Source organism: Brachycentrus maculatus, unplaced genomic scaffold, assembly GCF_059751285.1.
Source record: "Brachycentrus maculatus isolate JH-2025_06_01 unplaced genomic scaffold, ASM5975128v1 h1tg000199l, whole genome shotgun sequence".
Taxonomy (NCBI): domain Eukaryota; kingdom Metazoa; phylum Arthropoda; class Insecta; order Trichoptera; family Brachycentridae; genus Brachycentrus; species Brachycentrus maculatus.
In genome coordinates, this window is record NW_028280950.1 from 2307501 (window position 1) to 2547500 (window position 240000).

General features: G+C 32.5%; 13 protein-coding genes and 2 non-coding genes across 25 annotated transcripts in view; 7 read left to right on the forward strand and 8 right to left on the reverse strand.

Annotated features, from left to right (window-relative positions):
• Positions 1-42741, reverse strand: part of CAH1 (carbonic anhydrase 1) — a 73572-nt gene extending 30831 nt beyond the window's left edge. The window contains exon 1 of the mRNA XM_088263453.1: positions 42515-42741. Within this exon, the coding sequence (XP_088119579.1) occupies positions 42515-42548 (34 nt within the window). The 5' untranslated portion in view covers positions 42549-42741. The remainder of the gene's footprint in view (positions 1-42514) is intronic.
• Positions 42742-52700: 9959 nt separating this feature from the next.
• Positions 52701-60909, reverse strand: LOC148307433 (A disintegrin and metalloproteinase with thrombospondin motifs adt-1-like). The gene is made up of 12 exons (XM_088263452.1): positions 60737-60909; positions 59491-59675; positions 58448-58631; positions 57932-58369; positions 57646-57857; positions 56838-57029; positions 56626-56754; positions 56286-56544; positions 55997-56218; positions 55799-55922; positions 55550-55725; positions 52701-53915 (listed from the first exon to the last, which is right to left on the reverse strand). Exons 1-12 carry the CDS (start codon positions 60818-60820, stop codon positions 53631-53633), a joined length of 2490 nt encoding a protein of 829 aa, XP_088119578.1. The 5' UTR covers positions 60821-60909; the 3' UTR covers positions 52701-53630.
• LOC148307434 (U4 spliceosomal RNA) lies at positions 54650-54789 on the reverse strand. Its single transcript, XR_015837863.1, has one exon. It is a non-coding gene; the product is annotated as a U4 spliceosomal RNA (small nuclear RNA).
• LOC148307435 (5S ribosomal RNA) lies at positions 55211-55329 on the reverse strand. Its single transcript, XR_015837861.1, has one exon. It is a non-coding gene; the product is annotated as a 5S ribosomal RNA (ribosomal RNA).
• Positions 60910-65288: 4379 nt separating the features above from the next.
• LOC148307436 (uncharacterized) lies at positions 65289-69418 on the forward strand. The gene is made up of 2 exons (XM_088263415.1): positions 65289-65852; positions 67441-69418. Exons 1-2 carry the CDS (start codon positions 65594-65596, stop codon positions 68370-68372), a joined length of 1191 nt encoding a protein of 396 aa, XP_088119541.1. The 5' UTR covers positions 65289-65593; the 3' UTR covers positions 68373-69418.
• LOC148307437 (uncharacterized) lies at positions 69249-87640 on the reverse strand. Its single transcript, XM_088263414.1, has 7 exons — positions 87542-87640; positions 79138-79274; positions 74725-74989; positions 73988-74199; positions 73671-73899; positions 71361-71608; positions 69249-70534 (listed from the first exon to the last, which is right to left on the reverse strand). The coding sequence occupies exons 1-7, from the start codon at positions 87552-87554 to the stop codon at positions 70307-70309; spliced, it is 1332 nt and encodes a 443-aa protein (XP_088119540.1). The 5' UTR covers positions 87555-87640; the 3' UTR covers positions 69249-70306.
• Positions 87641-95244: 7604 nt separating this feature from the next.
• On the reverse strand, positions 95245-98421 carry LOC148307438 (uncharacterized). The gene is made up of 3 exons (XM_088263498.1): positions 98114-98421; positions 97032-97188; positions 95245-96348 (listed from the first exon to the last, which is right to left on the reverse strand). The coding sequence occupies exons 1-3, from the start codon at positions 98294-98296 to the stop codon at positions 95336-95338; spliced, it is 1353 nt and encodes a 450-aa protein (XP_088119624.1). The 5' UTR covers positions 98297-98421; the 3' UTR covers positions 95245-95335.
• A 271-nt stretch (positions 98422-98692) lies between these two features.
• On the forward strand, positions 98693-105055 carry RagC-D (Ras-related GTP binding C/D). Its single transcript, XM_088263416.1, has 8 exons — positions 98693-98868; positions 98945-99093; positions 100276-100504; positions 101693-101788; positions 102340-102558; positions 103402-103544; positions 104143-104291; positions 104702-105055. The coding sequence occupies exons 1-8, from the start codon at positions 98866-98868 to the stop codon at positions 104908-104910; spliced, it is 1197 nt and encodes a 398-aa protein (XP_088119542.1). The 5' UTR covers positions 98693-98865; the 3' UTR covers positions 104911-105055.
• A 1549-nt stretch (positions 105056-106604) lies between these two features.
• On the forward strand, positions 106605-169598 carry Lpin (phosphatidate phosphatase LPIN). Of its 4 annotated transcripts, none has more exons than XR_015837857.1 (17): positions 106605-106745; positions 140487-140807; positions 150640-150884; positions 151641-152324; positions 153007-153179; positions 153529-153741; positions 154694-154853; positions 155827-156055; positions 157192-157340; positions 157627-157739; positions 158265-158506; positions 159511-159659; positions 160996-161134; positions 162146-162361; positions 163301-163404; positions 165080-165325; positions 166587-167350. XR_015837857.1 is itself a non-coding variant. In XM_088263500.1 (16 exons), exons 2-16 carry the CDS (start codon positions 140619-140621, stop codon positions 166762-166764), a joined length of 3183 nt encoding a protein of 1060 aa, XP_088119626.1. In that variant the 5' UTR covers positions 106605-106745; positions 140487-140618; the 3' UTR covers positions 166765-169598. The 4 variants fall into 4 exon arrangements, 2 of the variants coding, with proteins under 2 accessions (XP_088119626.1, XP_088119625.1); XR_015837856.1 differs by lacking the exon at positions 106605-106745 and adding an exon at positions 120284-120435; XM_088263500.1 differs by lacking the exon at positions 165080-165325 and having other exon boundaries at positions 166587-169598.
• On the reverse strand, positions 169584-172436 carry RpLP0-like (ribosomal protein LP0-like). Its single transcript, XM_088263502.1, has 3 exons — positions 172308-172436; positions 171977-172221; positions 169584-170058 (listed from the first exon to the last, which is right to left on the reverse strand). The coding sequence occupies exons 1-3, from the start codon at positions 172333-172335 to the stop codon at positions 169609-169611; spliced, it is 723 nt and encodes a 240-aa protein (XP_088119628.1). The 5' UTR covers positions 172336-172436; the 3' UTR covers positions 169584-169608.
• Positions 172437-173749: 1313 nt separating this feature from the next.
• Positions 173750-182993, forward strand: 14-3-3zeta (tyrosine 3-monooxygenase/tryptophan 5-monooxygenase activation protein zeta). 5 transcript variants are annotated; one of them, XR_015837845.1, is made up of 5 exons: positions 173750-173827; positions 177791-178129; positions 179892-180015; positions 181299-181716; positions 182104-182993. XR_015837845.1 is itself a non-coding variant. In XM_088263421.1 (5 exons), exons 2-5 carry the CDS (start codon positions 177830-177832, stop codon positions 182257-182259), a joined length of 744 nt encoding a protein of 247 aa, XP_088119547.1. In that variant the 5' UTR covers positions 173750-173827; positions 177791-177829; the 3' UTR covers positions 182260-182993. The 5 variants fall into 5 exon arrangements, 4 of the variants coding, with proteins under 4 accessions (XP_088119547.1, XP_088119549.1, XP_088119548.1 ...); XM_088263421.1 differs by having other exon boundaries at positions 181299-181462; XM_088263423.1 differs by having other exon boundaries at positions 181553-181716.
• A 3346-nt stretch (positions 182994-186339) lies between these two features.
• Pfk (ATP-dependent 6-phosphofructokinase) lies at positions 186340-199784 on the forward strand. 4 transcript variants are annotated; one of them, XM_088263386.1, is made up of 15 exons: positions 186340-186476; positions 186553-186860; positions 188451-188655; positions 189059-189213; positions 190030-190138; positions 192422-192610; positions 192787-192930; positions 193012-193137; positions 193233-193396; positions 193566-193707; positions 194126-194308; positions 194976-195045; positions 196602-196826; positions 197654-197876; positions 198768-199784. In XM_088263386.1, exons 2-15 carry the CDS (start codon positions 186577-186579, stop codon positions 198904-198906), a joined length of 2358 nt encoding a protein of 785 aa, XP_088119512.1. In that variant the 5' UTR covers positions 186340-186476; positions 186553-186576; the 3' UTR covers positions 198907-199784. The 4 variants fall into 4 exon arrangements, with proteins under 4 accessions (XP_088119512.1, XP_088119511.1, XP_088119514.1 ...); XM_088263385.1 differs by lacking the exon at positions 190030-190138 and adding an exon at positions 191544-191652; XM_088263388.1 differs by lacking the exon at positions 190030-190138 and adding an exon at positions 190795-190903 and having other exon boundaries at positions 198768-198995.
• Positions 199785-202445: 2661 nt separating this feature from the next.
• On the forward strand, positions 202446-208479 carry TRAM (translocating chain-associated membrane protein 1). Its single transcript, XM_088263425.1, has 8 exons — positions 202446-202717; positions 202838-203026; positions 203977-204130; positions 205289-205466; positions 206359-206474; positions 207224-207375; positions 207730-207853; positions 208228-208479. Exons 1-8 carry the CDS (start codon positions 202580-202582, stop codon positions 208314-208316), a joined length of 1140 nt encoding a protein of 379 aa, XP_088119551.1. The 5' UTR covers positions 202446-202579; the 3' UTR covers positions 208317-208479.
• A 6448-nt stretch (positions 208480-214927) lies between these two features.
• Positions 214928-230595, forward strand: LOC148307445 (uncharacterized). Its single transcript, XM_088263462.1, has 4 exons — positions 214928-214990; positions 222494-222700; positions 224154-224256; positions 229964-230595. The coding sequence occupies exons 1-4, from the start codon at positions 214936-214938 to the stop codon at positions 230112-230114; spliced, it is 516 nt and encodes a 171-aa protein (XP_088119588.1). The 5' UTR covers positions 214928-214935; the 3' UTR covers positions 230115-230595.
• Positions 230596-231388: 793 nt separating this feature from the next.
• LOC148307446 (uncharacterized) lies at positions 231389-235355 on the reverse strand. Its single transcript, XM_088263461.1, has 2 exons — positions 235275-235355; positions 231389-232304 (listed from the first exon to the last, which is right to left on the reverse strand). The coding sequence occupies exons 1-2, from the start codon at positions 235312-235314 to the stop codon at positions 231523-231525; spliced, it is 822 nt and encodes a 273-aa protein (XP_088119587.1). The 5' UTR covers positions 235315-235355; the 3' UTR covers positions 231389-231522.
• Positions 235356-240000: the final 4645 nt, after the last annotated feature.

Sequence of the window (240000 nt, forward strand, 5' to 3'; positions counted from 1 at the left end):
AATAGGAAAATAATCGCGCCATTCAAAAGTAAATTTACAGCCAGCTTGAAAAAAAGGCGATATGTTTTTTTTCTTCAGAAATTGACGTCTGAAGTCATTGGCAAACTAGGCACTTGCCCAAAGCGTTATAGCTCTAAGGACCTTGAGCATGGAAGAAATCCTTTATGAATTAAAAATCGCCATATATTTTGTCATGTAATGCAAAAAGTAAAATAAATAATATCTCAAACAAAAGATATGAGGAAACACTGGTATTTACCCAAAAAATAAAAACCAAAATTAATGTCTAAATAAAGGGTGTATGGGATTTATTTTTCTTATTTATAAACAATTAAAACATTTCACTTAAATGCATATTAATTTCAAGGTAAGATGCTCGTAATAAAATGCCAATACGTCGAGCATTGCCACCCTGAGTCTACCACGAGTCCAAGTCATTCCTTGCATGACATTGGGATTAGTTCATACCACGTTAAAGTCAAATATAACTAACAAATCCAAAGGAACGGGGCAACCCGAATGCATCCACACCATTCCAAGTTTAAAAAAAGAAAACACGATTCGTTAGTATCCAGGGTTACCATTATAAAATATATAAGTGAACTGTAATGAAAAATAGAACACAGCGACACCTACTTGGCAGCTAATCTCAACCTGTCTTTACCACGAAAATGTTCATTTAACATTTTTATTCCTATCTGCGATAGGGGTCTACAGGAATTGCCTTTCTCAGAGCGATGTAATTACGAAAGCCCTGAAAATCGCAACGTATTTATCATTTGACAACCATTGTGTCGATAAATATAATATGTACTTTATAATGATAATATTTACCATTGACACGACATTGTTGACAACATATAATTATAATAGTATAATACATATATTGCGAAGCAGATAATATTCTGATTATCATCCTATTTATGTACGGCTTTCATACCGTACAATAAATACAATATTATGATCATAACACATATACTCGTTTGTTGAATGCACATATACATAAATTTAAAAAAAAATACTTATTTATCGCCATGGGAAATCTTTTATATAAGATCAGTGATATTAGATTTGATAATTGATAAATTATCAGTATTTTATCATAAATATTAACAACGCAGTTGTAAACATCGTGAAAATATTTACAATACAATAAATAAATTATTTCGAAGGTACCGAGAATAAAGCAATGATAAAAACCACAAAGAATAATAAAGATAAATAACCAATAAATAAAAAATACAATACTTTAACACATCTTTTTATTTGTAAACTAATATAACAAGTACGTCCACTAACTATTCGCAGTCACATGGCAGTTATTTTCTTTCAATTCTGAATATTACATAAGTATTTTTTAAAGGGTAGTCTTATTTCGTGTTTGGTAAAATACTATCTGATTTAAATGTATTCGAGTTTGTTTTGCCTGGTTTTAATATTAAAAATACTTCTTTTTCTGCCCCCTCTACGCACCCAAATGATGCATAGGGCACTGCATCAGACCGACGCGGTGTTAACTCGATCGTTGATTATATGAAGGCAGGGTGATCAGTCCTGCGCGCCAGATTTTCGGATATAGGTTCTTATTGAATGAAGTTCTTCCAGTCATAAAAGACAAATTGTGTCATAAATCACATGATTCGTTCCTTGGAAAAATCATATCGATCACTGTGATTTCCGTAGTGAAATGTTTGAAATGATCGATGAGTCCAAAATAATCGCCCATAATACAAGAACGCTAATTCTACCTAATTTATTAAAAAGTAATTAACGATAATAATTATAACTTATAGTCCGAAATTCGTAGTGTAAAATATCACGTGCTTTTTGAGATGTTGAAAGATGGCCTATCACAATCATCAGATAACAAATCCTATTGATAAATCATTTATTACTAATTTGGCAATGTTATACTGTATATTATGTGTATGTTTATTGAAGTTAAGAGTGTAAAATGGATTTATCGGGCCCATGTAGATTACGCTATTACATTAGTTAATAAACGCAGTTATTTTCATCAGCCATTCATAGATATTTCATGCCTGCATTCAATTGCTTGAATTGTAAATATTTAAACGTTTAAACCTTATAAAACTTATAACCTTATAAATGTTATAAGAACATTTTTCTCTCTCCAGACCTAAAGTGAGGAATAAGTTATAAATACTTCATGAAAACCTACATAGGTATATATAATAATAATAATAATAAAACCCTTATCCGCACCCCAGTGGTGCATAGGGCACTGCGTCATAAAAACGCAGTATTATCTTGATCGTTTACACATAAGGGAAAGGTGATCAGCCCTCCGCTTCAGGTACCAGTCCAGGGTAATATTGAATAAATATTATTTATTTGTCCCTCCCCCCTGAGAATCGAACCCTGGACCTCCGGAACGGTAGCCGAGCGTGTTCACCTTTACACTACAGAGGTGGACAAAACATAGGTATATACCACAGTAAATAAATAAAAAAAATATTATAAGGTTATTAAATTTATAAAAATGTATGTTAATAGTCCAGAAAAATCTAAAAATACAATAGCTGGATTATTTATTACATGAAATAAATAGTCAATGATGTTGAATAAATAAGGTGATTTATTTTAGAAGTGAAATTAAGATTCCCGGAATTCCCGAGTCCCGGAAGCGTCAAAAAAGAAGACATAAAAATTATACAAAGTTATAAATATATACAAATACTATGTTATAAATGGACATTACGTACTACATAGTTAGAAAATATCTAAAAATACCTTGGTTATTACAGCACCATTCAAACATGCAGAAGATCAAATATATAAATATGTTACGGTATTAATTTCGGTGCCCCTAAATTGCACGGTTCTTTGAAGAGATCAAAATTACAGTTGGTATGTAATTGCGTATTCTCGGGATATTTTTCTTGAAATATACTCTTGGATTAGAGTCCGTTTCAGCTTGAAAATTGAAAGGTTTGTAATGAAACGGGGAAGGCGCCCCACCATTCGGATATTATTTATGAACAAAATATTTACGTTCCTTTCAAAATAATTGGTAGTAGCCAAAAAATATACAAATGATTCAGTCTTGTTTGTTTAAAATAACGTATTTCATGAAAATAAACACTGTACATTTCGAAGGAAGAGAAGTAGGTATTAAGTAGAAGACTATTTTTAAATGACTTCAAAAGTAAATTGATTGTTTTAACCAATTCATAAAATCAATAATTGCTATATATGGTAGAACTAAACAAAATATAGATATTGAACGAGGCACATAATCGTGTCGGATTTCAAGAAGCATTTTTTTACCACTCTTTACACCTAGTGGTGCATAGGGTACCACACCGGTGCGATACGGTATTTACTTGACCGGTAAATGAAGGGAAAGTGATCGATCAGTATAAAATATGGGAGTAAAAAATATTTGATAGGATATAGTTGACCATAGTTAAGAAGCTCAGAGTGAAGGCCATTAATGCTATTAGGGGAAAAAAATGTATGAGGAATGGGAAAAGAAGAATAGCGACAATGGCTTAGGTACTCGGAGTTGCATACCGTATTCAGAGAATCGTGTGTCATTTGGACACTGCTAATGTTTACGATTCCCTTAAGTCATTTGGATCTCCCTCTAAATCTTATTAATTTCGTTACTATTACATATATCGATTCAAGCACGAATTGTTTGTGTTTAAGAAGGCATATCGTACATGATAGTCACACTAATTTGCCATATAGGCAGAGGTTACGTAAATCAAAACGTCAAAACACATTTTTCAGACGTACATTTATCTTAATTTGCAATATAGTCACTGATTTGGATCTAGCTACTTTGAGTTTCACAAATCTGCCGGTGTATTAATAAGGTGATAAAATTATTAAAAAAAAGTGATTTTGATCTTTGAAATCGCGGAGAAATATTTGTATCAATGTATGAAAAATAGAGCTTGATTGAAAAATAAGACAATTGAATTACTTTTATCGCGATTATGATCGTAAATCGTGATATTTTTACTAATTACGTATCCAGATCAAAATTATGATTAACAGTTTTTCTTAAATCACGTCTCAAAAATGTTTTTTTTTTACAAATTATTATATTACTATTATTATATTACATATTATAGACGTTTACATATATAAGTGTTATGTTAAATTTATTAACAAATATATTATTTTTCACGTTGAGAGTCAAAACATACAAATTTTGCAGTGATCAACAATGTTGAAATTATTAAATAATTATTGAAAAAATCTTATAGTGAAATCGCACATAAAAAAATATTTTATCACGATGAATTGATAATATGCAGAAATTTGTACTTTTTCATTGACAAAAATATGTCAAATATACATATTTTTTTGAAAAAAATATCATTTATAATAAAATATACAAATATAATAAGATTTTTTATGTTCCTTATGGCCGGAAACACAAGGCTGTATTTTACTAGTGACCAAACCATCACTGACTAATAACTGTACCTAATAATAAATATATACAATGATTTATATTTCACGTAAACCGTGAGTCATAAAAGTACTAGGATATACATATAACAACTTAAACAATCTTCAAAATAAATATGTAATATAATTAAGCACAGTCAATATAACGTGTCACGTAAATTAAAATAAGACAAAAGAGCATTCCACTACATATATTTTTGGTATTTAATTTGCAATTGATTTAATTTAACTGTAGATTTTTTTTATCCTTAGACTTTTGGAACTCTAACTGAGGTAGCAGCCCTCTTTAATTATCTTTATATTTTTAACTTTAAAAATGGTCAAATAGGCATATAGGAAAATTAATTCTCAAAAATTTTAACAGTTCCTTATATTGATCCCGTATGCTTCCACACGATATCCCTTATTAATACTTTAAATTATTTTTAGGTATTATTTACGACTATTAAATATGCTCAGAGATACTATATTTATATGCCGTAAATTTAGAAGAATATATATAAATAATATAACATAACGTATGTACAAAATAAATATTTTTCAAAGGGTACAATCACATTCGTACGGTTGTAAAAACACGGCTATCACTTGTACGATACGATCGTATCTATGATGTTTATCATTTTAATCTAATATGACGCACCATCGAGGGCAATCGACTTTTAATCAATTTCGATTTGTCAATCGTGAAACGGCAGTCAATACATTATTTACTTGGGCACAAATTTTAATGAATAAAATTATTCAATGGATCAGTTAACAACACCGAATTCGATTGTGTCTTTTTATACGGACTGAATAAATAAGGCAATTTATGTCACTAACTAATTGCAAATTATTAAAGCAATGAGTTATATCTCTCTCATTGTCCTGCTCATTGCCTCAAGCTGAACTGTTTGTCACCACTTCTCGCGATCATTGGCACTGTAGGGCGAGATGCAGTAGGTATTCACGTAAACCACAGTCATAAAGGTACAAAAAATAAAACAACCCTGAACAATCTTCAATATAAATATCTAATATGTGGTCACGTGGTTAGTGTCGCGGACTCTTAAGTCAGAGTTTCTCGGTTCGAATCCACTCTACCACAATTTGATACCTATTTCTAATAATAAGCCGCTTAGGCTCACAGAAATAGTATGAAATTGAAATATTTGTGTTAATAATAAAAACACAAATATTTATCTATTTTTTAATATATAACTAAGTACAGTCAACATAACGTGTCATGTGAATGGAAATAAAACAAAAATGCATTTAACTATATATTTTTTTGGCTTTTTAATTTCAACTGATTCAATTAAGTATTTTTTTTTTTAATCCTTTGACTTTCGGAACTTCAACTGCGGAATATAGTCATATGTTTGACTTTGGAAATTGTGAACTTAGCATGCAGGAAAATAATTATCTAATAACAGTAGCATACTTATATTGATCCGTATGCTTTCTCACGATATCCTTTATTAATACTTTTATTAACTTTAAGTAAGTAAATTTAGAACACATATAAAATGACCTGTCATGTCATCTTCGGAATGTTTATTTGATTACGAATTTTAATCGATTGTTGTTGTATAATCGATAATCCTGAAATTATCTGGAGCCTCTGTATGTTCCCGATAGTTACCTAAGACAGCGTCGGTATAGATTGTTTCACATTCCTATATACAGGACCAACCTGACGATGGTTATGCCTGTAGGAAGAGCTACTGCTATGCTGAAGAATATCACGCTGGATATTGATATGTTCCATGTATCTGAAGGGGTATTCCGAATCGGGATCCTTCTACATCTTTAACAGGAGTATTCTTGCTTATTTTCGAATTTTTGTTAATGTATCCGGTTTAAATTTTAGTTTATAAGGTGTATGTTAATTATGAATAAATAAATTGAATTGAAATTGAATTGAATTGAATTGAACTTCTATCCTTACAATCCGTCCATAATGACGGATCACTACGAATTCATAGTGATCATTAATTTCTCCTACCTTTTATAGAAATGTGTCCGAAGTGAGAAACGATTATTTTCCTAAATTCTCCCCCCATCTCGTACGGCATTACGAGTAAGTAATTTTTTTTAAATATTAAATAAAAACGCATTTTTGAAAAAAAAATATATGAAAATAAAATAATTCATATATATCGACAATTATAAGATCCTAATTATGTATATTTCCCAATAAGTCATATAAAATTTTATTTCATTCGAATTTATGGAATTTTTCATTATTCTAATCACAAACAATGATGCATGATTTATTCGCAGCAGAGTTTATGGAATTTTTCATCACTCTAATCACATAAAATAATACATGATTTGTTCACAGCAAGATAAACTTACTACGATAATTAATGATAATAATTTAAGCGTCCGCAATTTTATGTCAAAATATCGACTAGATGGTTATCTGTTTTTTCCAAGGCGATAAAAAACATCAGTCAATTAATACAAACGTTACAATTCCATCATAATCGAGTATTAACATCTTAAAAAAGTAGCACATTAATTTAAACTCAAGGTATTTAATTTCTGCATATTTAGGTGAGTGTATGATGCATTTGTTTACACATTACTTTAACAAAAAGTATAAACGAGTAAAATAATAAGTAGGGGAGAGGTTCGTATCTTGGGCCGTTTTTTTTTCAAAGTCTCATAAAATGGCTAACTGACAAAGTACGTCAATTTTTTTATTGAACCGAATAGATCGGTTATTTATAATCAAATTGTTAGAAGATATCATATGCTTATCATGCATATTATGCAAAGGAATGACATTTTACAAAACCTCATCTCTTGGCCCAAGGTACGGTGCGGTCCCGTACCTTGGTCATATCAAGTAATTGTTCAGTAAAATTATTTATATAGTTTTTAATGTTTTATATTTCTATAGTTATAATAGGGTATTATATGAATTGAAATGTCAATGATAGGTATTGTTTTTTATTTAATATAACAGCTTTCATATCATTGATCTAGAAAGAAAAAAACATAATAGCTACGAAACAGGATATTGAAAGGAAGGAACCGAAATAAAAATACATTTTAAAAGAACACAAATATGCTAAGAATTCATCAAATTATTTGAATATCCTAAATATTTCCCCACTTTTCACAACATTATTAGGTGTGTGGGATTCACTACTCAACTAACCCAAATATATTTAGAATAAATGAATGCATAATAAATACCTATCATTAATACTTCATCGCGAACTCATAACCCGTTTTCTCGGAAAACTGTTTGTTATTTTAATACATATTTTGATATTCTCTAGTACGGGGGAATTGCATTTAATCAAGTAAATATTCTTCCCTTGAAACTCTGAATTTTCAAATTATCTTAATAACGTATTTTGAATGCAGCTTCATAAATATTTTGAACAATTTTCGAAAATATGAAGTATATACAAAAATGCGTTTTGTGCTTATTTTATTTTATAATACATATACATATTTACAGTACAAGTCTTTTTAGTACATATTATTCAAAATTATTTGAAAGGTAAACATTTTCAGGAATAAAGATGAAACGAATATTCCGCTTAATATCTCGGGTAAAATTGAAACAATGCAATAACAATAACGATCTAATAGCTTCATTATTACAATATCGATTTAAATTTATGTGCATTTAAAACTGAATAAATTTTATTATCCTTCAGTATTGCATACTTACCCTTTGTTCCATTGTCATAATCTGAATCAAATCCTCTTATTGGTATCTACCAACGACTGCACGTATTTATGACTGCACGTATCTACGTGCAGTCATAAATTTGTAAAAATATAATGTAAATTAATAGCTTTTGTATTCAAGATTAAACTATTCATCTTTCATATTATTTTTTGACATCTCATTCTTGAAGTTCTATATATATATATGAACCAATTTTGAAACATTATTCTTGAATCACTAGAACTTCACTAGTGGTGATATGAAAAGAAGCTTTTTATTGAGCAGAAACACTTTTATAAGTATGTGAGGTCCGAATCTTGGATTATAATCACACACATGAGAAACGCCAGAAAATGACATTTAAATTTTTATTATTTAAGCTTATAATTTGACCAGATAATTTATTGCATTTACAACATTTTGAGTGTGTCCAAATACTTCACAAAATCTAGATTATCTCCAATTACTGGAGTTACTTTCATATTATTTTGATATAAAAAAATAATATGAAAATAGCTCCAGTAATTGGAGATAATCCAGATTTTGTGAAGTATTTGGACACACTCAAAATGTTGTAAATATTCATCTTTCATTGGAGGTACATAAAAATAGACATAATTTGTAAATATTTTGTAGAAATCTTGCACAATATAGGAAACGGCCTCAACTGCCTCTGGTTGCAACTATCAATGCAAATTCAACTGTCAAGAATCACACTTCATTATACCGTAATGAAAGTGGAAATTTACCGACTATCCAAAATAATAATGAACAAAATATTTGATTTTTAAGAAATACACTCGTAATTTTTTACTTACTTTTATTTTTTGTACGTGATGATGTTGTTACACAGAATTAATTTAAATGAAATGTTTTTTAATACAAGGGAAAGGGTCAGTGTATAAAGAAAACATGAGTATAATTTAAAATGACGTGTTATATGTACAGTTTTATACTGAATTAAATCCCAAGATGAAGCTTGCCTTGAAGAATAAGAAATGCCTTGCAAAAAAATCCTTAGCAAGTCTGTTCAAACAAGACGTTGCAGGGCGCGGTATTTACATACATAATATATACGTATAACAATAAAGTACATACTACCAAATCAACAAGTCGGGCTGTGGCCCCGTGGTTAGTATTGCGGACTTTGAGTCACAGGATTTGGGTTCGAATCCCAATCTGCTATAAATTTATTCCTATTTTCAAATACAAGTCGTTTTCTTGAAAATAGTATTGAATTTAAAATTTTCTATATTATGAGAATACCCACCGACAAGACACACAAGGTGGCTTGGTGGGTCTTATATATTTTTAAATATGTTTTAAATTGTGATTTAAATAAATGTATAAAATTTATGTTAATAAGAAAACAATATTTCTTGCGGTATTCTATGAGCGGTAGAATGGTACCTGAATGACTGATCACCTTGCTTTATATACATTCCATCCAATTGATGCAGTGCCCTGCGCACCGCCAAAGTCAACCAGTATTGGTAATATTTTAGACTGCGATCAACACAATAGTTATTCAGGATTGTGAAACATGAATTAGAATCCTAATATATGAACAATTGAAGAAGTGGCACTCGAGAAACTCATGGTGTAGCGATGTTCAGGAAATTCAGTGAAAATATCTCGAAAACTAAGGAACTTTTACTGAGGTCATATTTTCATTTTTTGGTGAGTCATGACCTGGCCTAACACCCCTTAAAAGGAATACCTTAGATTATGGTACACCCTGTATACATATATATCTGTAACACCTTAGTAAATGGGTGGAACCGCCCCGGGCCACGACGATCAATGCAAATTTATCTGCCAAGAATACGCTTCATTATTGTGACTAGTAATCGATGCATGTATGCCGGTTTATAAAATAAAGTGTAGGGATACCCTGAAGGCTACACATTGCAACATGCAATCGCTTTCAAATACTCAATGTGTAATGACCCACCAAACCACCGCGTTTACCCCCAGAGCTATATGTAACTATCTCCTAAATAATAACTATTAGAACATCATTACTGCTTTATGGTATATGAATCATCGTAATTTCCCCTTATTAGCGAGCAAAGAAGAATATCAACAGTCGATTAATTCAAATTTATTTATAGCTGTACTCGGCCACACATTACTTTGGCTTAGTCTAATTAAATGGAAAAGAAAAAAAGAGCAACCACACATTTCTTATATGTTAAATTTTTACAATGCTTGTGGATATAAAATATTTTCAGCTGTCAAGAAGCACTGTCCGCCATGAGCAATGTTTGTGTTAAAATTTCAAAGGAATCAGTGAATATCTTTAGGAGATTTTACACTTTTAATTATTATATTAATATGTAAGTAATCGCATATGTCCAATATTGGGCAGCTAATTGAATCTTACACAGTTTATAAAGTGATCAAGCAAGCCAGCCAATGCCATGTTGTAGCTTCTGTATATCCCAATTCTTCCAAATTCTCATAAAATAAAAATATGACTCATATCGCTCACACCTTTCAAGAACGTCATAAATCAAAAATCGTCAATTTTCAGTTGTGCATGTTTTCGGAATGCCCAGAAAATGTACTATATCCCAGCAAAAGAGGCATATTTTTAACTTAATATTTACCCTCTACAGGGCAGAAAGTGTTGTTTTTGCATTTTGAAGAAAAGGATTATTTATTATTTTTTTTAAATATACTTGATATTTTTGAAATGGAGAAAAAACCTTCAGGTTTTACTTAAAAAGATGTGTTGCAAAGTAAAAAGTTCAATAAGAGGCTTGATATTTATTTTGAATACATTGTATTATATTCTTAAACTTTAAAAACGTTCTCCTGAAAAATCAAGTTTTTTGATTTATGACGTTCTTGAAAGGAGTGAGCGATATTTGTTGAGACGTCTAATAAATCTTTATATGGTAAATAATATCTCTTTTTAAAGGAGAAATTCAGTATTTCAGTAGGTACAAGGTAGGAAATTGATTGATATTAATATAATATATAGTGATCTAATTAAAAACAGTAAAATAAATCGAATCGGATCTTTAATATGAAACCACCTGAATTAATAAGTGTTACTGCAGATGTTATCAAATGAAAGCTGCAATATGTCGCAGCTAAATATAGTAAGAAAATCACAATCAAAACATTTAATGTCTGCAAATCATAATGAAATTGCCAGATGCTCTCTTCCGTGGCATAAAACCTCTTGCCGAAAACTCAATTAACTAATACATGTAAAGTAACGTTTCAATGTAATATAAATATATCTTTAAATTTATATATCCGTGTTATTGATTGAAAAGTGAACTAAGTAATATAGCACCTGCATAGATTTTTTAGACGTGATGATTTAAATTATTTTAATATCATATGTCCTAGTACCTAGTGAATAAAGTATCAAACAAATTGAAAAATAGTATAAATATAAGTACTGGAAAATTTTTACGTTTATTGCCATTTAAAGTCAGTTAAAAATGATAATGGATATGTAAACTAGTCTGACCTGTCATGATAATACAATGTAAGTTGAAAATGAAAATCACCTCTAGAAAAACAAATAATTAATTGCTTATAGTAAAGTGTATAAAAGTACATACGAGTATTTTTTCCATATATAAAAATACATACTCAATCATTTTTTTACTATTTAAATACAAGACTAGGAGACGTTTGTGTCAATTTTTAAAATAAGCACATACATGTAAGAGACATAGTAGAATTTATTTATAAACAATATTTTGAGTGTGTCGTAATACTTGTTCACAAATCTTATTTTTCTTCACATAGGAGTTATTTTTACTTTTTTGACATCTCAACATAGGAAATTGATGGTATATCTAGAAGTTTCAAAATTGTTAATAATGTGGTTGTTAATCATGGGTAGAATGGTGTATGTTGCACATGTGTAATGTGATCACTTAACCAGCCCATGACAGGTCATAAGCTCCGTAAATACCCAGTCTTCCACATTCTTCTTCGTGTATGTTAAGGTGCTAAATAAACGTTTGAATTTATTTATTTTATTGGTGTTGCACAAAACACTACCTTATTTCAATTTACAGCGTTTTATTATTGCACGGTAATGTCTAAAACAATTTAGGCTTCCCTTGGATCCCAAGTTACCTTTTTTATAGATAAAAAATGATTATGGATACCTGTGGTCGACAACCTACTACCCGCGGGTATTTAAATTACTTACTAAAACATTATTAATAACCCACCATGAAAATATGTATAAATTGAAAATAGCAACAATTACAAAAGTAAGGTCTATAAGTTACAATGTTTTTTTTACCACTTAATAATTATTAGGTAATGACTAAGGTTATTTTTTACAGTGTTATTATCTAACGTCAAGCGGCAGCCCGAGTGTCCAAACTTAAAACACAGTAAGGGATTTTTTGTAGTACGTTTTTTTTTGCTTTTTTGGACTAAGTAGAATCTACTAAGTCCGAAAATGCAAAAAAAACGTACTACAAAAAGTGTCCCTTACTGTGTTTTGAGCTTGGACAGCCGAGCACTACCTTACTTAAAAAAATGAAAGTTAAGTACATGTAAATGTTAGATTAGTTACTATATACCAAGTACAGTATGTAAATTCATATCCTACATAACTCACAAGTTAAATCATACATCTAAATAACATAATTTCAAACTTTGAAGCATTTGAATGTATAAATTCACACCTCAAGAGAGATGACGAATATTTTTTCCCAGAATTTTCACTTATGAATTACAATAAATTATATATTGAATATTGAAAACATTAACTTTGTGGATCATAGTGATATACTATTTTGAGAAACAAAGTTCTGAAAATAATACACAAGAAATTATATTTACTTTAAACATAAAGAGTAAATCATCTCACGAGCAAACATAGGCTATAAATTTTAAAAAAGATGAAGCCTAAGTAGGGCCATGATAAACGGGTTGCAAAAGCCGTAGCTAGATTTCAGAGTCACTTGGACGTTAGGTAGTTCATAAAAATAGACAATTACATTAATTTTATTTTTAAAGAATTTTTGCCCGATTTTTTGTACCCATTCTTTCAAAATGTTGCCGACCACTGCACTATTCTGTGTGTATAAAGTACCATATTGCCAGACATAATGGGTGTGCGTACAAATCCATCGGCGGGTCGCGGTTTGCCAATCAAGCGATGATTAGCAAGTAACCGGAACTAGCTGAAGAAGACCTTGACAGTCAGCAGAAAGAACTAAAGTTTATTTCTTCGGGAGATAACTGCACCGGAATACACAACATTGCGTGAGTATTGAAAGCACTTATAGTAGTAGTAAAATGCATTGCCGCTGTGTCAATAACAATACCTGCTGCTATTAGTATAACAATACCATGTAAACTGGATAAATAATAAAAGAGTAATTATCGTCAGGATTCTTTTTTAACCACTTCTGTGGTCAACCTCTTGGATAAAAGTGGGTCAAAAAAATCCACCTTTTTTTTCAGTATTGTTTTTTTTTATCATATTTTGAAATATAGTAAATTAGTATAAAACATAAATAAACAATATTAGGAAAGAAAAAAAACAAAGGAAGAATGGGTGTATCTAGACTGGTGGGAGAATAAACAGCTGGATTCGGGCAAATCACTATAAAAAAGTTTCGGGTACGATGTGCCCGAACTGGATTCGGCAAATCACTGTGTCAGCAATATACCGAATTGTATTCGGGCAAATCACGCAAAGGGTTCATAATAAACTATATCATGTCTGCCTTCGTAGTGTAATGGTCAGCACGCTCGACTACCGTACTGAAGGTCCCGGGCTCGATTCATAAATATTATAGTGAAAAAATCACAAATATTTATTTGATCCCCCCTCTGGGAATCGAACCCGGGACCTCCAGAACGGTTGCCGAGCGCGCTGACCATTAAACTACGGAGGCGGACGAAACTCATTTGCCTGTAACATATTTATAGAACCCTTTAATTTGCGGAACTCCATTTTAATTTGTCAGAATATTGATTTTTATGTGATTTTAAACAATAAAATACAACTTAGTAGACTCAAAAAAATATTTTGCTTCTCTCCAGTGGCATTGGAATGTAAAGCTCTCTTTCTCCTTCTGTCTACATTTAATCTTTCTTCTCTCTCATGTAACGAAATGTGCCTAAAACGCGACGAAAAACCTTTGAAATTTCACTCTTCATTCTCGTCCACTTATGGATTATCGAATAGCGGCCTAAGAAGTTTCACATTAAAAAAAATATAGTACCCACTACCTGCCTACTTATATATTTTTTATATGTTTTTTACATATATTTTTTACAGTACGTATATTTTTACAGTATGTAGTTGGTATTACTAAACTTTGTATTAAAACATGTGAAACGTTTCCGTCGCCTGAATTGCATATGTTACTTTCGAAATTTGAGTAATACGGCTGTCAATCGTGCGTAGAATGATAAATGTCTCACTGTGATCACTTAAACCAGATAAAGAAATTTGAATCTGGTAATTACCTAGACTTTTATATGTACATTTCGATATAAAATAACAATCCCTATGTGGGGTTAAATCCAGCATTTGTAAACAACAATTTGCACACAGAAAACATTACGAGTATTATTGAAACAATAATTGCATAAATTTGTAATTTTTAATAATGTGTTACGAGTTTAACTCAATTTAATCAAGGGTAGAATGGTGAGTGTTACACGTGTGTAAAGTGATCACTCAACCTGCCTATGACAGGTCAGAAGACCTGTAAATACCCAGACTTTTACGTTATTCTTCAACTATGTTGAGATGTCAAAATGTAATAATTACTCCAAGTGGACAAATCCAGATTTATGAACAAGGATTTGGACACAATACAAAATGATTAGAATTTAGAGTGTATTTATATTAACCATGTAAGATACGGAGTCGAATTAATTTCCAATACGTAGGTACTCACAATTATACAAGTCAAGTCACCATGTTTTGCTCGACTTGTATAACTTTGGAATAAACAAAGTAATCACGATATAAAATTTTGATTCAACGCACAACTTTATCTCAGTATAAATCAACGGGGATCAGGTCCGACGTTATAATTATGTATCATTTAAAGATGGCTAGTTCCAAAGTAATAAAAGTCTATGTAAATTATTAGAGGTATATCATTCAATACCAACCACACTCTGGATACATTGTCTTCAAACGCGAGGTTGCAACTTTGAGTTTCTTTGCAACTTCTTTATCAGCTTTCAATGATAAAGAAGTTTGTGATATTAACTTGTTTCATTAATTGATTCGGCAGTCACTTTGTGGTAAAATATATAAGTACATATTAAATTTAAGTTTAATCTTATTTTTTGACATCTCATCAAAGATGAAGAAGAATATGGAAGTCTGGGAAGAACTTCCAAGAATTTGAGTAGTGTGGTTGTCAATAATGGGTAGAATTGGTGAATGTTACACGTGTATACAGTGATCACTTAAACCAGCCTATGACGGTCGTCAGCCCCGTAAATGCCCAGGCTTCAATATTATTCTTCATCTTTATAATAAAATACGAGATCAGTTAGCTTATGGCCCCACGTTTAGGGCATAGTAATTGTTTCAAATTGACATGCTTTTTTTGATATGTTGATATTCAATATGAAAATTACCTTTTAAAATTAAAAATCCATAAAAACTCACTCTAAGACCTTTTCATTAAAATCTTACCTTTTCATTAAAATTTTTCTCGAGAGGTTAAAGAGTTTAGGGTGAAGGATATTGATAAATGAAAAAGAAAATGTAGAATGAATCGGATGTATATGAATCAAAATGAGCAAAAGGACAATACCAGTAACTACTATGTTTCTTGAATTAACCGGAATTACCCGCAGTCGTACAAGCTTGAGTAATGAATTACATGTATACTTTAAATAATAAGTATAAACGTAGTATTTCTGTACTTTAAATTATCAAGAGATATCCAAAATATTACCAATTAATACATTTGCAATATATATTTAATCAGAGTATAGGTTACTACGGATTTACAGTGCCGTGCAAACCTTCACCCTGATACTAGCAACTAATTGACCTTCTTCATCATCGATAAGGCCACACCAACCGTCTACTGATACCGGCGATTCTTGCCTGCAACCTTGTTGAGATTACAGTAATGTAATCCATCGCAAGATCTGTATCCACAATACGTTTCAATTATTTACGTTTTAATTGCGATAGTAACAGTTTTTTTCGCAATAAAATAGGTTTACAATAAAAGGTTTCATTAATTGATTCGGCAGTCACTTTGTGGTAAAACCTACCAACTTTAAATTTAAGTTTTACTAATTTTATAACAGTATATACTATAATAGTTGGTAAACTTGGTAAATAACACTTAGAAATAGTGGTATTTACTAAGTAAAACTTAAATGAATAATTACAACATTTCGTTTATGTTCAAATCTTAGTACACATTTATAAATAATTTACCTCCAAGAGATGCATCAAAGGATGTCTAAATGTTAATATAAATAAAGTGGTCAAAAAACTAAAAAAATAATAATATAACACTCTCAGGCGTTTTCAATCACGAAAATTAATTCTAAAAAGTATCAATTTTCTAAATTCTTCAACTCTCTAACAAGCATACAAAATGTTTGGCAGTTGGAATTGTAACTTAGTTGCAAATTGCGTACAAACAAAAAAAAAACAATTGATATGAAAGTTATACCCTTATACCCTGTACTATGACTATTTATTTTGTATACCCACACACAGGCCATGCCTTTGTGGGTTCTTTTTTTGTATTCATTTTTATATTTTATTAATATTTTTTGTATTTGAATTTATGCTATGTAATGCAAAAGAATTTAAAATAAAGAAAAAAAAACATGGTCGGAATTGCGAAAATCACGCAGTGTATAAAATGATCACTTAAACCGACCAATGGCAGGAGGTGAACCATGTAAATATCCAGACATCTATATTTTCTTATAAAACTGCTGAGACTTCCATAATAAGTATATCTTTAAAAAAATGTCTTGTTTAAATTTAAGTTTCTATGCAAATAGTATCTGCTAAAATATCAAATACACTATATCATAATCGCCTGAAATTATATTTTATAAATACGATATCGTCAGTAAGATATTATTTTAGTGAAATATCTTATATAATTATTTCATAGTAGGTATAATATATTGTAAGAAAAAATATGATACTTTTACGGGTAACTGATTTTCCGAAAATGAAAATAAGAATTTATGAATGGTAAACCAAACATGCTGGCCAATTCATCAAACATTGACGGACTGCTATTTGAATAAATACGAAATCTACCTAGTTTCAATTTCAAATAAAAATCAAAACATAATTTAACCTCTTGACCGTACGTTAATAGGCATTTTTGACGGAATCGATAGATACTAATATAATTATGAAGATTCATTATAATAATAATTACGAAAGACAATTTCACCTGTCTTCAACAAATAATAATTTATCTTCGTGTTGTGTCTTAGGTATAATAGTAATTAATGATTTATTAAACTGGTAACAGTATTATAAAAACCGCCCTAGGTCAAATTCATGACCTTTTGTCTACATAAGCATAAAACCTTGTACCAGTGATATAAAAAAATGTCTTTTGTCTTATTTACTGTCGTAAAACCTTGTGATCCGATAAAAAAATCACGGATGAACTATTTTTGTTTAAGTTTAAAGCGAACCTAAATTATTTTGTTGCGATATTGGCTAAAATCTTTAATGAAGCGTTAAAATGATACCCACCATTTTTTCTGGATTTCAATAGAATTGCCAAAAAAATACCAATAGATTTATAGTTTTTTTTTCAAATAAGTAATAACTTGCTTTCGGTAGAATATTTTTTCACAAATAGCCCCAGGGAATGCACATTAATCTCATTTAAATTAAAGCTTTGTTGAGAAAGCGAATCCTCGATACAAAAATAACGTAAATCAATTTCATGTTAGCCGGTGAAAATGCAAGTATTCGACGTTTACTTCGTTTAGTCGGCGTTATGTTAAATGTCAAATTCACACTAACTACAATATGTGAAGAAACGAAATATAATGTTTATGGTGAAATGCTCTCATAAAAATAACGAAAGACAAACAGTTGAAAATGATTTATTACAATTATTTAAACACATGATAAAAAAATATTGCATGGAATTTAACACAATATATATTTTTTAATTTTTTCAGTTTATAATCGGTAAGAATACAACAGAGATAAAAGAAAATCTCCACTGCATTTTTATATTGTCTAACAGAAATTCAGAGAAAATACGAAAATTTAAAATGTGTAATATTTAATCCGCCTCCGTAGTGTAATGGTCAACACGCTCGGCTACCGTTTTGGAGGTCCCGGGTTCGATTCCCAGGGGGGGTCAAATAAATATAAGTGATTTTTTCACTGTAATATTTATTCAATATTACCCTGGACTGGTACCTGAAGCGTAGGGCTGATCACCTTTCCTTCATGTGTAAACGATCAAGATAACACTGCGTTTATATGAAACAGTGCCCTATGCACCATTGGGGTGCGAATAAGGGTTTTATTATTATTATTATCAATATTTAAATAAAAACTCAAAAAAATGTTTTTACATTGTAAAACATAATGTTGTAGCCCTCGGTGGACTGTTTTTCTTTTCCTTTTTCCAAATTTACAATCAACTACATTCTGGACTAATTAAGCGTCCTTCGTACCATTCAAAGCAGATAACAATAAAGGAAGCATTTTATTATGATGGCATACTATCTCCATAAAATGTACTTTTAATTAATTCGTGTCACTTATCTGAATAATGGAAAGGTTAAAAAATAAACAAATGCGCAATACATATTTATTTGATCTTAAAAAAATTATGTTCGTTTGTAATTGTTTTTACGAGTACATTTGCGTTGTAAGTGAATACGACTTGGTCGTGGTTTAATGCAATTATTATAGGTACTCACTCGCGTTAGGCAATGTAATATATAATCAATATTTACGAGTTTAAAAAATGTTTGTTTCGAATTGGCGTAAATAATTGTCATAATTACAACAACACATTGGCATTATCGTGGATACGTTATAAAACTAGAATGAAATTGATTTATTACTAAGAAAAGTAACAATTCTCATAATGGATTACGTTCCATTTTCACGGACCTAAAATATGTATGTAATAATAACTAGATCCTGTATGCAATAATAATATTCAAATAACAATCTTAATTTATATATTTGGTGTTAAATTTGTAGAACTCCATTTTAATTTATATATTAAATGTTAAAATCATCACTAATGTAACATTAGTTTGAAAAATGCCACGATAAGGTGAAACAATTATCACAAAATATAATGTGTTTTAAATAAGAAAATACAATTTATTTATTGATTTCTCGTTTAATTTGTTGAACTCCATTTTAATTTATGTATTAATTTTTAAATCAAACACAGATTTTTTGAGACTAAGTTGTATTTTATTAAAAAAACACATACAAATTAATATTGTGACAATTGTTTTGCCTAGTTATGGCATTTTCAAACGAATGTGTGAATGTTATGGCATTCGTTTGAAAATGCCATAACTAGGCGAAACAATAGTCACAATATTAATTTTTATGTGTTATTTAATAAAATGCAACTTAGTAGACTCAAAATATCTGTTTGATTTAAAAATTGGTACATAAACAAAAACAAAATATAATTTAGTAGACTTTAAAAAACACTGTTTGATTTTAACATTCAATATTTACTTATACTATCTTAATATGGTCAGGTTAGGAGTCGTAACAATCGGCGGGTATGTATGAGGAGATGCATGAACGTGGAAGAGGCGAAGAATGTTTGCAAGGACAGAGTGGTGTGGCTCTCTATTCTCTCTGCCTACCCCTGCGGGAAGCGGCGTGATGGTTAGTTAGTTTTTTAGTCTATCTTAATATTTATTTATTCGCAAGCTTGTCGAGTACAGGGATGGAACTCGGAGATTCCTAACCATTGCTGATTTCCTCTTCTTTATTATCAGAACCTACTATTTCACCTCTTTTCCATTCCCATACAGCAGTATTGTCCTTCACCCTTATTTCCTCCACTTACATTATCTATATCCTATTAAATATATTCTACTTCTAGGATCTGAACTGGAGTACAGGACTAATCGCCTTGCCTCAGTATGAGTAACTATCAAGTTATCACTACGTCTGCGTCGATTCGCTTGAAGGTTGTGGTGTGGTTAGACCTTTGAAGAAGAATCTACACCACAAATGTGAGTGGAACACGCAGCAAAAAATAACATTTTCTCGCCGCTTACAAAATAATAAAGTTTTAGTACTCTATTATAAATAATTTCAGTTACCTTAAAGAATATTAAACCAAATGTCAAAAGAGGCTTAACGACAAATTTCAAGCTTAACGATTATTTTCGAAGGCATCCAGGACCTATCATCATATATTCAGTTGTTATCTTTAATTTTTTTTTATGGCCGTCCATACATCAATAAAATATTTTAAAAGATTTACATCTGTATTTAATCATTTAAAAAATAGTATATAAATATTTTTGACAGTAATAAAATAATATTATGTAAAAGCCTTTTAATAATTTATTAAATATATTCTCCTAATAAAACATAAAAAATATATATCGAGGTGATTATTGATTAAATTTTATAACTCAAGATATAAATTGAATTAATTTGAATATAAAAATTAAAATTAATATTTATGTTCATAAATTTTAAAATTAAATTTTACATAATTTTGTAATCTTATAACTCATAATTTTAAGACTATTTTATTCATAATAAGGTTAGGTTAATAGGAAATCGAAATTTTTTTGCGCACAGTCAGACGAGAGTAAATAACTAATTATGTTCAATTTGCGCAACAAAAAAATACACACAAAAAACGCGTCATAATGTTATATCTAATGGGGAAATTCGTGAATCGTTTTTATAAGCTAATTACATCGATTTGAAGCATTGGTTCAAAAGTTGGCAAATAAAATAAATACATGGGTGAATAATATTATATTAATGATGATATCCATTTTTGAATTTATTCAAATCAAATCCGGAATATAAACTGACTAAGGTATGTTTAAAATTAAATGCAAATATTTTTATTAAAACACTTATAAAATATTCAAATAAAATTTATATCTACATTTATACTATTTTTATGGGCAAATGGATCATAAATTATTTAATGTAAAAAATATATGGATTTCTCATAAATTATAAATATTATATGTCACAAACAGGACACGTTCATTTTATTATATAAATTAACATCTACTTATTCAACCGTTTTCATGAAAAATACATCAAATTTAATACATTTTTCAAAAATAATAAAACCCAAGTGGGATTTAAGCGCTTTTAAATATTTTTTATCTATTAATGAAATAACTATGTATAAGTAGGAAATATCACATAATATTTTTTAGAGATTGACGATTCCATTTATATTGATATATAAAAATACCAATAAGTCGATACTACATAATGTACATTAATAATGACTTTTAAAGAAGGTCAAAAGGAATGCAATGGATTAAATATTTTTTAAAATTACATGTAATGCTTTATAATAAGACTTCCCATTTGAAGATAAAGTTTGTATGGATGATTATTGTACCGAAAACGATGATATTCCTAATTCCTTTGAACGGTATCATAAAATATAAGTATTACTTAAGATTAAACTAAGTAGAAGACCCACTGGTCATTTTTTTCAAACATAACTTAGCTGCAATTATTAAACAAACCCCGTTTTTTTTGACAATACATTATAAGAAACAATGTTGTCATTTCTAATAATGATTAATCCAGAAGAAGTCGAACCATGTATACATTAAAAAAAATCTTTGAATTATTTGTGCCATTTGTGTATCTAAGTATTATTAAATCCCGTAATTGCCAATATAAAAACAACGTTAAGTTTATGACTGTAAGAAATTTGATTGAGGTAGGTACTTGTTTTTTGCGATGCACAAAAAACATGTTTCAACACATACCAATCAAACCATAAAGAATCTCCGAACATGTTTTAAACCATCAAGGAAAATTCTGCACACGCAAAAAATCCGTTTTCATAGAACCGATATCATTTTCATTTAAAATTGATTATTCATATTTATGAAATTCAATTTTGATTACACAAATTGGGGAAATACAATATCGGCGATTTGATTGATAGCTGAATAATTGTTAAATTCCACAATTACAAAAAACCTCTTATTATATACTCGTACAAATCTTATGAGTTATTTATTTTTTGTTTTCAGTATTGCTGCAATATATATATATAAAAAAAAATCTTTTATCCACCACGAATATATTTATTTCCTGTTTCGTGTGCTTGATTTTATTTCAATTATGTGTAAAAAAAAACAATGATATTTATTTTGTGATAGTAATAAAACACAAACAGTGCTTTCAACCACTTTAATTTTTAGTTCTATTATTCCAACCGGTTTCGACATACACTTATATCTTCTTCAGGGATAGATACGTACGTACACCTTTGTCTTTGACATACGTACGTGTCTACCCCGACGAAGAAGACGATGTGTGTGATGAACCCGGTTGGAATAATAGTACCAATAATAAAAGTGGTATAAAACAACGTTTGTGTTTTATTAACTTAATAACAGATGTAAAATAATATCAGTATTTTTTATAATTATATTATTTTGTTTTAAAAAACATTTTAAATAGTAACTTTATCATTTGTAGGTTACCCAATCAATTAACTTAGCACAATTTTCTTTTATTTTCATGATAATACACCATTTAATCTATTTTATACCAAACATCAAACTGTCACATTAATATTAATTAACTGTGATATTAAATAATTAACTGTGATATTAATGTGTTATACGTATAGAAAACAATCTGTAAACTGGTATCTTATCAACAAAACGCGGTTTAAAAAAAATAACACATGATCGACAGGATGTGTTGTCTGGAGTTGTTATTATGATTTTATTTTTACACAAAACTACGGATAATAAAACGATAATACCAAAATCATAAAAGAAAGTAATACATGACAAAATAAGTATAAAGAAAAGGGTGTATATTTTCTTTTATATTTCAAAATAATTCTAATAAATTTTGGCATTGTAATGACATTTTATCACATTTTTGTGTTATAAATTATTACGATCAGTTTTATTATATATTAATATATATCATAACTTTCTCAGAGTTAATAAAACATACTGTTTGAGGCATTGAAGTATATATTTTTAAACATTTTAAAATTAAAAATGTAATACGATGCAGTGCCCTGTGCACCATTGGGTTCGAATAAAGGTTAAAAGAAGAAGAAGAATATTATTTGACCTTACAAATGAGACTCTTGATACTAAAATGTTTTATTTTATTTATTTAAGTCGAACTTGGTAAATACCACTATTTCTTAACATGTATTGTTTTTCAATGTATGAAAATTATGCGGAATGAATCTTTAGGACACAATAGATTTAAAGAAATAGTAATACCAAGTAAAACTTAGTTTAAAAATGGATAGATATTACGACAAAGTGACTCAATTAATGTCGAAACAATTAATAAAAATGTTTCTGTTCGCTCTCTTCATAATGAAGTAAAAATTTCTTTATTTAAAATATTTATTTTATTTTATTAATAAGTATTTTGGCTGAGAGTGTACACCGTCGTGCGCCGTTTCGCAAGTACCTTTCAGATAGAGTATGATGTGATGAAAGGAATATGACGTCGCCGTCGCGTCGATGAGATTATGTTATTATTATGAAGTCATGTGGTTCGCATCACGTGCCTTCAATTACTATGTAGGTATTCCGGTATTAAATAAAACCCTAGGTATTATAAAAATGACAAGTTTCCTTGTGTATGCACATGTATTTTTTATTGTATCATACCATGTATCATTTCCGTATCATCGCACGCACTGGATTTCATGAGATATTTAATGATATTAGTTATCATTCTTATTTACTTTTTATGTGACGTATACTGTCGTGCAGCTTTTAAAGAGCAGTAAAAACATGCACTAGGTATTAGTGACAGGACTATAAACAAGTATAAAGCCATTAAATTCAATTTACTTTTGAGTTATGGTGGAATTCGAAAACCTAATAATACTTTTAACATTTGTCATATCGCTCACTCCTTTCAAGAACGTCATAAATCCAAAAATTTGATTTTTCAGGAGAACGTTTTTAATGTTTTAAAATAACATAGTGTATTAAAAATAAATATCAAGCCTCTTATTGAACTTTTTGCTGTGCAACAGATCTTTTTAGGTAAAACCTGAAGATTTTTTCTCCATTTGAAAAATATTTAATATATTTAAAAAATTATTAAACAATATATTTTCTTCAAAATGCAAAAACAACATTTTCTGCCCTGTAGCGGGTAAATATTAAGTTAAAAATATGCCTCTTTTGCTGGGATATAGGACATTTTCTGGGCATTCCGAAAACATGCACATCTGAAAATTGACGATTTTTGATTTATGACGTTTTTGAAAGGAGTAAGCGATATATACTTGCCTACCATAAATATATTTTACATGTTATTCCTGCAGTTTAACGAGTCCATTGCTTTATATAATATATCGCGAACAATCGCAACATGCTGACAAAATACCAATAATTTTAAAAACGCTAAAACTATCATTTTCTTTGTGTGTAGCATTTACGCGTGGCTCACGTTTATACTCGCTTTGAGACAAACGAGTATAAAATCGAGTTGTCGAGGAGACTAAAGCTGAGTTTATTACACTCGCAAATTATATATTCAAACATGAAATGCAATTATTTATTTTTTTGCTATTTTTTTTATTCACTAGCTGATATATTCATTCTCATTTTTTGTCACAGCTATTAAGTGTCGAGACTGTAAGGGTATACTCTCAATTACGCAATGATGTTTTCAAGCCCTTTGACTCATTATTATTCCATACCGGGGGGAAATATAGATGTACGCGCCTGGCGCGTTTGCCGCACCCATCGTGTTAATGTATACGTTCATAGTCTCTTTAATCTTTATGGTACTGGGTCAATATAACTATTTCGCTACTTTTAAACTGCGAAGGTTCAGTTACCAAAAATAATATTTACAAAGTATTAAATGTATAAATAAATGAAAAAATCCGCTTGTGTTTACGTAATAATATGATACCTACTTAAATGCTGCAAAACGTCAGGAAAGATAAAAAATACAAGAGGAGCACACGATAATAAATTTACATATTATTATGTAACTTGTCTTAATGTATATAATTTAGTTTAAATTGTATACAGGTGTACAAAAACACTGTAATTTAGTAATATTCAAACTGTAATCAACAGTAACTGTGCTGCATAATATAGTACAAATCTCAACTCTCAAACCATTAGGTAAGGTAAGGAAAAACAAATACAAAGAAAACAAAAACAAAGTAGATTTTCTCGCTCGCAAGATACGTACGCAGGTAGGTAGGTACTCGATTAAAATCTTCAATATGAAGTAAATTCTTTAGTAATTCCTTCTCTGTCCAAGCGGCCAGACTATGGAATGAATTACGTATCCTTGTAAAAAATGCACCCTCTCTAATTACATTTAAGAAACGTCTGAGACATTACTATGTATCATTAGAATCCTAACTGTCCATCAAACCTCATCCCTTAGTTTTTCCCTCTACCTCCTTCCCTAACTCCCTTTTTCCTTTGCTGTGATTATTATCATCAATTTGTAAAAAAAAAATAATGTTCAAGTACTATCTACCCTCTGATTGCAAACAGCTATGTATGGTATCGATCGTTTTAACCAATATCACTAGTCTGTTTTTGGTTGGTTGGCAAATTTTGCTTTTTAGCAATAAGCCCGCCAATGTACTTATTTATTTTCTGTACATGAAGTTTAAATAAATAGATATAGTTTTTACAAAATGAATTAAATTATTAAATTAATTGATTAATTAAATGATAGAAGGCCTTCAGCGAGTCCGTATTATTATACAATCGAACCTTATAATATAAATATGCCAGTATAAGGAATCAAAGATTTCAACGAGCGGGATTTACGTCACGCTGAATTTATTATATTTTAACATTTTTTATACATTTTATTACATTTTTGAACATTAAAAACGATATCCTGAAAAATCGAGTTTTTTTTATATATGACGTCGTTGAAAGGAGTGAGCGATATGGGAGCGAAGGGTGGAGTGCGAAACAAAACGAAATCTAGAAATACGCATGAAGAAAGCAAAATCGCATTTTTTCATTATGTTTTCCTGAAAACTATTTACATCACGTAAAAAATTATATACCTCACATAACATTATGAGAAAGATAAGACAGAAAAATTTTGAGTACAAAAAATGCTGCTATTATTTAATAATTTTATATTTCTCTCTAGATTTCTACAAGAAAAAAAAAACATTGTTTATTTGAAAATAATTAGAGGTGATTTGAAGCAGTAAATCACCTAACAACTAGAAGATTTGGAGATTAAAATATAAAAACTCGTGATTCCATTATCTTTATTTTATAGTTCCAAAGTACGAAAACAGTTCAAAAACGAAATTAATATCTGAGGATGAAAATTCCGCTCTACGTATAAGTAAGAACATGTAACGCAATGGAATTACAAATACAGTATCTACTCAATGAATTAGGGCCACCCATTATTTTTTTGAATACTCTGAAATCTTTTGGATTATTACATTTATTTTACATAAATACTTTAAGTTTTTTATTGACATCTAATATCATGTATATTACCTTCAATAATATGTAAAATATACCTGGATTATTTAAGCGTTTACAAAATTTTAAACCCTTTTTCTGAGAAAGGTCCCTAATTAGCACAGGTAGACAGATAGTTGAAAGTTCAAAAAAAAGCCCTATCTCATTTATTAGTGAAGTTTCTTGAGTTCTGATTGTTGTTTTGTTCAGAGAGGTTATATAGTTATCGTGTCTTGTGAAAAAAACTTAATATTTAATTTTAGTTCATAAAGTATAATTTTTTTTTGTAAACACAAGTGTTTTTTTTGAAAAGGACAAAATGGGAAAAAGTAAAGACATTTCTGAGGAAAAAAGTCTAGTGTTATAGTGCTACTGAAATTAGGAATACTATCTAATAGAGAAATTTCAAAAAAAGAAAACGTTTCTCGTCAAACAGTGGACAAAATTTCAAAATCAATAAAAAATCAGTCACCCGCCACCAGCAATCAGCGAAAGAACTGTCGTAAGATTAGAAAAACAACACCGAGGACTGATCAAAAAATCGTTCAAAGTGCCTTAGAAAACCGAAGTGCATCAGCAAAAACATTAAAAATAAAATTGGAAGAAGAGGGTATAAATATATCGGTATCAACACTGAGGCGACGTCTTTACGAAGTAAATCTGAAATGCAGGCGCCCTGTAAAAGTACCAAAATTGACACCACGAATGAAAGCGGATCGATTAAAATGGGCCAGGCTACATCGAAATTACTCGGTAGATGATTGGAAAAAGGTATTTATTTAAATTGAATTTTCAACATATCATTTTAGTCAATAAACTTATATATTTGAATTAAACTTAAATTTTCATTATTTTTCAGGTCATCTTTAGTGATGAGTGCCGGTTAGAAGCCGTGACAGAGAGCCGTCGATTCGTCAGGAGAACACCAATGGAACGTTACAATGAGGCCTGTGTGGTTAAAGTTATCAAACACCCCCCTGCAACAATGATATGGTCATGTATTATTAACAATTTACCTGGGCCGTTGTTTTTCGTGGAAGGAACAATGAACCAAAATTCCTATAAGCAGGTCCTCGAACGAATTTTATTGCCCTTCTACCATACACTCGACCCAACAGAAGGTCCATACACCTTCATGCAGGATGGGGCACCTTGCCACCGGGCTAAATCAATAATAAAAATTTTGTCTAACAAAAATCTGCCTTTGCTCCCCTGGCCTGGAAATTCTCCGGACCTTAATCCTATAGAAAACGTATGGAGCATGTTAAAAAATAAGGTATACTCATTCCCAAATCCGACAGTAGACTGTCTAAAAAAAAAATTCAAAAAATTAGGTCAGAAGACGAAGAAATAAAAAACACGATAAAACAGTGCATTTTAAGTATGCCAAAAAGAATTGAGGCAGTTATTTCTGCCAAAGGTGGAAATAATAAATACTAACTATATTTATATGAAAATATATGCATAATTTAAGCGTAATAAAGTGTTCTTGTGTAAATAAAATTCAATGTTGTTTTATTCAAGGTTTTCTCTGAGTTATTCCTGTTTGAATTGAGAAATTGCGCGAAATTCTGCGTGGCCCTAATTCATTGAGTAGATACTGTACATATTATCAAATGTACTGCAAATTTCTGAATTAACCTTATTATTTTCTATTTATGAGCAATCATATTCTCGTATAACTTTTCAATGTCAATGCAGAACCCACAGTATTGCATTTCATTATTAATACCATAGCTGTGGTTTCCTAGTATACAAATACATCCTTATTCATAGAGACGTCTAAGGCATAGGTCGGCAAAGTGCGGCTCGGGAGCCGTAAGCGGCTCTTTGACCTTTTGGGTGCGGCTCCGGCTTTTTCGACTCTTTTCAAGCTTGAACCTTATTAAAAGCATACTGAGAAATTGTCTTAATAATGAGAATTTGGAAACGTACTAAAAATAACGACATACAAACAAGGCGCGGTCCATCCATACATGCCGTGGATGCTCCGTATCCCTTGCACTTAAGAGTAAAAAGATTTTGACTTCTATCCGTAAACAGCAATACTGCAAATTAAATATTTTGATATTTCTACATCGACCTTTATGTAATTTTTCTACGAATCATCCTCAAGTTTAAGTGAATAAAAATTCAGGTATGTCATATTTTTTATTCGTTCATTTTTCGTTTATACGAATAACATATTTTGTATCTGTAATTATTGAGTTATGGAGCTTTGGATTCAGGGAGATAATTTTATATGGTACCTAATTGTATCTTGTTCGTGGTCTAGCGTATAGATGAGCATATTTGATATCTAGTACTAGTAAGTACGAGTATAAACATTTGATGCCCAGCATCCCTTCTACAAAAATTCACCGACCGCCACTGATACAAGCCTGACTTGATAAAACTTTCAATGGAGATGCAAGGACATTATTCGCAATAAGTATTGTTCTTGTGGATACCTTGCTATCAAAAGTTTTTTTTATCAGTGAATAAAACCCTTATTATGTCTGAAATCAATTTTTATTGGAGTTACCTGTAATTTAATATAGGTCTAAAATTTTAATTAAGGTGTACTAGAATTTCAAACTGATTTGGCGCTCAACATTTTTTTTCATCGTTGTTATGTGCTTATTTGGCTCTTTGGCTAAGAAGTTCGCCGACCACTGCTCTGAGGTATCAACACAAGGTATAGATTGTATTCTAAGAAGAAATCTCAAACTACGTTCACTATCAACATTTTTTAATGTATCTATCTAATATAATTCATTTATTGGTCGCTACACAACTGGCTATATAACAACTACAAACTGTAGTTCCTTCAAATGAAAGAAACCATTCACATAGGTAGGTACACATTTTGATTGGTATAATACCAATATTTAAATGTGTAAAATCCCACTAGGACATTGATTCTATGGTTGATAGATTTCCTGTTTTGACCAGTTTTTTGGTACCATTCTATGCTTTTAACATTGAAGGAGAAGTACAAAATAAACCAGATGCTTCCACGAAATGGAAAAAAAACATTTTGTTGATTTTATCAGACAGAAAAATATTGTGTTATTAATTTAAATTTCAAATTATCTTAATCTTCACAAACTTAATAATTTTTCAAATTAAAAAAATAAACAGGCCATTATAACAAAATATTAAATCGTACGAAATTTGTACGAAAACCGTACGAAAATTGATACATTAATTTATAAATCAAAAATAACAAATCAAAAATAGTAAAAAACCATTTATAAAAAATAATAAAAAACATTTAAAGATTGGGTGTCGTTGATTGTATCGTAATTACCGTAATTAATTGTGATAGGATGACTAATTAATATCGATTTAATTAATAAATATTAGTACAGCAACGCAATAATTTAATTATTTAAAAAAATCACAACAACAACAACACTGAAAGAACTGTTCATCGACTTCTCAGAAGAACTTTCCAAATGAATATAGCCATAAGATTGTTATATGGTCAACTGCCCAGGGAGCAAACATGTGTGTATGTGTGTTTGTATTGTACAGTGTACACCGCACAACACACCTACAAACAAGATACAAGTATTGTGTATAGAAGGTATACACTCTCGTAAACCGAAACGAGTCAAGTCTCGTGACTCTGACTCACCAGAATTCGCAAAATGGTACAGACTGGTTCTAAATCATGAAAAAGGTTTTTCAGGAATTTTTAAATGTTTTCATAGTTACACTTTCAAACAAAGGCAATCTTTGTACGGTTACATTTTCAAGAGAAGGCAATGTAAGAGACATTTAAAAAAAATTAAGTGAAAATGTTTTTTTTTTAACTCCATGACATTTAAAACTTTAAAAAATATGTAAGTCGATTCCCAGGTCATAAAATTTTTACACCGATTCTGCCGATTTTAGATGGACTTAATTAGTATTAACTTTTACCTCAAAATTTTTATGTAGTTTTAATGACCTAAATTTATAATATTTCCACTCGGAAAATCAAATGTGTGAATATTAATTAACACACGTATTGAAAAAAGGAAAAATTCAGGCATTATTTTTTATTGGTCGTTCGGTTCTACCTTGCTCATCCAATACTACTCATAAAGTGACAGCGATAAGGAAATTATCAACTTATTTGTATGAACGTTTATGGTAATGATATGACATTCTGGTACTTAGTTACTGTAACAGTATTCAACAAACTCACGTAAATAGAGAGGATTGAATTCCACATACCTCTGTTATCACACGTTTGTTTTAAATAATAACAAATAAATAAAAGCGGTTAGTTTGATTTCTGCGTGTTATCTTTAAAAGTCTGGTATCTTATAAAAATCGTTAGCGCTTAGAGACATCTCAGATTTTAATTGTAAATTAGTCAAATAATTATTCACATATTTTAATGACACTTTAATTTACATGAAAATTCATAATTTTATATCCTTTTTACATTTATAAGCAGTTAAAAAAACAGGTTTATTATAAGAATTCAGATCGATTATATATATATATATATATAGTAATGTTCTGAATATTACATTAATAATAAGTTAGCATAGGTATCCGAAATCTTCATTTATATGCATGTTGAGTGTATCGTTAATTTAATAAATGTAGAATATAATAACCATAAAATGCGATAAGTACTGAATTTTATTTTTTTTTAAATCAGGGGCCTGAAGGATTAAGACAAGCCAAATATATATATGACGTGGGAATATTAATATCAACACTTCATAATTAAAAATCCGTTACTTGTATATTCATATATTATACCTACATTCATACTCGTGGTATGTAATTTTTAGTAGGTTATTATTTATTACATTATTGCCTCCTGCGAAAAATATTATGAAACCCGAAGTAAACCACCGACTAAATAACATTTTGCAAAGTAAACAAGTCTGAAAAGTTAACATCGTCTCGCACACATCCTCACAACACCTACACGAATACACACGAGATATCTTTTCAAAATGGAGGCTCGAGCTTATTAATTCTAAAAATAAAATTCTGTAAAGTTGCAACACATTTCTTAATAAACTAAATAAACAATAAATTACACTGTACGTAGTAAAATTGCGAAAAATTGCACGTTTCTCAATACTTCATACAGTGTTTCAATAATTATATTTAATGACTGTCATCTTAAAAAGCCTTCACTGTAGAGATTTTAACGTGTAAAAAAAATCGCCAAGAAATATTTTCTTAACTTTAACGAAACGCACATTTCATTTAAAAATATGATGAGAGATGAGAATGCTGCAGACAGGCGCAAAAAATACAAAGCTTTAGTAGATGACCGTCTCTGACGCGGTGAAAAAACTGTTTATTAGACTTAAATTTATTGGTTATCTATCTAGTTTTGGGCAAAGTTTTGTTTAAAGAACGGTGTTCCCACACCAGCCGGCGCGGATCATTGTTTTTTTATCTCGTTATTTTGGTAGAAAATTTAATGAAGATTTAAGGTGAATGACGTAAAAAATCCTACATAAATTATTTACATTAATTGAAGATATTAAATATTTTAATCGATTAGATTTTAGTTAGTGAATTGAGATAGGACGTAGACTACCTGAATATATTGTAAACCAGGCGATCGCTATGGATCTTCCTCGAGAGTCATCTAGAGTCTAGAGGAAGACAAAAAAAACATAGATGCTACAGAAAGATAACATGATTCGAAGGCATGGCCTAGGCGACGTTGTATTGATATAGGTAGGTTCTTCTATGATTAGAAGAACCTACAACCTGAGGACGAGGAGAGTTGACATTAACAGTCTACAAAGACGATAAGTTGGGATAGAGCAAGGAAGATGATTTTAGTTAGTTGGAAAAATAATGGTGAAAACTTTAACTTCGATTAAGATTTAATATATTTCCTTCCTTAATCAAGCTTGCATTTTTATAAGGAGTTTTATAAGGAGGACTCCTGACAATTCATCGGCAGTTTTCGTCTGAACTGAAGGATTGTCGTGGAAGGATGCAAAGAAGCAGTCAACCGAACCTGGAGGCAGGTTGTGGATTGCATATGTGCCACATTGTAAGCGGATATGGATTGTTTTGGGGAAGATTTTCAGTGTTAACCCACAGGGCAATTTAATTTTATCGACATAATAATACGTATAAAAGTAATTTCTTCATTGTATGAAAACATCATACAAATAAACAACGATTTTTGTATGTTATATTTTATCATACAAATTTATTATTTTTTACTCTCGGAATAAGAAAAAAACGCAGAAGCGTATTTTTAAACACCAGATTAAATGGTAATTTGATTAATTCTGCCGAAATCAAAACACCTGTGCAAATATAAACCAAAATTTGAGTAAATAGCCAGAGCCATCTAGGTTCATTGTAACTCCCAAAGTTTTATTTATTCAGTTATGTAATTAATATCAACGGATATAAAATATATGTAAAAGAACAAACATACCTATGTACATTTAAAATGTAACATAGATATCCTGCTACATATACTTAATAGCATCTATGTACATTTAATATAAATTCATAAAATTCAGTTTAAAAAATCGTTCAAAAAATAATATTGCTAGCTTCGCATAATATGCAAAAAGTCAGACAGACACAAAACATGACGACTGTACTATTTCTATTGTCCTCAGGTGAACCCATGAAATTCGGAATTAACGCGGAAAATAGGTGTATTCGCGACGGTCACGTATTTTTCAATAAAAACAAAGATATTAAAATTTGATGCACAAACAAAAAATCTTTTGTTTTTGGGGCAAACATCGACTTATGTAAAGTTGGGCATTGAAAATAGCATCAGCGCAGCGTCGCGGCGTAGCTCGTCGTTCGTCAAATCGATGCGGAAAAACCAGTCAATATATAGATTTTACCTATTAATACTAATGTAAAAAATATATTAACGAAATTTTGAGTGTGTCCAAATACTTGTTCACAAATCTGGATTATCTCCAATTATAGGAGTGATTTATCATATTATTTTTTGACATCTCATGAATAATTTCATGAACATAGATGGAGAATGTAACAAGTGTGTAAAGTGATCACTTAAACCAGCCTATGGCGATCGTTAGCCCCGTAGATGCCCAGACTTTCATATTCTTTCCATATCTTAATATATTATTGGGATGTCAAAAATGATAAAAAATAAAAAAAAAATAAAAAATAACAATTGAGAAATAAAATCGGTTTTCTGTAAAAATTAAGTGATTTTGGTTGGTTGGAAGATATTGCTTTTTGGCAATAAGCCCGCCAATGTACTTATTTCTTTTCTGTACATAAAGTTTAAATAAATAATGTAACCCTTAAGTTAAGATATTTTTCTGAAGAAAAAAAATGATAAATCAAAATGAAATTCTTTGAAAACAATAATCATGTTACAGTATAAGTAAACGACATTTTACATACTTATATTTTTGGAATTCAATATCTTTCCCTTACGCCATAAAGGATTACTTGCTTTAAAGTGATAATAACAAACTTATTTCTGAAGAAATAGATGGTTGTTTGGATATATTCTCGCGTAAAACATAAACAGTCTAATAAAGAAGGATTTATTTTGAATTGTTTCAATATACAACCTTGCTACGTAAGCAAATTTCAGAGAAATTTTCACGAAATATTTCGCAACACATATGCTGCGTGAATCAGCCAATTTTAAATCTCGGCCGATTATTTTAATATGTATTTTGTTTTTACTTATCATTGAATAATTTGAAATGCAGTCAAAATAACTGTTTTTTGTTTGTTCTGAAACTTCTCGGAGCTACTGATAAATGATTAAACAGCTCCAAGGCTTCGTAGATGGGCAAAGGGATGAGATGAATCGAGGTGTTTTCCCCATAGTCAAACCAATTAAACACGTTATTTTTAGAGCTCTTATTTTGACCAATAGGGCCTTCAATTCCATCTCCACAACCCTGGGGTCGATATGGCCTTTGGAGATAATATTAAAAAATATAATTACTGTAATTTTTTAAAAAATATTCACAGAATTTACTTTTTTTTGGTCATATTTACTTTTTTAAAGGTTTTTTTTTAATAAATATTAGTGATGCTAGTATATAACCAGTCAATCTCGAAAGCGGTAGACTAAAATCTCGGTGAGTATTATATACTAACAATACCAACATTTTAGAAAAAAAAAGTTTTAAAAAGTTTAATTAGTATGTCCACTGTAAATTCGGTGTTGAGTATAACTAGGTTTTATTATTTTACGGTATTTTCCTCATAAAAAATATGAATATCAGTGTTTAATTATTTAAATATTGAAAAAAATTATAATTATTTTTACAATAACAATGAATATCTTTAAAATTATGTTTAATAATATTGCACATTTAAAGCAATTTCATATATTTTTTTTAAATAACATATCGCTCACTCCTTTCAAGAACGTCATAAATAAAAAATCGTCAATTTTCAGTTGTGCATGTTTTCGGAATGCCCAGAAAATGTACTATATCCCAGCAAAAGAGGCATATTTTTATCTTAATATTTACCCGCTACAGGGCAGAAAGTGATGTTTTTGCATTTTTAAGAAAATGTATTGTTTAATTATTTTTTTAAATTTATTAAATATTTTTCAAATGGAGAAAAAACATTCAGGTTTTACCTAAAAAGATGTGTTGCACAGTAAAAAGTTCAGTAAGTTGCTTGATATTTATTTTTAATACATTGTATCATATTTTCAAACTTTAAAAACGATCTCCTGAAAAATCAAGTATTTTGATTTATGACGTTCTTGAAAGGAGTGAGCGATATATGTTTTAATGAATTATACACATTTAAATAGGAATAGTTGTTAGAAAATTATTAAATATACTACAAATTTAATAAAAAATGACTTGTAAAAAATATTTTTAAAAAATCCTAGCATTTCTACGTATTCGTCAGGTCGAAAACATTGAATATTCATGAGTGTGGGTTCGACTCCTACACTAATTACCAACATAATATTTATTATTCTAATATGTTATCTTTTTAAATTGTTTCTCGTTTTTATGAAACGGCCTTTTGAAAAATCAGTTTTAGCAAATAAAAATCTATCAGCGGAAGCTAAACTGGCAGTACACAATGGAGTTCTGGTTCCAACCCTTATGTATGGAAGCGAAGCATGGAGTTGGCAAAAGAAGGATGAAAGCAGACTGAATGCAGTCGAAATGCGATCCCTCAGACGAATGTGTGGCAAAACGATGTTTGATAGATGTTCGAATGATGAAATAAGGAAAGAATGTAAGGCTGAGATAAGCATTATCGATAAAATTAAGAAAGGTGTGTTGAGATGGTTTGGACATGTGGAGCGTATGAGCGAAGAAAGAACGGTTAAACAAATTTATGGAGCGAATGTAGTAGGAAAAAGAAGCAGAGGACGACCGAGGAAAACTTGGCACAATCAGGTATGTCAAATACTTGAAAGCGGCCGGGTCAGGAGTCGTAATAATCGTCGGGTATGTATGAGGAGATGCATGAATGTAGAAGAGGCAAAGAATGTTTGCAAAGACAGAGTGATGTGGCGTTCGATTCTCTCTGCCTACCCCTGCGGGGAAGCGGCGTGATGGTTAGTTAGTTAGTTAGTTAGCCTTTTGAATCTGCAGATCGAATTGTTAACGAAACTTTGACTTACGTAACTTAAAGAGTATTTTCGTTGATAATTCATATCGCGAGTGTGAAATTTAAATATATTTACATAGTGATCAAACCTATAGTTTTTTTACTATTGTATAACGTGGACGCACAATACATTCATGTTGAAACGAAGAGCTACTTATCGTGAATACTGAAATCTCCTGAAGTCTAGAGAAACTTGTCTATTGGTACAACAGGTAGTTCTTCCTCTAACCCTCTTCCTCACCCAATGATATCGCTCACTCCTTTCAACAACGTCATATATCAAAAAACTTGATTTTTCAGGAGATGTTTATAAAGTTTAAAAAAATAATAAAATGTATTTTAAAAAAAATATCAAACCACTTATTTGACTTTTTACTGTGCAACAGATCTTTTTAGGTAAAACCTGAATGTTTTTTCTCCATTTGAAAAATACAAGTATATTAAAAAAATAATACCTTTTCTTCAAAATGCAAAAACAACACTCTCTGACCTGTAGCGGGTACATATCAAGTTAAAAATATGCCGCTTTTACTGGGATATAATACATTTTCTGAGCATTTCGAATACACGCACAACTGAAAATTGACGATTTTTGATAAGTATATGATGTTGTTGAAAGGAGTGAGCGATATATAGGGCTCTACAGGGTATTGACACATTGAGTAACATTAATAATAATAATTAATATGCGTGAAAGCTGGATGATCAGTCTCCCGCTCCAAGTATTCGGTCGAGAGTGGATTATAGGCACTAATGTGTCGGGTTGTGGTCCCGTGGTTAGTGTCGCGGACTGTTAAGTCAAAGTGTCTCGGTTCGAACCCACTCTACCACAATTTGATACCTATTCCTAATAATGAGCCGCTTCTGCTCACAGAAATAGTATGAAAATGAAGTATTTTAGAAAATTATAAAAACACAAATATTTTTATTTTATTTTTGGAAAAAAATTATAAGAAATTACCGTTAATTTTTTTTAAATCACAAAACGGCAATGTAATTTATGCTATGCAATCAGAATCACGTGTTGTTATATTATATTATACCGCAAGACCTACAAGGTAATTGGTCTCGGAATTAAATTTAATTGAATGAAATTGAAATTTTATTCACTGTATCCCTTCCTGAAAAAATCCTGAAACGAAAAATAATGTCGAGCGAAATTTCCGTTAGATCTTCCTTCCCTTTCCTGTTACCTTCGCTGCCATAGGAAAATGTGAAAACTCTATACTGACAACACAATTTACTAAGTATTTTTATATTAAAATTTTTGTCGTTTTGTCATTTTAATGTGAAAATAGTGTTTCCAAGTTTTTACAAATGGTAATAGCGAATCAAATATAATAAAGTAGGTATTTAGATCTTCAATATTAAATTCCTCACGCAAGATACCAAAATATAGTTGGAATAAGTGTCGTTAATAGAACTTAATCGTTCCGAGAAATATTACTAGGTTATTGCTCATCACTGGGTGATGACATGTTTGTTGCCAGCCGATTTCCTTAACTAAGGCATTGAATATATAGGTATTAAAAATTAACGCTCAATTTCTCTCCATCAAAACAGAAATTAACACTTGAATGGAAAACCTCTCGGCATTGTCACTTACTAGATATTTCTACTTTGTTAAATATAAAACACAACGGGGTAAACGAAATGGTGAACAGTTTGTATTTGGCATTGTTATATAAAGCATAATTATTATCATTGGCATTGCGTTTGAATTTTGATTACATTCGTAACTACATTACAAGTTAAACAAAGTTGGAGCACGTTCAAACTAAATTTAATATTTTTATAAAAAATAATATACTCATAATTAACAGTATGACAATGACTCAAGTCTCTTCCAATTGTCTATGTTCCCACTGATTAATTAAAAAATTAAAAAATAAATAAATACATAAAAATAAGAAACAAATCCTACCCCCTCTTCTTTGAACTTAGTTTTACATACGGTGTTTGAAAATGACGCGGAACGCATCGAAATAGATTTTAAGAAATAGTGGTATGTACTAAGTAAAACTTAAATTAAAAATAAATATTTTCAGCTTGAATTATTGTAAAATTGTTTTATCGTTATATTAATGGTCCAGTTTTCTTTTTTTGTGATAATTTTATCGTTATAAAAGTAATATTCATTATGAAAGTGTAACAACGGAATCGATTCCAGGGGTCAGGGTTCTGACACGCGGCTTCCAGCAAAGGAGCATGCATAATTATGATTATTTTAATGTGGACACATAGGTGCTTCAGTGTTCACCAATTCGGCCGCTGATTATAACACGGAATACATATGTAACACGACATCTAACGATTGAAGTTTATCTGTAATTGAAATACAAATTGAGTTTATCGCGACACTGACTCTGAGATACGGGTGGATCATTCAGCAATCGATATTTTACGGTTCAGTTCGCTCGTAAATAAAATACAAAGTATATACATAATCATATGTTCATGTCCACATATCGCACACCTAGATCAAAACTGTATCAACTCAAGAAATATGATGTATTAGATAATAACTTATTCTCATTCTATAGACACTTTCACAATTTCACCGATTTGTCAATATCATATTATTCGAAATATAGCACTACCATATATCGCTCACTCCTTTCAAGAACGTCATAAATCAAAAATTGACAATTTTCAGTTGTGCATGTTTTCGGAATGCCCAGAAAATGTACTATATCCCAGCAAAAGCGGCATATTTTTAACTTAATATTTACCCGCTACAGGGTAGTAAGTGTTGTTTTTGCATTTTGAAGAAAAGGTATTGTTTAATTGTTTTTTTTCAATACACTAAATGTTTTTCAAATGGTGAAAAAACCTTCAGGTTTTGCCTAAAAAGATCTGTTGCACAGTAAAAAGATCAATAAGTGGCTTGATATTTATTTTTAATACATTGTTTTATATTTTTAAACCTTAAAAACGTTCTCCTGAAAAATCACGTTTTTTTATTTATGACGTTCTTGAAAGGAGTGAGCGATATGTTCCTTTTGGTGAATAAAAGAGTTTGATTCTCTCTGCCTACCCCTTCGGAAAGCGGCGTGATATTTAGTTAATTAGTTAGTGTGAAACGTTTTAATGTAAATATTATTTAATAAGCATTGTCCATTCATAAAAGAAAACAGGAAACTTCTATTACATAAGGCGACATCACTATACGATTTTCGTCTGTCCTAAAAAACAGTTTTATTGAGTTGTTACTCTTTTGATCCAGGGGTAATATGTAATAAACGTGTTGAACTACATTACCATGCTGTTGAGTGTAAAATCACATGCGTAATGTAATTGCGCGAGAATTGAATCCGGAATGCGCGCGGTGCATTGCACTCGCTAACTAATTGAACAATAAAATAATAAATATATTAATCTTTTCTCCGCGTCTGCCGTACTTAACGAATTGTCACATCATTACGTGGACTGAGTTTATTATTACTCCGTCAGGAAGTAGCGGTTTAGAGCTGAATGAAATCACTAATATTTTTATCTGACGTGGAAATAATACACGCCATCGTTTACAAGCATTGTCATATTATAAAGGCATTATTAGTTTCATAATGGTTATGATTTGTGAAACTCATCGACGCAAGATGCCAATATAATCAAAAGGATGAAAATCATACTGTATGTTAATAATAAAAATAAATAATAAAACCCTTATCCACACCCCAATGGTGCATAGGGCACTGCGTTATATAAACGCAGTGTTATCTTGATCGTTTACACATGAAGGAAAGGTGATCAGCCCTCCGCTTCAGGTACCAGTCCAGGGTAATATTGAATAAATATTATAGTGAAAAAATATTTATTTTACCCCCCTTGGGAATCGAACCCGGGATCTCCAGAACGGTAGCCGAGCGTGCTGACCATTACACTACGGAGGTACTTTATGTTACGTAGGTAAAATAGTTTTCTAATAGTATACAAATCCTATTTATACTTGATTAGTAAAAAAATTGGTTATTTGGAAAATTAGTGTATAATGAATGACGCAGGTTTCTGAGTCAGACTGATTTTTTCGTTGTTTTATTCTTACAGCTGAACAAATTCGGAAACTCCAAAACAACTAAAACAACAACGTTTTTATAATCACCAGACTGTGAAGTTTGCAAGGTATACAAGTATAAAGGTGTACTTAACTCGACAGGGAACCTGTAACTTTACTAAAATTATGTAAGGTGATTATTTATATACCTGCTTAATTGTTATAACAATATGCATAGTATTAGTATAATATTACGCATTTGTGTTTTTGAAAAAAATTTATAATTAAAATGTATTTTTTTTAAAATCACTATAAATATTTTATTATAACTTAATTATAATGTCTACCGGTTTCGAAGCTTACCGCTTCTTTTCAAGACAATCAGTCTTGATAAAGAAGCGGTTAGCTTCGAAACCAGTAGACATTATAATTAAGTTATAGTAACATATTAATAGTGATTTTAAACAAAGTTACATTTCAATTATAAAATGGAAAACCAAAAAGTTAGTGCTTCAAATATAAATTATGTGAAAAAATCTGATTCGTAATAACGAATCAACCAATATTAAAATATATCTATTAGGGCAAGTGAAACAAACCTTGATTATAATTTGATTGGAATATTGGATAGCTGAAACTTTTAAGGTTTCGTGGCTAGACAATCAAGACGAAGAGACAGAAATACATTATAATCTAATGGAAGATTTGGGTATATATCTAACATTTAATTAAGCCTCTCAAAAACCAGCAATATATTTTATTGTCGTACCTACTTTTTGTACTACTACAAAAATAACCGTGTATACAAATTTTCCACGCTTCATTATATCGATGCCTAGTTTCGGCAGTCATTACAGAAATTTGAAAATACCTAATAAGGCGAAACAACTGTCACAAATGTAATTTTTGTGTTTTTAATAATACATTATAATGTAGTACACTCTAAAAAATTGATTTTAATATTTAATATGTAAAATTAAATTAAAACATCATAATGGGAGATATATATACGTCAACTGCGCCGCTACTAGCTACACTTAGTACCAAGAGGGCCTTTTCATTTTTCACGCTACGCAGATAAGTGTTTACGTTTCAGTCCTCGTTTACGTTTCAGTGACTGATGAAATAATACACACAGAGATCGGTAAATACAATATTTAAAAATTCATTTAAAATATGATTACACTCGCAGATACCTAACTGTGTATTGGCGCAACATGAGATAGATCTGGTTTTTGTAATCAATTGGCAAAGGCACGCAAACACCACGCCACCGAGGCGGATCGCCGAGCATCTTTGCTCCGCGAAAAACACAGCGATCACGACAACCGCAGGCAGCAGGCAACACAGCGATGCTTTTTGTGCAACGTCGCCTAATGGAAGTAACTCCAAACTTTTATTGCGATCGAGGAATTTTCTATGGCGGCGAGAGTGTACTGGTAGAATTTCTCGCGCTCCCCGCGTATACTACACTCTGCGAACCACCACCACCAATCGGCAAACGAAGAAATGCTCCGACCCAACAACCCGATGTCTCTTTCCTCTGCCGCTCCATCCCCAAATCTCCCAATTTCCCAGCTAAACGACGGTCCCGAGACAGAAAGGCAACGACCATCCGTCAAATACTAACGCACATCACACGAAACAATTCTCCTTTCCCATTCTGAACATTTATTATATCAAACGATTATTTATCAGGTCTGGGCGACCAGCCTTAGCACGCGGGCAAAACCTCGTCAATACGCTCGTTTTTGGTTATCCACCACTCATATACTATTATACTTGCCTCTAAAGGCGCGCACACATACACGCGTGCATCGGACAATCACCCATACACTTATAGCAACAAAAAACTGGCCAAGAGCTTATCGGCGTGATTTGTACGAGCGGCAAAGCGAAGAAAGGGATGGATTGAGAATAAATTCTCGATTCTTAGTAAAGAGGTTCCTACGCAAGGGAAAAATAAATTGTTGCCAAATTAAAATAGTTGCGAATAAAATACTGCATTTTTTTTATCCCAAATTACGGAAATTATTTTCGAAAAAAATATTTTTATTTTTAAAGAATTTTGTTTCTTATACGAATAAACCTAGTTTCTTTAATGAAAAATCGAGAAAACATTTTGAAAATAAAATTTCACTCACCATTGGCGGTTGTGTATCCCCAGTCGGCACTCATGTCGATATAAACTTTTTGTCGTATAACAAACTTAAACGTGCGCTAAGAAGGCGTTATATATTTTTCTGTACACGAGCAATAATATCTCCGTTCGCCCAGCAAAAGGAAGTTGTCAAAAGTAATTTAATAAAATTATAATTCGCCGGGGAAGGCAAGTATATCGTATTAGTTGTTGGACGTTTGGGCGATCACTGTTGCCGCGAGTAAACTATACGCCGCCAGCCGCCGTACTCCCTCTTCCATCTCTGGTGGATTTACTGTCACGGGCGGCTCGTACGATTCCCCCACCATAACGCTAAATTACCCCGAAAAATCACCCAAAACCCACTAAACACAATAAGCTTAACATAATAACCTTTTAACATTTACAATACACGCTGCGCCCTTTTCATCTGATGCATTTCTTTGAGAAAAAACAAAGTTGAACAATTTACACTTTTTCATTACGGAGCGCCATTGTGTACGTCCTTGTCGCACGTGGAACGAATGCGACTTAGGTTTGAGCGCACGTCTCTTTCTTACAGCGCCACTTTGCAGTGAGTTGAAGTGAGACGACTGATGTACGTCAGTTCGGTCTTTTGACAATATCAGTCATTCGCTTTGTTGATGTTTACACTTTTCGAATATGATAAACAGAATGGTAGAGTTCTGGCGGGAGATTCAAATTTCTTGCAAAAGTAGGTAGCCGCTTTCAACTTGCAAATAACACTGGCCAACGATTTTATAACTGAAATTTTAATGACTGATTTGGACTGAGTTAATCGTTTTTATTCAATGTCTATATCAAGCTTGTATCACGTCAAGTTTTGATGTTACAGTCATATTGTTGTTTGTATGGACCCCATACGTTGAAACCGTAATACTGGTTGGTATCTTGACATGTTATAGTCTAAGGTCTAAAAGGGATTCAAAAAAAGTATTGATAATTGTGGAGTAACTGTGGAAATATATTAACTTATATTAATATTGAATACGACAGTATTATATGTTTATATAGGTATATTTATACATAAATAATAAGATAAACTTTAGTCAATATCTGAATACAAAATATCCTTAACTAAAAAATCTGACGTGCCACATTTTTTTGCTTTCGTTTTTGAATTCAGCTACGCAAAGTGCATAAAGATCAGATATTTTCATAATAAAAGTTGTAAATTGTTGGCCAGTATAATCGAATAAATTAACGTGCAAGGTATATTATCTGTAAATATTATATATTGAAAACATCCTCCTTATTTTTAGAATACATACCAATTTTCTATAATAAATGCGCTGATATTTGGGTGTTGAAAAATATAAAGCATTTGAATAGTCCGAACATAATCCAAAATAAATATTACATACTCAGTATCTATTTTTTTCACTGTAATATGTATTCGATATTATCCTGGACTGGTACCTAAAGCGGACGGATGATCACCTTTCCTTCCTGTGTTAACGATCAAGATAACACTGCGTTTATATGATCCAGTGCCCTATGCATCACTGGGTGCAGATGAGGGTTATATATACCTATTCTTTAAGGAAGAATTTTTTAAGGTGGTATAGACATGTGGAGCGAATGGATAACGAGAGAATGACTAAAAAAATATATGAGGCGAATGTGTACGGGAGAACAGAACGAAGACGGCCGAAAAAGACTTGGCACGATCAGATCAATCAGAATCTAAAATCTGGTGGTGTCAAAAGTCTGCGTCGATGATGTATGGATGTGAAGGATTCGAAGAGTGTATGTCAGTACAGAAGAGTGTAGCGTTCCATCCTCTCAGCCTACCCGTGCGGGGACACGGCGTGATGGTAGTAGTAGTAAATGTATTTATGTATGATATTTTTATTTCATAAATAATTCATATCAATATGTTTTACATAATTTTATATAAATGTGTGATAATATGGCAATAACTTTTTTTAATACATAATTTCATTACTTTTTACTTTTTAGTGATGAAACCGAAGGATCATTCCATTTAAACATAAAATATAGCCAGTAAAAAAATATAATATTTTTATGGCAGTTGGAATGTCTAATGTTGACATCTTTATGTAATGCTATTTCCCATTTTGACATTTCATAAATATTGCTGCATTAAATTTATAAACTGAATGTATGTTCTTTTTATTGGTTTGAATAATTTATATTTTAAAATTAATTAACACTTACTTTAGAGTAATCTTATATGTCTAAAATATTATTCTTCATAAATAAAATATTCTTCTCCATAATAATTAAAATGGAAAACATTTTATTGACATATTAACATAATGAGGAATAATATGGAGGTGTAGGTATTTACAGGGCTTATGACCTGTCATTGGTTGATCATTGGGTGATCACATTCACCATTCTACCTACGATTAACAACCTCACTACCTTAATTTTTGGAACTCCTACATATGTTTTGTATATCATTAATCTCATAACGCTATACATATGAGCTCACAAGAGCCACCTACGTTGGATCGAGAAAGCTTTTATTTAACAGAAACCCTTTTTTTGAACGTATCCAAGATCCGGACACCAGATTATTATAACCCAAGCGCCATTTTGTAAAATAGTACCTTGGGGCGCTTTAAAAATTGACACCTCTTTCTCCAAACACAAACAAATTGCCTTTGTCAAAAAAAAAACAACAACAACAAAAACCCACAAAAAATTTAGGAAATTTTTGGGCCTTTAGAGGGAATTCCCAGAATCCAAATTCAAAAGCGGACGACCGCGAAAGAGGTCGGTCGTGCTTCTTCGCGCGATTTAAAAAATACGTAAGTATGTAGATTGGAACTAGGTGTTCTTGAGGTAGTATTTTACAAATATGACGCTATTAAAAATGTTATTTTTATTATTACTTGACTTTTTTTTTAATATACAGAAACAATATTTTTATCATTTTTAAACTCCTCACCTTTTAACAACTCTTTACTTTTCAAAGCAATATATATTTATTTAGAAGAAAAACATATTTTTTCAATACAAAAACGGATTTTTAAGAAAAGAAATTAAAATACACAAAATTTTACCTAGGTTTAAAGAAAATTAAGTTGCGATTTATCATATCGCTCACTCCTTTCAAGAACGTCAAAAATAAAAAATAAATATTTTTCAGGAGAACGTTTTTAAAGTTCAAAAATATAATACAATGTATTAATAATAAATATCAAGTCACTTATCGAAGTTTTTACTGAGCAACAGATCTTTTTAGGTAAAACCTGAAGGTTTTTTCTCCATCTGAAAAATATTATTTTAAAAAAAAAATTAAACAATACCTTTTCTTCAAAATGCGAAAACAATACTTTCTGCCCTGTAGCGGGTAAATATTAAGTTAAAAATATGCCGCTTTTACTGGGATATAGTACATTTTCTGGGCATTCCAAAAACATGCACAACTGAAAATTGTCAACTTTTGATTTATGACGTTCTTGAAAGGAGTGAGCGATATATTATGCCTTAATGAATTACTTGAAATGCTTAATCTGGGGCTTCATACCTTATATTGAAGTTATTCATTCGTCTCCGTTCGACTTTCTCTCTTACTTTTTTTCGTAGTTCTCCTAGTAATAATAATCAATAAATAATTATCTTTCTATTTTTAAAAGCATTATTTAATGAAACGTTACGTATCCGGTACATAAATAAAAATATTAATCAAAATCATAGTATAAACGCTTATTATGTACGGCATCAATAGTGCCCACTCATTTATTATTTATATTTTTGTATGTGTAAAATATGTTTATTTTATCTTTGTATTTTATTAAATTTTTTCGTCCTATTGAATATTGCGCATGCGCATTTCATCGCCAGTATGGATGAACAAACACATTTCTAATTCTAACCCTTATCCGCACCCGATGGTGCATAGGGCACTGCATCGTATAGAAACAGTGTTATCTTGATTGTTAAATACACGAAGGAAAGGTGATCAGCCTTTCGCTTCGCCTATAAAATCACTAATATTTATTTTGACCCTCTTGGGAATCGAACCCGGGACCTCCAGCATGGAGGCGAACAAACATTTGACCAGAAAAATATACGTTTTGGAAATTAAGACATCTTTTCCATAAAATGGGCGATATGGTAAGTAAAAGAATATCATGTTTTCTGTAATTAAATTATCGTAAAAAATATTTTACTTGAATACAGTTAACCTCCCTTTAACGCTGAGATAGGTACCGCGTTATCGGAGGGGACATTACAGGGATGTTATTGTTTTGAAATTTTATTTAAATTTTAAATGACACTAAAATGACTGATTACAGTAATTTCCGCTATTTAAAATATAAAAATACAATTGAAAACATAAATCCCTTATGAAATTCCCGAAGGCAAAGGGGTACATATCGCTCACTCCTTTCAAGAACGTCATAAATCAAAACTTGTAAATTTCCAGTTGTGCATGTTTTCGGAATGCCCAGAAAATGTACTATATCCCAGCAAAAGAGGCATATTTTTAACTTAATATTTACCCGTTACAGGGCAGAAAGTGTTGTTTTTGCATTTTGAAGAAAAGGTATTGTTTGATTATTTTTTTAAATAAAGTAGTTATTTTTCAAATGGAGAAAAAACCTTCAGGTTTAACCTAAAAAGATCTGTTGCACAGTAAAAAGTGCAATAAGTGGCTTGATATTTATTTTTAATACATTGTGTTATATTTTTAAACTTTAAAAACGTTCTCCTGAAAAATCAAGTATTTTGATTTATGACGTTCTTGAAAGGAGTGAGCGATATGTCAACGTTGTAGGGGGGTTTAATGTAATTTAATTATGACGTCACCAAAAAATCCTTAATCGTGGAACGCTATCTTGTTCTAGAATGTGTCAAATTAAATCACAATTATTTTCCGAGTGATGACTGTAATATCGTAGGTAACTCATTCACAATCTCAGTATTGCTGCGATGTCACGAAAATGACGTGCATGTGTGAGAACATATCGCTCACTCCTTTCAACAACGTCATATATTTAAAAAAAACTAGACTTTTAAAGTTTAAGAATATAATGAAATGTATTAAAAATAAATATGAAGCCACTTATTGAACTTTTTACTGTGCAGAAGATCTTTTTAGGTAACACCTGAAGGTTTTTTCTCCATTTGAAAAATATTTAGTTTTTTTTAAAAACAATTAAACAATACATTTTGTTCAAAATGCAAAAACAACATTTTCTGCCCTATAGCGGGTAAATATTCAGTTAAAAATATGTCGCTTTTGCTAGGATATAGTTCATTTTCTGGGCATTCTGAAAACATGCACAACTGAAAATTGACGATTTTTGATATATGACGTTGTTGAAAGGAGTGAGCGATATGTATTTCCTTATCCATAATTGAAAATATTGTTTATCAAGTAACTGATCGTAAACTAATTCTACGTAAATTAAGCATATAATCACGGTTGACGATCTGGCATAAGTACCTACTTATTTTAAAAAAAAAATGATTTGTCGCTTTTAACGGGATATTCGCAAATACATAATTTATTAACCGGCAAACCACCAGAGGGGTTACATTTCAGTTCACGCCCGATTTTTTTTAAGAATGTGTGTTGGATATTTTTTGTTTGTTTTTTTAGAATACTTACAGAATTTTTCTTTCAACTCTTTACCTTTCAATAACTTTTTTCTTTTCAAAACCATACAATTATTTCAAACAAAAACTTATTTTTTCGACGCAAAAAACAGTGTTTTAAGAAAAAAATTTACATAGAACGTTACCTGGATTTAGAGAAAATTAACTTGCAACTTAACGCGTATTGGGCCTTAACATCAATACCAACATTCTGACTCAAAATCCCAATGGTGCCCTACATCCGATCGGCGAGTTGTTTACTTGATTCTTTATTATGTAATATATATCACACCCCTAGTTCAAAAGAGTATCAACTCAAAAAAACTGTTTTTTCAGGAAGACGAAAACGTATAGCGATGTCGCCTTATGTAATAGAAGTTTCCTGTTTTCTTTTATGAATGGACAATGCATATTAAATCATATTTACATAGAAACATTTCATACTAACTAACTAACCATCACGCCGCTTCTCCGAAGGGGTAGGCAGAGAGAATCGAACTCTTTTATTCACCAAAAGGAACATATAACGCTATATATTGAAGAATATTGAAGATATTGACAAATCGCATAAATTGATAAATGCGTCTTCGTTTTTAGAATCCGAATAAGTGATTATCTAAAAAAATCATAATTTTTATGTTAGTAATAAAGACAAAAAATAATTACAATAAAAATAAATCATATTACCAACAAAACAATAAAAAATAAGTATAAGTCCCTCTCCAAGCACAGGAGCTTAGTCTCTTAATTGGAGAGAACCGCGTTATTAATTTTAAGATTGTAAAAGTAGATATGTCTAGAAAATTAATTAAAATTATAACTTTATTTTTTTTTACCATATTAAATAAAAATATCATATGTACTATACACATGACGATAAGGTAATCAGTGTGCTCCAGATTTTTGTACATGACAATGGAACATTTTGGTGAGATACAGATGACGTAAGTGAAAGATGTCTAGGTAATGGAGATTATTGCTGTACGGAACATGGAGCAAAAATATTTCTTGTCTTAATGATTTGATTTTTTACGCGTCTCCTCTACAGCAATAGAAAATCTGCAAATACATTGTTTTTTTTTCAACTATTATATTTTTTTGACTTTATACCGGTTCAATCGTAAGCACTCTCAGTCTCCAAAAGTCTATTGATCAGTAGATCCCTAATATGACAAACATTAGATCAATTCCTATCGTTTGTATTAAGAAAAAAATATTTAAATTAAAATTTTGAGCGTGTATCTACTAGACCACCAAATATTGTAATTTTAATAGTTTTTAAAAAAATATTGATTACATCTTCTTCTTCTTCAGGTTGCGGGCCGGTGTTGGGCTGCCACTCCGTGCACAGAACCCACTATCTCAGGTTTCCAAAGTTGACTGGGCTCCGACCCATGTAACAAAAATGTTCAATCTTGGGACCCACCTCTTAGCTGTAAATTTATTTCAACTTTTAGGAATTTTAAATATACGTAGCTGAATGAAATACCAAATTAGTCATTTCCTTTTTTTTTTAAATTCATGTATACAGTGGCTAGGACCCACTCAATATTCGCTCGCGAACCGCTGGTGGGTCGTGGCCCATAGTTTGGGAAACCACGCACTATCTTACTGAATCGGTCTAGAGTTCTAGAGTCTAGACCGATTACCTAGATAAGAATTAAGATACCAGCTGGAATACTTCTTAAACTCCAAGGCCAATCAAATTTTTTAAATGTATTTTTTACCCAAAATAGTCGCATACGTACAAACCACTTGTTGCCTTCCACATTCCCTTGCATGATGGATTGGAGGAACTTGAGCATACTTTGGGCCTCTTATTACGTTGCCCGACACATTGCAAGACAGGACCCCACAAGATGGACCCCAAACAATTTACGATGGAGACCTGGGGAGAACAAAAAAGATGTCGGAAGACCCCAAAAGAGATTGTCCGACGACATAGTCGCTGTAGGGGGTAGAAACTGGCTGCAAGCAGCAACCGACCGGAGGAAATGAAAAGAAGGGGAAGAGGCCTATATCCAGCAGTGGAAGACAGAGGGCTCATGAGGAAGAAGAAGAAGAATTATGTTGTCCAGATTATGATCCCCGAAGTTTGGTTTTGTAATAGTATCTGTTTTTGTGGACCATTTCTATCACAGCTTTATTTTTGATAATGTCCGTCTACGATGATTTGTCTTAATGCCTGAATTTCAAACGCCTCTAATTTGTTCATGACTATGACGACGATTAATGCCCACGTCTCTCTACCATATAAAAAAACGGGACACACATACTAACAGATGATTCAAAGTCGCAGATGAAGAGAAAGTTTGCAAAATTTAAGAACATTTTTGATTTTGAATAATGTATTTCTTGCTTTATTTATAATTGTCCTTATCTCTTCCTTTGAGCTGATGTCAGAGGTATTTGGTATGGATGACTTTCTTAATGGGTTCGCCTGTAACAATGAGCTCTGTGGGGTCATTATATCTTAAACCACTATCATAATTTGGGTTTATTTGTATTATTTATAACTGATACTGAAGCAAGATGAATTCATTCCTGTCGCCTAATTTTCTTGGCATGCGCAAGTTCAGACCAAAATAAACAAATTTAAAAAAGAGTACCCATATTTAAGACGGTAAAATTGCATTTTTTGCACACCATATTTCTGAGGAATGAAAGCCCAAACCGGTCCTCGGGAATGTTGAGTACAAACTACAAACCGCCTACAAACCGGCAATCTCGATAATCTGGGAGTTCCCACTTTATAAATCAAGTAGGTAGTACTTTACGATATTTTAGCGACATCTATCGCCTATAGTTCGAGGTACATATTGAAAAAGGATACAGCGTTCAGCTTACCTTTAAACATTTTCCCACAGGGGAGAAAAGAGAATAATAAATTTATGAGATTTTCGAAGGATAAATTTATTAAAATACGGCAATTATATATTTGTGTGCAATTAAAATAAAGTGTGCATTGAAAATTCCTAAAAAAATTAACGTGGTAAATATTATAATTTATATTTGAAGCACTCACTTTGTGATTTTCCATTTTATAATTAAAATGTAACTTTGTTTTAAAATCACGATAAATATTTTATCATAACTTAATTTTAATGTCTACCGGTTTCGAAGTTAACCGTTTCTTTATCAAGACTGATTGTCTTGATAAAGAAGCGGTTAGCTTCGAAACCGGTAGACATTATAATTTAGCTAAAATAGAATATTTATACTAATTTTAAAACAAAGTTACATTTTAATTATATTATGAAGTAAATATTATAATGGAGTGTTGAAAAAAAAATTGTTCATGTATTTTATAATCATCATTAATCTTCTTATTTTTATTTAATACAACGAGACCATTAAAAATTAACACCACCATGAATCATTGCAAGTAGATTTTATTCTGATACATGATATTTTCATATTATATCTAGGCATGAAAAGATTTTTAAAAATACCCAACCAAAAGCTTACCAAATATTGACAATGTTTTTTGAGCTGTTAATTTTATTATTAATTCTGCAGTGGTTCTCAAAATGGGGGGTTTAGGTTTTTAAGTCCGACCCCTCCATCTCAAAGGAACAAAAAAATCTTATAAGTTAATATATTAATTGCTATAGTTAATTTAAACATTTCCAGATATATGAGTATCTGCAGATAAATTAACACTTCATATTTTTTTAAATGACTAGTATTTCATCGTAATAATTGTCGAGCAGTATATATGTATGTATATAGTACAGATAAATCATGATATAGCTGCAGGTACTAAAGATTGAGAACAATATCCATGATTCTTCTGCTTTGTGTAGGCCTTATGGCTTGTCAAAGATCAAATCGATCCATCTCTTTGGTGGTCTGCCCGGGAGTCGTCTATTCTATGTCGAAGACTCTTGCCTGATATGCTTCTTAGAGTCTTCATTTTTGGCACTCTAAGCGCGTTTTACATGATTCTAATTAAAACAAATATATCGTCATTGATTAATTAATTATTTTTTTCCTTGTCAATTACCTCATTTATGTGCATCATTATTACGAGCCCTTTCTGGCAGAAGATCGTAAGTTCAATTTTACCGAAATCAAAAACAATGTAGGGGAAAAAAATCTTCAAGTATTGTATATACAAATATATATATCGTTGCCATACAGGAGAAAGTGACCAAGTGCATTTTTTTTTCAAAAACGTGATCATTGACTATTTGATATCTTACTAGCTTAATATTGCCCTGAAAAAATCCCAAAGGATTTCAAACTTGGAAGTATAATATATTGACTTGTTAAAAATGACTAACTGCATTGATGTTTATTTTCTTGCTAAGCAATAGTGACTTAAATGACCCCCCTGAACATTTTACGTTTTGTTAGTTGGTCACTTTCTCCTGTACGACTACGATATATATATATATATATATATATATATATATATATATATATATATATATATATATATATATATATATATATATATATGTATATATATGTATATATATATATATATATATATATATATATATATATATATATATATATATATATATATATATATATATATATATATATATATATTTATATATATGTTATTATATATATATATACACACATATACCAATTCAAAAATAATGTGCTTACTTTGTATTTTAAATAAAGGTATTTTAATATTTAAATTTCATCTATTTTATCCCTATGATATTTTGCCGAGAAAGGGGTCTTAAGGGGTTTCATCCGTTTTCGCTCATAGATTTTAACTCTAGAATACTAAACTCTCGTAAAAATTACCACGGCAAAATCACGATTCATGGCAAAAACAATGGTTGCGTCCTTCCAGCGCCCTTACTGCATAGTGCCTTCCTAAAGTACATTTTTTTTATTACTAACTGATCTTTTAAATCCAAAGAATGTTAATATTTATTACTTCTAAAATAATAAACGTATTTGATTATCTTATTTATTACCGCTTTATTTATATATGGGCTAGACTGGTCAATATAGCTCAGGAGTGATCACCTTGCCTTCGCGATAGTAACGACGTAAGTAGCATTGCATTAATATGTTGCAGTACCCTATTCACCATGGGGTGTGGATAAGGGTGAGAAAATAATAGAATTATTGATCTATCGTATTTTTTACGAATGTTTAGTAACAACGTCACTCGTAGGATAGTTTAGTAATCTAGAGTACTGTTCCGCAAAGTGTGTCCCGCGGCACACTGGTGTACCGTGGTGATAAGTTGGTGTGCTGCGGAAGAAAATCTCGTTTTGTGAAAATAACACAATTGCGCCAAATTTTGGTTGCATGTGCTCAGTTAAGTAGGCCCACATTTCGCATTAAACAAAATATGTTAAATATGCTACCATAACATGGTAAATATGCACCTCTGAAATTTCTTAATTCGATAGGTTTACTTTGAATAGAAAAAGATTGTGTAACACTGATCTAGAGCTAAACCACTATCGAATTAGTTAGATTCCTAATACTAAAATACATAAAAATGAGCCATGCCCGTGACTTTTTGACACCAAGTTGAATTATTTGTAGATGGTGTCGTCATCTCTGTCGTCAGTGGCGGCGTCTCGGGCGGTGATGGCGGTGATGGCGGCGGGTAGCTCGAGGTAGTCGTGGTCGGTCCAGTCCTCGTCGAAGGGGTGCGGCGCCTGGCCGGGCCGCAGGCGCGTGAGCAGCGGCCGCCCGTCGGCGCCCAGCGACAGGTAGCGCTGCACGGCGGGCGGCAGCGCGGACGTGTGCGGCCGCGCGTTGTTCGGCAGCGGCACGTCCTCCCCTAGCGTGCCCCACAGCTTGGAGAACTTGAACGACTGGAACATACACACAAATAAGACTGAGGCCCCATTAGTGCGAAGCGTCGTCGCAGCGTCCACCGCATAGGGTCGACGCTGCGACGACGCAACGCAGCGCATCGTACTGATGGCGGCTCACCCTTGGCGCCATGTGCTGAGTTGCGTCGACCCTATAACCTTTTCGCCTTCTTAATTCCATTCCTAAATCCGTGAATCTGGAGCTCAAAACTGATCACCTTGCAGATTTTTAAACGTGCATATTCTTTAGTTTTATTTGTATTCATGATTTTTTAAAGCTTAAAAAATATTTAACTAACTAACTAACCATCACGCCGTTTCCCCGCAGGGGTAGCATATTCAGCATTCACTCATCTCAGTGAATGCGGAATATGCTACCCCTCCCACTCCCTACACAAATTCAATATGAAACGGAAATCACATTATGATGACTCATATTTTGTTGCATTTCTCATTTACATTTAGCAAGTAGCAAATATGTAGCAAGTAGCAACTAACAAATAAAGGAGACAAAAATGCGACTACAAGTACCCCAAAAGACTCGATACCGATCAATTTTAGGTATCAAAAGAACGATATTTGTAATAGTTTAGAATGGGTAACAAAACTACCAAGCGCACAAGCTCAGTACTACGAAAATTTATTTTAAACATACCGGTACCTTATACATAGCCTCATTTCAGAGGAACAAGCTGCCCCTAGTTAAACTCCCTCAAACGTGTAGCGTTAAGTAGCCCATTACAGGCTTTCAAAAATTGCCATAGCGGACGGTATTTCACGTCCACAAGGCGGGGTATTGGTAAAAGTTTTCAACTAGCAATAATCGCACCTCGGATAAACCTCATTGGTTACGATATCGCCACTGCGCAAAGTTAATTTGAATTGAGTAACATCGAGACTATATGCTTTACATAGGCGCCACTCGTATGCGACTTGCGAACGATTCTACCACCATCGTGTGGCGTTTCAGTGAACTAGTTCTGAGTTACCCATCCTTACATTTTAGTAAGTTTGAATAATTTTGTATAGATGAACTTGTTTAGCATTTTTTTATTTCTTCTGAATGGATCAAACTGAATGTATTTTACGAGGAAAACTGACAAATAATGCACAGTTTGATCAGGTACGCTGAATAATTAAAAAATATATTAGCTTGAAGTCACAAAAATGTTTAAAACGCTTAAGTAAAGCATAAATTAATATTAGGCATTTAAAAATAAAAAGGAATTAAGAAATTATGAAAATTGAAATCTAAAAAATAGTGCGTAGGGGGATACTAAAAGGCAAAAAAGGGGGGCCAACGGCACGCGGTGTTCCCAAGCGGTCACCCATCCAAGTACTGACCGCGCCCAATGTTGCTTAACTTCGGTGATCGGACGAGAACCGGTGCATTCAACATGGTATGGTCGTTGGCGACAGCTTCGTCAAAACAAAATATTATTAAGTAATAATATTACAACTATAGACTCGCAGTGTAACGAATAACATGCTTGAGTGTCATACGTAGAGCCCCGAGTTCGATTCCCGGGGGCCACCAATAATATTTTCTGAAATTTCATGTGTTATCTTAGATTGTTTGATGTACCTTCATTTGCTACTTAGGATAAAGGGCAAAGAAGAGAAGAAGTTCTTACTTCAGGTAAGCAGTGGTGTTGCAGACAGTAGTAATTCTCCTTATTATCATTATGACACCACGTGCCATCAGGGAAGTATGGATCCACTCCTAAATCGTTCAGGTCTATGCGCGGGGTGTAGTAGCTTCCAGTGTCACTACGCTTACAGAAGATTGCACAAGCCATCCAAAGGCGAGCTGCAAAGTAATTCCAAAATGTAATTCTAAGTTACATAACCGCTAAAGAAAGAAAAAAAATCGCAGTACATACATTCTTCGTGAGGAGCTTGGAGGCCGGATCCATTAGGATCAAGTTCAGGCAATCTCTTGCTAAACTCTTTGCACTTGCTAGTTGCATAATCACCCACAGATATCCTTTTCCTTTTCTTGCACATCTATGATTGAAAATGACGTCAGTACATTGAATCACCAAACCAAAAATTATTTCATTATTAACGTTTATTTTTACCTTTTCATCTTTGCACAGATTGACTTGGTAAGAAGATCCTTCACAACCATCTTCTGTATTTACTGGCTTTGGATTGTCACAGGTTCTCCTGCGACTCTGATAGCCCTGACCCTTGGCGATGCATCCTGAATTACATTCGCTTATCTGCCATTGGCTCCAGCCACCTTGTGTCATACTCGGCTTTTTAACCATCATCTTCACACAGCTTCCTCCTTGACACCACTAAAAATCGAATTAATTGGAAAGAGGCAAATGAATAGCGCATTCATGTTTTTTTTCAATTACTTACCATTCCTTTCCCACAGTCAGTTCCTTCTAGCGCTGGCCCTGCATGGTAGTATCCACTTCTGTGAGGAGTTTTACAGTCCAGCTGCCTGCAGATTTCTGCAAGTGTTCCTCCTGCTAAACTTACTCTAGCATCCTTGTCTCTAAGTAGGACCTCACACTGTCTTTTCGCCCCCCATTTTTGTCCTGGGGAATCTTCAAATTGATTGTGATCCAAGTCCTTCGGATGGCTCCCAGGTTTATCCAAAAGGCACTTGTATGAACTTAGAAAATTTAATTAAATTAAACAATAAACATTGATTAAAATAAGCTTGAAATGCCAGGTTTATTAGTAATATGCCCACCCAAGTTTGTTCATCACATCAGCACTACACCTGGACCAAATAGTTTCTCCATTGGTACCTCTTGATGGTGACATTATAAATCCATCCTTCGGACAGGAATTTCCACTACTATCATGATGCATTCCCAAACTATAAATTTACAACAATAGGATATCAAATTTAAATTCCATAGTATACTCTGAATATCAGATATCAAAAATAAAATGACTCACTTGTGGCCGATTTCGTGGGCTAAAATATAAACGGATGTGAATCCAGCAGAAGGATATGGTTTACCGAAGGTATTTGTTGTTCCTAGTTCAGCTATAACGCAGGCATATTCATCTATACAAACCCCTCCAACAGTAGCCAGACCCATCGTGACTCCACTTTTGCGACCATTTTCCACGGCATAGAAATCTAGCCTGAAGAATGTTTTAAAATTATCATATAATCAATTAATGAAATTATCATATGCATTAAGATTTTTTTTAATTGCTCACATTCAAAATAAAACAATGAAAATAATACATCTTCTCTATTTTATCTATTTGATAAGCGCAGTTGATTGTTTACAAATAAGAATTATACGAGTATGTTTTATAAGGAATGGTAGGTACTAACAAATAATTCAAAAATAAGTTTGTTGCGCGTCATTTTGTAAGTATGTATGAGAGATCTATTTATATTCACATTCACATATTTTGTGAACGTCGCGTCGCCTAACGCCGGATGTTATTTCATTCAAAAATGAACAAAACAACACCATTTAATTCCATGGAAGTATGTTGCATACAATTCTACCCTCCGAACCATTGAGACTTTTGAATACGAACAAAAGAAAACTGAGAACCGTATAAATTAAACATAAATTCTGCATTAAATCTCGATAGTTTTTGGAAGATTATCGAGGTAGACGCAGAAAATATTCAAAATGTCAGATTTATTTTAATACCCATTATATGTTAAAATACATTAGTCACCGTTGATAAATATATGATACCCACTTTTTCATGATTACCTCACTTAAGATTTACCTACCCTGACACATATAAAGACATATCCCAGTGATTAGGATTTGAATCTCCCGAAGGATTGATTTTTTTCTGATAGGCGCAAAAAGAGTCCAAAAGAGATCCTCTCTCCCCATTGTAATGCGGAAGGTCTGAAGGCTGCTTCTTCAGCAGGTCCAGCCGAACTAAAGTAAGTTCTACTGAGGTCCCCAGGCTAGGATGGTGGTAAAGTGCTTGAACCTACAACATCAACAAAAAAACATTAAAAAACAGTTCCAATTTGAAGTCACTACCAAATTTAATTTTCAACTAACCCCATTCATGTAAGCCAAAAGCATGTCTCTCATTTCTTTATCGTTGTTGTTAAGATACGGAGCGAAAATATTATATCCAGCTTCATCAAAGAACATAGAAAGTTCAACAGTAAATTTGGAACTTTTAGCGGCACGTCTTCTACGTAATAGTTCTTCTTCCATTCCATCAGCACCAAATTCGTCAACTTCATCACGCTTTTTTCGTCTTTCTGAGTATATTCTAGTATTCAGGTCACTTGGAAACGGTAAGAAGTCATCAGCAAACGAGTCAGGATTCAATACTGCCCTTCGGACTATGTGTGGCACTCCTTCGAGTACTTTTACGACGCCATCTGGAGTATCTTCTTCTAGCGCTTCTTGCATTTTTACGAATGACTTTAGTCGTGAACTGAGGGGTCTGATTTCCAATGTAGAGTTATCCAAAAATACTAGTCCATGCTGAAAAAAAGATCGGAAACATAAATAACATGTTTGATATAAAGTCGATAAAAAATTATAATATCTAATTCAACTTACAATGATCTCATCTTGGCAGAGTGAAATTGCGGCCACGGAATCACCTTCCCTGTGAAGGTAGTGGCAGTCTAGGCCACCATCAAACCTCAACTCCTCGGGTTCTCCATCTTCAGTAACGCGGCGGTGAAGTTTGAAGTTAGGGGCAATGAGATTTTTGTTTGGAGAAAGCTTTAGGTCCACTTGTCTAAACGCATTTACAAGAAAATTGTAAATTTAGTAAAACAATAAACTGAAACATATATTATGTATGTATGAACTTGCAGATGCCGTTTGTAATAACGTCTTTTAAAATTTTCCATGGGATTATAATAATACCCAGAAAAATCGAAGAAAAATCCAGAAACAGTCCTTGGACTGTTTCCATATGTCGATTTTTCACCTTTGATACCTTTGTGAAACAGTCCTTGGAACTTTCATGTCAACCAATATTCATATAACCCCATCACAACTATTTTAGGATATGATGGTTTTGATACGGACACTCGTGGAATTTTCAAAGTATTTTTACAATAAGAAAATTTGTGACATCACAATTTTGACCCGCTTACCGCCTGCTTGCGTCACTAATCAAAAACGTGTTTGTGGGGGTTTTTCACAACTACGCCACAATTTTTTTCATTTGAAAATGTTTTGGCAACTCCTTAAATATCTCCATCAACAGCACACTAGCCATTTTATTGTTTTTTTATTTCATTTTTTTTTTTCAAATCCGCACCCCATGGTGCATAGAGCACTGCATCGTATAAACGCAGTATTATCTTGATCGTTAACACATGAAGGAAACGTGATCAGCCCTCCACTTCAGGTACCAGTCCAGGGTAATATTGAATAAATGGGCTACTTTTGTATACTATGCACATTTAAAAAATCATCTCGTAATCAAAGGAAGGCATTACAAACAGATTGAGAAGATATTCCTTGCCATTAGTCCCAATAATATTCTTTTAAACTTTTATAAGTTTAAATGAAATTATTCAAAATAATGATAATAATAACAAAACTAAAATTGATGATAATTCGTTGATCATAAAATATATATGTACCTTCCAAACGCATTGAATCCGTATGCCAGAGGTTCATCGTTGTCTGTATTCCCTTCTTCATCAGTCTGAGGTGATCTCTGCATCAGTGCTGGCATGTAAACTATCTGGTACTCCGAGACATCTCCGCGGTGCGCTGTCCCGAAATAAAATCCCAACTCCGGCACTGTCATGAACTCGTGGATATTCTAAAAATGCGGTGTTTAATTAAATCGCTTACGACGTAATCATCGCCTCCCATGGTATAAATATTGGTCATTTTTTAGATTTTTTTATGGTTAAAATAGTTACTTATAAGTCATTTGTGAATGATACTTATAAAAGTATTTATTTTTCACCAGTAGCACGAATATTTCTGAAAAGTAATTTATAAGTTATTTGTTATAAGACGTATGAGAGTGTTTGATTTTTACCAGTAGCACGAATATTTATTGTTTTAATAATATCTAGAAGCCATCTTTTTTCCCATCAAAGTTCTTTATGCTCTATTTTAAAAATTAAAATGGAAGGTATTCGAAACTTCTTTATAATTAGTGGGTTGACAAAAAATTATTTACGATGATAAAAAATATTTTAGGTCTGAATTTTACAAAAACATCATTCCACAGAAAGTATTCATAGAATTTCATAGTAAACATAATATTCATGAAAAAACTACATTTCGGTGTCCTAACCATTACACATGGAAGGTGCTGTGGAGTAGTATATATATATATATATATATATATATATATATATATATATATATATATATATATATATATATATATATATATTATATATATATATATATATATATATATATATATATATATATATATATATATATATATATATAACCACAAGATCACAACCTGATAAATATATACACACACACACACACATATATATATATATATATATATATATATATATATATATATATATATATATATATATATATATACATATATATATATATATATATATATATATATATATGTGTGTGTGTGTGTATATATTTATCAGGTTGTGATCTTGTGGTTATTGTCGCAGGCTTTGATTCAGATCTTCAACTAAGCTATGTCCAACCCTTATCCAACTTGATTCCTATTTTCAAATACAAGGCTTACTTAAAAATATTATTGAATTGAATATTTGTGTATATTATAAGAATACAAATATTTTTTGATGATTGAATGGGATTAAGTTTTTTGTTTTTTTTTTTACGAAATTAATTACGGGATTTCACTGAGTAATATAACAATACCTGTGATCGAGGGTAATATCCTTCAACTTCATAACAACTGAACACAGCAAAACTCACTAAAATACAAAATGATAATTTAATCATTCTCAATACGGAATTTCACGGGGCTGAAAAATTATTCTAAAAGTTGTTCCACAGGAAGATCAACTTCTAGGTTAGCCGAACTTGAAACTGAACTCTAAATTGTCAACCTTGTAATTTATATACCGGCTCGATACTAAACTCAAACATTGTCACTTCTCGCATGCTAATATGTAACGATACAGCTCATGCAGGTAATTATAATAATTTACAGTTTAAGCAATCTATGGGGGAGAATTACATTCGTTTATTTTGTTTACATTATGAATGTATTAAATAAGTTTATCTACTTACTATCAAATAATAAAGAAATGTAAAATATATATAATAATTCATTCTTTGCAGTATTGGCTCCCAACATTGGTGGCTTAGGGTCACCTCGGAGTTAGAGGTGATTTATCAGAACCAAAATTTGTCGTCGGAGTGAGCTGGGAAAAGAAATCAACAAGCTTTTCGGCCACCGGAAACAAATTGCCCACTTTCTACAACTATTTTTTTTATTTTTTTAAAAAGAGTTTTTTAAACTCACCAGCATCTTTGGGTCTTCCGAATATAACAGAGAAAAAAGGATCAAAAGAAGACCATCTACTTGATACGAGTTTATATGTTCAAAAAAATAAACGGACTACCATTCCCTAATATTATATTCAGCGATGTTAGTAATTTATTTATTTGGAACTGTATACCTACTGTTTAATAGTTTTCTAATAAAAATAACTTTAAATTTATATAAATAAATAAATAAAAATATCTGCAAACGATTATTTAGAAAGAATAGAGCTTAATTACAATTACTATCCCAACAACCATAAAAAGAAGTTTAACACTGCGCTAACTTGTTATTTATATTTATTTTTACTTACCTGGGTATCGAACTCACGACATCCAGCACGGTAGACAAAGGCGCTAAGCACAACTATAGAGGTGGACAATTATAAATTTATTTAAATATTTCAATTATCAACTGTAAAAAACAAAATTGAATAAGAGGTTTTGCTACTTCCAAGTCTTACTTATGTCCATTCATTATCGTCTTATACCACTATGTTAAAAATGTAGTAAAATTGTCATTAGAGATTAAACAGTGACATGATGATTTTTTTCCAAGTGATAAAAGAAGTTTTTAATTTTATTTAGCCCTCATATTTTGGCAAGTGACACTAATCGGAGAATATTCCGTATAATGTTCACCATAGTGGCTCATGATAAAGGCTGAACTATTTATTCCCATCAATAATTTTGGCAGGTGAATGACCGGAGTTATATTTTTTATTATTATGTGCTAAATATTATGTTGGGAGTTTTACTATTAAAAGACGTTATAAAATAAATAATTTATCTGCGAATAAAGCGATGTTTAAAATGCTAAACATGTTACATAAGAATTTTAAACCATTATGTTTGGTACTGACGTTTGCTGGTGGAACTGTATTTTATATAATAAAATAACAACTTTACACCGTTTTCCACAAACATTTTATTTGACTACAGACTGGTCAGATCACTGGTCAAATAAAATATACGTGGAAAAAAACTATATATATATATATTTAGCTATTTTATTGTGTAGTAAACAAACGAATATAGACGAATTAGATACATTTTACTGTGACAAAATGAATTTCTTATATCACAGGTATTTTTAATTCTTCAATTGTTAGTTCATTTTTTTAAATTATTTATCACCCACGACTCATTGTGGAATCTCAAAGCCGTTTCAGTTTTGCAAACAATGGATAATAATGTTATTAATATTTTAATTCGTTACGTGCTCCCTAGGGGACGAGTACGTATCCTGTGTCCTAGAAATACATACACATACACACACAACACGCACCGCGTTTTAACTTAATGTTTGAAATATTTAATGAATACGGAGTGTGATTAGAAATAAATCGCATTAATATCTTTGGATATTTTTATATACATATTAAAAATAAACACATTTTTTAAAAATAAACTCGGAAATTTGTAAGAAAGTTGAACATTAAGTTATTGGAGATGAAATTAATGGGAAAAAAACCACTCAGTATGAAAAATAGCCAATCTGCACAAAACATATAAAACGCGAATAACAAAAACTCTACTAAAGCTTTGCATATGAAATTTCGGGAGTAATGTATTTTTTTAGGTTCTTGTCACTCAAACCTAAATGCAGTAGATATACAAATAAAAAATGGTAAGTCGGTAGCCTATTTTTTTTAAACATATTACATACATAAGTCATATATACATACAATATTCCCGATGAGTAATTTCTATTGCTCATTTTGGAAGATGGGATTAAGGTTAACAAGACCGGAACACAAATAAATTAACAAAAAAGATTTTTTTAAATAACCAAAACTAATACTAATACATGGCGAAATATAAAATCAATAAACAGGTATAATAAATAGGCATACAAAGCATATTTAAAAGAAATAAATGAGAAAAACATAAGGTAAGAAGCATATTTAAAAAAAAACAAACGAGAAAATATAAAAAATGAGAAAATATAACAAATGAGAAAATGTAAAAAACAAAAGGTAAAAACAAAATAACAAAACTATTTATCTTCGCATCTCTTTGTGTGATGAAAATACCATTGTTGTAATTTTAGGACATAGACTTTTCTCAAGTGTAGATAGAACTTGAAGTCTGTGGTGGATCACCTTCCCAGAGTGATGTACGAATACCAAAATAGCAATGTCCGTATACTTTTAATCTTCTTTGAACTTTGAAAAAAAAAACTGGTGATTGTTGAGTGATCTTTGTTGAATTCCTCACACAAAGTAAACATTTATGTATTCATTTTATTTTATCTTTAAAAATATAGTCCCTTTCTTTATTCATCCTTTTCATAACAAGTTTTAAATTGTACGAATACTGGACAATTTTTCTTAACAAAAGTAAAGCAAATTATTTGAATGTAATATGACGTGATATATGATAACCTTATATAAAACCAATGAAAATTAACCTACGTAGAAGACGTAAAAAATGAACTGCGATTTACATGTCCATTCGTTGTTTACGACGAATGAAAAGAGCTGCATGAAAACGTAAATAATTTTTTTTTCAAGGGTTTTTGTTGTTTAGATTCTAAACAATTCTAAATGAATTCAAGGCATTTTCCATCTTTTATGTTAAACTTTACAAGATACAAATGCTTTAAATTCATTACTTACAAAAAATGTTATATGCTCTGTGTAATTTTTTCTTATCATAACTCTACAGTTTTATGTTTTTGTTGTGTATTTATCGTAACATGAGGGTACTTTTCCGAATAAGAAGAATATTTTTAAAGGTAAGGTACACCAGAAAAAAATACATTTAATAGAACAATAATCGGTATATCTAGTTTTATGTATTTAGAAATATTCTTCAATGATATATCTAAATATTCAAACTCTTTTTTTGATATTTCTTGAATTCAATTCATGTATTTTTTTTAAATAATGGATATTATTTATTATTAAATCTAACAATCTGCATAGGCACGGCATGTTTTTCTACAGTTCATTAAATTTTGTCATATTTTTAAAAATTTCACTCTCAACATTACTATATCATCTACTATTTTTTTTTTCATTGTTACAGCCTTTAAATTCAAAGGAATACGATATTTACAACATTTTGAGTGTGTCCAAATACTTGTTCACAAAATCTGGATTATCTCCAATTACTGGAGTTATTTTCATATTATTTTTTGACATCTCATCAAAGATGAAGAAGAATATGGAAATCTGGGCATTTACGGGGCTGACGACCGTCATAGGCTGGTTTAAGTGATCACTTTACACACGTGTAACATTCACCAATTCTACCCAATTCTACCAATTATAAATTATAAGCTTAATAATAAAAATGAAAATGGTATTTTCTGGCGTTTCTCATGTGTGTGATTATAATCCAGGATTCGGATCTCGGATCTCACTTACTAATGTAAGAGTTTCTGCTTAATAAAAAAGCTTCTTTACATCTCACCAATAGATGTCTCTAGTGAAGTTCTAGTGATTCAAGAACAAGGCTTCTAAATTGGTTCATATATATAGAACTTCCAAGAATTTGAGTTGTGTGGTTGTCAATAATGGGTAGAATTGGTGAATGTTACACGTGTGTAAAGTGATCACTTAAACCAGCCTATGACGGTCGTCAGCCCCGTAAATGCCCAGACTTCCATATTCTTCTTCATCTTTGATGAGATGTCAAAAAATAATATGAATACGATATTTTAATTACTGGCTTAAGTACTTACTTTTAAAAATATTTATCAATACGATCACATCAAATATTAACAAATGGCTTCGATGGGATCAGCATGAGGTCAAATGAATAATTTGTGCGATCAATTACTATATGTAAGTATGCGCGTATTTATAAAGCTATGAATCAGAATATTATTTTCTAAAGAGGGCAATATTCTCTAAGATTCGAGAGTCGGTGCATCGCGTGCTCTCGCAGTAATAATATAATAGGAAGAGTAACCCAACAATCAGCTGTGTAAACACTCTCTATGGCTGATAACAGACATGAAGTGCTCCCGGATTTATGGCATCTACAGCTGTTCTTGAAAGCGGGAGAGAGGAGAGCGTTATAAAAATGGAGAAAAGAGGCATTAGCATGTGTCAGGATGGCAGACAAAAGGGCAGAGGGGGGAGGAAGTCCCTCAGACAGACTGCTAAAGACTTGGTGTGTCATTGATCACTGAGTCTCGATCTCTCTGACTCTGTACCCACGTGCGTACGTGCGAACGTACTGGCGCCGCGCCGCGCAGTGTTTGAAATACACAAAATGGATTTTCTGAACCAATCTTCAGCTGCCAACTTCTCTTCGCCTAATTCTGATGAGGCTTTACTGGGCACGTTTTCGGAATATAACCAAAGTGACTTAGATATAAAAGACTTTATAGATTTCCGAGTTGAGCTTCCCCCTACTGATTTTCCGCAAGTTCCTACGAAAGCCCTCATATCGTATTTAATATGTGCGAACGGTATTGGTGTACTTTTTAATTTGTTTATTATTGTGAGCTTCTTGAAAAAATCCGCAAATGGTAAGTTTTTAATTATTTATCTGAAACTACTTACAAGCATTGCAATTAATTAAGTTTACGAGCTTTAAATGCTTTTTGTCTTAATCCCATCTTTCGGATTATTGAGACATAAATCTTAATTAAACTCTAAAACACTTCTTTGTAATGATAATAACGGATGATTTGCTAAAGGCGTCGTGGCGTAGTCGGGTAGACGCTCGATTCCAATTCCCGCTAATTGCAAAATGAATTCAAGAAATATTCACTTTTGTCTGGGTGTTTGTAATGTGTTTTTCACATATCGCTCACTCATTTCAAGAACGTCATTAATCAAAAAACTTGATTTTTCAGGAGAACGTTTTTAAAGTTTGTTTTGAACTTTTTATTGCGCAACATATATTTTTAGGTAAAACCTGAAAGTTTTTTCTACATTTGAAAAATATTTAGTATATTTAAAAAAATAATTCAACAATACATTTTCTTCAAAATGTAAAAACAACACTTTCTGCCCTGTAGCGGGTAAATATTAAGTTAAAAATATGCCTCTTTTGCTGGGATATAGTGCATTTTCTGGGCATTCCGAAAACACGCGCAACTGAAAATTGACGATTTTTGATTAATGACGTTGTTGAAAGGAGTGAGCAATATACCTTCCCTTTCCTAACTATCCAAAGCTTCTAACATAGAGGCTTTGCAGGTTATTCCTTTTAAAAAAAGATAACCTAAAGGGGGATGTTGATAATTATTTTATTGAGCTATGAGTTATAATTTTATTATTTATTGATTCGGCATTAATTTTGTGGAATAACATGTTGATTATTTCGCAATAAGTGGTATTATAAAAGTGTTTAATTTTGTAGTAATTTTTGCTAAAAAAAAGTCATCACATGTGTTACGCAAAAGTATCATAACATATGTAGTATTTTATTACCTTACTTAGAATAATTTTGTTTACTTACCTCTAGGTTTATACTTTCTTACTGAGATCACATTAAATTTTTTAACAAGTATCATCCAATAAGATACAAAGCGAATAATATCGAAAGCATGTCCACTCGTAAATGTTACAAGCATTGATGTATTTAACATATCGCTCACTCCTTTCAAGAACGTCATAAATGAAAAAAACTTGATTTTTCAGGAGAACGTTATTAAAGTTTAAAAATATAACACAATGTATTAAAATTAATTATCAAGCCACTTATTGAACTTTTTCCTGCGCAACAGATCTTTTAGGTAAAAGATTTTTTCTCCATTTGAAAAATATTTGATGTATTAAAAAAAAACCTTTTCTACAAAATGCAAGAACCACATTTTCTACCCCGTAGCGGGTAAATATGAAGTTAAAAATATGCCTCTTTTGCTGGGATATAGTACATTTTCTGGGCATTCCCCGTAGCGGGTAAATATGAAGTTAAAAATATGCCTCTTTTGCTGGGATATAGTACATTTTCTGGGCATTCCGAAAACATGCACAACTGAAAATTGACGATTTTTGATTTATGACGTTCTTGAAAGGAGTAAGCGATATATGAATGATTGTACAATTTGGTAGATATTTCTGTCATGTTTTTTTTTATGCTTACTAATAGTTTTCACGCTTTTTCAGGGTTGAATTCCTTACTGGTTCAGATGGCAACTTCTGACGTATTATTGCTCACCATCGTGTCAGTCCCAGAGATGTTGACCCTCAACTACTCGTCGTGGACCCTCGGCCGCGAAATGTGTACAGTTTACCTGGGCTTCGAAGTCTTCGCCGAGACATTAGTCGTCTACTTGCTCGTCATCCTGTGCTTCCACGCCATCGCCACGGCCAACCTGACCCTGAGGATAGGAGGAAAGAAGGACGGCGAAGAGGGGCTGTTGGAAGATATGACGGAGATGAAATCTTCGAGGCATAGTCTCGTATCGAGGAGTGAGAGTTCTACGCCTACTAAGTCTGCTGATGCCTGCTTAAATAAAACGTTATCTGTTCCTGTTACATTTCCCGCGGTTCTTGTCTGGGTGTTATCCGCGTCATTGAGTGTTCCAGAATTTAATATGGCTACTACTATCGACATGCGATCGGGTCCGAGTATTTGCACGTTCGCCGACAGCTATTACATGACTAGCATGAGAATATTGCTGTCTATTTTTCAAGTGGTAATACCCATGGCTGTGATCTTTACTTCGTGCGTAATGATCCTTTATAAAATGCGTAAAATAAGTCACGATAAAGAAGAATATCAGGCCACATCTTCTGTTTTGAGAATGACTCTATTCCTGTGCTGCCTTTACTTGATTCTCAGCGCTCCTCGTTCGATTCTCGCCAGTGTTCACCTGCTGTTTGCGGGTCAGAGTGAGGATTTAAATCGTTTCAAGACCCCTCCTTTAAACAATTCTCACGCGCCCCGCTACGTTTCACTTGTACTCAGTTTCTTCCATTTCACCGCCTCTACTTTCAAACCTTTTGCTTATATTTATTTCATTAGAAATCCAAAAAATAACGTTTTTTCAACGATACTGAAATATAGGAAAACGAGCCAAGAAGAGGAATTATGAAACAATATAGGTTATAAAATGAATACTTACTTTACTTAAATGTACTTCTATTCAAATCATTGGTAGTATATTTTGACCTTTAATACAACATTATGAGTGTGTCCAAATACTTATTCACAAACCTGGATTATCTCCAATTAGGAGTAACTTTTTTACATTATTTCTTTGAAATCTCAACATAGATGAAGAAGAATATGGAAGTCTGGGCATTTACAGGGATTACGACCGTCATAGGCTTGGTTAAGTGATCACTTTACACACATGTAACATTCACCAATTCTACCCATGATTGACGATCACACTACTCAAGTTTTTTAAACTTCTAGATAAATAGATCAAAGTCGTAACAAAGTATGTGCGAGTTCACAAAAGCCATCTATTGTAGGATGAGGACTTTAAAATCTGTACATTTTGGAGGTAAAAACATTTCGCACACCTGCTTTTAAACCATAAAAAATCAAATAATAGTTAAAATAAGGAATTACGAAGCGGTGCCCTATGCACCAATTCGTAGAGATAAGTATGAGGAACTATTCTTCTCCGTCTTATTCCTCACTGCTGAGGGTTGTGACCCTTGCAGAAGCAATGACTCTTCTCCAGTTATCCCTTGACTGCGCTGCACGTAGGGCTCCAACCACTGAGGTGCCTGCTGCTGCCCTAATTTGATCGGTCCATCGTGTGGGGATCTTCCTCTCCCTCTCTTTCCCTCCAGGCTACCGATCACAACTAGTCGTTCCAGGCTATCCTCGTTGCCACGCGCAACGTGTCCAAAGAACTGGAGAATCCGTCGGGTACAGATATTGTCCAGAGGAACTATACAAAACATAGAAAGTAGTTGTGTTTTGTGAGGGGATTGTGTAAATAAAATACAATACATATTCTTTGTATGTTAACATTTATTTGCAATATTAGCAAAAAACAAGCAAAGTGTTTAAATTTTCATTTTGATTTATGAATAAATCATTTTGATTTATTGTTCATATAATGTTTCTTTTTAAAACAAAACGTTCAATATAAACAATAATAAAAAATTGTGTTTTTAAAAACTTATTTTATATAATTTGTGACAGTCTTTCATCTACACGCACATGTGAGTGGGCACGATCTGACGGTGATCACTGCCTTTATTAGGCACCTTGAAGGCACATCAAATTTACAAACACACAGTATAATAAAACTTAAATAAAATGTAGTAACATTCGACATTGTGCAAATACATAAAAATATATCTATTTCGATCATATCATGAAATACGTCGAAAAAAGTATATTTTGCATCTACGTTCGTAAGCTTCGTTAAGAAAGCTTCACATTTAAGACCACACTAAGCTCTTACAGGTATATTTAGTTTTTTTTATATATTTTTTTCAGATTTTTTTAAGTAAGGGTAAACTGGGTGTTAAGACGTAGCATTGCCTGATTGACTGTAGTAGTTAAACAGATCACCCTTGTTATGCAACGTGTCTTTGTGGACAGAGGATAATTATGTAGGTAGGAACCTACTTTTAAAAAAATCAAAATAATTTACATCAGTCCGCCTCCGTAGTGTGCACGCTTGGCTACCGTACTGGAGGTCCCGGGTTCGATTCCCAGGGGGGGAGAGTCAAATAAATATAAGCGATTTTTTCACTCTACATTTATTCAATATTACCCTGGACGTGGAGGGTTGATCACCTTTCCTTCACGTGTTAACGATCAAGATAATACTGCGTTTATTTGATGCAGTGCCCTATGCACCATTGGATGCGGATAAGGGATTTGAAGGTGAAGAAGAAAAATTTAGGTACGGGAACGTATTTATAAATTAAAATAAAATTTTGACAAACGAAAGAGAGTACTTTTGAGAGTCGTGAGAAGGTGGTCTTGGCTCGTAAGAAGAATGCGTTTCCACCGACACAGTCTCCATAGTGTTCGATTAGTTGGCCGTTCCACCGATTACATGACGAGCACCTCGTAGTCCTGGAAGCCGAGTTCCTGGCCCCCGTAGGCGATGTAGCAGACCCCGTGGGAGCCCTGCACCTTGCCGACCGTAAGGGAGCCCTCGTGGCTGGCGCGCCCCACGAAGAGGGGCTCGCCCTCCTCCGATTCTCCGGCGGGGAAGGCGCCCTCAGGCACAGCGGCGCCGCTGGTGGGCACCCAGCGAGCTGGACCACCGACGAGAACCTGGAAACAGTGCCATAATTATCAATCAACAATCTAGATTCACGACCAAATGATGGTCACATGGTGATGTGGCACATTATGTCTGAGGATAGGTGGACGAAAAAGGTGCTTGACTGGAGGCCTAGGATGCAGAAGCGTGGGTAACCAGACATGATGGTCCGATGACATTAAGAATGTGGAAGGCCTGCAATGGAAGAGAGTCGCGTGAAGAACAGAGAACTGTGAAAGTCCAAAAGAGAGGCCATTGTTCAATACTGGACGCAAGAAGAAAGCTGAAGTAATCTAGGTTCAGAAATCTGAACTGCTGTGGTGACAGGTAGGTCCCTAAACGGACAGCCAAACCGTCAAGTTTACAACAGTGAGTTAACGACAATAATGACGTAGCGAACGCTATAAAAGCCCTAAGGTGGAGACTGACCGGAGCAAACGAGTGTTTTTGCCTAGAATTTGCTCATGAATTACATGAAATTATAGTAACTTTAAACATAAAGAGTAAACCCACTCACAAGTAGGCATAGGCTATGAAACTTATAAAATGAAGCCTGAGTAGGGACATGATAAACGTCATGAGTCACTTGGACGTAAAGTAATAAAAAAAAACTGACCGGAGCATTTCGTCGTAACATAACGTCGTAACATCGCTCACGGTGAGCATCAGCGAGCATCCGAAACTATGGATGGAGCGCTCGGCCCGCTGTACTGACTATACGAATGCTCGCATCGTACGTTGCGACGAAATGCTCCGGTCAGTCTCCACCTTTACACACTTGCAACGCTCTCTTTTCACCTGACTTGAAGGTGAAGTTGAGGGTTAAATGATAATTACCTCATATTCGGGTTTCCCGTGCTCGGCGCCGCCCCACGCCACATAGCAGACCCCGTGCGACTGGATGACCTTGCCGGGGATGAGAGCGCCCTCGTGGTGCGCGCGGCCCACGTACTGCGTCTCGCCGTCCTGGCCGCCCACCACGGCGCCCGCGGGCACGTCCCCGCTCTGCCCGGCCACCCACACGCCGGCCCCGGAGCCACCGCCGCCGGACACCAGCGGAGCGGCTACCGCGTGGCTTGGAGCGGCTACGCGTCACAACAAAAAATCATTAAAAAACCACCCCTAAAAATCATTCATACACGTTTTTCACTTCAAATTTGTGGCCTTCAAAATCAAATCGACATTTTACAATTTTTTTAAAGATGGGAATTTTATTTATTATTTACCTTTCTTATTATGTACAAGGTTTATAAATCGACGTGCCCTACGTAAAGTGCTCTAACTACATTTTTGTCAATTTTGAGATATTTGGTATATGTATGTTATCAACTGACCGTTATCTACAAATATAAACAAACAAAAAATAATAATAATAAATTACGCCTAGTTTTCAGGCGTATAAGATGCTATCTACATGGAATTTTCGAAATGAACTGAACTCCTAAAAGGCTAACTTCTTAATTTTGACAAAACATAAAGTTTTAAAACGATTTAATAGATTATTTTATCGTGTTTTTTAATGAAAAATACTAGTTTATAATTTCAGATAAAACCGTTAATTAATAAAAAGAATACGTTGAAAAAATCTTCTAAGCTCTCTCCTATAAAGTAACAGATTTGTAGATGGAGTACTTTAGGTAGGGGCCGTCGAAATCATTAAGTGCATTTTTGCTTCTTCTAACAATTATCCAAATTTATTATTATTATCATCCTTGTTTTAACAAGGATGATAATAATAATAAATTTGATATTTGTTTTATTAGCAACATTTTGAGTGTGTCCAAATACATGTTCACAAATCTGGATTATCTCCGTCTGTCGTTGAATTTGATTTACAAAGTAGCACTCATGATTGAAAGTAGTATTGAAAATCTTGTCTGAAAACTTGATTATACATCGCGCGCGCATATTATGACAGCGCGCCGCGCAGGCTTGCCAACTTGACGACTTACACACTTGCTAGTCTTAAGAATAAAATATAAGTGTAGTCACACTGACATTATATGTAGTACTAATGTGATTGTATTTTTAAAAAAATCGAACTTTTTTTATAAAATACAATACAACATCCAATTTGTTTTGTAAAATGTCCAGTTTGATTTGAAAGACGTCCAATTTGAAATGAAAAACCTGTATTCAATAATAAGCGCAAAAAAATGTACCCAGATACTTTGTGGAAGAAGCGGTTGAATAGCAATTTTAAAATTTAAATTATAAATATGGATAAAAAGCTGAAATATTCAATAATTGGTATGGATTTATGAAAATATATGTACATTCAGATTTTTTACTAACTACATAGGAAGGATGACAGATGATAAAATTGTATATGATAAGTACGTGTAATTGCAAACATGGTATAAAGCAGCTTGAGAGAATTTTTTTTTTTTCGTAATTCATTAATTTAGTATCAGAAAACATAAGCGTAATTAGAATATTTTCAGTTTGCAAATATTAAATCTTACTTATTTATTGTTTGAGTCCTTTTCTTCAGTGGTGATTGCAAATCTTTGTAGATGAGTATACATGTTTTCTAAATAAATGCATAATTATATTACACGTAATTATTATCTTTGGGACTTGAAACCTGAATACATGTAAATCTAAATAAATCTTCTATCGTTTGCCAATTTTCAATTATTAGATTTACTCATAAGTCTCCTTTTTGTAAAAGATTCAAATTTTGTACGAGTTGTTGTTTATTTCAATATCAACCGCTCTACTGAGTATCTTTTAGAAAACGAATACAAAATAAGCCAAAATACAACACAACACAAACATATAAACAATATTCTATTTAATTTTGTACACGAGTAAAATATGCCTTGTCAGTAGTTAAATAATTTATTGTACGCTAAAACATGCATTTTTTCAATGCTAAGACCGAGAAGCGAACACTCAAAGCGTGTAAATATGATTTAATCAAATAAAAATGAAAATTTATAATTATTCAAAAGTATTTTTTGTTCATTATAATAAATTTACATTGTATAATTGTTAATTTATTCTACGTCTATTTAAAGAAAGAAGAGTCTCGAAACATCGCTAAATTAGCTATACATATTCGTTTCGGATTAGGCATGCGCTTAATTAGTTGTACGGCGCGTCACGGAGCTTCTATCACGCCGGGATTGGCAGTCGGCTAACCTCTCTGACTCTGGCAGGGCGAGCTAGCCTTCACCTTCCACTGGCCAGTGGCGCCCCACGCGGTGCGGACCCCGAAGTGCGAGATGGGGAAGGGCGACTCGTCGGTCCACTCCATGATGACGTCCCCAGCTCCCGAGCCGGACCTCACTATAATCCTGCCCGCCCTCCACTGCACCAAGAACTTCCTGTGCTCCCTGGCGTCCACGATACCGCTGGTATCCACGACCACCTTGGGCAACAACAACACCCGATTAGCTCATTAGCTGATTAGCTCCCGACTGATCGCTCTATCTCTGACTGTATTGAAAGGTCGGTACCTTGTCGGGCTTCTGGCGCCGGTGTCGGATGACCGACTTGGTGTTGTCCCATCCTCCGAGGATGATTTCGTACATGGGGTCTGTCTCGGCACTGTCCATCGTCAAACAGACGTGACAGTTGGAAGAGCCTTTGAATTCGAACTCCAGGTCTCCGGATATCACGGGATGGAACGTGTATTGGAGAGTATCCTCCGTGGTGATCGTATCACGGTCTATAAATTTTGAATAATCAAGCTGTTTGCGTGTGCAGTATATGTTTTAATTCATACAGGTATGAGTGTTTGCAAGAACGTACTTCGTACGATCGAGTTGGGTGTTAGTCAAACATAATTAGTAGGTACCTAGTATTATTTTTGTTCCGGTAAACTAAAAGATCTATCGATCAAATACTGACTTATTATTGAAAAACAGAGATGTAAATATAATTTTTGTAAATAATCTCCTCTCTTGATTTCTTCGTACAATTTACCCATTGGATAGGTAGTTTTATGACACCTTCATTTTAAAAAAAAGATGGACATGTCTAGAGTTTAGTATTTATTCGTATTCTGTAAAATATTATTTTGTAATTTTGTCAACAAATGCGTGGAAAAGATAACTTGATGTTTTTCTTTACACCCAACTCGAGTGCCCGATCTACGTAATAATAAAATAGTAAGTAACAAAGTATAATTGCGTGAAAGCATTTGGGTACATTTTAGTAAGAAAGTATCACCATGTATAGAGCTGACACTAACCTTCGATCATCCAAGTTCCGGTCGCGCCCCACCCAGTGCACACACCGAAGTGGTTGATCGGGAACGGTTCTGGATCCTCCCAGGAAATGATGGGAGCAGCCTCTCCCTCGCGCCCGGCCATGATGACGCCATCACTCCAGCGAACCCAGAAGGAACGGAACTCATCCTCGTTCAGGATTCCGCCGGTTTCGACTTCCACCTTGTCGGGCTTTTCGCGGTTGCGTCTGATGACACTCTTGGTGTTTTTCCAACCCCCGAGGAAGACCTGAAACGATCAAAATGCTCTTTTGAATCGGATTCCAGCAAAAAATGAAAAAAAAACATAAATGATCCTATTTTAAATACTAAAAATGATAACTTTTTTAGTGTGTCACCAATAGTATCTCTAGTGAAATTCTAATGATTCAAGTACTATGTTTCGAAATTGAACCACACATATATATTTATATATATATATATATATATATATATATATATATATATATATATATATATATATATATATATATATATATATATATATATATATATATATATATATATATATATATATATATATATATATATATATGTATATATATATATATATATATATATATATATATATGTATATATATATATATATATATATATATATATATATATATATATATATATATATATATATATATATATATATATATATATATATATATATATATATATATATATATATATTCAAATATAGAAGTTCCAAGAATTTGAGTAGTGTGGTTGCCAATCATGGGTAGAATTGGTGAATGTAACACGCGTGTAAAGTGATTACTTAAACCAGCCTATGACGGTCGTAAGCTCCGCCAATCCCCTGACATCCATATTCTTCTTCATCTTTGTTGAGATGTCTAAAAATAATACTCAAAATGATGTTGACTGGAAAAAAATCGTAAGAAAAGAAACAAGAAAAGGAATAGGAAAAGAAATTCGCCACACTCGTAATTTTATTCATAGAGTTAATATTGTTCTCCAGGAATGTGGCTTAATTTGATTTCTGATGCATAGCGTAGTTACGTATGTCGTCATTTAATTAATCAATTGGAACCCAAATTGAGCCAGTAATGGTATCGACCTTGCGTCGTGTCACCAAGTCTAGTAGGTAATCAAATAAAATGACTAAGATATGCGGAGATATATGCATCCTATGTAAAGGGATACATATATTTCAGACCTTCAAAAAATAAATCGCAATAATAATATGAGGTACACATTATTTTGCATACCTTAGGCTTTTAAAAAAAATGTAGGTAAGTACACAAAGCATGTTAATATTCGGTAGGAAACACGATATTTAGTTTTATTTCACGGCAGTAAACATTTGTCCAGATTTTAAATACATAAAGTGAACACCAACAAAGTAAATACATATTTTTTACAACATATGGATGCACACGAGTAGTTTAAATAAACAAAATAAAAACGTTGGTATTTTCGACGATAAATGCTTACTCAATTTAAATTTCAAATGCCACTTTGACCTTTATATCAGTATGTAATCAGACACCTTTTTGGCAACCGTATGAGGATTTAGAAAAAAATACTTTCATCCAAAAAGAGAAATAATAAGTTTTTTTTTGATGATTTAAATATTTCAAACAAAAAATTTAAGTATGTACTTGATACGAAGAGATAAGTAAAGTAAGGTCTCCAAAGCCCGAGCATCACCGCACTACGCAAAATCTGACAACACTGTCATATTTGTTGGCCCTTCCTGCAGCATTAACAGAATTTCGCTAATAAACTCTGTGTCGGTGCCGCAGATATTTTTGGAGATGGACGTTAAGATTGTTGCTTCCGCTAAGTGCGAACTGCTTTCAGTCATAAACGTTCATGACGAGAAGTACAGTGGAAAGCCATCACATACGGAAGAAACTGTACGGAGGGTGGAGGAGTATATGCTCGAAGACTGTCAGGAAACCCAAGATGAACTGGGCAGAAAACTGGAAGGTGTGTGTTGCAGAGACTGTATTCTTTCTATTTTGATCAATAACCCGCAGTAAGTACCGAAAGTTATCAGCCAGGTGGGTCCTAAAATGCTGACTGAGGAATACAAGCGCGTTGAGTGTGCGCAGCGTTTTCTCGTCAGTTTTGAAGAGTGAGGAGAGTAATTTTTAACCTGATTAGTCGCCTTTAGTGACTATCATCTCTTTCCGGTCTTCAAAAAAGACTTGGTGAGGCGAAAATCCGCAAATGACGAGGAAGTTCAAGAAGCAGTTCTTACCTTTTTGTGGAAAGCGGTGGGAATACAAATGTTCGTCTCCCGGGGTAAGGAAGAGTAAGATTAAAGCTGCATCAGCGTATAGTGTCAAAAGTTAATAGAATAGATTATGGACTGAAATATCGGCATGAAATTCAGTGCTAACAAATTGTATTGATACGCTATGATAGCCGAGAAATATTCTGAACGGGGACGAAAATCTAAAATGTTTGTATACGATTGACACTTCTTGGCGTGCATTCTAAGAAGACTCTGAGAAGATGCGGAGGAAGCGAAGAATGAGTACACATACTTTTTATAAAATTTGTTTTTAAAACAAACGCAATCGGCCCGAATAGATTTTTGTCAGTTGGGCGTTAGAAATATTAATAGGCGCACAATATTTCCCGCTAGAAATACATTTTATAAATAATGATATATAATTGGATACAGTGCAGGAAGCCTGAAAGAACTCCTAACGACGGATATAATATCATAATGTGTTGACAGAAGAGCGCACCTATTTTCTAATATGAACAAGTAGCTATTAAAACTAATAATATAAAAATACTTTACGCTTATTAGCAGGTGCGAGTACAACTTACTATCGCATGGGCTATTTGAAGCTATGACGTGATCGTCAAGCATATGTCTATGATAATCAAATTAGCAGGTATTAATTATATTATGGACACGTTCATGTTGTTTTTAACATTTTCGTGTTATTCGAATGATTATAATCATAATTATTTCCGAAAAGAGAAGAAAATACGTAATGTTACATTCTCGAAGCTTCGTTTTCTTATTGTGGTCACTCCATGCTGAAGATTGGCAGTGATCATGGAAATTTTAACTTTGTCTATAGCCACTCTGAACAGAGACTTAGTAGTTAAATAAATTGAATTAATGTGACCTATTGACGAAATCAATAAACTTCGAAATTAATCGATAAATTTGTGTACGCAAAAAAAGTACCTGGGTCTTGTTTTTACCATAGATGAAGAAGTTATTGACAGGAATATGAATGTCTGGGTACTTACAAGGCTTATAATCTATAATTCGCTATTTTATGTGATCATTTTTTATGCTGCGTAACATACGTATTCAATTTGGAATCAGTTTTAGTATTATTTTTGCATCTCCGAACCAACACGAAAACTACATTCTCATCTTATTATGATCAACCAGTTAGGTGCGGAAAAATAAAAATATATTCTTCTTCTTAATTATTATGTGATTTACGTATGAATTATATTATGGATACGGGCCATTTTTAGTGAAATTATTGACCAATACTATTGACTCCAGAGTTTCATTAGGCTGATTGAACAGCCAAATATAGAAGGCAATATTGCCTTTGTCGTCAACATGAATTTCGGGTTTTGAAAACCCACTTAACATAATTAAGTTTTGTGGCGATTGGAGGAAACAGTATTTTATTTCATGGTGTTACGTAATCAAATTTATCACGCAAACTTCCTCCGCTATATCCATTATATTTCTAGAATCGAAATTGTAGGGGTGTGGGTTAAGAAATAAAAAAAATGATAAAAGAAACAGTCGGAATGATCCCATACAAGAGTAATTATTCCGATCACAACCGGTCTATCCCAGCCGGGAATCAATAAGAAAAAGAGGGTGAGAGAACGCTTTCACAACTTGTGTGAATATACCCTGCTTTGTCAGGGTCAAATTCTATATGGGAAAACTCTGACATGAAAATCGACACCAAAATTAAAATAAACAAAACTTGTGTGCGACCCATCATGACACGTGGGATCGAATGCAGGGCGGATACCGCAGTAACAAAAAACGTGTCATAAGTAACAAGAAATGAAGACTCTAAGGAGCATATCTGGCAAGAGTCGACAAGATAGAATAAGGATAAGAGAATTATGCGAGATCTTAGACGTCGTTAGATGGGGAAGACAACGAAGAAGATAATGGTATGCGCATATGTGGAGAATGGAACCATCCAGACTCCTTCACATTGCACTGCATGTCCAATTTCAAGCACGACGCAGGACGGACCACGGGCAGACCACCAAAGAGATGGATTGACAGCTGGGAATCAACATCGCAGGAGGCTAAAGCCTCTTTAAAAAAAAGGCCACAAGGCGTACACCAAGCACAAGAAAAAGAAGAGAGTTAAATTCTAAGAAGTAATTCGATAAAAAAATTACCTCAACCATGGGGTTGTCTTCAGAGGGGCCTGATGTGAGCGCGATGTGCGCATCGTTGGCAGCGCGGACCTTGAAGTTCACACATCCCGACGTCACGGGGTAGAAGGTGTAGGAGAGGTTATCCTCAGTAGACAGATCTAAAATTAAACAGAAACATACCAATTAGCGACCACGAGAGAAATATGACAACATGGTGGTGTTGAAAGTCTCACACACTCGCTGCTTACTTGTGCAAACAAAAATACAGTAATGGACCAGGTACCAAGTCGGAATGTACAGAAGTATACTCGTACATGCAAGGGAATTCAAAATCAATCATACATGCATTCTGACATCAGGATGCAGGGTCAACCAAGATCACTTAAAAGATACCTAACGTTCTATAATAATAACCTACTCCATTTTCTGCATTCAATTGGAAAATTATCATCTATGTAAGTGGATAGTTAAATAGCTTTATAATTATGTTTTCCTGTTTGCTATTAGTTATATTTTTTGCATAATATGTGACGATTACCTAGTATTTTATTTAATCGATAATTTGATGAGCAATAACTTCACAATAGTATATGTATCCACGGTTAATTAAAAAATAATCTACATTAATCGAAATTTCACTTCCAAAATATCATTTAAATAAGAATTACACACATCTAAAGTAGGCTTGGGGTGGTGACTATCAATAAATCAGTATTATTATTAATGAATTAACACTTTTACGTCACTAATAATCATCAATGCCGTAAATATTGACAGTATTATTGCTAGTCCCTTTAGAATGAAAATAAAAACTAAACCATTTTTTTTTATTTAAAGATTGTTAAGATTTAAATACGTACTTGAATATGATGTTGCCAGATAAAATGTAGGTATTTTTTTTATCACTATTTTCCATTCCTTTGACCAAACATAGGGGTTTACTTTTGAATATATATTTTTTTATTATTAAAAAAAGCAAACGTATTTTAAAAGAATTAGTACAATACGATAAGTTATTCGTTAAACTTGTTGGCAGTTTACATAAAAGTATATAAGTACGTAATATACATTTTATACGTTGATACTCATTTTTGGTGTCAAAAAACCGGTTATATCCCTATTACATTATTTGCAATCTCCCCTACCTTTAATTATGTTGTCTAAACGATAAATTTAGGAATAAGAAAAACCGCCCATAGAAATTGCAAATGCCCCGCCAATTAATTATACGACGCCATTGTTCTTTAAGAGTAGTGAAAAATAATGAAGTAGATATAACGCAAGGTGTTAGTTCTCAAAGATGCAGAAGGTGAACGAACACTAACAACCTCATTCTCTTTACTGAAAACTGTTCATCATTCCGGCAGAGATAATAAAATCTTAATTTCGCCTCTATTTTTAGTTCTAGCCGACATCATATAGGAAGCGTTATAAATCTTTTATTTTAAAGTCGGTCAGCTTTCTTAAAAAAATGTTAGGAAAATTCGATCAAGAATCTAAAATTACTACGCTGTCGACATCTACATGTGCGATCAAACAAAAAATCTGATATGGTTATAGGCGTGGACGGTTATTTGAAAATACCCGACTATTTCTATCTCGCTCATTCTCATGGTGTTGTGTGTAAGTATGGTAAAATGAAACACCATAATGCGTCATCACACGCTTGAAATAATGATACGAAGCTTATTCTGCGCCTAATAATGTCCTTGGCAATGACAATAATACGTAATACATATTACTATTTCTTTCTCGCTCATTCTCATGGCGTTTTGCAGAAGTATGGTAAAATGAAACACCATAGTGCGTCATTACGCGACTTGAAGTAAAAATTCGAAACTTATTCTACGCATAATAATATCCTTGTAATGACAAAATACACAATAAACATATATTATTATAGCTTAATCTCTTCAATCTTTTTGGAGTGTAAAGTTTTAGTGGCGCTAGTCACAAGCTCAAGGTTTTAATCAAATCGATCTGCTGAGCGTAAGAGTATTTGAGGAAAACAGTACCTAATACCTATTTTCAGACATTCTCAACATTTTCAAACAAAAAACTTGACAACTCAATCATAATCACTTGTGTGAAATTATGTGAATGTGTAATATAAAATCACTTTTATACACACATATATAAATATAAATATCATCGTTTCCCATCAAATAATCGGAACATATGGCTGCCATGAAGATTCGAATATACAAGCATGGGTTTTAATGTAAAAAATTACTGCACACGTGCAATTGTTGAACAAGACTGTGAAACTGGTGTCGCCGGTTTGATTCCCGCCAATTGCAAAATAAATTTAAGAAAGATTTTTTTCTATTGGTCTGGGTGTTTGTGATGTATTTAATAACCCGCAAAGCCTCTAAAAATAGAGGCTTTGCGGGTTGTTCGTTTGTAAAAAAATGATAATACTGAATAAAGACAGCACCGTGTTATATTAAATAATAATTGATAGATATCATTATATTGTACGTTATAAGTGTTAAAATCTTATTTTTCAAATTTATTTTTGGATTTATCAGAAATCCTTGCAAACGTTCTAATTTGGTTATTAATAATTACTGGAAGTTTATAAAATTCCTATAAAAGTAAATAAATAATATGTAAAGTATATGTATTCTTTTTTTAATTACCTAACGTCCAAGTGACTCTGAAATCTAGCAACGGCTTATACAACACCGCTTATCATGACCCTACTCAGGCTTCAACTTTTTAAGTTTCATAGCCTATGCCCACTCGTGAGTGGATTTACTCTTTATGTTTGAAGTAACTATAATTTCATGCAATTCATGAGTGAAAATTTTAGACAAAAACACTCGCTTTTGTATTCATTGAGCTTTATCAAAACTTATACAAGAACGCCAATTTCACGAAAACCAAGTGATTTTTTAAACAACAATACATAAATGCATATTTAATAAGTGCAAGAGCATTTCACTGTACTGTATGTAACTGTCAAATAAATAATGAGATAAATATTTATAATAAATACCCTTTAATGTACAGAAAAAAATGTTATTCACACTAAGCCGACTCCCACTGATATACACGAACTAGATGTGGGTAATTGAGATTCAAGGTGTGTGCAATGGCTGTGACGGTACAATAATAGATGGACCTACCTACATACTCCATTACTAAAGTAAATCAGAGAATGACAACTGGCAACCCAGAATGATTAAATAAATAAATAAATTAATCAATTAATATGAAACCAAATTAACATTCTGAATGCATTTTCGTCTAAGCAAGTGGTTATAGAGATTATTTAAGACGTTGCGTCATCCATTGCTAATCCAGTACATTCTCGAATATATAAGGTCAGATATGCAAATGACGTGATGTTAAATATTAAGAGTAAGTATGCCACAAACAAAAAATGCAAAGCATATTTCTCATATCGCTCACTCCTTTCAAGAACGTCATAAATCAAAAAACCTGATTTTTCAGGAGAACGTTTTTAAAGTTTATAAATATGACACAATGTATTAAAAATAAATATCAAGACACTTATTGAAATTTTTACTGTGCAACACATCATTTTAGGTAAAACCTAAAGGTTTTTTTCTCAATTTGAAAAATTTGTGGTATATTTAAAAAAATAATTAAACAATATCTTTTCTTCAAAATGCAAAAACAACATTTTCTGTCCTGTAGCGGGTAAATATTAAGTTAAAAATATACCTCTTTTGCTGGAATAAAGCACATTTTCTGAGCAATCCGAAAACATGCACAAATGAAAATTGACGATTTTTGATTTATGACGTTCTTGAAAGGAGTGAGCGATATATCAACCCTATCACTTCTACTAAAATTCTGTTTTTATTTAACGCATAATCTAGGCAATATATTATTTTACACTGATGACATCACAATATTTCACATTTTAGAAAGGACGAGATGTAAAAATTTATGTACTTAGTATAAGATATTATTTTAAAAAAAGTTACATAAAAAATACCTAAAATGGATATTTGTAGGAGAGAACCTCGATTTTATCAACTTATAAAGAATACGGTAGCCATTTTTTCTAATATTACCTCCATCCTGCCTGCATTACATGCTAAATTATATAGTGATAATGCTATACCTAATTTTGATCTTGACTCACAAAGGAATGAAACTCCAAATTAACACATTTTTCTTTTGTTAACCGAAAGTAATAAAAAAATCTTATTTTTAAAAATATGGTAGAATATCATGAGCACCTGCTGATAACTAATAAAAATAACCAAGTTCAATAACGAATTAAAAATATGCTTTTACTGATATGACATATCAAATAAAACATAAGTAAAATTTAATATTTTGTTATTCACGACATAAGTACCTACGTTCTATTTCTGTACTTCGAATCTGATGACGATAAAAATGTCGATTCGGTACAAAATAACGGTTTGAAGCGACGGCCTGTTATTACGTACAGCGGAATGTGTCATGGTTGTTGTATTCGTAACCCCTGGCTAGGAATATGGTTGACCCATGATGTCATCGCCGTTTGCGAGTCTGATTTCATAGCCCCATACAAAGTCGCTATTATCCAAGTCTACGGGCTGAATCAGCATTCATTGTGAGACGCCTACTGCATAACCTACTACGGATTTGGAATGTGAATTGCACTTTACGTGACGCGACAGGTGTGAAAGGACTTTATTGGAAAATATAACAACAGTAATCACAAAATCAATAGCACTATTCCTGCTAATCTAACTTAATTTTATTAGTTTTTCAGTAAGTTGTCCTAGAAAACTATTGTAACACTGTTTGAAAACTTTATGCTATTTATCTTGAAGTCTGCTTATTTTTCAACACTTAAAAAAAGTCTTAATAGATACTAGTATGTTACGCAGATATTTAACCTATGATGTTAAAATGATCTTGCCTATGCGGTTTAAAATATTAAAATTAATACCTACTACCTATCATATGACTAGGTATATATTATACAAATACACATCATATAAACGCATGTAGTATGTATATAATTAATTTAATGTTTAAAAATATAAACTCCATAGATTCAATCTAGAATCTCACTGGGATTATTAAAGATAAGTTTTTTTTTTAAATATCTAATGTAGATTTTACAGAATTGTGTCTGAAGTTTTAACATAAATCAATGAGTATTAAAGAAATAAAATTGAATGTTTTACTTATAAAATAAAAATATCTGCAATGAATCTGACTTAGTTATATTATTTAATGTTTTAACGTAAATTAAAAGTGGGAGAAAAAAAAGTTGTTTGCGGATAAAAAGTAAGACGTCATTTATTATGGCTGAAGGATCAGCCTGGAATTTCATACACGGGCGGCTTCTCACAGTAGATTGGGACTTCAGAACAGAGGTGGTAAACATTTTTCATTTGAAATTGTTAATTTATTTTTGTATTGAGTTGGACATTATAATCTTCATTTCGTGATGAAACTTATTTCTACCATGAATCGCAATATACAATAAATATGAAGATAGACGTGATATTTATATAATAAATCACACATGTTCATGTGACCTCAAGTTCTGTAGTGATGTCATATGATTACGCACACATATAGAAATTTCAGATATTTTCCAATGAAATCAAATGACCGACTTGAATGACTGAATGAGAAATATTTTTGTTTTTATTATTTACACAAATATTTCAATTTCATACTATTTCTGTGAGCCTAAGCAGCTCATTATTAGAAATAGGTATCAAATTGTAGTAGAGTGAATTCCAACTGAGAAACTCTGACTTAAGAGTCCACGGGACCACAACCCGACACAATTATGTACCTACCTTCAATTGAAAAATCAATTAAGACAAAAGGTCAACTATTATTAGAATTTCATTCATCCGAATCGATGAATTTAAATAATTTATCCGTATCTTTTATAGAATCCTCAAATTTAATTTGATTTCTGTTATTCGTGAGTAGTCTAATGGTTCGTATACCACTGGTTAAAGATTTTCTCCTTACAATGCGGAGCTACAAAGATGTTTTATATATGTATTATAATCAATACGAGATAGATTTACAGTGGAATGAGGAAGGCGCCGAGTTACAGAAAACGACTAACTCCATAACATAGCCTTAAAGTACTATTATGTAAGCGACTAGCCAGTTCCTTCCTACCCATCATCCTACACCATTTTTATCATAGCACTAAATCACACCCAGCCTCGAGGCTTATAAGAGTTATTAATCAATAGAAAATAAACACACTCCGGCGATCGACATTTTTAATCGTAGTTTTTACGTTGTGTGATTTGAAATCATTGTTGGAGTCCTATAAATTATTGTACCCTTCTTGTAAAAAAAATGCCTTATTCTTGTAAATAAATTATCAACACGTCATTCCACAAAATTAATGCCGAATTATAATATTTAAAAAAAAAAGAAGACAAGATATCAACAATGAAATACATATTCGTTTTCCTGCATGTAAAGAAACGACATAACATTTTCAGTTTAAACGAAATATTGATGTTGAATGACTCAAAAAAACTTTTTTGTGACTTTTTAAAAAAATCTAAAAAAAAGTATTGGAGTTTGTGAATATTGAATTTTTACATAAATTTTGAAAGTAATTTAATAATATTCATATTGTAGATTAAAATATTCCTTATGAATTAGACTTATTTCAAAATAAATTGAACATTATATAAAACCAGTAACATAATAATTTAAAGAATGATGTTGTATTATATTAAGCTTATGGTTAAAGTTCTTTTGCAAGGTTGAAAGGGCTATTTGCAGTAAAATATTAAGTAATTTGAAACAATAATTACAGGAAATAATAGTAGCTCGTTTCAAGGTTTCTTGGGCATTAATCATTACACATTAAGCATGGGGAAGAAACGACGGAAAAAATGTACCGCCTATGCCTATCAAAATCTATTACAAGAAGTTTGACCCTGAAATGTAATGTGAGTACCTAATTTGTAACAAAATTGTTGTAATCTTCTCTGAAATTTTAATCCACAACGTATGGTGATTTATATGCTTTAGAGAGCTTAAGCATACCCAACCTAGATGGGAAGAATAAAAAAATGCTATCGAAATATTCTACTACTAAAGTAATTGAGACATTTCATTTATATAATATTATATTAATCGAATATTTCCGATTTTTCAACTGTTTTGGCATTGATCGCTTCTCGAGATATTCATTCGAATTAAGATTCGTAAAATTTCATTTTCTCTTTATCGACGGTAAAAAAGGTTTTATTGAAAAAACTAGGGTAATATGATAGCAACATTTCCATTTTTGCAACCATTTTTTACCGGCGATGGATGGCTATTTTCTTTTTCGACTGATTGAAAACATAATTGATTAATTCAAATTATTTTACCAATCTATTCTGTTATTTCGATTATGTATTGAAATGTTTTGATTGATCCCCACTACTATTACTGACGCTGACTCCTTAAAAGAACTACTCATAAAAGACTCAGTAAACGTTTTTTAACCAAAAACCTAACTCGAAAGAATGTTTATTGCTTCCTTTATGCCTACCACAGATAGAGGGTTATCGAAAAATATTGCCAACATTCTAAAAATACTTACCTACATATATGTTTTGGTGAAGTTCTAAAAACGCTGATATTTTTGCTATGTTGACAAATAGAATATTCAAATAACAGAACATGAAACATGAATGTCTCTTTAGTTAAAAGTAATTTTGATAAATTGCATTTTTATTATTTAGATAAAAAAATATTGCAGGTTTGCACAAACTTCATCAAATATTGTTTGTATAGCTAGAATAACTGTCAAAAAAATTGTACATTACTGACACAAGCAAAATTAGATAGACATATTTTTTTTAGCGACATAATCAATATTTTATGAACTTTGTACAGGTCTCATTTTTTGCTGTTGCTATTAGAAGTTTATAATAAAATACATACGACAAAATTTTATTTTACCTACAAAATGCTTAGACATTACCTGACTAAAGACATTAAAACATTTCGGGGAAACTTTTCCGCACGATAGTTGCGTAAATTGGGAGATGGAAAACAAGGTCGTGAAAAATCAATGTTTTTCTAGGGCGTCCTGAAAACGCAAACGAACGGACGTAAAGCATTTGATATTTGATTATTTCAGGAATTTATTATCTCGCATCGGCGTTAGTGCTTCTACTTAGTACCTAGGCTAGATACATCTTCTACCACGCCTAACTTTGGCGGGATTCCAATGATCGTATGCCGGTATTTGCAGAACATGCGTCAAGAATATGTATGATGCGTATTTTTATTATTGGATACGTTTCATATCGATGCGGAAAATATGAGAAAATTTAATGACGTGTAGGTAGAAATATATAAATTTACAACTTACTTTGTAAGTAAAAAAATTATAAGTTTATTTATATTAATTACAAAATTTATCACGTAAATATATACTTAAATATGTTTTTTAACTTACCAATAGTAGCCATGGTAGATAGATGAAGTTATTCCAAAATATTAGAAAATATTTTTCGTACACAACTTGATCCGTCTCGCTCGCGAGTTAAATTCAAACAGCCGCTGGGCGCCGCCTACCATAATAAAATACCGGCGGCTTGACATCAGCAGAGCCGATCCGCGGGCCATCGCGTCATATTCCCATCCCTCTTCGATAGCACTAGCCAAAGAGAGAGAGAGAACTGGATGACCGCCGATTCTGGTATGTTCTTTCCGAAAAGCATGAAGTAATTCCGATCGTGTTTTGAAGTTAAGCAATCGCCGATCGGTGACATCGTGAGAGAGCATCGTCATCAATTGCCAGTCACCGCACCATCAGCAGACCATGCATCATCTAAGTACCTATTAACCATAGAATCAATTTGGTATGGAGGGATTTTAGAACATTCTGAGTGACTAAGGCGCTTGAAATATGTATGCATACAATCATTAGAACTCCAATGTTAGTCGGATTGCAGTTATATTGTGAAATTATACTACTCATTTTGAAATAAAAAAAATATATTCTAGAAAAATGTACGTTATTTACATATATATCTATGTAACAATTTTTTTTAAAGTACGTCATGTAAAATGTTATGCTTTCAACTTTGACAAGTATACAGTTTGAAATTGTAATACATTAAACAAAAATTTTAAAATATATAATACGCGATCAGGAAAAAAAGCATTTTTAAAATAGAAAACTCAGTACCACAAAAAATTGTGCACTTAATAATATATAATAAGAGATACATTAAAAATCTTTTATTGCTTATACATATAGGCAGATTAAAATATTGTTATGAAGTCTCGTCGTAGTTCTGATAAATCAATTTAGAAAATACAAATAATCAAATTTTGTTCTCAAAATTTGCTTTTTGATTTTCAAAAAAAAAATTACGTTAAATATTACCTGGAATTGAGATGCGAATTAACGAATGCTGGGCCTTAAAAAATCTCGACTAACTAAAATATTTGATTTTTTCAAAAAAGTTTAACAAATATATTTAAAATTTAACAATACATATTTGTTTTGGTACTTTGTTTTATCCTTCGTTAATTTAGTGTTAGATAAAGCCAATTTAGTAGGGTGGGTAGATATAATATAACATTAAACAATTTGATTGCTTTCACAAACACACCTCAAAAGTTCACTTAACTCGGTGTGTGAATGAAAATTGGTCATGAAAAAAAATACCGGTACATGAATAACCTGAAAACACCGTTGATATGTTTATTTCAAGAAACATTAGATCATACAACACAGTTAAGATCGAAAGAAAGACTGGGTAAATAAAAAACAAAATTCGTATATTTTTTAAAAAAGTAACCATAAAAATATCTTAATTTCGTGTACATATGTATTTATTTTTGTATAATATATCTAGGTATTACTTCCTTCTTCTTCATATAACCTTATCCGTGCCCAATGGTGCATAGGGCACTGCATCGCATTAATGCAGTACCTATTATCTTTATCATTTTTCAGTCGGCGATCAGTCCTGCGAACAGGGAATATATATTTATGCCAAGCGATATATATATATATATATATATATATATATATATATATATATATATATATATATATATATATATATATATATATATATATATATATATATATATATATATATATATTTATAAATATATATATATATATATGTATATATATATATATATATATATATCGCTCGCGAAAAGTCATTGTTCGTTTTTTTTCTAATTGCTGTTTGCATTTCCTATTGATATGGTGCTAATTTTCAGGTACGTGTTTTCCTCTTTGATTACCCAACGGAATGTGTCAACAACCTCTCCATCGGTCACAGTGAAGTATTTACAGCTACTTCCCAATTCGAAGACGATAACTAGCTCGTATTTGCAACGCCATATCGAGTCAACGAACGAATACGGCCACTAAAGGCGAAGGCGTGCATCCGTAGCGAAAACCACATTTTTACACAAAAAAAAATTGAAACAAAAATATTCAAATATTATGCTTCATATACGAAAAATCATTTAATCGGTTTTTATCATCTAAGTTACGACGTGCAATAATAATAATAATAAATTTGGTTAATTTAAATAGCGCCATTTTCGTAAAACACTACCTCAAGGGCGCTTCGCTGTAAATGAATTGCGGAAAAGAAGATGGTGGAAATGATTTCGTAAAAAACGTGTTTTAAGTTTTTTTTCTAATTATCACCTCACTCTTACTATTTCCTAATACTGGTGGAAGAGCACTCCACGCCATCGGTCCCGCAACAGCAAAGACAACCATGCTAATTTTAGTGCGTTAGTTGCGAGTTGGTTTGCCCATATTTGTTCACAAATCTGGAAAAAAAACTCCCAATTGGAGATTCCAGATTTCCATATTCTTCTTCACCTATGTTGAGATGTCGAATGTTTTTAAAAATAAGAACTCCTAATTAAAGATAGTCCAGATTTGTGGACAAGTATTTGGACACACTCAAAATGTTGTAAAAATATTTTTGAGACATTTATTTGGATTGCCATCTTTTTCACAGGTTGTTTGTTTTAAGTAATCATAATATTATATTCCAATATTTCATAAAACATTTTTTTTAATATAGAGTCGGACGGGGTAACTGTGCGCGCGGGGTAAGTGTGCGCAGTATCAATTGCAACGAAACTAGAGACGATAGCTCGGCTGTCCAAACTCAAAACACAGTAAGGGACATTTTTTTGTAGTACGTTTTTTTTGCATTTTGGACTAAGTAGAATCTACTTAGTCCAAAAATGCAAAAAAAAACGTACTACAAAAAAATTTCCTTTGCTGTGTTTTAAATTTGGACAGCCGAGCTATCCCCTCTACCTGTGTCATCAGTCGCGTCATGCACGCCCCGCAAATGAGACGTCTAAGACTGCAGTGCTCCGCGCCACCTTGTTTGTACAGGTTAGAATGATTTTTATATCATTATTTTGTTTTTTATTTCAATTTTGCATCATGTGTGTCTTTCAAGCAATGCGATATAGCATATTGGTTCGATTTACACCGAAATATGTGTCTATTAAGGAGCTTAAACTGTATTAAGTGGAACAGATTTAGTCCGGTGTTTGGCATAAAACTGCCATTATTTTGGCTACAGGCTCTCGGGGTAAGTGTGCGCACGCGCATACTTACCCCGTTCCGCGTAAGCTGGCGTAAGCATACCCCAAGAGCTCGCAAGTTAAGCATGCCATTTTTACATTTGCTTTTTCTTGTTCACAGGTTAATTTAAAGGGACATAATGCCGCGCAACCATAAAAGGAAGGCTCCAAATAGGTCAACTTGCACGGAAGAACAACTAAATGAAGCCAAAAGATTATTATCGGAAGGCAGACTCAGCAAAAGGTGTACAGCTGAAACAGTGGGTCTAAAGGAAAGCACGCTTCGGAAACGACTCAAAATGGGCAGCGTTGCCTCATCTATGGGCCATTATTACCCCACCTTCACTACAGAGCAAGAGACAGAAATCTACGATTATTGTATTAAAACTGATCAGATGTTCTATGGACTTGATTTGAACGCTCTTCGTAAAATAGCTTTCGAGTTTGCAGAAGTCAACAGAATAAGGCACCGCTTTGACCAAGATCGCAAAATGGCTTGCCGGGATTGGGTATATGGTTTTCTAAAACGCCGTCCAGATTTAAAAATGAGACAGTCAATACCAACTAGCACGGCTAGGGCAATAGGTTTTAATAAAAACCAAGTGAACACGTTCTACACCAACCTTGAGGACTTGCAAAAGAAATACAATTTTCCTCCCGGTCGTATTTATAATATGGACGAGACGGGGATGAGCACAGTACCCAAAAAAACTCCTCTGGTAGTTACTCGAAAAGGAAAGAAGAATGTGAATAGAATCGTGTCCACAGAAAAAGGCCAAACCGTTACTGCAATTTGCTCCATGAGTGCGACTGGAAACTATATCCCTCCTGCTTTCATATTCCCAAGAAAACGATTGAAGGGAGAATTTCTTGACCACGGCCCTGCTGGTTGCATTGGAATGGTATCGGACTCCGGGTACATAAACTCGGATCTATATTTAGGGTATCTGCAACACTTCAACACTTCATGTCCAGCCTACTAGAGAAAATCCAGTTTTATATAATCGACAACCATTCCAGCCATATTAGTCTTAGAGCTGCAAAGTACTGCAGAGAATACGGAATCCACGGACACTTCCACTTCACAGCAGTCATAAGATGCAACCATTGGACCGTAGTTTTTTTAGTCCGCTAAAGTTATAATAAATAAATGGATGGCCTCTCACCCTGGCCGTATTATTGGCCAAGCTCAAGTTGCATTCCTCTTCAATGAAGCATTTAAAAAATCTGCAACGGTGGGCAATGCTTCTGGAGAATTTGCTGTATCTGGTATTTATCCACTAGATAAAGATATATTTTCTGAAGAAGATTTTGCTCCTGCGATTGTAACCGATGCATATGTAGGTCAGCAACCACCTCAACCTGCCAATCGACCGGCGTATAATGCTCCTGCCACTGAACGAGCTCCATCTTTCTTAGAAGCACGAACGCAGGCAACTTCTGTTGGTCCTACTGAACTTGCTCAACCTGTTTTGGGTGAAAAAACTATTTCAACATCAGTTATTCTCGCTGAACCATCAACCTCGGTAGAAGATTCATCGTCGACTATTGTAGTTACGAGCCAATTGACACAATCTCTATCAAGAGAAGAAAAACCGCAAACAGTCGTTAGACCCCTTGCACCAACTCAACCGAGACAAGAAGGAGCCAGTCACATTTCTCTGCTGTCAATAAGTCCTTTGCCGAAAGCTATCAATGTAGGTCCAAAAAAAAAGAGAGCAGGTTGTAAATCTGTTATAGTGACATCGAGCCCATTCAAAGCACAACTGGAAGAAAAGCAAAAAAAGGAAGACGAAATTAAAAGAAAACAGGAAGAAAGAAAACATAAAAAGTTTAATAAAAATATATTCAAATCCCCAAAAATTCGCCGTCTTTTCGAAGAACCAGGTCCTTCTAAAAGTAAACAATGTAATCCAGTAAAACAAAAGGAGGAATTTTACTGCCCATTATTTAAGGAAAAATATGAAGATACAACATTTGATGAATGGATTAAATGTTCATTATGCCAAAAATGGTGGCACGAATTGTGCAGTAACTTTGAAAGGGGTGTTTTTATTTGTGACTCGCGTGTCTAAATTTTGTCTTGTTTTTATTTCATGTTAATTTTGAATTCTTCTTTTAAATTGTTTAATTTTTGTTTAATGTTAATGTCACATTGGGGTATGTGTACGCGCGCACACCCACCCTATCGTAGTGCGTACACTTAGCCACACCGTGGGGTAAGTGTATGAAAATGTATGATGCTAGTTTTTTATTCAGAGTAATGAGATCTTCAGTTATTAAGGTTTTGTGTTCCAATTTTATTATAACCTAATAAACACTTAAAATAACTACCATATTTTCATTTTAGCAAACCCTTTAGTTTTTCCATAGCACCAATCAGAGTTTAAACTGTGCATACTTGACCCGCATGACTCTACCAGACATCTCACAGTGAAGCTTGATGCCATAAACATGGGCGCCCGCAGGGGGTTAAGTTAAAATAAAGCATTTCAATAATAACCGATCAAATATTTATTTTTATTAGAAGAAAAAGTTTATTTTCTAACTGGATTGATTGAAAATAATTACTTTCATTTATAATGTTAGGTACTTTCATTTATGTGTTAATGAAGAAATTGTTGCTACAGTATGCCCTTTATTACTACAATGTCCTGTCCGTGTGTTCACCATACAATTCGCTACAGTAAATTTAAACTACATCAAAACATTACTAAAAATATTTTACCCCCCCTAGAAAATTTTCTGCAGGCGCCCGTGGCCATAAAAATATCTAAAGTTTATTGGTTACGTCGAGAAAAATCGACCTACATCAGTGTATGCAACCCTTCCTTGGTCCGTCCCCTCAATTGTGGTGTTATCAGAGCCCCCTAATGATGATAGCTTTCAGGCGCCTGTTCGGGCTGTCTCAGGCAAGGTCCCGGAACTCACCATTTTTTTAAATTCAAAATTTAAGTATTGTACTAACATTTCTTGGTGGAACTACATTTCGTAGAATAAAATAACTACATATGTAGATTTTCCACTTGAATTTTATTTGACCAGCAACCTATGGAAAAAACCACACAATTGTTATTTTATTTTATTCAAATATGTTTTAAATATTCATTACAATACCATATTTTATAATTTTGACAAATTATATAAATATTGATTGTAATTACGTAAGCAAAAACATTGTTTCGTATAATTGTTTTTTTTTTTAAATTTAAAATTATCTGGGAAAAAAGGTGCCGGAACACTGTTCCACCACGTTACATGAAAAAAGAAGCCCTAATTAATGGTAACTAAATGTTAGCGTAATGTTTTTTACGTTATAAAATGAGTTGTATAATTTCACAATATAACTGCAATCCGATTACCATCGAAGTTATAATGGTTGTATGCATACATATTTCAAGCGTATTAGTCACTTAGAATGTTCTAAAATCACTCCATACAAAATTGCTTCTATGGTTAATAGGTAGGGAAAGGTGGGGTATTCTTGGACACAGGGTATTGTTGGACAGCGTGATATTTTTTTCCCTAGAAATCCTTGACAGTTTCAACCAACTGTCATCGATTCGTCTCAGGCTCAGTTTCCGTTGAGGAATCGACCTGTGTACATACACTGTTACCTCCCTGCCATAGCAAATAGAATTTTGATACTTCGAAAGTATTTTTTTCACTTAGTAATGTGTTTATTTTGACTGCATTTTGCGACGAACCAACTCAGAAAAATACATTTATAATATTTGTGGAACTTTAAGCCTCCGACGCACAAAAGAATTTTGTATGAAGTTTTCATTGTCTACATAATTGTAACATTGCTGCACGGGTTAAAAATGATATTCAGTGTCTTTAAAAAAAAAATTGCTTTAATTTATATGATAAAAACATTGAGAAAATTGGAAGCTTTGAATTTACAACTTTTCTCAAAAGTGTAATTTTCAACACATTGACTCCGTATAAAATAGTTTTTAATATGAAATGAGATGAAATAAGATTTTTTAAAATATATGGAAAAAAAAACATATTTTAAAATTTGCTTTACCATAAAAAGTGTAACAATAAATAAAAATTGGAATTAATAATAATCAATAATAAATGGATGGCTACTACCATATTTAATAAATTCATACTAAAGAAAAACACCACTCTGATGTATGCAAGTCAAGGATGGATTTGGCAAAAAAAAAAAGTAGGCTGAATGCAGTCAAAATCAGATCTCCCAGACAAATTTGCTGCAAACGATGTATGATAGATGTTCGAATGGTAATATAAAGGAAGAATAAAAGGCTGATATTAGCATCATCCATAAAAATAAGAAAGGTGTGTTGAGATGGTTCGGACATATGGAACAAATGAGTGAGTTAAGAATATGTAGTAGAACAAATTTATGAGGCAAATGTAATTGAAAATAGGAGCAGAGAAAAACGGAGGAGAACTTGGCATTATCAAGTATTAATACTTGGGCGTGGTCAGGTGAGGAGTCGGAATAATTGGCGTGGCATGTATAAGGGTATGCATGAATGTGAAAGAGGTGAAGATTGTTTACAAAGACAGACCGGTGTGGCATTCTTTTCTCTCTCCCTAGCCCTGCAGATAAGCAGCGTGATGGTTAGTTAGTTAGACAAACAAAAGAAAGATAATCATATATTTTTATTATCGCAAGCAATATTTACAATATAATAATGTGAGAGTCATCAGATTCTGTCTTTTGATGAACTTTTAAATGGCATATCAAGGTGCATTTTTGAGTAAAAGCTCGGCCACATTGTGGACAAATATGTTGTTTCAAATCGTTATGGATTTTCATGTGCTGATTGAGAGTATTCTTTCTTCCGTAACTTTTAAAACATATATTACACTGGAAATTTCTCTCCTTACTGTGTACTATAGAATGATCATTGTAAGTTTTTCTGCAGTAAAATTCTCTACCACATTCACCGCAAACGAAGTTCCTTTCTTCCTGATGGAAGCTACGGACGTGCTTGGACAAAGCGCTAGAATAACCAAATGACTTTGGGCATAATGCACACTGATACCTCGGTTTATCTATGGAATGGATTTTCTCCATATGTTCTTGGCGTTTATAATAACTTTCAAATGCTTCCATACATAATCCACACTTGTGTCTCATTTTTGTTCCAGTGTGACTTCTCATGTGATTCCCGAGTGTTGTCTTCTTGAGCAGTTTATTACAAACATCGCAGGGAACCTTATCGTTGTCATGTCGAATAATATGCTTTTCGAGGTACTTCTTAATGACAAAATACTTTCCGCAGACATCGCAAACATAATTTGGATAATGGACTCTCATGTGGTCTACTAAAATCTTATGAAATCTAAATGTTTCTTGACAAATGTGACAAGTCACAGAATCCTTATCCAATTTGAAGGGGATTAATTCTGAATGATACATTTTGTTATAGAGTTTATTATATTCATTTTTTGACATTGAATTTATTTCTTCCTTCGAGAATATGCTCAAAATTTTTTTTGAAATGTTTCGGCGAACTATTTTTAGGTTTTCTTTTTTTATTTTCAAACAAGAAAGAGAAGACTTGATTTTATATTTTTTTCCCACCTTAGAATTTGGAATCAGTTTAAGAATTTTGTGTTTGTATTCCAAATTATCACTTGGGTCTTCGTCTGAATACTCCACTTTAATTTTACATTTTGGTGGTATATCTAGAACAAACAATTATTAAAAATTATTTTAAGATTTACATTTATATAATAATGTTGTCTCATTTTTTAAATTTTGTTACCTATGCTAAAATTAATTTGTTGCATCTTATATTAATAAATGCAAGTATTCTGTCATGTCTTTTTTATATATTTTTTGTAAGCCAAAATAACACCATTTCTTTCATATACCTTCACTGTTGGTGGCGACCGAAAACATACTAATAACTGACTACATTTTTTCAATACATACTAGTGTGCAGGCAAAACAGCGTTTGATTTGACTACGCAGTATGTTTCATTTGATTTTCTGCAAGTGTGCAGATAGACTTAGCAATGAAATATAAACACATTATTTTACAAATATAAATATAGTTGCAAAAAATAAAAGTTAAACTTTAATACCAAGTATATTTATTTAAACGATATTTATATAATTGATAATGGAATTTCATCAAAATATATATACACAATTTTTAGCGTGCATTGTGGCAAATGTCTTTTATAAAATAAGTTTTCTTATAAACAAATACATACACAATTCCATTTCGAAATAAAATTATAATTGATCTAAATTGCTCTTATAATTTTCTATATCACAAACTTTTTTTGCTGAGTTTCTTCTCATCCTTCACTATAGATTGTTTTAAGCGGAGAATGAAAGTAGATCTGTTATTTAGACTTACCTGCCGAAGAATTACTTCCTTGTAGACTTTTTACTTCTTTGAACCACAATTGCGATTTTTCAGTTTGAAGACGAAAAGAAAAACAATCTCGCAATTTTTCAATACATATCTCACAAATGAGGTAAAGAGACTCTACGTTAGTGTCATTGCTCTGAACCTAAAAAAAATATATTCATAAATTAGAAAAATTCAGGCAGCCCTTGACAATTTCACACAATTTGCTATTTCAAAGTTTATGCATAAAATCTCCAATATCCCACGATGAGTTTACAAAAAAGTTACCTGAAAATGCAAGCATGTTGACTTAAATCATAATAGTTTTATTTAAAAAAAAACTACTATCAAGTGGTTGTTACATGTACTGAGGTCCTTTTTCTGAGCTAAGTAGACATTTACAATCCCTCTCTAAAACACTTTACACCTGTTTATTTGGGCAACTGATATACAGCTGGCTCGATCGTTTAAAATTTGTTCCAAAATACAGTGGAACCTCTCATAACGAGTACCTCACATAACAAGAAATTTGCATAACGAGCAAAAAATTGTGAAGATGCTCCCTTAATGAGCGACATTTCGCGCAACAGAGAAAGGTCAAGTCCCTTTTTCACAATATTAACTTGTGAGCCGGGACTTCCGCACCAGTCAAAACATAAAATGTTTTGCCTAACAAGTAAGATTCCGGAACAAATTATGCTCGTTTTGAGAGGTTTCACTCTAGTCTTTAATGTATCTGTGTGCGAATATCGCTCAAAAGATAACAAGACTTGTAATTTATCCAGTGGTATGTTTATATACTTGCAAAATAAGGGATATGTTTTATTTATAATTTAAAGTTGTAGATATGTTAAGAAATATATATTTATTTTTGCATATTCTAAACTAACTAACTAACCAACCATCACGCCGCTTTTATGAGCCTGATCCCTGATGGAAAGGAAGCAACTGGTCCCCTTCCAGGATTTATGCACTCACTCACTAATTGATCTACCCAATATTTTCTATGTCGCCGTAACGGCGACAACGGAGTACAATGGGTTAAAACATATTTTGTCTGAATAGGTGTATAAAACAAAATAACTCACCTCTAAAGAAAAGCATTTCCTTAACATATCTGAGTATATTTCTAAATTACCATCATATACAAAAGGTTGAAACATATTTTTTAATTTTTCTTCGGAGAGACAACATTGACACATGCCATAAAATGGTTCAGTTTTGACCGATTGTTCCTGCATGTTGTCGTGCAAAAACTCTGATAAATTCATGACTGTAAGCAAATAGAATTTATTCTATAAAAAGATAAACATTCCTCTAAAAATATCATAATTAAAGATTCAAATGTTCCGGCAAAAATTATTTGTTATCAAGGTTACTATAACTCGCGGGGACTGTCAAAAGTGACAGATAGATGTTTTACTAAATAAACTGGCCACATTTAAAAAAGCATAAAAAAGAATCCAAGAACCCATTTTTCGGATACAACTTTGTAAAAAGGATTTCATTTCTACGTTTGTCTTCATAAAAGTAAATTACAAGCACTTTAGCTTTTTTACTTATACAAACTGAATCGTGCGTAGGTAACAAATATTTAATGAATATGAAATGTCTATAGTCTATGGACAGAATTTTCTATCTTCTGTCAATTGACGGATCGTCATTTTGTATTGTGATATATAATATTTGTCATGATCCATGTACTTTTTGTATCGTGCAGTTTTAATACGATTTTGCGTATGATTTATTGAATGATTTAACATTGTATTATCTTGCATAGTTTTATAATCGAACAAGTTTAAAAGCATTCAGCTTTACATAGGCCCTCTGGCGTTCAGCCATGGTGAGCTAAACATCTTTGTCAAATTATCGTTTTTTGTATTACGATATCATAAAATAATTTAATTAATTATTTTCAGAGTTATCCAGATGAACCTGAGGGCGGGTTCGGCGTGGGATCATTTCCAAAAGATTTTGGCTATGGACCATTCGAACAAGACGGTGATCCTCAGTCAGGATCAATTCAATCAGAACCGAAACCAAGAATACTCCTCATGGGGCTTAGGAGGTTTTTATTTATTTATTTATCTAAGCCTACAGTAACTTAGTCGTAAGGAATCTGCCAATATCATTCCCATAGCATATTTTTTAAATGCAAAATTTACATGATTAATATTTGAACCTTTATCAGTCTAACGTTTGGGCAATCATGTATTGTGTGGCTGTTGTTAAGTATAAAGTATATCAATTTACTTTATCACATTGTGTACTTAGTGTCAATTGTGCGTGAGTATGGAATAAAGAGGGCGTGAGGATAGAGTAAGTTTATTTGAAGTAGCCCAAAATCTGTTTTGCCAAAATGATTTATTTTAGAGTCAGTAAATATTCCATAAATAAAGGTTTTTATTAATGTTTAGATACAATTACTTATCATAGTTTTACTCACTGTACAAATAAAAATACTAGTTTCCTGTAACACGATTTTGTTTTGTAAAGGGTCCGCCAAATAACATTTTTTTTTTGAAAATGGGGCGCAAAACATCGAGTGTAGCTTCGGCTGTGTGGCACGTAGCGCCGTCCTGTTGAAACCAAATGTTGCCAATATCCTCCTCTTCAATTTTTGTGAACAAAAATCCGTTCAACATGGCCCGATAACGATCGCCATTGACTAACGGCCACTCCTTGCTCATTTTCAAAGAAAAATGGCCCAATTATGCCTCTGGACCAAAATCCGCACCAAACAGTGACTCGTTTTGGGTGTACCGGCTTTTCAATGTATGCGTGCGGGTTTTCTGTGCCCCAAATACGACAATTTTGCTTGTTTACATACCCGCCAAGATCAAAATGAGCTTCATCCGAAAAGATGATTTTTTTGGCAAAATCGGCATCTTCTGTAAGTCGAATGTCGCAATATTTCCCAGCGTTGTTCAAGCGTATACACAACCATATTCGCTCAGCGGAAGGATAAAACTAATTATCTGTCAAATCAGACATGAGCTAAGTGTTACCATTCACGAAATAAGCACTAGTTGAAAAAAAAAACTTTAGATGGCGGACCCTATATTTATAAAAGAGAATTTGTTAAAATATACGACACAACCTTAATCCCTTTTATCTTGAAAAAAATAAACAACCCTTGCGATAAAGTTCTGTGATCTACTAATTAAAGTTTTGTTAGTGGTCCTTAAAAAAATTTAAATCATGGCGTCTTAATGATTTGGTAATCGCCTTTTATCTTACAATGTTACAGATCTGGAAAGTCCTCAATTCAAAAAGTTGTCTTTCACAAAATGTCACCGAATGAAACTCTGTTTTTGGAATCTACAAACAAGATAGTCAAGGATGATATTAACAATAGCAGTTTTGTGCAATTCCAAATATGGGACTTTCCGGGACAAATTGATTTCTTTGACCCGGCATTTGACTCGGAGACTATTTTTGGTGGCTGCGGAGCTCTGGTGTTTGTTATTGACGCACAGGTATGAACTTTTTTATTTCTTTTAATTATCCTATCACTTCAAAAAAGCTAAATGTCAGTGGGAACTATGTGGAGCCGTATATTCATTAAAATTTAGCTTACTTACCTTATCATTGTCATCACTTTAAGATGTTTAGTAATGTAGTGTAGATTAAACGATTTACTTACTAAAATATTACACCAGAAATGATAGGAAGGTGCAAGCAGTAAAAGTATCAAGCAAAATAAGTGTTAAAAATATAAATTTTAAGAAACAAAAATAAAAAAGGATTATTATGCAAATTTTTACGACAATAAGTATTATTAATAAGCAAGTTAGCACTAGGAGCACTAAGTAACTAGTAGAATACCAATCTCTGAGGATTAAACCAAAGAACAACTGAGTGTTGCCAAGTAATCTCTAGTGGCGAACCCTTCCCAATTTATTTGTTCCCACCACCCGTTCCACGCTTTGATCATCGCTGAATAAGCAGTATTTACGACACTGCTACCATCTGGACTTGCCCTTCCCATGTCAAAGAACAACAGAACTTGCCCTTCCCATGTCAGAAGCCCAACCGTGCAGTCTTGTGCGGACAGAGAAGTTTCGTACATATGCTATGGCGGTTAATGTCATTTTTATTCTCAATGAAATGTTTATTAATCAAAACTAAATTATTTTGTGGATGTTGAAAGATTAATGTTTATCAATATTATTATAATTTTGATGAACATGGCACCGATATTTATACATGACCTCACATTTCATATAACTAACTAATCATCACGCCGCTTCCCGCAGGGGTAGGCAGAGAGAATAGAACGCCACACCTCTCTGTCTTTGCAAACATTCTTCGCCTCTTCCACGCTCATGCATCTCCTCATACATACCCGCCGATTGTTACGACTCCTAACCTGACCACTTTCAAGTATTTGGCATACCTGATCGTGCCATGTTTTTCTCGGTCTTCCTCTGCACCTTTTTCCACTTACATTCGCCTCATAAATTTGTTTTACCGTTCTTTCCTCACTCATTCGTTCTACATTCTAAACCATCTCAACACACCATTCTTAATTTTATCGATAATGCTTATTTCAGCTTTGCATTCCTTCCTTATTTCACTATTCGCACATCTATCATACATTTCATATAATGTTTAGAATTTAACTAACATAATATAAGCAATACATATTTATGTTACAATTTCAGGATGATTACATGGAAGCATTAAATAAATTGAATTTGACCGTGACAAAAGCATATAAAGTGAATCCGGCAATAAAATTTGAAGTTTTCATCCATAAGGTATTTACCCATTTAAGTCACATTTTGTAATTTGCAGCCAAAATTATAAACTCAAACTTTATGTATATAATTTATATTTGATGCACTAACTTTGTGATTTTCCATTTTATAATTAAAATGTAACGTTGTTTTAAAATACTATAAATATTTTATTATAATGTCTACCGGTTTAGAAGCTAACCGCTTCCTTATCAAGACTGATTAATCATTATTATTATGTATTAATCAATCTTGATAAAGAAGCGGTTAGCTTCGAAACCGGTAGACATTATAATTAAGTTATAATAATATATTTATAGTGATTTTAAAACAAAGTTACATTTTAATTACTAAACTTTATGTTTAAAAATAACATCTAAGCACTCAATCTCAATATTTTCAAGTTATTATTTTTAAGTTATTTTTGATGTTTGAACTCATTTATTTTCAAATCAGCCCATTTTCAAAAATTAGTCAAATAAAAATATTATTTACTTTTGAGTATAAATATATATTTAAAGAAAATCTCAAGGATACCTTTATAAAGAAAAAAAATGCAAATACCTTTTCAGGTTGATGGCTTGAGTGATGATTACAAGATGGAATCTCAGCGTGATATTCACCAGAGAGCTACAGATGACTTGAGAGACAATGGGGGCGACCAAATCCACTTAAGTTTTCATTTGACATCTATTTACGACCACTCAATTTTCGAGGCTTTCTCCAAAGTTGTCCAGAAACTCATTCCTCAGCTGCCTACGCTAGAAAACCTTCTTAATATTTTGATTTCTGTTAGTATTATTTTTGTATATATTTTAAGTCAAGTTGTTATTCAGCTTGTAATATTGTGTGTGAAACAATTTTTTTTCTCCCATGTACTTTATGTTTAAACTTATATTTTTGTACTTTCTTAACCTTTCCCTTACGGTGCTAAAAAAATCTGCGTGCACCGTTGATATGTGTTTTGTACACTAAACGAAAATGTGGTTTAAAAACGGGAAAAATGTGAATATTCCTAAATGTTGCTTTTATTGAGCATAGTTGAAGTTAAAATGCATCAATTTTGTAATATTAGCTCCGGTAAATACCTAAAAAAAAACATCGCAATTGCCGCTGTAGCAAGCGCAGCGACACGACCACCCTGAACGAAGACTCGTGCGCTACTAAAATGAGATCGTCGGAAACAGTATAAAGCCGCGTAAAGTGCGTACGTAAAGTGCGGCACGCACATATACTCTGAGAAACGTTTGTGTATTGGTGATTCTTTCCCCGATTTTTTTAACAATTTATTTATGTCGCTGCAAATGAATAACTTTAAATTTTATAATGTTTTTATGTAAGACTAAAAAGTATTACGAAGGAATCAAAAAATCTGTGTTTGATTTAACAATTAATACATAAATTAAAATGGAGTTCTACAAATTAAACGCCGAATCAATAAATATATTATGGAGGAATACAAAAATTCTGACCCCGTATCTGTTATAATTTATACAGATATTCTCATTTTTAAAGTCAAGTTGTAGTAAATACATATCAACGAGAGGGGAAGGTTAATAACAATGATGATTTTTTTTTCTTAATTTTTCATATTTATCATTAATATATATTATATGATATTCATGCTGTTTTAGAATTCAGCTATTGAGAAAGCATTCCTTTTTGATGTGGTGTCAAAAATATATATTGCCACTGACAGTTCCCCGGTGGATATGCAGAGCTATGAACTTTGCTGTGACATGATCGATGTTGTTATGGATGTGTCTTGTATATACGGGTATGTAAATTTTTATTGTAACTATTAATTTAATTATTTGGTATTGCTGACCTGGTGGCCTCCATAGTATAATGGTCAGCACTCTCGGCTACCATGCTAGAGGTCCCGGGTTTGATTACCTAGGGGGTCAAATAAATAAAAGTGATTTTTTCACTCTTAATATTTATTCAATACTACCCTGGACTGGTACCTGAAGCGGAGGGCTGATCACCTTTCCTTCATGTGTTAACGATCAAGAAAACACTGCGTTTGTATGATGCAGTGCCCTATGCACCATCGGGTGCGGATGAAGGTTAAAAGAAGAAGAAAAAGACCTGGTCTAAAAACTCTAGCGAATTACCAATAGAATCTGTTGATTTTAAAAGATCTATGTATATAAGAAAAAAACAACTACAATTTTTTTTGAATCCCAATTTTATTTGGTTGCTAGTCACATTAAATAAAAGTGGAAAAAGCTATTGAGGTGCTGTTTTATTTTTATATAAAATCCAGTTTAACCTCGAAATCACGGGAAAAAATAAAGTTATTTCTAAATTTGTAATTTAAGATTTTATAATACTTAATACAATGAAATATTTGTAACATAATCGACTTTCAGATTGATTGATGATACGGAAGCAGCAGCATTTAACAGTCAAAGTTTCAGTCTAATTAAGCTAAATAATGGAACCATTTTATATTTACGGGAAGTCAATAAGTTTCTTGCTTTAGTATGCATTTTAAGAGAAGATAATTTCGATAAACAAGGTAAGAAAACCTTATACATACTTGTTTGCCATGTTAAACTTTTTTTTTGTAATTTCATACTTTATATGAATATGCTTATTATTTTTACTTATGACCATAATCTGGTATGCTTGTTGACAACATTTCTGACATAAGTTGTTTGAATGAGTTCAATTTCTTTCTATTGGAACTATGAAATAAAAAATTGCCACTTGATATGAGAATTATGTCAGTTAAAAAATAACTTTTTAGGAGATTTTAAACTGGATCGTTCTCCATTCCAGTTAGGTGATTTTTACAATTGTTCGAAAAATAAAAAAAATTGTGTGTCTATTTCATTTCAGATAAATATTTGAATCTAGAAATTACAATGTTTGAATAACTACATCAATATTTTATGCTTTTTTTAAACGTTTACATACTCTTTTTAGGTGTTATTGATTACAACTTCTTGTGCTTTCGGGAGGCCATAACTCAAGTCTTTGAGCTTAGATGTAAAGGACAATCTATGCTTTCTTCAACCCCCACAGACCAGTCAGTGCCATCTTCAGGTTTGCCGATGAATTCCACACCCATCATGGTGAATGGAAATGTCTCTGGAGATAGTGCTAATAGGAACAATACCTCTCTAACTACCTGAATGTTAAACCTAATCCATTATTGTCATATTGATCTATGTACATAAATATCTATATATTTGTAAATTATATTATGCTACACAGAATTGAGCTGCGAGTTATCATTGTACAGATATAAATAAAGATATATACAAATTGAATTATTTTTACATGATTGTTTTATTTTATTTATTGTTTCGGCATTTACTTTGTGGTAAGACATGTTAAAATTATTAAATAAAACACTTGTTTATTTACCACTTGAGTTTATTTATGACTACTAGTTTCGGGAGCTAAGCTTCCATCTTCAGGTCTAAATAATAACAAACATAATTAATAAAAAAAACTGTTCTACAAATAAGGAGAGGGGTTAGTTAGTTAAGGGGGCGGAGTTTGAAAATAAAGGAAAAATGGAAAGCAAAGGTGAAGAATTTTGAAATAATCAAATATTGATTAAATTATTATTATTATTTAGGTTTTTATGGATTTTTAAGTTTCTAAATAATTCATAATTTGGTCTTTGTGTGGTACAAGGCGTAATAATTTTAGTTTATGAGAGTGGAATGAGTGATTTGTATCCATTATGTGATTTGGAAATTCCGAAAAATAATTACTAACAAGACTAATTATTTTACTTTATTGAAAGTGCATACACAGTGTGCTTCTTAGGATACTCATTTTGGTAAATTACTCTAGTTTACAGGTTTCCAACACGGGCGGTACCACACCTTAAGTAGTCACTGAAGGTATTAAAGGCCCAAAGAGACAGAAGGGAGGGTTAGGATGTGGGAAATATATTTTTGATCCCTCCCCCTCCCTCTCTCTCCCTATGAGAACATATACAGAGCTGAAAAGATACAGCACTTAATAGGCTTGAGAGAGGAAATCAAAGGGCTTATATATGTTTAAACATAAAGTGATGATATTGGCAATGGAAAAATATAATTTATTTTTAACTTGAATATTGGATTTAAGCTATTTTCTTGACGAAGTTCTTTGCACATGGCTATTCCAACTGAAAAATGAATGCAATCGTTATAATACTGCATTTATATAAATTTTCAAAAATTGAGCAATATGTTTGTTCAATAATATCAATAGTGGATAAAACACAATGTACGATTATATATTTATAATCATACATAAGAAGTGTTCATTGCATTTCTTTTCCATGTATTTATTAGATTGTCTTTTTGTGTTTTGAACACTGTACTCCAGTACAGATGATGCGATGGAAAGTGCTCAGGAGGAAGAAAATTACTCATGTTTTGGAAATGGAAGAGGAATAGTAGATAATTTCCAAGAAAAATAGAATAACAGCAATGGCTATCGCACTCATGATTGGAAACCGGTACTAAATTGATTTGTGTAAGTTGGATATAGAAGCTTGAAACTTGTTACGATTTCTGTGAGTAAGTATTTATTCAAAATATTTTGTCATTTTTCGATTTTAGAGGGGTTTTGGGAACTCGATCATTATATTTTTAGTATCCTGTTAGTATTGATGAAGGTTGACATGTTGATTGTAATTTTGTGTCTTTTACCAGAACGTAGGAAATATTTTGTGTATAATCAATATACTGTATAACAATATTACCCGTTTTTATTATTTTTTTTAATAATTTTGTTCTATGTAATACAAAGTCGATGGACAACACTAGTGTATAATCTTTGCACAGCACTATCGAGTGTCGATCGCAGCTGTCATTTGATTCGCATTGTCTGTGGTCTCTCGGAACTGCGAACTGCTGTCAAATTTTGTGCTCATTTTCCGGTTTTTTATATACGATAGAATTATTGGAGATATTGTTTTTGTATACACGTTTTAACATTTAAGAAGTGTCGTGTTACTACCCTGGTGAGTAAAGTTGTTATTTAGTTGCTAATTTACCTTTAAAATCATTCGACAGTTAATCATTTTCTTTGTCAAACGATTCGCTTATAAATCAATATTAGCGTCTGCGAAAATAAACATGTTTTTTTGTTAGCTTCAGTTTTCCGAATGAATAGAACTAAGCTACGATTAGCTCTATTTATCAGACTAATTATACTCACTGGAATCAAATCCATTGTTTGATGAATATATAATTTCATACATTATTATTATTTTTGTATATATTATATACGTTATGCCGAATTATGTACGTTTTAAAAAATGATTTAGATATGGTATACCATAAAACTATACCTGAATGTAATTAAACACAAAAATTGAATTACTTGCTGTTTGTTCATTTTTGCCACATATTTTTTTATTGCGTGTTTATTCACGTTTACAATTATTATTGAATGCCGTAAACAATCCATTTTGCGTAATTTAAAAAAAAGAAGTACTCAAACACCCAAAAGTTTTTTTTAAGAATTACGCAAATTCTAAAAAAAATGGGTAATAATGGGGTGTATTTTTTTTAAAATCAATGAAAATGGAAAATATTTAATTATCAATGTTATCAATTCGCATTGCTTTTAGATGGGTACTCATTAAGTCACCTAATTTGATTAAATTTAAAACATGTAATTTGTTGTTTCAAAAATTTAATTATTTTTGACAATATTTTCATAAATGCTAGATTAATTCCACTTATACATACATCCACTGATTGAGTTATTTATATCAATTTTATTTTCACTACGAAACGCCTGAAAATATTGATTGATTGATTGAATATGTGTAAGTTTTTTTCTGTATTTTTTTGTGAATCTAAGCTTATTATATGGGATATTTTTTAAATTTTCTCCAATTTTAATTTGCTATCCGTCTTTTAATGCACTTATATGTATATTTTTTTCTCCTATCCTTCATATTTTTAAAACATATTTTGTATGAAAGGTTACTATTTTGGCCCAACACAGACATTGGCTGCATATCACATACATCTGATATATTATAAACATACACATATTTGAAATAATAAAACTTCATAAATATTTTTTTTAATCATTTGATTCTCTAAGGATTTATAATCTCACAAGTTTTCGATTTATTCATATTTTTGTCTTGAAAACCAGTTTTTATCTTAAGTTTTTTTTATGTGTATGAGATTTAAAAAAATAGTAAAGTGTGTAATGCTTTGCACACATAAGTTGTCATTCAGTCATTCAGTCATTCAGTCCACTTCAGTTAGGTATCACTTCTTAGGGTGCTGGAGTGCTAGATGGCTACTAGAAGCCCTAGGGGCAAAAGGGGGCGCCGGAGAGAAAGCTGGCAATATGTGTTGTGAGAATAAATATGTAGATGTATAATTGTTAATGCTGATATAAGAGAAAGGTCAGAGGGGTAAGTAGGTTCCATGGTTACATCCATGGCCGGTATTATTCGTATTTGAATAGCCACGTTGGTTGTGGCGCCACTTCAGTATCGTATGATCAGTCCGTCTCGCCATTGGTCGGCGCGAGGCTCATGTCTCGTACGACGTCCCCCACCCTCAGTAAAAATATTTTATCTTTATCGTGCTACAATTTCCCGCCAAAATCCCCTCCACTCGGCGGAGGCTCGGCTGCTACGTCACGCGCGCAACTGTCGTAAATTCATTTTGACGATGTTCTACTATAAACGCTATTGGAAAATGGAGGCTGCTTCTTGAGCCATTTTTATCTCAATGGAGGAATGATTACGTTTAGAATAATTTGTAAACATATTTGTAAATCGGTACTATTTTTCATTGTTCTTTACATAGAACACAATATAGTACTTCAAAACTGGATCAATATAGTACAGAGTTGCCTTGATCATAAATTCAAGGTTACCATTTTTTTTTCAAAATTCTATATTTCCTGGAAAAAGGTTCTCGAATCAACCATGGTAGACAATGCCAGTTGAGAATATCTATGCATAAATAAAAATAGAAATTATAATTTGCGCTACCAGGATAATTCAGTGATATCTTTTCCCCAAATTATTTATTTCATAATGTTTTCCGCTAGTCTAACTAAACTCAACCGTAGATGGTGCCGAGAAAAATCATGTGAAAGAAAGTATCAATCGAAGCATAAATATAACTTTGAGTAATGTTATTGTCAATCACGTGTAGAATGCTGAATGTTACACTTTTATAATGCGATCACTTAAAATTAGCCTATGACAGGTCGTAAGCCCTGTAAATACGATAGAATTTTTTATGCCGCTTAATCCTATGTTATAATACAGTTTTAATGTCCCAGATATACGTTAAATGTAAAAATACGAGAATATAAAATATATTAGAATTTACTAAACGATAACGACCAATCAATCGTTGCGGTTATATGTATAACACATTTACATACCTGCATACTGCACCCTTAACTTGCTACCCTATCTGGCGGTCTACGTAGTTTTAAAAATTTAGCTACGTTTATGTTTGGTTTCTTTTTTTTCAATTTCTCTTTTTTAGGATTATCGGGTACCTATGTCTCCTCATTACACCGAATACAGTGGAATCTCTCATAACGAGCATAATTAATTCCAGAATCTTACTCGTAAAGCAAAACACTCGTTAAGCGAAATATTTTTTGTCGTGACTGGCGCGACTTACAAGTGAATGTCGTGAATAAGGGACTAGCCCTTTCTCTGTAACTCGTTACGGAAAAGGTCGCTCGTTGAAGGAGTTATTCACATTTTTATGCTCGTTATGCGAATTACTCGTTATGATAAATTTCACCGTGTTTTTAAGATTACTACTACTTTATTGAAAAAAAAAATAGCCAATAGGGTTGTGTATTTATTCCCAATAGAATTACTTGACGAAGTTTTTTTTTTTTATATACTGTATACTCATTTATATGCTCTAAAATTTAGTTAATCTGTACGTTTTGTGTCGATTGAAATTTAAAAAAATCATATCCACAGTCGCTAAATCTTATTGAACGATACTGAAGGTTGATGAAAGCATTTGGTGCATTCATTTTATGAACTTGAATCAATAAACGAATTGGTAGAGATATTAAGAGACGGAGATATATAATGTTGAAACCTTATCAAACAGGTTTTTAATATGCAGGTCACTTGAAAATTATGAGCTGTCGATGCATTTACGATGCACTATACTATAGTTACTATAGGTTCTCCAAATCTATCACTGTTACAAATTCAATTTATTTAATCCTAAATTTGACGAAATTATATAATACCCGATAACTTCCCATAGTTTTCTTTTATTATTTTTTCTATCTTTTACAAAATACATCAAGTGAAAATAACAAATGGAAAAATAACCCAAATACAATATTTTTTATTTTGGTTACGCGCATTTAAAAAAAATACTCGTATATTCCCAGTTTTCGTTAAGTCGCAACATAACTTTCTCTCAATCCGAATAATATTTTACGTATTTTTTTCTACTTAAAACGCCGTTTTTGCATTGAAAAAATAAGCTTTTCTTCGAAATAATCATATGGCTTTTAAAAGAAAAGAATTGTTGAAAGTAAAGGAGTTCAAAAATATATTTTTGTGTACATATTCTAAAAAACATAAAAAAATATCCAATAAACATTCATTAAAAAATACGGGCATGTGACCTTTCCGGTAGAATGAATTCTGTGTTTGCGAATATCCCCTTAAATGCTTTCAAAAGGTATACATAATGTACAGAAGCGATCACATGTAGGTGTTTATATAACCCATAACATTTTGGTGAAATCTTTATATGTATATCGTATTTTGTTATATTTTATTAATAAATTTAATTTTATATTATAGTTCGTATAAAAACTTTTTTTCTTTGGCCAGAAAATGTAGACGTTTATGTAATGTAGATTTGAGGGTAAACGAGGTTTTTATGGGAAATTAAAAATATTTTTTATATAATGGTACGATATTAGTTTCTGTAAAAATGAAACAATGGTTAATCAGTCCTCTTTAAATATATATAAACACATATTTTAATTTTTAAAAATTAATTTCCTCGATTGAGAACTCGAAATATTACGGAGTTTAAAAAATACCTGATTTCATAAATATGGGGATACAAAGAACGGACTTCAAATCGCAAATAAAATGGCGCGCTAAGCAGCCCGATTATCTAATAACTTACGAACAACAACAGTTAATTTAATAGTATACGTAGGTATAATAGAAGGTCACAACGTCACAATAATAACACATAAACAAAATACTTATGTGTGTGGGTTTCTTGTTTTGCCGGGTTGTTTTTCAATATCTCATTGTCTCAAATTGGCATTGCCCGCCGTGTGACGACACAGTGGCCATAGAGATGCAACACTCGGCTAAGCGGGTCGTGGATTGTGATGATTAGTTTGTTTGTATCGTTTTACCACGATAGTTACCTATATATTATTACGCTTGTCAGCGTGCGGCTTGCTTTTTATGTATTTATTTAAACTTCATGTACAGAAAAGAAATAAGTACATTGGCGGGCTTATTGCTAAAAAGCTATATCTTCCAACCAACCAAAAACAGACTTGTGATATTGGTCAAAACATTTGATACCATATATAGCTGTGTGCAATCACATAAATTTTTTTATCAATCAATTTTTATGTATTATTTTTTGACATCTCATCAAAGATGAAGAAGAATATGGAAGTCTGGGTATTTACGGGGCTGACGCACGTCATCGGCTGGTTTAAGTGATCACTTTACACACGTGTAACATTCACCAATTCTACCCATTATTGACAACCACACTACTCAAATTCTTGGAAGTTCTTTATACATGAACCAATTTAGAAACCTTGTTCTTGAATCACTAGAACTTCACTAGAGACATCTATTGGTGAGATGTAAATAAATAATGGGTAGAATTGGTGAATGTTACACGTGTGTAAAGTGATCACTTAAACCAGCCGATGACGGTCGTCAGCCCCGTAAATGCCCAGACTTCCATATTCTTCTTCATCTTTGATGAGATGTCAAAAAATAATATGAAAATAACTCCTGTAATTGGAGATAATCCAGATTTTGTGAACAAGTATTTGGACACACTCAAAATGTTGTAAATTTTTATGTAGTTTTACATTTTCAATAAATTTCGCTACTTAGTTCAACAACAAAAAATTGCTTTGCAACAGCAGAGCTGTCAAGAAGCCTAGATGATTCTGTATCAGATCTGGGCATGCGGTGGGACAGCTTTCAATGTATGCAATCAGAGGGTAGATAGTGCCTGAACATTTAAAAAAACATAAATTACAAGTTGGTGATAATGAGGAATGCAAAGGATAAAAAGAGTTTCGGGAAGGAGGTAGATGGAAAACTAGGGGAAGAGGTTTGATGGACAGTTAGGAATCTAATGATAGATAGTAATGTCTCTGACATTTCTTATGAGTTATTAGAGAAGGTGCATTTTTTACAAGGAGAGCTTATTCTGAGAGGCTTTTATGGGTTGGTGAGAATATTTTTTCCCGGAATGAATATATACGTATGTATAGAATTTCCCGACCATTGTACATACGTAGGTACTGACATTTATATACAATAAACATTTACCCGGAAATAACATCGCACAATGAAGACCTAACGACACGTCCTTTTTCATAAGCCGAATATTTGAAACATCTAATCGGAAAACACAATGAACGTCGTTTTCTTTTAATAAATCGTTGGATTACCTTATATATGTACTACGCATTATGCTTAACAAGTCCATAAAATTACGATGTCAATGAAGTCCTGAACGTCAAAAGTTCCTTGCTGCAAATATGTGGCACGTATGTCTGAAGATAGATGACGAAAGGGGTGCTTGACTGGAGGCCTAGAACAGGACGTAGAAGCGTGGGTAGGCTCCAGACAAGATGGTCCGACGACATAAGGAAAGTAGCCGGCCTGCAATGGAAAAGAGTCGCGTCCAACAGAGAACTGTGGAAGTCCAAAGGGGAGGCCTTTGTTCAATACGGGACACAAGAAGAAGGCTGAAGTATTAGATATTAATATGGGGGTTAAAAATTAATACAATGTAGAACCTATACCCACACACCCATACACATACGAGTACATACGTCGCTCTAAGGGAAAAGTTATATCCTCCTGAAATCTGTGGATAGCGGGCAACGTTTCTTTTCTTCCATTTAATGTATACAAGTTTCGACAAAGATGAAGCATTTTCATTAGAAGGGTATACGGAAATATGGTCACGAACAGGGCTTACGTTCTGTCATCGCCTGGCTTAAGTGATGACTCTTAACTGCGCAACGTTCACCGTTCTGCTTATGATTGAATATCCGTGCTAAATATATTAAATATCCAAGCAGCCATTCAACCATCAGTTAGAGTTGATATCTCTGAAGATATCTGCTATTTACCTCAAAATATGTATTGTAAGGTAAATAGCAGTGTAAATATAAAATAACGTTATTTTTGTTCAATTCTCATTTCCACATTGCTGCAATTCACTCTCCGCACTCCGAAACTGCATCCAAACTATTAATAATTACGGATAAGAGAAAATAGAAAATTTCCCTGTTATTTTCCCACGAAATAACCGGGTTACAGAATAAATACCGCCGCGCCGGTATGGAAGTCTAAATGGTCCAAAGTTTGCTTTGATTAAGACCCAAAATTCATGGAAGGTATAGGCGCTGTGGCGTAGTTGGGTAGGCGCTCGACTACGAAACTGGCGTCGCGGGTTCGATTCCCGCCAATTGCAAAATGAATTCAAGAAAGATTTATTTTCAATTGTTTGGGTTTGTTGTCTGGGTGTTTGTGATGTATTTTTCACGTTTACCTTATCCTTACCTTCCCTATCCTTAATATCCTACCTGCAGACAAGCATCTAAAATAGACGCTTTGCGGGTTATTCCTTTTAAAAAATCGTTAGGTCGTAACTTAATTTTCTCTTTATCCAGGTAACGTATGATGTAATTGATTTTTTCTTAAAACACCGTTTTTGTATTGATAAAATAAGTATTCTTCGAAATAATTCAATGGTTTTGAAAAGAAAAGAATTATTGAAAGGTAAGTTCAAAAATGTAAAATAAAAATCTGTGTAAATTATAAATACTTTCTAAAAAAAACAAAATACATTCTAAAAAAATTAATCGTGAAGACACGTGCAGCCCTTAGGGCGACCGAGCGCATTCTGAGTTGAACGGTTGAGATCTAAGCCTTAAGTGTAAAATAAAGTAAAATGTTCGTACACATTAAACAACAAAATACTTAGTACGCACATATTTTAATAAAATGATTTCATTTAGCCTTTATTATAAATTTGTTGAACAGTCCATCGACTTAGGATTAGCCTCGCGTATGAGGTCACCAGATATTGCGTTTTGTTGTATAATAGAATTAAATAAATAGATTTTACGTTCGTAGTGTATGCTTTGTTGATTCATCATAATCTTATGATCATGCGTCGGCTGAATACGTTGATAACATCAAAGTTTACAGGAGAAGCTAAAAATTTCTAATTAAATAACTTTCTTGTGACATATATATATATATATATATATATATATATATATATATATATATATATATATATATATATATATATATATATATATATATATATATATATATATATATATATATATATATATATATCGTAGTCATACAGGAGTAAGTGACCAAGTGCATTTGTTTACATAAATGTGATCATTGACTATTTTGTATCTTACTAGCTTAATATTGCCCTGAAAAATATCCCAAAGGATTTTAAACTTGGAAGTATAATAATATATTGACTTGTTAAAAATGACTAACTGCATTGGTGTTTATTTTCTTGACAAGCAAAAGTGACTTACCATAAATGGTACTCCTGGACATTTTACGTCTTGTTAGTTGGTCACTTTCTCCTGTACGACTGCGATATATAAACTATTGTATCCGTGCAATAATTTGTAAAGTATGGTGTGTCTCTATTTTCACATAATTTATCTTTGATTTGACCTCTGATCTTTCCCTTTTCCCCTTTTCCTCCCTCTTGTCCCTCTTCCAGGTATTTATATTAAATTACATGTGAAATTTGGTAACTGGAATGGTACGAATACCTGTTTTGTATTACTCGTTAATGTTAATGTGTTTATGGAACTGTTCTGTAAAAATTCCGAATAAAACAAAATAAAAATAAAACCCAATGACATTCTTTTAGTTCCAATTTTAAAGTTAAAAAGATTTCGAATAGACTTATTTGCTGCCTTTTTATTACTTACATTTGAAATTTCTTTTTTAAGTTATTTTTTGACATATCATCAAAGATGAAGAAGAATATGGAAGTCTGGGTATTTACGGGGCTGACCGTCTTAGGCTGGTGTAAGTGATCACACGTGTGTAACATTCACAAATTCTACTTATTATTGACAACAACACTGCTCAAATTCTTGGAAGTTCTATATATATGAACCAATTTTGAAACATTGTTCTTGAATCTAGAACTTCACTAGAGACATCTATTGGTGAGATGAAAAGAAGCTTTTTATTGAGCAATCCAATAAAAAGCAGTCCATAAAAAAAACCTTTTTAAGTATTGAAACAACATCCTTACATAATTCGGTCTTTAGCTTATTAAATTGGTTTTTCAATATCCAATGTCAAATCTAGCGAGATGTTTTGTGAAAATTTCGACATAATTGTGTCCCAAAATAGCGCGCCAGTCAACACACGTAGAAGAATGCGACATTGGGTGAAAATAATGTCGATTGTCTATGGCCGCATTCTGCTATCGTAAATTTTGTCTCATCGTTAAACTATATTTAGAGTTTTCAAAGCCTTGATCTTCTGTTCTAGGGTTTAATGCCCGCTGGTTGAGAATCATGCTTACCGTATTGATTTCATTTATTTTATTATTAATTCGTCACCTGAGTCACGAATGACTCAAGCCCTGAGTAATATCTACAAAACTTTAAATATGTACTTTGGTACTCCAAGAGTACATATCTGAGTAAAAATATACAGTTCTAAGTAAACAGCATACAAGATGCCTTAATAATAATAATTATTCTGAATTTGCCAATCACTTAATAGAAAATAATCACTCGTTTGATTAAAATAAAGGTCTAAATATATTACACACATGCAATAGAGGACTTAAAATAGATTACTTAGAATATTAGAAATTAAAAAGGCAATTTATAATAATTTACAACTAATAAATACACAAGTAAATGATTTTGCTAAAAGTCCGTTATTAAATATGTTTCCAATCACTCATCATCCCTGATCCCTTTTGACTGTGACTGCCAATCAACACAAAAACAATAAAGTCACTTGAGATCTACTTAAGCTTCTTTCCCTAACCGTCAAAATATTTTGAATATTGTTTAGTAGATAGTGTTTTAGTATTAATCAGTCTGGATAAAGAAGCGGTTAGCTTCGAAACCGGTAGACATTATAATTAAGTTATAATTAAATATTTATAGTGATTTTAAAACAAAGATACATTTTAATTATTATTTTTTTTACAAATGGAGCGCTTTAGAAGACAATGTTCGATGAAGTATAATGAAGTCATTGGCGAGGACAGTTTTTTCGTTTATTGTTGTTTTTTTGCAGTAAAATTCAATTATTATTTTTTTGGTTCAATCGAATGATCACATAAGACTTTTGATTATAATAAATACGTCTAGATTATCTACTAGTCATTTAATTAATCCAGCTACTTATCGTCTACAAATATAAATGTGCGCATTGTATTTATTCCGTGTAGGTATTTGTACTTTGTACTCGTGTACATTTAGTGAAGGTACTCACCTACATAGGTACTTTTTCTTGTACTTAGAACATTTTCGTGGTAGATTAATTAAACATATCCGCTCCCTAGGTGGAGCATATGGAGTCCACAAACTGTCTCCAGGCTTTTCTGTCTGCTGCCAGCTCCCTTGCATCCTCCCAAGTCAGATCTACGTCGCGAAGTTCTGACGAGAACTGCCGACGAATTGTCAGCAGTGGTCGTCCTGGGCGGCGCGAACCTGATGCCTTGTAAAAGAGGCAAGCTTTATTAAGGCTCTTAGGAGGCATGCGGAGTACATGGCCAAGCCAACTGAATCGCCTTTTCTTGACGACAGTTGTGACTAAGATTTGCTGCGTCCTACGCCTTATCTCTTCATTCCTCACTAAGTCAAACCACCGCACGCCTAAAATTCGTGGTAGATTAGTGAAATTTATTCTTTTTTCGTCGCTATTGGCGATTATTTATAATAATTAATATCCCCATCTCTCCGTGATCTATTTGGCCAAACTATCTGACACCTTCAAGATAAATACACATTAACGAATGTCTAAAAAAACATTGTTTACATAATTCAATTAAATTTATTCAATAATAATTAGTATATACATTACAAACTTAATTTTAAAGCGTATACATTAAAACAAAAATTGTAAAGTAAGCAAGAACTCTTTTGTTAAAGCTGTAGAAGAATCCTGCTTCGGAATACCCCCTCAGACACATGGAACAGATCAATATCTGACGTGATATTGTTCATTCCTTATATGCAGGTTGGTCCTGTATACCTATAGGAATGTGAAACAATATATGCCGACGCTGCCTTATGTATCTATCGGGAACATACAGACCAATGCTCCGGATAATTTCAGGATTATCGATCATACCGCACAACAATCGATAATAATAATGACCTTCATAATTTGGCTAATGAGCAAAATTATGAAGGTAATTATTCCAACAACAAAAAATGCCAAATTAATAGTACATTATTAATTTGGCATTATTTTTCGGAATAATATGATTATATTAATATTTAGAAAGAAAAAAACTCTTTTCAGTTTATTAATGTAGACACAAACAGTTTAGAGAACTGCAGATGTTCTCATCACCAGGTGAAAATACAAACTGTTGGTTTGCACTCGTATTTTCACCTGGCATACTTACAAGTTGTCAAGTGGCCACATGATAACGCCGAATTTCTGCAAAATAATTTTATCGCTCCATGACGAATTGTCCGTGTACTTTACAAAAAATCAAACTGGATTGAAAAATGTCAAGAAATGAATAAAATGACGCTACTTTTTTACTGTATACACTTCATCACGTCTGGCTTATAGAACATTTTTCCTTATAAAATGCGTTAATTTCTCTTTTATCTTTTCTTGGTAGAAGCTTTGTAATTAATCTGTTATCATGTTATTATACGGAATTTATTTATGTGTAGCAATCTGCAGACATTGTATCTACAAATTACGCGATACCTAATACAAATAAACTATGTGTAAGTACAAATGTATAAATACACTCATTATGATACGCATAATACTCATACATACATACATTATGATATGCATAAAATTATGCAAACATTATTCTCTATTGCCTTGATCTTGACTATTGCGCACTGTGGGCTCAACAAGTAAACAGAAAAACAACATGTAAACAATCAATAATATTTTATTTCTTTAATTTTGATCTTACTTTTAGACATCTTAACATAGATGAATAAGAATTTGGAATATTATTTTTTGACATCTCATCAAAGATGAAGAAGAATATGGAAGTCTGGGCATTTACGGGGCTGACGACCGTCATAGGCTGGTTTAAGTGATCACTTTACACACGTGTAACATTCTACAATTCTACCCATTATTGACAACCACACTACTCAAATTCTTGGAAGTTCCATATATATGAACCTATTTAGAAACCTTGTTCTTGAATCACTAGAACTTCACTTGAGACATCTATTGGTGAGATGTAAATAAGCTTTTTATTAATCACTTTACACACGTGTAACATTCACCAATTCTACCCATGATTGACAACCACACTACTCAAATTCTTGGAACTTCTATATATTATGGTTCAATTTCGAAAAATAGTGCTTGAATCACTAGAATTTCACTTTCAGAGATATCTATTGGTAAGATGAAAGAAGCTTTTTATTGAGCAGAAACTCTTTCATTTGTATGTGAGGTCCAAATCCTGAATTATAATCACACGCATGAGAAACGCTAGAAAATATCCTTTTCATTTTATTATTTTAGCTTATAATTTGAACAGTTAATTTATTTACTGATTGAATGGAACATGGAAGATTCTTCCATATTCTACTTCATCTATGTTGAGAAGTCAAAAAATAATATGAAAAAAAACTCCTATGATTAGAAAAACGTATTTGGACACCAAAATGTTTTAATTTTGATCTTGATAATAAATCATTAATTTTCAAGTAAGAAACGCGTCAAAAGTACTTGTATAAGTATACAATATTTTTATGCTCCACGAAAGATGACCGTCGTAGACCTGTCGCAGGACTGCGTGGTGAAATTTGACATTGGGTTATTGTGTGTACGTGTACAAGGTGCTGTTATTGTAAACTTCGAATTTATTAACAAAAACGGTACGTTATAAAATTTAAGAAATATACAATATATTAAACAAAAATATTGAACAAATGTTTGAAACATTAAAACATAGTTTTTTGTAGGGTTATGCTTCTTTATATATAGTGTCCATTAAAGTTTTACAAACTTTTTAAAAATTTTAACGATTTTTCAAATAGGATTGTTTTTTTGTATCGTTTCTTTATATAATTTACATTAATTTTTAATTATCCTTTTATTATTAAATGGTATATTTTATATACCCTCGTAATCTATAAAAGCCTTTTTCCAGGCATATAATTTGATATTTTTACAAATCTTCAAGCCATTTTAGGCATCTAAAGATAATTTCTTTAAACATTTTTTTTAGTTTTTATTGTAACTATAGCACATGTTTAAACTTTTAAGACCCCTTTGACATTTAAAAAAATATAAGTTTTACTTTTTACTTTAAACCCTAGCATGTATCCAAAACATAAATTGTTATTGTTGTGTTTTTATTCTCGTTTATATTCGTTTTTCCTAAGTAAACCCATGCCGAATATATGGATGTAAGTAAATTCACGAAGAGTTGTGTAATAATAACATATTTTCCCGAATTTTCTCATTCGAATATGGTTTTGAAAGAAACGCAGTGAGTAGTTTTGATTTGATTTTCCGGGTTTCTAAGTTCAATGAATGGTATATTTGATCTTTAAAAAAATCGACTTCAATTCTTGACCGTTCGTAACTACAATACTTAATTTATTTTGACTTCAGCGCCAATGACAATATGAAGCAAACGTTCACGGTAGAATTTTCATCTGGCTCTTTCTACGGGTTACAATTGCGAAAACCTTTAAGAACTGACCCCGTTTTTGTAATCCTTTATACGTGGACAGTTTAAAGCGAAGTGAAAGGTCAACGGCAAAATGCTGCCTTAGTAATTTTCCCCATAACCATCTGTTTTTTTGTGGCGTGATCGACAAGTTCCACGCTGTGCAGATAAAACGAAACCAGCTGTTTCAAGTAAAGCAGAGTCACTTAGCAACAAGTATTCCAGCGGTGTAAGTAGAAATGCCGCTGTACCTGTCCGATTAGAGCCGGTCGTTTTTGTCGCGTTTGATTACTTCACCGGGCTGGGCTGTTGGTGAACGCGCGGATCCGATATCTGAATCGGTTTCTATCCGAGTCCGCTCGCGACTCGCGCCAGTTCGTGTTCGACTGCTCTCGAGGCAGTGTGTATTGCGCTAGTTGGAAAAACAGTACCATTGAAGCTGTCAAGTTTTCAGTGACCGTGAATTAAACGTCAACAGAATTAGATAATAATAATCAAACAGTACTCCAATCGCAGAACTAACAGGTGAATAAAACAAAACATTTTTAAACACTGTTTTTATTTTTTTTAATTGATAATAGATTTTCGATCAAGTTTCTATTGATCAGTGTTTGTTTGTTGCAATGCTTTAACAAAACCACATTTCGTTCAAAAAACGTCTTGGAATTGTCATCAATCGGATATTAATTTTATCTCGCAATATTTCATCATTCTTTGTGAATTATTCGCGTAAATTATTTATAATGTAATATTATATCCTGATGTAAACACGATAGTCACTAGCTACTTATTTACTCGCTCTTATTAAACAAAAAAACGCACCCAATCATCGCCTTTGTTATTTGTCAATATTTCGGTGTGACATCCAGGAAACATGTTGCACAATAAGCGTTAACGTTTTTCTCTTACAATTTTCTTGCATTTTACGGAATGACTCGACAAAGGTTCGCGTTCGGTTCAGGAGTTCGGCATAATGACCCCCGAGAGCGGTTTGCCGAGGACAGCATTAGCCGTTGACATCGTTCAACTTGTGATATGAGCACTTCCTATTGGTAATATTAATATATCGATAGTTTTAAATTTCTTAACATATTTTTTTTCCTATTCCTTTTATTAGGTCTCCAGTCGCTTTATTTCGCTGCAGTGCGACACGAAAATACTGTGATACTCAAATTGCATATTGACATTTCGCTCACTCCTTTCAAGAACGTCATAAATAAAATAAAAGATTTTTCAGGAGAACGTTTTTAAAGTTTAAAAATATAATACAATGTATTAAAAATAAATATCAAGCCACTTACTGAACTTTTTACTGTGCAACAGATCTTTTTAAGTAAAACCTGATGGTTTTTTCTCCATTTGAAAAATATTTAGTTTATTTAAAAAAATAATTAAACAATACCTTTTCTTCAAAATGCAAAAACAACACTTTCTGCCCTGGAGCGGGTAAATATTAAGTTAAAAATATGCCTCTTTTGCTGGGATACAGTACATTTTCTGGGCATTCCGAAAACATGCACAACTGAAAATTTACGAATTTTGATTTATGACGTTCTTGAAAGGAGTGAGCGATTTCTCAAATGAATATCGCTATACTGATATCAACTTTTACAGTATACGCATGCCTGTAAATGAGTGAAAGTGCTCATTATTGGTCGAATAAACTAACTGAAAGTGAACCAAATATTTTAATTTGTAAAAGTTGATCTTCTTATTTTTCTTTGAACCGTTTTCCTTTACCAAATGGAATAGACACATGTACTCGATGATTAAGTGTTATCCTGATCCTTGATAACACGAAGGCGTTATAATAACTTCTGTATTTGAGATGCCAGTCCATAAACAACAAAAAAAAGTGAAAATATCATTTTCTTAAAAATCCAATCGCCAAATGCACTATCAAGTTTGTGTTATTTTATTAAACTATCAGAATAGTGTTTCCAACACTATGAAACCCTTCTATCTTATCTCCTCTTTTCGGGTCATTCAACTGCACTTGCAACTGTCGCTATATGCACCACCTAATATATATATGTGCATTTTTAAGTATTGTGTCAAACGGCATACAGCCTAAGCCTTGTACCTCGCGAGATTACGTATTATGATGCATCTTAAACAAAGAAGCCGGTATAGTAACAATGTTACGTCACAAAACGCAGCTGTGCGCGTAAGTCAGACTTTTCATCGCATTTTCCATTCATCTGTATGTTCGTACCGGGTAGTAACGTGACACGCTTACACGTTTGCAGAATAATTGTAGCTTTGTCGTCTGGACGTATCGTTTGTATTAAAAATACAGGTTGTGCATTTTCCGTAGGTTCGGACACAAGCTACTTCACTTTATAGTTTCCTGGTAGTTGTTTTTAATTTAAGTTTTACTTAGTAAATACCACTATTTCTTAAAAATCTACCGTATTATACGGTGTTTAAAAATGATGTGGAATGCACCGAAACACGTGTCACAGTAGATTTTAAGAAATAGTGATATTTAATAAGTAAAACCTAAATTAAAAATGGATAGATTTTACCACAAAGTGACTGCCAAATCAATTAATTAAATTCCTGGTAGTTTTCTAAAAAGAAAAACTGATTTTTATGGATTGGAAAATACAAACATTACGATAAATTATGTATTATTTGTGTTGTACCTCCCAATGCAATGTTTTTACATGTTCAAATCTTTTTTTAAATTTTATTATTTTGTGTGATTAATTTCTCGATCGAAATCTTTTGTTTGCCAAAAATTGTGTTTAATTTTTGTCTGAATTTTGTTATTTATTTGTTTTATCATTTTGACGATCAACAAGGTTATAATTTCATCCTCAAGTCATCTGATACACTTAGGTATTATTATGTTAATCTTTAGCAAAAACAAATACGATCATTATTTACGTAAAATTATAATCATACGTTTTGCTTTACGTCATTACATATTAGATATGTAATTGAAGATCTTATAGTTTGATAATTAACCATACATTATATCATATTCGTCATTATTATATAATGAAAAATTACTATTAATCCGTATTTCAATAAGTACTTTCAAAATCTTTTACGTCAGACGTGTTCTTTTATTTTGCGTTATTGTAATATCTATTTATCGATAAATTTAATAATTTTTTTGTCCATTGTTCTAAGTCAAGAGCGATAAGATTAAAATGATCATACTTTAATAAGAATTACGTTGTTTATAATGTGTACCATTATTTTTTGTTTATTAATTTAATTTCTTTTTAAATTTTAATTCTAAGTAAGAGAAAATATACAACATTTTTAGTGTGTCCAAATACTTGTTCACAAAATCTGGATTATCTCCAATTACAGGAGTTATTTTCATATTATTTTTTTATTTTCATATTATAGCTTAAATAATAAAAATGAAAATGGTATTTTCTGGCTTTTCTCAAGTGTGTGATTGAAATCCAGGATTTGGACCTCACATACTAATATAAGAGTTTCAGCTTCATAAAAAGCTTCTTTACATCTCACCAATAGATGTCTCTAGTTAAGTTCTAGTGATTCAAGAATAAGGTTTCTAAATTGGTTCATATATATAGAACTTCCAAGAATTTGAGTAGTGTGGCTGTCAATAATGGGTAGAATTGGTGAATGTTACACGTGTGTAAAGTGATCACTTAAACCAGCCTACGACGGTCGTCAGCCCCGTAAATGCCCAGACTTCCATATTCTTCTTCATCTTTGATGAGATGTCAAAAAATAATAAGAGAAAATATCATCGTGAGGGACTCTTTTTATGACATAAAGAAGGTTAATCTAACGGATGTAGTGATTAGTAATTTTGTATGTTTTTCGTCATATTATGCTAATTAAATTATTAGAAATTTGAGTATAAAGTATTTGCATACAGTAATATGTAAATTTTACGTGATTGAAGTAGCCATTCCCCATATTTGCGTACTAGTAACTAACATGCAAATCGTTGTTTACCAGAGCGCGGTAACATTGGCAGTATATGATCATAATCACTGTTTTATATCTACAATAATTTCTAAACATTATCATCGTCACATACGATTATTAATTCGCCTTAATCGCCTGAAGTTAGCTGCAGACTAGACTTGTCAAATTCAATCGAATCTTTCAATCGAAATTTTCAGTATTTCTTTGTTGTTATTTTCATTAATTCATTCGGCAGTCACTTTGCGGTAATCTCTATCCATTTTCAATTTAAATTTCACTTGGTAAATACCGCGATTATAGTATCTATTAATTTTTTATTTAAATTTCACTTGGGAAATGCCACTATCATACATACAATTGTGGTATTTACCAAGTGAATTTTAAATTAAAAAATACTTTATGTAAAAATCTTATCGGTTGTATTACTACACTGACATCTGAAATATTCATATCTCATCACTAATGATCAAATCAAAAAATATTTTTCAATGGTACATTTTTTATAGTTTATATATTTTTGGTTTTAACATAGTTTTCGCATGCATCTACTTTTTTTAAACAATTTTTTGGCTTAATATTTTATTTAAAATATATATTTTTTACTTTAAGGGCGTTTGTGCACTACACGGAATTTTACCGTCCGGTATTTCAGTAAGCGTGATAAAACGATTATTGGCTTAGATTGGCTTGTGCTTTTGTCCATCTTTCTTCAGATCGGTGCATGAACACGTTGCGCGCAAATTCGAGCACGCTAAACTGTCGTAGTCGCTTTTATTTTTCAAAACTGGACTGCCGGACGGTAAAATTCCGTGCAGTGCACAAGCGGCTTAAATGTTCAACCCTGGTAAAATATTCTACGACAGTACTTAATTAGATTCTGTTAACACTTATGTATACTATTCAAGGTTTTTATAAACTCATACATATTTAATACTTGCAGTTATTTTTTTACGATTTTTTCAATGTTAGGTTATTGAAAATCACATTCTGTTCCTCTGATACGAATCATCGTGAATTTGGATGGGACGAGCCAGAAATTTATTTAAAATATAATCTAAAAATGGCTCCGCTTTGACTCATTATCGTTACCTTTCCGGTGTGCACTTTGAGTATATTATTAATTATTATGCACGTTGGAAGTTGGCAAATTATAATATGATTATTGTCAACAGTACAGAGAACCTTTGACTCTTTTGACATTTAGATTAGGGTGGATCGAGCATGAAGAAAAAAGAAAAAGAAAGATTACTACGAATGGTGTGTGAGCGTTGTACAATAGAGGTTTTATTTCAAACAAAAAAGTCACGATGTTCCTATTTTTATGAAGAAAATTTGTTCTTCTTACGAATATAACATAATATTTGCTTTGATTGATGGAGACCCAGTATTCGCCAAGTCGCTACTTAATTTTCTCTAAATCCAAGTAACATTTAACGTAATTGTCTTTTTTCCTTAAAACACCGTTTTTGCATTGGTAATTGAAGTTTTTCTTCGATATAATTATATGCTTTTGAAAAGAAATGAGTCATTGAATGCTTAGGAGTAAAAAAAAAAAAAAAAATATATATATATATATATATATATATATATATATATATATATATATATATATATATATATATATATATACATATATATATATATATATATATATATATATATATATATATATATATATATATATATATACATATATATATATATATATATATATATATATATATATATATATATATATATATATATATATATATATATATATGTATATATATATATATACACCGCAGGACAAAAAAATCTACGAGTTTACTTGCTACCGCACGCCTTGACTTTACTGAACTCTTTTTCTAAGAAATCCTTTATCGATACCTCTTTCTTTTGTTCAATAAATTAAAGACACTTTGTGTCACCTTTATACAATATTTACATTTGAAAATGTCTCAACAATTTTGTTTTACCCGCGTTTGAGGGAACATAACACAACAATCATGGAAAGTGCAAAGCAAATGTCGATAGCGATAAAATCCAAAATAATCACACTGTCGCAACAAAACATATCTAATTGTAAAATATCTCGTCGAGTTGGGTATTCAGAAGGTGCAGTGAGGTTTTTATTTAAAAAATTCCAACAAACTGGATCCATAGAACGGAAAAAAGGAAGCGGATGGGGGCGCGCGACATCTGCCCGAGATGATCGCTTAATAAAAAAAATTGTTATGCGCGATCGATTTTTAACGGCACTTAAAATACACGCAGAGGTGCAGTCTACTAGCTAATCAACATTTTCAGTAAAAACTGTGTTTAGGCGGCAGTTGGAGCATGGTTTCCAAGCACGAAGTCCCGCAAAGAAACCATTACTGACGAACAAAATGCAGAAGGCTAGACTGGATTGGGCGAAGGAGCACCAGAATTGGACCTTGGAGGATTGGCAAAATGTTATTTTCTCCGATGAATCAAAATTCAACCTTTTTGGTCCAGACGGCATAAAGATAGTTCGACGAAAACTTGGGGAATAATACCATCCTTCGTGCGTCCCTCGAACCGTTAAACATTCACCATACGTCATGATTTGGGGGTGCATGACAGCGTACGGTTTGGGACCTCTAAATTTTATACAGGGTACGATGAATGCCATCCAGTACAAAAAAGTGCTGAAAAACCATCTTATTCCAACAATCGAGGACATTACGCAGTATACCGCGGACCCGATTTTTCAGGACGATTTGGCGCCGTGCCATAGAGCCCGCACTGTGAGTACAAATATTTATTTTTTAGTGCACTTTGTAGACCACTTGATAAATAATTTATTGTTTTTCTTACAGATCATTGAATACAAGGATAAAATTGGCTTAAAATCGTTGACGTGGCCCGGGAATAGTCCTGATTTGAACCCGATAGAAAATTTATGGGCGATTATGAAAAAAAAAGTTGGGAAAAAAAATAAAAAAAACATTGAGGAATTAAAAAAAACTTGATTCAAGTTTAGGAAGAAGAAATAACATCAGAAATTTAAGATTCGCTTTACGCTTCGTTAAATAATAGAATTTTACATGTTATAAAAAATAAAGGTGAATTCACTAAGTATTAAATATTTTTAAATGTTATAAATATGTTTAAATGTAAAATACCTTAATTTAAAATAAAGCGCTTAGAACCTTCTTCTTAAATTTGAATAAAAAAATTACATGTCTTTTATTACTCCATCACAAACACTCGACCATAAATGAACCGTTATGGGTCTCTAAGGTTCGGATAATCTGATACCTGGTATATAATGGCAATTTCTAAGTACAATTCATGAGTAAGATCTTTCATTTTAACCTCGAAGTAACGAGTAGTCATCACATATGTTAAACAATACAAAAAAAACTAATTAAATATCAAGAATAATTCATTATGTGTCAATTTTAGTTTTTTTGAGGACTCGTAATTTTTTTTGTCCAGGGGTGTATATATATATGTGTGTGTGTGTATATTCTAAAAAAAATCCAATATGCATTCTTTAAAAAAATCGGGCGTGAACAAACATGTGACCTCTCCGTTGAATTGTGCTCACGAATATCGTCTAAAATTAAGGAAAGCGACCCACCCTAATGCATAGCTACTATTACACGTACAAAAGTAGTAGTAGAGCAGTATTATGAACCGAGTGGGCTACTAACGATCGCCCCTGCACTTGAAATGCATCAAGTATCACTGCCAACCGTAGTGGACTGCTCTGGTTCTCGGCACTGCATCGTGCCAGACATTCGTAATGCACATATCGTCTGTTATATGTACGATTTATTTGCATACCCTGCACCTACTGTCCACCTTTTACACTTGTAATGTCTTTTTTTAATTTCTTTAAAAAAATACATTTATTTAATTGAATTCTATCGAATCAATACAGCACACAATTTAAACAGATTTTTTTACTATTTTACTTTCCATGTGTCATGACTGGAAAACTTTTTGTGTCGTTTAAATTACACAGCACTTAAGCAAATATATTTTAAAACGATATTTAAGGCTTATGCTTTTTATAATATTAACAAAAATATGCACAATAACAATAAATTTAAATCAAACTAATAAAAATCACCACTATCAATAACAATAGATCTTCAAAACAATTCCTCACATAAACGACTGTTACATACTAGAAAATAATCTGAAAAATCTTTCAAATTGGTGCAATAAAAAGAAACTCTATTTTAACTCTCAAAAATGCCAAATTATGAGATTCTATAAAAACACGAAACCAGTATTTTTTAATTACTCGATCAACAAAGTATACCAAGAATTGGTACTAGAAATAGATGATCTAGACATAACCTCCGACACCAAACTCAGCTTTCTATCGCACATAAACAAAATAACCAACAAAAGTATGAGAATGCTCAGTTTCATAAAAAGAATTACTAAAGATTAGATACTTTAAATACACCCAAACTCCTGTAAACAACGTTAGTAAAGAGTCAACTTACTGTTATTCATATATATTGATAATATGTATATTGTTATATTAGATGTATTTCCTAAGAGAAACCCCACAGTTAGTGTGATTTTTTTATATCTCACAGAACGGAATTTTTCGTGATTATTAAAATGAATTTTCTCATAAATGGCTTTAGTGATGAGTCCGCTTTGAAAATAGGTACCTCAATTAAAATGTTGCCATTCTTAAATTACAAAAAAATATTTCCAAGAGTTTTAAAAGTGATGTACCCAAACATTGCATCTAAGTTTTCTGAAAATTATTCGTGCGCATGCTTTTTTTTGCTGTGACTCATCAGTATTTTACCCATTGTTTCGTCACATTCGGGTACATAATTTAATAAAACGCACTGCCAATTTCTGCATTATCAATACTTCTGTGTACAGTTAGTCGCTTGAAGCACCTGCGCGACTCCTGCCATGGTACAATGGATTGTGGTTTTCGACGACACTTTGAGCTAAAATACATTTTTGTATTGAATTTTTAGTTCTTCTTTTAGACGTACGTATTTTTCAATTATCATTATTCCCGCGTGGCAAGGTGTAGGCCAGCTAGAAGGTACCCTTGGAGACTCAGAAATAGAAGACTTGGCAGTGCTCACAAAGCCCCGTCTGGCGTTTTAAGTTTTAATTGAATCGGTCTGGCAACTTATGCTAGTTCAATTCAAGAAATTAAGTCAACCATGTATATTGCTACTATTTAACTCGCTTTTGCAAAATGGCTCGGAGCAAATATAATTATTTTTCAATGGTATCACAAAATTTGGGTCTTAAAACACGCCTCTCAAGGAAGTGCTATTGTAAAACAATTGTAATTTTGAACTTTTAACAATATTCGCACCATTTGAGTGTGTCCAAATATTTGTTCACAATATTTTATTACAAAAATGTTGGTAATGCTAGTATATAACCACTCACCGAGATTTTTATGTCTACCGGTTTCGAGACGTGCCCGTCTCTTCGTCAAGACAATCACTACAACTTGTAGTTGTATGGCTGTTGTGAACTCATATGTACTGTGTCGTGAGATTGATCACATATCTAGGAGTCGCCTCGTTGGTTTTGGCGCCACTTCTGTATGGTATAATCAGTCCGTCTCGACATTGGTCCATGTCTCTTTATCGTGCTACAATTTCCCGCCGAAATCCCCCCCACTCTGCGGAGGCTCGGCTGCTACGTCACGCGCGCAACTGTCGTGTAAATTCATTTTGACGATATTCTACTATGGACGCCATTGGAAAATGGAGGCTGTTTAAAGGAAATAAAAGAGAAAATATAACTAATCACTAACACAAATATCTTTCCATAACCTTCTAACCCTTATCGGCACCCAATGGTGCATAGAGTACTGCATCGTATAGAAGCAGTGTTATCTTGATCGTTAAATACACGAAGGAAACGTGATCAGCCTTGCGCTTTAGGTACCAGTCCAGGCTGATTAAAATTTCTTTCCATTAAGCATTTTTTTAAATAATATAATAATAATATTTACTTAATTGTTATACCTATGAATCACGAAGATAACAGTTATTGCCATTCCGGTCATTCTAAATAGAAAATTGTACATTTTGGAAACATTCCATGAAACGATTCCCCAGAAACATGCGCATCGTGGTAAGTGGCTACTATCGACGACATCGTCAGTCCGCCGTTCGCCAACTCTGAGCAAAGTTCATAATTGCGACTTGGCATCGGAAGTTTCCGCCGACTCATCTTTCTACTTTGACATTTGAGATTTTTTTCCTTCTTGTAAATCTTCTCACATCCACGCGTATGAAATTCTTTTATATTCAATTTCTTTTTCACGTCACTATTTTATTGTCAACCCCTGAATGAATATTACCGAATTTGCTAGAAAACATTTGGTATTTAATGAAAATAATATGTCGTGACGTAAGTACATCGATTTTTCGATAAAATAATTACACCTAGTAACACACAAAGGTCAAGTTATGAATTATTTAGAAAATTTAGAAATCCAAAAATACGAATAATAATTTAATAAATAATAAAACACTCTCCTTATCATCCATTTTTTACTTTGTGTAATACCAATTTTATAAACAATATGGCATAAAATATAATAAATGTACTGCCAATAAAGCAACAAAATATAATAAATAATATATTGTTTCAAAATTCTTCACCTTTGCTTTACATTTTTCCTTTATTTTCGAACTCCGCCCCTTGACTAACCCCCCCTCACCCTAACTTACCCATCTCCTTAAGTATAGATTAGTTTATTATTTATTATGTTTTAGTTTACATTTAGACCTGAAGATGGAAGCATAGCTTCGGAAACTAGTCGTCGTATAATAAACTCAAGTGGTAATAAACAAATGTTTTTCTTTTATAAAACAAACCCTGAAAACAAGGTGATATTTTTCTTTTATAAGCAAACGTTTACTTACTTCAATTCCTTGACTGATTATACCAGGCTACTGATTCTAACCTCGGGCATTTAAAGCAGCAAATAGTAAACAAACAAACTTACCACACACAAATTTATATTATTGTAACCTCAATTTTTGTTCATGAAACGGTTTTGTGGTTTGTTATTTTAAACTAATTTATTTTATTTTTTGCACACTTAAAACGTTACTAGTTTATATATTTGTTAATATTAAAATATTCACTTTTACGTTTTGATAATTTATGCAATAAGTCTTCCATGTATTTCGCATATGAACGAACGAATAAAGTTTTAATTTGCCTGGAATCCAAAAATTAACGTCTCGTGATAATTTTAATAACAAAAAGGAATAACCCGCAAAGCGTCTATTTTCGATGCTTGTCTGCAGGATACTAAGGATAGGGAAGGTAAGGATAAGGTAAACGTGAAAAATACATCACAAACACCCAGAACAATTGAAAATAAATCTTTCTTGAATTTGATCGATCTAGTTTTAGATGTACTTTAAGAAGCGTCCATTACGTAAATTTGATTGATTATTTATTATTACTATTAATTAACATTGATCTGATTATATAAATATTTGATTTGAGTCCATATTTTTAAGTCCATTATTTTAAAATATTTCTCAACAAAAAAACGACTCATCCTGATCCTTTCTGATCTCATGAGTCTGAGTGAAGTAAATGTTGATTATTTTATTAAATTATATTACATTTCATGTCGATTTTTCAGTCGTAACTGAAATTTGAACTGAATTTCAGGTAGGTTTTAGCAGTTTTGACTTACCTGTCTATTATTTGATGTGCCCTTAATACGTGAAACTGAAGGGATGATGACGTAATACATAGTGCCTATGTAACGTAATATGAACAATGAGTAAAATCAATAAAGGTCTGGCGTCTAGCCATTTTTGTCTGGGTACGGTACAGAACACGCGACAACGATTATGTATTTTATACAACATAAAAAAACGTAGACAGATATTTTAAAACCAAATTAGCATTTACATTTTTTTATAATTTTCTCTGGGTTAAAATAAATCATTTAAAAAAATATTATTAGTACTTATAATTTGCATACTTACTTTAAACTTTACTATGTATTTCATTATAACTTATAAACTTATAATGTCTACATATTTCGAAGTAAACAGCTTCTTCCTCGAGACTAATTAGTCAAATTTCTATATGCTGGAGACTTTATATACATACATATATACATATAAACACACACACACACACTCACATATATATATATATATATATATATATACATATATATATATATATATATATATATATATATATATATATATATATATATATATATATATATATATATAAATAAACCCTCGTCCACACCCGATGGTGCATAGAGCACTGCATCACATAAACGCAGTGTTATCTTGATCGTTAACCCATGAAGGAAGGGTGATCAGCCTTCCGCTTCAGGTACCTGTCCAGGGTAATATTGAATTAATATTAGAGTGAAAAAATCACTTATTCAAATAAAGTATTTATTAAAAATACTTTATAATATGCAATTCATTGTTAGGTCCGGTCGGATTGCTTTATCTTTTCTTCGTGTATTTTGTGGTCTAGATATCGTTGCATTTATCCAATAACAATTTGTGTTCATAGGTTTAATTATCGTACAACTTGCAAAACATCTGCTCCAGAATGGGGTCATTGCAATAATAAAGTAATTCGTAATATGGATACGATTATTATTTTGGTTATATTTGGTCGCATTACATATTTGTATTTGTCTTATCTTGGCAGTCATAATGTTGGAGAATGTGCAAGTTATTAATAGCTGAGCTCCCGCGCGATTTTCATTACCCGGGTTACATGAATCACAGGCGAGTGGGGATTCCGTACGTTTCCCGCTCTGAGGATAAGTAAATTCAGTGACTCATTTTTTCCACGCTTTGAATTCTATATTGGCTTAAACTAAATAGTTGGATATCGGAAAAGCATACAGGAATTATATTGTATTTATACTTCAATAAGGAAAAAAATATAATTCTGTTAAATTTACTTACATTATTAATTACATTATCGTTTGAGCTAAAAAGTCTTTGATATATGTATGTGCGAAATAGAAAACCAATGAGTGAAACGGAAAGACAGTCATTACACATATCAAACATAAGTTTGTAGGTTCATGTTTTTTTGTATAATTTTAACCTTTAAAAGTAAAATATCATGAAATTTAATTAAACTTTTAATTTAATTTAATACATTTTTAGCATTAAAAAAGTAGATACAATTATCAATAAATTATTATTAACGAAAAATAGGTATGTAAATTACGAATTAATAAGTATTTCGACTAAAATCGAATAAGTATTAGGTAAATTATGTGTAAAACACTGTTTTTTTACCACTTGAGTATTATATTATTACGAATCGGAAGCTTCAGATACTTTTATTTACGGGTTTGAATACAGTATAAACTTCAGTTTATATTTAAACCTGTGGATGGATGCTTCTGTAGCTTCCAAAACTAGTCGAAACAATAAATTATTCAACTGGTAAAAAATAAATGTTTTATTTATAATTCAATCATGTCTTACCACAAAGCGAATACCGCAACAATAAATAACATAATTGTTAGGTAAATACGTAAGTAGTTTTTAAAATATCAATAATCTTGTAATGCTTTCAAATTTAATACCCTATGTAATATGTATATATGTTTTAAGAATCCCGTTTTACAGACGTGTTAGTCACTGTTTGCGGATAGGCAATAAAAGGAAAAAAGCAAGAACGATTCCTTGCTTTTTGGTTCAAATCAATTGTGTCTCATTTACTCTCGTTACACATCCTTAAAACGAAATTCGTGACATAATTTTATTCTAGATATTATATACCATAATCATCTCTAATACATGTTTTGGAATGTATGTGAATAAAATATTATTTTTGGACATCTCATCAAAGATGAAGAAGAATATAGAAGTCTGGGCATTTACGGGGCTGACGACCGTCATAGGCTGGTTTAAGTGATCACTTTACAAATTCTTCTTCATCTTTGATGAGATATAAAATAATATGAAAAATACTCCTATAATTGGAGATAATCCAGATTTGTGAGCAAGTATTTGGACACACTCAAAATGTTGTATTTATACAATCATTTTGTATCACATATGAGCAACTTTATCGTGTATGTATATTAGAATGAAATACTGCAGTCGCTAGTCATAAATAAATTCATATTGTTAACCGTTTTAATGTGTGATCGCATGACGACAGCATTAATTCTCGTTCCTCGCCTAGTCACTTAAATTAGAAGTTCGCTGCGCTTTTATTCCGGTACATCTTTCAATAATAATTTGATTTAATCAGTTTCGCCTTGGTCGCCTGTGGGATCTACGATCTACAGTCTGCGGGAAGCGTTGCCACTTATTTTCTCTGTTATCACAATGTATATTTTTCTCTGGCCGGCCTTGTGCCGGCTCGTATATCTAGTAAACATGTTTTCGCATCGCTCCGAGTAAATAAATGTCGTCATAATATGCGTGCAAATATGAATATGACTTGATACGTATCACTTTGAAGGACTCGTATGACGTACCGCTGTGGAAGAGACACACCTACTAAACGTCAGGTTGAATTAGTTATTCATACTTCTAAGTATATTGTTTAATTAATTAATATGAAGACATGAAGACCAAAATGACATCTCAATATACAAACGCTGTGGCATATTAAGTATTCCTTTTCTTTGTAGTTTTCAATCACAGGCTTTTAGCTTCTTGACAGCTTTGACCCATTAAATTGGTAGCAAATTTTACCATTTGACTATTTGACATGTCGGGTCGCTGCGTTTTAACCCTTATATGTAAAATTCCAAAAAAAAATTGTTTAAGTTAAGGTCAAGCATTTGATAAACGATTGTGTATGTGACCATAAGTGTTTTTTTTTTAAATCCAATATCATATATCTGCAGACTAATCGTATTTGTTATCATATAAATATACACTCGTGTAAGTATAGTGTTTACCCGATAGTCAATGTGACATGTTATCAGATATTATGAAAATGTTTTTTTAGCCAAGGATTAAACTGATCAAACCCAATACATAGATCAAATCGTTACGATTGTTTGTACCATGTACGCATTTCTAACTCGTTACTGAATTCTGTGGAACTGCGTTTCACTTACATCACTACATTACTTAATCATTACATCAACAAAAAACTAATTATTTTGATTATAAGTATCTTGTGGATATTAATAAATTCATAATTATTTAAAATATTATTACAGCAAAAAAAAACAAATTGTTATCTGAACCTCGACTGCAGTGACGTAAAAATTCGACCATAACATGTTGAATTTTGTTTACGTCATTGCCTAACTGTGTTTACATTCCAAAATCTAATTCACTAATAAAATATCATAATTTCAATGTAATGTTTTCAACAGGAAATAAAATACACGCTATGCTGTGGAAGCGACATTTCATAACATCCTATCCACGATAACCAATAATAATGCGTTCGTTATGTGTTATTCCCAATTAATATTTTTGTGATTGAAAATATTTCAGTAGGTTCGTGATTCTCGGCATATGAAATTTGTTTTTACTGACTAATAAAACTTCCAAGCCTCTCCCATATGATATATCGCTCACTCCTTTCAAGAACGTCATAAATCAAAAATCGTCAATATTCAGTTGTGCATGTTTTCGGAATGCCCAGAAAATGTACTATATCCCAGCAAAAGCGGCATATTTTTAACTTAATGTTTACCCGCTACAGGGCAGAAAGTGTTGTTTTTCCATTTTGAAGAAAAGGCATTGTTTAATTATTTTTTTAAAATACTAAATATTTTTCAAATGGAGAAAAAACCTTCAGGTTTTACCTAAAAATATCTGTTGCACAGTAAAAAGTTCAATAAGTGGCTTAATATTTATTTTTAATACATTGCATTATATTTTAAATCTTTAAAAACGTTCTCCCGAGAAATCAAGTTTTTTTATTTATGACGTTCTTGAAAGGAGTGAGCGATATCTGCATCACCTTATGATGCTAGATGTGTTTTTTTTTTATATGAAGCATTTAATTCTCTGAAGTATCGCTGCCACTGAGTCACACTCACTACGATGATATTAATTTGGGGAAAATATTTGTGTAGTTGGTTCCGAAATTCACAATAAATTGTGCTAAATCCACACAGATTTCGCATGACCCATTTATTTATACGATCAAGTAAACCATTTTAATGAGTATTTCAAAAACAATAAAATGACGTTAAAATTTGTTTGTTAAGTATTTTCAGATTTAAGAAAAGACCTTTAATTTTTTTTTTCTTTTTGACGTACGACAAATCACACAAAAAGTGACAATATGAAGTCTTGCATCGTTTATTATCAAGCTAAACGCATGTTTGTGTTGACTCAGTCGCAGTATTTCGCGTACATCTGTGACCTCTGATAAATATGTATTGAATTTTAATTAATTCGACTTTGACGTATAAAAAACCTGTTATTTGTCGCTGAAACTTTCTAGGTCAAAATAATGGATTAATTATGTAAATATATTATTTTTAAACTTATTACGTATTTTTAGAAAAATACTATTAAACATGTCTATAAATTGGTGATTAAAAATGAACACTCTCCGACTAATTAGACTACATATGTATAATTGCTAAATTACAAATTACGCGCACGTTTAATTTAATATAATTTTATTGATATCTTATCGCGAAACTGTAATTTTCTTTTTAAAAATATTAAAGAAACTTATTTATATATTAAAAGAAAAAATGTTTCCATCAAATGAACTATCAAATTTAGAAAATTTATAAAAAGACCATCACTTTTATTAATATATATTTAAATTTAATATACATAATAAACGGTGCATCCAAAAGACAAAACGCTTAAAATTCCCGCAGAAATAAGAAAGTGGCCAGTAACTTTCAAGGGGCTAATAATTGTACTGTTTACCCGATACACAAAAACAATTATGAAAAAAAAATTCAAACACGAAAAACACTTACATTTACTGTACAAATGTTACCTACCTGATTTAAAATACCAAAAAAATAATATCGTAGATAGCTCACTCCTTTTAAGAACATCATTAATCAAAAAACTTGATTTTTCAAGAGAACGTTTTTAAAGTTTGAAAATATAATATAATGTACTAAAAATAAATATAAAGCCACTTATTGAACTTTTTACTGTGCAACAGATCTTTTTAGGTAAAACCTGAAAAGGTTTTTTTTCCATTTGAAAAATATTTAGTAAATTTAAAAAAAAATAATTAAACAATACCTTTTCTTCAAAATGCAAAAACAACACTTTCTGCCCTGTAGCGGGCAAATATTCAGTTAAGATATGCCTCTTTTGCTTGGATATAGTAGATTTTCTGGGCATTCTCAAACATGCACAACTGAAAATTGCCGATTTTTTTTATTTATGACGTTGTTGAAAGGAGTGAGCGAAATGTTATTTTTCATTGTTGTTTTTCTTATTGTCATGACTGATGTAAAACTATTTTCGGACTCTTATTTATTTGTTATTCCGCGTTCCTTCTAGCTTTGTAAATAAGATTTTCTTAGAAAAATACATAAAGTTCGAAATCATAAAAATTGTTTTTTATCACATTCGTATGTGACGGTTTGATTACCAGGAAAACATCATAGACTGTATTTAAACGCGTATTTTCTTTTGAGCATTTCCGTCATTATAGCGGAAATGGCAGTGTTCCTTTTTATTCGTAATAATAACAAATCCGCACCTTAATCAGCGACAATATAATGCGACTGGCGACTTTCACCATTCCTCATAGCGGATATTTTTGGATTCACCGCTAAGGGAATACGATACGATTACCGAGTAATATAGTTACACCATCTGTTAGTCTATTAATATATTGTTCCACACACTATTATATGTATTAAGGAAATGATTTCAGTTAAACTTAGTGTTCTCTGACATGTGCCAAATTTTAGACGGGAAAGTGGACCCAGGCCAACCCAGCATAACCCCTAAAGGAAAGATGCCAAACTGTGCGAATTGTTCAATTTTACTAGCCACACGAGCTACAGATCTATCGTCTCTCTACAATATTCACAACTCAGGATTATTCGCAGCATTCTGAGTGTGTCAAAATACTTGTTCACAAATCTGGATTATCTCCAATTATAATAATAATAATAATAATAATAATAATAAAACCCTTATCCGCACCCCGATGGTGCATAGGGCACTACGTAATACAAACGCAGTGTTGTCTTGATCGTTTGAACATGAAGGAAAGGTGATCAGCCCTCCGCTTCAGGTACCAGTCCAGGGTAATATTTAATAAATAGTACAGTGAAAAAATCACTAATATTTATTTTACCCCCCCTTGGAAATCGAACCCGGGACCTCCAGAACGGTAGCCGAGCGTGCTGACCATTACACTACGGAGATGGACTCCAATGGATCTCCAATTATAGGAGTATTTTTCATATTTTTTGACATCTCATCAAAGATGAAGAAGAATATGGAAGTCTGGGCATTTACGGGGCTGACGACCGTCATAGGCTGGTTTAAGTGATCACTTTACACGCGTGTAACATTCACCAATTCTAACCATTATTGACAACCACACTACTCAAATTCTATATATATATATATGAACCAATTTAGAAAACTTGTTCTTGAATCACTAGAACTTCACTAGAGACATCTATTGGTGAGATGTAAAGAATTTGAATAGTGTCGTTGTCATTAATGGGTAGAATTGGTAAATGTTACACGTGTGTAAAGTGATCACTTAAGCCAGCCTATGACGGTCGTCAGCCCCGTAAATGCCCAGACTTCCATATTCTCCTTCATCTTTGATGAAATGTCAAAAAATAATCAGGATGATTTCATCAAAATATTGACTTTTCCTGGTCAAATTTATTTGATCTACGTAAATAGTGATAATTTCCAACTCCAAGATTCTACAATGATTAAGGAAAACACTTCGTTTTTTACCACTTGAGTTTTATTATAGACTACATGTTTCAGAAGTTAAACTTCCATCATTCAGGTCTGTATAATAACTAAAATATAAAATTGTTCTATAAATAAGTAGAGGGGAAAGTAAGGGGAAGGGGTAAGTCAAGGAACGGAGTTTGAAAACAAAGGAAAATCCAAGATTCTATTTTCTAATACTATTTGCACTGTACGTGTGCGAAGTGTAAACGTGCATCTTTTAAAATTATTGATTTGTTTCGGACGACAGTTGACCCGATGTCACGTTATGACGTCAACCATCGCGTAAAATGAGCTCTTAAAGTACTCATCAAATGTTTATTCAACATTTTGCAATACTGTATGGCATGGGTCGGCAACCTGCGGCCCGCGGGCCGCATGCGGCCCGCGAGACATCTTGGTGCGGCCCGCGAGATTCTCGCCGCAACGCACATGACGGACGATATTATACACAATCGAGTGAAAGGAAGCGAGAAAGGGAGCGAAGGGAATCTCATTGATTTTATTAAATACAATAAATGTCGTTAAAACATACACTTAGCGTTTTATTTTTAAAACTAAAATATTTGTACATAAATATTGTATGTATACCTACTGCAAGTGCGGCCCGCACTGATCCCCATGAAAAATATTTGGCCCTTTTACAACAAAAGGTTGCCGACCCATGCTGTATGGTAATAACATTGTTATTTAAGTGGCATGAAATCACCGCGTCTCTGCGCTCGTACTATTTGGCAGCCTCATAAAACAATATCGGTTTGTATAGATTTTCTCAGAAAATACATAGACCGATGAACAAATTTCGTTGTCAACAATATTTTGAGTGGCTCCAAAGTTAATGTTTAAAATAAACAAGAAAAGTTGGTTGACTTCTGAAGTCAGTTGTAGAAGTTTTTCCTTAGAGTTTGGTCAATCATTGGTAGCGTGAAGTTGAAAGTAGATAATTTAAGGTGGTGACAAATACAGCAGGGTTAGGTTAGGTTAGAGTCCCTAAATATGGATTTAGACTGCCAATGCACCGATTGCTAACGATTTTACAGGAAAAGCGGCTATATTTAATTGATACAATTTAAATTACCCTGTAGTTGGCCTATAGAATATATTTGGGAGTTTCTTCTTCTTTCTTCTTCAAACCCTCATCCGCGTCCGATTTGTCCGACCGGAACATTTCGTCGTAACATAACGTCGTAACATCGCTCGCGGCGAGCATCAGCGAGCATCCGAAACTATGGATGGAGCGCTCGGCTCGCTGTACTGACTGCCTGAATGCTCGCATCGTAACGTGTTACGTTACGACGAAATGCTCCGGTCAGTCTCCACCTTAATGAATAGTGTTGGATTGCGGTTCCGTGGTTAATGTCGCGGACTCTTTCTGGGTTCGACCCACTCGACAATTCGATAACTATTTTTAATAATGAGCCGCTTAGGCTCACTTAAATAGTATGAAATTGAAGTATTTTTGCAAATTATAAATACAAAAATATTTCCCTTTGATAAAAAATGTTCTTGAATGTTCGTTGCTTGTTGCAGGTCGCGAGTTATTTCCCTTTGATAAAAAAATGTTTATGAAAGTTCGTTGCTAATTGCAGGTCGCAAGTTATTTCCCTTTGTTAAAAATATGTTCATAAACGTACGTTGCTTGTTGCAGGTCGCAAGTTATATCCCTTTATTTAAAAAAATGTTCATGAATGTTCGTTGCTTGTTGCAGGTCGCAAGTTATTTCCCTTTAATAAAAAAATGTTCATGAATATTCGTTGCTTGTTGCAGGTCGCAAGTTTGGCGCCCCCCCGGCCATGGCCTGGTGAGTGACGACGGGACCGCGGACGAGAATGGGCCTTGCGTGACCGGCCACAGTGACCTTTATCGCGTACAGCCAGTGCACAGTGAACCGGCGCAGCCATGTATTCCATGAACTATCTGGGGAAGGTGTTCGCCAACGTGAGGGAGTTCTACAATGAGATCAACGCGGCCACGCTGACGGGCGCCATAGACGTCGTGGTCGTGGAGCAGCCCGACGGCTCCTTCACATGCTCCCCGTTCCACGTGCGCTTCGGGAAGCTGGGGGTGCTCAGGAGTCGCCTCAAAGTGGTGAGTCACACTTGCTTTTCTTGCTTTTCCGATTTTGATGAAATTTTTTGTGAGTGTTTGAGTGGGTTCCTGGATGTCTTAAATAAATAATTGGACATGGAAGGTGGCGCTGCGATTGCGAGTGTTTTTGCCTAGAATTTTCACTCATGAATTATAGTAACTCTAAACATAAAGAGTAAATCCACTCACAAGTAGGCATAGACTATGAAACTTATAAAGTTGAAGCCTGAGTAGGGACATGATAAACCGTGTTGCATAAGCCGTAGCTAGATTTCAGAGTCACTTGGACGTTAGGTAATTAAAAAAAAAAGTGGCGCTGCGATCTGGTTCTAGGATTTAATTTTGATATTGCTTCTCCGTGGTTTCCTCTCAGCAATGAGCAAATAAATGGTGAGAAGTTCCTGATTGTGCCACACTAGTTTATCCCTCCAAGCAGAAGAAGAGGAGGAAGATTAAAATAAAATATTTATTATTTGAAAACTAAAATTAACAAAAATTCTTTCTATGATATATAAACCTTGTACAAAATAAGTAAAGTAAATAATAAATGCAGCTCCCATTAAAAAAATGCTTTTAAGATTCACTGGGTAGTTTAAATGTGCATAAAGATGCACATTTAAACTACCCAGTGAATCTGAGAAGCAATTTAAAAAAAATGCTTCTTGGATTCACTGGGTAAATTAAATGTGAATGAAAATGGACATGTCGCTCACTCCTTTCAACAACGTCACATATCAAAAAACCTGATTTTTCAGGAGATCGTTTTTAATGTTTAAGAATATAATGAAATGTATTAAAAATAAATGTAATACAAGCCACTTATTGAACTTTTACTATGCAACAGATCTTTTTAGGTAAAACCTGAATGTTTTTTCTCCATTTGTAAAATATTTAGTATATTAAAAAAAAAATTAACAATACCTTTTCTTCAAAATGCAAAAACAACACTTTCTGCCCTGTAGCGGGTAAATATTAAGTAAAAATTATGCCGCTTTTGCTGGGAAACAGTATATTTTCTGGGCATTCCGAAAACATGCACAACTAAAAATTTACGATTTTTGAAATATGACGTTGTTGAAAGGAATGAACGATGTGTCATAAAAATAACTAACTAGCTAACCATTACGCCGCTTCCCCGCAGGGGTAGACAGAGAGAATAGAACGTCACGCCACTTTGTCTTTGCAAACATTCTTCGCCTCTTCCACATGCATGCATCTCCTCATACAAACCCGATAAAAATAATAAATAATAATAATAATAAAACCCTTATCCGCACCCCAATGGTGCATAGGGCACTGTGTCATATAAACGCAGTGTTATCTTGATCGTTTACACATGAAGGAAAGGTGATTAGCCCCCCGCTTCAGGTACCAGTCCATGGTAATATTGAATAAATATTACAGTGAAAAAATCACTTATATTTATTTTGCCCCCCTTGGGAATCAAACCGGAGACATCCAGAACGGTAGCCGAGCGTGCTGACCATTACACTACGGAGGCGGTAAAAATAATCCAGTGTAATTGGGATTGAAATGAGTATTATTTTAGTGGCGTGACCATATTATAGTATGCAGTTGCGTACGGAAAGCACTAACCGATAACGCGTTATCTGAAAATACCGGCCAATTGCACAATCCGACTCAATCTCTGGAGGAATGTGCTCTCCCAACTCTATACGTCAGATCGGTCGACTTATGGCACTAAAACCAACTCACTTGCGACACGTGCTCGAGAGTGGGGGAGGTGTGACGTCACTGCGTGTCTCGTACACACTGGAATCTTGGCGTCTCGATGCACAAAACGGGCTCGAATTTTCTCGAACATTCTAAATTCTGGAGTAAACCGCCTACACTTTAAAGTCTGATTTACAGATTCATTTAGCGTATCTGCTACCGTCATCTTCGTCATTCCTGCGTAACGTAATCCTACTTACATTTTTATGAAGAATTCCCATTGAATACTTTCTTTCTTTCTTTATTTTAAATTTTATTACATTTCACAATATAATTTTACAAGTTTTTTACTATATTACATAAAAATCCCACTAAGGCATGGCCTGTGTGTGGGTATACATTTTATTTTAGGTCATAATAAAGTGTACTGGAAACAATACATAAAAAAATACAAAGATTAAAAATGCTACATATAATATAAACTCATAAAATAAAAGTCACCCAGCGTGCTATGGAGAGATCCATGCTCGGAGTGTCGCTAAAAGATAGAATCCGAAACGAGGAAATACGCAGAAGAACTCAAGTAGTGGATGCTACCCAACGAATAGGCACACTCAAGTGGCAATGGGCAGGACATATCTGTCGAAGAGACGACGGTTGATGGGGTCGAAAAGTATTGGAATGGCGCCCAAGAACTGGCAAACGAAGCATCGGCCGACCCCCTACAAGATGGACTGACGATATAAGAAGAATAGCGGGAGTGACCTGGATGCGAAAGGCGGAGGATCGAAGAAGATGGAGACTCATGCGGGAGGCCTACCTCCAACAGTGGACGGACACAGGCTGATGATGATGATGATGATGATAATATAAACTACAAATATTTAATTTAAAGAAAACAGAAAAAAAAAACTAAAAATGAAAATGAAAAAATGTAGATAATGAGTACTTTAAATCCAAGGAATCGCTAAAAATTATATGGTTTAGGAAATTAGTCAACTATGCACTACTACCATCACGCCGTTGTTTCCCTGAAGGAGTGGGCAGAGAGATTGCAACGCCACACTCTTCTATCCTGACATACGTTCGGATTTTATTTCATTACCCACTTTTTCTGCATTATCATTTGCTTTCAACAACTGGTCGATTCTACCAATTATATGTATGACCACGAAATTTTATTTGTGTTCAGATTATTCCACTGTTTTTTTCCTCGACGCGAAGTAAACAATCGCAGTGTACTTCATTCACGTGATATTGTTTTTTAGCTTTGAACTGGCGCAATTTTTTCCACTAGTTGATAAAGTTATCGATGTTTAGATTGAAGAAAAATACGGTCTAGCAAAATAAATCAATTGCTACTTATTTTGAGATTGTATATTGTATTTTTTTATGTAAATTTAGGGATGCCGGTAAACTTGCGAGTTCATTTTTCTGTCTTTTCATATGTTAGATAAATATCATAAAATATTATGAATGTCTCAGAGAGACGACGTGTTTTTTTTACGAAGAGATATGGAAGTCTGGGAAATCACAGGACTTACGACCTTTCATTGGCTGGCTTAAGTAATCACTTTGTACACTTATGTAATGTTTACTATTCTGTCCATTTTTGAACATCCGTATTACCGGGATTCTTGGAAGTTGTATAATATATTTGGCATTTCAACAATAGCTTTCGTATCTCACTTGGAACTGGCAGATGGAACTGCCATCTATCGTGAATTTTCACAAGTAAATAGCTTTCCATAGGTTATTCTTTCGGATTCGATTGGACCTATTAGGAGAGACCTGGAAAGATATTTATGTATATTAATAAACTTGTAATTAATTTTTCAGACTTTTGTTTTCCCTTCGTACAAAAATTTCGGCATTGGGAGTTAAATCATGTATTCGAGTGCAATAAAATGTATTTAAAAATACTCCCTAAATTATAAATCTCAACTTTTCTGAAAGGGTTTTCGGCAACAATGATGATTAAAAGAAATACCCTTTTACGTACCGACTAATGTTTTTTTTATTTTATTTTTTATCTAAAAGAGAAATATTTGTGTTTTTATTATTTACAAAAACACTTCACAACGTTTTGTGAAATTTGTAAAAAAAATTGTAAAAACATTTTGTAAAAAAAAAGCTTCTTTACATCTCACCAATAGATGTCTCTAGTGAAGTTCTAGTGATTCAAGAAAAAGGTTTCTAAATGGGTTCATATATATATAGAACTTCCAAGAATTTGAGTAGTGTGGTTGTCAATAATGGGTAGAATTGGTGAATGTTACACGTGTGTAAAGTGGCCACTTAAACCAGCCGATGACGGTCGTCAGCCACGTAAATGCCCAGACTTCCATATTCTTCTTCATCTTTGATGAGATGTCAAAAAATAATATAAAAACACTTCAATTTCATACTATTTCTGCGAGCCCAAGCAGCTCATTATTGGAAATAGGTATCAAATTGTGGAAAATTGGGTTCGAACCCAGAAACTCATACTCAAGAGTTCGCGACTCTAGCCACGGGACCACACCCGACACATAATTATATATTGTAAGCGTTAAATTAATACATAACTTCGATAAAATATAATCGTCACGATTCGCAATATTTATTACCATTCTTTTATGAAAGCAATTTTATATGATATAATATGATTTAATGCCAGTAACACGATACTAACAACATGGCAGCCTGTCTAGTAGCATTAGGGCGCTTGTGCACTGCACGGAATTTTACTCTCCGGCAGTCCGGTTAGCATGATGAAACTGATGATTGCCTTGGATTGGCTTGTGCTTTTGGCCGTCTTTTTTTCGGACCGGTGCATGATCACGGTGCGCGTAAATTCGATCACGCTAAACTGTCGCTTTTATTTGAAAACACCGGACTGCCGGACGGTAAAATTCCGTGTAGTGCACAAACGCTCTTAGTGACCAATTTAGAGTTCATTCACAGAATATTCGCGTGCTTGGGTCGAGTTCTCTCTTTCGCTAATCTAGGTCATCTTCGGTCTCAAATTCGTATTCTTTTGCGAGATATTTTATCGGTGTTACCGAGCGCGTGTTTCTGTATTATCTGCCTGTCAATTGTCAACTTTTGCTCTAGAAATTAATGTAGTCTATCTAATTTAAAAAACGACGACAAATTATTTCGAAGAATAACGGTAAAAATCACACACGCGGAATAATTATCAAAACGTTTTCAGATTAACTTGTTAAAATGTCACTATATTAGGTAGCCACAAAAGAAATGCGTTTATTTTTAAATGTTTAAGTTTTCACGCAATACATATAAATAAACATATTTTTTAAATTTAAGTTGACTTGGTAAATACCACTATTTCTTAAAATCTACTGTGACACGTGTTTTGATGCATTCCGCATCATTTTCAAACACCGTATTAAAATCATGCAAAATGCATCGAAACACGTGTCTCAATGGATTTTAAGTAATATTGATAATGACCAAGTAAAACTTCAATTATGAATGGATACCTATTACCACTATGTAACTGCCGAATCAATTGATGAAGTAAATAAATATGTCAATATTTTATATATTTATTGGTGAGATGAAAAGAAGCTTTTTATTAAGCAGAAACTCTTTTATTAGTATGTACCTAAGGTCCGAATCCTGGATTATTAAAAAAAAACGAATTAAATAACGACTTCTTTCAAGGAAGTCGTTACATTATTTAATTTTTGGATTCGATCACTTAAAGCTAATCACGTCAATCAGTGCACAAATTTGGTTGTGTATTTCTAGCTCCTACTATATTTGATAATTTGACATTAAAAAAGTTAGCTAAAATCGAAAAATGTAACGAATACCATCCCAATCGGTTAATCGAAAAATTAATGAGGCACCAATTACACAAAAAAGGTTTCTGTGTACATACATCACTAGTGCACTGCAACATTTTTTAACGTAAATGAATTCCAACCAACTAACTAATTAACTTTTTGTAACAAAAGGGATGTGAGATTATTTTCAGCTGTCTATTTGTTATTGTATGTACACTTAATTTATTTTTTCAATGTACAAATGGATAAAACCATTAGTATTATTTTAAATCATCTAATCAGAAAGAAAGAGCGATTACGTGGCACTTCTCAGATTCACTGCATTTAATTTGATGGTCTTTGGATAGAGGTAATATTATAATGAGTGACGCAATTTTGTGGTCGTATGTGTGAATCCGGTTTTCGCATGAAAGAAAGATAGATAATTGGAACATTTAAATGTAACTGCATACACCTAAATTCTAAAAATATTCAGAGATATTTATTACTTGTTAATGAAAGAATGTTTTTTTTTATCATTTAATCCAGACATTGTCTGAAAACCCTGCTGCATTCACCATAAATCCGAATGATACGATTTTCTTAAAATTTTGTCGCTTTATATGACAAAACTGCGTGGTAAAAAATAGCTTTTACTTGTTAAAGAATAAATGTTTTTTTATCATTTAATTCAGACATTGTCTGAAAACCAGTTTTTTGTGTACTCAACTTACTGGAAGGGAACGGCGGGGACAATTTCAATGGAGAAAACACGTGGGGACAGCTTTTACTATTATTGTAACTCGTTGTTATTTATTATGTATGTTCTTCTTCTTCCTGGCTACATCCCAGCTTACAACATTGTGAGTGTGTCCAAATACTTGTTCACAAATCTGGATTATCTCCAATTATAGGAGTCATTCTTCATATTATTTTTTGACATCTCATCAAAGATGAAGAAGAATATGGAAGTATGGGCATTTACGGGGCTGACGACCGTCATGGGCTGGTTTAAGTGATCACTTTACACACGTGTAACATTCACCAATTCTACCAATTATTGCTTAATAAAGGGCTTCTTTACATCTCACTCGTAGGTGTCTCTAGTAAAGTTCAAGTGATTCAAGAACAAGGTTTCTATTGTAAATTGGTTCATATATAAAGAACTTCCAAGAATTTGAGTAGTGTGGTTGTCAATAATGTGTAGAATTGGTGAATGTTACACGTGTGTAAAATGATCACTTAAAACAGCCTATGACGGTCGTCAGCCCCGTAAATGCCCAAACTTCCATATTCTTCTTCATCTTCGATGAGATGTCAAAAAATAATACATCCTAGCTTATTGTCTTTGTAGACTGTTGGGGTCAGCTCTCCTCTTCCCCAGGTTATAGGTTCTTCTGTCCTGGATAACGTCACCAAGGCCATGCGTTCGTCATGTTATCTTGCTGCAGCACCCATGAATTTTTTGGTCTTCCTCTAGGTTTCTTTCGAGGAAGATCCGTTTCTATTGCCTGGTTAACTACATGTTCGGGTTCTCTGCGTCCTATATACCCACACCATCTCAATTGTCTCTCCTCTACCTTCTTTTCAATATCTGTTATGTCCAGGCTTCCACAAAGTTATTTACTATGTATGTATGCTACAAAAATACTATGCTTCGCTCTTTCCCTCGGGTTATAGATGAAACATAATGTAAAATTGAAAATATTTAAGAACGTGGAATTTGCGTTATTGTGACCTTTGTTATGTGCTTAAATACTTTAAATTTGTCATTTTTTGGTAATCATTTTATATATCGCGTATTTGCGGTATCGGTTTTGAGTGATTGATTGCCTAATTTGACTCACCGAGTGCAAAGGAGAAACATATTCGTGCCGGATCTTGATGTCATTATAATGTTTACGACTTTGTTTATGAATTTTTCTTATCGAATTGTGAAATTATCCACCGTAATATTTTGTGAACATCGGAGTATTATAATATTTATGCATTGTAATATCATATTGCCATGCGATGTTAAATCGTTTGATAATTTTTTTTTATTTAGAGCAGTTTTTCTTAACCGTGTTGGAGGCACCGAACCCCACCAGTTTCATATTCGCGTTCACCGAACCCTTAATTAGAAAAATAAAATAGGATTTTTTCATATTCAAAACATAGGTGCATGAAATGAACAAAACCATTAGAAACAAAGAACAAAATCATTATAATATGATTTTCACATAAAAACAAAATAATGCACATTTTGCAATGGCGACACGTTATGACAATACGGCTGTCTAAACTTATAACACAGTAAGGGACATTTTTTATAGTATGTTTATTTTGTTGCATTTTTGTCCGCCTCCGTAGTGTAATGGCCAGCATGCTCGCCTACCGTTCTGGAGGTCCCGGGTTCGATTCCCAGGGGGGTTTAATAAATATAAGTGATTTTTTCACTCTAATATTTATTCAATATTACACTGGACTGGTACCTGAAGTGGAGGGCTGATCACCTTTCCTTCATGTGTAATCGATCGAGATAACACTGCGTTTATATGAAGCAGTGCCCTATGCACCATTGGTGTGCGGTAAGGGTTTTTTATTATTATTATTATTTTTTTTTTTGTTGCATTTTTGGACTAAGTAGAATCTACTTAGTCCAAACATGCAAAAAAAACTTTCTACAAAAAAAATGTCCCTCACTGTGTTCTGAGTTTGGACAGCCGAATAGATCTAGTACATTTGTTATGACTTATTTGAAGTCTCATCCCAGTAAAAAAAAATGTTCGATGCGGAGTACGTGCATTGTTTTAGCGTTTGAACTCATTGCCAGATTGATATTCATTGAAAATAATATACTGAATATACCATTTTTCATAATATCGTACAATATGTCGGGTGTGTGTTTTGACCTCCGCCGAACCCGGGAGACTGACTCACCAAACCCAGGTTAAGAACTTGTGATTTAGAGCATACCTGCTCGCAATGCAATACGTATCATTTCTGAAATGAAAAACCCCTGTAAAATCTCTGCAAAGGAAAAAAAATATTGAGCCATTACAAAATGCGTGAGTAGGTACTATATAAGGTACAGTTTCTAATTTTTAGCCACAGCAATTTTTTATTTGCTTCTACTAATATCTCTTGAATGTTTTTTTTTACCATCGAAAAAAATTGCAACGTTTTCCACAAAATTAACCCCTGAAAATACCGACAATCACTGTTCATCACTCAACATTTTCGGTACGTTAAATTTTACGGAGTCGCTTAGATCAGCGTTCAGCAAACTTTTTCTATCAAATTAAGAAATTTCAGAGGTGCATGTTTATCATATTATGAAAACATATTATGTTTAATGCGAAATGTGAGCCGTCTTAACTGAGCACAGGCATTCAAAATTTGGAGCAATTGTGCTATTTTCGCAAAACTAGACTTTTTTCCGCGGCACACCAACTAATCACCACGGTACACCAGTGTGCCGCGGCACACTTTACGAGACAATGGCTTAGATGATTTCTTATTCGTTTTGTGTAAACATTTTTTCCTTCCATTTTATTCTACCATTATGCATATGATTCACGCGTTTTCTTGGCATTCGACATTTGAAATAAATGAAAAAATATGAAATACGTACATTGAATCGAGATAAGCGGCATTAATTTATGTTATACTTTATTTCCTGTTTGAAATTGTGTAATACTTTTTTGTAACCGTAGGTATTAAATGCTTGAATGCTTAAATTAATCAACGAATAACTTTATTTTTATAATGTTTTGTAATTATTGGAATTCGGAATCCTCTTGGGGCCAGTGTACACGGGATCTTTAACAGTATAAAAAGGCACTTTGCAATTTTTTAAAAATTAGTTTTTTAAAAAAAATTTATTATTAAACAATGTATTTTTCTATTCTACAATTCGCATTCTTATGTAGTTTTTGTTATTGCTGTACTCTTGTACTAGCTCGAAGCATAATATTTGAGATAAGATTTACAAATATAAAAAAAAATCTTTCCGATTTTTTGTTCCATTTCCTCTTCTTTACCAGGATGATTTCAAACACAGATTTTTAATAAAATTTTATGAAATTAAACAACTTTGTTTTTAACCACTTTTTTATTGGTACATTTTTTCTCCAACCGGTTTCGACAAGAACCTTGTCATCATCTGGGTTAAACATGTAAAAAAATGTACCAATAAAAAAGTGGTTAAAAACAAAGTTGTTCTATTTTATAAAGTTTATTGTGCCACAAAGTATCTGCGGAAAACACTTAAGACACTTTTTTTGTTTCAGAAAAAAACAGTTTTTTTTTGTTCCATTTTAACCCTTCTTCACCTGAATGATTGCAAACATAGATTTTTTGTTCCATTTGAGCTCAAGCAAGGCGCTATGTTTGTGTGGCAGGTGGACTTGGAGCTGAATGGCGAGCCGCTGAACATCCACATGAAGCTGGGCGAGTCGGGGGAGGCGTTCTTCGTGGAGGAGGTGCCAGAGGACGAGGCGGAGGCGTCCGCGCACCTCGCCACCTCGCCCATCCCGCACAGCGGCTTCCTGTACCCGCCGCCGCCCGAGCCGCTGCAGCGCCGCAACTCGGCCGACTTCCCACTCGACAAGTACCAGAACCAGGTCTCCGACTTCTCCCACAGAAGGTGCCCCATGTCCCATAACCTTTCTCAGTGAGCAATATCGTCAGTGGCCTTTACACGTACGCACATTATTGCGCATAGATCGCAATAAAGATCACGGAAAGATGTGTACTACTTATTAAAAAAATACTACATATTTTATCACGAGACAAATAATTTACAAGCTTTTATTTGGACAAAGCGCGCGTTCTTGTTTCCTATTCACGACAGATGCACAGTTTTTCACTTATTTAAATATTTAAACCCACTACACTCATCCCAGTCCAATGTGCATACGTCTAAAGGTGGGGTCTGACCGGAGCATTCTGTCATAACGTCGCTCGCAGCGATCGCTCCAACTATGGATGGAGCGCTCGGCTCGCTGTACTGACTATACGAATGCTCGCATTGTAACGTGTTACGTTATGACGAAATGGCTCCAGTCAGTCCCCACCATAAAAGCAACTATTGATTAAATAAAATGGTGAACTCCATATCAAATTATTTCATCTGTGTCAATTTTGAGTCAATTTGAGTAATATGCCTTTGCAACAATCGTTTTGCCATCTGAGATCATTTTAGATTTGGATTTAGAACAATTATTCAGTATTCTAAGGGAAATTTCAAAATGAATGACAAAAAATATGCGTATATACTTTTCTTTATCACATTGCAGTCATATAAGTCACATAAAGTAAATATTTTAAATCTCTATCAATTTCAAATCGTATCTATTTTCCGTTTTCAATGATTAACAATGTTATTTTTTCATGTTTTTAGATATACGGATGGTCAAGGAACCCAGAAGTCAGATTTCTCTGCCCAAAAGCGGGAATACCAGATGATGAATGATAGTAACATGTTTGACTACGATCAAAATCGGAATTCCCACGAGCAAGAAGGAGTGTTCGCCATGGATGGCCTGGACGACCAACCTCAGGACTACGCTCCCAAGGCGGAACAGGTCGCTAACGTACCGACAGGCTCGGCCAAGATGTTCCGCGCTGAAGAAGTTAGCGATAAGGATAGCCATGCCAAAGAAGTGGTTAGGAAAATTAGTATTAGCAATGATTTTAGGCCAATATCTATGTCACTAGAACCTTCCACCTTACCGTCTACTGCCGAAGCGAAGCAAGCGACGGAAGAAATTAGTCAAAATCAGTCTGAAGAACAACCAAAGTTGCAACCGAACGGAAGCAAGAAGAAGAAGAAGACCAAGAAGTCCGGGTCTAAGAAGAAGAATGCGCAGAGGAAGTCGTCTTCCAGTTCCAACGGTTATTCTAGTCAATCCGAAGCCGTCGTCCCGGACATTGTAGAGACAGAGAAGGCCAACGTGACCGATAGACTGAGTGTGGAACAGATCGAGACGGGTGATGTGTCTCCTAGTCGAATATTCTCCATGACAAAGATGATTCCCGATGTGCATTTCTACAGTGACACCGATATCGCCAACGAATCTACCAGGTTTGTGATCCTTCTTTCTGTTTTAACCCCTAGTTGCGAAATGCAACTCATTGAATCGCAATTCTAGTGTTTTCAACAGTATAATTTGACAATTTCCACATCATGGAATGGTATGACTGTTTAGACATACAAGGCGGATCTGCCTGATAATTCGGGCATTTTTTACGGATTTTTAAAAAATTATACATTTTACTATACATATATTACTATGTATTTAATTATACATATGTGTATATATATCGTCATATCTTCGAAAACATTTGATATTTTGTGATGAAAGTTTCTGTGTAGTATTCACCATACCTAGCAGTGTTTAATAGCCATATTGTTGGATACATATATTGTTGTTCAAAAATTTATTCATAAAATATTATTATTATTTTTTTAAAACAAGTACACTCTCATACTTTATCAAATTTAAACATTTGATTTAAACTATTGATTTAAAATATGTATAAGTACCAGCTCTGAAAAACCAACATCACACTAAAATAAGTAAAGAAAGCAATTTAGCTTCAAACGTTTATGAAAAAATGTTTTTATATGTGTCCCGACAACAATGTGTTAATGCATGATTTTAAAACTGTATGCAGTGATCTTTTTTATGCCATATTTGACAAATCCTTATATTGTGACATGTATATTATTAATACATAGTAAATATTTTTTTAAATATTTTTAGGGGCGATACTCCAGTGCAGTCAGATTCCGAGCTGGAGATGGCTCGAGGATCTGGAGCCGGATGTACCGAGGGGGGAAGTCCTCCTTCGCAGAACTGGAGGTGGGGGGAACTCCCCTCTCCTCCTCCGCAAACTGCCGGAGCGATGGATGACCAGCACAACATGCAGGACAAGGGTATGCTTATTATCCAAACAGCTTATTAATTTTTATTACTTCAAACGCGAGACCATACTGAAATTAATTTTTTTAAATATAATTTTTTGGTCAAAAATTACTCAGGAGCTCAGGGTTAGGGTACTTGTACAATGAGCGCTTCAGGGTTCAAAGGGTTTAAAAAAGTGTTACTGGGGAACATATTTTTAAGCTGTACGAGGGAGTTATCTTGTTTAGTTTTCCATTGTATAGTCTGCATATGTTCGCAGTGTCCGTTAAGTTTCTTTTTAGAGTGTCTGTGTCTTTAAATTTTTAATTTCTAAAGGGATCTCATTTCGATGGCAATCTAGCGTGTTTTTTTTTTCTCCAGGTCAAATTGAAATCCCGCATTCCGATGAGCCGCAGGGGACCAGCTCCTCCATGCTGAGTGGGATGTTCAGCTTCATGAAGGCGTCCCGCGGGCAGGTGCAGGGCGCCGAGGCAGAAGGAATGTACCTGGCGGAGCTCGCCACCGGTGCCATCGACCCCGAGGTCGCCGCTCTGTACTTTCCTCCCAGTCACGGAAACGCGGCACCTCCCAATAGTAAGCGTCTCAAATTATTATGTCTTATCACCTTGCAAATTCTGACTGAACTCCAGCCTCTTTTTTCTGCAAACCTTTATCGTGCCCGCGTGCTGAGAACTCTTTATAACTCCTTGGTACGAAGTAGACTCGAGAGTGGCTCGATGATTTGGGGACCAATGAGAAGAAATCTGTATTTGATTACGCATTTTTATTGATTGTCGTTCGGTATGGTTAATAATCCTGAAATTATCCAGAACATTGGTCTGTACGTTCCTGATAGTTACCTAAGACAGCGTCTGCATAGATTGTTTCACATTCCTATAAACAAGACCAACCTGCCGATGGTTATGCCTGTAGAAAGAGCTACCCCCATGCTGAATAAAATCCAACGGATAATGATCTGTACCGTGTGTCCGGGTATTCATGAGGGGGTATTCCGAAGCAGGATTTTTTTACACCTTTGACAAGAGTGTTCTATTTACTTCATAATTTTTGTTTTAATATATACGCTTTAAATTTTAGTTTGTAATGTATATGTTAATTTTTACTGAATAAATTGAACTGAATTGAATTGGATTTAATTGAATCGTCTTTACACAATCACAATTCCTTGAAAACAGCTCCGTGCATAGGTGCTGTATGTTTGAATCATGTAAGCAATGCAGGTATGTTGGTGACACATTAGTGACAACAACATAGCCCCAATTGTATGCAAGTGGATCCTAGATTTGTCTCTTCTAGAAACCAGTCACTCACTTAGAGCTGCCTAGTAAAACTCATTTATAATAAACCAAAGTCAATGTACTGACCTGTTATTACTGACCATCTTCCACCACCTTTGTATATTTAGAGGTATCTATTAGCAATGGTTACTTTTGGTTTCTATTTCCAGAATCTTGGATCTGTATCTTTTGTTATTGCCTATTTTTTGTATGTCTGTTATTGTCTAATGCTTGCCTTATGTTTGTAGCGTCGGAATCTCTGACCGTGGATATCAATGCGGCAATGGCGACAGAAGAAGATTATGAATCTGGAAATGGACCATCGCTCCCACAGTCTCCGTCATCTGTCGAAGGTCCGATGGGCAAGGGGCTCGACTCTGATGAGGATGATATCAAGATATTCTGCAAGTATGTATCTCACTTACCGCACCATAACATCGAAAACCTAACCGATCACTATGAAAAATACAAAATATATCAACTTAACTTGTCCAGGACTGAGTTTTTTTTTTATTATTTTTTTTACCCTTTGTAATTTATATCATAGTCAATGCTATAAGCAACATATTTTCTTGAATAATAAAAAAAAAAACATTTACACCAGTAAACATGATTTATCGCAAAATTGGCAATTTTGACATAAATCATCTTTTAAACATGTTTTGATAAAAATCACATCATAAATCATGTTTTGTATTGGTCGTATATACATATATGACCATACTCCTGGAAAGGTTAACCACCCTACTTTTGGGTTTTTATCCAAAAAGTAGATGAAAAAATCCTCAGATTTTTAAATAAGATTTCTCAATAGCAATACTTATTTACAATGTACTAGACAATTTTTTAAACAATATACCTATTTATGACCCTTAGCAAGTCAGAGGTTCTCAACATAAGATGTCGCCGGTTTTTTTTTTGTAATGATATTCTAATGAATATTTTAACAAAAATATTTTGTATTGAACGTAATAAATCGATTAACATAATCTCGACATATTCTGCAAAGTTTGCAAAAATAGGTAGCCAGTGATGTTGACCTCAAAATGCTAAACGCGCCATATGACATATTCGTATGTGTAGTGCGAGTAGGAACAATTTGACATATCACAAATGTTTCTGTGGTTGCGGATATGCTTTTGTGTACCTGAGCGTACGGGATACGGCTTTTTATGATCGGGCGATAATATAGTGGACGTATTACGTACGTTCATACGAGTAAGGCGGTTAAATTAACCAAACATCACATTACATTACACTTTAAAAACAATTGAATAAAACTAAATGTGACCTAACCTAACCTAATATTACACTTAAGTAAGTAGTCAAAAAATTATGGTTGAAAGTTGTTTTAAAATGCTAATGGACATGTTTGTTTTAGGGGTTATGTTGGTCTTTCCCTGTGTGGGCCAGCGTGCCTACAGCAGTCGCCTGCGGCACTGGCCTTGGCCTTCGAGCAGGAGGCCGTGCCGTTTGAGGGCTTGTGCTCCGACCCCTCGCTGCTGCAGAACCCACGCCTCGTGGTGCGCCTGGGCGACCAGTACATGCCGTGGCTGGCCGCCGCACCCATGCTGCTCTCGCTCATCGTCTTCCACCGGCCTCTGCCTAAGGTATGAATGAAAACAACATTTCGCTTTTAGACCCTTAGGGTAAATTAATGACCTTTTTCCTCAGAAGCTAAGAGCAGCAGACACTTGCGTTTACCAATGTATTACTGAACTCAATTAATTTTATTTGTATTTGTGAACCCCATATCTGGTGTACACAAGTAAAGATGTAAGGTCAATTCGTGTTGTGTAGCGCTAACCACTGATGGGTGTTGGTATTGTTGCATTTTTTGGATATTGTTGAATCTTGCATTTGACTAATCAAATAAATAATAATATTTTATCCAGAAATTGCCATATCACTCATCGCATTTCCTACTTTTAAGGAAATAATCATTGCGATTTACTGCACTTGTTTTGTATCAGTTTTGACTAAACAATTGGAAGCTAATAAATCACTTACTATATTATAGTTGCAGCAATCCGTTTCTAGTTTAGTTGATCGTTTAAAAAATTTATTTAATAATAATAATTTAGATAATTTGTATAGCGCCATTTTCGTAAAATACTACCTCAAGGGCGCTTATAAAGACATGGATAATAATAATAATAATAATAAGATAATGATGATAATGATATAAAAAAAATGGATTAAAACGTCGTCAATTGATCTCGGGCTGTCCAGTTTGGAGCGGGGAAAAGATGAGCCGACAAATTAAAACGCCTTCCTATTGATCCCATGGGCTGGAGAATGGCCAAGGGTAATATGTATACGGCACTAATAATAATCTATTATGATTAAATGCATTGGCTTATTTTGACTATGCTTAAAGTATGAACACTGAAAGCTTACAGTATAGAAACTCTCGGTTTTCATTCGGACCCAAGTAAAGTATGGACAGTTTTGGACATTCAGCATAGTTTTGTTGTTGTTGGTATAAGCCACATATTTTTTAGAACTGATTCAATTTATCTTTTAAATGAAATTGAAGTACACTGTTGTGTGATTATACCTCTAGGTATAAAGTGAGTTTTTCATATACTTTATTACTTCGACTGATGACTTATGACATCTCAGATGTTAAAATTTTTGACAACTGAGAACAAACATTGCAAATGCTACATTTTTTCAGTGATCATTACTTTTCCGATGCTGTGCTACAAAGTCAAATAAATAAAGCATTATATTATTGTTACAGAGTGTAGTTCAGAATCTACCAGGTGCTGTGGATGGAACAAGGGAGAAAGTCGATGTCCAGGAGACGGAAGGAGGAGCCGAGAAGACCCAGCAGCGTCAAGGGTACTCCTGGTGGTACTGGAGAAGGTCTACAGAGAAACAGACAGCGCCGTAAGTAGTCTAAGTATTATTTTAATTTTAATTTGCACTCTTTTTAAGTGATGCTTCCCATCACCGTGTATGTACCTTATATAAATTTGATTGTATGTACAACATTTAGAGTGTGTCCAAATACTTGTTCACAAAATCTGGATTATCTTCAATTATAATCATATTTGATCTTTATCTTTGATGTGATGTCAACAGTAAAAATATTTTTTTTTTTTTTTTTTTTTATAAATAAAATAATTAATTTCTCATGCAGTTTCTACAACCATTCCTACCTTCTTTTTTCCAGTGATACTTCCAAGCCTAGCATTGATGACGTTGATGGAAGTCAAATTAATACAGAAAAAGATTCCGTCAGCATCCAAGCTGTTGATCAATCTCTGGACGCGGAAAAAAGTGAAGGTTTGTAAAAACATTATGATAAATAATGATACAAACAAAAGGCTATGTTATTTAAACTTTCCTAAGGTCCAGATATGATTCTCTTCCCTGTCGCGACTCTTAAAAATTGCAGCACCAGATAAGGTTGTAAATAACTGTTGATGAAATGATATTGTGAATGTTTTATAACTCACCAAATTGAAAATGTTATTTTTCTCCGTCTAACTCCTCATTACTGAGGGTTGTGGCCCTTTTCCAAGCAAATGACTCTTCACTGCGCTGCACGTAGCGCTCCAACCACCATAAAATGTTATGGTAACATATTTTTAACACTTTCTACTATATTTATACTCCAATTATAAAAAAGGCTATAAAATAAGATTTTTTACCCTCGTCATATTTTGCTAGAAAGGGGTTATGTACAATAAGCTCTTAAATCCCTTGATAAATTGCAGTACCTGGTGACTGCAGAGCAATATTCCAGACAAACAATTCTCAGGGAGCTGCATAACTTGACCCTGACACGTTTTGAGTTCTTCCTTTCAGATCAAGAAATCACCAAATCCGAGTGCGAGAGTCCCCAGGAGGTGAGCACCCAAACTTCCTTCCCGCTGCTGACCAGCTCTGGGGGCGGTGGGGGGGCCGGCGCAGGCGGCGGGGGCTACAGCGGCTCCCAGAGCTCCGAGGAGTCGGACGAGGGCGGAGCCACCAGCACCGCCACCCCGCAGACGCACTCCAAACACTCTGACAGGTTTAGGAAGACACTGCGACTCTCCTCTGAACAAATTGTGAGTTTATTATTATTTATTAACCACTTAACAATCGAATTTTGGTGAGAAAATTCGTCGGTGCAGGAAATCATCACCAAACATCTCGAAACAGGACTACCCGAACACTGCTCGGAATAGTCAATAAAAACAAATATATTAATATATTTGGCTCGGCTAAATCAATACTACCATGTTGGAATACTATTTGCCCGAGCAGCACTCGGACTCATCAATGCAATACAAACTCCTTGCCGAGTCACGCTCGGGATAAACTGGCAACTGGTCAAAGCACTTTTTTTAAACATCACATAATAAACTTTCTTCTTAATGTGCCCTATTTGTTTCCCAAAATGTTGACATTGCCATAACTCCTCCATCAGCTCAGCCTCTCACTTTCCAAAGGCGGAACTTTTGCCTTCTCCCATTTATACACCTTCCACTTATTTTACTATTGAGATTTATCAGATGCACATGGTACTTTTAACCAGCCGTAGAAGCATTTTTGCATTTGCGTTTTTGCATTTTTTGACTAAGTAGAATTTACTTAGTCCAAAAATGCAAAAAAAAAAACTATATTAAAATGTCCCTTACTGTGTTTTGAGTTTGGGTAGCCGATATGTCCAAGATATGTCTTAATTTTTTATTTTACTATAATCTCATCAGCAGTCCTCTACCGAAGAACTTCAGCATTGATTACTTCTGTTTATGACATTCAAAGCAATCTTATCGACATTTAATTTTTAAATTCCGTGACATTCAAATTATTCTGTCTGGAAATATTGAAGCTCGGCTATGCTGCAAGCTTTACTTAGTACCTACCCATGCATTTTAGTTTGCACAAGTAAGCATGTGCGTGTGGGTGGGAATATTATAAACGCATTTTTTTAATGCAATTTTTGTATTAAAATCAAATGTGCTGGCTAATCGAGTCGCCACATGCAGACGGACCCTTTCGATTGATAATATTGCTTTACCGTGTATTGACTGAAATATTATTTAAGGTTTTTTTATTTTTATTTTAGGCGAGCCTAAACTTGCGCGAGGGAATGAATGAAATGCTGTTCAGCGTTACCACCGCTTATCAGGGGACCTCGCGGTGCAAGTGTCACGTGTTCCGCTGGCGGCATGATGACAAGATTGTCATCTCTGACATCGATGGCACAATCACCAAGTATGTGGATTCAATTAGTAATTCATTATGTGTCGTGTCGAGTTGTGGTCCCGTGGTTAGTGTCGCGGACTCTTGAATCAGAGTTTCTCGATTCGAACCCACTCACCACAATTTGATACCTATTTCTAATAATGAGCCGCTTAGGCTCACAGAAATAGTATGAAATTGAAGTATTTTTGGAAATAATAAAAAACACAAATATTTCTCTTTTCATAAATATTAAAAAAAAAAAAATTATTCTATCCACAACTGTGACCTACAAAACACAATTTTCAGTTGGAAATATAAATATTAATTTTATGATTCAAAATAAATTTCAATATAAGGGCACCGCGATGTAATATTTCGTAGATATTTAATTAACTTGAAATTCTGTACTTGAATAATATTACTCTTTATAAAATTGGGTTTAAAAAACATATACATTATTATTACCTATTTTATTAATTTTTATAGTTTTTGATATCAGTAAGTTTGAAAAAAAGATGGGTTCTAATTTTTTAGGACTACATTAATAAAATTTGTTAAATTTTTTATTGTATATTTTTCATCCGTCTCTGTAGTGTAGTGGTTTACGTTTTTGTCTATTGTGCCGATGGTCCCGGGTTCGTAAAATTCAAACTCGTATATATACATGCCACGCAAACAACCAACATGACAATTCAGAAAAAACATATTTTTGCATATCCAGCTTCCTGCGCACAATTTAGAAAAAACATTTTTATATGTGTCCCGATAACAATGTGTTAATACAACAATAAAAAGAGTATAGTAGTAATTTTATTTCGATATGACTAAGCGGTGGGTGCCATACTTAGTTAGCCATATTTCATTAATACACAGTATTATAAAATAAAATAACAAATAACAAATTAACATAAATTTTTAAAATGTAAAAAACATATATTATATATCGCTCACTCCTTTCAAGAACGTCATAAATCAAAAAACTTGATTTTTCAGGAGAACGTTTTTGAAGTTTAAAAATAGAATACAATGTATTAAAAATTAATATCAAGCCACTTATTGAACTTTTTACTGGGCAACAGATCTTTTTAGGTAAAACCTGAAGGTTTTTTCTCCATTTGAAAAATATTTAGTATATGTATTTAAAAAAAGAATTAAACAATACCTTTTCTTTAAAATGCAAAAACAACACTTTCTGCCCTGTAGCGGGTAAATATTAAGTTTTAAATATGCCTCTTTTGCTAGGATATAGTACATTTTTTGGGCATTCCGAAAACATGCAGAACTGAAAATTGACGATTTTTTTAATATAACGTTCTTGAAAGGAGTGAGCGATATCTGTTTTTTTCTAATTGTAATGTTTGCACAGGTCCGATGTCCTCGGTCACATATTTCCAATGGTGGGCAAGGATTGGGCGCAGAGCGGTGTGGCGCAGCTATTCACTAAAATTAAAAATAATGGATACAAACTTCTCTACTTGTCCGCTCGTGCTATTGGGCAAGCCAAGGTAACAAACACACCACTATTCCCATGCGCCAACTTCACTTTATTGTATGAATGCAAAACTATTTTCATTGACCATTAAATCTTTACATTTTTTTGTACTTATTTACTTTTTAGAATATTAATTCACAGTCATAGAGCGCTTGTGCACTACATGGAATTTTATTGTCCGGTTATTTTACGGTCCAGTGTAGCATGAAAAAAACTAAGGATGGCTTGTGCACTTGTCCATCTTTCTCCGGATTGGTGCGCTCGATCGGTGCACGACCACGGTGCACATGAACTCGATCACACTAAAATATCAAACTTCGTAGTAGTTCTGCCAGACTGTAAAATTCCGTGTAGTGCACAAGCGCCCATAGGGCGTTTGTCCACTACCGGGAATTTTACCGTCCGGCAGTCCGGTTTTGAAAAATGAAAGCGACTATGACAGTTTAGCGTGATTAAATTTACGCGCAACGTGTTCACGCACGGATCAAGAGCACCGATCTGAAAAAAGTAAAAGCAGGAGCAAATCCAAGCCAATCGTCGTTTTAAAACGCTAACTGACGTGCTGGACGGTAAAATTCCGTGTAGTGGACAAACGCCCATAGAGCGTCATTTTACTCAAGTTATGATAAAAATATTTTATTTTTATTTTTAAGAATGTTCAATTGTAATGCACTTGAATATTAAATTTATAAATACGATTTTCATGGTATATGCTTATTGCACATATTAATTTACATACAAATGCAAATTATAAAATATTACTTCTGACAAATTTTTAGTTAGTGACTAATCCATTTTATTAATAGACGTTATATGAGTGATTTGATTAAAAACTTATTAAAAAGTAAGGTATTAAGTTTAAAAATCATGTCAATGAAACTTGCAAGTTTTCATCTTACTCTGAGCAGCGTTCCAATAACATCTTCAACTCTAATATGTTATTAGGCTTACGAATTTTTAAACCTTTCCTTAAATAGCATTCGTATTAAATTTTAGCTTCAAATTTGCTGTTTGTTTTCCGCAGGTTACTCGTGAATATCTGCGATCCATAAAGCAGGGTGACCTTTCTCTCCCGGACGGTCCTCTGCTGCTGAATCCGACTTCCCTACTGCGAGCATTCCATCGTGAGGTGATCGAGAAGAAACCCGAAGAGTTCAAGATCCAATGTCTCTCCGACATCATGGCTCTGTTCCCCGAGGGAGTCAAACCTTTCTATGCCGGTTATGGAAATAGAATAAATGTAAGTGCTCAGTTTTTATGTACCAATGCTTCATTCAGTGAATATGGAATAATATTTTTGATTTATTTATTAATTTGATTGGATACTTCAGTTTTGGAAAGCTGGTTTGATTGCAGGTTTATCATTTGATATCTCAACTTCTCAGTGTGAGTTTTTGCAAATAAATTGTGTCCTGGGTTTGGGTTTTTGTACATTATTTTTTTTTACAATATAGATTAACCAAAAATGATAATATTGTAAATCAATATATATGTAAGCGCAATCAATTAACGTGCTTAAACTATTGCAGGGTTTTTTTTTAAATCAACTATTGGTTAAACAAATACTATACTTAGACCAAAACAAATAGGTATTTCATTTAAATTTTCTTTGTGAAGTCACTGTAATTGTACAAAAAAAATTGCCAGCTCTTTCAAAATCAAGTATCACTACAAGTACAATTTTCAAATTTTATTTTAAATATTCCTGGAATTAAAAGCTCAAACACATACATTTCCGAGATTCTGACAAAAAGGTTTATCCATAGTTTCTGAGTTACCACTTAACAGTTAAATTTCGTCGAGAAAATTCGCCACTGTAGGAAATTGTAACCAACAAATTGAAAACAAGACTTCCCGAACGCCGCTCGGGTTAGTCAATAAAAACTAATACATTAGTATATTTGGCCCGGGTAAATCAAACCAACAAGTTGGAATATGATTTACCCGACCTTTGGGCTTTTCAATGCAATACAAACTCCTTGGCCAAGTCACGTTCAGTTTAGACTGGGAACTGGTCAAATGGATAATGCGAGGAAGTCTTAAATTTTGACACAAAGTGCTTGAATAGTCATTGAATAGAGGTTTATTGATTCTGTGAGTGATGTTTGTGAGTTTTTTTTTAATTAATTTAAGTGTAATTTTATATGTGGTTAAATTATTGTGATTTTCCTTCTTTCAGGATGTATGTGCTTATGGCACTGTTGGAATCCCAATAGTACGAATCTTCACAATCAATTACAAAGGGGAACTAAAGCACGAGCTGACTCAAACATTCCAATCATCGTAAGTTTTTTTTTTATTCTCTTAAAAAAATTCAGTATTAACACTATTATGTAGTTTTGGCACTACTAATGCATGTTTGTTTCTAACAAGATTCTAGAGAAATACATATTTAGTCAATAGAATGCAAACAGAGTTTTATATATATTTTTTTGGATGATGTATTATTAACTTAATATAAAACACTGAAATTAAAGTACACCCACTTTGTACCTCCAATGAAATGTTCAAAATACAAAAACACATTCATAATGATATCAGCATTTTATAAATATATATATATATATATATACATATATAATATTATGCACCGTAATGCTTATAATAGATTACACATTATAAAATAATTATCTGCACTACATTTTGTTATTTGGTTTCACAATGTAATAAATAATCGGAAAGATAAATCAAATCATAATTTACTTAATTTCATTTCCTGTCATTTTTAACTGAATCCAATTTAATAAAATTTATAACCTTGTGATGTAAATAACATAGTCGATTATAAAAAAATGCTAAATAATCTTTTATCCAGTGCTGGCCGTAGGCTACTCGGTGCTCTTATGCAGAAGATTTTGTACAATCGCTGTTAACAATACATATATTTAGATTATACCGTGTAATATTTTCTCTTGCTAATGTTTCTGTCACCCCTTAAGGATCCCTTAAGTACCACAGTGCCCTTAAGACCCCTGTAAGGGTGACTGAAATATTAGATTTACACGGTGAATTAAAAAAAAGTGTGTTCTCTTCTTTCTAGTAAATTATCTTCATTTTATTTAAACATAAACTGATATCTGAATATGTATTAATCAAACTAGCCAAAGCTGTATCTCCTCCTTTCAACCCGCAGGCAATTAAAGAATTCAACTTCTACCTTCAATAAAGAAATGAAACCTTATTCCGCAATAATATTCCAATTAAATCATATGGATCTCCATATTTTAGTTAAAAAATAATTTATTCTAAAACACAAGTTTCATTTGCCTTTTTTTAAAGTTCAATTTAAAGTGCCTTCTTTTATTAAAAGTATTAAATATTTTTGCACAGCAAGATTATTAAAAACACATCAATTATATATAAACTCATAAACCAATTTAACAATCCATTTTTGCTGATATTTATTATTGATTACATACCCAAAATTAAGATAAAATAAGAATGAGTAAATTAATGCAATTTATTATGATAACTCTGTTTGCTCGGTGAGAAGGATTTTACTATGCTTGAATTATCATAGATATATAATATGTATTGCTTTACAACTAACCGTTTATTATAAATTATCCTTGTATTTAAAAAAATACTTGTATTTATTTATACATTTAAAAGTTAATTGAGTTGATGAAATCAAATACATATGTAGATGTCTACATTTTATACAATATAAATTTAAACTAAACCATTTACATAAATTTTGTAAAATGGGATACAATATATTAAATCATTTAATATCTTTCTTAAAATAATTTTAAATTAACGAGCTGTTGGTGTTTATTTTATAATATACATCTTATGTTTATATTCATAAAATATATTTTTGGGTTTATTGTACAAATCCAAACATGGTCAGTATTGTGCATTCAGATAAGCACATAGATTTTTGCAGATAGCACCTTTATTTTGCATTACATATTTGTAGTCTTTCATAGTATACTACATATTTTTTGTTTTACAGTTATACAGGGCAGAGTGACATGGTGAATGAGTTATTCCCTCTGGTTAAACATCACAATGCACCAATCTGTACTTCCGTACAATAGAACCCTATTAGTAATTCGTAATTTTTAAAATAATATTTATACAAAATAGTATTTAATACCTCGTGAACAACAATGTGATATTTTCTGTGGAATATTTAAGGATAAGTGTAATGTAGACATCATATAGGAATGTGATGAGCCACGCATCCGAGTGCTCTGCGGTAAGATTTCATCACCAAGTAATCATCTCATCGCTGACTCTTGACTTCATCACTCTGTCCGCGACTGCTAATAATGACAATAAAGCTTACTAATCGCTTACAGCAGCTTCTTCTATAAAATGCTTATTTCATTTCAGTTTCTTGTGCTGTCTGGATTTTATTTTATAATTATGTTTCGGTTTACCTCATCAGGTTTGTTACTACATGCAAAAAGCTTAACTTATTTTGATAATCTACCATAATTATTTAGATTTAAATTTACTACATATTTACACTAAAAAAAGTGTGTGATTCTCTTGTGCAATTTGAAGATAATGAAGATGCATTTGAAGATAAGCATGGAAATTGCATGAAATAATATTAACTTTTGTTTAATAATCAACCGTGAGTGTATCTTTGGCTCCCGGTATTATTTAATTAACTATTTGAACTAACCAATTGAAGTTGTTTTTTTTATCATAACAGCTTTAGTGCGATCTATGAGTATATTCCTGTAAAATAAATTAGTTTTTGTTTGATTGGGATGTGAAAATTGGTATATTTTTTGTTTCCATATTTTGTACTTCACTACATATTGTGTTCATGTTTGGTCTTAATGTTTTTACTTGACCCTTTATTTTTGATCCGAAGAGACACCAATCATTTAAGTAAGCTAGTCAACTTTCATTGAATATGAATGATTCTCACCATAATCAAATTTGAAAAGCACTCCATTCAGTATAATTTGTCAAAACAGTGAAGGAGAAAAAATCATTGTTATGAAGCCTTAGAGCGCTTGTACACTACACGGAATTTTAGCGTCTGGCAGTCCGGTTTTTTACAATAAAGCAACTACGACAGTTTAGCGTGATCAAATTTACGAGCACTGTGATCACGCACCGATCCAAAGAAAGACGGGCAAAAGCACGAGCCAATGGAAGCCAATCATCTGTTTTATCATGCTAACCGGACTGCTGGACAGTAAAATTCCGTGTAGTGCACAAACAAGCGCCCTTAAACTAACAGTTTTACCATTCTTCGAAAATATAATTTTTTCCTTTAAAATTTTTACCTGAACACTTATTTTGAACAAATATTATAAAAGGGATACAATATTGTCACCTTTTTATCATTGGTAGGCATTATGCAGTTTGGCAAAATTAAATAATTTTCAGCCAATACTAGTTATTTGCTCTACAATGGTGATTCGGTATCGGATTAATCCGCCCTAATTAAAATTATTTATGTGACAGTTGAAAATACAATATTTATTATTTTCCAGGTATTCAAACATGAGTTACATAGTGGATCATCTGTTCCCGCCGGTGCGAGGAGAAATGTGCGAGGATTTCTCTCAATTTGTGTATTGGAGAGAGCCCGTGGCCGCTCTCCCCCTCCCCTTGCCCCCTCCGGCCCACCAGCCCACCCTCCCCTCCATCCCTGAGGGCGCGGCGGACTGACTTCCCTTCTCCGCTGCCCCTGGCCGCCCGGCACCCGACGCCGGCCTATATAGCCCGCTATAGTGTTAGAGAAAGCTTTCCATGTTAGATATCTATATTTTTATCCAGTGGATACTTTATTCTGTCGATTTTATTATCTCTAGTTTTACCATTCATATTATGTGTACCTTGTTTTTGAGTCGTGCTGTGCTAAAATAATTATTTTTAGTAGCTGAAAGAATTTATATTGTAAACTATGTTAATGGTCCTTACAGCTTATGACATAAATATGGCACTGTGTTTTTTTTTTAATTTCATTAAAGACAAGAAATATTTTTACTTGAAAGTAAGATCTCTTTAGTTTGTAAAGCTTCTTCTTCAAAACGAAATGCATCTCCAGAGAAGAAACTCCGGAAGGTGTGGTCAATATTGACAAGAGAAATTTGACACCCATTTTTTTCTGGTTACCGCTTACATGATATTGTTCCATAAAAAATAATAATTGTGTTATTCTTTTAAGTATTTATACCCATATATTTAACTAGCGAATTTATTTAACTAGCTATTTATTAGTAAAAAGATTATGTTAAGTATTGCCAAAAAAAAAATCTGGAAGATTTTTTATGATAATTGATGATCATAAAACTCCCTTTAAGAATTAAAAATCACAATTTTGTGAATTTTCAATTTATTTAATGACTGAGTTAATATTAAAAAATATTTATTTTCAAATAAGTTTTAGTAACACTATTCCAAAAGTCCTCGTATCTAAAACTTGCTGTAATCACGGGTCACTACAAAATAATAATAGTTGTGACATTGGTGAGAAAAAAAATTGTGAGTAATCCGATACAGAGCCTGAAATAACAAATTTGTGTTAAAAAATTATCTTTATCGCAGTTTACTTTGAAATTAGATTTAAATTAGAATATAATTTATTTAGACAAGTAAGCAGCTTTACGATTGAATTTGTTATTTAAAATAATTATAGTCAGTTAGTATAATACGTATACCACCAGAATAGTATAGTTATTTTATCAAATTAAATTTGGACATGTGAAAATATACTAATTATTCAAAATGTCTAACAATACTTGTGTGCTAACAACATTATAGTCATATGATTTAACATTAGTGTGAAAATAACATAACGCTCACTCCTTTCAAGAGAGTCATAAATCAAAAAACTTGATTTTTCAAGAGAACGTTTTTAAAGTTTAAAAATATAATACAATGTATTAAAAATAAATATCAAGCCACCTATTGAACTTTTTACTGTGCAACAGACCGTTTTAGGTAAAATCTGAATGTTTTTTCTCCATTTGAAAAATATTTCGTATAAGTATGTAAAAAAAAATTATTTAACAATACCTTTTCTTCAAAATGCAAAAACAACACTTTCTGCCCTGTAGCGGGTAAATATTAAGTTAAAAATATGCCGCTTTTGCTGGGATAAAGTACATTTTCTGGGCATTCCGAAATCATGCACAACTGAAAATTGACGATTTTAGATTTATGACGTTCTTGAAAGGAGTGAGCGATAAGTGGAATATGAGATTCTAAAAATATATATATATACATATATCCAAAAATGTTACATATTTGGCTTAACAATAATCAAACCCATACGTCATTTTGCCTTGTACTCATTAACCCATTGTTTTTCTGTGTTTAATGTATTCTTGAAAATAAAACCTTGTCAATTCAGTGTAATAAGTGGAAAATTAAACAATTTCCTTTGAAATGTGCTCAATACAGTTTAACAAAAGGCGGAATTAGCCAAATACGATGAGATAAAAAGCTGCCCCCGTTTTTCAGACTACAATTTCACATAGAAAATTTAATTTATTTTTAATTGAGATAACTCTCATGCTGCTTTAAATGGATTGGTCCGTGATAATTTAGGAATACATTTGGTGAACATGATTTAATAACAATTTGGTCAGAGCTTGGAATTCAAAAGCACCAATACATAGCATTCTAATAGTTTTAATTTTATCTTTGCCTTAAATATTAAGGAAAAGAACGTGCATTGGAATAGTGATATAAAAGTACCTAATTTTCTTATGTATACAAATGTTCAATTTTATTTTATTTTTAATTTTAAGAATTTTTTGTGAGGTTTTATTTTTCTATTTAATTTTCACCCATGTGATGTGATGGTTAAATAAATTTATATAAAAAAATGGGGAAAAAGTTCATTTTGATTTTATTACTTTTATATACATTCTCCACGACTCAAATTTAGCTTCCTGCAATAAAAAAACATGTAGTTCCTGCTTCTTTTGTACTAAATAAAATATTAAGAATTTATAGCTATAATCCTTCCCGTTTCAGCTAGTAATATCCAATTATATAATCTTCAAATCACATATTGATCAGTAACTGCAATATCTCAATGTAAAATACATCAGTTTTATATTTTCAACAGCCTTTTTTGTCAGAAAATAGTACATTTTATTATGTTCTTAATAAAATTTCATAACAAAACATTATTCCTTTTTTATAAAATAGTTTGGAGCTACTCCTGAACACATGTAAAGATTTTATGCTTTAGAAAAGATTTTCCTCATCATGAATCTGACAAATCCCTGATGCAATTTTTAACAAGTTCATAGTCAAATTTCTTAGATGGTGATACTTACTGTATTTAGTGTTGAAAAATACATATATTTTTTAATAAACTGCGACAAGTATTTTATAAACTTTTCTTGAATTAATAGTAGCTTTAGTGAAATAAAAATCAGTGTTCTTGAACTCTCTTTTATCTAAAGAAAAAAAATATGCTCAGCTTGTTATACTCTGTAATATGGAACTGTATTTAAAATAAAAATGCCGAATGCCAGATTTTAATGGTTTATTTATTTATGTTTCATCTTCTTCCATCTGTTCAGTTTCTGCTTCCTCAACATCATTCACATCCTTTTCTTTAGTATCTACCTTATGAAAACCCTTATCTTTAGACCAATAGCACTTCACTGTCAACTTGAATACAGCCATTTTCTTTTCCAACAATTTCAATATCCTGGCTTGCTCCGGTGTTAAAACTTGTCCTTTTCTGCAGACATCGTGTGGCTTAATAAGGGTTACTATTCCTCGCTGCAGACTAGTGGGGAGACCGAGTTGCCGGAGATGAGGTTCTATAGAATGCGGAAACTCTTCCAGTGGACCTTCAGGAAGGAGCACGTCTGCCGTGGCCTTGAACCCGGCTCGTGCGTAATCATCCTCTGCAAAATCTTCAAACCATTGTAAGGTTTCCTTTACTGGACGATTAGTGAACAGTAATCCACATTGGCCGATGAGTCGTTTAGACAACTAAAAAGAAAATGCATAATCATGATTATTAGTAAGCCCAAACAACACATTCAATTTCGGTAAGAATATAAAATGTGGGTAATACTCTAGTCCAGGGGTTCCCAATCTTTTTCAGCCCACGGCGCACTTCCAAGTTTAGTATTTTGTCACGGCGCCCTACTTTAGTAAGCTATTTGGAATAGACAATGCGACTATATACATGTCTATATATATATATATATATATATATATATATATATATATATATATATATATATATATATATATATATATATATATATATATATATATATATATATATATATATATATATATATATATATATATATATATATATATATATATATATATATATATATATATATATATATATATATATATATATATATATATATATATATATATATATATATATATATATATATATATATATATATATATATATATATATATATATATATATATATATATATATATATATATGTATATATATATATATATATATTACAGTCAAAAGAAATAGGTACCTACAATAATGGAAGTTGGGTAGAAAGATGCTAGCTCTCAAAATAGAAATTGTTGCTTTATAGGTACCCGTGAATATTTGTGGTTTCGGATAATGATAAGAGGATCGACTCACGGCGCCCCTCTTGACATTCTACGGTGCACCAGGGCGCCGCGGCGCACACTTTGGGAACCCCTGGTCTAGTCCAATTGATAGCTCAGGTCATAAATCATTTACGAGATTCGTCACATTTTTGGTATTATTATTGGCAGTCTATTAATATTTATTCCACAAGGTGCACAAATGCAAGCTCAATGAGCTATCAGCTTATTTGAACTCATGTAGAGAATCTAAAAAACTTGGTTTTTCGAAATTGGTATACCAGATAGTAAGATTTTTACTCATACAGTAAGTCCTCTACTTACGGGATTTCGTACTTACACAATTTAAAAAAAAATCCACTTTTATTTAAAATAAAAAAAACTTTTTTGAAATAGAATTTACCCACAAAGCCTTTATAGGGTTGTCTGCTGGTAGGATAATTATGATAGGGAAGGTTCACGTGAAAAACACATCACAAACATCCAGATTAATTAAAAATAAATCTTTCTTGAATTTATTTTGTAATTGGCGGGATTCGACCCCACAATGCCAGTTTGTTGAGCGTCTAGCCAACTATAGCTCCTATGATGTCAAACAAATGTAAAATTGATTCTCAAATTGATAATAAAAGAAGACATGCCATAACAATGGAGACCAAAGTTAAAATAATAAAATTATATGAAAAAGGTGAAAAGATGGCTGTAAAAAAAATTGTTGTACTTAAATGTAACTATGTGTGTACATACATAATTACATACTATTATGTACACAGGAATAATTATTTATCTGACTTTATACTAGCTTCTGAAAATAATAAAAAACATTAAATAAATGCATCTAGATCTATTCTGTTTTCACATATATACTTTATCCTTTGAAACTAGCATATATCGAAAAGATCACAATTTTTTTTCGACTTACATGAAAACCTTTGGAACGAATTAATCACGTAAGTAGAGGACTTACTGTATGGGTAAATTGTTTTGTCAAGATAAAGAAGATAAATTGAATCATTCTAATAAAATACATTGTTCCAATTATTTTCGCATAATATAATTGGTTTAAGAAAATAAATTGAATTATTCTAGCATTTATAAAATAAATTGTTCCAACTATTTTCGCATTAAGCTGTTACTGTGCATTATGCATAACCAAGGCTATGTTCCATTAAATTATTATTAAAAAGTATGATGACATGCTTCCAAAAAAAGCATAGCGCTTCAAATGCGTCTTTTGAAATACCACACAAAATTTGTTTTAAGGTTGTTCTCGCAAAGAAGTGATTTGTTTTAAATTTATATTTGAACTTACGAGATGCAATTTGTTGTGCACTTCATCTGATTCAGATTTTCCTAATCCCAAGGCCATGACTTTGTTTTTTCCAAAGAAAAATCTGGAGTCTTTCCATTCTGCTCGAAGTTCCTTCAATTTTGTATTTCTCATATTGTGTACAGTAAATAATAGAATGTTTGAAAACTTTTCAACAGACTTTCTTATTTCATCTATTATGTTTTGTTTAAGGACTAAGCCCTTTTTATTTGTTTTGGTCAAAGAAACTAAAAAAAAAACACAAATTATTAAAAAAATATATTGTAAATAAAATATATCAAATTCAAAAAGATATCGAATACCTGATCCATACCTTTTTTATCTCTTCTTGATTTAGGCATTTTTATTTATGTTAAGAATTTGAGAAAACCAATTTAAAATATTTAAAATCACTACACATAAACAGAAATGCCGTATATTTAGGTTATGGCAAACGTCAAGCACGTGTTCATTCCATAGATTAAAGATATGTCGCGTTACATAACTCTAAATGTTCTTAAAACTATAGACAATATAATAAATCAATCTTCACTGACCAGCGTTTTATAAAGCAAGTAGGTAGGTAATGGTTAAAAGAAAATTCAAAACAAAACCTCCAAGGGACCCCGCAGGCTAATGCTAACATATATTCATGATATCATGGGTGTTATGATAAAAGTGCGATGTGATTAAAGTATTTTTTACGACAGATTGCACATTTTTTAAATATGTAATATATTACAATAGTGATAAGGTTAATTTATTTATTAATTATTTATTTAACATTATTTTATTCAACTTTTGAAACGAAACGAAAGGGTGATGTCATTAAAGAAAAGAAAGAAGTTTTATTTTATTTACATTATCCTATTTTATTAAAAAAATAATTTTTAGAGGGGAAAATCCTAGTAAACATGAAATACCATCAAGGTTCACATTTCAATGGCGGTGGTTTTCCCATTGCTCTACCTAGGAATAGGGCTATCCTTAGGGCTGTATGACAAATAGGGGAGCTCAAAACCTCGTGTTTAGGGGGGTGCTATTAATTTGACATCAGAGTTTTTTTACATTGAGATTTTAACCGTTCCCTCCCTCTTCGTAAAATTTTCAGAAATAAGTGAAAAGTTTCGTGCGATTGACGACGGTTAAAAAACGATTAGTGGAAATATCATCCTACTTTTTTTTTTAAACTAGAAAAAAAAACATTTTTGTCATCCTTTTATTACATTTAAATTAAATAAGAAATCTCGAATTATTTATTAAACAGTGATATTTTTTATTAAAATGAAACAAAATATTTAAACTTTTACAATACACAGAATGATGCTTCGCTACAAACTTTGAATACATTTACACCTGAATTTTTTTAAGAGTTTGTAATTTTAAATACTTTTTTAAAAGCAAAACTCAAATAATTTGTATTTGTATACACTGCATTTTACTGCTAAAAAAAAATAATAAAAATAGTATAAATTACCCCATATTAAAAAATATAGAAACCTGTGTATTGTCTATGAAAATAAAAGATTTTTTGAAAGTATGCTTCAATTTGTTTATTTAGTGAAGAAATACTTTTCATAAATTCTATTTTGGCGTTTTTATTAAAAATAAAATATTCGTTTTCGTAATTTCGAGCAAATTATTGAGAAATACAGGCAAAGTGATCGGCAAAGTTTAAACATATTTCAACTTCCTTTTTAAAACCGCTCAAACTCTACGCGTGAGCCCCTTACCGGATATAGGTTTAGTCCCCGCTCCCCCCTCAGCATAACCGTCAGTAGTTCGTCGTTCAGCGCTGGGGATATAGCGTAAAGTGAATAGCCATTCGCTATATCAAGTCCTTCCCTCAAGCAAGTAAGTGTTTCTTTTAAATATCTATTTAGGCGTGTTCATATTTTATTCTTAATTGTGGTGGTCGTGTGATTTATACGTTTAAAACTACGCTGAGAAGTGTGACGCATTGGAGGAGTGTCCGCTTCAGCCATTTTGCCGAGAACCGGCGACATCGTGATCTCGGTAGATTTTTACAAATTATGGACTTACTTACCCGATCAATTTTGCTCGGTCGTGTACCGAGTGAAATATGATTCAATTCGGTTGTCTGAGTACCGAAAACATAATACCTTATCTTGTGAGCCTGTTGGTTCAACAGTGACCTTTACTTTTTTTGCGTTTTATATGTCGCCGGCCTCGGTATCCGAAGAGCACGTTACTTTTATCTTTTTCGAATAGTCTAGAGCTTTTCTCGTAACACTACTCCGATGATTTGTTCCCGCCCGAAAGCTTCCCGATCTACGATAGCGTATTTCATCCCCTGAACGAATGATATTCAATGGTATTTACGTCATTATCACGTTCCCCGTCGAGATTTTAACAAATAGATACATTTCACTCTCATTTAGTGTCGATATTATAAAACAATTGATGTATTTTGAATTTGTGAAACGTGCTAATAAATGCAACAAGTCTCTGCGTATGTTATTTCACGTGCTCCGTTTAGTTTCTCTATCGATCTCTAGGCGCATTATATACTTATTTTCTTGTGTCACATTTTTAAAGAATTATTTCGATTGTGAATCTATTTCATTCTAGAATAGATAGTTCAAATAAAAATAGTGTACCTGTCACAGTACCGTATAAGAAGGTATTCTTTTTTATGATAGATTTCAGAATACTATGTACCCAAATGAAATCGCCAAAGATCGTCCATTGCTGTACGTACCTTGAAAACCACCTCCCTCTGGTGTATTTCACTGGCGAAAATCTTCGAGACCGATAATGAATAATTTCGAAATACATGTGTCATCGGCTACAATGCCTACTGCATTAGTCATAGGACCACGATTTAGTTATAGAAATCATGCGTGATGTGAACGGTCTTGCGGTGTTAATTGATGTTTCCTCTAATATTTATGTTGAATTGGAGTAACCGTCAGTGACTACAAACACTGCATATTCCCTGATCCTTCGCTAATGTTTTTTATTATTATTTAAGCTCCCCGGATTTGTGTGTCGCAGGGAGAAGTGGTTTCCATCATCAGTATGATGTCTTGTCTCTGAATGAAACCTCCACTTGTATACCTATTGTAACTCGATATATGGGTTTGAAAGGATCATTGTTTTTGACTTGTGAAAGACCTTACAAATGTAACATTATACTCGCGGCGATGAATCGTGCTTGCCCTGTGTGACTGATGTTACCATTTCCTTTTACCGGACTAAAGCACGATGCGTGTCTGTATCAAATAGACTATATTCCTAACCAAATTTGCCACCTAAGAGTACGCGCATCTTCCGTGGCTCCTTTAAGTATATTTTGGCATTTATATAAGAGTTAACATATTGATACACAGACCTCTTGGCAACCCGCGTTTTTAGCTGATAAAAAGATTAATTGTTACTACTAGAAACATCAGGCAGTTTTTATAATTAATAATCCACAAAGTCGTTATCTCTATAGCCAGGAAGGTCTCGCTAGTTCAACGCTTCTTTCTGGAAATGACTTATTGTAATCTCTAATCTTATCTCGTATTCGGTAAGCAGAGGAATTTTCTTATCTATGTTTTACTTTTTTTTTTTTTTATATATTTCGGATTTGTTATAAATTCATTTATATCGTGAATCATTTTTATTGTGAGATACTGTGAAGAAAGTTAGTCATAAATTAGAACTGACTTCCTACTCGTTTCATAATACTCTTGCTTGCTTTTTCGATTTTTTTTGTATACCCCATTGATTATTATTATTGAGTGGATCCTTCTATGGAATTGCTTAAAATGTCTATATTAATTTTATTAATATGGACGATTGGCACCCATGGCCCTTATCGGCCTTACTTTCAGACGGGCGAATGGACGTTTTGGACGAACAAAATTTGACATTATCGTATTTTGCTGTAGTTTGACATTATTTATTGCAACTATTTTTTTGATATACATATCGTTTTTGTTTTATAGGTAGGTTACATATTTACAATGTTGATGATTTTTATTTTGATTTCGTTATAATGTAAATGAAACAGTATCATCGACCACATATTTCGTAGAGTAACTAGTCCTGTCTTGTATTTAAATAATCTTTTTGGTGCGTGTCACGTCAGGTCTTCCTAAGGTCGACTATCGTTCGAGAGTAATTTTCCTTGTATTTAAATAAAACACAATATTTAGTTGGAAAAATGTTGTTTCCATCTGAAAAAAAATACACTAAAAATTCTAGATATTAAAATAATGTTTGTAACTTCTCCATTTTTCCGTGAATGAACTGCAAAAGGAGGGAGTCATAATAAAAGCGATTTTATATAGTCTAATTTACTAGTCAATTGATTACTATTTCATTTAACTAAATGATTTAATATATTTTTCGATGATCTTAAGCAGACTTAATTGATTATATATTGATGTAATACATTATGATGCTCTGTAACTAAAAATCTACAGGGTCAAAATTGATTTAAGTTTTTAAAAAAACTACAAAAATTTTCATAAAATATTTTACCATTATGATCGTCTCCGTATTATTATTTGTCATTATCTTTCCAAAATCCGAGGCGTGGTTATTTTCTTCAAATATATTTCAAAGCTTTTTTTAAAAATTTTCGTTCGTGGTGAACCACGCGATAACAAGTCTCCCTCGGGCCTTCACTTTTGCTTAATTTAATGTTTAGATAGAAGCTAGGATTGGTGTTAGGACCGCCAAACCTTGTGGTGTTCTATCCTTTCTGCCTACCACTGGTTTGAAATGATGACGGCAGTAATACAGATAATATTAATAATATCAAATGCTCATTTGGCTATTTTTTTCAAATACGGCAGGTTTTTTCTTGTCTAGCACGTTTTGAGGGATACCATTCTTTCAATTCGCGAAATTATGTATACCGGATTTCTTAAGAATTTTATCATATTCTGTTCATTTGGCTCATTGCGTTGGAACCTCGCGATGTACACCTTGAAAGTTACTTTTATTATCTGGCATTCCTTTAGTTTCGTCATATTGCATATAACGGATGTAATAAATTAAAGTTTCGCCTAAAAAATGGACGATGCGTTAGGATAGTATGTTTGAAGAAGCACGAGCTCGCATCCCTCTCGTGAAAGGAACGGGATCGAGCACTATCTCGCGTAAGTAAGTAGTAAGCGAGGCAGCCGGCAGCCGGCATAAAGATAACAGTATACTCGGTAGTAGTCGGTAAATGAGTAGGTGACTAGTAACGACAGGGTGAACGGACCTCTTGCGCGGATTTTGAGTAAGTGCACGTGATCGATACTACCCGAACGAGTCGTGCAGCCTTGACCTATTTATTGCGAAACGAGCCCTCAAAAGCGCATTATTTCTCGTGGAAGTTTCGAGTCGCGTCTTGGAGTTCCGAGATCGATTTTTCAACCGCATTGTCATCAATCTCGCTGGTAAAGGAGTCGGTTGCATCGGAGGAACAGCGTCTGGGCGGCTCTCGATCAATATTCGGACCCGGGCGGGGGAGTGCGCGCCAGACGGGCCCGCCCTCCCGCGCCGCCCTCCCCGCCCTCCCGCGCCGCCCTCCCCGCCGCCCACCCCTGCGCGCCCGCCCCCGGCCGCCCGGAGACGCGCGCCTCCAGTCGGAGCGGAGATGCCGCAGCGTCGAGTCGGTCCCAACTAGCCCGCAGTACGCCACCACCAGCGCCGCCGCAGCCGCAAGGTCTCGCATGATGATAACTATCCTTACGACAGATTGATCCGCAAAGCGGGCGTGACTGTTCGATTAGTCTTCCTGAAGCCGCAGTCGGCAGCCGGCAGCCGCCTCGCCCGGTGCCCCGCAGTGACGCTCGCGCTTGTTTGTTGCAGGAGGTGAATAGTCTCGAGATCAGCCCCGCTCGCCCCACGATGTCAGTCGATAAGGAAGAGCTGGTACAGCGCGCCAAGCTCGCGGAGCAGGCGGAGCGGTATGACGACATGGCGGCCGCCATGAAGGCCGTGACGGAGACGAGCGTGGAGCTCTCCAACGAAGAGCGGAACCTACTCTCCGTGGCCTACAAGAACGTGGTGGGCGCGCGCCGCTCCTCCTGGCGAGTCATCTCCTCCATTGAACAGAAAACGGAGGGTTCAGAGAGGAAACAACAGATGGCTAAAGAATACAGAGAAAAAGTCGAAAAGGAACTAAGAGAAATATGTTACGACGTTTTGGTAAGTTTCTATTCTCCCTTTTGACATATTTGTTGTGTATTACCTAGACACGATGCTAATTTTCTATATTTTAGGACCTATTTCTTTATAATAACTTTATGGTTGTGATATTTCATAAAGGTACTAAAAAAACGTTTGAACTCCAAAAATGAGAATGACGGGTTCGAGGGATCCATTTCGGAGAGTGGTAATTTGAACATTCCCGGTTAGTCAGATTTACGCGCGAATGTTCTATTCCGCTCGAAAAAATAAGTCATTGTCATGCCGAAATAACGAGTCACACACCTTGCTACGGGTACGGCTATTGCGTTTTGTCAATGAATAGCCGTTCGCCTACATACATCCATACATGCGGGAATTGATTTCCGTTTTTATAATACGTATCGAGCAAATTCCTCAACATATTATTTGTCAATCGCTAGCCGCCTACTGCATGACGTCATTTCGCGCTTATCCAAATCCAGAAGTGATGTAAGTCGGTCGAAAAGTGAGCAATTCTTGTCAACCGTCATTCGCGCGCGCGTGCACGCGCGCGATGGGTCCCTTCGTTTCGAAGGTTAATTTTTTCGAATTGTATTTTTAATCCAACAAAAATTAAAAAAGGAATAGGTAAATGATGATTTGAATATGAGATGGGATGGGCGCGGTGTCGCTACTCCCGGGCGGCGTTCGGTGCGCTATCCGTAGTAAGTAGCGCCGCTAGTTCGGCCCGCGGCCGCCGGTGGCGCTAGGCGCTGTCGCACGCGCCGCGTAATCATACATTTTCGGCTTTTTACTCATAATTTTAACTACTTGATGAATTGAAACGTTTTTTTTTGTTATTGCTAGTATTCGGGCAATGTAGGTAGTTAGTCACGTTTTTTTTTCTTGCAAATGTTATTTTTACGCGTGTAATACAATAATTTGAAATATTTATGAGAGGAGTGATAATTTTAACACTTATTTACGTAACTTACGGACATACGAGTATATATTTTTTAGATTGAAAATAAAAACGTAGTTTTTACTCATTTCTGTACATTTGCTTGAGATTAAAATTTCGAAGAAACTTTTTTTTATCTTAAATTTTTTCATATTTTCGAATATTATTTTCTATTTAATTAAGGAAATAAAACCAAAATAAATATGCACATTCGAAAAAAATATGGTAGTACTAAAATTAGGAACTATTTAATACATTTTTATCATTAAAACTGCTATAATTTTTTTGTTGATAAATAAACCCCCTACACGCCCGGTCCATATTGTAATTGACATATGAAATTGTAAAATATTTTTTACTAAGGGGGCACCATGTGACATCGGATTTTCACAAATGTTTATTTTACCATTAAGTCTTTACGTACTAATAATATATTTCTGAAATTCGATCCTAAAAAAATTCGCAATTTTTTTTTCTTGAATCAAATTTCATCAATTTGTCATTTGTAAGTAGAGTTTTTATGGTAAAATAAAATTTTTAAAACTTGTCTCGACCCCCCCCCCCCACCCTTAACCAAAATTTTCCTATTAAATATTCATAATGTAGGTTTGATATCATGTTCATTTACAAGTTTTCAAAAATATGATCATCTTTAATTTTTTTAAAATTGAAACTTGTCTATGTAATTTGTTTGTCTGTACAACTCGTATTAAATAAAATAATTAAAACTTTTTTGTCTTACGAAATCAGTTCTGAAGGGGTTAAATTACCACATTATTGTTTATTTGTATGTTTTATATTGCAACAAATGTAACTGACATAATTTGCTTTCGTTTTTAGGGCCTCCTGGACAAATACCTTATCCCTAAAGCAAGTCATGCAGAAAGTAAGGTATTTTATTTAAAAATGAAAGGAGATTACTATAGATATCTAGCGGAAGTAGCGACGGGTGAAACACGAAACAGTAAGTTTATTTCAGCTTTATTAATGTACCTTTAATGAATCAGTTTTTAAAAATTAGTACTAATGCCCTATGCACCATGAAATAGATACAGATGAGAGAAAATTTGAAGAAGAAAAAAAACATAGCGTATTAATAAACTTAAATCAACTGCAGCTGTTGATTACTGCTGCTTAAATCGAGACTACCGAAAGCACCATGTCCAACTTAGCAGTTGTCTCTGACTGCTTTTAGCTGCCAGTCTGTTTCCCGTTTAATAAGTGTAAATAACTTTTTATACTGGGCTACAGATGATTTCACTCTTTAATCTGCTTGTACCTTCAACAAACAATGTTCTACATCAAAGCGATGATGTCATCTTTACTCGGCCAGAAATAGCAATGTTTGTTTTTATCTATAATACAATTCTTAAATATTGTTACAGAAATATTATTTTTATGTAAACTGTTAATTATTTTACGAATTTCTTTTGATACAGTATGTGCTATTTATTAGTTCCTCTGTGAACCTTGCTTATGCAGTATACACTGGTTGTTGTGTTCAGTTACTTAACTATTGCGAGAAACAATTTTTTATGTGACATTTTGGAAGGTTTTAAAATATGTTGTACACTTCCACCGTCATTGCATAAATTATTGATCAGTTAATCATTTGGCGTCTTTGTCAGACTTGTAAATTTCACTTTTTCCGTATTATGTGTGGGAGTGTAGAGTGGGCTAAAAAATTCTCTATTGGCCAAGTACTACTACTACTACTATAAATACTTATAGTTACGTGTTTGCATATTGCGTTTTCATAGTAGTGTCTGAAATATTATTTCATTAGAAATATATATTTTTTTAATGACAAGGAAGGTTGATTATAGGTTGTCTTACAACGTAATGATAACCTTAAAAAATATATGTTTGTATAACCAGAGAAAGAAAAAATAATACAATTTTTTCGTAGCTAAATTTGATCCAATTAAAAGAAAAAAATAGTCCTGTGGATTTTTAAGTGTTGCAGAGCACAATAATCACTGCCAACTGTACTCTAAATGTGAAAATTCCACTTTCATGTTTATTAATTTTTATTTAGCGATTGAAACTTATGAATTTTCTTGCCAAATAATAAAATATTTATATTTTATTTGTGTTGAAATCACTATTCCCATATTAGAAGATTCAGGTTTGCTTTATCAAAGTTTAAAAAAAAAAAAAAAAAGTAAAATCACCCTGGAGTGATATGTTTTAGGGGATTATTGAATAAATATGGCTACAGCCAGTAAATGTGTGATGTAATTACAGCGGTGGTGGACGACTCCCAAAAGGCGTACCAAGATGCCTTTGAAATCAGCAAAGCAAAGATGCAGCCCACACACCCCATCAGACTCGGCCTGGCGCTTAATTTCTCAGTATTCTATTACGAGATACTAAATTCACCAGACAAAGCGTGTCAACTAGCTAAACAGGTCATTGTCAGTCCTCTAGTTGTAGGTAGTTCCTGACGGAGGTGCCGGTTGGTGTGGAGTACTGTTATTAATGTTGTGTTGTACTGCTAGCGGTGGTGGAAGACTCCCAGAAAGCGTACCAAGAGGCGTTCGATATCGCCAAGGCTAAAATGCAGCCCACTCATCCCATTCGCCTCGGGCTCGCCCTCAACTTCTCCGTGTTTTATTACGAGATTATCAATTCTCCTGCGCGGGCTTGTCACCTGGCCAAACAGGTTTACCACACACTTTGTATTGCATCCGAGCCTTGTGTGTACTACATACTAATGTCCGCTCCAACCGGCACTTTCGTTGTCTATTAATTAACTATTAACCCTTATTAGTTGTGCATGCTCACTCCTCTGTGGAAGTTGTTACCAGATTGGAAAATAGCCTTCACCCCTGGAAACACTTTTTGTTATTCCAATTTTTATGGCCTTTTTATTTTTGCTAATATGTAAATATTAGATTGCGCATCAGTGTGAAGGAATGGATGTCGTTTGATGGATGTAATACTTGAATTCTAATCATGTAAATGGTTGTGTTTATGTTAACCGAGTGGTAGATTTGTATCGGATGATTAGTTTGTATCGGTATTGTACTGACGGAGCGTTATGTTGCAGGCTTTTGATGACGCTATCGCGGAACTAGACACCCTCAACGAAGACTCGTACAAAGACTCCACCCTCATCATGCAGCTGTTGAGAGACAACTTGACGCTGTGGACGTCGGACACGCAGGGAGACGGCGAGGAGCAGCAGGAGACGGGAGACAACTAGGCTCCCGGCTCGCCGTGCCATCTTCATGTCATTGTCATGTTTCTACTCGTTTAGTCCACACCTCTATTCCTGTTGTTTCCCCGAGGATCCGCGCCCCCGGGCAATGTTTCCGAGTTTGGCAGTCACTGGTACAAACTGAGAGACGATTGCACTGTTTTAAGTGTCACCTTGGAACCTCTTGCATTCTCGATGTTTACAGTTTAATGTTTTACCATTTACAGTTTACAGTCGACTGGACGTATATTGGAATATGTGGTATATCTGAATCTGAATGGTTAAGTAAGTGGGACTCGTATTCCTCTGTGTCTCTACCTATATGAAAGGATGACTGATATTGTTGCTTATTTTTATATTTAAAGTGTTTGTATGTCCAATGGGAATATAGGTAATTCAGCAGACACGTATGTCGAGGAATGCGCGCTCGTTGGACACGAAGCGCATTCCTCTCGCTTGAACTGTTCCTCCACTTAGCAGTCGTGAGGAGTTGCAGCTGGAATTTATTGTAATATACTTTTTATTATATTTCTCAAAATATCTTGTCATCTTTTTTCATAAGTAATTTGGTTGTAAAAATGTTGAATGTCAGTGTAATAATTCCCACTCCTCGCATACAAATCACCTACATGTTATGTGTCATGACCAAAAGTCGTATATTTCTATATCTCTGTATTTACACTGAATCTTAAGCTGACCTGATGGATATAAATATATATGGATTTAAGTTATTAAAACTACAACATCTTATTTACTGAACCCATTCTACAACTCATGAGACTGAAGGTGTATCACATCAGCACACAAACACAGTGTAACACAGAGCTATCCAACTTGTTGGTTAACTTAGCATTTCAAATAATATATTATAACTTTATACATTTTTAATACGCCTGTATAGTCAAGAGGAGAATCACTAAGCGCATAATAAATATATGTTTCGTTTTAAACAATTTTATGTTGTAATTATCAATAAATTATAATTTTATATTACAAATATTACATTTTCTTTAAACTCCTAACATTAGCTAGTTGGATAGCCCTGACTCGACTATAACCAGTCTCAACTTTTACTAGTCGTCTCCCGGAGCTGGCGAGGGTGTAGCCAGCTTGACTTCCCAAATCATCCGCTCAATCTACATGCAAGTATTCCTCGAGGTAATGGAGTTGGGCCAGCTTCAAACTCAAAAGGTTTAATCAGGTCCTGCATATTTTGAAAATAATATTACCGTCATAACTATATACTTTTACATAGTGCCACGCCCTCCTAAAGGTATCTTCCTGGATGTGACTTAGTATAATATTCAAATGAGCAACAAATCATGGGACTGATCTGCTTATTAATTACCACGTGTACTTTGAAAAAATATAGTTTCGCGAAGTAACATCGATCTGCGGAGCAGTACTGACATTCTATCTCTTTCATCGCACTTTGAAGAATCATTGAAATAAAAGCATTTTTATTTAGGAATGAGACTGTCATCATTCATACAATGTTTCAAAATCTTTAAGTATGATAGTTCAGATATAAAATATACAAAAAAATATTGTGCACTTTGCATTGTAAAAAAATATTTTAGAAAAAAAATGAGCTGATTGACATGTTAGAGACATAATGAATTTCATTGGAAATAACACATTGGGTTAATGCAGCGTTAGCTTGAGTATTGGTCATTTAAAGGTAAGGATCTGTCCTGCATTATACATTCTTAGTACACTAAGACCTCACTTTGCGTCGTAGATAAGTTCCAAAATATCGCGATGCAAATTGAAATTTACAAAATGAGAAATTACCTTCTAGAAAACTTAAATGATTCTCTGAATAATAATAAATAAAAAAAACGACGACGCACAGCGAAAATGAGTATTAATTCAGTAATGACGCAACTTTGAAAAAATGCAAAGCGAGGTCCGAGTAGAAGAGTTTTAAGCTGCATTACAGGTGATGCAAGTGGAGATACACTGGGTGATGGATTTTATTGTTATATGGGTAAGAAAAAAGGATGGTAAATAATCTGTAAGATAACAAAAATATGAGCAATAGTTAGGGTATTTTTGATTAGACCAACGGTATTCAAACTTTTTTCTTCGGGCAATACACATTTTTTAAAGCCACAAACATAAATTTTGAGATTTAAAAATTATAAACTAAAACAAAATAGAAGTACATATTGCTTATCAGTAGACTTCCACAACAAAATTATTTGTTTGGTACTTTTGTTTGTCATACAGTGAAACCTCTTATCTATCGTTCCTCAAATCATCGTTTTCCCGGATGTGACGTTTATTTCTTCTATCCCGACTTAATTTCATTCTAAACTAAACTGCATCGATCGTTTCTCTATCACCATTTACTGCATTTATCGTTCGAATTAAGCTGCATATTTGATTATTTAGTTTTACATTTTTTTTATTAATTTTTTTACATTATTTCCAATTTTCTTACATTCAACAGCAATGTATGGAATAGAAACTATCGAAAGCTTGTATAACCGATAGCAGGAGAGGTCGATATTGATTAAAAGGAGCCGCTGCCTGTACCTGCATTTACAGAAGCGTGCACACTCTTTGAAAGAAAACTTTCTACAACGCACACATTCAATAACTGATGCTGAAAAAAATACTATTTACAAAGCCGAAAATATACTATTGACTCACAAAAATAAAACAGTTAAAAAGCATTTTTAAAAATTCTATTCAGGTTTGTATTTTTTTTAAATTAATACATTTGCATCTGAAACGTGTATTCTTCATAGAATTTTAGCCTACGAATGGTTATGCAGATTGGGAGGACGGTATCTCTACTCGGTCGTATCTATTTGCGTATTGACCTCTTAATCCCGAATTCATAGTTTATTTTAATAGGTCCCTTGAAAAACGATAGTTAGAGGTTTCACTGTATTTTTTTAGGAACAAATTTAGCATGTGCAATAGCAACACTTAAGGTGGGGACTGACCGGAGTCATTTTGTCATAACGTAATAAGTTACGATGCGGGCATTCGTATAATCAGTACAGCGTTCCGAGTGCTCCATCCGAAGTTGGATGCTCGCCGCGAACGACATTACATTACGATGAAATGCTTCGGTCAGTCCCCACCTTTCTCATCTGATGCCACATCAGATGAGAAAGGTGGGGACTGATCAGTATTCTATCCTCTTTGGGTGTTACTATTTGTGCATCAAAGTTGAAACGAATGTACGGAATTTTGAATTCCAGATTTTTTTTAAATCATGCTGATAATAAATATGTTTAGGGCTGAACATAAAAGCTCAGCTGTCTTACCGCGAGGTTTGTATACAAGGATATATTTGTTAGGTATCACGGCTGGGTTAAATTAATCAGTGGCAGTGTATTAAGATGCAGAGGTTCTGCTACAAGTGTAAAGAAAAAACTCCTGATCCTCATGTGCAGCTGATGGCGCATGGAGCATTGCATTGAATGGGGCAGTGTTATCTTGATTGTTAATCATATGAATGCGAGATGGTTCACATCTTTGAGTAAATGGTAAGATTTAGTCAATGGGCATGGAATATAAAATTAAAATGAAAGGTAGTTGCACTTATATATTTCAATTGATGTCTGTTATTTAGTCTGTCTGTACTGTTGTGCGGTAAAAAGGGGTATGTATAGATATTTGACCACAAGCATAATTAAATATAAAAGTTGATAATATTCATAGGTATTTAAACAGCATCGCCATCAATTCATAATATTGTTTAGTATTACGTAGAAAAAGTGCCTATTCGCTGTATACTCTACTTATAAACCCCGAATCAAAATAAAATAAAACTAATACAATATTTGAAATCACGGTTGATAATAAGTTTTTGATGGGTATAACAGAGCTTTAGAAGTAGACATGTATGTATGCTCCTTATAGACCTCTAATCGATAAGTGTTGTGGATTATCGATTTTAGTTATTAGGAAGTAAGAGAACTGAAAAAATACAGAGGGGATAAAAGCACAAAAATGTTTTCGAAATAATTTTTTTTCATGAGTAGGTACGTTATTAGTAGTTTTTTAGCGTCGCAGGGCTATGAATAATATAGTCGCTCGTACATTTATCTGTCAAATTTGCCCTTCAAAGCATGGAGGTCACCTTGGCAAGATCACCTTGTACCTAGACCTGTCAAATACGAGCCCCGATTGAGTTTAATTAAGTTCAATTTTGGGAGCCGGATCGGAAACGTATTTCTACAAGGAATTGAAATAAACCAAAGGTATTTAATGCAATAGTTTTATTAGACGACTCTAAAGCTTCTCAGAATATGTTGACTGATTGTAAATACTTTGTAGGTTTGTTTAAACAATTCTTCCGAAATGGATAACCCTGATACCCAGAAATTCATAGAACGCGGGGCCCATAAGGGGAAGGGTCTCGCCGTGTTTACCAGCGGAGGTGACTCTCAGGGTATGAATGCCGCTGTGAGGGCTGTAGTACGCATGGGAATATACTTGGGCTGCAAAGTGTACTTTATCAGGGAAGGTTACCAAGGGATGGTGGATGGAGGTGCCAACATTGAAGAAGCCAATTGGTCGTCTGTGAGCTCCATCATTCACAGGGGAGGGACCGTCATCGGATCTGCCCGTTGTGCGGAATTTAGGTTTGTGACCATTAATGAATGAAAAGCAAAATTATATTTATCCAATTTGTTTCAGTAAATTTATACTGTGCAGGTTTACTGAAAAAAACACAGGATTTTTTAGAAACAATTTTTTGAAGGTGCGGGAGAATTTTTAATTTGCTAGTTAAAATAAATTTTTCTCTTTTGGGCTACTTAGCCCAGTGAATAGAGCTCTTAACTTTGCATCAAAAGAATGTATGTTCAAATCCAGTTTTTTCTTTGATGTTCTGAATTATTTTTGTAATTTTTCCTCTCAATTCTAATTATTAATGCTCAATTTTCCTTAAAAATTATCAGCATGAAACTAATAAATGTTTTCAGCTGTAACATCACTTGAAGATTTTTTAAGCCGTTAATATCAATTACATTTTTAATGATGCAAAATGGATGAAACTCATGTAGCAATCTCATATTATAAACGTAATTAATTTTTATAAGTAAATAAGATAAAAATAACTGTAAATTTATAAAACGTAAATTTTATGGTAATTTTTTATACATTTGTTTTCATCTTATTATGATTATTGGTAGTTTCGTCTCATTTGCTAGGTTAGTAAAGGTCAGTCTTTTGTCCACTACTTTAATGAAGAGGTTAAATAAATGTAATAAACGTTTCATTCAATTGAGTGCCTTGATGTGAACACATAGCACCACTTCGTACATATTTATTGAGTCCTGTCACCATATGAAATAAAAATTACGATATCATAGATATCACAGAGCCAGAAGTATTTTTATTTACTGAAATTCAAACTAACTTCTTATCACATTGTTGTCTTTTAGTCCCATGGTTAGACGACAAGTAAGTATAAGTTGACATTACGAAAAAAATCATCATGGTTTTGAGTTTTGGAATTTTTTTTTATCAATATTATAATAGAATATGAGAAATAAATGCACAAAATTTGCTAAGTTCTTAACCATTTAATTGAGAGGATGTCAAAATTATATGGTTATGTTTATAAACTTGATTATTTTTTGTAGTTTGCACACAATGTATGAAAGATTAAAAATGACGGTAGATATGGTTGTTGAATTGCGGGCAGAATTGTGAATGTTTCACAATGCATTAAGTAATCACTCAAATCAGCCCATGATGGGTTGTAGGTTTTATAAATGCCCATGTCTCCATTTATCCTTAAAAAGGAAGTTGTGGTGTCATTTAAAGATGATGATAAAGCGTCTTTTACATACTGTTAGTAGAGATCGGGAGACGCTTATAAGCGTTCTATTTGCTTACTTTTGGTAGAGCACGTGAGAAGTCAAAACACATTGTACAGATCAGAATTGGGTTTGTGGTTATTTGTGATTAGTATACTGAGAGTCGGACGGCAGACTGTCTTAGCATAATTAGGGTCGAGGTTGATGAAAAAACCGCCCCGACAACAATGTGTTAATACTCTAACTTTAGACAGAGAATGGTGAAAACTGCTGCATAGCTGAGAGCCAGCTCTTAAATTAAATATGTGATATGTAATGCTTGCTTGTACTGATATTAATTGTCATTTCACTTTATTTTCAAATTAAGGATCTGTTTTTAAAGCAAATAATGTGGATTTCTTAATTCAGGGAGCGACCTGGTCGCCTACAGGCTGCCTACAACCTCGTTTCTCGTGGGATTTCCAACTTGGTAGTGATTGGGGGTGATGGATCCCTTACTGGAGCTGACCTGTTTAGGCAGGAATGGAACAGCTTATTGGATGAGCTGTTTAAGAACAACAAGATTACACAGGATCAATATGACAAGTGCAAGTACTTGCATATTGCCGGAATGGTACGCACGCTCATTCAAATTATATATTTTTAATATACAATTACTAATTTTTAAGTGACTTGACAGCTAAATTTGGATTTATGGAGCACAACTTATCATATTTCTACTTATATATTCAAAACATATCTCTTTAATTGCCTTCGTATGTAAGAGCAAGAGAAATTTTAATTAAATAAAACTAAATACGTTTTACATATGGGGTGTTATCTCTTAAGAGGAACATCAAATTTAGTCTAGTCTACATATAAACAAACTATTAAAACATTTCATACTTTTCTTCTGTAAAATTTGGTAATCGAAAACTAGCCATTAATCAGTTATCATGAAATTCAAATTCAAATTATCGCTAATTCAGTATATGTTTTGTATGACTTTAAATGTTATTTTAATTTTCCTTGCGTAGGTTGGATCCATTGACAATGATTTTTGCGGCACAGACATGACCATCGGAACTGATTCTGCTCTCCATAGGATCATAGAAGCGATTGATGCTATAGTCAGTACTGCATATTCACATCAAAGGACTTTCATTATGGAGGTTATGGGAAGACATTGCGGGTGAGATATTGTTTTTGTATTACTTCCATATAAAGGATATGTAATAACATTTGAAATATCTATAGTATGTAAATGAATTTTTCTTCTTTCTTGAAATTATTGTTATTTAAAGCCTTTTTAACACAATTTATTTTTGTAAAATAAGATTTGTTAAATATAATAATATTAACATGTCAATTAAATGCATTAATGTTAGTTACAGCATACTCTCTGATTTTCCAAGATGGATGGTAAATCATTTTGCAGATAATCAATTTCATAGTTAATACAAGGATATTGAAAAATGTAAAAAATTACGATTATTTGATTCATTTTCGCCAAAAAAAAACAGATTGAAACCTTTCCCCAAAGGACATGACAATAATTAAATCAAATTGAAAACAAAATATCCTACTTGATCTACTGTCCTGTTGATTTGATCTCGGTAAATCAAGAGTCTAGTGTGTTATACGTCATTACAAAATTACAGTTGTTTGGAGAATAAATATAAAATGGCGATAAAAGAAATTCTTATATTCAGTGAGTTAAAAAGAAAACAAGCTTTTTAACTCATTTATTTCAAAGTTCTTTTAGATGATAGTTGTTGTATATTTCTGGGTTGCCATTCAAATTTTTGTTTTTGTTTTGGACCATATTATAGACTACAGATACAATTCATCGGCCCAGATGATGGATGCTCTAATGCAATCCAAAACTGCATCACAATGTTAGCAATATTCGTTGCCCAGAAAAACAGTAACAATTTTAATCATAGAAATTTACTTAACTCTTTTGTTGTATCACCTCTAAAAATAAAGGATAATTCCCATTCGCCAGGTACCTAGCTCTCGTGACTGCACTTTCTTCAGAAGCTGACTTTGTATTTGTCCCAGAATCTCCGCCTCCCGTAGATTGGCCGGTTAAACTTTGCGATAAACTATTACAGGCAAGGAACTATAGCGGTTTTTAGTATTACGTATTGGGTTACTTTATACATTATAGCTCGTCCTTTTTATTTAACCTCCTTGTTTTTCCTGTTATTATGTCAAACAATATGATATTTTAGAAGACCTTATTTTTCTTCATGCTTGTGGTTTACTTTTACGAAGATTTTTTTTGTATTCAGTATTTGAAAAATAAGAACTGTCATGCAGTTTCATTATTCCATTATGTGTTTACATGCATTTGTGATTAAAGTGATTGTTTAGAACACTGTAGAATACCAACTAAATTACTTTTATTTATCGACCAATAAAATAAACTCTTATGAATGTGTTATATGACAATGTGTTATGTATATGGTTAAGTGCACGCTTTATTAATTTAGTTTTAAAAAAAAAGTATGAACCATCGGTCCTAAATCACAACTAATAATAGTAATAGTATGCTATGTATAATGACACACTGATAAGAGTTTCAACGTTTTATTAATTGTATTGAAACATTTTCATATTTTGCCTTTTGTTTTACCGGCACTAGATTTAATAAAAAGTGATTCGTTTTTATTATTTAATACAAGGTCAATCAAATAACAGTATTTAGTTGGCAGTTAGATATTAGAATGTGTGGAATAATGTCACGGCATGATGTTGTGTGCGTCAGATTTCTGGCAGTATCGGCCGCTCTGTGCTCCGAAGCTGACTTCCTTTTCATTCCCGAGGAGCCTGCAGAGGACAACTGGCCCGACTTGCTATGTGCCAGGATCTCGCAGGCAAGACACATCCTAATATTGGAGGGGATGGGTTGCAGATATTGTTTGTCCATATTTATATTATCATATGAATAGCTTCTCCCTATTGGTTCATATTTGAATTCAAATAGTCTTTGTCTATTTTTCATAAATGATAAAAAGGTATCTTGTGTTGTCATTTCAAAACAAAAAAAATGATATTGTAAATTGTACACCACTCAGACTAAAACTGTATAATATTAGCCATATTATATATGTATGTATTTATTTCAGCTTATATTTATTTATTTATTATTATGATATTTATAATACAAATAACAAAAACATTTCATAGTACAATTTTGTAATTCTGCTGGGTTGCAAATGGCATGATAATTATCGGTTGGTATGCAGGTGGAAATACTAATAATATATTACTTATATTAGAATTTAATTTAGTGATACGTTATTAAAACTTCATGGAGAACATATGGAATTATGGTGCTTATTATTATGTCCGAAAACTGAACAAAATTACTAAGTTGGTGGGGGCAGTGCTGAAATCGTCTTGATCAGAGAATGAAATTTACTTTCAATGGAAATTGGATTTTTCATTGTTGATACTTATTGGCTTTTCAATTTGGGGGTTATGAGTATTTGATGTGATAGTGGGTTTTTGCAGCTATCTGGCTGTAGTGGCTGCATTGGCAAGTGAAGCTGATTATGTTTTCATTCCGGAAGATCCGGCACCTCAAAACTGGGAAGAAAAACTTTGCAAAAAACTTCTCCAGGTAGGCATTTGTAACAATGTCTGCTGACGATAACGGCTACTTCTCATAAATCATTCATCGTTTGCCTCTCGTAATCTATCGGCTTCGCTTGTATTTCTTCTTTTTGAATCTGCACTTCTATTTCTATTATTGCCAAATATCTGGAGTGAATGATATGTATGCATTGTCATATTTTCAATTGTTACGCTTTTAAAATTCAGAAATGTGAAATTTATTTATTCATTGCAGTTGTGTGGTAATTTTACTTGTTTGAACAACTTTAATTTTGCATGTTATTATTTGTTTGTAGTTATACGTTTGTACAAATGTTTTATTTTAGTGGAAGTAGATTGCTGGCAGTGGGTGAAATCACAAATATGGATCTTATTTTACACCACTTTGCTTTAAGAAAGTAGGTATCAAATTATGCACTCTGAGAAAAAGGTACTCCATCTTAAAACCAAAGAGCCTTTATAAACATTGTAACAGTTTTTGTTAAAAAAATACTTCAATTGTGGCAGCACTCTAAAATTCAATCATTCATATTTTAATCACTAATTGGACTAAAAAGTAGTTTTTTTACTAATTGATTTTAACTTTAATTTCTTATGTTCTTTATGTGCATAAATATATTTCTTCATCATCTTAATTATTGGCATTAAACTCTGTACACATTATTGTTAGTATTGAGGATGTTCAAATATTTAAATTGGATGCAATTGAATTAGTTGTTAATGAAAAATAATTGGTTTACGTAAATATAAAATTCTAATGGTATGTATTTGTTTAGGAGCGTGCTGCCGGTCAGAGGTTGAACATTATAATAGTGTCGGAGGGAGCCATCGACCGAGAGGGCAATCCCATCACAGCGGAGGCTGTCAAGAATGTGGTAGTAGCCAAGCTCAACCAGGACACACGTATCACTGTACTGGGACACGTACAGAGGGGAGGCTCTCCATCTGCATTTGACAGACTGCTGGTAAGTTAACTATATTTTAACATGTTCAAATCGTTGTACACAGTTGATGAATTTAACCCTACAAGGGATTGTCATCAAGAGGTGTCTAAACTCGCATGCGATATGGTTGGGTATCACATGTACAAGTTTGTATATATTTGTTGCCATATGCTCTTAAATTTTTGTCCTGTTTTTAGGGTTGTCGTATGGGTGCTGAAGCAGTAATGGCTTTGATGGAGGCCACTCCCGATACCAAGCCGTGCGTAGTCAGTCTGGATGGAAACCAGGCCGTGCGACTACCGCTCATGGAGTGTGTGCGACGTACTAAGGCAGTGGCACAGGTAAATATCGCAAATTCTCCACGTTTAACAACAAAATACACGTGATGTGATCCTGAGAAAATTTTTCTTTTTTCTTTGAAGGCCATGGCAGATAAGAACTGGGACCTGGCTGTTCAACTGAGGGGACGTAGCTTCGTGCGTAACTTGGAAACATACAAGATGTTGACGCGTTTGAAGCCTCCCAAACCTCTCCCCAACAAGGGAAATGTAAGTAGAAATTTATTAAAGATCTTATCGAATTTAGTTAGGAAATTCATCTCTGCTGTTGCTAGCAGTTTTTATTTTTATTTTTGATGTTTCAGATTAGCTACAATTTGGCTGTGATTCATATTGGAGCTCCAGCATGTGGAATGAATGCTGCTGTGAGGTCATTTGTCCGTAATAGTATTTACCGTGGTGATGTGGTATATGCTATACATGATGGTATTGAAGGACTTATTGCAGGAAACATTAAACATCTCGATTGGTAAGATATATACAGTTAAATTTGTACCTTGAATTATTTTAAAGTGTTTTTAAACAATATACGTTTATGTATATATTATTTAATGCATGTGCCTGAAATGGATGGTTAAAAAAGATATTGAAATACTAATGACAAGTGGATTTGGCTAAGATAAGTTTGAAAATTGTAGGTCTGGTGTGACAGGGTGGGTAGGACAAGGAGGAGCCTTTCTGGGCACAAAGCGTACACTTCCTGGCAACAAGCTTCCGGAAATTGCTGCTCGTTTGAAGGAGTTTAACATCAATGGATTGTTGATCATCGGTGGATTTGAGGTTTGAGAGTTTTGTGTTAACAAATTCATAAAATAGAGTAATTAATATTCATACATATTTATTTAAGGAATAATGTTATATTTTGATATTGGATACGGTCTTCAACAAGGAATTTCCTTTCAACTTTGGTAATATTTTTAGCATACTACATATTATTTCTTTTAATAATTTTTTGTTTTGTTTTCACTTTTTAATTTTTTCATTGTATTTATTATAATGTATATGGCTATTTTACAGGCTTGCACACTTCGCCTCAAGGTTTAAATTCAGATAAAATTAAATATATAAATATATTCTTACTCTTCATCGTCTTGCTCAATGCTAAATCATCTGGGATGTTAGGAACTTTTTGCACATTATCACCTCCATTTCTCCCGCTCTTGGACCAATTATAGCCGCCATTGTTTGTTGGTTGCAGGGTTATCAAGCAGGACAGCAGCTGTACGAAGCGAGGAATAAGTACCCTGAATTCTGTATCCCAATTGTTATGATACCCTCAACAATCAGTAACAATATTCCTGGTACAGAGTTCTCACTGGGAGCCGATACTGCTCTTAACGAAATCAGTGAAATCTGTGACAGGATCAGGCAGTCTGCTCAGGTAACAACATTTCGGAGTTACTATCATCATATTATTGGTGCTTTGGGGATCAAATTTTAATATTAAAATCATAACTTAGTACCGTGAAGCAATTATATTTAAATTTTGCATGACAAAAAAATTATATTTGTTTTATTAATGGTGATAAATATATTATGATACCTAAAAGCCTGACCCAAAACTATTTTTAAAACATTTTTAAATTATGTATTTATTATTTCTGTGCAAGATAAATAATTTACTAACATTAAAATATTTATTTGGTGCGAAAATTGGTGTGGTATTACATATAACTACATAAATATATTTCAAAAAGAAAAATAAATTATAAAAGATGTTTATTATTAAGTATATACCTACCTATAAATCCATGAAGGTGCTTCACAAACTATTAAGTTTAATAGAGATAGTAAAATAAATTTTTTAAACTGTAGTAATAATCTATAGAGGTGTAAAGTACGTATGTTTTTTTAAAAACAAAAATCACGCAATATGTTGTTACTACATTTATTAAATATAAGTTTTCACAGCAAATGTATATGTAATACGTAAAACACATTTTTTTCTTGGGGTTATTTCAGTTTTTATTTCTTTTTATGCGCATATATATTTGATCTAATTTTAATCTGATGGATGTAAAAAAAACATGAATATTTATTTTTCTTAGGGCACAAAACGCCGTGTATTTATCATTGAAACTATGGGTGGCTTCTGTGGTTATTTGGCTACTGTGGCTGGTAAGCTATTTTAAATATATTTTTTAGAATTCTGATTTGATAATTGAATTAATAATTGAACATTGAACACAAATAATTAATAATTAAAAAGAATTTGTTTCTTAATTTTATTATTGTATTGCGTAAACATTCTGCTTCATGGTTGAAAACTTTTTCAAACTGAATATATGATTCAGAATCAATAAAGTACTAGCAGATGACAGTCAGCTATCTCCTCTTTTTATACATAACATACTAGTCTTCATTCCATTCCGAAAAATTCTTCGTAAAAACAATTACCAAATGGAGTGTGTTCAAATTTTGAAATAAGTTCTCATCAATTATAATCTCAAATGTATCATTAAGATATCAACCCTTTTTTACTTGTACTTAATCTGACTGCGAGCAGTTTTGAATTTTGAATATACAATTAAAATCAGTCAAAAGATCACAAGGTCACTGCATAACACAGAGATCACAAAAACTCTCGAATCATTACTATGTGGGTGCATTTCACACATAGAATAGGAAACAACATAATATTTTAAAACAATAATATGAATTTAGTTGTGGACTCATGTGGAATTATACATGACTTTTTTTAGTATGCTTGGATATATTTTGTTTCATCATCTGTTACAGCCATACTAATATAAAAGCTCTTTATTTGTATTGAATTTCACTTCAGTTTATTCATAACTCGAGTTGTATCAATGAACAGCTGTGTTAAAAAGGTTTCTTGTTTGTTTTTGATTTGGTGGGCTTATTACTAAACAAAATAATAATTTTCATCCAATGAAACATGTCAATGAAAAAGAGATACATATTGTGTTATTCTCTCATGGATATTGTAAATTTTGTGTGAAATATTTAATGCAAAGCTTTTGTATGTATTATTTTGTTTAACTTGCTTATCTGCTTATCATGGGATGATGAAATAAGGAAAGTAAAATAATAAACTGAATACAAATAATGTGCATGACAATTTGCAATATATTTAATGCATAACTTTTTTATAATGCACGGTTTTTGACTACATATTATTAAGTATATGATGGTTATTCCAAGTTGATCTGTTAACAACATTTTGAGTGTGTCGAAATACTTGTTCACAAATCCGGATTACCTCCAATTAGGAGTTATTTTTTACATTATCTGTTAAGTCTAGTCCTTACTGTGTTGCACCATGGACGCTCATACAATTCTAATTTATACGAGACACTTGATTCTAAAGAAGTGAATTAGGATAGTGTAGATATTTACAGAGAGTGATTACTGTATCCACTCTGTACCATCTCGGCTGTCCAAACTCAAAACACAGTAAGGAACATTTTTTTTGTAGTACGTTTTTTTTTGCATTTTTGGACTAAGTAGATTCTATATAGTCCAAAAATCCAAAAAAACGTACTACAAAAAAATATCCCTTACTGTGTTTTAAGTTTGGACAGCTGATCTATCATTCTGCTCTTGATTGAACATCCATATTATTTTAATTTTCAATGTATTTTTTTAATATATTTGTTTTTATATATCCTAAATTTACATAACATTCTGAGTTTATCAAATAAAATTTGCAGGGCTCGCGGGAGGAGCTGATGCTGCATACATTTATGAGGAGAAGATATCCATCAAGGATTTGCAGCAAGACGTGTACCACATGGCGGCCAAAATGGCTGAAGGCGTTCAGAGAGGACTGATATTGAGGAATGAGAAGGCTTCCGACAATTACAACACCGACTTTATTTACCGTCTGTACTCGGAAGAGGGCAAGGGCTTGTTCTCAGCAAGAATGAATGTATTGGGTGAGTAATAAATTAAATGACAAACAACTTGATGATTTTAAACCTAATTCACATAATTTTATAAATAAAAAAGAAAAATCGTTACAGCTAATTGATTAGTTTATATCATTTAATCACAAAGTAATATAAACAGTCTCATAACTTAATTGTTGAATTACTAAATCCTTGTCATGGTACTGGCTTTTAGATTCTATTATTTTTGCTATGTAAACCTTCCTTCTTGATTATAGAGCACCTATTCGTACATAAAAAGGACTCAGTTAGTACCAGGCTGAAGTGGGGAATTATTTAAGGAGTATTGCGACATATTTTTACACATATTACTTTTACCTTTTTACTAGCAGAAAACCTATACTGATTGAACTATCAGAAATCATACACAATTCTAGATATAGAAGGGCCATTATGTTATCCCTGTTAGTTCTAGGTCGCCAAATGATAAATATAAATATTGTAAATATTTAAAATGGAAAATAAAATTATCAACTAGATATGTCATCATGAAGGGTACACATATTGAGTCTTTGTAAGGTATGCTAAAAAAAGATGAAAACGTCCTCAAATTATCATACCAAGGCTAAAAAAAAAACTGTACCTCATTTAGCGTATAACACATAAATAGTTTAAACACTTTTATCTAAAACTAACTAACTAACCTATTGATAGTATTTGACATACCTGATTGTGCCAAGTTTTCTTCGGTCTTCCTCTGCTTCTTTTTCCAACTACATTCGCCTCATAAATTTGTTTAGCCATTCTTTCCTCTCTCATACGTTCCACATGTCCAAACCATCTCAACACACTTATCTCATGTTGTTTTATATCAGGTCACATGCAGCAAGGTGGATCGCCCACTCCATTTGATCGCAACATGGGCACCAAGATGGCAGCCAAGTGCGTTCAGTGGCTGACCCAAACTCTGGAGAGGTGCACTGATGAGAATGGTAAAATAAATGCAGTTGCTCCCGATACCGCCTGCCTGTTGGGAGTCGTTCGTCGCCAGTACAATTTTACACCCATCGAGGAACTGAAGTCGCAGACCAACTTTGAGTGAGTATATAAACCAAACTATCAATTTATGGACATTTATTATTTACACTTATATATATTATTTGCACCTATACACATTTGATTCTTCGTTTTGTGGCTACATCTATTCCATTCCCTTACTTAGGTTTGAATTAGGTTTTTTTCATGTTAATTTAGTTGGGTACTCATTTTCTAAAATTCAAAAAAAAGATCAGCTTTTGTGACACTATTTTTTTCTATCTTTCTATTTCATACAATTTAACAATGAAATATATAATATCAGCCAGGATTCTTGAAAAAGTTATGTAGTACTTAATAAATTTGGTTTAAAAAATAAGCATATAATAAACACAATTAAGCAAGTAATTATTTTGATGCCATATGTATATGCATACATATCAAACGGTCTGGCCTGAAATATGATTGGAAAAGAAGTAAAAAAAAAGTCAAAAGAGAAGCTGTAAACAAAGTTGGAAGTATCTCCGTATAATATGCAGTTAGTCTCTGGGCTAAACTTTGTATTTGATTAACATTAACAAAGGTAGTGGGAGAACACCATATATTCTTCTCTGTCTTATTCCTCATTGCTGAGGGTTGTGACCCTTGCAGAAGCAATTACTCTTCCCCAGTTATCCCTTGACGCTGCATGTAGCGCTCCAACCACTGAGGTGCCTGCTGCTGCCTTAATTTGATTGGTCCATCGTGTGGGGGATATTCCTCTCCCTCTCTTTCCCTCCAGGCTACCGATCACAACTAGTCGTTCCAGGCTATCCTCGTTGCCACGAGCAACGTGTTCATAGAACTAGAGAATCCGTCGGGTACAGACATTGGTCAGAGTCAAGCCACACCATATATGTACATATATTATGTAAATTTTATTTTACGGTATCCTAATTGTATGGTATATTCTAGCCAACGTATCCCGAAACAGCAATGGTGGTTGAAGTTGCGTCCCCTGTTGCGTATTCTGGCCAAACATGACTCCACTTACGAAGAGGAGGGAATGTACATGACCGTGGAACAAGGAGATGAATGCGGAGAATCCGTTTAAACTAAATTAAAACTAGTAAATCATTATGTATTGATTGAAATTTAATAATGTTGTATTGTAAATTATAGCATTTTATTGCAAAGCAGAAATAGTATTATGCTGTATATTCACTACGTTGGTGGCCATGTAATGCTCCGCAATTGCTACTGGTGGAGACATTAGCGCGTTACGAGTTTACACTCTGTCGGCAGAGATTGGTTTTATCAGATCCGACGGTGAACAACAGATTCACATGGTGGATTGAGCATTTTTGCCGTTGTTGCATATACATTATGTCCATTGGAGAAGTGACAGATGAGCAAAGCGCTACATATTCGCTTTCGTAGTGGATACGCAGCTTTAGGTTTAACATTGTTTGATTATTTTCACTACCGTCAGTATTTTCTCAAACCACGTTAATAGTAAATATTGTATACCACATTATATATCGCATTATACAATTTTATATATCACAATACGCTTGAATTGATGAATCAAACATTGCGTATTCTTTTACATACTGAATCATGACAAAACTTTTCTGTATTTAAAAAAACTAGTCCCTCGATGTATCAAATTGTGAAACAATTTTATTTTCATATTAATTTACTACTAGCTTAGGAATAATACATACTTCAAATTTTTTATACATACTTACGTAGAAAATATTTTTTTTGCGCTTATCTAAGATGAAATGGGAATTATTTTAACCACCTACCTCAAACGGCGCATTACAACTCTGACACTTTAGAAAGTTTTGCACAAATATATTTTACTATACATATTATGTGAACAAAATGAGATTATTATTTGTTATCATAGATAACAATAATGGTTAAAATATCAGTTTTATCCACAAGAAAAAATATTGTTTACATGTTATTGAAGTCATACAAAAATTTATTTTTAGATTCACAAAACGTGTAACGTTTTGGTACTTTATGGAATTTATTTTTATAATTTAATATAAAAGGTGGCAGAATATTAATTGTGAATATCAATGGAATTAGGTGCTATTAAAAACACCATACTTTTCAGTGTGCAGCACACGTATTTGGATTGGTTTGAAATATATATGGTGTTTATTATTAAATTATATAAATCATGGATTTTATATCAATATATATTTTTTTTTATTTACTTTCATACTAATTTATTTAATCACATTCTTTGGCAATCATACGGTATTTTTTGAAAATAAATAATACAAATACACAAATAAGTGCACGTATGCAATAGTAATAAACTCATATGAAATATGTGTTTTTTATGTTGATCTCACCCAAAAAATATCCAAAGAATGTGTGTATGCATCCTATGTTTATTTTTCTAATAATTATTTTATTTGTTATTTTCTTTCCATCTGTTAATTAATGAATATGTAATTAAATAATAAATGAAATGTTTTAAATTATCTAGGTCTTATACCAGATAAGATATATAAACAGGAATAATGTAATTTCATTTACTAAAGTATTAAAATATTGTTGATTGGTTAGCGTAAAAGAATATTTTTTGGGGAATCACACAAGAATAAAAAAAGTTTCTACTTAATTTTTTTCCAGTAATGGAACAAATTTAATCATAAATTTTATAAAAATATATATGTCTAAGTGTGCCCGGTAATAAATATTGAAAAACCAAAAACTTACTAACTAAACTAGAACTGGTTGCCAGTAATGTATATGTAGACGCTTTAGCCAAATTACTATCTACATATATATGTATTAGTATGTACCTACATAGTAAGTCATACTGTATATATTTTTCTTTGCGCTTGAATTAATTTGTGATGTATCAATATTGTGATCTAAAAAAAATATACACACTATTTATTTTTTTAATGTTTTGAATACTTATTTATTATTTAAGAAATCTTTTAACATATTGTTGTTAGTCAACTTTGTTACGCTTAAGAAAGAATTCACTTTTGCGCTAGATTGATACTATGGTTAAGTGTAGGAATTTTCTCAATCATGTATCACTTGAATAATCTTATTTATAATCATTGTGTAAGTGTAGAGAGATCATCTTGAATCTCTCTTTAAATATTTATTAAAAAATGTTGATTATAACATCATGATAATATATGTGTATGAGAATTTAATGTATATTTTTGTTTTGAAATAAATGTGGTAGCAAGAAAATATCCTGATTATTTTAATTGGTTGAATGAACCTTTATTCTTATAATTTCTTATTTAGCCCCTATCTGCATCCAAATAGTGCATAGAATACCACATTGGCTCGGCCCAGTCGTAACTTGTGCATTGATTATATGAAGACACAGTGATTTTTTGACTTAGAAGTGGAATATAATTTATGGTATATAGAAGACGCACAGTGAAGGGTATTAACATTGTACGGGAAGGGGAATGGAGGAGAAATAGAAGGTAAAAAACAAGAATAGCAGCAATGGCTAGAGCACTTGGGGTTGCATACCCATACTCATATAAGCTCGCATTGATAACATTACCAAAACACCAATAATATAATTAAAGTATTCATATCTGCAAGCTGTTAGCAACTTTAGGAGTTACCGGATACTGTTCAAAGCATCTGACCTTCACTGGAAAGCAAACAAATGTGTGCAGTGCCTTATTTTAAATCACGCAGTTATGGTATCAATTCTGCCCTCCAAATAGTACATAGAATGAAATAGAAACATTATCATTATCCCTTACCACAGAGGGAGGCAGCTTATATTGTGAGGATTAAATCCAAACTCAATTACTTTACATTTATGATAAAAATGTTAAATTTACATCAACTTAGATTTAAATCAATTAATAATTGAAGTAGTATGCTTAGAACTACTGAGATGTTCAATAAAATAGACAAATGTTACCTTCATATTGCCAGTATGAAGTGACATAAAAATAATATTTACTAATAAATTATAAATGCGATAGTTAAATAAAAATATTCATTTTAGATATAGATGGAAGCTTAAATGAAAATTTAAAACAAATCCCAGACAGACGAATAAAAAAATTAAAACTAAACACCACTATTTTTGTCATTTAAATTTTGGAATACATGTAAGTAATGTGTAGATGATAGAGTTCACTATTTACTTACGTATTCATTATTTATTATTACTTATTAAATTTATGTATTTTTTTTATTTATTAGAATTATTTCTTTTGGTTGAGAACTAAAAACAATATTTAGCTTTCATTTGTATTTCGCGGTAATAAACAGGTTGTGGTTTCGATTGATCACACAGATGTCTCTATTACTCAGGGAAAAATAATGTTTTTCAAACTATAAAGACAATTTAGACTGGAACAAAATCACATATAAAATAAACGTGATTATTTTGGTAGTTTCCTCGAAACCATTTACAGAAATTTAACCTTTTTTGAATAAATAAAAATATATAATTACATTGACTTCAGTTGTGCCAACACAACACATTTCGTAGTATTCGACATGCCTTTTTGGATATAAGGCGGAGAAAGTGTCAACGTCGTTCTGAGTTGTCATTGGACGTACGTCGGTTATAGAATTTATTTGAAGTTTTTCCAGATTTGAGTCGTGGCGCCTTGTCAGATCGCTGTCCGTCGTTTTTTGCCGGGCTCTGTCTAGTGTCGACGTTTGTCAGATTGGTGTTTCAGCTGTACGGTTATCAACCAACTGGTCTGGTGCGTGTTTTTTTGACAAGGAATACAGGGCATCGTGTTCTCTAAAAAATGGTGATGAAACCGGGGATGGGTCGCAAGACGACCACGAAAAATCCTCCGATTCTAAGTCATGAATTTGTCATTCAAAATCATGCAGATATCGTTTCGTGCATAGCCATGCTATTTTTGATAGCACTTATGGTGCAGGTAAGAATCAACAATAACCATATTGTGGGCCACGTCCCACTTATTTTTTTTCAAAAACATATAGTGCTGTTTTAAGTCAATGGTTTTGATCGAGTTGATCATCTGTGGCCTATTTTTTAGTTCACGAATCCAGTGGCCAGCCTTTTCATCTCACTGCACCATAATGTAAGCGGTGCTGATCCGAGCAAGGACTATCCTCAAGGAGAAGCATATCTCTATGAAGCAGGATGGAAGGATGCCTGTGCAGTATTTTTTTACTCCTTAGTTTGCATTGTTATGCATGGCATATTGCAAGAGTATGTCCTGGATGTAAGTATATAAACTATCACAAATAATTATGTAATTTTCCAATGTATTTTAAACATTTCTCAAGCATAACAGTATATTTGACTCTCAACACATTTAAAAAATCTAGTGATTTACAGTTTTTTTCAATTAGTACTATGGTTCACATGTATTACTGTTATAAGAGAAAGTGTTACAATATTGCAATTCACAAGAGGCCAGGATGTAATTTTTGTTTGTTCATTCTTTCATCCCCTTAAACTACTGAAACATAAAATGTGACAGTATTGTTATTTTTCTATACACATTCTCCTTAATCATCAATAATAATCGTAAAATTATTATGATTATTTTTAGTAAAATATTTTGTGTAGTGTTAGCGCATTTTTAAGATCCTTAGTTCAATCTGCGATTTAGTTAATATTAACAAAATTTTTTTTTTTAATAAACTTAATATATTAACCCTCGACTGATAACCATATGATTTACCTTTTACGATAATAATTTACCAATCACGTATGGTGCTTTATATATTATTGATAGGAGAAAGGTAATGTAATATTAATAAGAGAGAAAGTTGCATTAGACGAGTCCGGAGTCTTTTATATGGTTTTCCTATGTAATGGGATATACACTTTTTCATCATTCACTAAAGGACATTCATGTAAAAGGACAACCATTATGCATCCTTATAAAATCAGTATGACAATTACAGAGTTATCCATCTTTTGAGCACTATTTCCTAGGTAAATGTAAGAATGCCGATCAAAAGAGTAAAGATACATGTTAAAACATAAGTGCAGGATGTTCTGAGTGATTCTGTGAATGGAAGGGAATGTACGGATCAAATTTTGTTCAATGGAATAGCAATACATATTTCCAATTTAGAGCTTGAGAAATTGGGCATCTGGAAACTGGCCTTCCAGCACTAAAAATGTAGAATAGTATATTGATTGTTTAAATGTTTTTTTTAGAAAATCTCCAAGCGTTTCCACCTGTCCAAATCTCGCTTGAGCTCCCTGAACGAGTCGGGGCAGCTGATGATCTTCCATGTCATGACCTTCATGTGGGGACTGGATGCCATCCTGAGGGAAGGCTTCCTCACCAACCTGTCATATCTCTGGAGAGGTAAATTCAATCAAATTATGTTTAAAGCTCGATTAATATTATTGCAAGAACATTGTGAAACGTGTATTGTTATTATGAAAGTTAATTTGACAATCATTGTGTATAATTTGTCACAGTTATGCTTGATGCGATTTCCTAGATTACAAATAAATAGTAGAGATGATGTACTAATCAATGTTATTATCTCATTATGTTTAATATTCTGAGGCTTACAGAATTGAGAAGAAGGAAGTTTCTTTTCAAAGGGTATAGTTTAAAAACAGGCACATAAAGTCAGTCCAGATTGTGAACAATGCTAGCAACACCTATACCCCATGTAAACTTAATTGAAATTCCTTTAGTTTTGACTACTGTTTGTCTCGTAAGTGTTTTTGCTATATTTAGAACTTTTTGCAATCCCGTCACTGTCCAAAAATATTGATTTTCATTAGAGTAATTGATTTTTACTCTATTGTGTATTTTGAACTTTTACTCAGATATAATGCAAGCTTGTCCATTGTATGTATGAGGAAGAGGGTACTTATAATCAAATTAATAAAATACATATGGTATAATAAAATATTATTATCTGTGCACTGTAGGCACTTATATAACTTGTTAAAACGTATTTGTAACTTTTTCAATATTGAAGATTAAACAAAATCTCTACAATATTAGTACCCATGTGCCTTGTGTTGCCGACTGAACAAATTGTATTATAAATTCAAAATACAGTATTATTAATTTAATTTTTATTTTTTATATTTAGTCGTAAATCGCGAGACATCCTTACTCATAAAATAGCACTCCCTAAATTTATAATTATATAATTTTTTTGTTAGTTGTTCGTGCCTTGGTACATACTATATTAGTAAATATCAAAATGTTGGCATTTTACAGTAAGTACTTCTTTAATTCTGCTTTTGGAACTTTTTAAATCCATATCATAATAAAGTTGGTAGCCTTGTAATTTATTCATATTGCCAACTGAACAAACTGTAATGCGTGAAATGTTCAATCTATGGTTGGTAGTTGAAAAATCTAATTTAGAATGACTCATTCTACATTCTTATTCTATACCAACAGATGTTTGATTCAATATTTATGCTTGGAAATTAACTCTATGCCGCTATAACTGTGTGCATTTTTTATTTTAAATTTATGCATAATTTTCATCAGGTTATCCAGAGCATCCGATGAGTTTCTTGCTGAAGTTGTGGTGGGTGGTGCAAGCTTCATACTGGGTACACGCCATCCCCGAGCTCTACTTCCAGAGAATCAAGAGAGAAGAATGGGCCGGACGTATTCAGCAAGCCGTTGCTGGCTTCAGTTTCGTGCTCGCTGCTTATGTTTTCAAGTAAGAAAAGATGAAGAAAAATTCCACATAATAATTTTAACTGCCTTTACTTTAGCTGATTAGTGTGGCGCGGCTATAGTAAAGAACATAGTACAAAATAGTTTACTGCGGAACAAGTGAGTAGTCCACTTGCAAACCACGTTATGTTAAAAAATTAAGTCCAATGGTGGCAGCCGGTACAATATTAAATCTTTTCAGCTTTTTTGAGAGATTTGTAAGGTATCAATCGGCATAGCAATTTTTGCAAGAGTATTGATTTTTCTATTCCATTTTATTCCTAACTTAACGAGTTTTGGCAGATTATGTTAAATATGGACGTTCATGTTTTTAATTTTCTACCGATCGGAGCCATTTTCTAAAAAACTTAATTTCAAGTCATACATATGATCTCTGATATTTTCAACTCTTCTGCAAATTTACACATATAACACTAATTACACAATGAAGTACAGGGGAACCAATTTGTTTGTGTATTTTGTGTTCTAAAAGATATACTATTCTTTTATTCTCACTCTATTTAGAAATGTTATTTTGTGGTCCATAAATCCTGGAAATACCTTTCACTTTTAGATACTCTGAAGCATATAATGAACAATATTATCTCTATATTGATGTTGATTACTTTCACATTCAATGCTTATTTATTTTACAAAGTTTTTAATTGGAAACAATTTATATGAGGCAAATTAGTTTAAGTCAGTCAATCATTTTGTCATCCCTACTAATAAAGAGGGATCTCCAATTTTAATTAATTATTTGATCTATTTAAATAAACTGTTTCAATTTTGAATTAATGGAAATAAAAAAATAGTTACAAAAAATTTATAAAATATATTTTATTTTCATACGGTTGTTTGACAAGTCTCATAATCAATTTATATATATTTTCCAGTTTCCAGAGGGTGGGGGTGTGCCTGATAGTTCTCCACAGTTTGGGAGAGATGTTCTGTCATATGTCCAAGCTTGATACCATCCTGAGGTCCGATAAGGAAGATGGTGTCGCCAAAGGTATGTTCAACGACTCTCCCAAATATCAACTCTCTTATTATATTATTTTACTATATCAACTAAATTGATGTGCAAATTAGAGATGTATACAGTATAAAACACTATGTATGCTCAGTTCACAAAGAATACCTTGTAAAATTTCTTGCAAATGCAAATAGCTCCGTACTTAAATACACAAATGATTTATTAGATTAAAAATTAACAAAAATAACAAAATACGCAAGTAGTAAGGAATATTTGTTTTCTAAATGGAAATTGAATTTTTGAAAGAAAAAAAGTATCATCATTCTAAATTCTCGTGACTCCTTTTTTCAGTTATCATATACCTAATAAAAAAATAAAAAAATATTTAATAAGACAATATTTTTTCAGCTTGAGACTTTTTCATGTTTTACTCTATAATATGTCCGCTAGTGTGGACAGATAAAACGTAGATTTGGAAATAAAATGATCCTGTAAAATTCATTATATGTATAACTAAAAAAAAATTAGAAGCCTTTTAATTTATTTGATTATTATAGGTTATAGATATTTAAAAATAAAAAAAATTACGTAATTTTTTTGTCTTAATGAAACAATATGATTTTCTTTTTCTGATCAAAATATGTTTACTTAAATAGTTGAGTGATTGAAATGAACATTTTTTGATAGAATTGATAGAACAAATAAATGTCAAAAATATTTATTTGTTGCCTCCGATTGCTCAAATAAAAAGAGTTATATGTACATATATACTTTGATTGTTGCAGCCCTTAGAAGCAGCAACCTCGTGATATTCCTGCTGGTACGATTAAGCAGTATGGTAGTTGCTGTGCTGACCTTCTGGTATGGCTTGGCGCAGGAGGACAACGCACCACCCACTGTGCGCTTCAGTGCCCTTTTCACCATCGGGGCTCTTCAGGTGAGATATACTGCATATTATTATTCAGATACAAATCTTGCATTTGTTGTTTGTATTTTAAATTTAATTTTGTTATGTTTGGTGATTGTTTTCAACTGTTATAGTTGCTGTAATTTTTTTATTATCACAAATTTTAATTTGCTGTCTCCAGTCTCTATGGACTGGTTAGTTATGCCCATAACCATACGAGTGACGTGATCTTAGGTGTCTTGATCGAAGGCAACCGATGTAAAATTGGTAATAATAAAAAAATAGACATTAACTGAGTCAAATTCAATCTTTATATGAATGTCTGAACTCTTCACCTAAACACTATGCATCTTCAAATAACGATTGTGCAATCTGTTGTTCTAGACATACCTGATCTTCAAGTTCATCACCCAGCAGTTAGCTCTCCTGAGAGAAAAGAATGCTGCTCAGACCGTACAGTTAACGAAAGCCAAGATTAACAAGAAGGAAAAACCCAAAAAGGAAAAAGGTATGTTATTAACTATGGATTGTTTGATCTAATCTGGATGTTTAGAATACTTGAATCCTATTATTGATCGCTATTTATAAAATATTTAGGTCAGTTACAAAAAAATTGAGCATGAATTTATCATTTGCTTTTATATCCGTAACATATTTAAACTTAATGTTAAATTGATATCAGTCCCCAAAAATATATTTCTTATATAGGTCTTGCACTAAAAAATAATAATCACGAGGAAAAGGAAGAGTAAAAAGTCATTGATTTACTAGTGTTTGTTAAGTCCGGTCAAGAATAATTGGAAAATGTTGTTAATGGGTAGGTTACTATCTTTCCTGCATTATGGTGCTGGGATTCACGAGTGTTTTGTTTTGTGCCAACAGCGAAGCGCGCTGTAGAAGAGTCGGACCTGCCCGAAGCAGACCAGAACACGAACGAGAACCTGAGGTCCCGAGCGTCCAAGGCTAAATAACTGCGTGCCATTCCGCCCGGCCGCCTGCAAGTCACCGACACTGACTGAGCGCGGTGGTCTCTTGTTATTGTATGGTTGTTGTAGTAAGTGAAGTTGCGCGGAGACATTTCTTGTATGGATGTAAATATTCGGATGTAAACTAAAAATTGTGATTGAAAGCTATTTTGTGGGCGTCTCTTTTTATTCCGATTCATATTTACGGTAAGATCGACATTAAAATTATATTTTTTATTTTCGTATGTCCATACCCCTCATTGTAGGTTATAAAGAATATATTTTTTTATTACCGCAATATACAACACAACATGACGTATTTATAACTTTCTCTACTACGAAATTAGGTTTAATGTTCTACTAAATATATACATATATTTCGACGTCCGTATTATGCAAATTTCTATAGATGACTGTCAAAAAAGAGTAGAAAATAATTGAGGATGCGGATGTAGTTTTTATCGCAACTTTACGGCCAAAATTATACGTTCTTGAATTTAAATACTCAAATTAACTATTACCTTAAAATAGTCACAATACACTCAAACGGCTTTCAAATTCTAATGGTGATGATACAATGATAACTTAATTTGGTGTTATCATTGTGAATATTGATTGTAGCTCCAATTTGTTTGATTTCTACTCTTTTTCGATAGACTACATGATTGCCAACTGTTTAATGAAATATTTCTATCAGATGAATGTTGTGCAAGCATACTCATATCAGATGAATTTATGTCTAATGATTCTATTATTATGGTCGAGTTCTGTCTTCTTTAGGAGATGTAAATGGTGTTAAACACAATATAAATGGTTTCTTCCACTTTTGTTAAATTATATATTATATGTTCAATGTTGCAATAGTATCAATGTTGTATGTCAATTTTACTTATTATATGATTATATTATATATATTAAATAAACAATTTTATAATAATCATCTTCTTATTTTTCCTTCACATTTGAAAAAAATATTTTTTATTATCATCATGTTGGTAGAGTGCTAAAAATGAGGTAAAAATAACGTTTATAGTCTATTCAACATTGTAATGTTATGGCCAACTTCGACCTTTGGAGCTGCTTATGAAAATGTATTAAGTACATAAATAACATTGCTAGGCTAACAAATATTCTTATATCGATGCTGAAAAAAAATACAAAACGAAATATGGGAGCTAAAGCATTTTAAAGATGGATGCCGTGTCGACTAGAGATGGCGCTATTGTAAAAATCCTTGGCTGTCAAATTGGGTTTTATAGTGGCGCCATCTATGGTCGGCATAATACTACACATTCTGACATTTTGTTTATAAATTGGAAAAAGGTTTATAGTTTAAATAGATATTGTTTTTTGTAAATCTGCCCATGAACATTACCAGTATTTATGTATAATGTTGCATAAAATACCAAAATATACAAATCACCAGGCATGAATATCCAATCAAAACATTCTGTGATAAAAAAGTTGGACTAAGGCTTTCCTTTCCTGCCGCATTTTTTGTGTATACTGAAACATTGTAAAAAATCCCTTAAAATAAGAAGAAAGTCTCCCATCTCCATTGACGAAAAAATTTTAAACCTGAAAATTTATAAATATTGTGTGAGCAGATAACCTTTTCTTTATCGATTAAATATTATGTAAAAGTCTGACCTTTAAGAGACGCGGCTGACAAGGAGGCAAGGGCTGGGAAACGAACCCGGGACCTCAAGTTAGGTAGTCAAGTATCCCAACCACAAAATTACTACAAAGGTAGAGATATTATACAGACCTATTTCTCCTATCAATATTGATATCAAGATCACAGAGTTTCAAAAATGTATAATGAAAAGTTAAAAGTAACACAGATAATAATAATAATAAAACCCTTGTCCGCACCCCAATGGTGCATAGGGCACTGCGTCATATAAACGCTGTGTTATCTTGATCGTTTTACACATGAAGGAAAGGTGATCAGCTCTCCGCTTCAGGTACCAGTCCAGGGTAATATTGAATAAATATTACAGTGATAAATTACTTGTATTTATTTTACCCCCCTTGGAAATCGAACCTGGGACCTCCAGAACGGTAGCCGAGCGTGCTGACCATTACACTACGGAGGCGGACAACACTGATAATACAAGTCAAAAAATTTTTTCCTTCCACAAGTTTATAAATTATTTCAAAAAGTATACGAACAGATTCATTGATGCGCTCAATTTCTTCTCCATTTTAAATTATTTTAAATTCAATTTTACGAATATGTACGTTTTAAATAGTCATCCATAATATTTAATTTGTTGGAAGCATTTTTAAGTGGGATGAAAATATAAAGTTCGTACAAAAATGTAAGATAATTATAAAAAAAATGTAATTCGAAAAGAACATAATTCGACTTTTAAATTTCTTTGAAAAAATCAGAATCCAAACAAAATTTCAACCGTATTTTTGCTAAAATGTCGAATGTCGTTTTTATTAGTATCAAGTACAAAAAGCTAAATTTTGACTCAATGTCATAAGAAATGTCAATAGATTACAAGTTATGGTTGTTTTTATTCTAAACTCCGAGCAAAGTAATAAATAAAGGATTGCGTTTTGATCAGTTAGCTTTTAGGTGCACAATTTTTTTTTTGGCGACGAAGTAGAATGATTGCTTAAAAATAGATCATTTTGAACCGTTTATGCAATGGGCAAATAATGGTATAAGTATAAACCGACACAGAAGACCGCTTTATTGTTACCGATCTAGAATCCAATCAGAATACAGTTAGGTAAAATGTTCCATCCAGTATAATTTGTACCCAAAACCATGTCTACTCCTATTTTATAGTTTGTAGTGCGCTTCGAGTGAATGCTACGGTAAAATACTGGTTAAACTGTTCAATCTACCGGGTGCCCTAATTTGTGTGACTCTTGACTAATAAGTAATCAGGTATTACATTATGTACGTAGGTTCATACATTCATATTATGTGTATACCTGCCAGGGTTATCAACCGTTATCTTTTTTTTCCCGGCAAATACCCTTTTAAGCTTTCAAATACGTATACGTCAGTCGAAATGTTTAAATATTGACACAAATCGGTAGAAAGTTCGATTTTTGTAATACATTATGTGTTTCAAGCTATGGAAAAATATTTTATTACAAGTGAAACAGGGTATCGATGTCCTCTATTATACAAAATGCGAACTTTAAAAAAATATGTGTTATATACATTTTAACTTATGGGTCTTAATTGATCAAAAACCAATGAAATTACTAACAAATATTAATTATTTCTTTAAAAGCTCCCACGCGTATCTTTTCCGAGAACAACGTGTGTTGTATCACCTACGTCACACCAAAATTCTTCCTAGAATTTCGCGGCACACCATAAGCTAAAAATATAGACCATTGAAAAATTATTTAGTTATAATTATTTTATAATTTGAAAAAAAGCCAAAGTTATGAAAAATAATATGTCATTGTGTGTTAACACACATTGACAAATTATTTTTGTATTTAAATACATAATGAAAAATTATGAAATGTCAAATACATTGAATTTGACTGCGGCACAACTGAATCCTGCTCACGGCACATCAGTGTGCCACGGCACATCGGTTACGGAGCACTGCATTAGAAAACGTGCTGGAAAATTGTTGTTTTTATAATGATAAATATTAAAACAGATAACACAAAACATTATTTGAAATAAAATTGTGGGCGTAATGCGGTTTACTAGTTTTTTTTGGGAATATCTCAAAGGCTAATAATCTTTTTTTAAGAGAAAAAATTGTGTTTTGTTATTTACAAAAAAAAAACTTCACACCATTTTTGTGAGCGTAATCGGCTCATTATTAAAAATAGACATCAAATTGTGGTAGAGTGGGTTCGAACCCAGAAACTCTGACTCAAGAGACTGCGACACTAACCACGGGACCACAACCCGACATTTTTTTCATCATTTATTAAGGTTAATTGAATAAAAAAAGGTATTTTGGCGAATTAAACAAAGTTGCCGTTAGATCGTATTGACAACCAAATTCATATCGAATAACTCAATTTATTTTATTAAGCGTATTCCGAATAAAATTTTATTCAACATATTCCTGTCCGCCTCCGTAATGTAATGGTCAGCATGCTCAACTACTGTACTGGAGGTCCCGGGTTCGATCCCCAGGGGGGTCAAATAAATATAAGTGATTTTTTCACTGTAATATTTATTCAATACTACCCTGGACTGGTACCTGAAGCGGAGGGCTGATCACCTTTCCTTCATGTGTTAAGGATCAAGATAACACTGCGTTTATATGACGCAGTGCCCTATGCACCAGCGGGTGTGTATGAGGGTTTGAAGAAGCATATTCCATTGATAGCTACTCAAACAAGTACGTGCGGCAAATGCATATTTATCTCACTTGCACCTGGTGAAATGTCTCCTTAGATGCAAAGTACCTTAATTTTAAGATATGTACCTACAAACAAAATCAAATTGCAGTATATAATTTACTTTTTGACGCAAAAAAAAATTGTAACACGTCTTACTCGTTTCACAATTGAGGTTTAAGGATTAATCTGTCTAATATCGTAGCGTTCATGTTGCGTAATTTTTTTTTTTTTTGTAACAATAGTTTGGGCTGGAGGACGATTGTCCCATTCATCCTCTGTCCCACTCATGGGCACTCTCCCCTACAAGCCTAATCTATTTACTGCGACGATTTATTTATTTCGACGAATTAATCTTTTCGAGAAATGTTAACATCTTGTGTATTCTGATAACGTGATTAAAATGTCCCCGGGTGTTTGGAATTCATTACTCTTTAGTGACCACCGAACAACGCTTTGTTTACTAAATCCTCACCGTAGCGAGAATTTATCGAGCGTCTCCAAACCACAATGCAGAGGTTTACAATAATTTAGAAGAATTCCTCAAATTTTAATGAAACTGGCAATCATATTAACGATAGTAAAGCCAAGCTATTTCCATTTTATATTCGTACAAATAAAAACTGACAATAAAAAAACTTGACTTGTTAATTTTGTGTAAAACATTTTCTAAAGTTTTTAATATTTGAATTTTACTTATATTAACTAATAAGTGTTAAAATAAAAAATGAAAATATTTGTATAACTGAAGTTAATACAAAGTTAGCACAATTTTCTTTTTCTTTTTTTCTTTTAACCCTTATTGAAACCAATAATGAATAGGGCACTGCATCGTATATAGATGTAATATATCTTGACCTTCAAATACATAAAAGAAAGATAACCAACTCTGCGATTCAGTTACTAGTAAAGGGTAATATAAAATAAATATTGGAGTGAAAAATCCCTTAATCAATTTATAAAAAAAATAAATTATTTTGATCCCCCTGGGAATCGTACCCGGGCCCTTCAGCACCGTAGCCAAATCTTAACTTAACTGCAAAGAAATCAATAAAGCCGAATTAAAAAAGTGTTTATTACTTACACAGACACATATTTCAACACATGCATACACATATTAATAATTATTATAATATTACCATATATATGTATATGGTAAAGCAACGAGTTATGACGTCATATCATGCAAATGTGAGAACTTGTTAATAATTTCAATTTGAAAAATAAATAAAATTATCTTATTCTTGACAACACTAAAATTGCCATATTTATTTAGTGATAATATATGTTTACGTATATATATTTCCAATATCTGTAAAGTACGTTCTCAGTCGATAGCAAGTCATAAAAAATCATATTTTTTTTTTACTACATATGTTTTAAAGGAAAAAAAAGCGGACTTGCAAAATGTTTTGGACGGGTTCTAAATCTATTCTCACCTCAGTTTATAAAATGTACGTATTTAATGCAGGTGTTTTAAAAACCATGAATAATCGGGCATAGATTACATCCGGAAATTTTACGTAATCAAAATTATGTAGTGAAGATAATTCTAACATTATTATCACTAGACTTCTACGAATATATATAATATTTTTGGTATAATATTATCAACCTGGTTTCTAATACTTTTTGTCAGAACATTAAATATGCATTTTTTTAATGTTTTTTTTTTACCGTATAGAAGTAAAGTTGAATATCTACACTGCGTAGTTAAATGAATAAATTTAGCAAGGAATCCCCTCAGCCATAAACATCAATTTCATATGGAAGTATGTTGTAACTGTGTAGTGTAGACAACTTTAACTTTACGTCTGAACTTTTTAAGTAATTTTCATGAAAGTTTTCCTTCTAAAATCACGCACGTAGCCCATGATATATACTCAAGGTTTTCGGGAAGAAAAAGATCGCCAAATCTCATATTACTTTTCCAAAACATGTTGTTCTTTGCCAATAGCGGTGATAATAAAATACGCAATAATGGCAGATATTTGGTTTTTAGTACCAGCTTGCCCTTGAATCTATAGGTTAATTACGCGATACGGAGGATAGCTGAAACAAAATAGCAAAAAAAATCAGATTGTCACCTGAACTCGATTCTGAACCACGGCTGACGGTCGCAACGGGCGATGACAGGGCTCGAGCTGCTTTATAAAATTCTGGCCACGGGCAGTAGTAGCAGGCTTTCGTGAGGTAGCCATAGCCGCGTACCCTGTGCAATGTTTACGAATCTCTTCTCCGTATAAAAACAGATCGGATTCGATCCGAGCAGCAGTCCATCATGGCACGTCTCGCGGTGATGTTAGTGCCTCTGGCCTTCGCGCTCATAGCGGCAGGTGCGTATTTACCATTTTCATTTTACCCGATATTCTATGTGTCTACACCGCGTAACCGACTAACTTGACTAATTCATTGTGCCGCGTCGTGCTGCCTTCTGCACGTAAATGCTCCGTATAATCAGGTTCTTCTCTATCGTCAAAGATCAAGGCTGTTAATACAATTATTTCTGATCATCCGTTTATAAAAACAATTAATTACTCTTTGAAATAAGAACAAAATTACATTATGTACAGAAAATATTATAGGAAAATACGTATAATATGTGTTGGTACAGAATCCTTCATAATTTGCTTTATGTAAGAAAGAAAAATCGAACATTAAAAACTTTAAGGCCTAGCATACGTTAAATCGCAACTTAATTTCCTTTAAACCCAATTAACATTTGATGCAATAGAATTTTTCTCAATATTTATTTAAAAAAAAGTATGTTCTAATAAAAATCGGGCATGAAGTGACGACCGGCTCTCAGGGCAGCCGGACGCTTAATGAATTATATTTTTACGAGTAAGGCCTTAATTACTTTGAAACTTTTATTTTCAACGACTTTGGCATTCCGAAACCGGTTGTCAACCAGTATTGTCAGGAAGTTAATGATACCGAAAAGGAAATTTAAGAACTTTTTTTAATGAATAATAGTAATGATTAAAGTATGTACACTAGCTAGTTAAAATGCTATCGTTTTTACCATAATTACAGCCCAAAGTCTTTCATAAAATCATCCTCAAAAAGTTTTAGAAAATTATCGTTTTAAAAACAGTTTTTGAATACAGATAAATACATTAAAAAATCTTTATTCTTAGAAGTAATCATTAAATGCTAATAAATAAACTTGACTCAATCTTCAAGTCGTGTACAAACAACGTCATTATTTTGTTATTTGAGTGTTTGACACCTCACTGATATTAGTAAATAAGTGACTCAATGAATCTTAGTAGCTACATATGTTTTTAATAATCAAAACACTCGTGTTTTGATTACTTAAAACATACATATTTTAACACAATAGCTGGATAAATCCAGTTTAAGAGAAGGGTTTACTATTAAGTAATTTATATTAAGATAATATATTATAGACATATTAACAGAGACGATATACCTATTTTGGTAAAGGAATATGGAAGTCTGGGGATTTACAGGGCTTGAGACCTTTTATCGGCTGCTGAGTCGTTTATACCATTTAAAAATTAGTAATAGGTTTTGAGTGCAATTTGAAAGCACCTTGCGATGCATATGCAATCTGGATTGATAATTTCATTATCATAGCCATTATCTCGGTAGTGTAATTGCAAAGGGGTATATCTGTCAAATTTTTCATTTTCTAAGTTTGTTCCACAAAATATCAAATAGTGTTTTCCATAATCTGGCAAAAGGATATAGCTGTAGTTACAATACTTATTTAGTTTTATTTAAAAAATGTACATATGAAAATACATAAAACAAATGAGTTGTTTGATTTCACAAGTTTGTTTTTGCTCTCCTGTAAAATTTGGTCTGAGACAGATATACCCCTTTGCCTTTACACTACCGATCTGTACCCAGTAGTGCATAGGGCACTGCATGAAATGTAAATTTAACTCCATTATTAAACACAGTGATCAGTCTTGCGCTTAGGGTAGTACCCTAAGGTATTATTAAATAGATATTAGAATGGAAAGCCTCTAATATTTATTTTGACCCCCCTTGGGAGTAATACCCGTATTCTCAAGCATGTTCGCCTCCTAAGTGTATTGGTTAGCGCGTTTCTGTTTCCAATATACTTACAATATTTTTGGGTAAGCTTCATTCTTTGTGCATATATACTGAATTTATTCCACGAGGGATTGTTAGTCGTCCATATTCCTTTCTCAAATAAACTTAGTTTCTCTTTTATATCTTTTGAGAAATTTACAAATAAAAATACTGAAACAAGAGTTTTTACTCAGTATAGGCAGTAGGGTTGGGTAAGGATAAGGCATAGTAGGCACTAATCCTGTTTCTATATGGAAGGCGAGTAATCCAGGATAGGCACTGTTTTTCTGCCTATGTAGAATTCAAGCCTCTGCATATAGTAATATAAAAATAAAATATATATTTTTACATTAATTTCTCTAGCTTGTAACAAAAAAACAATTTACAACAAAATGGTTACTTACCAAAGTAATTATTTACAAAAAAAAACATTCTTATAATATGATTCATTTGATAATAATAAAAAATTCAAGGTCTTTTAGTTTTAACTGACGCGTAAATGATGTATTCTTTATATCATTAAAACATTGAGTACCTCCTTAAAAATGATAATGCATGAGTTTTTTTGTATAAGGATTTAATTATTGGTTATAAAATTTAAATACTTATTTATGTCAACTTATGTACTTCTATGAATTTGTTTGTAAACAATCGTGACTAGGAAGGAGGTACCTACTTGTTTCAAGTATTTATCATAGAAATATGAATATATGGCATAATTACTATGTATTTATTGTATGTTAGTATTTTAAATAACACTTACATATTATTGTCATAAAAACAAGTTTTTTTGGTCTTGTTTCATATTCTCGGTTTTATATCATATCCTCAGTTGTTCGTACATGATCAGATTCTTGTTTGGTTGGAAGATATTGCTTCTTGGCAATAAGCCCGTTAATGTAGGTACATAATTCTTTTCTGCACATGAAGTTTAAAAAATAAATATTATTCTATTTCAAAATGATGTTTTTCGCACGTAGAAACGGTAGTGTTAAATATACAATAAAAATGACAAAATCTTTTAGTTTGATTTATTTCATTTATTTATTTATTTATTTAAACTTCATGTAAAGAAAATAAATAAGTACATTGGCGGGCTAATTGCTAAAAAGCAATATCCTCTAACCAACCAAAATATTAAATTTTTCAATTAAATTCGTTAAGTATTTACATTTTTACTTAAATTGTTATCGAACTTAATTAAGGGTATTAAAAAAAAACATATTAAAAAATTATGTAGGGTGTAGGAATATTAAAGTTAAAACCCTTATCATCACTTAATGTGAATAGAGCACTGCATCATATCGACGCAGTATTATCTGGATTGTGAAAGCGAGGTGATCAGTCCTTAAACCTTAGTTACCAGTTCAGGGTGATATAAAGAGAAAATTAGCAAATGACAGTCAGGTTATACATATCGCTCACTCATTTTAATAACGTTATATATAAAAAAACTTGATTTTTCAGGAGATCATTTTTAAAATTTAAGAATATAATAAAATGTATTTAAAATAAATATCAAGCCAATTATTGAACTTTTTACCGTGCAACAGATCTTTTTAGGTAAAACCTGAAGATTTTTTCTCCATTTGAAAAATATTTAGAATATTAAAAAAAATATATATATTTTCTTCAAAATACAAAAACAACACTTTATGCCCTGTAGCGGGTAAATATTAAGTTTAAAATATGCCGCTTTTGCTGGGATATATTACATTTTCTGGGCATCCCGAAAACATGCACAACTGAAAATTGACGATTTTTGATACATGACGTTGTTGAAAGGAGTTAGTGATATGTTAGATTGATCACTATTTACGTATTTACTACTTCTTTACTTTACAACGACGCCAAGACACGCGTCGCGACGCCAAGACACGTGTCGCGACGCCAACGCCGATGCATGCAAGTGAATATACGAGTATATAATTAATTGTAACGTGCATATTCGTGTTAACAATGAATGTGTTTTAATATAAATTATAAATAAATTATAACGTGTATCAACAAAGATTGTGATTTTTTATGCGGATCTTTAGATATACATAATTGTAATGTAAGTGGGGTCAAAAATAATTATTCTTTACGCAGTTCTTCATTATAAATAATCCTATTTCACTCCTCAGTGAATAATTATTATTTTTTTAATTGGGGTAGGAATTATTTTATTTTTATTTTATTTTTTACTTTGCCGCATAAATGGTGAATTGAGAATTTAAAGTAGATACTGGCTTTGTGTTGGGATATATGAATTGAATTTGTGATAAAACTTAATTTATTCTGTAATCACATTAAATTCAGGATTAAATGATGAGGGTTTTCCATTAAGGACGTGACTGGACTGGTTTGATTCGTTAGTTCAGTGGTCGCCAACTTTTTTGAGAAATGGGCAGGATAGATTTAAAAACAAAACCTTGGGAGCCGGATGACAAATATTTTTTTATTCCGATGAGAATCAAATTTAAAAAAAAAAGTGCTTATTTTAAAATATGAAAAATATTTATTTTGATTAAAGAATATCTAATTTAAGCTAGCGAATAATTAAAATAAAGGAATAAATTAATAAAGTTATAATAAAGGTTTTCCAATCATCAAATTGATTTCTTTGCGTAGATTGTATGAATGTTATTTTACAACATTTTGAGTGTGTCCAAATACTTGTTCATAAATCTAGATTATCTCCAATTATAGGAGTAATTTTTTATATTATTTTTTGACATCTCATCAAAGATGAAGAAGAATATGGAAGTATGGGCATTTACTGGGCTGACGACTATCACAGGCTGGTTTCGTCAGCCTCGTAAATGCCCAGACTTCCATATTCTTCTTCATCTTTGATGAGATGTCAAAAAATAATGTTATTTAATATATTTTGAGTTAAAAATAAAACATTTAAGAGAAATACTCACGTGTATGTATGTATACATACCTACAGATAAAACATTATGCAGATTAAAAAGTAATAACGGAACAATAAAGGCATTCCAAGAATTTAATTTATTTCTGATGTTATTTCAGTTTCACAAATCATATGATGTGAACAGATATTGTCCAAATTAAAATATATAAATTTCACATACTCTTACGTGTTACCTGTGATAAGTGCGAAGTTTGCGTTTTTTTTTTGACGAAATTATTCATTTGTAATTCTATAAAATTAAAATATTTATCTTTTAAATATTATTTATTTTTTATTTATTTAATTATTTTTTTTCCTTTATTAATGGTTTATAAAAATTGGAATTTTTGGAGGTCCGGATTAAAATCTTTGCCGCCCATATGTTGGTGACTACTGCGTTAGTAAATTATCATATTCAGTATACCGGGTATTTCTAGTTTGCGATTGTCGTTTTCTTAGCATAAAATAATAGTTAGTAGAAAACGACAAATAAAAAAAACTTAATCTTGAATATATATTACATATTAATACTTGACTATGGAGATTTTTGTTAGCATGAAATTATTTTTGTGCTTCAAAAGTGATTATAATACATTACTTTAATAATGTTTTAAACTAGTAAATTTGGAAAGGAATGAAGTTTTGAGATAGGCACGACTTTCATCTTGCCTAACTATAGATTAACTTAATAATGACAACATTTTGAGTGTGTCCAAATACTTGTTCAAAAATCAAAATTATTTCCAATAAGGAGATATTTTTTATATTATTTTTTGGCATCTCAACGTAGATCAGAGGTTCCCAACTCCAACCATGGCGCCCGATTCGTGTGTGCCTGCCGCTATTCGATAGAGACCGAATTTTTCATAAACATTAATTTAAAATGTGAATTATTTTTATTTAATTGTTAGCTTAATTTTTTTAGTGCTTAGGTTGATTAAATCCGTTTGTATGTTTGCGATATTGTATGTATGAGTGGTTCCTTTGCTGACAGTACTGAAAAGTAAGTCGATTAAAAATAGGTGGCACCCGCTACCTAACCGATACTTTAGAATGTGCTCTGGAGTACAAACAGGTTGGGAACCCCTGAAATAGATGTAGAAGAATATAGAAGTCCGGGCATTTACAGGGCTTACAGCCGTCATAAGCTGGTTTAAGTGATCACTTTACACACGTGTAACATTCACCAATTCTACCCATGATTGACAACCACATTACTCAAATTCTTTGAACTTCTACATATGTATATTGTTCAAATGTTGAAATGTCGCAAAATAAGATTAACTTAATATTGCATCAATTTGTTACGGTGACCTATGCGCCATTGAATACGGTAAGAAGAATTAATTGTAAAGTTTTTGATGTAGGCAAAATAAGTGCATCGTATAAAATCAGTTCTCAAAAAACGAAGCGGACAATTAAAAATTTATCACATTACGATGCGATTATCGGTATAATATATATAAATCAAATATGGTGACAATATCAATTATTAAATATACATAAGTATATTTTTTTTTTACAAAATACATTTTTAAATATTACAAAATAGTTGGTAAATATACAAAACATTTCAAATATAACGTTTCTACCTCTCTAATATAGTAGATACTTGCGTTTAGAGAGAGAGTTTGCTTTACATTTTTTTTAAACATAGTTAAATAAACAAAGTAAATTATAAATAAAATTAAAAATAACAAAAGAAAAATTGAAAATTAAAAAAAATATTCCTCGGTATGGAGTCTAGGTAGGGATGAGTTGTATATGTTTTTACTTTATTTTATACCAATCTAATAACATGTTATTTAAAAAAAACATATGATTGTACCACAAAGTTATCGATGCTTTTAATATACAAAATATTTTATTTTAAATGTTAATTGCATCTTGCTTTTGAGAGCTGCTCGTTCGTTTTGATGAGATCAAACGAAGTATAAAAAAAAACATTCCACGCTACTTACGTTCAGTTCGTAAACTACAAAAAAATAAACCAAAAATAACGATTTGTTGTCGGTCAACCGTAAGAATTTTGTTGTTACTAAATTTAAGTCACGTAGTTGTAATTTAGCCAAAATAAACACATGTATATGATGGCCTAAATCGGGATCCAGACATTCTTCAGCTATTTTTTAAAGTAGTTAACTGTTATTTCAGATTGAATTCGGAATAATAGTAGGCAATTTGAAGTTGCTGCATTCAGAATCTGTACGCGCACGTACACACATATACTGATCTTAACGCACTTAAAGAAAACATACTACCTTATTATATTGCATGTATGGAGGTTAATAGTAATAAATATTAAACAAAAATTATTTCATGATGATAGTTTGAGGAAGTTATAGGAGATGGTGTACGAAAAAGGAGTTATGAAGGAAGATGGATCATCTAAGAAGTGGAAATGCTTTTATGGCGGTTTAAGTTATTAATTTAATAAACTTCTTGTGCATAATCAACGTACATTTCTTCATCTATCTTACTTAGAAATTAAATATTGATATTTTAAACCTACAAATGTATATTTAAACCTGGTTTTTATTTTATTACTACAATCAATAAGTATGACATAGTCATGATATAAAAAAGCGTGTTCGTCCATAGACGCCTGACATAAAGAAAATGTTTATAATAGATAATATCACTATAAAAAAAATATTTTTAGGAAATACAAATTTTCCGGATTTTTTTTCGACGTCGATGGAAATAGACTTCTGTCAAGGTTTTAATATAAAATTTATGTTGCCATATTCTCGGGTACGTCTCAAACCGGTAGACATAAAAATCTCGGTGAGTGGTTACATACTAATATTACTAACATTTTATGTTGCCAATCTATACACGTTTAAATATATGTTTTATTTGTATGACACAGAGACGGCCTACTATGTGCCCAAGTCCTTCTACGTGATCGACCAGTCGGGAGCGGTGTCCGCCCCCGTGATGCTGCTGGGCGGCCGCTCCCTGCTGCGAGCCAGACGCGCCGCCCTGCCCGGTGTGTCAGCGGCTTCTTCCTCGTCATCCAGCTCGTCTAGCGCGGGTGGCTTCGGACAAAGCTTCAGCTCCAGCAGCAGCAACAGCAGTGAGTACCGGCTCCAACTATTATAAATTTTATAGTTCAAGTTGATATGAAACATCTATCGTTCCTTTTCATTTGAAGGAAGATGGAAGTCTGAGCATTTCTAGTACACAACTATAATACACGATTTACACACAACGAAGTTTTGATAGTCCCAAGAATTAACAAAGTTGAACACTGCAATACGAGTATATCGTTCCAAACATTTTTAATTTGTCGCTGACGGAGGTTAGATTTCAAAATAAAATATGGAACAAAGGCAAAATAAAGGAATGGGTTAGTTCTATGACAATTGTAAAATAGTTTATATTCTTAATTTTTTCTCTCTTTTTTGTGTGTATATTAGGTTAAAATGGATAAAAACAATAAAAAATGTATTTAAAATAAACTTCACCGACAAGACACACAAGGTGGCTGGGTTGGTCTCTGAATTTTTTTTTTAAAATTTGTTTATAATTGTTCTTTAAATAAATGTACTATTTAAGTAAATTTTAAAAAATCCAGGGCTTATTTATACTTATAACTTTGCAGGAACTTTACACATGATTCATTTCAAGTTGAGACACATTTAAATTGACATCTCATCCGTAGGATGAATAGTCCAGTGTCTGATTATCGTATTTATGAATTTGATTTGTTCATATTTATGAACAAATAAAACTCTAGTCTACTTAAACCTATAAAGGTTTGCATTTATTAAAATTTGCATTAGCAAAGAACAGTAAGTGGAAAGTGACGAGTAGGACGAAGAAGAATGTCGCGGTAGAGTATTGGTAAGTGGACGGGTAGAAAACTGCTATTCCACGTCGACAGGGACATAGGCCAAAATGTCATGATGGATGTGAGAAAAGAAAAATATATATTTAGAAATTTGGATGAAGATTGAAAATGAATATTTTAAATTAATCTTTGAGTAAAAATAAAGATTATAATTATTGCATTATTCACTTTTCTTTATGTTACTGTAAACTCTGAATTGATATTTATCATTATGAGCAAAAAATATTGATTTTTTTTTGCATAAATTCGCAATTTATAAACATAAAACATTAATTTTTCATTATTAATTCAATTACCGAGATTTATGTTAATTATTGGTTGGTTTAATCTAAAGTAGTATTTTTATTGCGATAGTTTCCTGCTAAAGATAAAATACTATCATTTGTTTTAAAATGCACCGCGCCCCAACGCCATCCACCATAATTACGCCTGTCTACAGTGGAAATTGAGTTAGCAAATGTTGCACCCATTGATTTTCTTCAATATTAATGTAAATAAAAATAAATTGATGACTTATCCATAGAATATTAATGAATGCTGAAGTATGAAGCTTGGACTATTAGTTCCAGAAATATCTTATGCTAAATATGATACTTGAAATGGAATTTTTAATCGACTAATAAAAGTTTATTTTTACTATAAATATATACAAAAATGTTGTTTTTATTCCTACTAGATGCTGGATTCGGCTACCAGTCACGACCAGATCACTCCTATACACCAGGATACAATGGACCCCAGACAAATATTCACGCCAATCCACACGTCGTGGAAGCTACGTGAGTTACTCAAATGATTTTTTGAAATGGCATATAAATTATATATTCATTAATAAAATATCAGGTTCGTAAATTATCATAAACGTATAATGTTAAATACAATGTCAATTTTCAATTTAGATTCACTTCGTAAATACCACTTTTTCTTCAAATCGTTTGTGATGACGTTATGATGAAATCTGATGCGAAATACCTCGAAACATGTGTCACAATATATTTTAAGAAAAAGTGGTATTAACCAAGTAAAACATAAATTACCAATATTACCACAAAGTGACTACCGAATCAATTTATGAAATTACAATGAAAATAATATACATGGTAACTCTGTTCTTTTTCTGAAAAACAGAAAAACGAACAAGCTTTTATTATTTAAGAATTATTAATTAAAGAGTATATTTCAAGTATTTTTTTATTCGTGAGATTATTTTATAAGAAGGGCTGAAATAATTTTGATTCAATTGGCATTACGTTGTTTTTGAGATAAAACATTTTTTGGTCCCTATAATGCTTCTTGAAATTTTGATCACTGTGGATTTACATAACAAAAACTGTGGTTTTTAGTTTGCTTGAAAAAATATAAATGCATCGAATACTAGGGGTATCAAAATACATTAAATAAAAATTATTAATTTTATTACATTTATTTTACCTGCGTAATATATAAAAGCATTTACATCATCTTTGAGATCACCATTCATGTAGAGGTTAGTAATTTTTTGTTTGGTGAGAATCGTGAGATGTTCATTGGTCTATACAAGATCATCGTTGAGGTCATAACTGCCAATGACGTGTATCCTGGGTTAAGATCAAACATGCAATAAAATAAATATATGGAAGTTGTTGAAATAATATAAACGTTTACATTTTATTCGAGATACATTGAAGAATTATAGCGAAAATATATTGATTTTTTTGTTTGGTAAAAATCTATTCATAAGTAGAGCGAAAACTTTGTTATTCCTGCACATCTGTTATATATCGGTAACAATTGTTATTCCGATTACCGAAAATTAACATGAAAAGGGTAAAATAGTTACCGGCCCCCTGGAAAATGATCATTTATAGTATATGATCTCCCATTATGAAGTTATGGTGACGACTTTCCAAGTAGGTAGTAGCTAGATTCGTAAATTCTCACATATTAATAAAAATAACTGCATTGCATGTTCTAAACATGGGTTGGTTCAAAAATTATTATTGTCTATTTCAAAATAATAGTAAAACAAAATTCTTTATTCCCACAGATAACTACTCTACATAAAATAAATTAATTCCAGTGTACCGTAAAGTGAATTATACTCGAAGCGCAGTATTTATTGTAGGCACGTTGATTGACTATTGATGTATTTCGAGAATTTCGTGTGTCGAATATTTAATAAGGTATGTGCGAGTATGATAACATAATACAGTAGATGCGTACTTGGTACAAGACCTGAAATGTACCTACTTTAGGAAATAGCGGTATATTAAGGCGTGATACGGCGATTTTGTAAAATCGACTCGTTCTAAAAATACCGCATCCAGCATAGTACCAAGTCGATCAAATTACATTCATAATTGTATTTTTCAAACAATAATAATAACAATCATGATATTTATGGATTCGACATTTACTTTGTGGAATGACATGTTGATTATTTTTTAAAAATGAAACACCTAAATAAACCAGTTAATGAGTTTTATTTTTATATACGACTAGTTTCGAAAACTTACAGATGTTTTCATCTTCTGGTAAAAATTAAAACTGTTTTAATTTTTACCAGAAGATGAAAACATCTACAAGTTTTCGAAACTAGTCGTATATAAAAACAAAACTCATTAAGTGGTATATTCAAGTGTTGAATTTTTAAAAAATAATCGTGATAAGAGAATGTACTTTTTTAGATTGTGTAAAATTAATGGATTATAATAAAAATACAGTATATAAATTAAATATTATATATTTATAAAATACATTTTGTAAAATTTTTAAACGAAAAGTTTCTGAGATAAAAATGAAACTTGAAAAACTTGCAACAATTTTGTACATAAGGTTTTGAATGTTTTTAAACTTTATTTTTATTCGGGTTGAAACCTTATTTAAGATGCATTTTATGATTGTTGCCTACGTATAAAGTAAAATTTATTCAGTCATAAATAGCTCATTTTTGTGGTTGGTAACACATTTCAATATAGCATTTTTCAAGTGATTATGAATAATTTCAATGGCATGAGAGTGATTAAGAAATAAGATTTTATAGCCAGTATGCCTGCATCACATCATAGGTGCTCAATTTGTATGTTTTTATATGGAAGAATGATACGTTTCTGCAGACTAGATGAAGTATATTATTAAACATCATTTTTGTAGACACCTCTCGGTTTTACCGTATTTAGACAGAAGTTGCAACTATATAACTTACAAAAATAAAATAAACGTAAACTTCTAAGATTCCAATAAAAAACAATTTATATTTTTTATCGATCTGTTTTTATTTCTCAATAAAATTCACTGGGCGTTAGTTATTTCACGGTCAAGATCAGAGTTATAATGGGCCAGTGAACTTAGGAGATGAGAAATTTGGGTTTTTATAAAACCTTGTCGGAACTTTTCTTTTTAGACATCTAGCTTGAGAATAATAAAGTATACGAACAGTTACTTTTTTCAAGTTTTTTTCAAAACAGAACATCGGATATTAAAATAAATTGAAAAACTTACTTACCTAGGTTTTTTTGGGGGATAAAATAATGTTACCATCGAATTGATTTGATACTACATAATACATACAATATTCACATTTCACGTAAATACATAATAAAAAGTATGAAATAAGTAGTAAAAACAAATAATTTAGTATTTCCTGACCGCATAGAGCATGTAAAGGCAAGGTGATCAGATTCTTGGATCTAGCAGTGGAAAATTAATTTTAAAAAATTAAGGTGGAATAGTAGATAGGAAGAGGTTAAAAGTGGCAAAGAAATTTTATATCTACCTACTTTGATTAATAAAATCATTGAAAAATATTGCTTGAGTTTAATAAAAATATATGACATAAATATTAAGAAAAAAGTATGATTTCGGTAAAATTATACATCTATCTACATTTCCAAAAATCAAACGAATGCTTGCCGATTTGAAAATATGTTTGTACAAATTACAAATTATAAAATTTAACCTTAAAATATATGCACGAACATGCGATTTCTATTTAGCTAGGATATAGAAATGTCGAATTAGTTGTTAATATAAATAATATAAAAATGCAAACATCCATTGCGATTTTTACATATTTAATTAAAGGTTTTTGTAACCCCCTTTCCCGCATGTGTAATGTGCAGAGGATATTATCATATGATGATGATTTGTGAGAGTACATAAGTATTGTATTGGGCAACAGCTTGGCCATATTGAAGAAGAATGTTGGTTCAATTTGCCTAACTAGATGAAATTATTAATTCCTGTTTTATTTTTCAAGTATTTCATAGTTTTCTTTCAAAATAATGTGAGTACTTGCATTGCTTTGATCGTTTTCTGTTCTCAAATAAAATAAAGTAAAATGTCAATATAATATTAATAAGTTTACCAATAAATACATACATAATAGCATAGTTCGGCACGTTTAATCGTAATTCCTGCCAATTTCATGATTCGAATACAATCGCAGAGTTACACTAAATAAAACACAATAAACGATGTGAATCTAATGGCTGTATTTGTTACGTAAATTGTAATTTTTGTTTATTGAACTCCATCCGGTGTCCGAATAATTCAGGGTCCAACGCTTCTGAGCTTCCTTTACGGACGTACTGCTACAACGTAATATCTGTATTTTATTTTAGGGTAATTTGACATACCCATTATTAAAAATAAAAATAAATATGTATAGTCACGGAATTATTTTACACAGTACAAAAAACTTTAGCTTACTCTTAAAACCTTGTAGTTTCCTCATACTTGGTAGTTAACGTGTTTCACACGCGACATAATATTATAATATGCCATTAAATATTTATGAAATATCGAGTCATTTTGATTTTACACCTGCAGATAATTTCAATAAGTAATGAATCATTTCAAATTAAGTATGAGATGTATAGTTCACAATTCATAGGATAAACATGAAAATGTAAAGAGTATTTTCATTTAATTTTATTATTATATTTAAATTAAATTATTATATTTAATTTAAACACGGGTGAAATTAGTTTACCTTTTTATCGTATCGCAAAAATATTTTAATTCAGTACTATTTTCAGGTACGGCTTAGTGACTTGTGTTTGAAAACGGGAATCAATTTGTGTCAGAATGGAATCGAGGCTAGTAGCTCTAACCACAAGATTATCCCGACTGTTTGAATTGATGATTTTTTCAAACATCTTTAAGCCATATATAATATTTGGACTGTAGAGCGTTAAAGCAATTGGTGATAACTTTTCAAAAGTACATAGTTGAATAAATAAATGCATCTTACCAAACGAGTATTTATGAATATTTAGGTTCCGCCTATTAAAAATGCAATAAAATTTTATTAGCTTTTGCATTATTTGGTATACAACGATTTCCGACCAAAATTTGTAATGTATTCTTTTTGCTTCGCGTGATGGTTTTCTTTAATAGATTTACATATTTCCTAGATTCGAAAATGCTAACTTTAAGTTACCATAATAATTATCGAACATTAACGAAGATTTATTTACCAATAAACATTCAAGACACGTAAAATGATTATTTTTTATACAAGGAAAACATTGTTAAACCTCGGAATATCTAATGAACTCGTATTATTAAAAGTCGTGTCTCCTACCTTGTGATTTCTGTCACTAAATTAACATACCTAGTCATCGACGAGCATCCTAATCTGACCATTATGTCATTATTCCACGACATCGTCTTATTTACCGACAACCAGTTTTTTTATTGGTTGAGTAAACAAGGCTGTCACCTGACATGTTGACATCCTTCTTGTGTTTACAAACATGTTTATAAGATTCGACCGTTGAATTTTATAAAATTTCAGGAAAATATATTTAATTTAATTTCAAGAATGTATTGTATATAGCAACTGTAGGTCAAGCACGAAACCCACGTTCAAATTCACTAATAATGGAATATCAGAAAATATAAACACGTTTTAAGTATCCATTTATTATTTACGATTACATTAGTCTTTTTCCTCGATTGTACTTGGCCATAAACGGATTTTTGAATATATAAGCCGGTTTTATGAAGATAGTAAAAAATGATTATAAATTTTATAAATTAGTGGGTATTCTTGCTGCTCTATTAATTAACATTTGACATACTTTTAATTTGATAAAACCCATAAGGATTACAAAACCAATAAATTTATAATTTTTTGATTTAAAAAAATGTGAAAAAATATACATCTACAAACATATATTTTTTCACATTAAAACGGTTCCCATTTTCTTTCATGTTCAACTATATATGGTATACCTTTACCTCTGTTATTAATGAACTTTTCATTTTAAAACTCTTAATGAAAGACAAACAGATTTATGTTGAAATTGTTTGACTTAAACTATACATGTAAAATGGACTGTGAAGTGATTGAAAGCGTAGATAGTGAATATTTTCAGACAAAAATAATGATTTTTAAAGGTGTTTAATAAAATAAAAACAGTGATTTTTGTCAGACCGGTTTCCGATGTTCACTGATTGTAATGTTATGTGGCAAAATTGTGAGAATATGTTTTTTTCCAGGCTGTATAACCGATTCAGTGATGATGGCGGTGTAGCTGGCTTGGGAATATCCGGAACGTCTACAGGAGGCAATGGCGTCTTCTCAGGATCTTCTTCAACGGTGGACTCTGATGGAAAAGTTCACTTCTCAACGCATACTGGCAAATTCTAGGCCGTATAGCTATTTGTGCCCTTTCACGATGTGCCAACACTACATTTCCAGCTACTTGATTAGTTAAGTTACCTTAATTCATATAAAAAAATGAAAAAATTCAATGGCAATGCAAGTTTAACACGAATATCAGAATATTAATACTTAATACATTTATTTTAACGCTTTGTTGATTATCATTTTATGTATTATTTTTAACAAAAGCAATGACATAAACAGTTTGGTATAGATTTGGTATATTTTCTTATATAATCAGATTTACATCATTTAAAGGGCGGTGTTTTCGTAAAAAAAAGTGATAAAATTAATTATATTTATTTGTAACAAACCAAATGTAGGATTTACGAATATGATAATTATTATGTTAAGATAAATTAAGTATAATTTTTGTATCGCTGTAAAGCAGTGATCATATTTTGGTGAATAATTTTCTGGGTAATCTTATTTTTTACTTTTTACATAAATAAACGATTACAGCGACCGACGTGTCTTTTATTTTCCCTTTTTTATTTAAAATAATTTGAAAAAAGTACATATGTCCGCCTCCGTAGTGTAATGGTCAGCACGCTCGGCTACCGTTCTGGAGGTCCCGGGTTCGATTCCCAAGGGGGGTAAAACTAAATATAAGTGATTTTTTCACTGTAATATTTATTCAATATTACCATGGACTGGTACCTGAAGCGGAGGGCTGATCACCTTTCCTTCATAAGTAAAAACGATCATGATAACACTGCGTTTATAAGACACAGTGCCCTATGCACCATTGGGGTACGGATAAGGGTTTTATTATTATTATTACATATTAATATACATATCTTATTATATGTTGCTTCTGTTGTTCCGTGGGACATATCTTAATAAAAAATGTATATGTATTTTTAATTTAAAGTATGTACAGAGTAAAAAAAAACGTACACTCTGTAGTATAATGGTAAGCGCGTTTAGTTACAGTGCTGGAGACCCCACGTTCATATTCCGTAAATGCTAGTGATTTTTCGCTATTTTTTTTTACCTTCAGGTAAAATTCGCGTGAATGAAAAAAATGGTGCGCTGAAGCGCACCATTTTTATATGAGAGTTGCATTTATTATTTACCTTGCTTATTATGTACAAGGTTTATAGATCAATAAGTGGATTTTTGTTTCTTCTCACTAGTTATAAGCACACCTTGCCTTTATGAAAGTAACGATATAGATAACACTGCGTTAATACGATACAGTGATTTATGCACCATTGTACCCACGAGGGTTAATAGAAGGAAGAGAAAAAATATTATTTGGACAATTATTTTCTATAATTCGGGATAAAAATCCAATAAATAAATAAAATCAACATTTTAAGTTGCAAGTATAAAGTACAATATATTTTTAAGAATAATTTATGTTTGGTAATTTGAATGTCATTTTGAATCAAGTACTATTTTGTGGTTCTTCTTTCGGTTGAGCTCTGAATTGCAGTCCGTCAGGGAGCTCTAGCGGGGGTCGCAGCTCGTTAGGGTTGGGGTAAGAATAACCCTCCCCTTCTTGCGGAGCTGGTGTGGGGGCTGGAGCTGCCTCCACCACCACCGTGTCTCCAATGCTGCTGACTCCTGGCTGCTGAGTGTTCACCAAACCGTTGTCGCTTCCTGTGTAGACGGAAACAGCCGGAACAGCTTGCTCGATGCGCTGGTAGTTGTAATTGGGAAACAGCCCACTTAAGAATGGAAACTTGTTAGGGTAGTTACCAGGGTATTGGGGATATTGAGTAGTTCCACCTGGATATCCGATCGAATTCGTTCCATGGTTGTTCGGATACTGTCCAGTAAAAACGCCGGCAATTTTATTGAAAAGTGGCCACAGAAGTCTCTCAGACGGTAAAACTCTATTGATATTCCCATTAATGTTTTGATATCCGTTTGTATTTTGAGGAACGTAGAAAGGTCTTGGTGGTATGTACCCGTTATCTGGAACCGGGTAAGGTCTCTGTATGATGAACGGGTACGCGGGTCTTGTTTGTACTGTCACCACGTCCGGGATAACTGGTTCCGGGTCTCTGTAGACAGGACGAGTGGATATTCCCGGTCGGGGGTAGTCGTATCCCTGAGAGTTGTCCTGCTGCGGCCAGTAGGCAGGCGCCGGTCTGGTCTGCACCCCGGGGTTAGAGTAAAACAGCTCTGATACATCCCTCGGAACTCGCAGGTGCCCGCATTGTGCTGCAAAAAGTACAAAAATAAGGTTTACCCTTTATTTTATTTTATTTGGAAATTTAACAGAACAGTTACGTAAATACATTTACATTAAAGAGTAACAAAAAAGAGGTATTCAACATTTACCATTTACAAAATTTCACATATATCATTAAATATAAATACCTGGAAAAGGGGCGGGAGGGAGAAAAAAGGGAAAAGGGGATGATCAAATCTCAAATCCAAGACAAATTATGGAAAAATTGGGACATATATAAGTTCAAATGACAAACATAAGTTGTTAAAAGCGAGTGTTTTTGCCTAGAATTTTCACTCATGAATTACATGAAATTATAGTAACTTTAAACATAAAGAGTAAATCCACTCACAAGTAGGCATAGGCTATGAAACTAATAAAGTTGAAGCCTGAGTAGGGACATGATAAACGGTGTTGCATAAGCCGTAGCTAGATTTCAGAGTCACTTAGAAGTTAGGTAATTAAAAAAAAAGTTGTTAAATAATGATTTTGACATCTCAACATAGATGAAGAAGAATATGGAAATGTAGTTATTTACAGGGCTTTTATAATTTTATAATAGGCTGGTTGAATAATCACTTTACACACGTGTAACATTCACCATTCTATCCATGATTGACAATCACACTACTTAAGTTTTTGGAACTACTACATATATACTCAAAATTTAAGAAACCCAGATTTGTGTACAAGGACTTGGACACACCCATAAATATTGTGAATAATTTTATCGTTTGTTAAAAAAATGTTTAACAGCTTATTAGTTGTGGTTGTTAAAAGTATAAATAATGTAAAAATAAAAAATGTATTGGGTCCATTTTACAAAAGTATTTAACGATTGATTTTTAACTTTTTAAAGAAAAACTGTCATCGAACGCATCTGTATAATATGACTCGTCATCAATCTGTCATTGTTCATTAGATCATTATCAAATGATTTCTTATAGGTATCACGTGTGTTTCTCATTTTTAGGAAGCAAAACGATGCTTTTGTTTACCTAATTTTAGTAAGTAATAGAAAAAATAGAATAATAAAATCCAACTGTTAATCAGCATGGAAAAATCATAAGTATAATCCATAGGGTTATCAAATTTCTACATTTTCTTTTCTAGATTTCTATCTCTTCGGACAATTTTTAACCGTTCCTTTTTTGCATGAATTTTTGGTGAAACGGTCAAACTTTAAACATGTTAAAAAAATGCAGGCATATAAAATATAACTAACTAACCACCACGCCACTTCCCCGCAGGGGTAGGCAGAGAGGATAGACGCCACACCACTCTATCTTTGCTAACAATCTTCGCCTCTTCAACATTCATGCATCCTGACTTATCCAGCTTTCAAATATTTAAAATATTTTTTCATATGAAATATCTTAAATTTATTGTCTATAGCGACATCTGTGATAACTCCTCTGTAACTACAGACTCAATAGTTGATCACTTGGTTGACTTCATAGTTGATCTTTAAAACTGTTACGTTGACCTTCTCTAGTCTTTGGGTGCTTTTATTTATATAAATTTATCTTTATCTTACACCTTAAACACGCCCAATGATGCATCCTTATGCACTAAGTTCTTTCACTGCATCACATTGACGTAATATTATGCAGTGAAATTTGGTAATTAATCTTACGAAGCCAAGTTCAGGCAGCGCGATGATATAAATAAATAACAACATTTTGAGAGTGTCCAAATACTTGTTCACAAATCTGTATTATATTCAATTATAGAAGTTTTTTTGACATCTCATCAAAGATGAAGAAGAATATGGAAGTCTGGGCATTTACGGGGTTGACAACCATCATAGGCTTGTTTAAGTGATCACTTTACACACGTGTAACATTCACCAATTCTACCCATTATTGATAACTACACTACTCAAATTCTCGGAAGTTCTATAAGTATATGTATATATAATATTAAGCAATTTTGAAACATTGTTCTTGAATCACTAGAACTTCACTAGAGATATCTATTGGTGAGATGAAAATGCCCAGACTTCCATATTCTTCTTTATCTTTGATGAGATGTCAAAAAAAAAAAAAAAATAACAATATAAAATTTATTTTAATTTAAAAAAAGCCACCCCCACCCCTGGGTATTAGATTAAATGGTAGAATGGACAAACGTATAACGTTTTCTAAGCATCACATATAAACTAAGTCTGTCTCTAAACCAATGTGTTGTTCAAAGGATATAGGTGCCGATGTGTAGTTAGGTAGACGCTCGACTGCATAACTGGCGCCGTGAGTTCGATTCCCGCTAATTTATTGTAATTGGCGGGAGTATTGATGAATTCTGGAAATAATAATATTCACTTGGTCTTGGTGTTCATGATATATATTCCACAAACATCATAAACACCAGGATATGTTCTTCTAACCCTTTCTGCACTCAATGGTGCATAGGGCACTGCATCAAACGAAGCAGTGTTATCTTGATCGTTACTTACATGGAGGCAACGTGATCACTCCTGCGCTTCAGGGACTAGTCCAGGGTAATATTAAATAAATATGATAGTGTAAGATCAGTAATATTTATTTTCACCCCCCCCCTTACTGGGAATTGAACTCGGGACCTCCAGCACGATAGCTATAAATACGCTAACCATTATCTCCGTGGGGAGGCGGAGAAGATATACAAGGCAAAATAATTGTCATGAATTTTATTTTTATGTGTTTTAAAAATAAAAATATACAACTTATTACAACCCTTAAAAATCAGAGTTTGATTTTAATATTTAATATATAAATTATGGAGTTCTACAAATGAAACGCCAAATCAGTAAATAATATCTATCGATTTCATATAAAAATGTAATTATCGAAACATGAAAATATTTTTTGTAAATAAATGGTTAGTGACACTTTCTCTAAGTACTTAATTAAGCAAGCCTTCTAATATTCACAAAAGCACAAACACTAAAACTCTTCACAAAGGTAAACAAACCTACATACCTGCAGTGGCAAAAAGCGCTAACAGGTAAAAGCTTTTCATGACTGTACAAAGGAGCCCTAAGCTCGTTCACTAAGCTTTCACACAACCGATACTGATCATCACCAGCACCTCCATTAGGTTATATAGAATCGGGATATTTGCTTTGCAGAAGAAATCCTTGAGGCAGTATGCATTGTTTATCTAGTAAAGGATTGACAAATTAAATTTTAACTATCCGACCGGTTGTTTGCTCCACCGCAAGTCTTCCGAGATAAGATTTGGGTACTGAAAATAAATGTCAACTTCAAACTAAATAGAGTGAAGTTTGTTTTCTCACTGGGCTTGTCACGTGTTATTGGCCAACGTGAGTCAATAGGGAAGTGAGTAATTTCGGCACCGGCGGTAATAGGCATGGGAAAACTTACAACGACTAACACCTCCTGTAAACAATGTTTGTTTCGTAATGCGAGTTGTAACACTGGAATTGTGCCTAATTCAATAATGTAATGAAGGACATATCGCTCACTCCTTTCAAGAACGTCATAAATAAAAAAACTTGATTTTTCAGGAGAACGTTTTTAATGTTTAAAAATACAATACAATGTATTATAAATAAATATCAAGCCAGTATTGAACTATTTACTGTACAACGGATATTTTTAGGTAAAGCTTGAACGTTTTTTCTCATTTTGAAAAATATTAATTTTATTTAAAAAATAATTAAACTATACATTTTCTTCAAAATGCAAAAAACAACTCTTTCTGCCCTGTAGCGGGTATATATAAAGTTAAAAATATACCTCTTTTACTGGGATATAGTACATTTTCTGGACATTCAGAAAACATGCACAACAAAAAATTGACGATTTTTGATTTATGACGTTCTTGAAAGGAGTGAGCGATATACAGGGAACCTCGAAACATTTTTGACCTGTTTCTTTTTGACATTGGGTAAACTAATATCTAATTAACACAGGTCTAAAGTGTCAACGCGTTTTTCTTTCGACCTGCGTACTGTATCAAGTAACCATATTTGAAGATTGGACCGCGTTTGCAAGCTTTGCTCTTTGTAAGTTACTTATCGAGAGGGATGCACATGTAAAAATTTACACAACAAAGATTCGTTGTATTTAATTTGTTGATTGTAACAAGAGTAACATTATTAAACGTAATTAACAAGTATGCCTATGAAAATCTTTCATTCCTGCTTAGGAGTAAAAACATATAACCTTAAAATATTGAATGTAAATAAAAGCTATCTGCCAGAACAATTAGCTTTATTCTAATTTATAAAAGTAACCTATAAACACAATTACCACAAAGGTTTTTAAAAAATCTTCAGACCCCGATCTCCCCTTTTATAAGAAGTTATTTAAACCGTGGGATATTACTAAGCCTTGAGAAGGATGCTTCTTAAGTGAATACTAATTATATGTGTATATAAACAATATTTATATATATATATATATATATATATATATATATATATATATATATATATATATATATATATATATATATATATATATATATATATATGTATGTATATATATACATATATATATTTATATACATATATATACATTTATATATATATATATATATATATATATATATATATATATATATATATAATCAATATGAAATTACAGAAAATTATATATATATATATATATATATATATATATATATATATATATGTATGTATATATATACATATATATATTTATATACATATATATACATTTATATATATATATATATATATATATATATATATATATATATATATATATATATAAATATATATATATATATATATACGTACATGCATATGTATATTTTATTTTTAATTTAATTTAATTTTTTTAAAGGAGAGTTCAGCAAATATATAAAAAATTAAGCGAGTTAGTTCCCTTGAAATTCGTGATATGTTAATATAGCAATAAATATATATATATATATATATATATATATATATATATATATATATATATATATATATATATATATATATATATATATTTTTTTTTTTACATATTTTATCATAATAATCAACATAGTTACATATTTTTATAATAATTATTATTTTTATTTTTTACGTGCTACCTCACTAAGAGAGCAGATTGCTCGTGTTTAGAGAGGGAGTTAGCTTACAGGGTTTGTATATATAAATAAGAATTATTAAATGGTAATCAAACGGGAGTTTGCCTTAAATGTTTTTGTAAGTCATTTTTGAAAGATTTTAAATTGATTATATTTTTTATTCTTTCAGGTAGTTTATTAAAATGTTTTATTCCTATAAAAGAATAGTGGTTTTGAGCTGCACTCGTATTATATTTTGGGGTCTTTTATATTTTAAACTCATACATATTTCTTACTGTAGGTATTCATTTTAATATACATACTTATCAATTATTAACTATGTATCAACTAAGATATTCCAGGATGCAAAGATGCCTTCATAGGCGAAAGTTCTCGAAAAAACCAAATATTTTTATCAGATGCATTTGGTAAAAAAATTAATACTATGTAATTACATTCCACATAGTGCGTAGTATGTTGTAAACCTGAAGATTATCCCTTTGTAATTACAAGTATGCATACAAAAACATCAACAAAAAACGATTATTATCATTCTCAATAACTTTTTATGTAACTTGATATAACAATTGTTTTATTTATATTATTAACAATTAATCAGCTATTTCCTGTAACTATAAAATAAGATGAATAGAAAATGTCTTTGATGTAATTTATTCACTTTACTTCGTCATTCGGAACAGGATATAAAGAGACTATACACTATACACTGTACTCTCGATTCTCATACAAACATCACAGACAGATCATTATCTTGATAAAATACCCAATTCGTGAAAATGTAAAATATGAGTAGATGATACACCTAACGTAGGTGTATCATACACTCGCAAATAGACTGGACTATCGTGACATATTTTTGCAAATGATTCCGATTTCCGTTTATAATTATTACGATTTTAAAGCTTTGATTTAGTTTGAAGCATTGATCTATCGTCCAAAATAATCATGATTTCGAAAATTTTTCTTTTGTTGAATACACCTAAAATAATATATGCCAGACTTTTACGTAAAGATCAAAAGTAGACCCAGGTTTGTCAGCCTACTTATATCGTTTCACAGTCGATGATAAATTAATATGGAATAATATTGTTTATATAATATAATTATAATAATGATGCTTAATCATTATAAATATCTGGTGAATGAATGAATGACTTCAACCAGCCTATGGCGGTTGTAAGCCCCGTAAATGCCCAGACTTCCATATTCTTTTTTTTTTTTATGTATTAATTTTAAATCAAACACAGATTTTTTGAGTCTACTAAGTTGTATTTTATTAACAAAAAACACATAAAAAATTATATTGTGACAAGTGTTTCGCCTTGTTAGGGCATTATCAAACGAATGTGACATTCGTTTGATAATGCCCTAACAAGGCGAAACAATTGTCACAATATAATTTTTTATGTGTTTTTTGTTAATAAAATACAACTTAGTAGACTCAAAAAATCTGTGTTTGATTTAAAATTAATACATAAATTAAAATGGAGTTCTACAAATTAAACGCCAATTCGATAAATTCCATATTCTTCTTCATCTATGTTGGGATGTCAAAAATAATATAATGTTTTGTTTAGGTATATTTATTTATTTGTCATTACACGATGATTTAAATATAAAAATAAAATACTTGGTTATCATTTTCATGACCACTTTCGAGTTTATTAACACGACTAGTTTCGAGAGTTACAGATTTTCTCACCTATAGATGAACATACAAACTGTTTGTAGCAGTGTTTGTTCGCAAATCTATAAGCAGAATAATATAATTGTTTTAGAAGGCGTAATTGACATTAGAAAATAAATAAAACTACATTTTGACTAACAACTTTAGACAACATTTTGAGTGTGTCCAAATACTTGTTCACAAATCTGGATTATCTCCGATTATAGGAGTTATTTTTCATATTATTTTTTGACATCTCATCAAAGATGAAGAAAAATATGGAAGACCCAGACTTCCATATTCTTCATCATCTTCGATGAGATGTCAAAAATAATATAACTTTTGACCATTCAATACTTATGCTCCAAAATTTCATATTTGTTTATACATAGAAATTCCTCATGCTAATAAAAAAATTGATTTCCCTCCTTTTTATTTTATATTACAATAATAAAGTATAACGAAAACACTAAAATAGAAGCCAGGGTATTTTTTCATTAGTAAATATACAACATATTGCTAATTCGAAGCATTTTTTAACACTTGAAAAAGTATGATTATCTGAAAAAAATGATTTCAGTGACCACCCCTTCTGTATCGTACCATTTGTTATACAAATTTAACATGAATGAACACGCTCTTTTAAAGAAACTCATCTTTATGCATTATATCCAATTTATTATTTAAGAATAGTCAGTACAATTGCATTCATTACTATAAACTGAATCATTTTATCTTATAACTAAAGGTTAATTAATGTATTTTTCATAATAATGTGTTGTTATATGGGCAATAAATATGAAATGTCGTTTCCGGTGAATGCAAATATTGTCTAGGCTCTAGGCGGTAGGAACCAAGACTTAACCCTTACTATATCAATGTGTACTATTAATTATACAAATTGCGATAGTTTTGTTTGAACTTAAGGTTTGTTTTGAGTCTGATAATTTCCTTGTATTTGAATGCTTTACATT

Bases quoted from the DNA above. Each gene is read 5' to 3' on its own strand.
- LOC148307433 (XM_088263452.1), bottom strand. From the start codon at position 60,820: ATGATTAAATTATCATTTTGTATTTTAGTGAGTTTTGCTGTGTTCAGT. The intron at 58,370-58,447 runs GTAAGTTGAATT...TCTTTTTTTCAG, and splicing joins TCTGCCAAGATGAGATCATT to CATGGACTAGTATTTTTGGA. The intron at 55,726-55,798 runs GTATGTACTGCG...ATTACTTTGCAG, and splicing joins CCAAGCTCCTCACGAAGAAT to CTCGCCTTTGGATGGCTTGT.
- LOC148307436 (XM_088263415.1), top strand. From the start codon at position 65,594: ATGGATTTTCTGAACCAATCTTCAGCTGCCAACTTCTCTTCGCCTAAT. The intron at 65,853-67,440 runs GTAAGTTTTTAA...ACGCTTTTTCAG, and splicing joins CTTGAAAAAATCCGCAAATG to GGTTGAATTCCTTACTGGTT.
- LOC148307437 (XM_088263414.1), bottom strand. The intron at 73,900-73,987 runs GTACCGACCTTT...TTGTTGCCCAAG, and splicing joins GGCGCCAGAAGCCCGACAAG to GTGGTCGTGGATACCAGCGG. The intron at 70,535-71,360 runs GTAATTATCATT...CACTGTTTCCAG, and splicing joins ACGGGAAACCCGAATATGAG to GTTCTCGTCGGTGGTCCAGC.
- LOC148307438 (XM_088263498.1), bottom strand. From the start codon at position 98,296: ATGAATTTATCAGAGTTTTTGCACGACAACATGCAGGAACAATCGGTC. The intron at 97,189-98,113 runs GTGAGTTATTTT...TATTTTTTTTAG, and splicing joins GGAAATGCTTTTCTTTAGAG to GTTCAGAGCAATGACACTAA. The intron at 96,349-97,031 runs GTAAGTCTAAAT...TGTTTGTTCTAG, and splicing joins AGGAAGTAATTCTTCGGCAG to ATATACCACCAAAATGTAAA.
- RagC-D (XM_088263416.1), top strand. The intron at 103,545-104,142 runs GTATGTAAATTT...ATCGACTTTCAG, and splicing joins GATGTGTCTTGTATATACGG to ATTGATTGATGATACGGAAG. The intron at 104,292-104,701 runs GTAAGAAAACCT...TACTCTTTTTAG, and splicing joins AGATAATTTCGATAAACAAG to GTGTTATTGATTACAACTTC.
- Lpin (XM_088263500.1), top strand. From the start codon at position 140,619: ATGTATTCCATGAACTATCTGGGGAAGGTGTTCGCCAACGTGAGGGAG. The intron at 140,808-150,639 runs GTGAGTCACACT...TTTGTGTGGCAG, and splicing joins TCAGGAGTCGCCTCAAAGTG to GTGGACTTGGAGCTGAATGG. The intron at 157,740-158,264 runs GTTTGTAAAAAC...TCTTCCTTTCAG, and splicing joins GGACGCGGAAAAAAGTGAAG to ATCAAGAAATCACCAAATCC.
- RpLP0-like (XM_088263502.1), bottom strand. From the start codon at position 172,335: ATGCCTAAATCAAGAAGAGATAAAAAAG. The intron at 172,222-172,307 runs GTATGGATCAGG...TTTTTTTTTTAG, and splicing joins ATCAAGAAGAGATAAAAAAG to TTTCTTTGACCAAAACAAAT. The intron at 170,059-171,976 runs GTAAGTTCAAAT...TTTTCTTTTTAG, and splicing joins TGCACAACAAATTGCATCTC to TTGTCTAAACGACTCATCGG.
- 14-3-3zeta (XM_088263421.1), top strand. From the start codon at position 177,830: ATGTCAGTCGATAAGGAAGAGCTGGTACAGCGCGCCAAGCTCGCGGAG. The intron at 180,016-181,298 runs GTAAGTTTATTT...ATGTAATTACAG, and splicing joins GACGGGTGAAACACGAAACA to CGGTGGTGGACGACTCCCAA. The intron at 181,463-182,103 runs GTCATTGTCAGT...GTTATGTTGCAG, and splicing joins CGTGTCAACTAGCTAAACAG to GCTTTTGATGACGCTATCGC.
- Pfk (XM_088263386.1), top strand. From the start codon at position 186,577: ATGGATAACCCTGATACCCAGAAATTCATAGAACGCGGGGCCCATAAG. The intron at 192,611-192,786 runs GTAAGTTAACTA...TCCTGTTTTTAG, and splicing joins CTGCATTTGACAGACTGCTG to GGTTGTCGTATGGGTGCTGA. The intron at 193,138-193,232 runs GTAAGTAGAAAT...TTGATGTTTCAG, and splicing joins CTCTCCCCAACAAGGGAAAT to ATTAGCTACAATTTGGCTGT.
- TRAM (XM_088263425.1), top strand. From the start codon at position 202,580: ATGGTGATGAAACCGGGGATGGGTCGCAAGACGACCACGAAAAATCCT. The intron at 205,467-206,358 runs GTAAGAAAAGAT...TATATTTTCCAG, and splicing joins CTCGCTGCTTATGTTTTCAA to TTTCCAGAGGGTGGGGGTGT. The intron at 206,475-207,223 runs GTATGTTCAACG...TGATTGTTGCAG, and splicing joins GGAAGATGGTGTCGCCAAAG to CCCTTAGAAGCAGCAACCTC.
- LOC148307445 (XM_088263462.1), top strand. From the start codon at position 214,936: ATGGCACGTCTCGCGGTGATGTTAGTGCCTCTGGCCTTCGCGCTCATA. The intron at 222,701-224,153 runs GTGAGTACCGGC...TATTCCTACTAG, and splicing joins CTCCAGCAGCAGCAACAGCA to ATGCTGGATTCGGCTACCAG. The intron at 224,257-229,963 runs GTGAGTTACTCA...GTTTTTTTCCAG, and splicing joins CCACACGTCGTGGAAGCTAC to GCTGTATAACCGATTCAGTG.
- LOC148307446 (XM_088263461.1), bottom strand. From the start codon at position 235,314: ATGAAAAGCTTTTACCTGTTAGCGCTTTTTGCCACTGCAG. The intron at 232,305-235,274 runs GTATGTAGGTTT...TACTTTTTGCAG, and splicing joins AGCGCTTTTTGCCACTGCAG to CACAATGCGGGCACCTGCGA.